Raw genomic sequence first — 286,614 nt, 5'->3', positions numbered from 1 at the left:
GCCTCCAGACACCGGGACAGCACTTCGATAGCTTTGTTGGGGTGGCCTGGTGTGGAAAAGTACAGCTGAGTATCATCAGCGTACAGTTGGTACCTCACACCGAAAACACTGATGATCTCACCCAGTGGCTTCATATAGATGTTGAACAGGAGGGGCGAGAGAATCGACCCATGCGGCACCCCACAAGTGAGGTGCCTCGGGGTCGACCTCTGCCCTCCTGTCAACACCCTCTGCGACCGATCGGAGAGATAGGAGGAGAACCACCGATAAACGGTGCCTCCCACTCCCAATCCCTCCAACCGGTGCAGCAAGATACCATGGTCGATGGTAGCAAAAGCCGCTGAGAGGTCTAATAGGATCAAGGCAAAGGAATAACCCCTATCCCTGGCCCTCCAGAGATCATCAACCAACGCGACCAAAGCCGTCTCTGTGCTGTATCCGGGCCGAAAGCCGGACTGGAACGGGTCTAGATAGACAGTTTCATCCAGGTACTGGGGTAATTGACGTGCCACCACACTCTCTACAACCTTCGCCACAAAGCGAAGGTTGGAGACCGGACGATAATTACCTAAAACAGCTGGGTCCAGGGAAGGCTTCTTGAGGAGGGGTCTCACCACCGCCTCTTTCAAGGCGGCAGGAAAGACCCCCTCCGATAGAGAAGCATTAGTAATCCCTGGAGCCAGCCTTGCGTCACCTCCTGCGTGGCCAGTACAAGCCAGGAGGGGCACGGGTCCAGTAAACATGTGGTGGCATTCAACCTCCCCAATAACCTGTCCATGTCCTTGGGAGCCACAGGGTCAAACTCATCCCAAACAGTCTCAACAAGACGGCTCTCCGACCTCCCACCTGGATCCACCCAATTTTGATCCAGGCCATCCCGAAGCTGAATGATTTTATTGTATAGATAACCACTAAACTCCTCGGCACGTCCCTGCAACGGGTCATCCTGCTCCCCCTGTTGAAGGAGAAAGCGAGTCACCCGAAACAGGGCGACCGGGCGGTTATCTGCCGACGCAATGAGGGAGGAGACGTAGCAACGTTTCGCTTCCTTCAATGCCACTAGGTAGGTCCTATTATATGACTTAACTAGTGTCCGATCAGCCTCCGAACGACTGGACCTCCAGGAACTCTCTAGGCATCTTCTCTGGTGTTTCATCTCCCTCAGCCCCTTGGAGAACCAAGGAGCTGGTTGAGACCTGCGCCAGGTCAGAGGCTGCAAAGGCACAACATGGTCTAGAGCCCCAGTCGCGGCCAGTTCCCAAGCCGCGACTAGTTCTTATTTATAGTTATTTATTTATTATTATTTATTATTCATACTTTTATACCGCCCTATCTCCCTAGGGACTCAGGGCGGTTTTATGTTATAAAAAACATAAATATATACAGAGTAAAACATTAATTTAATTTAAAAAACTTATTATATAGGCCGAATATTTAAAATAGAGATATAAATAATAAAACCCCATTTAAAACCAGATTTAAAATTTAAACATTTAAAAATTTAAAATTCTAGTCCAGTCCTGCGCAGATAAATAGATGTGTCTTAAGCTCGCAGCGGAAGGCTCGAAGGTCAGGAAGTTGGCGAAGTCCTGGGAGAAGCTCGTTCCAGAGGGTGGGAGCCCCCACAGAAAAGGCCCTTCCCCTGGGTGTCACCAGTCGGCACTGCCTGGCTGACGGCACCCTGAGGAGTCCCTCTCTGTGAGAGCGCACGGGTCGGTGTGAGGCATTCGGTGGCAGCAGACGGTCCCGTAAGTAGCCCGGCCCTATGCCATGGAGCGCTTTGAAGATCATTACCAAAACCTTGAAGCGCACCCGAAAGGCCACAGGTAGCCAGTGCAGTCTGCGCAGGAGAGGTGTTACATGGGAGCCACGAGGGGCTCCCTCTATCACCCGCGCAGCCGCATTCTGAACTACCTGGAGTCTCCGGGTGCTCCTCAAGGGGAGCCCCATGTAGAGAGCATTGCAGTAATCCAGACGAGATGTCACGAGAGCATGAGTGACCATGCATAGGGCATCCCGGTCTAGAAAGGGGCGCAACTGGCAAACCAGGCGAACCTGGTAAAAAGCTCTCCTGGAGACGGCTGTCAAATGGTCTTCGAAAGACAGCTGTCCATCCAGGAGGACGCCCAAGTTGCACACCCTCTCCATTGGGGCCAATGACTCGCCCCCAACAGTCAGCCGCGGCTGCAGCTGACTGTACCGGGATGCCGGCATCCACAGCCACTCCGTCTTGGAGGGATTGAGGTTGAGCCTGTTTCTCCCCATCCAGACCCGTACGGCTTCCAGACACCGGGACAACACCTCGATAGCTTCGTTGGGGTGGTCCGGTGTGGAAAAGTACAGCTGAGTGTCGTCAGCGTACAGCTGGTACCTCACACCGAAACCACTGATGATCTCACCCAGCGGCTTCATATAGATGTGCCAGCGGCTTCATAGGGACGTGCCGAGGAGTTTAACGGTTATCTATACGATAAAATCACTCAGCTCCGGGATAGCTTGGACCAAGATTGCGATGATCCGGATGAGATGACTGAGGCGCGTCTTGTTGATACCGTTTGGGATGAGTTCGATTCTGTGACTCCCGAGGACGTGGACAGGCTGCTGGGGAGGCTGCATGCCACTACATGTTTACTGGACCCGTGCCCCTCCTGGCTGGTGCTGGCCACTCAGGAGGTGACACGAGGCTGGCTCCAGGGGATTATAAATGCTTCTTTGATGGAGGGGATCTTCCCCACCGCCTTGAAAGAGGCGGTGGTGAGACCCCTCCTCAAGAAGTCTTCCCTGGACCCAGCTATTTTGGGTAATTACCGTCCAGTCTCCAACCTTCGCTTTATTGCGAAGGTTGTAGAGAGTGTGGTGGCGTGGCAGTTTCCTCAGTACCTGGAGGAAGCTGTCTATCTAGACCCGTTCCAGTCCGGCTTCCGGCCCGGGCACAGCACGGAGACAGCTTTGGTCGCGTTGGTGGATGACCTCTGGAGGGCCAGGGACAGGGGTTGCTCCTCTGCCTTGGTCCTGTTAGATCTCTCATCGGCTTTTGATACCATCGACCATGGTATCTTGCTGCACCGGTTGGAGGGGTTGGGAGTGGGAGGCACCGTTTATCGGTGGTTCTCCTCCTACCTCTCTGACCGGTCGCAGACGGTGTTGACAGGAGGGCAGAGATCGACCGCGAGGCACCTCACTTGTGGGGTGCCGCAGGGGTCGATTCTCTCGCCTCTCCTGTTCAACATCTATATGAAGCAGTTGGGCGAGGTCATCAGTGGCTTTGGGGTGAGCTATCATCTGTACGCTGATGATACTCAGCTGTACTTGTCCACCCCAGGCCACCCCAGCGAAGCTGTCGAAGTGCTGTCTCGTTGTTTGGAGGCCGTACGGGTCTGGATGGGGAGAAACAGACTCAGACTCAATCCATCCAAGACGGAGTGGCTGTGGATGCCGGCATCTCGGTACAGTCGGCTGCAACCGCAGCTGACTGTTGGGGGTGAGTCATTGGCCCCGACGGAAGGGGTGCGCAACTTGGGCGTTCTCCTGGATGGACGGCTGTCTTTTGATGAACACCTGGCGGTCGTCTCCAGGAGAGCTTTTTACCAGGTTCGCCTGGTTCGCCAGTTGCGCCCCTTTCTGGACCGGGATGCCTTATGCACGGTCACTCATGCTCTCGTCACTTCTCGCCTGGATTATTGCAATGCTCTCTACATGGGGCTACCCCTGAGGTGCACCCGGAGACTTCAGCTAGTCCAGAATGCAGCTGCGCGGGTGATTGAGGGAGCACCACGTTGCTCCCGGGTAACACCACTCCTGCGCAGTCTGCATGGCTACCTGTGGTCTTTCGGGTGCGCTTCAAGGTTCTGGTTACCACCTTTAAAGCGCTCCATGGCTTAGGGCCCGGGTACTTACGGGACCGCCTGCTGTTACCTTATGCCTCCCATCGACTCGTACGCTCTCACAGAGAGGGTCTTCTCAGGGGGCCGTGCGCCAAGCAAAGGCGGCTGGCGGCCCCAGGAAGGGCCTTCTCTGTTGGAGCTCCTACTCTGGAACGACCTTCCCCGGTTTCGCCAAATATCTGACCTTGGACCTTCGTGGAATTAAAAACTTATTTATTCATCCAAGCGGGACTGGACTGATTTTTTAGATTTTTTAAATTTCTAAATTTTAAATTTTAAATTTTTTAATTTTCTGTAATTTTATATGGGGTATTTTAGGTTGGTCAATTTGACGGTTTTAATTCGGCCACTATTGAATAGGTATTTTAAATTGATTTTTAACTTTGTATACTTATTGCTTTTTATCTTGGCTGTACACCGCCCTGAGTCCTTCGGGAGAAGGGCGGTATAAAAGTTTAATTAATAAATAAATAAATAAATAAATAAATAATGTTGAACAAGAGGGGCGAGAGAATCGACCCCTGAGGCACCCCACGTGAGGTGTCTCGGGGCCGACCTCTGCCCCCCTGTCAACACCGTCTGCGACCGATCGGAGAGATAGGAGTAGAACCACCGATAAACGGTGCCTCCCACTCCCAATCCCTCCAACCGGTGCAGCAGGATACCATGGTCGATGGTATCAAAAGCCGCTGAGAGGTCTAATAGGACCAAGGCAGAGGAACAACCCCTATCCCTGGCCCTCCAGAGATCATCCACCAACGCGACCAAAGCCGTCTCAGTGCTGTAACCGGGCCGAAAACCGGACTGGAACGGGTCTAGATAGACAGTTTCCTCCAGGTACTGGGGTAGCTGACATGCCACTACACTCTCTACAACCTTCGCCGCGAAGCGAAGGTTGGAGACCGGACGATAATTACCTAAAACAGCTGGGTCCAGGGAAGGCTTCTTGAGGAGGGGCCTCACCACCACCACTTTCAAGGCGGCCGGAAAGACCCCCTCCAACAAAGAAGCATTCATAATCCCCTGGAGCCAGCCTCGTGTCACCTCCTGTGCGGCCAGCACCAACCAGGAGGGACACGGGTCCAGTAAACATGTGGTGGCGTTCAACCTACCCAGCAACCTGTCCATGTCCTCGGGAGCCACAGGGTCAAACTCATCCCAAATAGTCTCAACAAGACAGCTCTCTGACATCCCGCCTGGATCTACCCAATTTTGGTCCAGGCCATCCCGAAGCTGAACGATTTTGTCGTATAGATAACCACTAAACTCCTCAGCACGTCCCTGCAACGGGTCATCTCGTTCCCCCTGTTGAAGGAGAGAGCGAGTTACCCGAAACAGGGCGGCCGGGCGGTTATCTGCTGATGCAATGAGGGAGGAGACGTAGCAACGTCTCGCTTCCCTCATTGCCACCATAGGTAGGTTCTAGTATAGGACCTAACTAGTGTCCGATCAGCCTCCGAACGATTGGACCTCAGGAACTCTCTAGGCGTCTTCTCCGGCGTTTCATCCCCCTCAGCTCCTCGGAGAACCAGGGAGCTGGTTGAGACCTACGCCGGGTCAGAGGCCGCAAAGGCACAACACGGTTCAAGGCCCCCGCCGCGACCCGATCCCAAGCCGCAACATGTTCCTCGGCCGTGCCGTGAGCCAGACCCTCAGGAAACGGCCCAAGCTCCGTCTGGAACCTCTCCGGGTCCATCAGGCGCCTGGGACGGAACCAACGTATTGGTTCCATCTCCCTGCGGTGTTGAGTGGCGGTCAGAAAGTCCAGGCGAAGGAGAGAGTGATCTGACCGTGACAAAGGTTCGATGACTAAATCCCTCAAATCCAGATCCTTCAACCACTGACCAGAGATGAAAATCAAATCCAGTGTGCCACCCCCACCGTGAGTAGGGCCATCAACTACTTGAGTCAGGTCCAAGGCCGTCATGGAAGCTGTGAACTCCCGAGCAACTGAAGATGACATGCCGGTCGATGGCAAGTTAAAGTCCCCCATGACAATAAGTCTGGGGGTCTCCACCGCCACTCCAGCAAGCACCTCCAGGAGCTCGGGCAGGGCTGCTGTCACGCCGCAAGGAGCCAGGTACGTGACAAACAAGCCCATCTGACATCTATGACCCCACCTCACAAAGAGGGATTCACACCCGGCAATCTGAGGTACAGTGGTCTCCCTCGGCTCCAGACTCTCTCTAATCACAACTGCCACCCCCCCACCCCTACCCTGGGCCCTCGACTGATGGAATGCTTGGAAACCCGGTGGGCACATTTGAACAAGGGGGACACCCCCTTCTGCGCCCAGCCAGGTCTCCGTAACTCCCATAAGGTCCGCGGCACCCCCCTGGATAAGATCATGAATTAGGGGGGCCTTATTGACCACGGACCGTGCGTTATATAGCATCAGCCAAAGGCCCGGGCTCTGAGGGTCTTGACCATCCAGGAAACGGGAGAAGACTGAGGGCTCGGGGCGCGCGATCGCCTGCAAACATCGAGCGCGCGCCCCCATAGAACGATATGAGCCCCCACTTCCACCATATCTGCCCCTCCCACTTACCGTACAAATAAGACCACCCTCAACAAACGGAACGCAACCCCCCCATGACCTTCGAACCTATTAACTTACCGCCGCGAGCACACGCAGGAACTGGACCCCCTCCCGACGGGCTTCCTCCAACACCCGCCCTTGCCCTCCCACCCCTTAAAAATGCCCTATCTAAAAAACCCCAAAGGCTCTTTCTCTTCGCATGCCACCTCTGTGGGTCCCAAGACCCGTCATTGAGGCCGGCCCTTGGTAATGAAGTGGGCAATTCCTGCGAGGCGGGGGCACCTCGCAGGCACAAGAGTTCCGGCACTGAATATCGCATAAATGAATACAATAAAAATAAAGTCGCCGAGAGGTGAAACTGTCTCGGGATGGCAGAATATTACACACAATTCATCCAATGAATAACCATTATCTGGTGATACTTCAAATGGTGGCTGGCTTAGAGATGGAAGATGGTATAAACTAGGCAGAATAGCATCCATGATAACAAAGGTATTGGCAAAAATTTCTGCTTACTTGAAAGACTATACATAAGAAAAATATATTTTAGAATGGAAAATGTGGATTGATTATATTCAAAATAAGTATCAGATAAAAAAATATCGAATAGCATATGAGTAAATTTAGGAAATATTTTGTATTAGATATATTTCTGAAGGAGAGGGGAATTGAGAGTGTGATTAAGTGTGGAGAGACTAGAGATTATAATTTAGGAATTATTTTGGATTATGATTGTTAGTTTTGATACCCTGCATTTTGTTCTGGGAAGTCGGGGTGGGGGGTAAGGGGGAGGGGAATTGGGGGGTTGAGGCTAGAGATGGAGTGATGGTTAATGTACAGGGATTATTGAAGATGTATAAATATAATTAAAGTAGGGTCGGGTCTGCCCAGTTACCATTTTAGAACGGTGGGGAGGGAGAAAAGAGACAGTAGAAGGTAGGAAAGAGGAGAAGAGGAAGGAAGAGGGGTAGAAGAGGGAGAAGGAAGGTGTAGGGTGGAGGGAGGAGAGGATGTAGATAAGAGAAGGAGAGGAAGGTCTGGAAAGTAAAAGAAGGTAGAACAGGGAAGAGTGTTAAAAAGGGGGGTGGTGACTGGGCAAGCCCGACTAATTGTATATAACTGTACATTGAATGAGTTGTTTGACATGATTGTAAAAATAAAACTTTTTTATGAAAAAACAAAACAAAAAACAAAGGTATTGATATTCCGCCCAAAGCTCAGTCCTAAAATCCATAAGATGAAAAAAAAAAGGTGGGACTTCTATCCCCGCCAGCGGTGTCCACAGATATTTCCAATAGTTCTTTCCAGGTAGGTCTTTCCAAGTAGATCTTTCCAAGTAGGTTCAAGTAGGTCCCCCAGCAGATCGCAAACTGGTTTCCAGCATCTTCCATAACAGTTCCAAGAACCCTCATGGCCAAAGAGTCTCATACTGGCCAAACAGAATGCAGATGACAATGCAAACGTTACAATCAAAGGAAGAAGCATTCCAAAATAGGCCGGGGAGCCTCCACGCCCACCACACCACTACTTTCAGCCAGAATAGTCCAAAAAATAGTCCAAAAAGTAGTCCAAAAAACTAGGAACCTCTCCAGGCCAGCCATCCACTCCTAAAGCTCCTAGGGCTCCAGGTCCTGTCCAAGGTCTGCCCACTCCCCAGGGCCAGACCTTTCCAGAGAGCCAGGCCCAGCATCTCCAAAGCAGGCCTACATGCCTGCATGATGTAAAAATATAAAAATGCCGCCGATCTCACCGCGGCAAGGAGCTGGGCCTCTCATCATGGCCGAGGGTCTCAAACAGAGAGGCCCCTAGAGGACCATTCACAGCCCTTCGATCCCACACCACTCCAAAGAAGGCCAGGGGAAGGGCGGAACAGGCGAAAGTAGTCCATAACACCGCAGAATAATCCGGCAGGGAACGAAAAAATAAGCCGTGGCCTCATCTCTCCACAATAGACGGGCCGCGGCCTCAACTCACGCCCCATAAGATGGCGGCCGCTCCACCGCTCGCCCTCGTCCTCCGGTCTCAACCTCAGCAGCCGTGAGTCCGAGAAAGTCCGCGGACCTCTCCCACGGCTGCTGGAGGGATCACGCAGCTGACCGGGGGGCGCAAGCGGCTCGGCATGCCATCTGGGCGCTGCATCCTGCCGCAGATCCTCCATCGTCGGCTCCGGTCATTCTACCGGGCCGCCATCTTGCGCATGCGCAGAGCCTTCCCCACTGGATGTTGCGGAAGTAGACTCTGGGCCCCCTCGGCATCTGATTCTGGACACACGGATATGGTTGGGGAACCAGTCGGACGGGCTCCGGGCGCATGCACTGGTGGACTCAGGGGCCACAACAAACTTTATGGACCAGGCCTTTGTGACCCAGTTTGCGGTCCCCGTGGTTCCGGTGGACCCTCCGATGCGGGTAGAGACAATTGATGGACGAGAACTGGTTTCCGGCCCCATTAAATTTGCCACCCAGCTTTTGCGCCTGGCTATTGGGGACCATGAGGAGGCGATCCAGTTTTATGTCACGGTGGACCTTCATTTTCCCTTGGTCCTTGGGTTGGCCTGGCTTCGGACCCACGATCCTCAGGTGGCCTGGTCGCGGAACGCCATCTCTTTCCCGAGTCTGCAGTGCGTCGACCACATCCGCCACACCTGTGCCGGCCAGAACGTCCCCACCGCTGCCATCACCTTGTCTCCTGAGCTGACGGACTTCGCCGACGTGTTCAGCGAGAAGGAGGCGGACCGACTACCCCCGCATCGGCCCTACGATTGCTCCGTGGACCTTCTGCCCAACGCACCACTGCCTGTGGGACGCCTGTATTCCATGTCGGAGCCCGAGTTGGCCGCCCTCAGGGACTTCCTGGACAAAAACCTGGCCCGAGGGTTCATCCGGCCTTCAAAGTCCCCTCTCTCGGCCCCGGTCCTCTTCGTGAAGAAGAAGACAGGGGACTTGCGCCTGTGCTGTGATTACAGCCGGCTAAACGCCATTACGGTGCGGAATCGCTACCCCCTGCCGCTCATCCCGGAGCTGCTGGAGAGGTTGCGGGAGGCCACGATCTTCACCAAGCTCGATCTCCGGGGGGCCTACAACCTGGTGCGGATGCGAGAAGGAGACGAATGGAAGATGGCATTCGGCACCCAATACAGACACTACGAATACACTGTCATGCCATTTGGGTTGACCAACGCTCCCGCCGTTTTCCAGCACTTCATGAATGACGTGTTCCGAGACATGTTGGATCGGTTCGTGGTTATCTACCTAGACGACATCCTGATTTACTCCCGGTCCAGGGAAAGCCACTTTCGACACGTCGGTCTGGTTCTGCAACGCTTGCGGGAGCAACAACTCAATGCGAAGCTGGAGAAATGCGTCTTCTTCCGGACTTCCATAGAATTCCTCGGGCATATCATCTTGCCCGAGGGCATAGCCATGGACCCATGCAAAGTAGAAGCTTTGTGTAGCTGGGAAGCCCCTCGTCGGGTGAAGGATGTTCAGCGCCTGCTGGGCTTCTCCAACTACTACCGGACCTTCATCCCGGGCTTTGCCACACTGACGGCTCCACTTACCCAGCTCCTCAGGAAGAAGGTTGCGTTCCGGTGGGGTCCCCCGCAGCAAGAAGCATTCACAGCCCTCAAGAAAGCCTTCGTCACGGAACCCGTCCTGAGGCATCCCAACCCGCTCCGGCCTTTTGTGGTGGAAACGGACGCGTCCAATGTGGCTCTGGGAGCGGTGCTGCTACAGGCTCCGACAAATGGCGGCACACTTTTTCCCTGCGCTTACTACTCCCGGAAACTCAATCCTTCCGAGCGCAACTACACCATCTGGGAAAAAGAGTTGCTGGCTATCAAGGCTGCATTCGAGGCTTGGCGACACCATCTGGAGGGGGCCTGACATCAGGTGGAGGTCCGAACGGACCATCGGAATCTCGAGCACCTCACCACAGCTTGGAAGTTGAACCAGCGGCAGATCCGGTGGTTGTTGTTTTTTGCCCGGTTCAACTTCCGCGTGACCTACATTCCCAGCGGTCACAACCGGAGGGCAGATGCCCTGTCCCGCAAGCCAGAGTACCTCTGCGCCAAGGACCCCCTTCCTCAACGGACAGTGCTGCCGGCAGAAGCCTTGGCCGCAGCACGGGAACCAGTGGACTTGCGGGCCCAGGTGCGAGAGGCGCAGCGCCAGGACGCCTGGTCGCAGCAAAGGAGAGCGGAGGTAGGCCCCACGTCTCCTTGGACCTTGGAGGAGGACTTACTCAAGTTTCGGGGGCGATTATATGTGCCCACAGGACCACTCCGAGCCCTTGTCATGACCCAGTGCCACGACAACCTTGCAGCAGGACATTTTGGGTTCTTCAAGACCCTCCACCTGGTGACACGGACCTTTTGGTGGCCCCGAGTGCGGCATGATGTACATGCCTACGTGACATCCTGCGTACCGTGCCGGCAAGCCAAGGCCGCCACGGGGGCCCCTCCCGGGCTCCTCCAGCCCTTGCCGACACCCGACAGACCCTGGGGGGCGATCTCCATGGACTTCCTGACGGACCTGCCGCCGTCCTCTGGGTTCACCACAGTGCTGATGGTGGTGGACATGCTCACCAAGATGGCACACTTCATCCCATGCCGCGGACTGCCCACAGCCGCAAAAACGGCCCGTCTCTTTCTGCAGCACATCTTCCGCCTCCATGGTCTACCGGACAGGGTGGTTTCGGACCGCGGAGTTCAGTTCACAGCTCGCTTCTGGAAGAGCCTGATGGCCGCGTTGGAGGTGCAGGTGTGTCTGTCGTCATCGCACCATCCGGAGACCGACGGGGGTACAGAGAAGGTCATCGGTATCCTGGAACAGTATCTCCGTTGCTTCATCAACCAGCAACAGGACAACTGGGCCGATTACCTGTCCCTGGCGGAGTTTGCTTTTAACAACTCTCAGCACACCTCTACTCAGATGATCCCGTTCTTTGCCAATGTGGGGTACCATCCGTGGCTCTTCCCTCTGGCACCACCGGATTCTCCTGTTCCCGAAACGCAGACCTTCCTGATGGAATTGCATGCGGTCCAACAGTTGGTACGTCAGCAGCTGGATCGGGCAAAGGAGGACTACAAACGATCCGCCGACCGCTCCCGACGGGCAACGCCCCCGCTGGCAGTTGGAGACCGGGTGTGGCTCTCCACCAAACACCTCCCGTCCGACCGCCCGGTAAAGAAGTTGGACCACCGATTCATCGGCCCGTTCCCTGTCGAGGCAGTCATCAACCCGGTAGCCTACCGACTGACCCTGCCACGATCCATGCAGATCCACCCCGTCTTTCACCGGTCCCTTCTGATTCCTGAGGCCACACCGAGTCCCCTTCGGTGCCCAACAGCACCCGTCACTGTCGCCGAGGACGGGTCGGAGGAATACGAAGTCCACAGCATACGAGACTCCCGCCGGCTAAGGGTCGTTTCCAATATTTGATCGTGTGGAAGGGATACGGGACTGATTTCTCCTGGGTAGATGCCCCTGACCTGGTGCAGGCCTTCCATGAGCAGAACCCAGCCCGACCGCATCCCGATCGTCAGCCCCGGGGGAAGGGCCCTGCGGTGAGGGATAGTGTTGTGACCCAGGTGCCTGGACCCGGACTCCTGGACTCGGATGATTCAGAAAGTGAGGGAGAAGACCTGGCAAGCCCTGCTTCTCTTGAGCCCTCTCCCTCCCTGGCACCCACTCAAAGGGAGGAGGAGGGGCCGGCAAGGCCTGATTCTCTGGAGCCTTCTTCTGATTTGGCAACGCCCCAAGAACAGTTTTGGAGTGATGCAAGACTGCACAGACGTGACCGGCGCGCGCAGCAGAAGCAGCGTTGGGATAAAGCCAAGTAATAATTGTCATGCAGTGACATCTGCAGAGACTATAAATAGGAGGCGGGACTTCCTGGTTTTTTGTCTTGGACAAAGCAATGAATTTGCGCGGGCAAACTATATCAATGGAGGGAAGAATATATTCGTGAGTAATTCTGGCCTTATCTATAATTTCCTCATTATCTCCAGAAACTTGGCAGGCCCGTGGGTAGACGTGGCCAGGACATCTATCTATGTAAATAAAAGGAGAAAAGGAGGCCTCTGACTGACTCTTTGCTGGGAGTATTGGGGGGGAGGGAAACAGAACAGCGGTGTTGAGTGGCTGTCAGAAAGTCCAGACGAAGGAGAGAGTGATCTGACCATGACAAAGGTTCAGTGACTAAATCTCTCAAGTCCAGATCCTTCAACCACTGTCCAGAGATAAAAATCAGGTCCAGCGTGCCTCCCCCAATGTGAGTAGGGCCATCGACTACTTGAGTCAGGTCCAAGGCCGTCATGGAAGCCATGAACTCCCAAGCTTCTGTCGATGACATGCCGGTCGATGGCAAGTTAAAGTCCCCCATGATCATAAGTCTGGGGGTCTCAACTGCCACTCCAGCAAACACCTCCAGGAGCTCAGGCAGGGCTGCTGTCACGCAGCAAGGAGCCAGGTACATGACCAACAAGCCCATCTGACACCTATGACCCCACCTCACAAAGAGGGATTCACAGCCGGCAATCTGAGGTACAGTGGTCTCCCTCGGCTCTAGACTCCCCTTAATAACAACCGCCACTCCCCCACCCCTACCTTGGGCCCTCGGTTGATGGAATGCTCGGAAACCCGGTGGGCACATTTCAACAAGGGGCACGCCCCCTTCTGTGCCCAACCAGATTTCCGTAATGCCCATAAGGTCCGTGGAACCCCCCTGGATAAGATCACAAATTAGGGGGGCCTTGTTAACCACGGACCGTGCATTGCACAACATCAACCGGAGGCCTAGGCTCTGATTTTCTTGACCATCCGGGGAACGGGAGAAGTCTGAGGGATTGGGGCGCGTGATCGCCTTCAAACATCGAGCGCGCGCCCCCAAAAGACGATATGAGCCCTCACTTCCGCCATATCTGCCCCTCCCACTTACCGTACAAATAGGACCACCCTCACCAGAAGGAACGCAATCCTCCCCCATAACCTTCGAACCTGTTAAATGAACGCCGCGATCACACGCAGGAACTGCCCCCCCCCGACGGGTTTCCCCCAGCACCCGCCCTAACCCTCCCTCCCCTTAAAAATTCCCTATTTAAAAATCCCCAAAGGCTCTTTCTCGATGCATGCCACCTCTGTGGATCCCAAGACCCGTCACTGAGGCCAGCCCTAGGTAACGAAACGGGCCACTCCTGCGAGGCAGGGCACCTCGCAGGCGCAAGAGTTCATGTGCAGAGTATCACATAGAAAAATAAGAAGCGGCAAAAGATGATAAAATCCCAGGTTGGCAGAGCATTAATAAATGATGGATCCACCAATGGATACCCATTTGTCAGATGATGGAACAAATGGGGGCTGGGGCATGATGACAAAGATGGTATAGCAAAAGAAAAAATAGACAGATAGCATCTATGGCAAATAATCCATAAGTAAGGTCCTTGTAAAAGATCTTAATAAGTCAAGGAAATACTGCCAATCCGTCCATAATCCAGTCCTGAAATCCATTGGATATAAGGTGAGTGGCATTACCGTCCCTGCCATCAATGCCCACTGTTGATTCCCGGATGAGTCCCCCGGCAGATCTCAAACCAGTCTCAAAGCCTCTTCCACAGTAGTCACAAAAAACCACTCACGGCCTAAGAGTCTCAAAAGGCCGTGTAAAGTGCAGATGATATTGCACTAATTCGGAAGAAACAAGCCAAAATAGGCCAGGACTCCTCCGACGCCTGCCACATCGCCCCCCTCCGCCAAGCTGCTCTGAGGACAAGCTGCTCCAAGGCCAAAAACCTGTCCACAGCAAGCCACTCACTCCAAAAGGCCAGGCCCAGCCCAAGGCCTGATCATTCCACAGGACCAGGCCGTTTCCAAGGGCCAGGCCAGGCCAGGTATCTCCCCGAAGGGGCCCACAAGCTGTAAAATGCCGCAGATCCCAATGCGGCGGGGAGCAATATCGGAGCATCGCAATGGAAAGTCAGGGCAAAGAAGGCGACTGCAGGGCCGGGAACAACCCTTCACCCCTTCACCGTCCAAAAGTCAGGGGGGGAGGGCCAAAGTGGAAACGCCGATGGAAAGAAAAGGACAGGCCGCGGCCACACCTCAAGGCCTCGTCTTGGGCCTCACCTCACGCCACGGTCTTGCCTCACGCCGGTGGAGCACCAATGCCAATAAGGATGGAACGATGGAATAGAACGCCGATGGAGCACCTCACCACCCGCCATGGCACGCCTTGCGCAATGAAGCGCCAATGATACAAGACGGGCCGGAGCCGATGATACAAGAAATGGCCGCCGTTCGCCGCTTTCCCTCCGGCCCCCGTTCTCCGCAGCCGCAAGCCCAAGAAGGTCCAGAGACCTCTCCTGCGGCCGCCGAGAGGATGATCCAACAGGCCGAGGGGTACAAGCAGCTCGGCGGGTCACCAGGGCGCTGCCATCCTCAGGATATCATCCATCACCGGCTCCGATTCTCCTAACGAGATGCCATTCTCACGCATGCGCAGAGCCTTTTTTTCATACAAGATTACTGACTTTGGAAGGACATGATTTGCAACTAGGATGGCATGCTTTTTTATGGTATGGGAGAAGTAAGATACACACATACTTTGATAGACATTACATAAGAAATGCATTGCTAATGGCATGGGAGAAGATTAGCGATAAATACTATATGAAAATTCCAATATGATTATCAACAATGGAGGCTTTAATACATTCAAATACTTTTAATCTTAGAAATATTGTTAGGTATAGGGACTTGTTAACAGACTGGGGAACTGAAGCAGAAACAAGATTTGGAAGAACAGGGGATTGAGTTAGATTGGTATATGTATATGCAAATATAAGCAAGATATCAGAAAGTTGTTAAACTCAATGGTTTTTATTTAGAAAAGACTGAGCTGGATAGGATTCTCACAGGAACAGAGGACAAATTAATCAAAAAAACGTATAACTTTTTGTTGGGAATTGAGTTAGAAGAGAACAAGCAGGGGTGAAATGCTACTGGATCGGGTGAGTAGTTAGCAGAGATGGGGGCTGGTTCGGAGAACCGGTAGCAATCACTGGCTGGCCACACTCCCAGTCTGCGGCCTGGAGCCATGTGTGAAGGCAGGTAAGCGGAAGGCCACATGGAAGGCAGGAAACTGAGGAAAGCACAGCAGGGCTGCAGGGAGATGATTTAGAAGATAAGGCGATGCTGGCGGGGGGGGGCGGGAGACCCACTGTGCTTGGCCTCGGGGGGACCTGGCAAGGCTTGCTCGCCTTTTGGGCGTGGCGCGCTCGCCTTTTGCGCTCGGCTTCTGTGGGGCCTTTGGCTGACTGCCGCCCGCTTGCCTTCCCCCCTGCATCCAGCCCATGATGGGGAACGCGCCACTTCTGGGCTGGGCCACCTGAAGGGCAGGGTGTGCTCTGCCACCACTGCCGCTGTCAGCACAGAAAAACTCCCCAGTGCAGCACAGTTCCGGGATGGCGGGAGAACCCAGGCAAGCTCTGCCGCTGCCATCGCTACTGCCGGGATCATCCACGTCGGAAAACTCGCTGCCACAGCGCAATTCTGTGATGGCGGGGGAGCCCAGGCAAGCTGTGCTGCTGCCGCTGCTGCCACCATTGCTGCTGCCAGGAGCGTCCGCGCAGGAAAACTCCCTGGGAAGGGCTCTGTCTATGTGCCCAGACCAGGGCTGTGCGTGTTTGTGTTTGTGTGTGTTTACATGTGAGAGAGAGAGAAAGAGAAAGAAAGAGGAAGGGAGAGAGAGAGAAAAGTGAAAGAAAAGAAAAAAAGAAAGAAAGAAAGCTTATGACCACAATTGTGCCCCAAATTTTGGTTGCTGAGAGCATTGTTAAGTGAGTTTCACATTTTACAAATTGGCCACACCCACCCAGTCACATGACCACCAAGCCACGCCTACAGAACCGGTAGCAAAAAAAAATAGATTTCACCCCTGCGAACAAGTAAAGGAAACTATGATAGCTTGGGCTAAAAATTTTGGATATTCAATAGACCTAGACAAATGGCAACAGCTATGGGAGAGGAATTATAAATTAACAATGTGAACTGCATATAAAGAAAATCAATATAAAATGTTTTATAGATGGCACATGCCACCTGAGAAATTGACGAAAATGTTTAAAGACAAATCAGCTAAACTGGAAATGTCATCAGTTACCAGGATCTTATTATGATATGTGGTGGACATGTACAGAAGCCAAAAACTATTGGGAGAAAATAAAGGGTTTTTTAGAAGAAATAACCCAACAACATATTGATTTAAAACCAGAGTTGTTTTTACTGGGGATCCTACCAGAGAAAATTAGTAAACTATTTATCTGATTATGCATATAATTACAGCAGCAAGAATAGTTTTTGTGCAAAATTGGAAAGTAGAGAAAATACCTCTGGAAGAAGAAATTATTAGAAAAATTTTAGACTGTGCAGAAATGAATAGATTAACCTTGATGATTAAAGAAAGAGGATTCAGAATATTTTAAGATATGGGATAAATTTTACCATTGGTCAGAAGAAAGATACAGATAAGCAATGGATAATTATGTAAGAAAATGATAATAGTGTATTTGTGGAAAAATAGTAATAGTTCAAACTGAAGTGAAGAAAGAAGAAACAACAAAATAATGGAACCAGGAAGAAAACACAGAGACGTCATACGGAAGGAATTGCTGATGCTTTAAATGTATGTTTATCTATAAAATAAAAAACTTTATTTTTGAAAAAAACTTTACACTCAGTTTGTGAACTATTGGAAAGCAGTAGGAGAATGAAATTTTATATTCGACCACCTTATGTTGCTAAGTTATTATGCACAAATTTGCAAGTTTCTCATACCTTTCCTTTCATAGATAAGAAGCCAAACTTTATCCTTTTTTCGCGCTGCAGTCATTCTTGGCCAATTTTGCTCCCAATTATCTAGATGGAGATCGCTCATGAGAATGTTTTTATTCCCTTCCTCTATTCTGCAGCCGACTTCCCTGCTGACTTTCCTGGCAGGAAGCCGGCAGGGATGATTGAGAGGAAGGTGGGGAACTTTGATGGTGACTTGCTGCAACATTGCGATTGCAAGCCGGACCTCCATCCATAGTTCTTCAGGCACTCTGTCTATCAGATCTAATTCCTTAAATCTATTGTCACCTCTACTGTATATTCATCAGGGATATATTTTAGCTCATACTTGAGTGGCCTGGGGCTTTTCCCTACTTTCTTCAATTTAAGCCTAAATTTTGCAAGAAGAAGCTCATGATCTGAACCAGAGTCAGCTCCTGGTCTTGTTTTTAGTGACTGTCTAGATCTTCTCCATCTTTGGCTGCAGAGCACATAGTCAATCTGATTTCTGTGTTGACCGTCTGGTGATGTCCATGTGTAGAAACGTCTCTTGGGTTGTTGGAAGAGTGTTTGCTATGACCATCGTATTAACTTGACAGAATTCTATCAGCCTGTGCCCTGCTTCATTTTGTACTCCAAGGCCAAACTTGCCTATTATTCCGGTTATCTTTTGGCTTCCTACTTTAGCATTCCAATCCCCCATGATGATAACGACATCATTTTTTGGTGCTAAAAGGTGCTGTAGGGCTTCATAAAACCGGTCAATTTCATCCTCTTCAGCACCAGTGGTTGGGGCATAGCCTTGGACTACTATGATATTGAATGGTTTGCCTTGGATTCGAACTGAGATCATTCTGTCATTTTGGGGATTGTATCCCAGTGTTGCTGTTCCTACTCTTTTATTAATTATCAAGGCTACTCCATTTCTTCTGAGGGATTCTTGCCCGCAGTAGTATACCTGATGGTCATCTGAATTAAATTCACCCATTCCTGTCCATTTTAGTTTGCTGATTCCTAAGATGTCGATATTCAGTCTTGTCATCTTTTATTTGACCACGTCCAGCTTGATTCATGGATCTTACATTCCAGGTTCCTATGGAGAAAAAATCTTTACAGCATCGGACTTTCCTTTCACCAACAGATACATCCACAGCTGAGCATCCTTTCGGCTTTGGCCCAGTCGCTTCATTCTTTCTGGCGCTACTAGTACTAGCCCTCCGCTCTTCCCCAGTAGCATATTGGACACCTTCTGACCTGAGGGGCTCATCTTCTGGTGTCATATCTTTTTTCCTTTTTGTACTGTCCATGGGGTTTTCATGGCAAAGATACTGGAGTGGGTTGCCATTTCCTTCTCCAGTGAATCACATTTTGTCAGAACTCTCTGCTATGACCTGTCCGTCTTGGGTGTCCCTGCACGGCATAGCTCATAGCTTCACTGAGCTACGCAAGCCCTTTTGCCACGACAAGGCAATAATCCATGAAGGGGAATGACTCTCTATACTCCTCTTAAAAAGAGGGTGGGGTTGCAGTGCTTGAGGGCCAGAAGAAACAGAGGACCTGGACTGATTTCAGCCAGGCTCAGGAGAGGATGCTTATTGTACTTGTGGATGATTGCAGGTGGATCTGGAATGGGGACGGGGTGGGGTTTGTGGGGGCTTTTTACACCAATGATTACGGTATTCTTCCCAACGGACTATGGAGTGGAAGCGCCCTGTGAATGGAGCTGGTTCCAGGCACGTGGATAGGGAAGAGTCCGAGTCTCTGGCTAAAACACTCTCACCCCTCCTTCTTAACAAGTCCTTGAAGTTTCTGGGCGAGGTCATTCATTAATGATCCAGGATCATTAACATGATATATTGGGCCCTAACTGACCAAGTGTTGCTGCTGAGATGTTTTTCCAGGGCCCAGAGACAGTTGCAGGCTGGATGGGGAGGAGCAGGCAGCAAGAACTTAGGGCTGGACCTCCTCCCCTCTGCCACCCCCCACTCCCCGAACAGGCCTTGGAGGAAGGAGTAGAACCAAAGAAGAGCACCTCTCCCCTCCCCTGCTGTCCCAGAAGGATGCCACAAGCCCTGGTGTGGAAAGCCAAGGCGATGGGCTAGGGTGGGTCATCCTTTCCCATCCCAAGCAGCTGATGCCGTCTTAGTGCAACATCCGGGCCTGAAGCTAGACCTTGATAGGTCAAGACCTTCCTTCAGAGACACTCAAGATTGCAGAAATGCCATCTTCCCAATGACCATCCCCCCAGGATGGGAAGTTTGGGGACTGGACAAAATTATCCAATGCTGCCAGGTGGAATGATGACCTCTTTTTTTGGGGGGGGGGAGACACTCCTTCAAGGCAGGTAAAACCATCCTCCAACTGGCTACATGTCACCTCCCTGGAGACCTTGACCAGCAAGAAGGACAAAGGTCTAACAAAGAATTAGCAGAAAACAGTCACTCAAACAGCCTTTCTGCTTCCTCAGGAGGAAGTGGATCAAATTCAGTCCGTATAACCGGGCCAGACCAACCCCAGGGACCTTCGCAGGATAGCACAGCTGAAGTCAGTCTGTATGACTTCATCTGATAGATGCTTTGCAAAACGCTCTAGAGACCTTGTGGGCTTTCTCCTGATCTCTAAGAAGAAACTGAATAATACAAAATGAGGCATCCTCCCAAGACGCTGAAAGGTTACGGGTCTATGCCAGGCCGAGTCCAAAAGCTCCCAGCTTCACAGCAGCCGGCCCAACACCTCGCTCTCCCCAGCAAGGAGGGAGGAACGCGGGAAGAGGGTTTGGCACGTGACCGCCGGACCGGCGCTACATCACCTCGGGGCTGGGATGGGGCGCGCTTTTAAAGTGAGCCCGGGCCGGCTGAGCAGGGAGCAGTCGAGCCGCCGTCGGAGCAGGAGCAGAGCAGAGACCAGCCGGCCGGAGCTTCGGAGCAGCGTTTACAAAGTAAGGCAGAGGGCGCGGGGCGCGCGCTTGGGTCCTCCGCGTTCCCCTGGTCTAGTCCCGGCCCCGGGGAGCAAAAGCGCGCCGGCTACCGGGGTCGCGCTTGGTGTCCCCCACAGGAAGGGGCCGAGTGGGGCGAGAGCTGCCGCTTGATAATGAGGTGCTGGGGACATCCCCAGTTGCCCTCCAGTCAGAGGCCAGACCCGGCCGCCGCCCTGCCAGGCTTGGGACCACAAGCCTTTCTGCACGGAGTGTAAAGCGCATCACGAAAGGCGTCCTGCTTTTCCGAGCTACCGGCGGCGGCAGCGCTCCAAAGAGAAGGTCCCTTGGCCAGGGAGAGCCCTGGGTTCCTACAGACCCTTCTCATGGGAGGGGGTGGGAACTCTAAGCGGGGGTCCCGGCCAGGCTGACTGTCCCCTCTTGACAGCTCTGCAGGAACGGCCCCAGTCTCCTTGGAAGGCAGCCCCACCTGCTGCCGGGAGAAGCCTCTGTAGAGCCAGGACCCTGCTCCCTGCTTCCCACTCAACAATTATGGGTCAGGAAGCACCTCAGCTGCCCTGATGCTCTCCCAGTGTGTCACTTCCTCTGCAGCAGCCCCCCCTCCCCCCCCCGCCATTAGGTCAGGCCACCTTTGCCCCAGGACTCGGCACCCTGCCTGGCCGGCCTCCCTCCCTGAGTGGCAGTTAGGGCTGCAGCCTGGAATCTGGGTGCCTCACTGCCCTCCGGGATATCCAGCTCCTCAGCCTGCTTCCCCAAAATAATTGTCTGGGGTTCAGCCACAACAACCGTCGCCGCCAGCAGGGAAGCGCTCTGCGTCATTACAGGGCTGAGATTGAGCCTTCCTCACCTGGCCAGTTGCCAGGTGGAGGAACCAGCCTGGGGCTGGAGAGCTCACACCTCCCCCAAACATGGATCAAGGGCCATCCAAAACAGACTCCTGGATGGACTAAGCGTGTGTCACTTTCCGAGGCAGCTGGCCCGAGCCTCCCCCCCATCAGCACCATGCAGCTGAAGCCCAAGAGTGGCTCTTGTGCTGCTCCCCCACCCGTGGGCAATGCCCCTCCAACAGAGGCAGATTTGGGTCCCTCTGTGTTGGTGTTTTAATCCCTAATGGTGAGGCTCAGTGGCCCTGCAAAAGTTGAGGGGGGGGGCTGAGGAAATGGGCCCCAGTTTCCCCCCCCCAAAGAAAAGTGCACAGGGCTGCTGCTTGCTGGTAGTGTTAGCTTTGGCGTGTGTTTGTGTGTGTACACACAAGCACAGACCTTAGTTGTTTGGGATGGCCTCCATGGTGCACCCTGTAGCCTGCAGCTGCTTTCAGGGCAGCTGTTTGTCAGGTGCATCCGCTGCTGGGATCCCAGCCCCAATTAGCTGCCTTGAGAAATGAGCTCAGAAGGGAAGCAGCGGTTGCCAATTTGAGTGCAATTGGAGACAAATGGGGTAAGTCATGTCCCACAAGGCAGCAATTAGAGCAATGACAAGAAGTGAGCTAGCAGCATCTGGAGCTTGACTGGACCTACCAGCCATGGCACAAACACCTTCCCTGCTGGGAGCAAAAGGGGTGGTGATGCCTGACCGCCCACTCAGCTTCCTGCCCGCCTGGGCTGAGCCCTCTTGCCAAGGGGCCCTTTGCCCAGTTGGCCTTTTGCTGTAGAACCTGCCACAGAGGAGCAGCTGAGTAGCCACTATCCTACTAATATGGCTGAGGTATGTGGGGCAAGCTGGGTCACTCCACAGAACCCCCCAAATGTGGTAGGAGGGGCTGGGAGCCAGCTGGAAAAGCCCAGCTGGCCAAAGGCTGGAGCTGGGGCATTAGGCCCAGGAGGGGCACATTTCCCAAGGTGGCTGCCCAGGTCCAGGGGTTGCCTTGTTTTGGCCATGCTCCAGAGGTGGCCCTGCACCTGCTACCCATGGCCTGAGGAGCCCTTGGCTTTGTGCCATGTGGCACAAAAGGGTGGTGGAAAAAAATGTGGCCAGAAACCCTGCCAGGTGGGTGATGACTTTTTGGCTGACTTTCTGGATGAAGGACTTGCCCACTGGTGGCTGGCCTGGCCTGGTGAGGTTTCCTGGGGGCCCAAGGGGAGGTTGAGCTGCCTTTGGCCTGCCCTTGACCAAGCCCATTGGCCTTCTCTCTCCCTACAGAGCCATCTGCCACTGCCTGCCCTCACCCGTCACCAGAGACAGCGTGATATCTGCATCCAGGTCCAAGTGATGCCAGGAGACAAGGGCTCTGCCACGGGGTGTCCAGAGGGAGCCCCTATTGTCCAAGTTCGTGAAGAAGCCCACTGGCCCTTTCCTAACCTGATGGATCCCCAGGAGGATCAGGTCATTGCGGGCATCCTGAAGGAGCCTGGCCAGGAGAAGCTGAGCATCCGGCAAGCCATGCACAGGGGCCTCCTCACTCATGGAACAGGCCTGGCCCTGCTGGAGCACCAGGCTGCCTCTGGCTACATCGTGGACTGTGCCAAGAACCGGCTGCTCTCAGTGAGAGATGCCAAGAATGCGGGTCTGCTGGACCGGGACCACTTCAACACGCTCCTGATTGCCGAGAAAGCCGTGACCGGTTACACGGATCCCTTCTCGGGGAACAAAATCTCCCTCTTCCAGGCCATGAGGAAAGGCCTCCTGATCAAGGACCATGGTATCCGTCTGCTGGAAGCTCAGGTGGCCACGGGGGGACTCATCCACCCCATGCACAGCCACCGCCTCCCCGTGGAAGTGGCCTACAAGTGGGGGTACCTGGATGCTGAGATTTTCCACCTGATCTCCAACCCTGCCAACCACACCAAGAGGTGCTTTGACCCCAATGCCCGTGAGAACCTCACCTACCTGCAGCTCCTACCCCGCTGCATCCTTGACTCAGACACTGGGCTGCTGATGTTTCAGGTGATGGATAAGGGGTGCGTCCATCTGGATGAGAATGCACGGAAGTCCTTAAAGTCTGCGACTGTGAAGGTGCAGGTTGGGATTTTCCAAGGCCAGGAAGTCTCTTTGTGGGACCTTCTCTTTTCCAGGTACATCCTTCAGAATAAACGGAAGGAGCTACTGAAGCAGTTCAAATCTGGCTCCATAACCCTTCAAGATTTGATGCAGGTGCTCATCTCCATCATTGATGAGGCAGAGACAAAAAGCAAGTCAAAGCCCATCCAAATGATGCTTTTGCACGAGAGAGACAGAAGTCGCTGCAGCTCCGAGAGGGAGATCATAGAAAAGATCCTGAAGTCCAGGGTGGTCATGATGCCAGCTGGGGAGTTCTCTGGACACAAGATCTCTGTGTGGGATCTCCTCCATTCCAAGTACATCCCTAAAGGGAAGAAGAAGGAACTCCTAAAGCTGTTTGCGACCGGCGTCCTCACAGTTGACCAGATGGAAGTGGTGGTTACTGCCATTGTGGCCAAAGTGGAGGAAGAGAAGGCCAAAATGTTGGGTGCAGGCCAGGAGGACGAGAATCAGTGTGAGTCCCAGGACACCCAAGTGCAGCGATCCTTAAAGCTGATCCAGATCCCAGTAACCTCTGGCCAATTCAAAGGACAAAACATGTCTGTGTTAGACCTTCTCTTCTCTAAATATTTTTCCCGTGAGAAAAGGCAGGAGCTGCTGGAGCTCTATGGGTCAGGGGTGCTGAGCCCCAAGCAGATGGTGGAAGCTGTGAGGAGCACCCTGGAGAAAGTAGAAGCCGGTAGGAAGAGGTTCATGGTAAGGATTAAGGGTCGGAGCCAGGAAGCCTCGGGGAGCAAGCAGGTCATGGCAGCTTCAAGCTCCTCCGCCTCCCAGCAGGCCGATGACTTGCTGAAGGCCAAGATGGTCACCATCCCTGCGGGAGAACTCCGGGGGCAGCAGATGTCTGTGTGGGACTTTCTCTCTTCTCAGTACATCACGAGAGACAAAGGGGAGGAGCTGCTAAGGAAGTACAGGGAAGGCGCCTTCACCGTGCAGGAGATGGCCTCCATGCTCACCATTCTGGCTTCGCTGCATGACCTCTTCTCTACTCTGGAGAAAACAGCTTCCAGAACTGGTGCAAAGGCTTCAGCCCGGGGCTCGCTTGGTCCTCCCACTGTGTCATTTGAGGGGGAAGAAGATGAGGACGAGGAGGAGGAAGACGATGATGAGGACAGTGGTGATGAGGACCAGAAGAAGAAGGATAAGGTCTTGAAATCGAGAATGGTGGAGGTCCCTGTGGGAGAATTCGCTGGACAGAAGGTCTCTCTCTGGAAATTACTCCACTCCAGGTATTTTCCAGAGAAGAAGAGGAAGGAAGTCCTGAAGCTGTACAGGATCGGGATTCTCTCAGCTGACCAAATGGAAACCATTGTCACGGCGGTCGTAACCAAACTTTGTGAAGAAAAGGCTAAAGAAGACCGGCATGGAAGCAGCCCTCCTCGCCATAGCCTGAAAGAAGCCGGGATGGCAGATGTCTCCATAGAGAGGCTTAAGGAGAGAACCATGGAAAGTCTAACCTTTGAGTTTCCCGTTGGGGAGTTCCAAGGCCGGAGGGTGACCGTGTGGGACCTGCTCTTCTCTAACTATGTCTCAGAGGCCAAGCGGCAGGAGCTCCTGACCAAGTATGCCACAGGGGCACTGAACAACCAGGATCTGTTGGCTGCCCTCACTGCCCTCATCACGGAGGCCCACAGCCAGAGGAATATGCTCGGCATCCCGCCCCTCTTTCCCCTGCTGCCCCGGGAGGCTTCGTACATGATGTTTGGGCCCCCCAGGGCCTCCATGCAAGACCTCCTGGCGCCTCAGGAACAAGAAGCCCAGAACAACGGAAAGGTGACCTACAGCGAGGTCACCATGACCACCACGGTGGTGCAAGGGACTGAGCAAAAGCCAGAATAAGCAATGGGCAGATCACAGAACACCGAGTTTTACTTCCAATGTGGGGGGTGGGGGGATGTGGGGCAGGACACTGACAAGCAGCCCTAAAGGGAAAGTGCTTGGGTGGGGAGGGACTGCTGGTCATGAGGGAGCAGGAGGGTGGATCTTCTTGGGTCAGAGAGGCAATTTAGGCAACCAGTGGGAGGCTGAGCCATAGGCTTCTTGGTGCCATGTGTTCGGCTAGACTGAAAGGGGCTGGATCACCAATCTGCAGGGACCAGGAGCATCATCTTGAAGCATCACATTAAGCCACCTTTGTGTTTGTTTGGGATCACACATTATGGGAAGGCAGGCATGTGCTTTGGTGACCTGGGCTGAGGCTTTCTTGTGGTATGTATCTGCTCCTAGATGCGTTAGGTGGAAGAGCCTGACCAGGGTGGTGGTGGGGTGGTGGTGGTGGTGGGCCTTATATCTTTGCCTATGTCCCCTTGGCAGAAACCCCTTGCCTGACAGCCTCCCCTTCACCTTGGCTGGGGCTGGCAAGGAGGGAGTTTCTCAGGTCAGCCAGCCTTCAGCTCAGTCGTGTGACTGCAGGTCAAGCATTTTCCTCCCTGGGTTGCTCCCAAAGATTTTGCAAAGACCAAACTCTGCTTGGGACCCCCATCCATCCTGGTCAGGCCCCCAGATGGAGGATCACTCTGACCTCTGCTAATACTCTGGCTGGGGGGGCTGGAGGGACGGAGAGATCTTAGGCTGCTCCTGTTGGGGGCACTGCTGTCCCGATGCCAGAGGCCAGGACCAGGAACTATGGCACAGGCAGGCTGGGAGTGGACAGTAGAGGTCCCTATCCTGCTGGCAAAAAGGGATCCATCCAGCCCCCTTTGCCCACTCTCATCACCTGCTGCTTCTCTCCCTGGTTTGGGGACTGGGCAAGCCCCCCACCCCCTGGGCTGGGCTGGGCTTCTGCCAGAGAGGCGACTGGTCTCTTTCCAGCTGACTCATCCTGGCAAGCACTATACAGTCCTTGGCCACCTGGGTGGGGTGAAACGAGGGTGGGCCATTGGCCAGACTTGCAAGGGCTTTGTGCGTTTCCACTTGTGGAACCAAAATGAAATCGACCTGTGGGTGACTCCCCCAGCATCCTATCAAGCCCCTGTGTTTGGGGGGGGGCAGGAAGCACGCTTGAGTCAGCTCTACCTTCTACCTGCCTGGGGACAAAGCCACGCAGGGATCAGGGGCTCAGTCATTGGTCTCTGCCCAGAGGTGGTGCTGGGGCTGCAAATGTGATCTGGGACCAGCAGTCAGTGAAGGAGGAGGAGGAGCACAGGCGCTGCAGTGGTTCTGTGACGTGAGGTGTAGGGACTGGGTGGGGGGGGCATCAGGTGCTTGTTGCCTTGTGAAACAGTCTGTTTAGTTTTGCTCTATGCCAATAAAAAGTGGATGTGGATAATTGATTTGTTGCTTCCTCTTTCCAAGAATCTGGCATACGTTGCCCTCCTGGCCGGCCCCCATCTGCAAATCAAGGGGCAATTTTTCTCAGGCAGAGGGCTGCTGGGGGAACACCCTTCTGCTGGGGCTGCTGGCATCTTCCAGCCTCTCCCCTCCACCCGCCTCCTTTCTCACCATCCAGCCTTTGACCCCCTCTTGAGGAATGTGCCTGGGCCACCCAGAGCTCAGCTAAATCCTGCTGTGGGGGGACCTCCAGCCAGTCTCCGACTCACCCAGTGTGGCCCAAAGAGAGGCGCCTCTCGAGTGCTGCAGCCCATCACCCTGGATGCCATCCCCGGCTGGCAGCAGCTGCTCCCCAACTTCCCTTCTGAGAAGCAACCCCCCACCCCGATGCAAGAAGAGGCTTTCCAGCAGGGCCTCCCACAGTGGGGGGGCTTCACCTGTTGGACATTGGAGGGGGCTGTGCTGTCCACCCATTTTAACCATCTTCTTGCCTGTTTCTGCCTTTCCTCCTAAACTGAAAATCCCCAACCCACAGGAAAGGGATGGGGCTGGGAGTTGCGGGGGGGGGGGAACCATCCCAAAAATGTAAGTTCTGTTTGGGGTTCATGGGACGCTTTCTTTATGGAGGAAGATCAGCAGCAAGAATTGGGCACATCAAGAAGCTGACCAGCAGCCCCAAACGATGCTTAGCCCGGGCAGGAGGCCAGTCCCGCTCCTGAAAAGGAAGGACCGGAATGTCCCAGGTGAGGGCAGCCTCCCTGCAGCTGGTGGGGGGGCACTGTGGTTTCCTGGATGTTTCCCAGACACAGCCCAGGAATTCCTGGGTGGTCCTCCACACAGCTGCAATTAGAGGAGCAAAACAAGGAAATGGGGAATGGGGTGGGGCTGGCCCACATCAAAGGCCCCAGAGCATGCAGGGCAGAGGTGATATTTCCAGAAAAGTGGCACACACCCAGAGAGCAACTATTCCGCAGGTGCAGCACCTCTTAATACTGCCTGACTTGTTCTTTACCTGCCACCAAAGTGAGCTCATTCCAACAGGAGGGAGTTGGAGTGGGGAAGGAAGGAAGGAAGGAAAGTGAAGGAGGGAGAGAGGGAAAAAGGAAGGAAGGAGGGGGAGAGAGGAAGGAAAGTTAGGGAGAAAGAAAGAGAGGGATGGAGGGCTTCCATGAAAGACCAGATTAGGAAGGGAGCCTGCCTTGGGGGCTGATCAAAAGGAGGGAGGACCTCTAAAGACCAGTAGAGGCACCTCAGGCATCCTTCAGACCCTTAAACATTGAATGAAAACTGCGAGAAAAAGTTTTGCTGCCTAGTGTTTGATCAGAAGGATGACTCTAAGACCCCCCCAGAGGGCAGCCTCTGGGGTTGGGGAGGTGCCTGCTGCCAGCCCCAGCCTGGGTGCTGCCTGCCGTGCAGCAGCGCCAATGTGCCAGACTGTAGTCAGGGAGCAAAGGCCTTCCTTCCATCAGCCTCCTTCATTTTATTTATTGACCTGTTTTTTCAAGTTATGCAGGTCACTTGTCTCAATCCAATTTCTCAGCCGCTGCAGTGAAGGGGGCCTTGCCCTCCACTCAGGAGGAGTCCAGGAGAATCTTTTCTAATTCACAAATATGATTACAGGAGGAGAGCAACTTCATGAAGGCTTCTGCCAATTCTGAATAAAATGGGAGTCAGAAAAGTTGCTACCAAACTCCTTTTGGGTTTTAGCCACCACAGATTAATCCATTACCCACAAAGGTGTTGGAGGGCAGGGCTAGGCCTGGGGAGACCCAAGTTCAACTCTCTCCTCAGCCACAGAAACTCAGCCTACCTTGCAGGTGGGGGAAGAACCGCCTCTTTAAGCTCCCGAATAGAAGATGGGGTGGAAAGATCAAGAAATAGGTCACCTTCAGTTGCCCTGAGCCCAGATGGGCCACCTGGACAGCCTGGGACGCCTGCTCTATTGTCCTTTGACCACAAAGCGCCCAGACAGGCTCCTCAGCCCTCTTGGCCAATCCTCCATCATAGTCAGCCTGAAAGAAGCAGCCTATCCAAATAGTCATTGCAATATTTATTTATTTATTTATTTATTGGATTTATAAACCGCCCTTCTCCCGAAGGACTCAGGGCGGTGTACAGCCAGGATAAAAAAGAACAATATACAGTTAAAATACAATTAAAAAACTTATTATACAGTATGGCCGAAATAATTAAGAATTATGAATCTAAAAACCCCAATTAAAACTAGAGAGAAAATTTAAGATTTAAAATTCAACAATTTAAGAAAGCCCCGCACGAACAAACAAATATGTTTTCAGTTCGCGGCGAAAAGTCCGAAGGTCAGAAATTTGACGTAAACCAGGGGGGAGTTCGTTCCAAAGAGTGGGGGCCCCCACAGAGAAGGATCTTCCTCTGGGGGCCGCCAGCCGACATTGTCTGGCGGACGGCACCCTGAGAAGGCCCTCTCTGTGGGAGCGTACGGGTCGGTGGGAGGCATGAGGTAACAGAAGGCGGTCCCGTAAGTACCCAGGTCCCAAGCCATGGAGCGCTTTAAAGGTGGTTACCAAGACCTTGAAATGCACCCGAAAGGCAACAGGAAGCCAGTGCAGTCTGCGCAGGAGAGGTGTCACATGTGAGCTACGCGTGACTCCCTCTATCACCCGCGCAGCTGCATTCTGGACCAACTGAAGCCTCCGAGTGCATCTCAAGGGGAGCCCCATGTAGAGAGCATTGCAATAATCCAGGCGGGAGGTAACCAGAGCGTGAGTGACTGTGCATAGGGCATCCCGATCAAGGAAGGGGCGCAACTGGCGCACCAGGCGAACCTGGTGGAAGGCTCTCCTGGAGACGGCCGCCAAATGATCTTCAAACGACAGCCGTGCATCCAGGAGAACACCCAAGCTGCGCACTCCCTCCTTTGGGGCCAATAACTCGCCCCCAACAGTCAGCTGCGGCTGCAGCTGACTGTATCGGGGTGCCGGCATCCACAGCCACTCCGTCTTGGAGGGATTGAGCTTGAGCCTGTTCCTCCCCATCCAGACCCGTGACGGCCTCCAAACACCGGGACAGCACTTGACAGCTTCGTTGGGGTGGCCGGGGTGAAAAATACAGCTGAGTATCATCAGCGTACAGTTGATATCTCACCCCAAAGCCACTGATGATCTCACCCAGCGGCTTCATATAGATGTTGAACAGGAGGGTGAGAGAATCGACCCCGCGGCACCCCACAAGTGAGGTGTCTCGCGGTCGACCTCTGCCCCCTGTCAACACCGTCTGCGACGGTCGGAGAGATAGGAGGAGAACCACCGATAAACGGTGCCTCCCACTCCCAATCCCTCCAACGGTGCAGCAGGATACCATGGTCGATGGTATCGAAAGCCGCTGAGAGGTCTAATAGGACCAGAGCAGAGGAATAACCCCTGTCTCTGGCCCTCAGAGATCATCCACCAACGCGACCAAAGCTGTCTCCGTGCTGTATCCGGGTCGGAAACCGGACTGGAGCAGGTCTAGATAGACGGCTTCATCCAGGTACTGGGGTAGCTGCCGTGCCACAGCACTCTCTACAACCTTCGCAGTGAAGCGAAGGTTGGAGACCGGACGGTAATTACCTAAAATAGCTGGGTCCAGGGAAGGCTTCTTAAGGAGGGGTCTCACCACTGCCTCCTTCAAGGCGGCAGGGAAAACTCCCTCCAACAAAGAAGCGTTGGTAATCCCCTGGAGCCAGCCTCGTGTCACTTCCCGGGAGGCCAGCACCAGCCAGGAAGGGCACGGGTCCAGTAAACATGTCGTAGTATGCAGCCTCCCCAGCAACCTGTCCACGTCCTCGAGAGTCACAGGGTCAAACTCATCCCAAATAACCTCCACAAGACGCGACTCCGCCCTCCCACCTGGATCATCCCAATTTCGGTCCAAGCCGTCCCGGAGCTGAACGATTTTGTCGTATAGATAACCACTAAACTCCTCGGCACGGCCCTGCAACGGGTCATCCCGCACCTCCTGATGAAGGAGGGAGCGGGTCACCCGAAACAGGGCGGCCGGGCGGTTATCTGCCGACGCAATGAGGGTGGAAGCATAGGAACGCCTTGCCTCCCTCATTGCCACTAGGTAGGTCCTAGAATAGGATCTAACTAGTGTTCGGTCAGCTTCTGAGCGGCTGGACCTCCAGACGCTCTCTAGGCGTCTTCTCCGGCGTTTCATCTCTCTCAGCCCCTCGGAGAACCAAGGGGCCGGGCGAGGCCTACGCCGGGTCAGAGGCCGCAAGGGCACGACACGGTCCAAAGCTCCAGCCGCGGCCCGTTCCCAGGCCGCAACTAGCTCTTCAGCCGTGCCGTGGGCCAGGTCCTCAGGAAACGGCCCAAGCTCCGTCAGGAACCTCTCCGGGTCCATCAGGCGCCTGGGACGGAACCAACGCATTGGCTCCGTCTCCCTGCAGTGGTGGATAGCGGTCCGAAAGTCTAGGCGAAGGAGAAAATGATCTGACCATGACACCGGTTCTGTTTCTAAGTTGTCTAATACCAGATCATTTCGCCACTGACCAGAGATATAAATCAGGTCCAGTGTGCCACCCCCTGTGTGCGTGGGGCCATCAATTACCTGGATCAGGTCCAAGGCCGTCATGGAAGCCTGGAACTCCCGAGCCGCTGTCGATGACAAGCCCGTCGATGGCAGGTTAAAGTCCCCCATGACTATCAGTCTGGGGGTCTCCACCGCCACCCCGGCGAGTACCTCCAACAGCTCGGGTAGGGCTGTGGTCACGCAGCAAGGAGCCAGGTACGTGATCAACAAGCCCATCTGATCACGATGGCCCCACCTCACAAAGAGGGATTCACAACCGGCAATCTGAGGAACAGTGGCCTCCCTCGGCTCTAGACTTTCTCTAATGACAACCGCTACCCCCCCACCCCTACCTTGGGCTCTCGGCTGATGAAATGCTCGGAAACCTGGTGGGCATAGCTCCACAAGGGGAACCCCCCCCTCCGGGCCCAACCAGGTCTCCGTAATGCCCATAAGGTCCGCGGCTTCCCCCTGAATAAGATCACCAATCAGGGGGGCCTTATTGACCACGGACCGGGCATTACATAACATCAACCGGAGACCAAGGCTCTGAGGACCATGGCCCCCCGGGGAACGGGTGAAGACTGAGGGACCGGAGCACGTGATCGTTTTGAGACACCGAGCACGTGCTCCCAACACTTGATATGGCCCCCCGCTTCCGCCATATCTGCCTCTCCCACTTACCGTACAGATGGAACGATTCTCCACTCCTGGAACGAACCCATCCCCCTCTGCCTTCGGACCAGATGGTAAAATGCCGCGAACAAGCACAGGGGCTAAATCCCTCCCCGACGGGTTATTCCCCCCACCCGTCGTATCCCTCCCTCCCCTTAAAAGACCCCTTTTAAAAAACCTATTTAAAAATCCCCAGAAACTCTTCTTAGCTGCATGCCATACCAATAGCACTTGGACTTATTATATCGCTTCATAGTGCTTTTACAACCCTCTCTAAGCGGTTTGCAGAGTCACCCTCTTGCCCACAACAATCTGGGTCCTCATTTTACCCACCTCGGAAGGATGGAAGGCTGAGTCAACCGTGAGCCTGGTGAGATTCGAAATGCCAAATTGCAGGCAGTCAGCAGAAGTAGCCTGCAGTACTGTGTTCTAACCACTTCCCCACCATGGCTCACAGTGTACATTTCTCTGGTCAACTGACTCCCCCCACCACTGCTTGCATGGAATTTAGCCTCAAGGGAGAGAGAGCTGGGTTTCCACTGCCTTAATTTCCACACTGAGCCTCTGCCCCAGAACACACACACACTGCAGCCCAGGTGCAGGTAAGCCCCCTCTTGCTCCTTGGACCCACTGCCTCTTCTCCGGAATGAGGTGCCCCCCACCCGGGGATCTGAAAGGCTCCCACATGCTCGTGCTTTTAACCGGGTGGTTTTTATTTCTTTCCATCCAGGTTTTAATCCTGCCATCTCTGCCCGATTTTGTTTTTATTGTCATGTTTTAAATCATTTGTAAAGAGCCTAAAGAGTTGGGTGTCATGTCAAAATTAAAATAATGCAGATGCTTGAACTTTGTATTCCTGTGATTTAATTTTTAATCGTTTAATTTCTGAGTTTTCTCTAATTTGTGACATTAATATTTCAATGGATAGGATGAATAGTAAAGGGGACAGAGGACATCCCTGTCGTACTCCTTTTTCTATGTTAAAACTTTCTGAATATTCACCATTTATAATTATTTTTGCTCTTTGGGTAAAATAAATTGCCCTAATCATTTCTATAACGTTTTTCTATTCATTCCGTTTCTATTAATTGATTGAATAGAATAGAATAGATTTTTTATTGGCCAAGTGTGATTGGACACACAAGGAATTTGTCTTGGTGCATATGCTCTCAGTGTACATAAAAGAAAAGATACGTTCATCAAGGTACAACATTTGCAACACAATTGATGGTCAGTATATCAATATAAATCATAAGGATTGCCAGCAACAAGTTAAGTCATACAGTCATAAGTGGAAAGAGATTGGTGATGGGAACTATGAGAAAATTAATAGTAGTGCAGATTCAGTAAATAGTTTGACAGGGTTGATGGAATTATTTGTTTAGCAGAGTGATGGCCTTCGGGAAAAAACTGTTCTTGTGTCTAGTTGTTCTGGTGTGCAGTGCTCTATAGTGTCGTTTTGAGGGTAGGAGTTGAAACAGTTGATGTCCAGGATGCGAGGGGTCTGTAAATATTTTCACGGCCCTCTTCTTTATTCGTGCAGTATTCAGGGCCTCAATGGAAGGCAGGTTGGTAGCAATTATTTTTTCTGCAGTTCTAATTATCCTCTGAAGTGTTTTTCTTATTGGGTTGCAGAACCGAACCAGACAGTTATAGAGGTGCAAATGATAGACTCAATAATTCCTCTGTAGAACTGAATCAGCAGCTCCTTGGGCAGTTTGAGCTTACTGAGTTGGCGCAGAAAGAACATTCTTTGTTGTCCTTTTTTAATGATGTTTTTGATGTGAGCTGTCCATTTTAGATCTTGCGATATGATAGAACCCAGAAATTTGAAGGTTTCTACTGTTGATACTGTGTGGTCAAGTATTGTGAGAGGTGGCAGTATGGAAGGGTTTCTCCTAAAGTCTACCACCATTTCTACGGTTTTGAGTGTGTTCAGTTCCAGATTGTTTTGGTTGCACCACAAGGCTAGTCGTTCGACCTCTCGTCTATATGCAGATTCATCATTGTCTCGAATGAGACTGATCACTGTTGTGTCATCTGCGAACTTCAGTAGCTTAACAGATGGATCGTTGGAGATGCAGTCATTGGTATACAGAGAGAAGAGAAGTGGGGAGAGCACACAGCCTTGGGGGCCCCCTGTGCTAATTGTACAGGTATTTGATGTGATCTTGCTCAGCTTCACCTGCTGCTTCCTGTTTGTTAGGAAGCTTGTGATCGACTGACAAGTCTGTTCCGGTACCTGTAGCTGGTTTAGCTTAGTTAGAAGAATGTCTAGAATGATGGTATTGAATGCTGAACTAAAGTCTACAAAAAGGACCCTTGCATAGGTCTTTGGAGACTCAAGATGTTGTAGGATGTAGTGCAGAGCCATATTAACAGCATCATCTGTTGATCTATTTGCTCGGTATGCAAATTGCAAGGGGTCTAACAGCGAATCCGTGAAGGTTTTCAAGTAGGAAAGCACTAGCCTTTCAAAGGTTTTCATGACTACAGATGTTAAAGCAACTGGTCTGTAGTCATTCAGTTCCTTGATGGAGGGCTTCTTCGGCACTGGGATGATAGTAGAGCGTTTGAAGCAAGAAGGAACATAGCACATCTCTAGTGATTTATTGAAAATATGGGTGAAGATGGGGGCCAATTGGTCAGCACAGACTTTTAAGCAAGAAGGAGTTATCTTGTCTGGGCCTGGAGCTTTTCCTGGCTTTTGTCTGTGAAATAGGTCCTACACTTCCTTTTCTGTGATCACTAGGGGTTGTGAACCCAATGAACTGGAGTCAGTTGTAGGAGGCTTGGCTGTTGTTGGTGTGTCTGAGACGGGGGTTGTGGAAATAGGTGGCTGTAGTTTCCTTTCAAACCTGCAGTAAAACTCATTCAGGTCATCTGCCAGTTGTTGATTACCTTCAGCCTGGGAAGGAGGTTTGCCATAGCCGGTGATATTTTTAAGAGTTTTCCACATGTTTGCTGGTTCATTTGCTGAAAACTGATTCTTTAGCTTTTCAGAGTAGCTTCTTTTTGCTGCTCTGATCTCCCTTGTTATTGCATTTCTCGCCTGATCTCCCTTGTTAGTGCATTTATGACTTTAATCAATAAGTCCCAGTTCAGGTTGTCGAAGGCTTTCTGTGCGTCTAAGAATACCAGAGCTACTTGCTTACCCGGATAAGTTTCATAGTATTCAAGTACATTTATGATAGGTCTCATATTATTTTTGATATATCTATTGGGCAAAAAACTATTTTGGTCTGATTTAATAATTTCATTTAATATACCTTTAATCCTCTCTGCTATTATGGCCATAAATATCTTGTAATCAGCATTTAACAGCGAGATTGGCCTATAGTTCTGAATCTTCTGTTTTTCACTATTACTCTTGGGAATAAGCGTTATTAAAGTTTCCGTCCAGGATTTTGGTATCTTTGCATTTTCTAACTCTTCATTATAGGTTTGTAGTAGTAATGTATCTAATATTTCTTGGAATTCTCTATAAAATTCGGCCGGAATTCCACCTGGGCCTGGAGTTTTATTATTTTTTTGTTTTTTTTATTGCATTTTTCAGCTCAGCTGTCATTATTTTCCTATTCAATATTTCTTTGGCTGAATCTGGTATAGTTGGGTGACTCCTCTCTCTTAGATATCTCTTAACTTCATTTTCATCTATTTTTTCTTGTCTGTAGAGAGCTTGAAAGTAATTTGTCATTATGGTTTTTATTTTGTTTTATTTATTTATTTTATTGAAAAAGTTTTAACAAACAAAAACATTTTCCCCCCTTCCTTCCCTCCCTCCCCCCCACAAAACCCCCTCCCCCCCTCCCTCCCCCCCCCCCGGCTTCCTGGGTCAATCACAAGGTATTGTTATACATAAACCAAACATAGAGTAAAATTTTCTCTTCTAATCCAATTAACCTCATCCAAATCTTTTCATTTCCCAACCCCCCCATTACATAAAATAATACTTCCTAATTATTCAAAGGCAATCTGATATTTCTTAATCTGATATCTGTTTTGTAAATAATCAATCCATTTTTTCCATTCAATTAAATATCTTTCCTGCGTATTGTCTTTCAAAAAAGCTGAGATTTTAGCCACCTCAGCCAAATTAGTAACTTTCAATATCCATTCTTCTATTGTAGGTAACTCTTTTTTCTTCCAATATTGTCCAATCAACAGCCTTGCTGCTGTTATTAAATTCAGAATCCATTTAGTCTCAATCCCTGTACATTCCGTTATAATTCCCAAAGGGAAAAATTGCGGCAGGAACTTTATCTTCTTCTTCAGGACATTTTGAATAATCCACCAAATTCTTATCCAAAAGGCCTTAATTTTCTTGCAAGTCCACGAAATATGAAAATATGTAGCGTCATCACAGTCACACCTCCAACATTTTGCTTGGATATCAGGATACATACATGATAATTTTTTGGGATCTAAGTGCCATCTATAAAACATCTTATAAAAATTTTCCCTTAAATTCTGTGCTTGTGTAAACTTAACATTTCTAACCCAAATTTTCTCCCATGTTTCCAACATTATTGGTTCCTGAATATTCTGTGCCCATTTTATCATACAATCCTTTACCAAATCCTTTTCCGAATCTATTTCAAGCAACACATTATACAATCTCTTTATATGCTCCTGGGTCTGATTTCTAATTTGCTTTATTAAATTTTCCTCCCTTTGCATTATACCAATTTTTTGATCTTCTTTCCATCTAGCACTTATTTGCCCATATTGAAACGAAGTATAATTCCTCCCTTCTTCATTTAATACCTGTAATGATTTTAATTGCAATCTACCTCCTTCAGCATACAAAAGTTCTTTATAAGTAATCATTTCCTGTTTCTGTTCTATATTTATATTCTCTATTGCATGTCTGGGGCTCGCCCATATAGGAATCTTATAGTCTAGTTTATAAGAATATTTTTCCAGACCATAAAGAGCACTTCTCAATACATGATTCTTAAAAGCCCTATCCACTTTTTTTTCATAAAATAAATACGCATGCCATCCATATAACAAGTCATAACCTTCTATGTTCAAAATTCTTTCCTCCGTTAAATTAAACCAGTCATTTATTACTGAAAGGGCTACTGCTTCATAATATAGTTTAAAATTAGGCATTTTTAGGCCACCTCTTTCCCGTGAGTCCTGAATTATTTTCATTTTAACCCTCACCTTTTTACCTTGCTATATAAATTTATTAATCCCAATCTGCCAATCCTCCAAATTTTTATCTTTCTTAATTATTGGTATCATCTGGAACAGAAACAAAAATCTAGGTAACACGTTCATTTTGATAGCTGCAATCCTCCCCAATAGCGATAGCTGCAATTTTTTCCAGACACTCATATCATTCTTTTGTTTTATTTTTATTTTATATAATTTTTATAAATTATATAATAAATTTATATAATTTATATAATTTATATAATATAATAAATTTATATAATTTATACAAATTGGATTGTTAATCTGACTGAGCTGGAATTAGGAAAGGTAAACTATTGGATAAGTATGTATAGGTCTGATTAAAATATATATATATATACTATCGCCATATGACGAGCTGTAAAATATGTAACGATATGTTTGTGATGTATTTTTCAATGTGTTTTTGTTGTTGTTTTTGTCAATTTGTTTTTTTTAAGGGTGAAAAAACTTAATAAAAATTATTTTTTTAAAAAAATAATAATGCGGATGCTAATAACTATAGTAATGCGATCGGGAAAAGACCAGCCGATGGACTGAGCGCGCCCGGGCCAGCTTCACTGCCAGTAGCAGAAGCGACTGCTGCTGCGCCCGAGACCCAGTAGCGCACTGTCGGCGGGCTTTCCGGGTCTTCCGGCTTCAAAGGCGCCCAACCTCGGCATGGCAGGCAGCTCACTGAATTTGCAGAAAGGCGGCGGGGCGCCCCGGCTCTACCCCTATGAATCCTGCTGCTTTTGCCATCGGCGGGGCTGGCCGTTCCCTCGCGGAGCGGCGTGGCGCGATCCCAGCCCTCTTGCGTGGCTGCATGCGCGGGCAGAGAACGCGAGCCTAGCGAGCCCCCGCGTTGCCTGACATACGCCGCCGCGTGTTGGGGTCGGCTGGTGGATGCTGCGGGACGCTGGGGTTAGCGAGGTCGCCAAGGAACGGGCGCCGCCCGCGGGAGTTGGAACCGCCACAGTGAAGCTCAGCTCGGGCGTCTCCTGAGGTGCGAACCTAAGAAATAAATAAGGGCGGCGGCGAGCGACGGGAGGGAAGCCAAACAAGACGACGAGCTTCGCTCAGTTGTGCGTCCGGTCCTCCCTGTCCCCGGGCTGAACGCAGCCCAGGAGACCCACTCATCGCCCAGCTGCGAGAGAAATGGACGCTGCGCAGAGCGGGAAGAGGGCGCGAGGAGCAGCGCCGGAGGGGCAACCCAGCTCTGCCAGCGTGCTGCCCGCGCCACCAGCGCTGGATGCTGAGGCTCCCGGGCAGGGGCGGCTTGCCCTCTGAGCCGCAACACTGGCGCGGTGGCCCGCTGTCCAATATAGGCTATTGCGGGGCGGGGGTGTTCTCGCTTCTGTCCCCTCCCATTTGCCGCCTTTCAGCCCAGGCAACCTGCAAACACCGGTAGAGAAGGCTGTGGAAGAGGAGAGGGTCAACCTGCCCAACGCTTCCCTCCCACCCCACCGTTGCACCCCACTTCCTGCTCCTCCTTCATTTGGGCTGCTCTTGCCTTTACAGGTGCCCGTGGACTGGCCCCATTAGAAATATCTTCAATAAACTACTTAGATGAGGGAACAGAAGGGGAAATTACCAAATTTGTGGGTGATACTAAGCTAGCAGGAATAGCCAACATCCCATAATGCTTAGGATCCAAAAGGATTTTGACAGACTTGAACACTGGGCCCTATCTAACAAAATGAAATTCAACGTAGAGAACAGTAAAGAATAGAATAGAATAGAATTTTTATTGGCCAAGTGTGATTGGACACACAAGGAATTTGTCTTGGTGCATATGCTCTCAGTGTACATAAAAGAAAAGATACGTTCATCAAGGTACAACATTTACAACACAATTGATGGTCAATATATCAATATAAGTCATAAGGATTGCCAGCAACAAGTTATAGTCATACAGTCATAAGTGGAAAGAGATTGGTGACGGGAACTATGAGACGATTAATAGTAGTGCAGATTCAGTAAATAGTTTGACAGTGTTGATGGAATTATTTGTTTAGCAGAGTGATGGCCTTTGGGAAAAAACTGTTCTTGTGTCTAGTTGTTCTGGTGTGCAGTGCTCTATAGCGTCGTTTTGAGGGTAGGAGTTGAAACAGTTTATGTCCAGGATGCGAGGGGTCTGTAAATATTTTCACGGCCCTCTTCTTGATTCGTGCAGTATTCAGGTCCTCAATGGAAGGCAGGTTGGTAGCAATTATTTTTTCTGCAGTTCTAATTATCCTCTGAAGTCTGTGTCTTTCTTGTTGGGTTGCAGAACCGAACCAGACAGTTATAGAGGTGCAAATGATAGACTCAATAATTCCTCTGTAGAACTGGATCAGCAGCTCCTTGGGCAGTTTGAGCTTACTGAGTTGGCGCAGAAAGAACATTCTTTGTTGTCCTTTTTTAATGATGTTTTTGATGTTAGCTGTCCATTTGAGATCTTGCGATATGATAGAACCCAGAAATTTGAAGGTTTCTACTGTTGATACTGTGTTGTCAAGTATTGTGAGAGGTGGCAGTATGGAAGGGTTTCTCCTAAAGTCTACCACCATTTCTACGGTTTTGAGTGTGTTCAGTTCCAGATTGTTTTGGTTGCACCACAAGGCTAGTCGTTCGACCTCTCGTCTATATGCGGATTCGTCATTGTCTAAGTCCTACACTTAGGCAAGAAAAACCAAAACCACCCATACAGACTGGGTGAAACCAGGCTTAATAGCAGTGACTGTGAGAGGGATCTTGGAGTCTTAGTGGACAACCAATTAAATATAAGTGAATAGTGTTCAGCAGCAGCCAAAAAAGCCAATGCAATCTTAAATTGCATTAACAGAGGGATCCAATCAAGTGGGATACTAATATTACTCTATAAAGCCCTAGAAAGACCACACCTAAAGTACTGCATCCAATTTTGGTCACCACATTTAAAAAAAGAGGTTGAGGCCAGTGGTGAAATCTGAACCGGTTTACTACCGGTTCGCTGGCTGCGCATGCACACTGTCTTCCTCTGTCTCCAACCAATTCCAGGCTGTGCCACCTCAGTGCGCACCACGCACCAAATGCAAAGTGCATGCGTGCAAAGTGCATGCCAAAAGGAGGCATGGGTAAGTAGAACAGTGCGCGGGGTAGTGGTGGTGATCAGTTGTGGAGCACAAAATTTTTTTACTTTTAAAAGCATTTTTTTTTACAACCTATTCAGTCGAAGAGGTTGTAAAAAATGCTTTTAAAAGTAAAAAAAAGCCTTTGACAGATTGGATTGGCAGTTTTTGTTTAAAGTAATAGAAAAAAGGCAATTTGGGGATTATTTTATCCATGCAATTAAAGCAATATATCAGAAGCAAACAGCACAAATAATAGTAAATGGTGGGTTAACAGAAACTTTTAAAATTGGGAAAGGGACGAGACAGGGATATCCCCTGTCCCCATTACTTTTTATTTTAACTTTAGAAATTCTTCTGAATAAAATACGTGGTTCCGATCGAATAAAGGGAATTAGAGTTAAACATCAAGATTATAGATTAAGAGCTTTTGCAGATGACTTGGTTGTTACTGTATCCCAACCAATATACTCAGCTACTGGTTTAAAAGATATAATTGGTCAGTATGGTAAAGTATCTGGATTTAAGGTGAATCAGCAAAAGACAAAGATGATAACTAAAAATATGAATATACAACAAAAAGAAGAGTTAGAAAGAACTACGGGTTTTGAAATCGTTAAAAAGGTTAAATATTTAGAAATATATATTACAGCTTCAAATGTCAAATTATACAAAAATAATTATGAGGTATTGTGGCAGAAGGTATGGAAAGAAATGGAGAATTGGAAGAAGTTACAACTATTCTTGCTGGGAAGAATAGCGGCTATAAAAATGAATGTTTTGCCCCGGTTTCTATTTTTGTTTCAAATGATACCGGTACTTAAGAATGATATCAAATTACAGGAATGGCAAATGGGGGTTAATAACTTTGTATGGATGGGCAAAAAACCAAGAATAAAATTAAAAATAATGCAGGACACAAGGGAAAGGGGGGTGTCTTAAAATGCCTAATTTAAAATTGTATTATGAAGCAGTTGTCTTTTTTTTTTTTTTTTTGAAGTGAGCGGTGAATAAATTTAATAAACAAACAATACAGAGAAAAAAAATCAGGCTTGCCCAGTTGGAAAACGGGACTGCTAAGATGCACACGAACTAGTGCAAGCGTATTTCTTCATGCTGTGCTTAAGACAGGAAGATGCTTATTGATCACAGATTCTTATATGAAACTGATTAAAAAGCATTACTAAAGTGTAGGAATAATGAAAAGAAAGAATAAAGGTAAAGGAAGACTGCAAACCCGGATCGTAATGGACAAACTCTTCAAATTGACTGCTTTTGTCAGCTTCCTTGAATCTTTTTTTTTTTTTTTTTTTTTATTCAAAAAGTTTTACAAAAATTTTTTTTCCCCCTTTCCCCCCCTCCTCCCCCCTCCCTTCGCAACCCCCCTCCCCCCCCCCGACTTCCCGGAACGAGCACAAGGTATAGTTAAAAGTAAAACAAACATATGCTAAAAAGTTTTCGTCCCAACTTAATTATACCCCTACAATCATCAATTCCTAACTTCCCCCAAAAGCAATCAAAAATAATACATCATAATCATTCAAAAACAGTCTGATAACTCTTAGTCTGATATCTACGTTGAATATAGTCAATCCATTTTTTCCATTCCTTTAAGTATCTTTCTTGTATTGTCTTTCAAAAAGGCTGATATCTTCGCCATCTCAGCCAAATTGGCAACTTTCAATATCCATTCTTGTATTGTTGGTACTTCTTTTTTCTTCCAATATTGTCCTATTAGTAATCTTGCTGCAGTTATTAGATTTAAAATCAATTTAGTCTCAATTACTGTACAATCCGTAGTAATTCCCAACAAGAAAAATTGCGGCAGGAACTTTATCTTCTTTTTCAGAACATTTTGTAAAATCCACCAAATTTTTATCCAAAAGGCCTTTATGTCCTTACAAGTCCACCAAATGTGAAAATATGTAGCGTCATCACAATTACATCTCCAACATTTTGCTTGCATTTCTGGATACATACAGATAATTTTTAGGATCTAGATGCCATCTATAAAACATTTTATAAAAATTTTCCCTCAGATTCTGTGCTATGTGAATTTAACATTTCTAACCCAAATTTTTCCCACGCTTCCAATAATATTGGCTCCTGAAAATTTTGTGCCCACTTTATCATACAGTCCTTTACCAAGTCCCTTTCAGAATCTATTTCAAGTAACACATTATACAATCTCTTTATATGCTCCTGAGACTGATTTCTAATTTGCTTTACCAAATTTCCCTCGTTCTGCTCTATACCAATTTTTTGATCTCCCTTCCATCTAGCATGTAATTGCTCATATTGAAACCAAGTATAATTTTTCCCTTCCTCTCTTAATACTTGCAGAGATTTTAACTGCAAATTACCTCTTTCAGTATACAAAAGATCTTTATATGTAATCATTTCCTGTGAAGCAGTTGTCTTATCATTAATTACTGATTGGATTAATTTAACTGAGGAAAGAGTTTTGAATATAGAAGGTTATGGTTTGTTATATGGGTGGCATGCCTATTTATTATATGATAAGAAAGTAGATAAAATATTTAAAAATAATATAATTAGAAATGCATTATTGAGGGTCTGGAGGAAATATCAATATAAATAGAATAGAATAGAATAGAATAGAATAGAATTTTATTGGCCAAGTGTGATTGGACACACAAGGAATTTGTCTTGGTTCATATGCTCTCAGTGTACATAAAAGAAAAGATACGTTCATCAAGGTACAACATTTACAACACAATTGATGATCAATATATCAATATAAATCATAAGGATTGCCAGCAACAAGTTATAGTCATACAGTCATAAGTGGAAAGAGATTGGTGATGGGAACTATGAAACGATTAATAGTAGTGCAGATGGAAATTAGATGGAAAGATTCCAATATGGGCAATCCCAAGACACATGATAGAAAATATAAATATATATCAAAAGATGGAGGTAGTTACCTATAAAGAACTCCTTTGTATGGAAAAGGGGGAATTACAATTAAAATCCAGAGAAAAGATGGGGGAAGAAGGGAAAAATTATACATGGTTTCAATATGGACAATTACAAGCTAGATGGAAATTAGATAAAAAAATAGGTGTTAAGCAAACTGAGGATAATTTGTTAAAACAAATGAGAGATCAAGGCCAACAGCATATTAAGAGGTTGTATAACGTATTAGTAGAAATAGACTCAGAGACTGAATTGGTTAAGGATTGTATGATTAAGTGGGCACAAAATTTTCAGCAACCAATAATGTTGGAAACTTGGGAAAAAATTTGGCTGAGGAATGTTAAATTTACACAAGCGCAAAATATGAGAGAAAATTTTTATAAAATGTTTTATAGATGGCATTTAGACCCCAAAAAGTTGTCATGTATGTATCCTAATGTACAGGCTAAATGTTGGAGATGCGATTGTGAAGATGCCACTTATTACCATATATGGTGGACTTGTAAAAAAGTTAAAGCATTTTGGATTAAAGTATGGTGGATTATGCAGAATATTTTGAAAAAGAAGATTAAGTTTACTCCACAGTTCTTTCTACTAGGAATAATTATGGATTGTACAGCTATAGAGACTAAATTGATTTTGAATTTAATAACAGTAAGACTTTTGATTGCTCAATATTGGAAGAAAGAAGAATTACCTACAATTGAAGAATGGACACTAAAGTATCAAATCTGGCAGAAATGGCAAAAATTTCTGCTTACTTGAAAGACTATACACAAGAAAAATATATTTAGAATGGAAAATGTGGATTGATTATATTCAAAATAAGTATCAGATAAAAAATATCGAATAGCATATGAGTAAATTTAGGAATATTTTGTATTAGATATATTTCTGAAGGAGAGGGAATTGAGAGTGTGATTATGTGTGGAGTGACTAGAGATTATAATTTAGGAATTATTTTGGATTATGATTGTTAGTTTTGATACCCTGCATTTTGTTCTGGGAAGTCGGGGTGGGGGTGGGGGTAAGGGGAGGAATTGGGGGTTGAGGGTAGAGGATGGAGTGATGGTTAATGTACAGGATTATTGAAGATGTAAATGAGAAAATATAAGTAGTAATGAGGCTCAAAAGAGAGAGGTTTTGAGGAAGCTCTGTATCCTCTTTTGGTGCTGGAGCAAAATCAAAAGGGTACAGAAGCCTGTAGGGAAGCGTGTTGAAGTGGGAGATCAGGAGCAGTTTGGTTACAGGCAATCATCAAGAGGAGAAAGGAGAAAGCAAAAGCTGGCATTTTAAGGAGAGTCTGACAAACAAGTAGAATTGTGGTAAGCAAGGAGAGGAAGAAGTGCTAAAGAATTTGTGTAACAGAAGATCAACAAAAAAATTCTATTTCATTGTGAAGATTGATTGATCAAATTTGAGAACAGCTAAGAAGCTGGTGAGAAAGAACGGAGAGTGACTGGGAGCGATTGATAGCCTGAAAAAGGCAGGGCGTTTAACAAATAAAATAGAAGATAGTACTCTGGGATATCTTTTGAACATTTGAACATTGAATTTCAGACTCTAAACTTTGAACTTTGAAAAACAGAGAACTGAACACTAGTTACGAGGCTGTGAGCTTTGTTTTTTTTTTTATTATTATTCAAAAAGTTTTACAGAAAATTTTCTACCTCCCTTCCCTTCACAATCCCCGACTTGAACGAGCACAAGGTATAGTTAAAATAAAACAAACATATGCTAAAAATTTTCCCAACTTAATTATACCCCTACAATCATCAATTCCTAACTTCAAAACAATCAAAATAATACATCATAATCATTCAAAACAGTCTGATAACTCTTAGTCTGATATCTAGTTGAATATAGTCAATCCATTTTTTCCATTCCTTTAAGTATCTTTCTTGCGTATTGTCTTTCAAAAAGGCTGATATCTTCGCCATCTCAGCCAAATTGGCAACTTTCAATATCCATTCTTCTATTGTAGGTACTTCTTTTTTCTTCCAATATTGTCCTATTAGTAATCTTGCTGCTGTTATTAGATTTAAAATCAATTTAGTCTCAATTACTGTACAGTCCGTAATAATTCCCAAAAGGAAAATTATGCAGGAACTTTATCTTCTTTTCAAAACATTTTGTAAAATCCACCAAATTTTTATCCAACAAGCCTTTATATCCTTACAAGTCCATCAAATATGAAAATATGTAGCATCATCACAATTACATCTCCAACATTTTGCTTGCATATCTGGGTACATACACGATAATTTCTTAGGATCTAAGTGCCATCTATAAAACATTTTAAATCCACCAAATTTTTATCCAAAAGGCTTTATATCCTTACAAGTCCACCAAATATGAAAATATGTAGCATCATCACAATTACATCTCCAACATTTTGCTTGCATATCTGGGTACATACACGATAATTTCTTAGGATCTAAGTGCCATCTATAAAACATTTTATAAAATTTTCCTCAGATTCTGTGCTCATGTGAATTTAACATTTCTAACCCAAATTTTTTCCCAAGTTTCCAATAATATTGGCTCCTGAAAATTTTGTGCCCACTTTATCATACAGTCCTTTACCAAGTCCCTTTCAGAATCTATTTCAAGTAACACATTATACAATCTCTTTATATGCTCCTGAGACTGATTTCTAATTTGCTTTACCAAATTTCTGTCTGCTCTATACCAATTTTCTGATCTTCCTTCCATCTAGCACGTAGTTGCTCATATTGAAACCAAGTATAATTTTTCCTTCTTTAGTACGCAGAGATTTTAATTGCAAATTACCTCTTTCAGTATACAAAAGATCTTTATATGTAATCATTTCTGATTCTGTTCTATATTTATATTCTCTATTGTATGTCTAGGACTTGCCCATATAGGAACCTTATAATTTAGTTTGTAAGAGTATTTTTTCCAAACACGCAGAAGAGCAGTTCTTAACACATGATTTTTAAAGGCCTTATCCACTTTGTTATCATAAATTAAATATGCATGCCATCCATATAGCAAATCATAACCTTCTATATTCAAAATTCTTTCCTCCGTTAAATTAAACCAATCACTTATTACAGAGAGAGCAGCTGCTTCATAGTATAATTTAAAATTAGGCATTTTTAAACCTCCTTTAATCTTGAATTATTTTCATTTTAACCCTAGCTTTTTTTTTTTATTATTATTCAAAAAGTTTTACAAAAAATTTTTCCCCTTTCCCCCACCTCCCTCCTCCTCCTCCTCCTTCACAACCCCTCCCCCGACTTCCCGGAACGAGCACAAGGTATAGTTAAAATAAAACAAACATATGCTAAAAATTTCGTCCCAACTTAATTATACCCCTACAATCATCAATTCCTAACTTCAAAACAATCAAAAATAATACATCATAATCATTCAAAACAGTCTGATAACTCTTAGTCTGATATCTACGTTGAATATAGTCAATCCATTTTTCCATTCAATTAAATATCTTTCCTGCGTATTGTCTTTCAAAAGGCTGATATCTTCGCCATCTCAGCCAAATTGGCAACTTTCAATATCCATTCTTCTATTGTAGGTACTTCTTTTTTCTTCCAGTATTGTCCTATTAGTAATCTTGCTGCTGTTATTAGATTTAAAATCAATTTAGTCTCAATTACTGTACACTCCGTAATAATTCCCAACAAAAAAAATTGCGGCAGGAACTTTATCTTCTTTTTCAAAACATTTTGTAAAATCCACCAAATTTTTATCCAAAAGGCTTTATATCCTTACAAGTCCACCAAATATGAAAATATGTAGCATCATCACAATTACATCTCCAACATTTTGCTTGCATATCTGGGTACATACACGATAATTTCTTAGGATCTAAGTGCCATCTATAAAACATTTTATAAAATTTTCCTCAGATTCTGTGCCTGCGTGAATTTAATATTTCTAACCCAAATTTTTCCCAAGTTTCCAATAATATTGGCTCCTGAAAATTTTGTGCCCACTTTATCATACAGTCCTTTACCAAGTCCCTTTCAGAATCTATTTCAAGTAACACATTATACAATCTCTTTATATGCTCCTGAGACTGATTTCTAATTTGCTTTACCAAATTTCCCTCGTTCTGCTCTATACCAATTTTCTGATCTTCCTTCCATCTAGCACGTAGTTGCTCATATTGAAACCAAGTATAATTTTTCCCTTCTTCTTTTAGTACGTGCAGAGATTTTAATTGCAAATTACCTCTTTCAGTATACAAAAGATCTTTATATGTAATCATTTCTGATTCTGTTCTATATTTATATTCTCTATTGTATGTCTAGGACTTGCCCATATAGGAACCTTATAATTTAGTTTGTAAGAGTATTTTTTCCAAACACGCAGAAGAGCAGTTCTTAACACATGATTTTTAAAGGCCTTATCCACTTTTTTATCATAAATTAAATATGCATGCCATCCATATAGCAAATCATAACCTTCTATATTCAAAATTCTTTCCTCCGTTAAATTAAACCAATCACTTATTACAGAGAGAGCAGCTGCTTCATAGTATAATTTAAAATTAGGCATTTTTAAACCTCCCCTTTCCCGGGAATCTTGAATTATTTTCATTTTAACCCTAGCTTTTTTTTTTTTATTGAAAGAGTTTTAAAAAACAAAAACATTTTCCCCCCTTTTTTCCCCTCCTCCCAAAACCCTTCCCCTCCTCCCCGGCTTCCCGGGTCAATCACAAGGTATTGTTATACATAAACCAAACATAGAATAAAATTTCCCTTCCAATCCAAATAACCACATCCAAAGCTTTTCATCTCCCAACCCCCTCCCCATTACATAAAATAACTTTCTAATTATTCAAAGGCAATCTGATATTTCTTAATCTGATATCTATTTTGTAGATAATCAATCCATTTTTTCCATTCAATTAAATATCTTTCCTGCGTATTGTCTTTTAAAAAAGCTGAGATTTTAGCCATCTCAGCCAAATTAATAACTTTCAGTATCCATTCTTCTATTGTAGGTATCTCTTCTTTCTTCCAGTATTGTCCAATCAACAGTCTTGCTGCTGTTATTAAATTCAGAATCAATTTTTTATTTATTTATTTATTTATTGTTCAAATTTATATACCGCCCTATCTCCCACAGGACTCAGGGCGGTTTACAGGCATCTAAAAAACAGATAAATACAATCTAAAAAACAATTAAAAAACTTATTATAAAGCCTAACAATTAAAATAATTAAAAATATAAAAAATAAAACCCCACTTAAAACCCATTAATTAAAACCTAACTCAGTCCTGCGCAATGAAATAAGTATGTTTTGAGCTCACGGCGGAAGGTCCGAAGGTCCGGAAGTTGACGAAGTCCCGGGGGCAGTTCGTTCCAGAGGGTGGGAGCCCCCACAGAGAAGGCCCTCCCCCTGGGCGCCACCAGACGACATTGCCTCGCTGACGGCACCCTGAGGAGGCCCTCCCTGTGAGGCGCACGGTCGATGAGAGGTATTCGGTAGCAGTAGGCGGTCCGTAGATAACCCGGCCCTATGCCATGGAGCGCTTTAAAGGTGGTCACCAACACCTTGAAGCGCACCGGAAGGCCACAGGTAGCCAGTGCAGCCTGCGCAGGATGGGTGTTATGTGGGAGCCACGAGGGGCTCCCTCTATCATCCGCGCAGCTGCATTCTGGACTAACTGTAGCCTCCGGATGCCCTTCAAGGGGAGCCCCATGTAGAGAGCATTGCAGTAATCCAGGCGAGACGTCACGAGTGCGTGAGTGACCGTGCACAGGGCATCCCGGTCCAGAAAGGCGCAACTGGCGTACCAGGCGAACCTGGTAAACGCTCTCCTGGAGACGGCCGTCAAATGGTCTTCTAAAGACAGCCGTTCATCCAGGAGGACGCTGTTGCGCACCTCCATCGGGGCCAATGACTCGCCACCGATGGTCAGCCGCGGATTTAGCTGACTGTACCGGGATGCCGGCATCCACAGCCACTCTGTCTTGGAGGGATTGAGCTTGAGCCTGTTTCTCCCCATCCAGACCCGTCGGCCTCCAGACACCGGGACAGCACTTGATAGCCGTTGGGGTGGTCCGGCGTGGAAAGGTACAGCTGGGTGTCATCCGCATACAGCTGATACCTCACGAAACCACTGATGATCTCACCCAGCGGCTTCATGTAGATGTTAAACAGAAGGCGAGAGGATCGACCCTCGCGGCACCCCACAAGTGAGGCACCTCGGGCCGACCTCTGCCCCTGTCAACACTGACTGCGACCGGCCGGAGAGATAGGAGGAGAACCACCGATAAACGGTGCCTCCCACTCCCAATCCTCCAACCGCGCAGCAGGATACCATGGTCGATGGTATCGAAGCCGCTGAGAGGTCTAATAGGACCAGGGCAGAGGAACAACCCCATCCCTGGCCCTCCAGAGATCATCCACCAACGCGACCAAAGCCGTCTCCGTGCTGTAACCGGACCGGAAACCGGACTGGAACGGGTCTAGATAGACGGTTTCATCCAGGTGTAGAAACTGATATGCCACCATACTCTACAACCTTCGCGCGAGCGGGTTGGAGACCGGACGATAATTACCTAAAACAGCCGGGTCCAGGGAAGGCTTCTTAAGGAGGGGTCTCACCACCGCCTCTTTCAAGGCGGCCGGAAAGACACCCTCCACCAAAGAAGCGGTCGTAATCGCCTGGAGCCAGCCTCGTGTCACCTCCTGAGTGGCCAGCACCAGCCAGGAGGCACGGGTCCAGTAAACACGTGGTGGCATTCAGCCTACCCAACAACCTGTCCATGTCCTCGGGAGCCACAGGGTCAAACTCATCCCAGACAATGTCACCAAGACCACCCTCGGGCACCTCACCAGGGTCACCGCAATTTTGGTCCAACCCGTCCCGCAGCTGAACGATTTTATCGTATAGATAACCGTTAAACTCCTCAGCACGTCCCTGCAACGGGTCATCCCGCTCCCCCTGATGAAGGAGGGCAGTCACCCAACAGCACTTTATTCCTTTAATGAGGGAGGAGGCGTAGCAACGCCTCGCTTCCCTCAATGCCACTAGGTAAGTCCTAGTATAGGACTTTAGTCTCAATCCCTGTACAATCCGTTATAATTCCCAAAAGGAAAAATTGTGGCAGGAACTTTATCTTCTTCTTCAGTACATTTTGAATAATCCACCAAATTCTTATCCAAAAGACCTTAATTTTCTTGCAAGTCCACCAAATATGAAAATATGTAGCGTCATCACAATCACACCTCCAACATTTCGCTTGGATATTAGGATACATACATGATAATTTTTTGGGATCTAAGTGCCATCTATAAAACATCTTATAAAAATTTTCCCTTAAATTCTGTGCTTGTGTAAACTTAACATTTCTAACCCAAATTTTCTCCCATGTTTCCAACATTATTGGTTCCTGAATATTCTGTGCCCATTTTATCATACAATCCTTTATCAAATCCTTTTCCGAATCTATTTCAAGCAACACATTATACAATCTCTTTATATGCTCCTGGGTCTGATTTCTAATTTGCTTTATTAAATTTTCCTCCCTTTGCATTATACCAATTTTTTGATCTTCTTTCCATCTAGCACTTATTTGCCCATATTGAAACGAAGTATAATTCCTCCCTTCTTCATTTAATACCTGTAATGATTTTAATTGCAATCTACCTCCTTCAGCATACAAAAGTTCTTTATAAGTAATCATTTCCTGTTTCTGTTCTATATTTATATTCTCTATTGCATGTCTAGGGCTCGCCCATATAGGAATCTTGTAATCTAATTTATAGGAATATATTTCCAGACCATAAAGAGCACATCTCAACACATGATTCTTAAAAGCCCTATCCACTTTTTTTTCATAAAATAAGTACGCATGCCATCCATATAACAAGTCATAACCTTCTATATTCAAAATTCTTTCCTCTGTTAAGTTAAACCAGTCACTTATTACTGAAAGGGTTACTGCTTCATAATATAGTTTAAAATTAGGCATTCTTAAACCACCTCTTTCCCGTGAGTCCTGTATTATTTTCATTTTAACCCTCGCCTTTTTACCCTGCCATATAAATTTGTTAATCCCAATCTGCCAATCTTCCAAATTTTTATCCTAGCTTTTTTACCTTCCCATATAAATTTATTAATTCCCTTCTGCCATTTCTCAATATTCTTATCTCTCTTAATTATTGGTATCATCTGAAAGAGGAATAAAAATCTAGGTAAAACATTCATTTTAATAGCAGCTATTCTCCCCAACAAGGATAATTGCAATTTTTTCCAAACAATCAACTCCTTCTGAACTTTCTGCCATAAAACCTCATAGTTATTCTTATACAATTTCACATTTGACGATGTAATATAGACCCCTAAATATTTAACCTTTTTTGCAACTTCAAATCCTGTTATTTCCTCTAATTTTCCTTTCTGTTGTCTGGCCATATTTTTTATTATCACTTTTGTCTTTTTCTGGTTTATCTTAAACCCTGAAACCTTCCCATATTGATCAATTATTTCCAACAAAGATTTACTAGAGTTTATAGGGTTTGTTAAAGTAATCACCAGGTCATCTGCAAAAGCTCTCAGCTTATATTCATGTTGTCTAACTTTAATTCCCTCTATCTCCTTTACTTCTCGTATTTTATCCAATAATGGTTCTAGAGTTAGAATAAACAATAATGGTGATAAAGGACATCCCTGTCTTGTTCCTTTCGCAATCTTAAAAGGTTCTGTTAAACTACCATTAATTCCTCATCTGTCTCCCTTTTATAAATCCAGATTGATCATTATGAATTCTTTGCTGCAAAATCAACATTAATCTATTAGCTATTATTTTAACAAAAATCTTATAATCATTATTTAAAAGCGAGATTGGCCTATAGTTCCCAGGTTTAGAACAATCCTGTTCCTCTTTTGGTATCAATGAAATAAAAGAGGTTCTCCATGAGGGGGGAATTCCCCCTCCTATTTGTATCTGATTAAATAATTCCTTAAGTGGACCTAACATCTCATCCTGTAAATTCCTATAATAACTAACTGTAAGCCCATCCGTACCAGGAGTTTTCCGCATTTTTAATTGTTTAATTACCAAAATAATTTCTTCAGAAGTTATAGGCCGATTCAGTTCATCCGATTGTTCTAAAGTTAAATTTTTAACCTTATATTCCTTCAAATAATTATCAATATCCCTGTTCAATAATTATCTTTAAAATATAAATTTGTATAATATTCTAAAAAAGCTTTTTTAATTTTATCCTGTTGGTATCTCTCTTTACCTTTATATTCTATTTTTTCTATAGTATGTTGTTTTTGTCTTTTCCTTAAAGTATATGCTAACCATCTACCAGGTCTATTTGCATTACAAAAAGTATTATGTTTGGCATATTGTATATTTGTTGCCACCTGATCAGCTATTATCATATTAAATTGATTCTGTAATAACTTTATTGCATCTTTAAGTTTTTGATCATGCGGGTTATGTATTAATAATTGTTGTTTCTTATAAATTTCCTCTTCTAAATACCTACGCTGTCTTTGTTGCTTATTTCTCTGTCTATTATTAATATATATTAATACACCTCTCATAAAAGCTTTACTGGCGTCCCAAACCATTTCTATCGATGTTTCGTTATTCAAATTATAATCAAAAAATTCTTTCATCTGCTTTTTACATTGATTTACATTATCCTGATATCTAAACAAATTTTCATTTAATCTCCAAGTTCTTCTACCTTCTTTTCCATATTGCAATTCCATCCAAACAGGACTATGATCAGACAAACATCTTGGAAATATCTTAGTTTTCTTCACCTTAAAAAGCAAGTCATTAGAAATTAAAATAAAATCAATACGTGAAAAAGATTGATGCCTATCAGAGAAAAAAGTATAGTCTCTTTCCTCCAAATTCCGCAGTCTCCATAGATCTCTCAACTCAAAATCTTCTATCATATCAAAAAAGGATTTAGGCAGCTTTGCATGTGCAGGTATCTTCTTAGAAAAAGTTCTCTTGTCCTTTCGTGTATCTATTACTCCATTCCAATCTCCCAATATAATACACGATTTATAATCCCATAGAATCAATTTATCATACAACATTCTATAAAATTTTTCTTTGTTTTTTTTTTCATTAGAAGCAGCTGAAGTAACGGAAGTGGAGAGCGACCATAGCAAAGAGCATTACTCAGCAACTTATCAGCATAATAAGGAAAACTGAGTTGATTTTGAGAGACCAATACATTAATAAGAAACTGAGGAATTGGTGACTCCTTTACTTTTTGCCTACTTTTGTTTACTGAATTTGCCAACTGATTTTTTTTTCTTACTTTTCTCTTTTTCTACTGGATATAATGATTTGAACGCTTTTTGGAAATCATTATCATTATTTAATCCACTTAAACTATTAATTTATTTGTTAGAAGGCTAACTAACCCAGCCAAAGAATTGATTATAGCTAAATATTCTAATTTAAACATTATATATTAACTGACTGAAAGTGTTATACATTGATACTCCTTTCATGTTTGTTTCTGCTCTTTCTTTTTTGTATTCTTTCAACCTATATATATAATTATATATATATATACCGATTTATAACTTAGATTTATAGATTACCACATATTTTGATTAATATATCAATATTTATATATACTTGTTAAGATTCATATTTATAACCCAAACTATAAGTTACTGTTATAATTAGTTATAGTCAGATTTGGAAAAAAAAAGAGTTTCATATAGATATTAACATAACATAACATCAGAGTTGGAAGGGACCTTGGAGGCCTTCTAGTCCAACCCCCTGCCCAGGCAGGAAACCCTACACCATCTCAGTCAGATGGTTATCCAACATTTTATTAAAAATTTCCAGTGTTGGAGCATTCACAACTTCTGCAGGCAAGTCGTTCCACTGATTAATTGTTCTAACTGTCAGGAAATTTCTCTTTATTTCTAAGTTGCTTCTTTCCTTGATCAGTTTCCACCCATTGCTTCTTGTTCTACCCTCAGGTGCTCTGGAGAACAGCCCAACTCCCACTTCTCTGTGGCAGCCCCTGAGATATTGGAACACTGCTATCATGTCTCAATATCTCAGGGGCTGCCACAGAGAAGTGGGAGTTGGGCTGTTTTTTTATATTTATAGTGAGTATATATATTTATACTCACTATATTTATAGTGAGACACCTCAACCCTCTAATTAATTATGCATTCTATGATTTCTGAATATTGATGTGAATATTGAGATCTATACAAATAATATAATAACATAAAAGTTTATAGTAAGGACTAAATTATACTAATAACGAACTTTCAAAGTAAAGAATTTGAAGGTGTTTAATGCCAATTTGGGACAACGTGTACAATATTCTTAAAAAGCAGAAAGAGATATTAGAAGAGATGACTTCCACAAACATCACACTAACTAAGGCAGGAAAGAAAACTACACTACCTCTAACACCCTCAACAACAACATCTTCAGCAATAACACAAAAAACAACAGAGGGAATGCTGAAAGCCAAGGAACAAAATACTGCCTCCAATATAAATATTCAAATCTCGCTATCTATGTTACAAGAATCAATGGCAAAACTCCAGGAAATAATGGTAAAGAACCATTTAGAGACAAGAGCGGATATTAACGAACTGAAAGAGGAAATGGGGAAATTAAAACTGGAAATGAGATCAGACATATCGAAACTCGATGAAAAAATAGGATCAATCCAACAAGCATTAGAGAAGAATGAACATACAATAAAGGAAGTAGAGAAAAGAACGGAACAAACAGAGAAGGAACTAGAAAAGATGGACCAACAAATAAAAATGGTGAGCAAAGAAATGGGAAATTCCCTGACCTTCATAGAGATGGATAAGGCTGCGTCATATTTAAGATTTCAAAATGTAGTGCAAGAAAAAGATGAAGATTTGGAACTAGTGATGGCAGAAATCTTAGCTGAAGTATTAGATAGAGACAAGGAGGAAATGTTAAAGGAGATGGACGACGTTTACAGGGTCAGCACGAGTTACGCGAGAAGAAACAAACTCCCAAAAGAGGTCCACATACGATTTACAAGAAGGAAAGTGCGAGATATTATATACAAAATATCCAGAGAAGAAATAATAACACATAAAGGTAAAGAAATTCAGATTCTCAAGCAAATCCCGAGAAGAGTAAGAGAGCAGAGAAAAGATTATAAATTTCTGGCTAAGGAGTTGAATAAACGAAACATTCTATTTCGATGGCTGATTCCAGAAGGGATGTTGGTTACTTGGGAGGAAAGGACAATTAAAATAGATACACTTGAAAAAGCTCAGGACTTTTTTGAACAACTGGTGGGGTCAGAAGACCAAAGTAGCAAAGAAGATTTAGAGCTAAATCCCCAAAGAAGACAAGACCAACTAAAAAATAAACACAAAGAACAAGAAGAAATAGCTACTAATCAACAACAAACAGAAAGGGATATAAGAGCAATTAGAAGACAAAAAGCGAAAGATAACTAGGGTGAAACTGTTATCCATCAACATAAATGGACTAAATTCAATGACAAAAAGGAAAAGGATTTTTGCAAATTTAATAAAACAAAATGTAGATATCATATGCTTACAGGAAACACATATTCTAAAAACTGATGAAAAATATTTAAATTGCCCCAAATTAGGGATGCTGTTTACGGCTTCTGCAGATCAGGAGAAAAAGAAAGGAATAGCGGTGTACATTAAGGAAGAAATAGAGGCAAATTTAATATTTGAAGACCCTAAAGGAAGAATTTTGGCAATAGAAATACAGATAAATTTTAAAAAAATCCTATTAGTGGTAATTTATGCCCCCAACGACAATCAAAGTGAATTTTACAAAGCCCTATATGACAAAATTATTGAATTAGAAAAGGAAAACATTTGTATCATAGGCGATTTTAATGCGATATCAAATTATCAAAAAGATTATAATGGGGAGAATAAGAAAGCGGGGAAAAAAAGAGAACTGCCAAAAATATTTGTAGAAATGACTAAAAAACTAAATTTAATAGATATATGGAGAATACTAAACTCAGAAAAAAGACAATTTACCTTTTATTCGAACCCCCATAAATCTTGGTCATGCATTGATATGGCATGGATGAGTGGAGACCTAGTAGAAGAAGTGGCAGGAGTAGAAATCTTACTGAATTCATGGGCAGACCACAACCCGCTTAAAATTAGCTGGAAGGGGGAAAAAAAACCAAGGAGAAGATGGACACTAAATACTCAATTATTGAAAGATGAGGAATTTACTAAGAAAATTAAGGAAGAACTAAATTTTTACTTTAAAGAAAACAATAATCAATATACATCGACCCAAAACTTATGGGATACTATGAAAGCTGTGATTCGGGGAGTTATAATATCCTTTACTGCAAAAAAGAATAAAGAAAAATATGCTCAACAAAATAATCTACTTCAAACAATCAAAAAATTAGAGACTAATCTACAGAATAACCCATTAAACTCTCAACTACAAGAACAACTGATTCTCTATAAACACAAACTCAATTTAGTTGAGCAAGAAGAACTGGTCAGAAATCTGAAAGCAACCAAACAAATACATTTTGAACAAGCAAATAAACCAGGAAGATGGCTCTCTTATAAACTCAAAAAAGAGAGAGAGAAAAGAATAATTTACCAATTACAAGATGAAAATGGAGAAAACCAATATACAATAGAAAAGAAAAAAGAGATTGCACATAAATATTTTGAAGATCTCTATAAGAAAGAAAAAATAGATGAGGAGCAGATTAGGAACTATCTAAGGGAAAAAAGAACTCGAGAAATAAAAGATGAACTGAAAGAAATGCTGACTAAGGATATAACTATGATGGAATTAAATCAAGCAATTAGATCCCAGAAAAGTAGTAAAACACCAGGCCCTGATGGTTTTCCAGCAGAATTCTATAAGATAATAGAAGAACAAATAGGACCAATAATGGTTGATTTATTTAATGAGGTATTAACATCAGCTAAAATGGAGGGAAACACTAATTTCGCTAATTCCGAAGGAGGATACGGATCCTAGGCTGATACAAAATTATAGACCAATCTCTCTGTTAAATGTAGATTATAAAATATTTGCTACTATTATCGCCAACAGACTAAAGAAAATTTTGAATGATTATATACACTCAGACCAAAATGGATTCCTTCCAGACAGACAAATTAGAAACAATTTAAGAATAATAATGGATAGTTTAGAATACTATGAAGCTCACCCAGAGAAACAGGTAGCCCTTGTTTTCTTGGATGCCCAAAAAGCATTTGACAATCTCAATTGGCAATTTATGATTCAACAAGTATACGATATGAACTTTGGCACCAAATTTGAGAATATTATAACAGCAATTTATTCGATACAAAAAGCAAAAATTATAATCAATGGAGAAAATACCCAAACTTTAAATATAGAAAAAGGAGTTCGACAAGGCTGCCCCCTATCCCCTCTGCTCTTTATACTTTCATTAGAGGTATTACTAGAACGAATTAGACAAAATCCAGAAATAAAAGGATTGAAAATTAGAAGTGAAGAATATAAACTGCAAGCGTTTGCAGATGATTTGGCTTTTATCATTGAAGAACCACTAGAGAGAGGACAAGCACTAATTAAGGAATTAGAAAGATATGGAACTGTAGCAGGGCTGAAAATTAATAGACAGAAAACGAAACTTCTACCGAAAAATTTAACAGAACCACAAACAATAGAACTGGAAAGATCACTTGGACTTCAAACAACAAGAAAAATCAAATACTTAGGGATATGGTTGACAGCACATTGTAAAGCAATAAAGGAGAATAACTACAACAAATTATTACAAGAAACAAAAAAAGATTTAGAATTGTGGAAGAAGATACAGCTGTCACTATTAGGAAGAATAGCAGCCGTAAAGATGTCCATACTACCAAAATTCCTATATTTGTTTCAGACTGTTCCAGTCAAATTAGAAAAGATCTTTTTTAATGACCTTAATAAAACAATTGGAAAATTTATTTGGCAAGGGAAAAAACCTAGAATAAAAATGAAATATCTACAAGATATGAAGAGCAGAGGAGGATTTGGATTACCAAATTGGGAATTATATTATAGTGCAGCAACACTAGTTTGGTTAAAAGACTGGATTAATTTAAAGAATAAAAGAATACTAGCTATAGAAGGCCACGACCTACAGAGAGGATGGCATGCCTTCCTGTGGGAAACAGGCCATATGAAACAAAAATATTTCCACAGACATTTGATTAGAGATTCCCTAATAAACAATTGGATTAAAGTTAAAAAGAAACACTATATAAAAATCCCAATTTGGCTATCCACAATGGAAGCAATGATTCACCCAAATAATTTAGATTTGAATAAAATGCTAAAATATAAAGATCTATTAGATATTAATGGAAAATTAAAAACACTACAGGACCTCCAAGAACAAGGACTACGGGTTGACTGGTGGGCCTATCTTCAGTTACAAAATCGATACAAACAAGATATAAAAGAATATGGAATATATCTTAAACCACAGCAATTAGATAAAATTTTACTAGGGCCAGACAAAAAAAATATTACCCAAATTTATAAATACTTGCTAGAAGTAGAATTGGAAGAAGAAGTAGTGAAAGGATGTATGATTGCATGGGGTCAAAATATTGGACATAATATAAATTTATCAGATTGGGAGAAAATATGGAACAGAAATTATAAACTAACAAAATCAGCAGCATACAAAGAAAATGCATATAAAATGTTCTAGCGAAAATGTATCCCAAAATGTCTCCCATATGCTGGAAATGTAAAAATAAAGAGGGAACATATTACCATATGTGGTGGTCCTGCCCCGAATCACGTAAATATTGGTTAAAAATTAAAAAGTGGCTACAAGAAATTACGAATGAACAATTGGATCTAGAACCCGAACTTTTTTTATTGGGGATTTTTTTAAAAAAATACTTGAAGAGTATAAAATATTTAATACTACATATATTAACTGCTGCTAGGATGGCCTTTGCTCAATGTTGGAAACAGCCATGTGTGCCCTCAGAGAGATTTATTATACAAAAGATTATGAATTGCGCAGAAATGGACAAACTAACTCTGAGTCTGAAGGGTAAAGAGACATCAGTATTTTATGGTATATGGGAACGGTGGTATGGATGGATGGAAAGGAGATAGGAATATTTAGTTACTAAGCATAATCAATAGATAAAATATACAAATATGTAGAATTTAATGTTTGTCATTATTGCACGGATTATTGTCAGATGAAAAACACCACAAATAGCTGTTAAATGATATAAGCTTTTCTTTTTCCTTTTTTTATGCTTTTAATGTAAAAAAGTTCAATAAAGTATATATTTAAAAAAAAAAAAAGATGTATAAATATAATTAATGTAGGGTCGGGTCTGCCCAGATACCATTTTAGAACGGTGGGGAGGGAGAAAACATACTATGAACGGTTGTAGGAACTGGGCATGGCTAGTCTAGTGAAGAGAAGGACCAGGGAGACATGACAGCAATCTTCCAATATTTGTGGGGCTGCCACAGAGAGGAGGGGGCTCAACCTATTTTTCAAAGCATCTGAAGGCCCGATAAGGAAAAATGTATGGAAACTGATCAAGGATTCGACTTAGAAATAAGGAGAAATTTTCTGACAGTGAGAACAATCAACCGATGGAACAGAAGTTGCCTTCAGAAGTTGTGGGAGCTTCATCATTGGAAGCATTAAGAAGAGACTGGACTGCCATCTGTCAGAAATGGTGTAGGGCAGTGGTGGGTTTCAGCCAGTTCGCACCACTCCAGGAGAACCGGTTGTTAACTTTCTGAGCAGTTTGGTAAACTGGTTGTTGGAAGAAATCATTAGGGCAGAGAACCAGTTGTTAAATTACTTGAATCCCACCACTGGTGTAGGGTGTGCTTGGGCGGGGAGGGGGGGTTTGGACTAGATGACCTACAAGCTCCCTTCCAATTTTGTTAATCTGTAATCTGAAATACTCCCAAGGCAGCCCAGGAATAAAAGGACAGATGAAATATCTTGTGTGTGCCACAGGTAAGGGAGCAGAGGGGCCCTGGGATAGTTGAGGGCAGGTTTGGTGAGAGGAAAGGGCAGAACAATGCTCTCAGGCACACACCCCCACAGAGGAAGCTGCAGGGAAGTGCCGTTTATCTGGAATGAATTCACCTTATTCTCTAAAGCACCTGAGGGCAGGATAAGAAGCAATGAGCCAAACTCCTTAAAGAGATATCCAAACTGGAACTAAGGAGAAGTTTCCTGACAATTAGACAACCAGTGGAATGGCTTGCCTCCAGAAGTTGTGTGTTCTCCATCACTGGAGGTTTTCAAGAACAGTTTGGGCAGCCATTTGACTGGGATGGTATGAGGACCATGTGGGAAGGGTCAGAAGGTCAGGAGGGCAAAGGGGGAGATAAGCTAAGGCGCAAGAGGCTCAAACTCCAGTCAAGAGGGCTCCCTGAGAGGAGGACAAGCAGGTAGTGGTTGAGTAGTCAAGGGACCACCAATGTCAGCATTCCAGAAAACCCCAACTCCAACTAAAAACTCTGAGGCAAGCATTTTCCAAATGGCTCCCAAAGCTGACAACCAGGAGAGGGCGAGTTCTAGTCCCATTTTAGGAAAGAAAGCCGGCTGGGTGACTGGATGACTCAAACTCTCTCAGCCAAACTCACCTCAGAGGGTTGTTTTTCTGGGGAAATTAGGAGGAAGACGTCTTGAGTTATTTATGAAAATAATAAATATGGAAATAATATATATAAATAAATTTATAAATAAATAAAATAAATAATAAATATGAAAATAAAAATAATAATAAATGTACCTTAGAATTCTTGATGAACGTATCTTTTCTTTTATGTACACTGAGAGCATATGCACCTGTTGCGATATTATGCCATATGAACCCCTTTATGAAACTGTTTATGAAATTACTTATGTGCAAATATAAGCATGAGCAAGTTTTGAGAAATTGCTTATGTGCAAAAATATCAGCATAGGTAAGTCTGGCTAATTGTTATCATGTAAGCAGAAATCTGTTTGATGCCAAGGTTACAAAGATGTTTGCCAGTAAATGTAACAACACCTATGAGATAGCCACAGAACATTCCTTCTCTGATAAGGTCAGCTTCATAGAGCTTCAAAAGAAGTTTGCTCCTACACACAATTATATGAGATTTATTAGTATGTAGTCAGGATGTCTCAAGATGTATTTCTGTTTGCTGTACCACGTAGGCAAAAAGCAGAGAACAAAGAACCACTTCATGGTAAAACTCCTCCCAAGAATCATGATCTTTCTCCCAAAATCATAGGCTTGTGGATGTGCTTGCAGTCACGTGTTCACGTGTTGAATATATGCTAATATGTAACCTCCCCTGCTTACCTTTTGTAACCACCCATTTTTACCTATACACAATAAAAGAGTTTGTCTCGGGCTAGCTCGGGCTTGCTCACCCGAGGAGAATTGAACTCGCGTCTTCGTTCTCACTCCGTCCGGTGCGGATTGGCGGACGATCTCGTGGCGAGCCCGCTGGCGCGAGAAAAGCCACAACTGGTGACCCGGCGTGATTTGATCCCTGGTCCTGGTTGTTCGCCTTGATGCCCCCATACTTTCGCCAGTGAGGCATTCCAGTCGTCAGACTTAGTGAGTATGGAGAAAGGGTTGTCCGAGCCCCAGGTCGTGCACCTCCAAAAACTTGGAGACCTTATCTTGGCTTCAAAAATTATTTGCATGAACCATGGCAAACCTTTACTCTCAATTTCAGGGAATGATCTAGTCAAATTGTTGAAATTCATTTGGCAAAATATCCCAGCTATCCCCTTCAGGGATATTACATCTAAAAATGGGCGCATATTGAAATATTTAAATGACCCCCTAAAGCCAATCATGATTTGATTGTAACTTGTCAAGTAATTGTTACTAGCCTGAGATTTATGAAAAGGCTATCAGAGATTCGGCGATGCCATGGCGCTCAACGCTGCATCTCCACCTCCATACGAGGATGCCTCCACGCAGCAAAAATCTCTTGAGGTAAAATGTTCCAACATTGCCTCTTTAACTGAAACATCTCCACCATCTGCCCCCCCTCCGCCTCTGCTAACTGCGGACGGGGAGACCTCGTCTCATTCTGCTCTCGCAGCTGGACTGAAGAGAGCGATGGCAACGGGGGACCTTTCCTTAGAGGATTTGCAAATGTTTCCTGTTGCCCTTATAGATGACCCATAAAATCCTAATCAAAAAATTCGAGGTCATCAACCCCTTGATTTCAAAATGGTTAAAGATCTTAAAAGGGCAGTGGCAGAATATGGGATTCAGAGTCCTTATACCAGGGGTTTGCTTACTTCCATGGCCAATGGTCATGAATTGATTCCGGAAGATTGGAAAAATATTGCCTCTATGCTTCTTTCCTCTTCACAATTTCTGATTTTTGAATCTGTTTGGCGGCAAGGGGTAAGAGTGGCGGTGGCCCGCGGGAACCTCCCGGCCGGCATCACCGCTGACCATCTTCTAGGGGAAGGTGCTGTTAATACCATTGCATTGCAAGCTGCTTCCCCCCGTACCCTGTTCCCTCCACTTAATGCCATAATCTTATCTGCCTTTCTCAAAGTGGATGACCCTAAGTCATCCGTCTCCTCTTTTGCTTCTATCCGCCAGAAACCCAATGAGTTGTATTCTGATTTCATTGACAAGTTGACCCAAGCGGTTGTTCGCCAGGTTGACAATGAGGAGGCTAGGACCGAATTGGTCAAACGTCTCGCATATGAAAATGCGAATACGGATTGTCAGAAGATCCTTCATCCCCTCCTTTCCAATCCTGTGCTGAACCTTGCTGATTACCTTAAAGCATGTCGCAAGGTTGGCTCCACTGCCTTCCAAATGGAGGCGTTGGCCGCTGCTTTGCAACCATCAGGCCAACGTCCTTCAGGCAATTGTTTCAATTGTGGCAAGCCCGGACATTTTAAATCAAGATGCCGCGCTCCCGGCGGCGGTGCCTTTTCAGATGCCCGACATCAAGTTGGAAAACCAAATAGGGTCTGTCCTAAGTGCAAGAAAGGATTTCACTGGGCTAGCAATTGCCATGTCTCCCCCCCAGTCTCGGGAAACTAGATAAGGGGTTTTCAGCTAGCCCCGCGCCCAAGGCTGAGGATGATTACTCAGAATTACCTCCAGACATCATTGAACTCACAGCGGCTAAATCGGTCATTGCTCCCCTCCCCGCAACCGTTTATTTCGTTCCTCTCAAACCTGCTATCGCTGTCCCTGAACCAGAAATCACCCCTGCTATAATTTTTCCCCATCGTAATTTGGTTGTGCAGGGTGTCCTTGCTTCACCATTCCTTCGAAATTCTGAAGACCTTTCCTCTCTTGCTTTGGCTTTCATGGTCACCGTAGAGGTTTACATTAATGAAGGGGATATTGTTGCTACTATGATTCCTCTCCCCTCTCCCCCCGCTATTACTACTTCCTTTCCGCCTGATGTTCTAACTATACAGAAGCCACTAAGAAGTCGGCCGGTTGTCAATTTTGTAATACAGGACCAATCCTTTTCTGGTCTTTTAGATACCGGTGCGGACGTATCGGTAATCCGCTCTGAAGAATGGCCCCCCGCCTGGCCCACTAACTCCTCTCCAGCAGTCCGTGGTGTCGGAGGCGTTCAGCACGCCCAGGTCAGCAGAAATTGGCTTCCAGTGAAATCCCCGGACTCTCCCACGATCGCTTTTGTCAGGCCTGTTATTCTTCCTTTGCACATAAATTTATGGGGGCGAGATCTTATGCAGCAGTTTCACGCTAGACTAACTCTTGACTGATAATGATTTTCTCTGCTCCTGCTCCGCTTCCTCTTTCCCTAAAATCTGAAACCCCGGTGTGGGTGGATCAATGGCCACTAACTCAGGAAAAACTTGCTGCACTTCATTCGCTTGTACAAGAGCAGCTTCAGGAAGGACATATTGAGCCTTCCCTAAGTCCTTACAATACCCCGGTCTTTGTAATCAAAAAGAAATCGGGAAAATGGAGGTTCCTTCAGGATCTCCGTAAAATCAATACTATTATTCACCCAATGGGGGCGCTACAATGCGGCCTCCCCAATCCAAATTTGATTCCTAAAGATTACGACCTCTTAATCATTGACTTAAAGGATTGCTTCTTTTCTATTCCTTTGCACCCTAAAGATAAACAATTATTCGCTTTCACAGTCCCGGTTTTTAATAATGCTAAACCCACAACTAGATACCAATGGAAGGTCCTCCCACAGGGAATGATCAATAGTCCTGTGATTTGTCAATATCATGTAGATAAAATTCTCCAACCTTTTCGTTCTTTGTTCCCTTCTTTTCTTGTGTATCATTATATGGATGACATTCTTGTCGCTGCGCCTGGGCCCCCAGGCACAGTCAAACAGCAATTGCCAAAACTCTTACACACCCTTCAGAAGGGTGGCCTTACTGTTGCCCCAGAAAAAATTCAATCCCACCCCACTTTCTCTTATTTAGGATATACGGTTCTCAGGTCAGCGGCGGCCCCAAATGTGCCAACCCTCTACCTTTCAAACAAGCCCACTTTAGTTCAGCTACAGCAATACTTGGGGACACTGAATTGGATTCGCTCTTACACAGCTCTAACCACTGCTCAATTATCTCCACTGTTCACAGCCCTCACACAAGGCTCTCAACCATCAGACCGTATACAACTGACCGATCAACAAACGCATGCCATGCATCAAGTCAATCTAACCCTAAAACACATATGGGTAGACAGACTTGCTCCTAACATCCCATTTGGCATGCTCATTGTCAACACTGTAATGCTCCCTACTGGGGCATTAGTTCAAAAGGAGGAGAAACTTCTAATCCTAGAATGGTTTCATCTTCCTCACACTTCACGCACTTCTTTAACTTCAAAGCCTACACAATTAGCGCAGCTCATTACAAAGATTAGATCTAGGAGTAAACTCCTCGCTGGAATAGAACCATCTATTTTATATGTTCCTTTTTCTTTGTCTATTTGGGAATCTTTGTTGTCTGTTTCTGATGAATTGCAATTTGCACTTGCCGAATGGCCAGGAGAAGTCTCCTGCCATCCGCCCCCAGACCCACGACTGCTACTTCTAAGAACCATTCCTTTCTCCTGGCACTCCCCCTTCTCTCCCCAACCACTACCTAATGCCCTCACTGTCTTTGCTGATGGCAGCAAGTCTTATGGTGCCTGTGCTTGGCAGAAAGGTGGTCAGTGGTACACTAAAATTACTCCTCCTCAAAAATCTGCCCAGAGAGCAGAACTCTTTGCTTCTATATTGGCTTTTCAAAACTTTTCTGATGAACCTTTCAATCTCATCTTAGACAGTCTATATGTCACTCAAATTATTAGCTCTCTCTATGAGTCATATCTGGCTCCCTCCCTCGATGCAGAACTGCTATCTTTGTTTCTCAAACTACAAACACTCATTTCTGCTCGACATCTTCCTTTTCATGTTTCACACATTCGAAGCCACCAGCCTCTGCCTGGAATACTTCTAAAAGGCAATAATGTGGCCGATGCTGCAGCTGCCGCTGCCTCTGTTAGTACTTCACTATCTGTTCTGTCTCTCTCTCCCCAATCTCCCTGGGAGAGTCACGCTTATTTTCATCAAAATAAAAAGGCGCTCATGAAACAATTTGGTTTAACGGTTGCTGAGGCATCTGCTATAATACATCAATGCCCTACCTGCAGCCGCCAAGGTAACTCTCTTCCAATGGGGGTCAACCCCAGAGGAACAGTGGCCTGTCAACTTTGGCAAATGGATGTTACTCAATATCCATCCTTTGCTCCATGGAAATTCTTACATGTATCAGTGGATACCTTCTCAGGCTTCATCATGGCCACCCCTCAAAGGGGAGAAGCCACTAAACATGTAATCAATCATTGTATTCGGACCTTTGCATCGCTGGGATGCCCCAAAGAACTAAAAACAGATAATGGTCCTGCCTACACCAGTGCTGCATTTGCAGACTTCTGCGGACGGTGGAACATTACTCACAAATTCGGAATTCCATACAACAGCCAAGGTCAAGCTCTGGTAGAACGCGCCAACCAGACATTAAAAACAGCCCTTGACCGATACACCAAACAACAGGGGAAAAATGCCCCTGGCCTCCCAGCAGTGCAAGATACCTTGAATCGTTGTTTATATGTGTTGAATTTTTTAAACTTAACTGGACAACCGCACGCGACCGCTGCAGAGCGACATTTTTCCCTCCCCATCTGCAGGTCTACCCAAACCACAGGTATACTACCGCGAATTACCTGACCTGACATGGAAAGGGCCTGCTGATCTCATCACCTGGGGTCGAGGTTACACAGCCATCCAGCTGCCGGACCGAGTGCTTTGGGTTCCAGCCAGACACACCAGACCGTATTTGGTTAAAGACGGTCCCCTTCAGCCATCCCTCAACTAGAAAGAATGCTGTAGTTCCCTGTTGCCTTTCAGCTACTGGACACTGCCTCCCTTCCCCCAGAGCACCCCTCCTTTTCCCCCATGGGTGCGATAGCTCAGACTATTTTTAAAAGTTTTTTTTTCTCTCTCTGCCCTCTGGCTTATCTTAACTACCCCCCCTTCGTTCCTTGCAGTGCCAGGGAAAAGGGCGGGCTACAGGGGAGAACCATTCACCCCCACTCCATTTTTTTTTCTTCTCTCTCTTCTTTCTTGTCTGAGAAGGGAGGGACAATTAGGCTCTCTGGAAGCATTGCTTTTGTAAAAAGCTATGTAAAAACTATGCAGATATATTTTCTTTTCCACCCTGAAAACAATTTTGATTTTAATTTTCAATCCTGAAAACACTTTTGATTTTAATTTTTAATCATGCATATAATTTTGCTTTTCCTTTTAATTTTTAATTTTCCTTTTTCTGGAACTTTTTGAGGTTTAAACTGCCTGATTAAATCTATACATTTATAAATGTTTTCAAAGCACTGAGTTGACTCAAAATGTTTCATTTAGTTTTGTATTTTTGAAGCTGTTCACATACATAAAGAGAGTTGAAAGGGACCCTTGGAGGTCTTCTAGTCCAACCCCCTGCCCAGGCAGGAAACCCTATAGCATTTCAGACAAATGGCTATCTTCTTATGTATGGACACATTTTTTTAAGCGTAAATCTGTTTTTTGGAAAATGCACTCAGGTTTTCCACATAAACTGACTCACCCAACAGCTTAAACCCTTATTTGCTGTTTGTATTGTTTCTTTTTCTTTTTTAGCAGCACAATATGTGCCCTGTTTTAGGAACTATTTCAGAGATACGTTAGAAAGTTATAGGATGTGATAAGTTAGAAGGTTACAGTATGTGAAGAGAGAGTTAAGAGGATGTTTTGATACTAGTGCTGAGAAAGTTTTAGGAAGTTAGAAAAGTATGAGTAAAGTAAGACAGATGGTGATTTTGCTAAGATATAATGTGGTTTGTTTTTGAAAGTTTTTGATAGCATGGTTTTGTTAGTGACCAACTTCCACACATAAATAAAAGGGTGGGAGTTGGGTTTTATTGATTGATTGTCTTTTCTCTGTCTTCCACATAGTACCTTTGTTAAAAACAAAACTGAGATTTGTATGTTTGTTGTTTCTATTTCAGTTCTACATGCAAGCTATCTATTCCCCCTTGGCCCCCTCCCTAATCCTCCAACAATGCCTTTTTTCACCCAGAAAGGGAGGAGGAGGGGACCCTTTCTCATGTCTTTTAAACATGTAACGATCAAAAGACTTTTTAAGACAGTTTGGTTTTTTCTTGCTTTATGTATTCATGTAAGGATTTGTATTTTGAGATTTCTGTCAGCAGCGAACATCCACATCAACGGTGAGACCTTGAGGCCCTGGTCGACATATCCGTCCCTACCATCAAAAGATTGATGGCAACTGACTCTTTTCTTCCTACAAGAGACATTTATCGCTCCTTTGGCCTTTTCTTTCTCCAAGAAGGTGGATTGTGTGTGGCTTTAAAGGACGAATGCTGCCTCTATACTGACCATCTGACATTGTACAGGACTCAAAGAAAAAACTAAGGGACTTAACTTTGATATGATTTACAAGCTATTATAGTTGTAGTTGGTATAATTGCATTAGGATGTATAATTTTACCTTGTATTCTACCTATTTTTGTTAGAACAATTTCTAAAAGTTTATCTTTACTGGCTATTGAAGAACTCGAAGATGATTACACCCAAACTGCACCTAACTATTCCTGCCTGGTTGATGAAAAAGAAATAGACAAGGATAGTATGGCTAATATCTGTGTTTACACCACCATGAAACCGACTGATTGTCTGGTCCTACAAAAAAAATAAAAACAGAGGAGATGTTGCGATATTATGCCATATGAACCCCTTTATGAAACTGTTTATGAAATTACTTATGTGCAAATATAAGCATGAGCAAGTTTTGAGAAATTGCTTATGTGCAAAAATATCAGCATAGGTAAGTCTGGCTAATTGTTATCATGTAAGCAGAAATCTGTTTGATGCCAAGGTTACAAAGATGTTTGCCAGTAAATGTAACAACACCTATGAGATAGCCACAGAACATTCCTTCTCTGATAAGGTCAGCTTCATAGAGCTTCAAAAGAAGTTTGCTCCTACACACAATTATATGAGATTTATTAGTATGTAGTCAGGATGTCTCAAGATGTATTTCTGTTTGCTGTACCACGTAGGCAAAAAGCAGAGAACAAAGAACCACTTCATGGTAAAACTCCTCCCAAGAATCATGATCTTTCTCCCAAAATCATAGGCTTGTGGATGTGCTTGCAGTCACGTGTTCACGTGTTGAATATATGCTAATATGTAACCTCCCCTGCTTACCTTTTGTAACCACCCATTTTTACCTATACACAATAAAAGAGTTTGTCTCGGGCTAGCTCGGGGCTTGCTCACCCGAGGAGAATTGAACTCGCGTCTTCGTTCTCACTCCGTCCGGTGCGGATTGGCCGGACGATCTCGTGGCGAGCCCGCTGGCCGCGAGAAAAGCCACATGCACCAAGACAAATTCCTTGTGTGTCCAATCACACTTGGCCAATAAAAAATTCCATTCCATTCTGTTCTGTTCTGTTCTGTTCAGGTGGGATTTGCCTCAATAAATAAAACCCCAGCCCTCTTTGGATCCAGAGGAAGCTGATTTCAATACCACAGGAAGGGGAAGGAAGGAACTGTTTGGTTAGTCGAGTAAGGCGTTCGAGACTGGATTCGTGACAACAGCTCTTTTTATTTAGAGTGAGACTTCAGCAAAAGATGCAGGCAGGATGCTCTCCTTATATACACACCTGGATCAGTTGGTCACCAATAGAATTCAAATGTTTTCCCGCTGGAATTTCCCGCTGGAATTTCCCACCGATGGGATCATACACAACACTCCTCCCCCCCTGAATTTCACTTCACCCAGGTTTGCAAATTTAGCAATTGTAATAATATTCATAATAGTCGCGTAGATAATTCGGGCGTTCCCTGTTTCTACTTGACCTGCGCAGTTCAGGTTTGGTGGGAGAAACCTGCTCAGCTGAGGCAGGGGACACATGCTGGTTGGAGGTGCCCTCCCCGCTTCCCAGCTCTTCCATTGGTTCGGAGGTATTTCCCTTGCCTCCCAGCTTTTCCAATGGGTCCCTATTTTGTGGATTATTTGTGGTTGTTTCTTCAAACCCTGGTGGAATAATCGCTGTTGGGTTGGTGATGGGGTCAGGTGAGTCATCCAGTCCTCTTAGGTTTGAGTCAGCTGTTGGAAGAATTTATTTATTTATTTATTTATTTATTTGATTTCTATACTGCCCTTCTCCCGAAGGACTCAGGGCGGTGTACAGGCAAAAATAAAACAGACAGTACAATATATAATTTAAAATGCAATTAAAAAACTTATTTTAAAATTGGCCTGAAAATTAAAAAATACAGTTTTACAATTGGATGATGGTTAGGGCCGGAGTTGTTTTCTGTTCGTTTACGGAGTTGATCGATATGTCTCCGTTCCAGTTTTCCATTCCCCAAGTCTACTTTATAAGATTTGGGACCGGTTCTTTCTACTATGTAACCGGCTAGCCATGCCGGGCCCTCCGAGTAATTCCTTGCGAATACTGAGTTCCCTATTTCGAATTCTCTAGTTCCCTCTCCTCCCCCTTGGTAATTATCTGGGGAGTAGTTTGGGTTTAGACGGTCAAGCGTACCCCATGAGGAGTTCGGCCGGGCTTAGGCCTGTGGCCGGGCAAGGTGTGACATGCTGTGAAGTCAAGAAAATGTCAATGCGCTCTTGCCAGTCCCCTGGCCCCAAACGTGCTAGTGCTTCCTTTATGGATCTCATAAATCTTTCAGCCAAACCATTGGTCGATGGTTTGTGAGGAGCTGATAGCGTGTGTCGGATTCCCAAACCCGCCAAATAACTTTCGAATTGTAGGGCTGTAAATTGGGGCCCATTGTCAGATACTAGGGTGTTGAGAATAGTCTCCGAAGAATTCGGATGACGGCTTCCGATGTTGTAGATTTCGTTAGGAATACCTCTAACCACTTTGAATATGCATCAACAATTATAAAAAATGTTTGGCCATGAAAAGGGCCGGCAAAGTCAATGTGGATTCGGGACCAGGGATTTCGTGGTTGTTCCTATTCCCCGACTGGGGCGGATGTGGGGGCAGGTCTGGACTCCTGGCACGGAGAGCACTGTGCAATCCATTTTTTTATGTCCTTGTCAAGTTGTGGCCACCAAATGTAACTCCTGGCGAGGCCTTTCATCCGCACTATGCCAGGATGACTCTCGTGCAACATCTCTAGAACCCTGGATCTTAGTGCTCTTGGTACCACAATCCTGTCTCCCCACAATAAACAACCCCATTGTGTGGCTAGCTCATTTTTCTTATTTCCAAAATCCTTGAATTCATCTGCCAATCTACTAGTGGGCCACCCTCTCTGTACCCAACCATGACTGTTCTTATTTGCATGTCGCACCGTGAAGCTTTTGCAAGGACCGTTGAGGTCAATGGGCCCGTTGAGGCCAATGGGCCTGTTGAGGTCAATGGGCCTGTTGAGGTCAATGGGCCCGTTGTCATAAAGTCAATGAGCAGAGCCGGTGTCCCTGGGATTGGGTCCTCTACTAGCTTTGGCAATGGGCATCTGCTTAGGGCGTCAGCATGTGTTAAGTCCTTGCTGGGACGGTGGATCAGTTTGTAGTTGTAGGCTGCCAAAAACAATGCCCATCTCGTCAGCCTAGGGGATAATGCAATGGGAGTGGGTCAGTCCCCGGCCAGTAGTCCAAGAAGGGGGCGATGGTCGGTAACGAGTTCGAATTGTCTCCCAAAAAGGTATTCATGAAACTTCTTAACCCCAGAGACTGCAGCTAGGGCTTCCTTTCCAGTTGGCTATAATTCCTTTCTGGGCTGGACAGAGTTCGGGAGAAATATGCGATTGGTGCCTCGGACCCATTCGGCAGCTGATGGCTCAGTACAGCCCCCTCTCCAAACGGGGATGCATCGCAGACTAAAACTAACGGCAGAGTGTGATTGTATTGGATTAGGAGACTGTCCTCCGTCAGGAGTTCCTTAACTTTAGAAAATGCCTTTGCTTCCTCCTTTCCCCAGAACCATGGTCTTTTGTTAGTCAAGAGTCTGTGAAGGGGCTCTGCCACTGTGGCTTTTTGTTTTAAAAATACAGCGTAAAAATTCAGGAGGCCAAGGAAGGCTTGCAGTTCTGTCTTATCCTTGGGGGTGGGTGCCTCCTTAATTGCTTTAATTTTCAACTCAGTGGGGTGGATGCCCATCTGGTCGATTTTGTATCCCAGGAATTCAACTGAGGGCACCCCTATTTGGCATTTCTCTCGTTTCAGTTGAAGTCCTGCCTTTCTGAATACCGTCAAGACTTCTCTTAGTCTCATCATTAGCTGGTGCTGATCGTCAGCAGAAATTAGGACATCATCAAAATAAGGTACCACCCCAGGGATCCCTTGTCTCTCCATCAGGTTTTGGAAAAGTCCTGGTGCCACACTGACCCCAAATTGTAAGCGGGTGCATTTGAATGCTCCTCTATGGGTCACTATTGTTTGTGCTTCTGCTGTGGCATTGTCAACGGGCAACTGCTGGTAAGCCTGAGCTAGGTCAAATTTTGCGAAAACTTTCCCCGAGCCCAACGAGTGCAATAAGTGTTGCATGACCGGCACTGGATAGGCACTCTTTTGTAGGGCTTTATTTAGCGTTGCCTTATAGTCTGCGCAGATGCGAACAGACCCATCAGCCTTGATAGGCGTTACTATGGGGGTTTCCCATTTAGCATGGTCAATGGGGATGAGAATTCCCTGCTGAACTAACTTATCCAGTTCCTTATTTATTTTTTGCTTAAGTGCGAAAGGAACCCTCCTTGCTTTGAGTCTAATGGGTGCTACCCCTGGGTCTAGGTTAAAGGATATAGGTGTTCCCACATACTTGCCCAAGGTTCCGGTGAACACGTCTTGGAATTCACGAAGAAGATCATCCTTCCTGTATTGGCAGTCAGCGTTGATCTCGAGTACTCTAAATAAACCGATCCCTAATTTCTGGATCCAGTCCCAACCCATGAGGCTCGGGAGGTTGAGAATGGCAATGCCTGTCAGCACCCAGTTCCATTAGAATGGCAGTGTCAAACTCAAGGCCCGGGAGCCAGATGTGGCCCCCAGGGTGCTTAGATCTGGCCTGTGGGTCGCCCTAGAAATAGCAGACTAGCCCGCAGTTCTTCTGCCAGTAAAAATGGGCTCCTGAGCTCTGTTTTCAGCAGCCACGGCCTCCTGCAACCCTCTGTCAGTGAAAACGGCACCCCCTGATATGTTGAGCTGGCCACGTCCACCCTGCCCCCCTGCAGGTCAAACATCACCATCCATGAAATCGAGTTTGACACCCCTGCATTAGAAGGAGGGATCCTGGAGAAGATGCACTTTAGATCGGCTGGGCTCCTGGCTCAAGCAAATGCCCCCACACCACACCAAACCTTCCTGTCTCTCCTCTCCCACAAGGGACCGGCTGGCTGACGCCCTTTGCACTTCTGTCAGACCTTTGGAGACAAGCCCAGGGCACCATTGTCCCCAGGGCACCATCCAGCAGGGCCGCCCATGTGGGTGCAAGTCGGGTGCCAAGACGGGGGTCTTCTCGAGTCCCTTGCAGGCCACCACAAGAGGCCAGGTCTGAGCAGCCTCACGCCCCTTCTCCGGCGCAGGAACAGAGACCTCACCCCACCATAAGGGGAAGGGGCAGCCTAGCACCCTAAGAGCAACCGAGGGGAGACCTCCACAACCAGCCCCTAAACACCGGAGCCCTCCGGCGGGCAGCATAGGTTGGCCGTCCGTTGCCGTAAGGCCGAGGCTCGGCCGCCGAGGCACAGCCGGACCAGCTCAGGAGGCGGCGGAGGCGGAGGCGGGCGGTCCTCCGCGCCGCCCCGTGGTGACGCCCGGCTGCGCTGCGCTGCGCAGCGGGGACCGCGAGGCAAAGAGGCGCGGCGGCTAGGCGTCCAGTGGCCTCCCTGGAGCAGCGGCGATCAGGCCTCGCCCTCCGCTGGCCTGGCCGGGAGACATGTCGGGGCGCGCGGAAGCGGACCAGGCGCGCGTGGCCGCGCAGGAGGAGAGCGAGGACGAAAGCGAGGTGCTGGAGGAGAGCCCCTGCGGCCGCTGGCAGAAGCGCAAGGAGCAGGTAGTCGCGGGCTGGGGCGCCGCGGTGGAGCAAGGGAGTCGGCAGCCAAGCGCCCGCGCCGCGCCTCCCTCCCGGTCCCGGAGGCGGGTATCCCTCCGCGGGCGGCCGGCCTGACTGGATGATCTTCTCCTGCGCCTCACCCGCAGGAACGCTGCCCGACAGGACAATTTTACGTGTTTGTTTACTTATAACCCGGTCGAACTACATTCCCCGGTCCTCAGAAGCTCCTACCGGGCCCGGGTTTCCCATTCCAGCCTTTGCCCACAACGCTCACCCCGCGAGGTAGGCTCGCTGAGATGGCCCAGCTCTCTTCCCGCCCCCCCCCCCGCACCTGGCTGCCGCTTTGTCGGCGCGTGGAGCTGCCTGGCGGAAGATTGTGGAGTGCGCGGGGGGGGGGGGCGCAGCTGAAGCCTAGCAGTTCCAGGCTGTCAGTGGTGGGATCGGGGCTCCATCCCGGAACACGAGGGGCCTCCCTCCTGACCGCCGGCTCTTGTCACCAAGCACCCCCGACCTTCGACTGTCTGCCGGCGAATCTCCCCACCTTAGCAAGGCAAAGCAGGGAGCAGTGGCGAGCCTCCCCCCTCCCCCTCCCCGGCCTTAGGGAGCAGGGAAGCGGCACCTCTTCAGCTGGGGCAAGGTGCTCTTCCCACTGCTGGCCAAATCCTGCTCTCCCCATCCCTCCCCCCTCTGCCCAGAAGGGCCTCCTAGGCCTCCATCTGGGATGCCCTCCTTCCTGCTGATGGAGGAGCCCCACTTTGAAGGAGGGGGGCAGTGCCAAGGAGCACAGCCTGACTGTCCCAAGTCCTCCTCCTGCTCAGCCCCGACACAGCAAAGGCATCCCAGGGTCTCTGGAATTTGGCCATTCAGCCAAAGTCTGGCCAGAGTTAAGGCACCAGCGCAGTGGGGTGGGGTGGGTGCATACCTGGCCTCTTTGTGAGGAGGGGCTTGTGAGACTCCTGGGGAGGGAGGTTCTTGCCTTGCTTGTCCTTCTCCTTGGATGAGCCCCCCTCCAGAGCTGGTGGAGGTCTTGCCCTCAAGCGGCTGCCCTGTTAGCTACTCCAGAGCAAGCAATACAGCTCCTCCCTGCATGCCCCTTGAACTGCCCCCTTTCTCCTGCCTCTCCTGCTCCCTGACAGAACCTGTCTGGGGATTCTTCCCCAGTGCCCCCCAGCAAGCAGCCACCCTGGCCCTTTGTCCTCCAAGGGGCCTCTCCTGGAGAACGGGGAGGGACGGTCAGAGTGGAGGAACCGGCCTTGCAAGTGCATGGCAGCTGCCTTCCAGCTGGGATTTCTGACGACTGTCCCTTCTGGGTGGGATTTGGAGAGATTCCTGGGTGAGCGCTTTGTCTGCCCCTTATCTTTGAGGCTGCTGCTCACCCCTCATCAGGCCTCCCCTCAGGGCAAGTGGGATTCCTGCCCAGCTCACCCCATGGGCCTTGTTCAGCCAGCTCTTGGACGAAGCCTGGCTTTAGCCGGCACGGGCACCCAAGTCTCTCTCCCCCTTCTCAGGCTGGCAATAGCAGCTGTGCCCACGAGGTTGCCCTGGGAACCTTTGCGGGGAGTTGAGAGCAGCAGCCGCTGGCTGGCTCTGCCAAGGAGCCCCTGGGCCCCTCCACTTCTTTTGGGGCTCTGGGTTGCCTGAGTTTCCTCTGCCATATTTCTTTCAATGGCCGGTTTGGGAGCGGCATTGGGTTCGTTTGGAGGGGGCTGAATGGAGGAGCCCTCGGGCTTTCTAATTTATTGCAGCTGACTCCCATTGCTCTTGGATGGTCATTGATCGAAGAAGGATCTTGCAGGGCTGGTCAGCGAAGGGCATCTGCTGGCTCTTGCCCTGCTCCCCCGTGGGAAAGGCTGTGGGTTGTCCCTGCATTGGGGTGGAACCTGGGCTTGGCTGAACTGCTGCTGCTGCTTATCTCCCCGGGGAAGGCGGGGGGGGGGGGCTTGATGGGAGGCTTATCGGAGGAGGGCAGGGCTGGGCCTTTCCTGGTGTGGCACTTTAGACAAGCGGCCTGCCCCCAGTGGTGCTCACCAGAGCTTTGGCTCTGCTTCCCTGAGTTTTGCTTGTTGTGGCCTCAAAGGAAACCTTCATTCTTGCTCATGGGACGGCCTTGGGGTGGGGCATGGGTGAGTGGCCATTTTGCCTTGCCAGAAAGGGAGCAATGCATCACCCATAGATGAAAGTAGAGCCTGGCCTGGGAGAGTTCTTCCTCTGCCCAAGAGCTTGGGCAGGGCAGTCCTCAATTTCTTCTTCACCCACTTATGTCATGGCAGGTCAGGCCGATGCTTTTGCAGGGGCTGCTGGCCAGTCTCTTCGTGGGCATCTCCGCATTCCTCTACTGCTTCCTTCCTTCAGGAAGAAGATGCAGAAACTGTGGGTGCAATTGCTAGGCCAGATGTAGATCTGGCAAAATAGTTGTATGTCCCATCCTGACTTTACAGTGGCAGTAAACATGCAGTTAGCCTGGAGGAGGGAAGTGGTGGGAAACCTCTTGTAAGGGGTGGCCGTGCTCCGTTTGCAGGAGGCCTGTCCTTTGGTGGGAGGGCACTCCATAAACCATCCACTCAGTCCTGAGCACTCTGGTCACTGGGGCCTCTTTGGGCTCTCGCTGCCGGGTTGGCCTCCTGGATCTCGCAGGCAGTTGCCATGACAATGGCTTCATCAGAAAGCTGTGCTAGTACCCAGGCCAGGCTCTACTTTGGGTGGCAGCCCCACTGCCCTCTCCCCGCAGGAGAGAGGGAAGAAGGAAGGTTTGCTGGTGGGACAAAGTGGGGCTGGGCATGGGGTGATGGGCCCTTGAAATCCTCTCCTGGGCAGTGTTTTCCTTTCCCTGCCTGGGCAGACATATTTTTCCTCTTTTGTATTGTTTATTTAGATGAGTGTTTTATGATGAACACATAGGCATAGATGCGAATTCAATATCAAGAGAATTAATCAAAATGCCTAGAAAAATATGTTAAATTACACCCTGAGAAATAAACAGCACTAAAACGCAGGATCTAATTTTACCTGTGAGCTGTAAAGACACTGTGGGTGAATCAGATGAGTGATCTGTCCAAACACAGAGCGGGAAAAGGAGGCTGCCTTGGTAGGAGGCCATCAGAAGTGAGTGGGGAAGGGGGTTCAAGCAGAGGAGGTACTTTTCTCCCCTTCCTTCCTGCTTCTGCAGGGGTGCAGACCCCCCCTTCCTCCTCCTCCTCCTCTTCCTCCTCCTGCCAGAAAGCCACTCCGGCACTTGGCTGCAACTCCTCCCCAAAGCCTCTAGTCTCAGAAAAACAAGATGGCAGTGCCCGCTGTTTCCTCCTTTGCTAGCAGTCCTGCTGCTGCACCCCGGTTCCTTATGGGCCCTGAGGGGGTGAGTGGAAGTGGCTGCCTTTGTTCCTGGTTTCCCTGAGCCAGGGGGCTCCTAGGATACCTGCTGCCAACCTCAGCCCAGGAGAGCCCATCAAGGAGCAGAGAATCAGCAAACCAACCTTGGCTTGTGCAGGAGGAAACCAATTCTCCCCCATTTTTTTCTGGAAAGACAGCCGCTGGTAGCTGCTAGCAAATGGCAGAGGAGGGGATTCTGGTAGCAATATCAGCTAGCCACCTCACTCCTGAGGAGCCCTTATTTGGACCTGGGACTACTCTCCTAAAGAGCTCCTGGAAAACATGGTGGGGGTGTGGGGTGTCTGGCTGCAGTTCCCCCCTTGGATGCCCAGCCAGAGGCTCCTGCCCTTGGAGGACCCAGGAGAATGACTCTCTGCCCTGTTTCTTTTGGGGAGGGGGCTGTGCTCACCCAGGGGCCATTGCCAGTACAGTGGCGATCGCGTCAACAATATTTAGCATGCTGCGCTTTGGGGGTGGGGGTGGGGTTTTCAGGGCTTGTTCTGTGTGGTAAGCTTATATGTCACATGGGTCATGTGTGGAAATGGGCTGATTTAGCCATTCCCCTCAGAAGCTGGCCTCTTTCTCATCCCCTTCCAGTGGGGGCAGCTGAAGTGCAGGAGGCGGGCACCGTGTCTCTGCCAGGGTGTGGCATGTGTCGTGTGGGTGCCTGTTGGCTCTTGCCAGCCTGGCTGCTGAAGCTGGATGATGTCCACAGGTGAACCAAGGCAACATGCCCGGACTCCAGAGCACGTTCCTGGCAATGGACACGGAGGAAGGCGTGGAGGTGGTGTGGAATGAGCTGCAGTTCATAGACAAGGCTGCTTTCACAGTGCACGAGGTGAGTGGTGTCCGCAGGAGGAGCAGGGCCTGTGCTCAGAGTGCCCGTCTCTGGCTGGCCGTGGCAGAGGCTCCCTTCCCCTGAAGTGCTGCTTGCCCAACAGGAGAAGATCAAGGTCACCTTTGAGCAGCTGGTGGTCGTTGACCATCCCAACATTGTGAAGGTGCACAAATACTGGCTGGACGTGAAGGAAAGCAAAGCCCAAGTGAGTTACCGCAGGGCAGGGCAGTCTGCTGAACCTCTGGGGCTGGACGGCTGGGCTGAGGACAAGGGGCTCCAGGAAAGTCCCTCAGAAGCTAAGAGGTACCTGGAGAAGGGTGCTAGTGGACAGTGTGAGGGCTGGCAGCCCGCAGAATCAGAAAGTGAGGCTGGGAAGGGGTTTGAAGGCTGGGAAGGGCACCTGGGAATAGGGGCTCCCACTGGGACCACTCTGACCCCTCCCCTGCAGGTGATCTTCATCACGGAGTATGTCTCCTCAGGGAGCCTGAAGCAGTTCCTGAAGAAGACCAAGAAAAATCACAAAGCGATGAATGCCAAGGTGGGTGATACCTCCCCGCGCCCCCCGCTTCGAGTGCTTACGTCAGCTGCCCTGGCAGCCCCTTCAGAAGGTTGGGTGCAGGGCCCCTGATGGACTCCCACGGTTGCCACACTGGGCCCTCAGGTTGGCAACAGCCTGGGAATAGAGTTATAGGGGGCCTGGGCGGAGGGTCCCCCCATGTCACTGACGGCCTTTTTCCCTCTGCTCTCTCCCTGACAGGCGTGGAAGCGCTGGTGCACCCAGATCCTCTCAGCTCTCAGGTAAGTCCTGGGTTCCCTCCAACTCCTCCTCAGCCCTGCTGGCCCTGCTGATGCCTGGCAGCACCTGTCTGGCGCAGGGCTCCCCCAGTACTCTTTCTTTGCAGCTACCTGCATTCCTGTGATCCCCCCATCATCCATGGAAACCTCACCAGTGACACCATCTTCATCCAACACAATGGGCTCATCAAAATTGGATCAGGTACGAAGAAGATGGGCCAGGTCAGTCTCTGGAGCCCCTGAAAGGAAGTCCAGCTAGGCCCTAGCTACTGCTAGGGGGACCCCTCCCACTGCCCCAGCAAAGGTGGAATTCAGCAGGTTTTGACCAGTTCTGGAGAACTGGTAGCGGAAATTTTGAGTAGTTTGGAGAACCGGTAAATACCACCTCTGACTGGCCCCACCCCTATCTATTCTCTGCCTCCCGAATCCCAGCTAATCGGGAGGAAATGGGGATTTTGCAATAACCTTCCCCTAGAGTGGGGAGGGAATGGAGATTTTACAGTATCTTTCTCCTCCATGCCCAGCAAGCCACACCTACCAAGCCATGCCATGCCCACCAAGTCACGCCCACAGAACCGATAGTAAAAAATTTTTAACCCCACCACTGTGGCACAGGTCTCTGAGAAAGACCTGTGTCCTTCCCCTCCCGTGTCCTGAAACCCCGGTCATTTCTTGGTTGGACCACTGCAACATGCTCTACATGGGGCTGCCCTAGAAGGGTATTCAGAAGCTGCAGAGGATATAGAATGCAGCAGCACAGGACCCTCCTGGAGCGTGTAACACCACTGTTGCTCATTTGCTTCCAGATCCAACTCAAGGTGTTAGTCATTACCTGTAAAGCCTCTTGTAGCATGGGTGCAGGATATCCGAGGAACTATCTCCCCCCAATAGGATTGGCCCTCCCCACTCGCTTTGGATCCCGTCATCCAAACTATTTGGGCTGGTGGGTCCAGGAGAAGATGACTTTTCTGTGGTAGCCCCCACCTTCTGGAATATTCTCCCTCTGGAGGCGAGGTTGGCTCCCACTCTCATGGCCTTCCAGTGCAGTCTTGGCTCTGGCGGTTGGCCCAGATGGGACATTCTGGGCTCAGGAAGGCTAACGGGGTAGAGAGGAGATTCCCACGCCCATCTTACCTGTCCTCTTCGTTTTTAGCTTCTTTAATTTTTCCCAATTTTAAGTATTTTGTATTTTTACTTTTTCTTATTCTGTAAGCCACCCAGAACTGCTGTGACTCTGAGATGAGTGGCATATAAATTTAATAAATAAAACAAATAGTGTGGGGGCCTCGTTCCATGGCTTTCACGCCCGTGCGTGTGTGTGTTGGCTTGATCAAATTTTCCCATGCTTCCATGACCTGCTAACACTCACACGACCCTGTGGAAGAGAAGAACTCTTGTGCATGGACCTGCCATGCATGGCCTGGGGTGGTGGAGAGCATCTTCCCATGTGAGAGAAGATGCCCATGGAAGCAATGACCTACGCTGAAGTGTCACTTTCCCAGGCAGGTGGGAGCACCTTCCAGAAAGAGGCCGCACAGCCTGAAGTTGAAGGGTAGGAGACAGAGGAAGAGATCCAGGACAGTCCCTTCCTAGAATCTCCCACGGTAGCATATTCAATAGGCCGAGAGTAGCGAGGGTTCAGCCTGGCAAGAGTCTGCCTAGGGTGTGTAAGCAAATAAAGAGCTGACTTCTGGCTGAATTGCTGGTTTTTGTTCTTGGGCTTAGCCTGACATATTGTCCAGGACTTGTTCGCTCAGGATGAGAAGCAAACACATGAGGCTTTTGCTGGGATGACATGGCTGGCGCTGTTCTGCAGCTTCTGGGTAGGAGCCCTGCATCTCTGTAATGGCATTCTTCTTTCTCCCCTCCCCCCACAGTCTGGCATCGTGTTTTTTCAAAGGGTAAGTGAAGCTGCCTGGAGTTGTCTCTTCCTGCCTCTCTCTGCCATCCAAAGGGCCCCTGCTGGCTCCCATTTCAGAGTCAAGTCCTTCAGCCCTTACCGGACCTCAGGACTGTGTCCTGGGCAACCCCACCTGGGCTGCCACACTTGGGTGTAGGAAGCCAACTCTGGAGGACACCCTTGGCCCCAGTCTGTGCTCCCTCCTGAGCATGTACCTCCCTTCTGACCTGCAGCCCTTCCGCCTGAGCTCCACAGCCCTGTCCATGCAGAGCGGGAAGACCCGCGGAACCTGCACTTTTTCCCACCGGAGTACGGAGGTGAGAGCAAGCCCCTTCCGGTGGGGAGAGGGGCATGGTCATTTTGGGCATTGCAGCTCCATGGGATGCTGTTGGCTTTTCAGAGATGGCTGACGGCCCAGCGGTGGACATCTTCTCCTTTGGGATGTGTGCGCTGGAGGTAAGAGGCTACGGGGCAGAGGCTGAGTGAGAAAAGTTCCCCCTGCCCAACTTCTGCTGCTGGTCTGGAACCCAGCTGCTGCCTGCATGGCCAGTCTGGCTCCATCTTGGCCTCTCTCACAGATGGCTGTGCTGGAGATCCAGTCAAATGGGGACTCCTCCGTGACCAGGGAGGCCATTGAGCGAGCCAGGCATTCTTTGGATGACCCCAACATGCGGGTGAGAGGCAGCATGGGGTGGGGCAGGGGGTGACAAAGTGACTCCCATAACCTAGTCTTCTGGAATAGTGCATAACATTTCCAGGGCCTGAGCTCAGAATTGCAAAATAATCCTGGTTGTATGGACACGTGGATGTTACTCTTGCCCTCCTGGGGGTGGGTCTGATCTGCCCCCCTCCGGGGTCTCATGGAGTTCATGCCCAGTCATCTGCCCAATCAGTCAGTCTGGACTAGAGAGGGGTCATACAATACAGTGCCGCAGGAACCATTTGGTGACAAAAACGCTCAGCTTGCTCCTCACAGTCATCTGGCTACCAGGCTTCACACTCTGCTAAGAACAAGCAGCCACGTTTACAAAGAACTCAAGAAATTCAGAAGAGTAGTATTAGGTGGAAGGTCTCCCAAGGAATTCCAGCGACTGCCCTGATTTGAGAACAAGCTCAGTGAGCAAAGAACAATCGGCAACTGCTGATCTACCAACAATTTCACAACATTCAGATTTGCTATCAATTTGGGGAGGGGGGCAATCTTCACGAACTTTGGAACCTGAAGCCAAGCAAAAATCACAAGATAACTGATTATATAAGGAGGTAGGGAGGTATATACCTAAGAAAGAAGATCCTTAACTCCATTTGTTGGGGAAGGTATAGTGTACTAAAGGTCAAGTGAAATACAGTAGCACAAAGTGAAATTCACATGCCAAAATCCCCAAATCAAACTTCCCTTGCCTTAAGTGCCCCCCCCACACGTCCAATCAAATTCAAAGATGTTTTCAGAACTGTGGCTTCAAGTGTGAGTTGGAATGCAGCTGAATTCCGCAGTCCCAGCTGGCTGACTTTGAAACCTCCTCTCGCAGGGAGATACAGTAAACTTTTCATTTTCCTTGAATCCTTCCCCCTCCCATCCAGTCCCACCCTAGAATTCATGGCAACCTGGCACTGAGCCATAGTATGAGGCAAGCGTGGAATGGCAGCTGCCAGTTACATGTGCGGGTATTTCTATTTTTTGGGGGAGGGGGAGTTTTTGATAAATCATGGGATGATGAAGTTGCTAGAAAGGCAAGCACAATTTTAGGTGGCCTCCACAGAAACAAGTTACCAAACCTCAGGGACAGTTGGTTCCAGTTCCTGCTACCTCAGCAAGACCCACCTAGGGAACTAAGTTTGGCTGCAGGGAACTTAAGACCCTTACATAAGAAACATGTCAGCAACTACTGCAATGGAGTGAAAATAATAAATTGGAGTGGGAGCTGAAGAAAAATGGGATGAAAACTGAGGGAGCAGGTGCAGCTGGCTCTGCCAGGCTGGGCCCACCATCTTTGTCTTCAGCTTGGAGGGCACCTCCTCTTGCTCTGGGAATGCCAGCAGGCCGCTCTTGGCTTAACACTGCAAGGGAGCCTTTCCAGCTGCCGCTGTGCGCCACAAAGTTTTTGCTTGCAGAATTTTCTGTTCATTGAACAAATATGCATCAATTCAATGTTTAGCATCTGTCAAAAGCTTGCAAGAATAAATTAGTTTTCATCAGGCACGTGAAATATCATTATGCATAATTGGGAAGATCATGCTTAGCCAGTTGCCCCTACTGTCCTTTCAGAGTCAGTGGGCTGGAGGACTCCGATGCTCCAGTGGTCAGAAGGGTGTGGTATTGACATGTCTGATCTTTGCCAGGGTGAGCTAAATGGACCTAATCAACAAGCTACAGCCCATTTTATGCAAGTCATCCCTTCCAGCTCTATTCTATTCTAATCTTCCAAACAGTCCCTGTGTAGGGCTGAGCTGCCTGTCGTGCTGGGAAGAGAGGCTTTTCTGTCTATAACCATCTCTCCACCCCACCCCCAAGGAATTCATCCTGGGCTGCCTCCTCCTGAATCCCAGCCGGCGGCCGACAGCACACGACCTGCTGTTCCACCGGGTACTTTTTGAGGTCCACTCCCTGAAGCTCCTGGCTGCCCATTGCTTTATCGCCAACCAATGTGAGTTCAGGGGGGAGGCTGGGAACAGGACAGGCGGGAAGGGCAGCTTTGAGGAGAGAAGGCTGGCTACTCCTGGCTTGGAGTACAGTCCTCTGTCTTGCAGACCTGTGGCCGGAAAATGTGGTGGAAGAGAAAACCAAGGAGCTGGATCTCAGCGAGGTGATGGCAGAGATTCAGCGGGCAGGGCGGCTGCCAGTGCAGTGGAGGTGGGTCTGTCACACAAGCAACTCCCCCCCCCCCCGAAGGCTCACCTGCAACATGGAGGATGCCTGCCTGCCATCTGGGGTTCCTGGCTGACCTGGGTAGTCATAGGCAGAGATCCTTCCCCCCCCCCACAGCCCGAAGCTGTCTCCATCGCCCTCCCCCCTCCCTCTACACCAGGGGACAGCCTAGGGAGGGCAGGCAAAGCAGAAGCCAGGTCCTTGCTGCATTTGTCTCCGGCCTTGGAATGGGGGTTGCTGGCAGCCATGGTGCTTTGAACCCTTCTGGTCCTGTGGGCCGCTGCATCTGACAACTGGCCTAAATTTGCTTCCCCTCCACCAGATATTCAGAACTCTCTTTCCTGGAATTGGACAAATTCTTGGAAGACGTCAGGTGAGTTTCTCCATCTTCCGCATCTCCCTCTGCAGCCACCCAACTCTCAGCTTGGGGAGCACAGGGAGGGGCTGGTGGGACCAAGAGCTCCCCAACCTTCCTTGCTGGGACCCTTTCCCTGACCCATCTTGCTCTTTCTGTCAGGAATGGCATCTACCCCCTGATGAACTTTGCCACCATCCGGCCCCACACCTTGCCACAGTCCAGTTCCCAGGCCCTGGAAGACCCCCAGAAAACCCAAACCCCCACACCAGAGCCTTTTGATGTAGAGACACGGAAGGTGAGGTTGCTTCGGTGGGTCAGCAGCCCCCCTGCCTTGTTTGGAGCCCAGGCAGGCAAAAGAGGGGGGCTACCTGTGGGACTCTCTTCTCCTCCACTCTTTGCACTTCAGACTGTTTTCCCCTGGAGGGAGGGAGGGGGGAAGAGGAGGCAGACCCATCCCAGGGCGGGCAGCAAGGGGTCAGGCCAGGAGCCTCAGGGCGTGTCATGGCGATGGGATGGGGACTAAACCCTTGACAGGAGAGGAGAAATCAGTTTCCTCTAATCGCCTGCAGGAATGCCTCATGTGGCCCCAGGGACCCTCACAAGATGGCTGCAGGCCAACACCCAGTGCTGCACACCCATTTCTCTGGGAAAAAAGACTAAGCTGCCTGGCAATCTCTCTTGGCTGGCTTTAGCAGGGATGACACTGTGGGTGGGAGATGTTTATTGGGAAGGGGGTTCTCAGCCATGGGAGATGATTCCACACAGGGCCAGGGAGCCGACCTTGCAGAGAGCCGCAGGAAGGGTGGCTTCCGCACCCCTACCAGCAGGGCCTTGGCTGGGGGGGGGGCTTCTACTGATGGGTGCCTCTGCCCCCACCAGGTGGTGCAAATGCAGTGCAACATGGACTGGCAGGAGGAGAGGCGGCAATGGCACGTACGTATGGCTCGGGGAAGCACTTGCAGCTGCAGGCCAGAGGAGCACCAAGCTAGGCATCCCATGGAGTGGAAGCTGCAACTTTTCAACAGCCTCCCCTTGCTCTACCTTTAGGCGTCCCTGTAAAGATTTAAGGATAGGGAGGGGATTCCTCTCTGGTTTAGAGGAGGTGGGCGCAGGGAAGCCCATGGCTGTTCATAGTGGAGATCAGGCCCTGCTTGGAGGCTTTGGGGTGGGGGCCTGTGGAGCTAAAGGGGCTGAGGCAGCACGGTCCTAGGATGCTCTCAGGCAGGACAAAAGTCATTTTATAAAGCTTTTTTTTGAAACTGCTCCAAACAACAAGACATGTTCTCCGATATACATTTGCTTTTCCAAGAATCTTTTCTTAGTAGTTTTATGAGTAGATTTTGGAAGTGCCTTCCTCTTCTTCATATGCCCCAGAGGGCCACAATTCATGCCAGCCTCTGCCTCCCTAACAGCTGACCCTCCTCCTCACCCTGGAAGACAAGCTCCACCGCCAGCTGAGCTATGATCTGCTCCCGAGTGAGTCCAGCCCGCTTCCCTCCTCCTGGGCGTGAGAGTAACAGGGGTGGTGGGATGGGCAGTGATGCCAGCTGTGCCTCTGGATCTTGGGTAGGGTCGTCCCCCCCCGCCTGCAGCCCTCCCTACCAGAGCAGGCCCTGGCCCCCTAAGGCACGTGCAGCTTCCCCCTTGCCCTGAGGAGAATCTGGACAATGCCATCCCAGACCCTCACCCCCCACCCATGGGGCTTTGTTTATATATTTGGCTATGTGGCCATGAAAACTTCCAGTGCCAAGGACGAACTGTAACACACCTAACTCAGTCACCCCACAGGAGGTGCAAAGCAGCCCACCACTGCTTGGGCTGCTGCAGGAAGCCAGGCTCAGGTGTCCATGAGCGAACCGCCCCCCTCCCCATCCAAGAAAGGCTGGCACAGCTCTCCAGCCCCTCCTCCTGCAGGGGGGCCAGTCCTGGGCCCCTGAAGCAGCTTTGCAGGGGGGCCAAAGGCTCCACTTCACCTTGTAAGGCTGGTCATCCCTGCTCGTCCACAGGCGACAGTGCCAGAGACCTGGCGGCTGAACTGGTGCACTATGGATTCATCAGCCAGGTGAGCCTTCTGCCCCTCCCCCCACCGGTTAGGTTTCGCGGTTTCGGTCAAGGCGGCCGGCAAACTTGAAGGTGGGGTCTGCGAGCACAAGCCCATCCGCTCGCCCGCTGCTCTTTTCTAGGATGACCGAGAGAAGCTGGCGGCGTTCCTGGAAGGCGCCCTGCAAAGACCCCAGGCTCCTCCCGGCCGAGGCACCGGCTCCAGCCCCGAGGCCGGCGGCCAGAAGGGCCCGTGAACCGGCACCGCCCGGACGAGGGAGAGGAGAAAAGCCGGCTGCCCACCGGCCCACCTCTGCTTGGACGGGGCCTATCGCCTCTCGGCCGCCTGCCTTCCTTCCCTCCAACCCACGGAGGCGGCGGCGGCGCCTTCCTGGGACTCGGCCGGAGAAGGACAGGCAGAGAGGCGGCTCCTCCCGGGGCTTCTCCGACTGCAGCTGCTCGCGCGCCGTTCCCCCCCCTCCCCCGCATTAAAGCGCCAGCAACCGATGCTCCGCCGGCTTTTGCCGTTTCCCCTCGCGCCACCCCGGTCCGGCGAGGGTGGGCGGAGCGCCCGAGCGGGGCGGGAGGAGCGGGAAAGGCTTTGACCGGTGCACCTCCCTCACCAGGCTGCCCCCCCCATTAAGAGGCTTCGGTTGGCGGGAGGCGCGGGCCAATCAGCGGGCTTGCGCATGCGCTCTAGCCGCCTTCCGCTCCTGAGCCGTCTCGGGTTTGCCCGGCCTCCCGCCGCCTGGTTCTCGCGAGACTTTGGAGCTTGGTGCTCGAGGCGGCGGCAAAAATGGCGGCGGCTGCGGCGACCACTACCACCACCACCACCGCTGCGCTCTCTCTGGTAAGCGGCCGCGCCGGGCCGGTCGGAACGGAGGAGAGCCGCGCAACAGAGATGCGGGGCGTCCCTGGTTGAGCCACTGACGGGGCGTGAGGCGAGGGGGGCCCGGGACTACACTTCCCAGCCGCCTCGCGGCACCCTCCGCAGCACGCGCCCCCCCTCCCCCCTGGGCGGGTAGTCCGGCCCCCTGCCCCCTCCCCCCCCTCCCCGGGGTTGCCGGAGCTGCGGCCGGACAGTCCGGGTCAGCCAGGCCGTTTCTGGAGCCAGGCCGCGCCCCTCCCGGGGCCCCGAGGCCCCTCCCGGATGGCTGGGCGTCATCGGCCGGTTGAGGAGCCCATGCCCGCTCCGTGGGGAGGTTGCATAGGCCGCCACCCAAAAGAATCCCCGGAGAAAGAGGCTACCCCACCCCTCGCAGGGGCCCCCGAAGGGATGTCGGAAGCCGGCCTGGATGGGACAGCGGCTCCTGGACGGTGGGAGGCTCTGTCCCCGTCTTTGTAAAGGCTTCAGGTGATCCGCTTCTCTTCTTCCGAGGCCCCTTGTGGTTGGAGTTCCAGCAGCTTCTCCCTACCCGCACCCCCCCCCCCGAAGGATTTCCCGATAGCAGCTGGGTCCCGAATGGCTCTGCAAGAGGGTCACAAGGTTGGCTTCCAAAAGGACGTTACGGCCCCCCCCCCTCCGGGTCCTGCCACGTGGGTGTTGACGAGCATTTGGATCCAGCCTCTGCTCCTTTTCAGGGCAGTTCTTGAAGGCCGGGTGGGAGAGGGTCCAAGACCACCAGCTCATGGGTCAAGGTCCACTTGCTTAGAATCAGCAGATTGAAACCTGTGCCAGATAAGATGTGGCGACAGTGTTGATGCAGTTTCAGACTTTTTCTAGCCGATTTCTAAGTCAGCAAAGGCGAATGATTCTCTCTGCAACATTCTCTACTAAGAACTCACGGTGGTACTCCATGGATAGTCTGGCCATCTTTCCCTAGATGGTCTGGATCATAAAAAGTGAATCTTGAGAAGTTGGAAGTGGTTCCCTGCCTTTTCAATTTTACCATCTCTGGATTGGGCCTCTGCACAACCTGGCTGGTGGAAATGGCCAGGCAGGGAACTGGGATCTGGATTCAAGCTGTGGTCAATCCATTTGAGGGAAGGCAAGGCCTCAGAAGTCCTGGAAGAGGGGCAAATCCTTCCACTCCTCAAGGAGCTAAATCTGAATCCAGCAGTTACGAATTACTTCCATTATATCTCAAATACTCCCCTTCTCGGGGAAGCTTAAGAAAGAGGTGAGACTGCAGTTACAAAAGCCTCCAGAAGCACTTTGGTTTCATTCCTAATCATGGGATAGAAACTGCATTGGTCCCTCTGATGGCTGACCTGTGGAAGCACTCAGATGAAGGGAGACCTCCCAATGGATTGCGATGCTGCCAGTCACAGCATCTTCCTGAACCACATCTGAGGACTGAGAGTTTCTTTGGTAGGTCTACTCCTACCTGACGGTTTCTGTTGGGAGCAGCAGAGGAAAGAGTAATTGCTAGATTCTCTTATGGAGTGTCCCAAAGCTTCATCCTTAACTCTTATCATATTTAACTGTTACTTTAAACTCTCAGGAGAGGTCATATGTTAGTTTGGGGTGAGTTATTATCTGATATGTTCTAAAAATGCCCAGCACTGTAGTACAGCACCAACCTGGACCCAATGACTGCTATAATCTCTTCCCCTCTCCCCCCTTTTCACCTCTCCCACCCTTGGCGGTAACAAACACTTTTTCAATTTCTGAAAGCAGAAATCAAACTTCCAATGCTAGAACCTGATGAATGCATCTTTGGGATCTAGAACTGAAAAAACTTAAGCCATAATTGTGGGCATAGGACATCACAGCAGGAGAACATTAATGGAAAAAGGAACCCAGAGCTCAAAATACCCAGCTACAGTCAAAGACAAAATGTCAGATACTGCAGAAGCTAGACAAAATGGTTACTCACTTGAAACTGGTCCAGGTTACCTTGCAGGAGTGTGTGTATTGCCTGGTAGGAGGTCAAGAAAGTAGAAGTGCAGAATGAATGGTGGTTGCAAAGATTTCCAAGAGCCACCAAAAGGGCTTTGGGTTAGGGATGAGCAGCAGAAAAGATGATTCAGAGAGGAACAGGGCACGAGGGTCTCTTCATATCCACATCACTGGCTTTTAAAGACATTGAAAACGATGGGTAGTAGAGGTGGGAGAAGGAATCACTGTGTGAGCTATTCAAACAGAAAAGAGGGGAGATTACTTCCCTTTGGATTTTCCAATTAAAGAGGATGTATTTCCCCTGAAAATTGTGAAGGCCAGAATGAAGGGACAGGTCTAAACCTGACGCTGATAAATGCATGATTAGGAATATAGGTAGTCACCACTTACCGTCTCATCCAGGCACTGTTCAAAGTTAAAGTGGCACTGAAAAAGTAGGTTCACAACAGGTCCTCGGACTTCCAACCATTGCAACATTCCCACAGTCACATGATCACAATTTGGGCACTTTGCAGGGTGCCTTTATTATTATTATTTTATTATTATTTGCATTTATATCCCGCCCTTCTCCGAAGACTCAGGGCGGCTTACACTATGTCAAGCAATAGTCTTCATCCATTTGTATATTATATACAAAGTCAACTTATTGCCCCCAACAATCTGGGTCCTCCTTTACAATGATAATGGTATTCCACGATCATGATAATGGTATTCCACGATCATGTGATTGTGACAGCAGATTTCCAACAAGCAAAGTCAGTGGGGAAGCTGGCAGGGAGTTGCAGATTTGGGGTGGGTGGGTGTGTCATATGAGGAGGTTGTGTTTAATGATCCAGAGTGGCTTGCTTAATGACTACAAAGGGACTGTTGTGAGGCCAATGTGGCCATGTCATGTTTCACTAAATGACTATATCACTCAGTGATGGTGTTCTAGTCCCAATTCTGGCTGGTAAGTGAGGACAACCTGTGCCTTTTTTCCTCCTTTCAATGGGTTAAATCAGTAGGAAATAGCTGAACATCTGGATGACCCCCTTATATAATTGCTAAGAAATTCTTCCTTGTTGTGAAGTTGTGTCCGACCCATCGCAACCCCATGGACAACGTTCCTCCAGGCCTTTCTGTCCTCTACCATCCTCTGAAATTCATTTAAGCTCAAGCCTACTGCTTCAGTGACTCCATTCAGCCACCTCATTCTCTATCGTTCCATTCTTCTTTTGCCCTCAATCTTTCCCAGCATTAGGCTGTTCTCCAGTGAGTCCTTCCTTTTCATTAGGTGGCCAAAGTATTCGAGTGAGAAATGCTGCACAGCTGCATAAAGCAGATCACTAGCCAGAATGATTGTTGCTCCTATCTTGAAGGAGGAGGGTCTTGGGAACTGCTGCATCCAAACTTTTAAAAGCAGGTCACAGATCTTTAAGGCTTGGGAGGATTTCCAGAAATCAGCAAGAACAAGCCGTGCTGGCTAGCAACACATCCCAGGAAGTTCTGATTATATTTGCAGATCACTCGCATCCTGGACATAAACTCCTACCCTCAAAACGACGCTATAGAGCACTGCACACCAGAACAACTAGACACAAGAACAGTTTTTTTCCCCGAAGGCCATCACTCTGCTAAACAAATAATTCCATCAACACTGTCAGACTATTTACTGAATCTGCACTACTATTAATCGTTTCATAGTTCCCATCACCAATCTCTTTCCACTTATGACTGTATGACTATAACTTGTTGCTGGCAATCCTTATGATTTATATTGATATATTGACCATCAATTGTTTTGTAAATGTTGTACCTTGATGAACGTATCTTTTCTTTTATGTACACTGAGAGCATATGCACCAAGACAAATTCCTTGTGTGTCCAATCACACTTGGCCAATAAAAATTCTATTCTATTCTATTCTATTCTATTCTATTCTATTCTAATTAGAGTACGTCTAAATGGGTGGCTAAGATTTCATCATTAGCTGCTGGTCAGTGGAGGAGGTCTTTCAAAGCTGTTTTGATTAAAGACTTGGATGAGAAGGTGGAAGGAATCTTATGGGAGATGCCGGTTAGCTCTGTTGAAGGGGCAGCTCCATCCACGCCCTTCTGTGGATCCCAGCTGGAAAGAAGTGCTACAGGCATGGGCCTCTAAAGAGATTGGGAGTCAGAGACCCAGGGAATGGCTTTATCAATTTGAATATCAAGCAGATTATTCTGAAATTACAATTGGTCCTGTTTCCACTGCCTTCCCCCGCTCAGTGAAAGTGGGCCTCCCAGCCCCCTCTGCATAGGTCTCCTTTGTTCAGGCAGGCTTTCATGAGCATCTCCAATTTCAGGGCACCGAAACAGTCAAGGTGGAAAATGGGCAGAGCACGTCAGCCAAGCTGGGGCTCCCTCCTCTTACCCCGGAGCAGCAGGAGGCTCTTCAGAAGGTGAGCAGCTTGACCAAGGTCGTCATCCAGCCTAGGCATAGCCAGAGTGGGGAGTATGGGCAAGAATCTTTTCCCTTCCGGGCAGGAATGTAATGCCGCCCTCCACAGGAGTGGGCTGTAACCAGATTTGGGGATTTCACCCAGCTGTTCAGTGAGGTGCTTAAAGATGCAGAACAAATGTAGGGGCATTAACATGGCTTTGCCCAATTCTGTAATTGCATGGATGCCTAGAAAGTTGGTTCTTTTAGGGCAAGTGTGCCTCACTTCATGCTAATGGCTGTTGAGTTAAATTCTGTGTACATATGTATGTATTGCCCACCTTCCCTCACTCCCATCATAGGAGTAAAATCCAAAACAACTCAGGATGGACACCCCAAGTCCCTCAAGTAGTTGGGGTCAAACCCTCCCTGGAATAAAGCAGCTTTAATTCTTGGAAAATTAAACGGGATGAGGAGCGGCATAAGAAAACCTCCCCAAGTACTTTAGCCTCTTGTTCAATAGGGCTGGGCGGACAGGATACTGGACTCTCAGCACAGAACCGGTAAAAGTGTTCCATGTGTGCGATGGTTGTAAATTCCATGTTGGAATCAGCAGGAAGTGTATTGAAAATGAAACCCCCCCCCCCCCCCCCCAGGAAGGACTGGATGCTTGAATCGTGCTCGGATTTCTGCCTATTACTCAGATACCTCCTGCTCGAGAAAACAGTGACACAGCTGGGGAAGGTGCATGAAAAATAACCTTATCAGGGAATTGGGGCGATTCCCTCTAGGAAAAGTGAGGGTGGGTCTTTTCTAAGCTCAGAGGAGAGGCATTTGTGGCACTGGTGATGTGGATAGTGAGGGGCCTTTTCTCTCTCCCAATATCAGAACTGGGATTGATGCATGGTACCCCAAGGTGAGGAGGAGAGTGCTGCTGTTTTATCAGCTGGCGGGCACTGACTGGAGAGGAGGCCGATGGCTCTCCTGTCAGTGCTGCTAGCTTCCTCAGGGCATTGAGTGGGTCCCAGGGGACCCAACAGGCTGGGCCAGAGCTCCAGCTTTGGGGAGGTGGGGGTCAGCGGCCAGACAAGTGTTCTGGTCTGGCTGGCCTCTGGAGTAGCTGAGGTGAAGGCCAGTGCCGTCCCAGAGTCTTGCTCCCAGGTTTGTTGGGGTTCCCTCAAACTATCACTGGGTGAAGGTGTCCTTCCGGAGACAGTCCTTAGGGGAGAAAGCGATCCCTTCAGGAAGACCAGCTGTGAGAGGCCTGTCCTCTTTTACTGAGGAAATGTTAGGGAACTAACTTATTTATATACTAAAACACTTTGATAGTCAGCCATTATATTGAATTTTGGTGGCTCCCTTACCAACAGTTAAAATGGCACCAATGATAAAATCAACATATCTTTGTATACAGTTCTAAAGCTCTCATTCCCATAAAACCTTTAACTGAGAGAAATGGTGCCCCATAGGACTTCCGTTTTTGAATCAAGGAACCTCAAATGGCTAACTTACAGAATGGGTCCAAGATCTGGGATGCATAACTGCCACGGAATTGAAATTTGCCAAATTTTAGAAAACATTTTATGACATAAAATTATAAGGCATTTTACGACATAATAGAAAACATTTCACCTGACATAATAGGGAACTGGTGGGGCTGATGGAGGGAGGAGGGTGGGTGTGAGCAGAAAGGCTGCCTTTTCCCAGATCCAGCTGCTGAGTCTCTTTTAGGTGCCAGAGGTTTGCAAGCTGCTGGTCTCTGTGACTTTGGTTTCTCTCTCTCTTGCCAGGCCAAAAAATATGCGATGGAGCAGAGCATCAAAAGCGTCTTGGTGAAGCAGACGATTGCCCACCAGCAGCAGCAGCTCACCAACCTCCAGGTGAGGCCTTGCCAGGACGCCCTTGCCTTTGACATGCCCCCCTTCCCCCCTCCACTCCCCCTCCCCAGGGCAGCCCCTTACGCACTTAGAGCCACTGCCAGTCCCGAGATCTGCCTGGAGTGCTGTCTTTGGCCTGCCGTTACCTTCCAGGCCTAGACACGGCCGCCTGCGGAGGGAAGCTTAGCTGCCTGGAGAAAGAGAGCAAGAGAGAGTGAGAGAGAGTGAGAGAGAGTGAGAGAGTGAGGGGGGGAGCTGGCATGGGACGCAGTAGTCGGCCTCAGGCAGGGAGGGGCAGGGAGTGTCTGTGGTCTTGCAGGGCAGTGGGAGAGGGGCTGCTAGCTGCTGTCCAAGCTCCTCTTCTAGAGGAGTTACAGGGTGGGGTGGGTGGGGGGGAAGACCAAAGCCCTTGGGGCAGCTCTGGCTGCTGTGGGTGTGGGGGAGCCTGTCCCTATAGCTAGTGGTCTGCTGAGGGCTGAAGACTGTCCTGGACCTCCCTGCCTTGGCTGCCCAGGGTCGGCCGGGGATATTCTGCGAGGAGGAGGCAGAGGCAGGCAGGCAGGCGAGGCCTCTTTCTCCCGCTTGAGTTTTGACAAACCCCGTGGTAGTGTGCTCAGCTCCCACAGACTGAACTCTGTCTTTACTGTCTTTCAGATGGCAGCAGTGACAATGGGCTTTGGAGATCCTCTCTCACCTTTACAATCGGTCAATAGACACATTCACTTCTTCTGGGCACTGGGTCTTAGTCAGGGCCTAGCCTGGGGGAGGATGTAGCTGTGGCCTCCCTCTCCCGCCACGCCCCTGCTCTGGATATACCTCACCCCCACCCCTACCCCGCCAAGGCCAAGTGTAAGCTCCCAGTGGAAGACCTTGGGCTGGGGGCAGCTGGGATCCCTGGAGGCACTGGGCAGAGAGAGAGAGAGAGAGAGAGAAAGAGAGAGAAAGAGAGAAAGAAAGCATTAGTCTCAAGCAGCGAGAGAACTGCCTTTCTAGGGATGCTGAGGTCCTGGCCTCAAAGTAACTGCCAAGGTAACTCGCCAGGGGGCCAGCGCGGGATGCTAGAGGCTGGTGGCTGGTGGCTGGGGCTTGGCCGGCTCTCCTAGACGAGTGCAAGAATGCTAGGAAGAGGGGCTGCTGGCTGGTACTGGGGCAGAAAGGTGGTGGCCGTGGGGCCTGCCTGCCAGGGCACAGATCCCTCACTTTTGGAGCCAGCGTATGAAAGCCAAGCCAGCAGGAGCAGGCCCCGCCCTCTCCCGGGGAGACAAGTGCCCCCGCCCCTCCACCTGAATGCTAGCAGGGTGGTGCACCCAGGCAGGAACCAGAGGTCCCCCTTAATGTGTTAGTGGATCTTGCACAAGGCCCCCGCTCCTGCTGTGCATTGGGCAGGCAGGTTGACTTGGGCTGATCCTCTTGGAGCTGTTGAAGAGCCCGGCTCATCAGAACAGCCTCCAGGGTTAGGCCACCCAGGTCCTCCACGCTCTCCTGGCACCAGAATGATGGGCTTAGCTTAGTTTCTGTGGGGCAGGTGGAAGAGAAGCACGACTGGCTGCCCACCTCAGAACAGCCGCTCAGCCTGGATCTGGTTCTGGGATGCTAGATGGATGGCCGGCTTGTCGGGGTCAGGGCTGGTGGGGGGAACCCAAATAGCCAGGCAGCCCCCCCCCCATGGGCTTCGTTGTAGATTTTCCCTCTCCCTAACTCTTTGCTCTGCTGGCTCCTGAACACTGGGAGTGTGTGCCCTTCGTTGAGTTTGTCCAGTGGCGCTGGCTGTCCCGATGTGCAGCAGAGAGCCTCTTCCTGCAGAGGGTCCCTCATCTCTCTTGGGGGGCAGCGAGACACCCCCTCCCTCAGAATTGCTCGGCAGGGAGGCTGAGCTTGGAGGCATTGCCTGGCATCCACCCAACACAGTTCCCTCCAGGATTGGGGAGAGACAAAGTGGCAGGCATGCCCCAGAGAGGGAGCAGGGGGAACGGAGGTTTCCTAGTCTTGTAGGTTCCCCCTTCCACACTCATGAGAAGTGTTGAGGGACTGCTGCAAAGCCCCCAAGGTGCTCTTGACTCTGATGTACAGCCAGCCAGTATCCCCAGCTGGGTGGGCGTTTGCCTCTAAGGACAGGAGTAGCCTTGTTTTTTTTTCCAGCTCCAGAGAAGCACTCCAGCGGCTTGTCCTGGGCCTGGCTGTGCTGCCAGGCAGGGGAGCTGCTGCCCGGCCACTGAACCATAGCGGTGAATCTGGATTGTAGGCTGGCTAGACTTTTGGCAGAGGAAATGGGTCCTCCTTGGGACAGTGTCAGACGGTCCCTTGCACCAGCTGGCCTGGCCCTGGGAGAAGGTTGTTGACATCGCGACCATTGTTTATTCCCAAAGGCGCCTGCCGAGAGGAAGAGGCAGCGTCCTGGGGTGGGAGATGTTTCAGGGGAAGACAGGGACGAGGTGCCCGATCTGGATCTCTTGCTGTATGGGGGCAGAATGGTGGGGAAGGACCCTTTGGGGTGGCAGAGGGCTGATTCCTCTGGCCGAGGGAGAGGGTAAGGGTGGGCTGGGCTAGTTCCTCCTCGGGGAGACTCCCCCTCGCCACTCTGGAGCCTCCTGGGGAGGGGGGCACGGGAGAGCTGCCGGGTTTCCCTCCTGCTCTGACCAGCCAGACCTTCTCTCTGATACAGATGGCAGCGCAGCGGCAGCGGGCCCTGGCCATCATGTGCCGGGTCTATGTGGGCTCCATTTACTATGAGCTGGGAGAGGACACCATACGGCAAGCCTTCGCCCCCTTTGGGCCCATCAAGAGTATCGACATGTCCTGGGATTCCGTGACCATGAAGCACAAAGTGAGTGTGACCTCTGGTGGGGGGGGGGGCAGGGTTGGGGGGAGGAGTGCCTGAGCTTTACGCCCCCTTTTCTCCCTGGCCAGGGCTTTGCTTTTGTGGAATATGAGGTCCCTGAAGCTGCTCAGCTGGCCCTGGAGCAGATGAACTCTGTGATGCTCGGAGGGCGGAACATTAAGGTATGTGGAGGGAGACCTGTGGGCCAGAGATAGCTGCGGCTACACATCTGTCTTTGCGTCCTATAAAGAGGGAGAGCCGGGCTGTCTGCCTACCTGCTCCAGCTCCTACCATCTCTCCAGCAGGGCTTATTTAGAAGCAGGCCGAATGCTTTGCCCAACGCCATCCATGGCCCCTGAACTGCAAAGTGTTCTCCTCCCCTGTAGTGGGTGGATCGCTGGTCTGCCTGCCTGGTGCTTGCAACTTGCTTCGTGCAAGGAACCCTGGGGAGGGCTTCCAAAGCCAGCTTAAGAAAACTTCCTTGCTGTATTCCCATGACGTGGGGTGCCCAATGGGAACATTGAATCAAAATTGAATGCAATGACTGGCTTAATACAAGAGTGGGTCAGGTTCCCCATCTCCCTCATCTGTTGTCATGGCAGGGTTAGTGAGATGGAGGGGCCGGGCCGCGACTGAGGAGGTCCAGGTTCACCTCGCTGGCCGCTGACACTTTCTCATTCCAACCTACCCCACAGGGTTGCTGTGGGAAGAATAAAATTGGCGGCAAGAAGAAAGACAGAATGTAGCCTAATGAATAAGTCTGAATGTGAGAAACATGTTAACTCACAGTTTGCTGAATCACAGTTTACAGAATGTTGGATGGGCTTGTAGAAACAGGCTATCCCTCCCCCCCCCCCTTTTAGCTGAGCATGTCGACTAGGCTAAATGCCCCCTTGGCAGGCGGTTGAGAAGCTGGTGCTCTGGGGGCCCAGGGGTGCCCAGAGGGCCTCACGGGTTGCCTTCCTGCAGGTGGGGAGGCCCAGCAACATTGGCCAAGCACAGCCCATCATTGACCAGCTGGCAGAGGAAGCTCGAGCCTTCAACCGCATTTATGTGGCATCAGTGCACCAGGATCTTTCTGACGACGACATCAAGAGTGTCTTTGAGGCCTTTGGGAAGATCAAGTCCTGCACGCTGGCCCGGGATCCGACCACGGGAAAGCACAAAGGCTACGGCTTCATTGGTGAGCCCTGGGGCCGGCTGCCCTGCTGCTGAGGGCCCAGAGCCAGCGGTCAGTGCTTCATGTTGCTCTTTCTGCCCGCTCAGAATACGAAAAGGCCCAGTCCTCCCAGGACGCAGTCTCTTCCATGAACCTCTTTGACTTGGGGGGCCAATATCTCCGTGTGGGCAAAGCGGTCACTCCGCCCATGCCTCTACTGACCCCAGCAACCCCGGGAGGCCTGCCCCCTGCAGCGGCTGTAGCCGCGGCTGCTGCCACGGCGAAAATCACTGCTCAGGTAAAGAGCTAGGTCTGGGGAGTGGAGTTGGGGGAGGAGAGGGCTTGAGCCAAGGGGAGGAGGTGGCAGCCCTTGCCCTAGCTGGATCGGCCTTCCTGCTGTTCCCCTCTCCTTGACCAGCAGCAGCAGGGCACCAATCCCAAGTCTGAGGGCAGCCCGCATCCCTTTCTCTCTGCAAGTTCCAGCAGGCTTCCACCATCTGCAGTAGAGATTTAGGGCAGGGGAGGTGGTGAGGGGTGCTAGGCGCTCAATTTATATAGCTGCTCTGCAGGCCCCTCCTCCCTCTGCTGCCATGGCTTGGTTGAGCCTGGCTGGGCAAGACCATCAGGCAAGCAAAGGCGAACACTGGTCTGAGGTGCCCCTCCCAGTCCAATGGGCCCACAGAAGGTGATTGCCATTTACCTCCGAAAGATGCGCCCCCAGCACAGCTCTCTGCCAGGTTAGCAGGGCTTCTCTCTAGGGGAGCTCCTGGCTGTGGGGTTCCTCGCTTGGACCTTGGGGTACAGAAGCAGCCCCATGGCTGCAGAGGCCCTAGCAGAGCTGACTTTTCTCTTTTAGGAAGCTGTGGCAGGGGTGGCGGGTGCTGCCGTCCTTAGCACATTAGCCACCCCTGGACTGGTGACCCCAGCCCTGACCCTAGCGCAGCCCCTGGGGGCCTTACCACAGGCTGTGATGGCAGCTCAAGCTCCAGGCGTCATCACGGGTGAGTGGCTTGGCAGCTGAAACACCCGCCTCTTACCGCCTGGGACGAAGGAGGGAGCTGCCCTGCGTGGGGATGTGCGTGGCGAAAAGGTCGGGGTGGAAAGAGGATGTTATCCCCGCCTTCTCCACAACGTCTGTTGTGTCTGTGAAACAAAGCGAAAGGAGAAGGCTGCTGCATCCTCCTTGGAGAAAGAGTGGTCTGGCCCCGAGGAGTTTTCATAGGAACGAAAGGGCTGCCGGTTGGTGCCACCAAGGTCAGGTAGGCTGATGGCGGTGGCACTTCACATTCCAGCGAGGGAGGATGAGCTCTTCTTTCCCACCCACCCACCCTTTTTTTCAGTTAGGCAGTAGTTCTGTAGCCCTGCCCTATGGAGCGTGCTGGATTTTGGGAGTGAGGAGAGCGTGTATGGAAAAGCCTGGAGATGGGAGCGCTGGAGAGGAGGAGGTGGGAGACTTTGGGCCAGTTCGTCCTCTTAGCCAGAAGGATCCTCTGCTTGGGAACCTCCTTTTGTGGCTCCTGTCTGGCCAGTTGGGAAAGAGGATCTTAGCTTGGAGAAGGCCGAAGGGGACCGTCACACTCGCTCTTGGAGAAACCATAAAGCCTCTGGTTTTTGATTGGCACCTTCTGGTATCCAGTGGGTTTTTGGCTCAAGAGCATTGGAAGAGGGTCTCTTTCAAAAGCCTTTGACAAATTCTCTAGCGAGGGACAGTCTATTGCATGAGCCACGCTGATATTTTCTTTAGCCGTTTGAATCATTCTAGCTTTACAAACCTTTCTCATGGAGAAACAATTGGCCACATTGATGTTACCTGTTACCTGTCTCTCCCTGGGCTGCTTCTATTGTCTCTTCCCGTCTGCGGCTCTGCTTGGGCTAGCCTCATAGATGACCTCTTCTGATGGTTGGCCCGCCACCTCCCTCCCTCTCTCCCCCTGTGATTACGTGGTCGCCCCTGGGTGCTCAGCAACACAGCTGCATTTATGGCCATTTTACCCACTTCCGGTTTTTTAGCAAAACCGCATCACAATGAACAATCGATTTAATAACCGCTGCAAAAAGTGAGCGATCCATTTTATGACTTATGACTGTAATAGGCAAGGCTCCCTTACGGTTGGGACTTGACTGCTTGTCTTCATCCTTCTGTTTTTCCTCTGTGGAGTGGAAGGATGGATGAGAGGTCTTGAGCTTTTTTCTGAGATTTTCGCTCCTTGTTGACACAACTGCTCTGCAGTTGGTTGCTAAGATTGTAAAGAGTTGAGAGGTTGCCCATTTTTCTAAATCTGGGTTGATCGCGCGTATTGACCTGGTGGGATTACCATCCTTGTTTGAGATGCGTTGGATATTTTGTTTAGCTTTGAATGTGGAGCACGAGGGCATTTTTTTTTGGTTTTGTTTACATTTATATCCCGCCCTTCTCCGAAGACTCAGGGCGGCTTACAGTGTATAAGGCAATAGTCTCATTCTATTTGTATATTTTTTACAAAGTCAACTTATTGCCCCCCCAACAATCTGGGTCCTCATTTTACCTACCTTATAAAGGATGGAAGGCTGAGTCAACCTTGGGCCGGGCTTGAACCTGCAGTAATTGCAGGCTACTGTGTTCTAATAACAGGCTTCTCAATAGCCTGAGCTATTCCGGCCCTGGGCGACTAGTTCTTTTCACATACTTCAAAATGTGTTTTTCCTCCAGGTGTCACACCAGCTCGCCCACCTATTCCTGTCACTATTCCCCAGGTGGGTGTGGTGAACCCCATCTTGGCCAGTCCCCCAACACTAGGCCTGCTAGAAGCCAAGAAGGAGAAGGAGGAGGAGGAAGTTTTCCAAGAATCTGAAAGGCCAGAGATGCTCAGTGAACAGGAGCACATGAGCATCTCTGGCAGCAGTGCCCGCCACATGGTGATGCAGAAGCTTCTCCGGAAACAAGAGGTGAGTTCTTCAGTGGTGCTGATGATGGAAGGGCTGCCTAGGGTTAACCTCCAAACTGAGCCTGTCATAGAAGAATGGTGGGCAGCCTCCAATCCCAGTAATGGAAGGAACAAAACAAGGCTGGCTGGAAGGTAATTCTCTAGAATGCCTTGAGTCCTGGGAGGTGTGACGTTTCCCTGTTTTTTTCTTCACACAGTCAACAGTGATGGTTTTGCGAAATATGGTGGACCCCAAGGACATTGATGATGATTTGGAAGGAGAAGTAACAGAGGAGTGTGGCAAATTTGGGGCTGTCAACAGAGTCATCATCTATCAAGAGAAGCAGGGCGAGGAAGAAGACGCGGAGATCATTGTCAAGATCTTTGTGGAATTCTCCATGGCCTCAGAGACTCACAAAGCCATCCAGGCACTGAATGGGCGCTGGTTTGCGGGCAGAAAGGTTGTGGCTGAAGTGTATGACCAGGAGAGATTTGATAATAGTGACCTCTCCGCATGAACTCTATCACAAAGACTTCTCTTTCATTTTCCCCAATGACTCCCTTTCCCCATGTTTTCTGGAATATTTTTGGACCAGCATTATCCTGTGTTGTACACGTAGTTGTTGGTAAATATGCCAGGAAGAAAATCTTCCGTTGTCTGTGGTATGTGCGAGAGCATTACCTCCACAAGGGCAAAATGTGAACGCAGGTTGGGGCAGGTAGCCATTCCCAGGCAATTTGTTATTAGATGCCAGATCTAGAACAGTCAAATTTGGTGGTGTTGGTGTTGCTGCATTTTCCTTGGCCTCCTTGTTAATTCCAACTAATTGAAAAAATCAATTTGAACAAAACCAGTAGTCCCAAAGATGCTTTTTCAAGAAGCAACTGGACTTTCTGGTTTTTCTTTTAATACGTTTCACTTCTCATCCAAGAAGCTTCTTCAGCTCTGACTGGATGACTGAGAATCTCCATAGACAAGAAAACCAGTACGTTATCTCTGCTTAATGTCTCCTCCACACTAAAGCCCTGTCCACTCATGTCTGAATCTAGGGGCCAGTGCTCATCTCCATTACTTAGCCGAGGGAGCCAGTGTTGTCCGAGGACAATTTCTATGGTCATACGGCCAGCATGAGTATATGCCGAGGCACACAAAATGCCGTTACCTTCCCACTGCTACCTATTTACCTATTCACATTTGGAACTGCTAGGTGAGCAGGTGCTGCGGCAAGTAAGGAGAACTCACCCCGTCGTGCAGCGCTGGGGTGTCGAACCCAGGCTGTCAGCTTTCCAGGTGACAAGTTCTGTGTCTTTAACCACTGAGCCACGGAATCCCTTTTCCCCCAGCTACCTAAAACACAAGGGAGAGCTTCCAGCCATGTTTGCTCCAGAATCCCGCTTCCTGCAGGGTCCAGCTTGGAGGAGGTGATCCCACTGAAGTGGGAAAGCCCAATAACAGGACACTCTTCCTTGTGAGGGATACACCCCTTCTCCAGAGGCCATCCTTGGACTTGACCCCATTAATGTCCTTTTGGGGTCCCCCTTCCCTTCTGGGGGAACATCGTTCAGAGGAGGACGAGGCGAATCCCTGGCCCTTTTTCAGGCTGGGCCACGGAGGGAAAGGGCTGGCTGTGCTGGAAGGAGGCCTCTGGGAAGGTTCAGCCCACGGGTGGAAGGGTTAAGCAGGGCAGTCTTTTGCAGGGGTCTGTCCTCCCTCCGGCTGGTTCCCATTTTGTTGTGGTGGGGGGAGGCTCGGGGTTCTTGCCCCTCCGCTGCACTATTCACGGAGGCAACTGGGAGATGATCGGCAGCCCAGGGTTGGTCTGGCCGGTGCCGGGTGCGGGCAGCGTCCAGCTGCAGCTTCCGGCCCTGAGCGGGCGTCGTCGTGGTGTTGGCCCAAGGCCTGGAGGGGGAAACGGCGGCTCCGCTCAGCCCAGGCAGGGGCTTTGCCCCCCTAGGTGGGTCTGAGGAGGGGGCGCCTGACTCCCGGGCCCGGCTTGGCGATCCTGCCGGAGTAGCCGCTCGGCCTTTGCCCGGGTCCACGGTCCCGGCTGGACTACTGCCATGCGCTCCACGGGGCGGGGCGGGGCGGCCCTTGAAGACTAACTCGAAATTGCGCCGGCCACTAGCGACGCCGCCTCTTTCGACGGCATTGGCGGCGGCGGGGCCCAGAGCGTGCGACCTACTTCCGCGGGTGCAGCCTCTTCCAGGGGCGGGGCGGGGCGGGTGGGCCTCGGCTCAGGCCGCTGGAAGAGCCGGGCTGGGAGCCTGCGCAGATGGCGGGACGCGCTAGGACGCGCGGTCTATGGTTCCGGCCGGGCGCTCTGGGAGCTGTAGTCCTCCGCGGAGGGGCGGCGCCGTCCCAGAGTGCCTCGCGGCGGATGGCGAGGAGCCCTGCCGCCGGGATGCCGCGCCGCCGGCTCGGCCCCTGAGCCCGCGCGGCCCGGTGCGCCCCCGCCCGCCCGCCCGCCCGCCCGCCCGCCCCGGCGCCAAGGATGCTTCGCTGCATGCCGCCGCTGTGGCGCTGCAACCGGCAGGTGGAGACGCTGGACCGGCGGCACTGCTCGCTGCAGGCCGTGCCCGACGACGTCTACCGCTACAGCCGCTCGCTGGAGGAGCTGCTGCTCGACGCCAACCAGCTCCGCGAGCTGCCCAAGGTGGGCCCGACGGGCTCTCTGCGCGGGCGGGGTGGGGGTGTTGCCCGCTGAGAGACCCCGCTGCGCCCCTCCCCGGCTGCCCCCCCCCGCGCACACCTGTCGCCGTTGGGGGTGGGGTGAAGCTGAGCCCCCCGCGCCCCTCCCTCCCCGGCTCTCCCTTCTCCGCCTTCCCCTCGGCCGTCGGGGATGGTCGCCGTGACTCCGGTGGGCGGCCTTTTGCGGTGCAGAAACGCTCTGAATCCTCGCTCGGTGTGAGGCCGATTCCCTCTCAGCTTCGCCCGCCCGCTTTTCCCTCTTGAAGCGGAGGAGAGTCGGGGCCGACTTCGCAAGACACCGCTTGGCCTCGGCTTCCTATGCCTGGACCTGACTCCGATTCCCTTGTTCCTCGGTCTCCTGGCTCCGGAAGGTGCCCAAAGTGGCCTCCCTGCCGGTAAGGAGCCCGGCCAAAGGGGTCCGCTCTGTCCGCCCGGACCCCCTTCTCTGGCTGGCTCTACAGCCGGGGGTGGGGCTCGGCTGGGTACCCAGGGAGGGAGGCCCGGGCATTTGCAAGCTGAGCATGCGGAAGAAGTAAATGGCATTCGGTAGCAATTCACAAATGAAAGAAATAAAATATAGAAATGCTGGCACCTTGGTGAGAGAAAGGGGAAAGTTAATGGATGGAGCTGATAAATACAGGTCGTGTAACTGGGGTCTTTTTTTATGAATGAAAGAGTCAAAGTATGGACTGGTATCAACTTTTTGATGGGTGGGTCCCCAAGTAAGAATCTAAGCTGGTGGTAATTGCACATTATTACCTGGGTTCTGAATGCATGCAATTTAGGGGAGAGATATTCTATCGGATGAGATGAACGGATGGATGGGCAGGCGGTGACTGGGCTGTTCAGAGACCCAGAAACGAATGAGAATGATTGGTGTGTACTTGCTTAGAAAAAGTATGCTTCGGATGTGAGGCTTAAGCATAAGTCTCCCTCCGATTTGTAAGGGGACCCAACTCCATGGCAACTTCACTGCAACTCTGGGTGGTGTACAGGATTGGATTAAGAACTTCAGATTTATATGTAAACTTGTGGAAGCTGTGAAATTAAAAGGCAGATTTGATTTGATTTAATGTGGAAAGTCTGAGCGTGTTGTTAGTACCAGAATGAAACATTCTAAATGTGAAGCAGACCATTTTCTAGTGGGGTCAAAAGTGGATCTTGAGGGGAAAATTTACACACACACAAAAAGTGAAGCAACTTTCTCATGGCCTTTTCCGTACATTTTCCGTACATTTGGTTTGGTCATCCTTCCTCCTCTGCACGGCCAGACCATCTCAATGTCCTTTTGTCCTGGTCACCCACTTCTGCATGCAAGCGGCTTTCTTCCCATTGTCTCCAATTTCTTTTTATGGCCTCCATGGCCTATTGAGCACTCACTCCAGGGTGGGGGATATGCTAATGAGAAATACAAAAAAAGAAATGAAGTTATGAGGGAAGCTCTAAACGAGGGGGGAACGATTACTGCAAAATGTATGAATGACAGAAATCATGTGCACATTGAGAGAAAATGTTGTCAAAAAAATAGTGAAAGAGAGTAAGGAACAAAAGAAGTAAAGCAGGGTAGACCCACAGAACAACCGTTTTGTGAGGGAAGATGACTAAATAAAGAACTTCCAGCAGGAGGAGTAGAAGTGAAGTGATTTGGGATGAATGGAAGTGAGAGGATTTTAGGGATTTGCATGGAATTGATGTGGGTTTGTTCAGAGTGGAATTGAAACCAGTGCTAGGAGTGCTGGGGTCCAAGAAAAGATGGGAAGTAGATGTGATTTACTTACGGAGTGGATCTACAACTAATTTAATGTATAGGGGAAGCTTGCATTGGTGCTTGATGACTGGAAGAATAGGACTATTGTGTCACCATAGCAAGAGTGAGCACAAGAACTGTAGGAGTGTGTCCTTGGGAATTAGTGCTTGGCAGAGTTCTCATCAGAAAGGGGTGAGACCTGTCAGTGAGCAAAATTGGGAGAGGCGGTGAGACTTTCACACTGTTTGTCTGCGTCTTTCCTTCAAGTTAGTCATCAGGCAGGAGTCTGGTGCAGCTTCTATAACTACATTGAGGTGGGGGGCTTAGCAGAAGCACAGAATCCAGATCGGGAGGAGCAATTGTTCCTTGTACTCTGTCCTCCAGGACCCCTATGAAGTCCTGCGTCCAATTCTGGGGGCCCCAAATCCAAAAGCCCAGGGGCCAATTGGAGCCAGGCCGAAGTGGACCGGCAAGGGGCTGAAAAGAGAGTGCTGTGAGGAAAGAGTCAAGGTTCTTCTTAGCCTCCAGAGGAGGAGGGAGGACAGCTGCTTTCCCATGTCTGGAGGGTTTGTCCAGCAGAAGAGTGGCCTTATTCTGTAGTGCCCCCAGAGCTAGCCAGAAGGAGTGAAGGGGGGAAGCTGCAAGAAAGGAGGATCCGTCTACACATCAGGAGGAGCCTCAGCATGGCATCAGATGTCAGCCAGAGGAACAGACTGCCACAAGAAAGCAGCTCTTTTACTAGAGGTCTTTAAAGAGAGATTATCAGAGAAGCTCTCCTGGACTGAGCAGGATGTAGGATGTTGGACTAGATATGGCTGTGGTTTTAGGATTCCTACAATGTATTGTCCAGACTTAAGTCTGCTTTGACCGATGCAAAATTGAGAGAAGTAACATCATCTTTTGATCTTGACATTCTACTTCTGTTGCTGCAGTCTAGGATGGCACTTGCTTTTTTTAGCAATTGCATTGCATTGTTAACCCATGAATCCTGGCATCCTGCTGTGCTGCCCCATCATGGTGTGGGGGACGATTGTTCCTGGGTGGGACAAGTGAAAGGGTGCTACGAGTGCACGCCAAGAATCTATAATCTCAGCAAGATCACTCAATGCGAGAAGAGCATCCCAGCTGCCCGGCTAAAACAAGCAGGCCCTTATATTGAGCAGCAGTGACAAAGGCAGACGATCACAACAGCAGCAAAGGCATCCCCGCATATTGAGTAGAGTGGGGTGGAGGCAGGAGCAAACCACTCCTGAAAAAGAAGAACACCTAATAGGAAATATAAAACAATTGGCAATGCACTGCTGGATGATGTGCCCCTCAGGTCAGACGGCACTTGGAGAGCTGCTGAGCATCTTTTAGGGTGGAGGCAGCCCTCGAGTTATAATCATAAAGAAGCTTGCCCATTAGGGTCTTAAATCAACACTTTATAAAATGAATGGGACTCATTTTTACAGCTTTTTTTTTTTACCATACTCGTTAAGCAAATCAATTGGTCATTAAATGAAGGAAGATTGAGCTGCTGTTTGGTTTGTGAAATGACCTTCACCATCATTAAATGAACTGAGAGGCTCGAGAATTGGCAGGGCTCCCCAATAGAGCTCTGGAGGGAAGGTGCGCTTCAAGGAAGGTGTGTGGGCTTAAATTGTTGTTGGAGGCTGACTTTGCAGGGCTCAACACGGTGAAAGGTGAAATGACCACATGGCGATGTCTTCAAGCATCATCAAATTGAAATGCACTCAAAGGACGCTTTCAAACTGATGAGGTTGTCTATTGCTCAAGACATGAAAACCGAAGAAGGAACTGTATCGCTTTTCTAATCAGGAAAGATGTATCATGGACAATGTTTGGATGTGAGGTGATCTGAGTCCTTAGGGAGATAGGGCGGTATAAAAATACGAATAAATAAAATAAATAAAATAATCCCCTTAATGCCATCATCTTAAGTTTGTGCTTCAACCCCTGATGCAAAAGAAGAGGAGTTTGAGGATCGAGTTCAAGTTGAAATTGATGAAACATGTAGGTGAGATGTGCTCCTTGTGACTGGAGACTGGAATGCCAAAGTTAGAAATGCTAAGGATGAAAATGTAAAACCAACATGAAGCCAGATTATGTCAATCGGTTGCTTTCTTGGTAACTCAGACTCCCCCCCCCCCCCAAAAAAAAGATGTTTATACATAGATGTCACCAAGTGAAATACACAGAAACCAAACTGTCCATGCTATTACTATAAGGAAGCAAAAGAACTCTGTTATTCCTGACGTGGCCAGGGGTTTACTGTGAAAGACATCAGAAATTGCTTATGCACAAGTTCCAGGCCCAGCTAAAGTAGAAGTTTCTACCAAATGCTCTTGAACACATACTTATCATTTTCAAGGAGAACGTCAGAAATTCCTTTGAGGCCCTGAACCTCATTGATAGGGAACCAGATAAATTGTGGAATGAATTTAAAGAAGTACAGAATGAATGTGAAGAGACTGTCAAAGATTACAAAAACAAAAAAGAAGAAAGCAAAGTAGGTAGATGTCAGAAAAAACAATGGAAGTTGGCCAGAAGATGAGAGAAGCCAACCCCCCCCCCCCACAATTGAGAGGTAAAAGCCAGAAAGACAAAGACCTCAGGAAGGAATTTAACAAAGAATTTCATAGAGTTGTTTTAAAAAAAAGTACTACAGTGACATTGTAAAAATACTGAAGATGGAAACAGACATAGAAAAAGCAAGAAAGTTTCCAAAAGAACTTTGAACTTCGAAGGAGTTTCCAGGTCCAAATAGAACTGTTAGTAGATGCTAATGGGCAGCAATAAATTTAAAGGACATCAAACATGGCTGGAAGGAATGCACTGAAATTTTGTAGAATAGAATAGAATAGAATAGAATAGAATAGAATAGAATAGAATAGAATAGAATAGAATAGAATAGAATAGAATAGAATAGAATTTTTATTGGCCAAATGTGATTGGACACACAAGGAATTTGTCTTGGTGCACATGCTCTCAAGTGTACATAAAAGATACGTTCATCAAGGTACAACATTTACAACACAAATGATAGTCAATATATCAATATAAATCATAAGGATTGCCAGCAACAAAGTTGCAGTCATACAATCATAAGTGGAAAGAGATTGGTGATGGGAACTATGAGAAGATTAATAGTAGTGCAGATTTAGTAAATAGTTTGACAGTGTTGAGGGAATTATTTGTTTAGCAGAGTGATGGCCTTCGGGAAAAAACTGTTCTTGTGTCTAGTTGTTCTGGTGTGCAGTGCTCTATAGCGTCGTGTTGAGGGTAGGAGTTGGAACAGTTTATGTCCTGGATATGAGGGGTCTGTCAATATTTTCATGGCCCTCTTCTTGATTCGTGCAGTATACAGGTCCTCAATGGAAGGCAGGTTGGTAGCAATTATTTTTTCTGCAGTTCTAATTATCCTCTGAAGTCTGTGTCTTTCTTGTTGGGTTGCAGAACCGAACCAGACAGTTATAGAGGTGCAAATGACAGACTCAATAATTCCTCTGTAGAACTGAATCAGCAGCTCCTTGGGCAGTTTGAGCTTACTGAGTTGGCACAGAAAGAACATTCTTTGTTGTCCTTTTTTGATGATGTTTTTGATGTGAGCTGTCCATTTTAGATCTTGCGATATGATAGAACCTAGAAGTTTAAAGGTTTCTACTGTTGATACTGTGTTGTCTAGTATTGTGAGAGGTGGAAGTATGGAAGGGTTTCTCCTAAAGTCTACCACCATTTCTACGGTTTTGAGTGTGTTCAGTTCCAGATTATTTTGGTTGCACCACAAAGCTAGTCGTTCGACCTCTCGTCTATATGCGGATTCATCATTGTCTCGAATGAGACTGATCACTGTTGTGTCATCTGCGAACTTCAGTAGCTTAACAGATGGATCGTTGGAGATGCAGTCATTGGTATACAGAGAGAAGAGAAGTGGGGAGAGCACACAGCCTTGGGGGGCCCCTGTACTAATTGTACAGGTATTTGATGTGATCTTGCTTAGCTTCACCTGCTGCTTCCTGTTTGTTAGGAAGCTTGTGATCCACTGACAAGTCTGTTCCGGTACCTGTAGCTGGTTTAGCTTAGTTAGAAGAATGTCTGGAATGATGGTATTGAATGCTGAACTAAAGTCTACAAAAAGGACCCTTGCATAGGTCTTTGGAGACTCAAGATGTTGTAGGATGTAGTGCAGAGCCATATTAACAGCATCATCTGTTGATCTATTTGCTCGGTATGCAAATTGCAAGGGGTCTAACAGCGGATCTGTGATGGTTTTCAAGTAGGAAAGCACTAGCCTTTCAAAGGTTTTCATGACTACAGATGTTAAAGCAACTGGTACACACATCTCAACATCTGAGACGCTTTACAAAATACTCTCTATTTATCAGAACCCGTGAAAGATGAAGTTAGATTAGCAGTTTGGTAATTACCAAGTTAGGTGGCTACAAAAATTATGGAATATCCCTAGAAATAAACAAGTAACAGAAGAAGAATATATGTACATTCTAGTCTTTGTTATACTGTGGCATGTGCTCAGAAACATCTCATTGGCCTCAAGAAATTCCCATGGAAGGTGAGAAACCATAATCCAGCATAGACAAGCAGGCTCCAGGTCAGCAAAGAAATAACACAGAACATAGACTAACAGAGTTGGGAAAGAGACATTGGAGGTCTTCTAACCCCCTGCTCGAGCCGGAGACCCTCTACTACTCTGGACAAATGGTTGTCCGGTCTCTTCTTTAAAATCTCCAGTGATGGAGCACCCAGGGGAGGCAAGCCATTCAATTGATTGATTGTTTTCACTGTCAGAAAATTTCTCCTTAGATCTTGGATGATCTACCCATTTTAACAGATTTTAACAGATTTAACAGTTGGAAGGGACATTATATAGGTGCCCACCCCCACCCCGCTCAAGCAGGAGACCCTACACCATTTCTGACAAATGGCAGTCCATTCTTTTCTTGAAAGTCTCAAGTGATGAAGCTCCCATAGCTTCCGAAGGCGAGCTGTTCCATTGGTTGATTGTTCTCACTGTCAGAAAGTTCTTCCTCATTTCTAGGTTGAATCTCTCCTTGTTCCGTTTCCATTCATTGTTCCTTGTCTGGCCTTCAGGTGCTTTGGAGACTAGCTTGACCCCCTCCTCTGTGGCAGCCCTTCAAATATTGGAACACTGCTATCATGTCTCCCCTGGTCCTTCTCTTCACTAGACTAGCCATGCCCGGTTCCTGCAACTGTTCTTCGTATGTTTTAGCCTCCAGTCCCCTAATCATCCTGATTGCTCTCCTCTGCACTTTTTCTAGAGTATCAACATCTTTTTTATAGTGTGGTGACTGAAACTAGATGCAGTACTCTAGGTGTGGTCTTTCTAGGGCTTTATAGAGTGGTATTAGTACCTCACTTGATCTTGATTGTATCCCTCTGTTAATGCAATATAGCATTGCATTGGCTTTTTTAGCTGCCACTTCACACTGCCTGCTCATATTTAGATGGTTGTCCACTAAGACTCCAAGATCCCTCTCACAGTCACTGCTATTAAGCCTGGTTTCCCCCAGTTTATACATGTGCTTTTGGTTTTTCTTACCTAAGTGTAGGACTTTACTTTTCTCTACATTGAATTTCCTTTTGTTAGATAGGCCCCATGTTCAAGTCTGTCAAGATCCATTTGGATCTTGAGCCTATCTTCTAGGTTGTTAGCTATTCCTGCCAGCTTAGTATCATCTGCAGATTTGGTGAGTCCCCTTTTTATTCCCTCATCTAAGTCATTTATGAAGATACTGAAGAGTCCTGGGCCTAAGACAGAACCTTGTGGCACCCCATTGCTTACTTCTCTCCATGTAGACTTAGACCCATTAAGGACTACTTGTTGAATACGATTTGTCAGCCAGTTGCAAATCTATCTGGTGGTGAGGCTATCTATCCCACTTTTTTCTAGCTTACAAAGAAGTAGGTTGTAGTCTACTTTGTCGAATGCCTTTCTGAAGTCTAAGTATATTATGTTATAAGATTGGTTTAGCATGATCTGTTTTTAACAAACCCATGCTGACTGCTAGCTATTACTTTACTTGTTTCTAGGTGTTTTCTTCTTGTCCTACTCACAGGAGCTTTGAAGAATCTGTTGACACCTCCCCCTTCTCTGTGACAGCTCCTTAATACTAGAAGTCAGCTCTCAAGTCACCCCTAACCCTTCCGTTTGATATGTTAGACATGATTAGTTCCCTTAATCATTCATCATAAGGATTTAGCCTCCAGACTCTTTATCTTCTTTGTTTCTCTTCTCTGCACTCTTTCTGCTGCCTCATTTTTGCATTATGATGAGCAGAACTGAATGGCATATTCCAAGTGTGGCCTCACTAGTGCGATATAAAGCGGTACTCTTACTTCTTGCGATCCAGATGCATTGGCCTTTTTTTGGCAGCTGCAGCCACCCTGCCATTAAGCCAGGTGGTCCACCAGGAGATCTAGATCCTTCTCAGTGTTATCACTGTTGAGCCAGAGGCTGCCTCTTCTGTGCTGGTGCACCCGATTTTTCCTGCCTACGTGCAGGATCTTACCACTTTTTCTCACCACTGAGCTGCATCTCTTCAGATAGGGCTCACTGCTCAAGTCAGACAAGATCCTTCTGAATTTTGAGCCTCTTCTAAAGCAGGTGTGTCCAAGCATGCGGCCTTGGACAGCAAGTAATTCAGGGCTACAAGTCCGTAAACTTTAAATATCATATTACATATATCTTGTCGAAGCGTCAAGATACTCTCAGCCTTAGATGGGAAAAGAGCCGAATACGCCAAGACTTGCATATATATATAAACATATAGTGAAATCTGAACTGGTTTACTACCGGTTCGCTGGCTGCATGCGCGTGTAGTGCACACCAAAAGGAGGCATGGGGTAAGTAGAATAGCACGCAGGGTGTGTGTGTGATCAGATGCGGCATGCGATCGTTTTTTTACCTTTAATAACATTTTTAATAACATTTTTTACAACCTATTTGGCCAAACACACACCAACTGCTACTTAAACACACAATCACATCACCACCTTGCACAGATCAACTCCGTAGCCAAGACTCTCATGTCCAGAACCAAACGCCTAGCCGACAAAGACTACCTGAAAACTGAATTACACACTCTCACAAACGTATTAATCTCCAACGGATTCCAAAGAAACACAATTACCAACCTAATCCAAAGGGAGACACCGCCCAAGAACCAAGACACAAAACAAGAAAACGGCATCACCCTCCTCCCATACATCAAAGGCACCACAGATAAAATCAGCAAAATTCTCCACAAACACAACATCAAGACAGTCTTACGCACAGACCAAAAAATAGCCAACATCTTAAGAAACATACAAGTATATGAAACATACAAGTATATGAAATCCCATGCACCGCCTGCCCCACCACATACATTGGACAAACCAACAGAAGAATAAGTGCATGCATTGAAGAACACAAGAACTCATTCAAAAAAGAGGAACCAACTTCTTCCCTGGTCCAACACTTTAAAGTCACAGGACATGATATTGACTTTAAAAAGACCAGAACTATCGCCAAAACTGAACACTTTAACAACAGAATAATCAGAGAAGCCATTGAGATAGAAAAACGCCCACACAGCATGAACAAACGAGATGACACCTCCCGCCTACCAGCCATTTGGAAACCCGCCCTTATTGACAAACGAGTCCCTAACACGAGGAATGACACCAGACCCACACTCACAAGGTCCACACAGGATGTCACCACCGCACATCCACCCAGAAAGCAGACCCAAACCCACACTGATCATAAAGCACGACCAAGGACCAGAAGCCAGACCGCAGCTGCAACATTAGCCATTTCAAACCCCTCCAATCCATTCATGCAGCAGACTGACACCCACTATGAAGATGTAGCACGACCACAAAGCCAAACAACAGCTATGCAGCTCACCAGCTCAAATCCCCCTACAGCACAGACTAGACTGAGCACAACCAAGCCCCCACCAACACAGGACACACCCCCATCCAATCAGAGCACAGAAAAAACCCCATCCAATCAGAGCACAGCCAAGCTCCCACCCAATCAGTTCAAACCCCCACTAGCAGTTAAAAGGAAGAAACAGCTGCGATCACACATTGCTCCCAGAAGCACAAAGCTGAAGCCTGAAGATGACGAATGAGACTTCATCGAAACGTCGCCAAGACACTTCCAATTTTACGGAGAAAACCCGAACAACCAAGACCTATATACAAACACCGTGAAAACCTCAGAAAACATATTCTGAGGTTTTCACGGGTGTTTGTATATAGGTCTTTGGTTGTTCGGGTTTTCTCCCGTGTAAAATTGGAAGTGTCTTGGCGACGTTTCGACGAAGTCTCATTTGTGATCTTCAGGCTTCAGCTTCGTGCTTTGCTCCCAGACCTATATATATATATATATATATGTATGTATATGTATGTATGTATATGTGTGTATATGTATATATATATGTATATATATATATATATGTAGGTCTTGGCATTTTCGGGTCTTTTCCCGTGTAAGGTTGAGACCCAAAAATGCCAAGACCTACATACCTATACTCGTGAAAACCTACGAAAACACACACACACACACACACATGTAATGTATGTGGTTCAAGACAATTCCTCTTCGCTTAAATGCAGCCCAAGCCAGCCAAAAGGTTGGGTACCCACCGATGTTCTAAAGCAGGGGTGTCCAAAGTTTTTTGAGTGAGGGCCAAATACAGAAAAATAAGCAAAGGCCCGGGCCACCGGGGGGGGGGGGGGGCTGACATTTTTTTGTACCAGTTCTTTGGGCGTGGCTTATTTTGGGGTGTGGCTTGGTGGTCATGTGACTGGTGGGCGTGGCTAACTGCTCATGTGACTGAGTGGATGTGGCTATGGGCATAGAAACTACTCAGAGGGCTAAAAAAAGTAATTTTTGACCAGTCCTCACACTTATGACCATCCTCACATTTATGCCCATTGCAGCATTTTTAACAACCACATCACTCATTTCACAACTGCTTCTCTTCACCACGGTTACAAGATAGGGTGCAAAATGTAAAGATAGTTGTAGGTGTGAGGACCAGTCAAAAGTGTGAGAACCTGTCAGAAATCACTTTTTTCAGCCGTCTGGGCAGTTTAGGCTTAAGTATACTATATGTGTGTGAGTTATATATATATGTGCATGTGTATCTCTATGTTTGTGTACATGTGTGTTTGTGTTATGTTGATTTTTAATGTAATATTTTTAAATATAATTATTCAGAAAGGCATGCGGCTGGACAACAAACAGTATATAAGCCTAGTAAATTCATGTGTGGCCCGGGCCACACACAAGAGGTGACATATTGACACATGACTACTGTGTGTATTTCTAACTCGCCTATAATGTGAAGAACATTGCTCTCAGTGGGAGCAGTGATGCTGTCCTTTGGATTGAAGGATGGCTGGGATGTCAGGAGAAAGTTTGGTGGTTGAGACACGAAGGACTTCACAGAGATGGCTATCAGTCATTCTGGATCTCAGTCTGCTTTTGTTCTGATTTAACAGAGAAAATGTTTGTTCACATATGTATGTTGAGCCGAACAGGCTCATCATTCTTTTTGCGTGGCGTCTCATCAGAGGAAACTTGGCATGATCCAAACTCTGATAGAAGTCAGGGAGGGAGAGAAGCTGATGTTGACTCTTCAGAGAATCATCACATTGCATTTCAATCAGTTCTAACTGCAGACTCTCCTCCACTTCTTCTGCATCCACCAGGAAGGGGGTCGAGAACAGCTTGATTTGTTTTTCAATGACAGAAAAATCTTGAAAACGCTGGTTGAATTCTGTCACGAGAGATGTAATTACAGAAACATATTTCTCCTTTTTAGCAGAAAGGTCTGCCTTTGGAAAAGCAGACTTGATTTCAGACAGCGCAGGGAAGTGTGCAGCATTAAAGCTTCGTAGTTGTGTCTCAAACAGGCGGAGCTTTACACAGAAGGCTTTCATGTAAGCATACAGGTGTGACACCAGCTGTTCTTTGCCTTGTAGGTTCTTGTTCAGTGTATTCAGATGATGAGTAAGATCAACTAAAATGCCAGGGCTGCCAGCCACAGAGGGTCACTCAGTTCATGAAGAGGTCGGTCCTTCTCTTTCAAAAAATTGTCGATTTCTGATCTCAGCGAATAAAACCGCTGCAGCACAGAGCCGCGGCTGAGCCAGCGCACATCAGAGTGGTAGAGTACATCCCCGTATTCAGCATCCACGTCAGATAAGAAAGCTTGAAATTCCCTGTGGTACAGTCCTCTAGCTCGAATTATGTTGACAGTTTTACAACAGTGTTCATCACATCGCCCAGCTGCACAGTCTTGGCACACAGTGCTTCTTGGTGGATTATACAGTGCATCCTAACAGCCTCACCTCCGCTCTCTTTTACCTTGGCACACCATGGATGCCATTCCTTTGCGCTCACCCGTCATGGCGGAGCTCCATCCGTTGTTACTCCACAGAGCTTGTCCCATTTAAGCCCCATCTTTTCAACTGCCTCTGACACAGCGTCAAAAATATTTCCACCGTCGTTGTGCCTTTTAGGCTCATCATATCAAGCAGCTCCTCCGACAGCAAAATTATCATCGACTCCCGCAAAAAATTAAAAGCTGTGCGGTGTCTGTGGCGTCTGTGCTCTCATCGCATGCTATCGGTAAAATCAAAAGCACAAGCTTTCTCTCTCAGCTGAAGTTTCAGGTTAGCTGACAAGTCCTCGATTCTCCGCACCACTGTATTTCTGGATAAGGTCACGTTGTTGAAATCCTGCACTTTTTCCGGGCACATTACTTCTGTGACTTTGATGAGGCGCTGCTTTATGAAATCACCGTCTGAGAACGGTTTGCCATGCTGGGCAATAAGTTTTGCGACTTCATAGCTTGCTGCTGTGGCGTTTTCCTGTATTTTGTTAGCACGAAATAAAAACTGTTGTTGAGCTTGCAGGGTTGCTGCCATTTGCTTGAATTCTGTGCTCGTTTGGCACCTGTATGCGATACGTAGCTCTGATGCTTGGTCTCATAGTGCCAACGGACATTATACTCTTTCATCACGGCAACATCTTCATTGCAAATCAAACAGACACACTTTCCGTTGATTTCTTTAAAGAAATATTCATTTTCCCACCGTGTTTGAAATCTTCTACACTCACTTGCTATCTTGCGTTTCTTCGGTGCTGCCATTTCTGGTGACTCGTGGTAAATATTTAGGACTATATCAGAGGCCTGAAAACCTGGGACATTACAATACAGATGGATACAGTCAGTCTACTAAAAAGCAACAATATGTGGATATCATCTTCATTTAAGGGGGGAAAATGTTTCATATTCATTCATCTTGGCCAGGGGTGTCCAAACTTGGTCCCTTAAGACTTGTGGACTTCAACTCCCAGAGTCCCTCAGCCAGCAAAGCTGGCTGAGGAACTCTGGGAATTGAAATCCACAAGTCTTAAAGGGACCAAGGTTGGACACCAATCTTAACTTTGTTTTGTATTTGGTATGAACATGAAACTCCCTTCGTTATTCCCTGCCCAAGGGGTGGAGGCGCGAGGAGCCTCACCAGGCGGCCCGGGGAAGGCGAGGGTACAACTCCTGGGGTCGGGCACGGCCAGCAGCCTCTTTCCCGCTTGCCGCCTCCTCCTCCGCCCCCTCCCTTCGTTATTCCCTGCCCAAGGGGTGGAGGCGCGAGGAGCCTCACCAGGCGGCCCGGGGAAGGCGAGGGTACAACTCCTGGGGTCGGGCACGGCCAGCAGCCTCTTTCCCGCTCGCCGCGTCCTCCTCCGCCCCATCCCTTCGTTATTCCCTGCCCAAGGGGTGGAGGCGCAAGGAGCCTCACCAGGCGGCCCGGGGAAGGCGAGGGTACAACTCCTGGGGTTGGGCACGGCCAGCAGCCTCTTTCCCGCTCGCCGCCGCCTCCTCCGCCCCCTCCCTTCGTTATTCCCTGCCCAAGGGGTGGAGGCACGAGGAGCCTCACCAGGCGGCCTAGGGAAGGCGAGGGTACAACTCCTGGGGTCGGGCACGGCCAGCAGCCTCTTTCCCGCTCGCCGCCGCCTCCTCCGCCCCCTCCCTTCGTTATTCCCTGCCCAAGGGGTGGAGGCGCGAGGAGCCTCACCAGGCGGCCCGGGGAAGGCGAGGGTACAACTCCTGGGGTCGGGCACGGCCAGCAGCCTCTTTCCCGCTCGCCGCCTCCTCCGCCCCCTCCCTTCATTATTCCCCGCCCATGGGGAGGAGCCGCGAGCCTCGCAGCGAACCACCGGGCAAGCACCGGGAGGTGGCCGAAAAGGGCCATATTCATTATACTTTTAGAATTTGCTGCGGGCCAATAAAAACTGACCCACGGGCCACAGTTGGCCCGTGGGCCGTAGTTTGGACACCCCTGTTCTAAAGTATTGGCAATTCCCCCCCAGCTTGGTGTCATCCGCATATTTGAGGAGTTCTCCTCCTATGCCCTCGTCTAGATCATCTGGTGGTGATGTTGGATGAAAGGAAGCCAAATGTTTTCCCTTAATGTATCCAACCCATATCCTGAATATGTATCACCTGGCTTGGTGATGGACATTCAGTTAAGTCTAATTGTTCAGTTGGCTTTGGGCCTTTCTAATGGAGCAAAGTCCAGTCATCATTTTATTGTCTCCCCTGCTAGGGTCTTATGAGGGAGTTTGTCAAATGCTAAGTTGAAGTTAAGGTGTGTGTTAAGGTGAGAAAAAGTTTTGCTGATTTAGAAGCAGCATATGGTAAGGTAAGTGGGCTTGACTTATGAATATTGTACATGAATACAGGACAGGTGGTCCTTGACTTACGACCAGTTGTTTTGCAACCGTTTGAAATTACAACGGACCTGAAAAAAGGGACTTGCGGCCCAGATTTGAAGTTCTGATGTCCACATACCCCCAATCATAGAGTCTCTATGGTCCATAGAGTCATGTGATCACAATTTTGGTACTTGGCAAGGGGCCCACATTTATAGCTATTTGCTGGGTATATAACATTTTTGCTGGAAGCCAGCATTTAATTCTGGTTCTCACAAAAAATGCTCCATAGCTTAACAACCTCAGCATTTGCTTTATGACTGCCAAAAAATGTTGTAAAATTGCCCACGGTCATGAGACCCATTTTTTTGACTTGCCTGCTCAATTAGAATCATATGTCGAGGATTACCTATATGGAGTTTGAAGTTGGTTGCTGAATAACATCGGTATCCAATGGACATAAATGAAACACCCAACGTATAGAAGTAGCAATTGCTGCAATTGGGACTGGCCTTTTGGTGGTTCTGTGAAACAGTCCCTGGGTGAAAAATCCACAATTGCATTTTACTTCAGGTTTCCTTTGCTTTACAGCATCAGAAGGACCCATCTCTAAACAGCCAGGTGAGCCCAAGTGAGTGGGAAGGTTTTGGGACTCTTGTAGCCCTTTCCCCCCACTATCCCACTCTTGGGAATGCTCAACCCAGCTGCTGAGATGATTGGCAAAAAGAGAATTGAGGCTCATATTTACATAGATTGGAGAGAAAGGGATTCCCAGAGAGCAAGCAGACCATGAGGAATGCGCCTCAGATGGAAGGCAGAGTTTGCCTGGTGCTGGCTGATTAGGAGGCAGACTAAAACCTTTGGTGTGGAACAGGTTACAGTCTCCTCAGGGAGGCTAATTAAGGTCCATAGAGCTGAGCTTGTTAACTTGCATTTGTCACTTTTTAGAGACAAGGGAAGAAAAGAAGCTCAGGAAGGAATCTCTTGTTGAAGCAATCTTTCCACTCTGTGAGGGAGGGGGAAAGGGGGTCAGGCACAGGACAAGACAGGCGAGCTGACTGTAAGGGTGAAAGAGAGAGAGAGACTGACTGACTGACTGATTGAAGGTCACAAGTACTATGGGTATTGGCTGTGAGGTAACTTTTTCATTACCACTGTAACTGAACAGTTGTTGTCTGAGGTGGTTGTTAAAGAAGGACTACTTATAGTTCAGCACTGAGCACGGAATAAGGGGGTTAGGGTTAGGGTTAGGATTAGGGTTCCCTTGGTTGTTTAATGTATATATATACATATTTCTGCTGTAGGAGCTGGTGTGGTGGGGACATGAATGTGTGTGTATACTTTGATAATGTTGAGACTAAGGTCAGAAATGATTTACGGTGAATGATGGCTAGATTGTATAATGCGACAAGAAGCTTGGAACTAAAAAAAACAGCGTGGTAGAGAGCAAACCAGTTGTGTTTAGCAGGGAAGATTGCAGATTTATGAGTCAATAGTGGATTTGGCTCTTTGGTCTGAAAGTTTTGCTGTCACAGATAGCCTTTCAGCATTTACGGGAAGAGAGGTTGTGTTTGAAGGTCGTTGGGATAAGCGTCCTTGGAAAGTGGAGCCAGAGACCTGAAGAAGCTCTGCGTGTCTCAGCCGTGAGGTTGCACGTGAAGGTCTAATGGGCATCTTCTGCTCTGGGGAGCCTCCAGGGCGCTGGGGTCCTTCTTGAGGCTTCCTCCAGCCTTCAGGGTTGGGTCCCCAAAGACCCTTCTGCTGCTCTTCCCTCCAGTCTGCGCAGAGCTCCCTTTGCGGTGGGTGCAGCCGCCGTGGCCCCTTTGCTTGCTCCCGCAGGAAGATCAGGCAGCCCCAGGGGAGGGACGGAGGGTGTTTGGAGTGGGAGGCTGGCTGGGCGGGATTTCCCTCAGCCCAGCAAGCAGCTCCTTCCTCTCTGCCTGCAGCCTTTCTTTCGACTTCTGAACCTGCGCAGGCTGGGCTTGAGTGACAATGAGATCCAACGCCTCCCTCCCGAGGTGGCCAATTTTATGCAGCTGGTGGAGCTGGACATCTCCCGCAACGGTGGGTAAGGGGCTCTTGTGCCTGGCGGGTGGAGGCTGCTGCCTTCCTGGTCTGTGCTGGCTCAGCCCGGGTGCATCAGGGGAGCCAAGTGGAGCTGCTGAGGCTCGAGCATGCCTATCCAGGGTGGTCACTCTTCCTGTCTTTATGGGGGTGGGGTTGCTTGGCTTTGCACTCATCTCCTGCCTGCCTTTGGGCTGCTCTGCTCCAGACATTCCGGAGATTCCCGAGAGCATCAAGTTCTGCAAATCCCTGGAGATTGCCGACTTCAGCGGAAACCCCTTGTCCAGGTAGGGGAGAACCGTCCGCCTGTCCTTCTAAAAGGGACTCTCTGACTAGAAGGGACCTGGCCAAGGTTGGGGGGAGACGGCTGCATGGAAGTTTTGCCCTGCAGGGGCTTTGGGGCAGTTGTGCAAATGCTCTGTTGCAGGGACAGAGGCGCCTGGCCCCAAACTGGCAGAGGCCGAGGAGGCAGAGGTTGTCCTGGTAGAGGCCAAAATGGCTAGTGCCAAGCTCAGCCAGCTTCCTCTCAGGGTCCTGAGAGACCCAAAGACCAATTGCCCTGAGGGGCTCCATCTACCCAGCTCTGTGCACCGCTGCAGAGCCCTCTGGGGACTCCCTGCTTTTCCCCCCAGGCTCCCTGAAGGCTTCACCCAGCTGCGCAACCTGGGCCACCTGGCCTTGAATGATGTCTCCTTGCAGAGCCTGCCCAATGACATTGGCAAGTGAGTTCATGCCGGACATGGGGGGAGGTGGGGGGCAGGGCTCTCACCCACTCTTCTGCTCAACCCCGCCTCTCTTTTCTCCCACAGCTTGGCAAACCTGGTGACCTTGGAGCTTCGTGAGAATCTGCTGAAGTGCCTCCCAGCGTGAGTGCCAGTCTGTCCCTGCCCTAGCTGAGGTGGGGGCGCAGTCCCTGTGTGTCCAACACCCCTGACTTTTTTCTCTGGCTTGCAGTTCCCTCTCCTTCCTTGTGAAATTAGAGCAGCTGGATCTGGGGGGCAACGACCTTGAAGTGTTGGTAAGGAAGGCTGGGGGGGGGGGCACCTACTTTTCTTTTCCTGGCCAGTCTCTTGCCCTGCAGCCCTTTCCCACCCAAGCCAGTGGTGCTGCTCTTTGTCCCGGATCCTGAGTCGGAATGATCTGTCTGTCCTTCAGTCTCCTCTCTCAGCAGGCCCCTCAAGGGCTGGGCCTGAAGGCATTCAGGGGAGGGGGAGGTGTTTGCCCCAGGAGAGTGTTTGCCATGGAGAGTGATGTTGTGCTATTCTGCTTCACAGCCAGATACCCTGGGCGCCCTGCCAAACCTGCGTGAGCTCTGGCTGGACAGGAATCAGCTCTCCTGCCTTCCCCCGGTAAGTATTTCCCCCTCTCTCCCTCCCTCCTGTGCCTTGTTCTTCCCGTGCAGCAGCCTTGGCCTCAGGTGCTTCTTGCAGGCTGAACCCCCTCTCCCCCCCAGTCGCTCCAAGGGGAAGCCTGTGGTGGTGGGACTCAGGGCTGAGGCAAAGCCAGACGGAAGACTCAAAACCGGTGAACTTCATTACAGTTCATGACAAGGTGCTTCATTAAAAATAAAGACGCTGCTAGAGCAGGAAGCCCCTTACCATGGACAGTAAAACAGGCTGAGTGCCCCTTGCTGCTCCCTCTTTCCCATGAATGATGAGGATGGAGCTGCGGGGGGATGTGCGTGTGGATTTCAGGAAGGCCTAAAGGGTGCCTGCTTGACCGCTATGGGGTGATGCTGCTTCCGGAGGTGTTCCTCGGAGTCCAGTAGATGGATTAGGGAACCAGGGGGCTCTAAGCAAGGACCTTGCCAAGGTCTCGCTGGCCATGCATGTTGGGAAGGCCCTGCGCCTGGCACTTCTGGAACAGTTGGGCATAAGGCCGGACGTCCGCAGTTGTCCCTCAAAACTGGATGCAAACTAGGAGCATAAATGGGGGTCCTGGGACACCATGGCTATTGGAACTGCCCGTGTACCGGTGATCCTGGGAAAGGAGGGCTGGAGAGAGATGTGGAGCTGGGGGTAGAGTGACACCTCCCCTTGGAGCAGCAGGCCTCGGTGACTTTCAGGTGGAAAAGGGAGACCCAGAGGGGTCTGCAAGCAGGCAGCATCGTCATTATGAGGGACCTCCCTCACCCTCACGTCATCCCAGAGAGATGTCACGTGAGTGTCCCAAGAGAGGCCGTTCCTCGAGGGGCTGAATTTATGGTGCCCATCACAGTCTAGCTGCTGACAGAGGGTTGTAGTTTGGCCTCAGTCCCAGGCAGTGCCTGGAAACGGGTCCAGGAATTGCTTGGACCCAAGGAAGGTCATAGCCTCACATTCGGCATATATGTTGGGATGATTGCCAGGAGGAAAGAAAGCCTTCGCGCCCAACAAAATTGCTGATAGCATCAAAAGTGCAAATGCCAAAATGTAGCCTCTTGTTTTTTTAAAAAGTTTGCAAAAGGGAGCAGGAGGCCTCTGAAATGCTTTGAAATGAGTCAAAGCTGCCCTGCTAAAGGCACCGTCTTCCAAGCTTCCTCTTGGGGGAAGAAAGGGGGCTCCAGAGGGAAGCAGCAATGAGCCCCGCAGTTCCCTTCAGGTGTCAGGCCAAAAGAGCAAATGAGAGTTGGTAAATTAGGAGCAGGTATTCCATTAGGAGCAATGGAAAGAAGCAGGTGGACGCTAGCATGAGCCGTCCAGACAATCACACAGCCTCAGCTGGTAGAAGTGGGCAGTGGGTCCCTGCACAAGGCCTTTCCCGAGCAAACTGAAACTACGAGAAGTAACAAGACTTGACAGGCAAATTAAAAGTCAGTGAATATTCAGGTCCAGATGATTTGAGGATTCCAGAGCCTTCAGAGGCAGATGGAGAGGCACCATGGAGGTGATTGCGCTCTGCACCCCAACTTCGAGGCTGGGTGATGAGAGTCCCACGCCAGGCTGCTGGGCAGTGTGGGGTCAGGCTCGGGAGCTGGAAGAAGGAAAAGGCTCGAGGGGCAGGGAATGTCAGAAGCATCCTCCCAGAGCTGCTAAGCTGTCATTTGGCTGCTGCCCGGTGAGACCTTTGTGCCCAGCCTCAGGGTGGGCACCTGGAGTCTGCAGCAGGGATCAGAGGTGGCAGAGCCCAGGCGCCAGGCTGAGACCCATTTGCCTGGGAGGGGGCTGTCCTGCTGCTCTCCGTAGCTCTTCCTGAGCCCTTTAGAAAGTGGAGATGTCGAAATAGGGCACATAATGGTGGTGCACAGGCTTTTTCCAACACAGTGCTGGAATTGGTGGTTATAAAGCAGAATTGCTGCCCCTGTCTGATTTAGTTGGGCGTGGCCTCAGACCGTAGGGTAGGCAGCCCAGGGTGCAAGAGTGGAAGTGTTGCTTCTGTCCTGCTGGCAGCGTGGTCGCCCAAAGGTTCCCTGTGAAATTGTTTGGGGCGTTCACTTGTTCAGTGTTGGAGGAGTGAAGCCAGCCAGTTGGGAGAAGCCTGAGAAGCGCATTGGTGTGCCCAGCACAAGAGGCTGGGCTGTAGCAGAGCAGCTGTCCGAGTCAGCCTGCCTGGTTTCGCTCTGTGCAGGAGCTGGGCAATCTGCGTCGGCTGGTCTGCCTGGACGTCTCAGAAAACAAGCTGGAGCAGCTGCCCAATGAGATTGGTGGCTTAGTGGTGCTGACGGACCTGCTTCTGTCACAGAATTTGCTGGAGATGATTCCCGACGGCATTGGTGAGTGCGGCCACACTTGGGAGGACCCTAGAGTGAGGTTAGGGTGGGGGGCTTTGGGAAACAAACTGTCCTGCAGCGGCCATCAGCTCTGACTTGGCTTTGAAATCTGCTTTTCCTTCCTCTTTTTTTTATTTCTGGAGTTGGGAGGAGTGTCTTTGAGAACCATTCCTTGATATGAAATTTTAAGGAATGCTGCTTTGCTTGGGGAGGGGGGGCGCGGGGGAGACGAAAGAAATTCTTGATTGGGAAAAAAGCTTCATGAAAGCAAAACCTTTTAAACAGTTTATCTTTATAAAACGTTGCTGGTGTGGTTAGTATTATTTATCTCTGCTGCACTTTCATATTAAGGGGGCATAAGATGCTTAAGTGCCAGGATGGGAGCGTAGAAGCTTAATATATGGCTTTTGTTAAAGGCCGCCTGCCCTGTGATGCCCAAGCGGGCTTTTCCTTGAGTGGAGCGCTGGGGAAGGGCTGCTCCAGCCAATGCCGGGGCAGCTTCCAATTCGTCTGCTCCCAGATAACAGCTCTGTCATTAATTCCCATGAATCATGCTGGTGGCCCCGTGTTTCTGAGAGAGCTAAGGTCCCCAAAGGGATTGCAGCTGCTTCCTGCAGAACTGGGCCTGGAGCGTCCCTGGCTGTGCAGGGTTATCTATGCTCTCTTGACCTTTGCTCAGGCCAGCTGAAGCAGCTCTCCATCCTGAAGGTGGACCAGAATCGTCTCACGGAGGTGACCGAAGCCATCGGGGACTGTGCAAACCTGTCGGAGCTTATCCTGACCGAGAACATGCTACAGGTGGGCATGCAAGTTGGCTGTGATTGCTCTGTGCCTTAGGTAGCCGCTCTTTAAGTGAGTTAGCTGGTCTGCCAAGGGTGGCGGTCTTATGCCTCCATCCCGGATGCTCTTCTCTCAGACTCTCCCCAGGTCTCTGGGGAAACTCACCAAGCTGACCAACCTCAACGTGGACCGGAACCGCCTGACGGTGCTCCCTGCAGAGATTGGGGGCTGCAGCAGCCTGAATGTCCTCTCCCTTCGAGACAACCGCCTGGAATGGCTGCCCCCGGAGCTTGCTGGCACCACTGAGCTTCACGTCCTGGACGTAGCAGGCAACCGGTACGGCTGGGGTGTGGGGAAGGAAGATGCTCAGTCTTGGGTCAGAACTGATGCCCTAGGCCAGGGGACACCCCTCATCACCCCTCGTGCTTATCCACCTTGTTTCCAGGGGGGGCCTGGAAGTGGCTAAGGCAACGGTCGCCCTGTTTCCCTGGGCTCTGTGCTTTTGCCAGTTACTGAGCGGAGAGCTTCTCAAGACGTGCCGCTTAGTGGCATGAAAACAAAATGTATCAATTTCAGGTTTAGAACAGAACAGCCCATCTTGTCACCTGAAGTTAAATCAGTGAGTAAAGATCTCAGTAATAATGAGCACGTCTCGCAGCCTGAATATAAATAAGAGACACCCCTCTTCTCTGTGCGCTTTCCAGTTCCTCTGCTGCCTCTTATTTTGTCGCGACCAGAGCTGAACCGGTATTTCAGGTGTGCTCTGACCGCCGTGTCATAGAGTGGAAATATCACTTCCCGCAATCTTAGCATTGCACCTCTGTTGAGGCAGCCCAAGATTGCATTGGTCCTTCCCACAGGTACTCCTGCTGAGCCAGGTCTTGCCTGCCTTGTACCTGCACTTTGGATTTTTCCTACAGAAGTATCGGGCCTTGAATTTCTTGTCATATTGATAGACAGCCAAGTGTCCGTAGAGCTCTTTTTGAACCTTGAATTTGTCTTCTTGGGTGTTCACAGTCTTCCTCAGCTCCACGTCACTTGTACCTTTGATGAGCACCACTTCTATCCACGTAGTGGAAACATTGCCCTGGTGATTCAGCCAACTCCAGATCCATCTGACAGTGGGGTCATCCTTCCCCTTTATTTTACCTTAGAGGAAAGAATGTCATGATCTACTTTTCTCAAATACCTCCCTGAGGTCTGAAGTTTGCTGCATCTGTGGCACAGCCTCCATCCGCTATTCTAGTCACTTTGTCAAGAAGTGTTGTCTGGCATAGTCTACTTTTAACAAACCCACGTGAGCATCTAGTAATTGCTATTTCTTTCTTAATGTTGCAAATCCTCTCTTTGGTGATCTCTCCTACAATTTTCTCAGGTATTAATTCCCAGGTATTCCTTGCAGTTTCCTCCCTTTTTAAAAGATTGGGGCAGTATTAGCTCTTCTCCAATCTTCTGGCAATTCCTCTGTTCTCCAAGAGTTCCCAGAGATGATGACCGTTAGTGGTTCTGAAATACACCCAGCTCCCTGGGATACAATCCACCCAGTCCAGGAGACTACCCAGGTCAGCCCTCTCACCACTTCCACACCTATTTGGACCTCCCTTTCTCTTTTGCTCCCCATGAGGCACCTTCGCCTAGGTGAAAAGAGGCCAAGGGGCAATTCAGCAGCCCAGCCTTCCCTCTGTTGCTCAGCATTGCCTGTCTGCCTTCTCCAGACAACAGATTAGCTTTGACCTTTCTGCTGCTCTGCACGTGCACAAGGAAGCCCTGTTGGTCTTATTTTTTGGCATTTGCAGCTCTCGAACTCATTTTGAGCCTTAACTTTCCTGCCCCCTCATCCTTATCGATTCTGGCTATTTCTTTTTTTTTTTTTTTTTTTTTTTTTATTGAAAGAGTTTTAAAAAAACAAAAACATTTTTCCCCCTTTTTTCCCCCTCCCTCCCAAAAAAACAAAACAAAACACCCCCCTCCCTCCCCCACCCCCCGGCTTCCCGGGTCAATCACAAGGTAAAGTCCAATCCAAATAACCACATCCAAAGCTTTTCGTCTCCCAACCCCCTCCCCATTACATAAAATAACTTTCTAATTATTCAAAGGCAATCTGATATTTCTTAATCTGATATCTGTTTTGTAGATAATCAATCCATTTTTTCCATTCAATTAAATATCTTTCCTGCGTATTGTCTTTTAAAACGCTGAGATTTTAGCCATCTCAGCCAAATTAATAACTTTCAATATCCATTCTTCTATTGTAGGTATCTCTTCTTCTTCCAGTATTGTCCAATCAACAGTCTTGCTGCTGTTATTAAGTTCAAAATCAATTTAGTCTCAATCCCTGTACAATCCATTATAATTCCCAAAAGGAAAAATTGTGGCAGGAACTTTATCTTCTTCTTCAGTACATTTTGAATAATCCACCAAATTCTTATCCAAAAGACCTTAATTTTCTTGCAAGTCCACCAAATATGAAAATATGTAGCATCATCACAATCACACCTCCAACATTTCGCTTGGATATTAGGATACATACATGATAATTTTTTGGGATCTAAATGCCATCTATAAAACATCTTATAAAAATTTTCCTTAAATTCTGTGCTTGTGTAAACTTAACATTTCTAACCCAAATTTTCTCCCATGTTTCCAACATTATTGGTTCCTGAATATTCTGTGCCCATTTTATCATACAATCCTTTACCAAATCCTTTTCGAATCTATTTCAAGCAACACATTATACAATCTCTTTATATGCTCCTGGGTCTGATTTCTAATTTGCTTTATTAAATTTTCCTCCCTTTGCATTATACCAATTTTTTGATCTTCTTTCCATCTAGCACTTATTTGCCCATATTGAAACCAAGTATAATTCCTCCCTTCTTCATTTAATACCTGTAATGATTTTAATTGCAATCTACCTCCTTCAGCATACAAAAGTTCTTTATATGTAATCATTTCCTGTTTCTGTTCTATATTTATATTCTCTATTGCATGTCTAGGGCTCGCCCATATAGGAATCTTATAATCTAATTTATAGGAATATTTATTCCAGACCATAAAGAGCACTTCTCAACACATGATTCTTAAAAGCCCTATCCACTTTTTTCCATAAAATAAATCGCATGCCATCCATATAACAAGTCATAACCTTCTATATTCAAAATTCTTTCCTCTGTTAAGTTAAACCAGTCACTTATTACTGAAAGGGTTACTGCTTCATAATATAGTTTAAAATTAGGCATTCTTAAACCACCTCTTTCCCGTGAATCCTGTATTATTTTCATTTTAACCTCGCCTTTTTACCCTGCCATATAAATTTATTAATCCCACTCTGCCAATCTTCCAAATTTTTATCCTTTTTAATTATAGGTATCATCTGGAACAGAAACAAAAATCTAGGTAACACATTCATTTTAATAGCAATCCTTCCCAATAGGGATAACTGCAATTTCTTCCAGCCATTCATATCATTCTGAACTTTTGCCATAGCAAGTCATAATTATTCTTATAAAGTTTCTTGTTCGATGAGCTAATATAGACCCCTAAATATTTAACCTTTTTTACTACCTCAAATCCTGTCATTTCCTCTAGTTTTTGTTTCTGTTGTATAGACATATTTTTAATTATCACTTTTGTTTTATTCTGATTTATTTTAAATCCTGATACCTTTCCATATTTATCAATTACTTCCAACAAAAATCTACTTGAATTTATAGGATTCATTAACGTAACCACTACATCATCTGCAAAAGCTCTAACTTTGTACTCATATTGTCTAATCTTAATTCCCTCTATTTTCATTAATTCTCGTATTTTATCTAATAATGGTTCTAGAGTCAAAACAAACAATAATGGTGATAAGGGACATCCCTGTCTTGTTCCTTTCGCAATCTTAATAACTTCTGTCAAACTACCATTTACTATAATCTGTGCTGTTTGCTCTCCATAAATCGCTTTAATTATTCTAATAAAACAGTCTCCAAATTGCATTTTCTCTATTAATTTAAATAAAAAATCCCAATGCAATCGATCAAAGGCTTTCTCTGCATCCAAAAAAATAAGTGCTGCTGAAGTATTCTTCTTCTCCAAATATTCCAATATATTAATAATCTGTCTAACATTATTCCTCATCTGCCTCCCTTTTATAAAACCAGATTGATCAGTATGAATTCTTTGTTGTAAAACTAACATTAATCTATTTGCTATTATTTTTACAAAATCTTATAATCATTATTTAAAAGTGAAATCGGCCTATAGTTACCAGGTTTAGAGCAGTCTTGCTCCTCTTTGGTATCAGTGAAATAAAAGATGTTTTCCATGACGGGGGTATTCCCACTCCTAATTGTATCTGATTAAATAATTCTTTAAGTGGGCCTAATATTTCATCCTGTGTTTTTTTATAATAAGTTGCTGTAAGACCATCTGTACCAGGGGGTTTCCCCATTTTTAATTGTTTAATTGCCTCCACTATTTCTCCAGTAGCTATCGGCCGGTTCAGCTCCTCCCTCTGTTCTAATGTTAGAATATTCACCTTATAATCTTTCAAATAATCATAAATATCCCTATCCAATATTTTGTCTTTTGCATATAGTGCAGTATAAAATTCTGAGAATGCCTTTTAATTTTATCCTGTTGATATCTCTTTACCTTTATATTCTATTTTTGTATGACACGTGCTTTCTGTTTCTTCCTTAAATTATATGCCAACCATCTCCCAGGTTTATTTGCATTACAAAAAGTATTATGTTTAGCATATTGTATATTCGTTGCCACCTGGTCTGCCATTAACATATTAAATTGACTCTGTAATATTTTTATAGCCTCTTTAAGTTTATGATCTTGTGGGTTTTGAATTAATAACTGTTGCTTCCTTTGAATTTCTTCTTCCAAATATCTCGCTGCCTTTGTTTATTATTCCTTTGCCTGTTGTCCAAATAAATCAATATCCTCTAATAAACGCTTTGCTCGCTTCCCACACAGTTCCTATAGGTGTCCCTTTGTACATATTAAAATCAAAAAATTCTTTTAACTGTTTCTTACAATAAGTTACATTATCCTCATATCTAAACAGATTTTCATTCAACCTCCATGTTCTACCACCTTTTTTCCCTTGTAATAATTCCATCCATACTGGGCTATGGTCAGTTAAACACCTCGAAAATATCTTCGTTTTCTTCACCCTAGAAAGCAAGTCATTAGAAATTAAAATAAAATCAATGCGTGAAAAAGATTGATGCCTATCAGAAAAAAGTAAAATCTCTCTCATCTGGATTCCGTAACCTCCATATATCTCTAAACTCAAAGTCTTCCATCATTTCAAAAAGATTTTGGTAATTTTGCATGTATAGGTATCTTCTTGGAGGAGTTCTCTTATCCTTCTTGTATCAATTACTCCATTCCAGTCTCCTAATAAAATAAACGAACTATAATCCCAGAGGGTCAACCTCTCATGTAACATTTTGTAAAACTTTTCTTGTTGCTGATTAGGTGCATAAATACCTATCAACAAAGTCTTTTTTGCATCTATCACCAGTTCAATAGCAATAAATCTTCCTTGAATATCTGCCTCAATTAGCTTAGCTGGTATATCCTTCCTGATATATACAACAATTCCATGCTTCTTTTCCAAAGCTGATGCAACAAAATGGTTACCCAATTTTGAATTAACTAAATATTTTTGGTCTGATAATTTTATATGTGTCTCTTGCAAACAAATCACATCATTTTTAAATTGTTTCAAGTAGTGAAATATTTTCCTTCTTTTCTGAGCTGAATTCAAGCCATTAACATTCCATGACAAGATTCTATTTGCCATTACTGGCCTCCTGAAGCTTTGAAGCAGACAACGGAAGCTCCTCCTCCGGTATCTTCCGTCTAGCTCCTCCCACAGCTTCCATAATGGGATCCTGACTTTTACTTTGAGACTGTTGCTCTTCTTTACGCTTAAGGGCTCCTCTTGTCACCCTTTGCTCTTGTGGTTCCTCTAATACTGGCAGCAATAAAGGCTCTTGGGTCACCACGCCTTCTTGAGTCTCTTGAAGTTTTCTATCACTTCTATTTCGACTTTCAAAACTGTAGAAAGAAAATCCTTTGCCTTTAAAACCGTGTCAATTCTATATCTCCTTCCTTGATAGAATAGTGTCAGTCCAACTGGCACCTCCCATCTGAATTGAATCTGATGTTTTTTAAGTTCTTGTGTAAAAAAAGCAAATTGCTTCCTGTCTCTTAACATCTTTGAAGGAATCTCTTTCAACACCTTCAACTCCTGTTCTCCAATTTTTAAAGTTGTCTGATATGAAACTTGCAGAATTTGATTTCTCATAGTCCTTTTCACAAAATAAACCACAATGTCCCGAGGAAGCTTTCTCTGTCTTGCAATCCAAGAATTAACTCTATATATTTTATCAATTTGGTAAGCTACCTCTTGGGGTCCGCTTCAATAAATTCAGCCAATGCTTCTGATATAATTTTTCTTAAGTCTTCTCACGCTCTTCTGCATACCACAATTCTAAGAGCTCCTTCCATAAGTTTATATTGTAATATCACAACCTGATCTTCATTTTGATCCACTTTTTTCTGAACACCTTTCATTTCATCTTCTAAATACTTATTTGACTGAGAGATCTGTTGCATTTCCACTTCCAATCCTTCAATTTTTTTACTCAGTCCTTGAACTGCCATAAGAATATCTTCTCTTATTTTTGCATTAAAATTCTCCATCATCTCTTTTTGCCTATCTTCAGAAAGTTTTAATTGTTCTTTCAATATTTCCTCAAGACTTGGTTCAGATCCCCTTCTTCCAGAAGGCTTTAAAGGTTTAGCTGCCATTCTGTCTTCAAAAAAATCAGGAATTCAAACTTAATAACTCTCCTTCTGGCTATTTCTTGATGTAGTGTTCTTATTTTGTTTTACTTTTTTAAAAACTTGATTGAAAACGTTTTTCTAACTTGTTTAAACTAGTTTTTTTTAGTTGTTTCTTTTGTGTAAGTTTCTCAGAGTTTGTAATGCAACCAGACCAGCCTCATCAGGAGCCACCCCACTTCCCTTTTCTCCTATTTGCTATTGATTGTATTTGTGCCTTAATTCTCCCATTTTTCAATTTTCCAAACAACCTGAAATAGCTTGCCCTTCTGTCCGTGGAATCCTTCCTGTTTTTTCTCTTCGCTTGTTGAAGTCAGCTCTCTTGAAATCCGGATCACTAACCTGCCCACCTTCAGTTCTCCCTTGACAGCGGCAGGGGGATTCCTGGGAACCTGGAGTCCATTTGCAGTTGGGTGGCTGGTAAATTCAAACAAACCAGCTGATCTCTCTCCAGGGTTCCTACTGCTTCCTCAGCCTCTTCTTCTCTGCTAGTTGGTACTAAGTCCAGGGGAGTTGATCCTTTTGGACAATCAGGTTGTCTGCAAGGCGCATCAGGACATGCTGCAGAAATGCTCCTTTGCCACAGGAAGGGGCTGCTCCTATCCTCACCTTGGCCCTCGGATTTGCCCATCACATCAAGTGGATAAGAGAAAGCTGTGCTTTTCAGAGAGACCAAATGAATGGCAAGGAGGGAATTTATGCCCGAGGGCATGGCCCTTCCAGGAAGCTCTTTGTTGTGTCTTGTCCGCTCTCACCGCAGCCGGGGTCTGCTTATCTGCTCCCGAACACGGAGGAATGTATGCCTCCCGGCCCCAGTTCTGGCTCCATGCCCAGACAAGCTGCAGAGGAGGGGGCACCTCCCGGTCCCAGCCCTGGCTCCATGCCCAAGCAGGCTGCAGAGGAGGGAGCATCCCCCGGCCCCAGCCCTGGCTCCATGCCCAGGCAAACGGAGCAGCTAGACCCCTCCCCCTCCTCCACAGCATGTGAGCCTGAGGAAAGTTTACTTCCAACAACAGCTGATTGGAGTGACCCTCGCATCAGAAGATTGGATAGGCGGAGGCAACAGAAGGAAGGGAGGGGCAGGCCTTAATGAGTGCTGAGTCATGGAGCCACACCCCATGGCCTATATAAAGGATCTGCTTTCTGGCAGTCTCTGAGTCAGGCAAAGTTGAACTTATCTTGCTGAAGTCACTTACTGGTCTCCTGCCTGCTCTGAGGACTTGGCTAGGACTTTGGGCAGAGCTGCAGAGGCAAGCCTGATTCGGATTTCCCTGACCCGGCCGTCAGCGGAGGAGTGGGACACGACACTCTTGGTTAGTCTTGCTGGGTCTGCTCTTCTTTACTCGGTCCCAATTAATGTGACAGAGGCTTAATGGAGGAAGGGGCAGTGGCAGCCCCCCATTCCCCCGCCCCAGGATTCTGCTCTGCTGTTGCTCAACCCCAGACCTCCCTCCCCCTTTTCCTTGTGGTCCAAGCAGCACCAGGGTAACCTATAGCTCCAGTGGGCATGTTCAGCGCCCAGGTGCATACTCCCCCGCCCCGGACACACGCTGACTGCTGGGGAACCCCAGGTCCCACGCAGTATAGTCCCACCAAGGGCAGCTGCTGTAGCAGCCCCCTCACTTCACCAAGGGGGAGAGGAGTGGGGTGAGTTCTGGGATACCTTATTCCTGGCAACTCACTTTGCCCAGAGCTCTCTCGGCCCTCTCAAGTGTAGGGAAAAAAGTCTTAGTCCAGCCCTTGCTGCTGCCAGAGGAGCTGCTCTCCCTATTTGAGCTGGCAGCTTTTAGACCGGAGGGGGGGGGGACAAAGGGAGCCCCCCCTGATGGCTTTGCACGGACGCAGGCTGCAGCACTTGCCCTTTGCCCTGACGAATCTGCACCTGAAGGCCCTCTGGCTGGCAGAGAACCAGTCGCAGCCCATGCTGAAGTTCCAGACGGAGGAGGATGAGAAGACGGGGGAGAAAGTGCTCACCTGCTACCTGCTGCCCCAGCAACCCTCTGCCAGCTCAGGTAAAGGGGCCATGGGACCCAGCCTCTCCAGGGGAGCTTGGGGAGCCCAGCGCCTTCACTTCCATCACCCCTCTTGGTCTCCCCTGCAGAGAACCTTTTGCAGAACAGCCTGGATGAGAGCTGGGCAGAGGCCAACCCCAACCGGGTCAGTGTGATCCAGTTTCTGGAGGACTCTCAAATAGAGGAGGAGGAGGAGGAGGAAGCTGGCACTGAGAAGAGGGTAACGGTCAAAGGAGAGGAGCAGGGCTGGACCCGGGGGGGGGGGGGGCTTCATTGGCCTGGCTGGAGGTGGAGGGGAAGGTTATCTTCCTGCTGCTTCCTGGAGGGAGCAACCGGAGCTGATGAGATTTGGAGGAACCTGGCCATCGCCTCACCTGCCCGCTTCTCTCCCCCCCCCCACACCACCACCATGGTTTTTGCAGGGGCTGCAGCGCAGGGCCACTCCGCACCCCAGTGAGCTGAAATCCATGAAGAAAGGAATGGAAGTGCGGCGCAGTGAGGTCTCTGCAGCAGCTAGGCGAGACTCCACTAATTCTGAGGTGGGTGGCTTCTGTCAGGTGGCCTACCAAAGAGATGCCCGTTCGGCCCCTAGTTCACAGATGCCTTGACCCCCTCACCATCCTGGTCTCTTGCAAAGGAGTCCAAAGAGGGCAGCCACCGGGCCTTGATATCGAAGGGATTTCGCCTTGCCTTGCACTTCAGTGGTACAGTTTTAAATTGGGAATTTGGTGAGGGACGTGGGGGCCTCTACAATGGACCCTGTGGGGGAAGAGGCTGTCCTCCCACTACTGGGCCAGGCTGGATTGTTCAGCAGATGGGGTGATGTTCTGGTGTTGCAGCTGCAAAGCACCTTGCCAGGCCCCTCACTTATTCTCCCCAGATCCTGGAAAGGAATCAGTGGTTTGGGAAGAGTAGCCTCCGGTCGCAGCCCCCAGCCTTTGCTTCCGCTCTTCCCTTTCCTGGCTGGGCAGCCTAGTGGAGGCAGATGAGGGGAGGCCTCCCAAACTGACTCTGGTGCCCCTGGGGCTGTCACAGTTGCCAACGTCAGCTGGGCAGTGCCCAGGTTCTCAACTGTCTCCCCTCCCACATAGGGCAAGAGGCTGAGTGCCACCTCCAACCACAGCGAAGACTCTCACGTCTCTGGCAGTATCCGCTCTGCCGCCGGCGGCCCAGAGGAGGGGCAAGAGGCGCAACAGCCAGAGGGCGCAGCAGCAGAGGCTCAGCTGGAGAGAGGGGGAAAGCTTGTGGCTGAGGAAAAAGGCCAGGCGCTCCCAGAGGAGGTGTCCACGCTGGAGGAGACAGCGGAGGACCAGGAAGAGGAGCTGGAGTTGGAGTACTCTGAGGTAGGAGCCGGGAGGCCTCCCAAGACAGCTCCTCCAAGGGCCCCGGTCACTTTCCCCGCTGTGCCTGAGGCTGCTGGCTAAGCTGACTCGAGCGGAGGCCAGACCTCCTGACTGTGGCCGCCTGCAGCCCGGGTGATAGCCTTACCGGGTCCTTTTGGACAAGGCGGGCACCTCGTCTGCTTCTCTCCGAAAGCCTCTTGGCAGCCCAAGAGTGGGACAGAGCGGGCAAAGGAAGGGCAGCAGGTCAGGCCAGCAGGCTGTGAAGGCCACGATGTTGGGAACATTCTGGTTCTGACCTGTTGCTCTTCCGTGACCGGAAGCAGGCATAGCCCCCACCCTGGTGGCAACACAGCTCTTTTAAAGGCCTTGAGGATTAAAAAATCATGACACCCTGCTTTCAGTTTATCTTTAGTTTTTCTATATTCATAATGTCAATGTTGGGTTTGTATCTTTCTTTTTAACACTAAATTTCTATAAGCTGTCTAGAGCCCGGCTTCAGGCAATCAGATGAATTTTGCCAAGAGGAAAAGAGTTGGCTGGGTGTTCAGTCCAGCCACACATCCAGTGGGGCCAGCCCCTTCCACCCTCCCTCCGCCTCGGCTGGCAGCAGAGCTGGGAAGAAGAAAAGGGTGGTTGCCTAGGGGACCCTGGCTGCCCCTGCCCGGCTCCTCTGAGTCCTTTCCCTGCCTCTTCCTGACCAGCAGGAGGACCTCCTTGACCTCTGCCCAAATGGAGACTTGCGTGGGTCAGGAGAACCAGGCAGCAGCCCGGGGGAAGGCCGATGGAGAGCAAGGGCTGGCCGTGCCTCCTTTTCCAAGGCCCCTGAGGTCTTTCCTGGGGTCTTTGCCCCCGTCCTACAACCAAGATGGTCCTTAAAGACCTCGGGCCTGGCGAGGGAAAAACCACCCCAGGCAAGGGAAGGCGCAGCTGCCTCTGGTGTTTTTGGCTGGGCTCTTCCTGCCTGCCAACTCCCTTGGCCTCTACCGGGCTCTCTCGCTAGGCAAGTTGAGGTGTGGAGCCTCTCCGCTCACCAGGGCATTTCCATGGGAAGCAACGGGCCACAAGCGACACTTCTCCAGCTCCACATGGCCTGGAGGAGCTGCAACTGAGGGGGATGAGGACGGGTCCTGCTTCTGTCTGGCTGCTCACACCTGTGTCCGGGGAGGGACCTGTGTCCGGGAAGGTCGTTAGCACCGGTGGAACGTGGAGTTGAGCAGCTCGAAAACACGTCTCCCAGGCACGAGAGATGCCCCTCCCTCCTCACATGTGTGGCTTTTTCAAACAGCCCAGAGGGGCTGACTGGTGGGCAGGGTGGCCCCTGAGCTTCCCCCCATGGCTTGGCAGGGGCGGCTTGACCCTTCCTGCCCCGGTGGGTGGTCTCTTTCCAGCCCACGGTGCACTTCGCGGAGGACACCCTGGTTCGCAGTGAGGACGAGGAGACCCCCCCGTTCCCCACAGGAAAACAGCGGCTGATCCGCAAGGACACACCCCACTACAAGAAGCACTTCCGGATTGCTCAGCTGCCCCGCCCGGAGGCAGTTGTGGCCCTCCTGCAGGGCTTTGGGGCCAGTGGGGGCTCCCAGGAGGAGGAAGAGGAGAAGCCAGAGCAGGAGGAGGCCCCGGAGCAGACAGGGTGGGACCAGAAGGAGTCAGCCAGTGAGGGGGGCTCAGCGGTCCCACCCTCGGTCAAGGTGAGGGCCTCCCTGGGAGGGGGATTGATGGGGAGAGGCCAGGTGGGGATGTGGAAGGGTGGGAAACCTCTCTCCTGGTCGTGCTGGCAGGGCTGGGCTCACCCGCTCGACTGCCGGGAGATGGCAAAGGCACCTGGCTGCACTCTGTGCCTCCTTGGCAGCCCCCTGGAGGGCGGGATGTGTGTCAAAGGTGGACCGCAGGTGGGCTTTCTGTTGGTCGTTGCTTTCCCTGGCGCTCCTGGGTCAAGGCATAGCATCTTTGCCCCCAGATCCAGAGCAGCCTGGCTGCCTCTGGTCCCCAAAGCTGCAGGGTTTCTGGCTGCTAAGGCTGGCTCCGGTTGGTGCAGCTTTTTGCCTGGCCCTCTCGCTATGCTAGTCTTGCCAAGAGAAGCAGTGGAGGGCCTTTTCTGGGAGGGGGGGCTGGGGACGACAGTGAGGAGGAGCCCCCACCCTACTTGCTCTTGCTCTCTCCCCACCTTCTCTCTCTCCGGTGTGGTCTCTCGGTGCTGGGTGGGGTCTGCCTGCCTGCTTGCCTGCCTGCCTCTCCCCGGTGGTGGTCTGGGGCTTCCCCACTAATCTGCCCTCTGCCTCTGCCGGTTGCTGTCCTAACAGGGGGTGTCGTTTGATCAAGCCAATAATCTGCTGATTGAGCCCGCTCGCATTGAGGAGGAAGAGGTCTGTACCGCCCTGCTGGGTGGGTTTGTCTCTTTCCCAGGTGGGGATGGAGCTCCTGGTAGGGCTCCTGGGCCACCCTGTCTATGTGGCAGCTCCTCCTACCCGGAGAGGGCAGGAAGCTTTCCTTGCTGACGGGGGCAGCCCTTGCTCGGAGAAGGAAGCTCTGGGTTCATCCTTAGGCCCAGCATTTTGGAGCTGTTCTTGGTGCCCGCAGAGGCAAGGCGGCTTTTTTGTGATCCCTAAGAGAGATCTGTGGCGGCCCCGTGGGCTTCTTGCACTGCTACTCCCTGTGGCCTGGCGCCTCACTCCAACTGACAGCCCCTCTTCCCCTGACCCTTGCTGAGCGGGACCCTTTGGCTCCCCTGCTGCTCTCTGTTCCTTTCACGCCCGGTGCAGCGTTGGTGGCTGGGCTTCTCCCCCTGGGCTGTCTCCTGCTTTCAGAAAAGGGTGGGTGAGGTCCTTGAGATTCCAGGTCAGAATGACTCTCCATCTTCACCTGAGCACCCGGGTTGGGGCTCTGATCCCCCCGCTTTCCTGTCTCTGCCCCCCTGCTACCCTTTCAGCCCCACAGGGTCCTCTGGGGAGCTGCTGGCTTCCTGGGCAGGGGGCTCTGGGCATCATCTGTAAAGGAGGGGTGGCTGGGGGGAGTTTCACAAGGGATTTCGCTCCCCCTGTTGTGCTGGTTGCCATGGATGAGTGTGCATGGGGGGCCAACCAGAGCAGCCTGTGGAAGGTGTAGCGGTCTCTGGCTGGCTGGCTTGGACTCTGTCCCTCCAGGATTGCCCCCCTTTCCCTGGTTCTGCCCTCCCCCCTCCCAGCCTCCCCCTTCAGTGCCTCATATCTAGCAGGGCTCCTGCCGCAATGAGGCCGAGGGGCTGTTGCCTGGCCAGTTGCGCCCCTCAGCCTCACAGCCAGCCTCCTCCCCAGCCTCCCCAGCCTCTCTGCCTTTGCCCCAGTCGTAGCCGTGAGTCAGGAGGGCCCCTGGCCAGGCAAAGGCTCCTCACTGTCTGCCTGTCTGGAGCAGGCTTTCCAGGCGGAGAGTCCCCTGCCAAACAGATGGGCACCCATGGGGTGGAGGGTCCTCGGGCCGACCCAGGAGGAGGGCAGGCACCCCCTCCCTAGCACCCATCAGTCCCGTCCCCCCCTCTGCTTGGTTTCCAGCTGGCTCTGACAATCGTGCGGCAGACGGGCGGCCTGGGCATCAGCATTGCGGGGGGCAAAGGCTCCACCCCTTACAAGGGAGACGATGAGGTGAGGGTCGGGGGCAGCCTTTCAGGGGTGGGTGCCCCGGGGTGGCTGCTGGGGGGAGCCGCTTCCCATAGACTTCTCCCCCTCCCCACCCCCAGGGCGTCTTCATCTCCCGTGTGTCAGAGGAGGGGCCAGCAGCACAGGCCGGGGTGCGTGTGGGGGACAAGCTCTTGGAGGTAGGTCACGGGGGCAGCTTCCAGGAGGACTAGGTGCCGTGCCAGGCCTGGCTTGAGATGGCCTGTGATGCTGGAGGCAGCGGTGCCGGCTGGCTGCTTTTCCTGCTAGCAGGACAGGGATGCCTGCCTTGGCCAAAGGACTTTGGTGCCAGTGGCCACCCCATCCCAGTGGCTGCTGCAGGCTCTACCCTGTTCGTCCCTGGCCCAGCTGCCTGGAGGGCCTGAGGTTTGGGGGCCGATGTGGTGTTCCGTGGGCGTTCGTTCAGGGGACTCTTCCTGCCCTTCAGGTGAATGGGGTGTCCCTGCATGGCGCTGAGCATCACGTGGCAGTGGAAGCCCTCCGGGGCTCGGGCAGCAGCGTCTCCATGACAGTGTTGCGGGAGCGGATGGTGGAGCCTGAGAACGCCATCACGGTGACACCGCTGCGACCTGAAGATGATTATAGCCCGCGGGAATGGCGTGGAGGGCTGCACTTGGCCGTGGGGGCTAAGGACACCACCCCAACCGAACGCCTCTCGGCCTGTCTGGTGCGGAACGAGCGAGGCCTGGGTTTCAGCATTGCTGGGGGCAAGGGCTCCACCCCATACCGGCCAGGTGACACGGTGAGAGGAGAGGAGGGGGAGCCCTTTCCTGCTGATGATACTTTATCCCGCCTCCCCTGGAGAATTACTCCTCGGTCCTGTTGACCTGTTCTGAACTGATAGAGCCCCCCCCCCATCCCACCCCCTGGGGAGAAGCTGGGACCCTTTGCAATTCACCTGGGACCCTCAGTGATCCGGCCCTTCCTTCGCAGGGGATCTTCATCTCCCGGATTGCGGACGGGGGGGCTGCCCATCGGGAAGGAACGCTGCAAGTGGGCGACAGGGTCATCTTGGTGAGAGAAAGGGCCGGGGTGGGTGGCAGGAACCCCCTACTGGACGCTCAGGAAAGGCTCCTCAGGCTGAGCCAGTTTCTCCTCATCCCCACCCTGCGTAGACCCCATTCCTTCCCCTGCCCCAGAGCTGTGGGAACTCAGGTGGAGGGGAGACCTCCCAGAGCAGCCTTGTCAGTGCCAACTTCCATCTCCATGCCCTCCCATCTTCCCTGCTGGATGGTTCCCTTTCCACCTTTCCCCACCCCAGATAGCGGTGGAGGGGAGAGCTCATGTCCTAGAGGGTCCCCTCCCCCCATGAGCCGCTGGCAGGCAGCATAGAGCTGGCTCCCCCTCTGCTGACACTGATTTGGGGCCATTTTAGATCAATGGGGTGGACATGACAGAAGCCCGGCACGATCAGGCTGTAGCACTGCTGACCGCCTCCCCACCCACCATTGCTCTGCTGGTAGAAAGAGAGGCAACACCCCAAGAGAAGGACCTGCCTGTGGGGCTGCGAGGGCCCCAGGCCCCCTCGCCACCACCTCTGCCCCCCCAGGGAAACACCCTGCTGGAGGAGGCAGCAGCGTGCCCCACCCGGAGCCAGCTGCCTGAAGGCACGGACAGCCAGTACCCCACCGAGGTGGGTGACCAGGGCTGCTCTGGGCTGGCATGGGCCACTGGGCTCCCTCCCTCACCCAGGAGAAGCAGCTGACCCCCCAATGACCGCAGGGAACCCCTGGCCTGTGCTTGCAGGAGGTCTGCCTGGTCAAGGCCGGGGGCCCCCTTGGCCTCAGCATCGTGGGAGGCAGTGACCACTCCAGCCACCCATTCGGCATCCACGAGCCGGGAGTCTTCATTTCCAAGGTAGAAGTGCTGGCCGCCCCCCTTCCCCCTGTCCTCAGGCACCCAGCAGAAGGGCGTGGTGCACCCGGGGCAGTTGCTGCTGGGCCTCCCCACCCCCGGGAGAGGGGAAAGGACTGCAGAGGGGCTCTCCGGCAGATCAACCTCCCTCTTGTCCTCTTGTGCAGGTCATTCTGCACGGCCTGGCCTCCCGCAGCGGCCTGCGTGTGGGGGACCGGATCCTGGAGGTGAACGGCATTGACCTGCGCCAGGCAACCCACCAGGAGGCCGTCAGTGCTCTGCTCTCCAGCGACCCGGAGCTACGGATGGTGGTCAGGCGAGACCCTCCCCCGCCTGGAATGGAGGTAGGGAAGCTCAGCTCCCCTTCGGTGGAGGCTCAAGAGCCTCCTCTTCCCCACAGTGCCCTCCAAGACGTTGGTTTATGTGTCCTGGCAGGAGATCTGTATTGAAAAGAGGCCTGGAGAGAAGCTGGGCATCAGCATCCGAGGTGGCGCCAAGGGCCACGCGGGGAACCCCTTTGACCCCACCGATGAGGGAATTTTCATCTCTAAGGTACTTGGGGGGGCCCTGTGGTGCGTGTCTGGGTGAGTGAGGCAGCAGAGGGGCATAGTGCCCTCCCTCTTCACCCCATGCAACACAGAGCTGTGTGTCCATTGCCGGAGGAGACCCAATGCGTCCAAAGTAGCGGGGCAACCCCCGGACCCAGAGCAGCAGCCTTCCCCCCTCCCCCATTAGGAGCAAGGGTGGTCTTCTGAGGGTATCCCGGGGTGGGTCTGGGGGGAAAGCCGTGCCGCCACCTTCCCACTTCTTTGGGGCCTTTCAGGTCAGCTCCGCCGGGGCAGCAGCCCGTGATGGCCGGCTGAGGATGGGCCTGCGCATCCTGGAGGTGAACCAGCAGAGCCTGCTGGGCATGACCCACGCGGAGGCGGTCCAGGTCCTGCGGTCCGTGGGGGACCAGCTGCTGGTGCTTGTTTGTGAGGGCTTTGACTCCAAAGCCATGGCTGCCCTTGAGGTTGGTTCCCTCTCCTCGCACATTCCCAGGGAAAGGTTCCCCGCCCCCTGGCCAAGCCAGGCCTGAAAGCATCTCCCCCCCACAGATGTCTCCCGGAATCATTGCCAATCCTTTTGCGGCCGGCATTGGGCGCAAGAACAGCCTGGAGAGCATCTCGTCCATTGACAGGGACCTCAGCCCAGAAGAGGCGGATCTTCTTCAGAAGGTGAGAGGAGGAACGGGGCCACTTGGGAGGATCCTGGGGCTCTAGGCCAGGGGGCCCGACAGGCTCCATCCCTGGGAGGCACTGGCAGCAGCGGCTGCAGCAGCCACCCTCCTGCCTCCCTGCCCTGGCTCTTTGCTGGCCTTGTGCTGCTGGACCGTCCCCCAGTGCACAGAAGCCGCTGCCCCCCCCCCTCGCCTTGTGCTTGCGCAGCCAAAGGGGGCTGTGGGAAGGGGGGGCTTCAATGGCCACTGCTCTTTGGACCCGGCCTCCCCCAAGAGCCCTCGGGAGTGGGCTCTTTCCACTCACCTGTGATGTGAGTGGCTGGATCCCCAGCTGTCCGCATGGCTTGAGAAGCAGAGGCCAAGGCGGGTTGGGGTGCCAGCAGTTCTTCCACTGAACTTCAGCTGGGAGGAGGAGGAGGAAGGCAGCTCTGCCTCCCTTTGGTTCCCTTTTGGCCTCCTGTCTTTGTCCTCGGGGGCACTTCTGATGAGGCGCCAACCCCCCTCCAGCCCTGACATCTGAGCTGAACTGCTTTGGGCAGCTTAAATCTTGTAACTTTTCCTTAAAGGTCAACACCAATCATTTTGTTTGCTAGTTTTGTATCTTTTTCTTAAGCAGGAAACTCTTATTAAGCAGTGAACTGTATATTTATTGTTGCTGCTGCTGCTGCTAATCACAAACGTTACCTGCTGCTTTTCACTGGAGGACAATCCAGAGAGTTTCCAAAGCCGTTGTAGGAAGTGCAGAAGATACAGCAATTACCACGATGGGGGTTAAAAAGAGTGAAATAAGGGCTAGCCTGCAAACGGAGAAGCAGGCGTGGGCAAGCCAGAGTGGCTGGCACGGCCTCCTGCCAGGCCGACCTGCCCGGCTGCAGCCTACAAGCAGGCAGCTCCCAAGAGAAAGGGGAGTCCTGAGACATTGGGGGGGCAGAGGCCTCTGCCAACCACAGCAGGGCCTTTCCTCTAGGGTGGTCTTCTGTGAGGGGCTCTGCTGTCTGCCCCCGTTCAGGGAATGGGAAAGGGCTAGCCTTGACCTTTGTCCCTTCAGTCCCACCCTGTTTTCTGCTTTGAACACTTGCCATTCCCACCTGCGAGTGGTGTCCTGAGAGGCTCCTGGAGAGGCATGAGGGAGCTTCCCAGGTTCCTGGGGCTATTGGAGAGGCTGCTTGGCTGCCTTTGTATAGCCCGAAGGCCGGTGAGGGCAGAGAGCTGATGCCCTAGCTGGCCTGACACCTCACCCCCTTGATTTGCCCCCTATCTCACTATGGGGCTAAGTGGCAGAGTTTGGCCAAGGGGGTTTTCAGTCGGTTATCTCAATTGCCAGCACTTGCTCATGGGGACTGGAGTTCTCGTCTGCAGGAGGCGCCGCTAGTCCCTCTGAGGCCGGGGTGGGGGAGACGGAGAGAGGAGGCCTCCCCCGGACTTGGAGGCGAGCGCTTGGCCACAGCAAGCAGCCTGGGGGACGGAGGGGATATGGGGCAGCTGTGTTTGTGCCTCTCAAGGGAAGCCACAGAGAGGAGGGTTCCAAGGCCCCCAAAACAAGGAACAGAAGTAACAGCTGGAATGGGCAGCTGGCTGGATTTCTTGCAGGTCCAGGCTGTCCTTGACCTAGCAGTCATTGAGTCAATGACAGTTGCAAGTCATGAGGGTCATTGATTTTACGTCCTTTTTATGCAAGGGCCAAGGTCATTAAGCAAACCCATTGTTTGCTATGGGGATTTTTTCCCCAGGAAAGGGAAGTAAACAGAGTCTGGGGGAAAAGTAAATAGCAGTCCTGTGATCAGCATCAATGTGTTCTGATTGCTGAGTCTCCCAAATAGGGACACTTAATACTGCGGAGTGGCGGCTGGAGGTCATAAATTTGGGACAGGGGTATAAGTAGAGGAGGTCTGTCATAACTTGGAATGGTTGCCAAGCAATCGCTTACTCCAGAACCTGCAAACATCTGGAAAGAGTTGGAATTTAGAGGCATTTTTGATGAGTGAAAAGCAAACCCTCCTCTTCCCAATTTTTCAGGGAATTTTACGTAAGGTGCCAGTTTTGGTCTCTAAGTGCCCCCGAAGCTCCTCCCCCATGACTTTTTCTCTTGGTTTTCTTCTGCCAGTTTGGGGTCATAGGAGGCTTAAAAATGACCCCCAGTTTTGCTGCCAATGTGGCGCTTTTGGGGTGGGGGGGGTGGAAATAACCCGGAAGGGAAATGAAAGGAGGGGCTGGAAGGGCCCTGGGTTGAAGAACTACTCCCCTGTGGCATCTGTGGGGTTCCCTGAGGCAAGAATCCTCGGGGGGGGGGTCCTCCCTGGCCACTGTTGCTGGGTCTGTTTGTGCCCTGTGAGCCAAAACCAGCCCTGACCCTCCCTGTTTCCTTCCCCAGGACGGGGGCAGCTCAGAGCCCCTGCAGCTGGATTACCGCACCTTGGCAGCCCTGCCCAGCAGCAGCGGCCATCTCCAGAAAGGCCCCCGTGGCGTGAGTGACGGGGTGGGCTCCTTCGGGGGGGGGGGAGGAAGTCTGCCCTGGCTGTGGGTGTGGATGGTGCCAAGTTCACTCCCCCACCATGGCTTTGCCTCTATTTGACTGGAGTGGGAGGGGTTGTCAGCCTGAGCCCCAGGAACTGTTCCTTCTGCTGGAGGGCCCAGGGGTTGTCACCTCTGGCTGGTTGAAGGGGGCAGCCCCTAGTGTCCACTTCCCAGCAGAGGGGGAGTCTTGCCTTGGTCCCTCTTTCTGCCCCTGGGGTGGGCAGTCTTTTCCTCCCCAGCAGAGCAGGTAGTGGGGGGAAAGGGGGGCTTTCCCAGGGGCCTGGGGGAGAAGGGGGTGCAGGATGGCTGTGTGTATGGCGGGAGGGAGGCTATGTGTATGTGCTTGAGGGCTTCCCTTCCTCAGGCAGTCCTGGAATTGGGACAGGCCCTGTGTGCCTGCCAGCTTTCCCTGCGTCCTGGGTGGCAGGCAAGGTGGCCTCAGCTCTGGCCCTGGGCAGCCCAGTCCCTCGCCAGGATCTTTCTCAGGGCTGGAAGCAGGAGAACCACCTTGGGCATTTCTCTCACCCATCCACCCACTCCTCTTCTTGCCAGTTCCTGCTCGATGAGATGAAAAAGGCCGGGTGGCTTCTTCCCCTGCTGGATGTCCCTATGGGTCAGGCTTCCTCCTCGGACATGGGGCAGGCGGGCAGCATCCGGGCGGTGCTTTCAGAGAAGCAGAGCTTGGTGGACTCCCAGTTCATCCCTTTCAGCACCAACCCCTTTGTGTTGGCCAGTCGGCAGGGCCCTGCATGCCGGGGGGGGGGGGCGCCCCTTGGCTATGGTCAGGGGGGACTGCTGAAGACCAGCCTCTACACCAAGGCAGGCGGCTGAGCAACTAGCGTGGCATGGCGTGGCGTGATGCCGTGTGGTGCTGCCTGGCTGAACAGAATTTCATATCTGCTGCTACTGGCTGAGGAGACGGAGCCCTTCCCGGGGGATGCCTCTCATTTGCTGTGGGTGCACATGGGGAGAAGGGGGAGCCTAGGCTGCCACAGGCGTTCCCCACACTTCTTAGCCATTTTCTCCAAGGGTGACCATGCGGTCTCGCATCTTAAAGCTTTGGCTTAATCTCTGCTGATTTGCTTTTCTAAGAATTGACTGTGTGTGCGTGTGTGTGTGTTTAACTTTGTATGATACTGATTTTAGTTTTTGCTAAGAAAGAACGTTGCAAAAAGCAGCAATGAACCAAACCACACGAAAGCCCACCTGGGTAACAAGAGAACCAAAAAGGAGCCAAAGAACTCCGTTCAATGGAGTTCAGGCACAGGGGGATGCCCAGACAAGCTGCCTGCCATTGCTATGTGTCCTTAGGCTGTGGAGAGTGGACTACTAAGTTATTTATAAATGGGTAAAAGCCACATTTCTAGAATATAGATTTAGAACACGTTGACCTCTATGAACTTTAACATCTTTCTATGAACCAGGACCTAAAGTACTACCTAATCAGTAAAAAAAACCCAAACCCACTCGAAGAACATGAGAGCCACGTTCCCTTTGATTCTTATTAGGGTGTGGCCAGGAGGGTCACCTTCGGTGCCTTCTTCAAAGTCCAGGAAATCTCTGAAGCACTGCTGGCTGAATTAAATCACATAAAACTTGATTGATTTTGATTGATTGATTAAGAGTTATCAAGTCAGTGCTGATTGCTAATGCTGACAGATAAAATGTTCTCCGTGACTCCCTCTCTCTCCTTCCCTCTCTCTTCCCCTCCCTCTCCCCTGTCAGAGTTTCTTGCAAAATTTAAACCCAGAAGCCCACACAGGTAACTGATTCAGCACAACTTTAGTTGTGAAGTCGTGTCCGACTCATTGCGACCCCATGGACAACATTCCTCCAGGCCTTCCTGTCCTCTACCATCCTCCGGAGTCCATTTAAGCTCACGCCCACTGCTTCAGTGACTCCATCCAGCCACCTCGTTCTCTGTCGTCCCCTTCTTCTTTTGCCCTCAATCTTTCCCAGCATTAGGCTCTTCTCCAATGAATCCTTCCGTCTCATTAGGTGGCCAAAATATTGGAGTTTCATCTTCAGGATCTGACCTTCTAAAGAGCAGTCAGGGTTGATCTCCTCTAGGACTGACCTCTTTGGCACTCAGCCTTTCTTATGGTCCAACTTTCACAGCCATACATTGCAACTGGGAAAACCATAGCCTTGACTATTCGCACTTTTGTTGGCAGGATGATATCACTGCTTTTTAGAATGCTGTCTAGATTTGCCATAGCTTTCCTCCCCAGGATCAAGTGTGTTTTAATTCCTTGGCTGCAGTCCTCATCTGCGGTGATCTTGGAGCCCAAGAAAATCAAATCTGTCGCTACCTCCATTTCTTCCCCATCTATTTGCCAGGAATTGAGAGGGCCGGATGCCATGATCTTAATTTCCTTACTGTTGAGTAAGGAAGCCAACTTTTGCAATCTCCTTCACCCGCATCAAGAGGCTCTTTAGTTCCTCTTCGCTTTCTGCCATTAGAGTGGTATCATCTGCATATCTGAGGTTATCTTAACTCCAACTTTTCATTCATCCAGCCCCGCCTTTCTCATGATGTGCTCTGCGTATAACTTAAATAGGCAGGGCGATATTATACAGCCTTGCTGGACTCCTTTCCCAATTTTGAACCTATCGGTTCCATGTCCAGTTCTCACTGTTGCTACTTGACCCGAATATACTGTAGTTTTCTCAAGAGACAAATAAGATGGTCTCCCATCTCTTTTAAGAACTTGTCACAATTTATTGTGATCCACACAATCATAGTCAATGAAGCAGAAGTAGATGTTTTTCTGGAACTCCCTAGCTTTTTTCCAGTGTATGTTGGCAATTTGATCTCTAGTTCCTCTGCCTCTTCGAAAACCTGCCTGTACTTCTGGTAGTTCTCGATCCATATACTGCTGGAACCTAGCTTATAGGATTTTAAACATAACTTTACTAGCATGTGAAATGAGTGTAATGGTGCGATAGTTTGAACATTTTTTGGCATTACCTTTCTTTGGAATTGGAATACAAACTGACCTTTTCTAATCCTCTGCCCACTGTTTTCCAAATTTGCTGGCAAATTGGGTGTAGCACTTTTACTGCATTGTTTTTTAAGATTTTGAATAGCTCAGCTGGAATACTGTCTCCTCCACTAGCTTTGTTGTTGCTCAGATTTCCTAAGGCCCATTTAACTTCACATTCTAGGATGTCTGGCTTGAGGTCAGTGACCACTCCATCGTGGTTATCAGGGAAGTTAAGCTCGTTCTTGTATAGTTCCTCTGTATAATTTGCCACCTCTTAATCTCTTCTGCCTCTGTTAGGTCGCTGCCACGTTCCCTTCATATCTCCAATTTTCTTGAAGAGATCTCTGGTCCTCCCTATTCTATTGTTTTGTTTTGTTTTGTTTTTTCGGTGCTGTTGTAACTTTTTTTTTTTTTTTTAATTCAAAAAGTTTTACAGAAAAATTTTGCTTGCATATCTGGAAACATACACGATAATTTCTTAGGATCTAAATGCCATCTGTAAAACATTTTATAAAAATTTTCCCTTAAATTCTGTGCCTGCGTAAATTTAACATTTCTAACCCAAATTTTTCCCCAAGTTTCCAATAATATTGGCTCCTGAAAATTTGGTGCCCACTTTATCATACAGTCCTTTACCAAGTCCCTTTCAGAATCTATTTCAAGTAACACATTATACAATCTCTTTATATGCTCCTGAGACTGATTTCTAATTTGCTTTACCAACTTTCCCTCGTTTTGCTCCATACCAATTTTCTGATCTTCCTTCCATCTAGCACGTAGTTGCTCATATTGAAACCAAGTATAATTTTTCCCTTCTTCTTTCTTCTTTTAGTACGTGCAGCGATTTTGTTTTCTTCTATTTCTTTGCACTGTTCAATTAAGAATGCATTCTTATCTCTTCTAGCTATTCTCTGAAATTCTGCATTCAACTGGGTTTATCTTTCTCTTTCTCCCTTGCCTTTTGCTTCCCTTCTTTCCTCAGCTATTTGCAGAGCTTCCTCAGACAGCGATTCTGCTTTCTTGCCTTTCTTTTTCTTTGGGATGGTTTTAGTTGCTACCTCTTGTACAGTGTTGCGAACCTCCGTCCATAGTTCTTCAGGCACTCTATCAGACCTAATTCCTTAAATCTATTTGTCACCTCTACTCTATATTCCTCAGGGATATGATTTAGTTCATACCTGCGTGGCCTAGTATTTTTCACTACTTTCTTCAATTTTAAGTCTAAAGTTTGCAATGAGAAGCTCATGATCTGAGCCACAGTTGTCTCCTGGTCTTGTTTTTACTGACTTTTTTACTGATTTTTTTATTATTATTATTATTTTAAAAAGTTTTATTTTATTTTATAAACAAACAAACATTTAAAACATCTGTCATTCCTTCCGTGTAACATCTCAGTGTTTTCTTCCTGGCTCCATCTTTTGTTGTTTCTTCTTTCTTCACTTCAATTTAATCTATTACAATTTTTCCACAAATGCACTATTACCATTTTCTTACATAATTATCCATTGCTTATCTATACCTTTCTTCTAACCAATGGTAGAATTTATCCCGTATCTTAAAATATTCTGAATCCTCCTTTTCTTTAATCATCAACATTAATCTATTCATTTCTGCACAATCTAAAATTTTTCTAATAATTTCTCCTCCCAGGGGTATTTTCTCTGCTTTCCAGTTTTGTGCAAAAACAATTCTTGCTGCTGTTATTACATGTATAATCAAATAAATATTTTTTTTACTGATTTTCTCTGGTAGAATCCCCAATAAGAACAGCTCCAGTTTTGAGTCAGTGTGTTGTTGGATCATTCCTTCTAACCAACCCTTTATTTTTTCCCAATAGTTTTTGGCTTCTGGGCATGTCCACCACATATGAAAATAAGATCCTGGTAATTGATGGCATTTCCAACATTTAGCTGATTTATCTTTAAACATTTTTGCCAGTTTCTCAGGTGGCATATGCCATCTATAAAACATTTCATGTTGATTTTCTTCATATGCAGTGGACATTGTTAATTTGTAATTTCTCTCCCATAACTGTTGCCATTTATCTAAGTCTATTGAATATTCAAAATTTTTAGCCCAAGCTATCATTGTTTCCTTTACTAGTTTCTCTTCTAACTCAATACCCAACAAAATATTGTACATTTTTAAAATTAATTTATCCTCCATTCCTGTGAGAATCCTATGCAGCTCTGTTTTTTCGAGATAAAAATCATATAGTTTAGCATCTTTTTCATATCTTTTTTATATTTGCATATACATATACCAATCTAGTTCAATTCCCTGTTCTTTCAAAACTTGTTTCTGCTTCAATTCCCCCCCATCTGTTAATAAGTCCTTATACCTAACAATATTTCTAAAATTAAAAGTATTTAAATGTATTAAAGCTTCCATTGTTGATAACCGTATTGGAATTTTCATATAATATTTGTCTCTAACCTTCTCCCATACCGATAGCAATGCATTTCTTATATAATCTCTATGAAAGTACATATGTATCTTACCGCGGTGTGGCTAACAGCCTGAGCCGCGGTGTGGCTCAGGCTGTAAGATAGCCTGTTATTAAAACACAGCTGCCTGCAATTACTGCAGGCTCGAGTCCCACCAGGCCCAAGGTTGACTCAGCCTTCCATCCTTTATAAGGTAGGTAAAATGAGGACCCAGATTGTTGCGGGGGCAATAAGTTGACTTTGTATATAAATATACAAATAGAATGAGACTATTGCCTTACACAATGTAAGCCGCCCTGAGTCTTCGGAGAAGAGCGGGATATAAATGTAAAAACAAAAACAAAAAAACCTTCTCCCATACCATAAAAAAGCATGCCATCCCAGTTGTAAATCATGTCCTTCCAAAATCAGAAGTCTTGTATTCCTTAATTCCACCCATTCCTTCATCCAAGTCAGTGCTGCTGCCTGGTAATATAGTTCCCAGTTTGGCAGTCCAAATCCTCCCCTTAACCTCGTATCCTGTAACATCTTTAAACTTATTCTAGCTTTTTTCCTTTGCCATATAAATTTTCTTGTTATCTTGTTAAGATGTTGAAAATAAGTTTTTTCATCGGTACTATCTGAAATAGATATAGTAGTCTTGGTAATATATTCATCTTTATGAATCCCAAAAGCTTTAACCAAAAACTGTCTACTATTGACCTCACCCCATTCCTAAGAGGACTATAAGGGGCGTGCATAAGAGCACAAACGTGCCTACCATTCCTGTCCTATTGTTTTTCTTTTTTCTTCATATATAGTATTATTATTATTATTATTATTATTATTATTATTATTATTATTATTATTATTATTATTATTATTATTATTATTATTATTTATTAGATTTTTATACCGCCCTTCTCCCGAAGGACTCAGGGCGGTGTACAGCTGGAATAAAAACAATAACAAAATACAATTAAAATAAACAATTTAAAAAACTTATTATAAAATTGGCCGAAATTTAAAACATATTAAAATCTAAAACCCAATTAAAATACATCCAAAAATTTAAAATTTAAAAAATTTAAAATTTAAGCCAACCCCGCGCAAGTAAATAAATACGTCTTCAGCTCACGGTGAAAGGTCCGAAGGTCAGGCAATTGGCGCAAGCCAGGGGGAAGTTCATTCCAGAGAGTAGGAGCTCCCACAGAGAAGGCTCTTCCCCTGGGGGCTGCCAGCCGGCATTGTCTGGCGGACGGCACCCTGAGAAGTCCCTCTCTGTATGAGCGTACGGGTCGGTGGGAGGCATGAGGTAACAGCAGGCGGTCCCGTAAGTACCCAGGCCCTAAGCCATGGAGCGCTTTAAAGGTAGTAACCAACACCTTAAAGTGCACCCGAAAGGCCACAGGCAGCCAGTGCAGTCTGCGCAGGAGTGGTGTTACACGGGCGCCGCGTGCGGCTCCTTCTATAACCCGTGCAGCTGCATTCTGGACTAACTGAAGCCTCCGAGTGCACTTCAAGGGGAGCCCCATGTAGAGAGCATTGCAATAATCCAAGCGAGAGGTAACGAGAGCATGAGTGACCGTGCATAAGGCATCCCGGTCGAGGAAGGGGCGCAACTGGCGAACCAGGTGAACCTGGTGAAAAGCTCTCCTGGAGACGGCCGTTAAATGATCTTCAAAGGACAGCTGTCCATCCAGGAGAACACCCAAGTTGTGCAGCCTTTCCACTGAGGCCAATGACTCGCCCCCAACAGTCAGCCGTTACTGCAACTGACTGTACTGGGGTGCCGGCATCCACAGCCACTCCGTCTTGGAGGGATTGAGCTTGAGCCTGTTTCTCCCCATCCAGACCCGTACGGCTTCCAAGCACCGGGACAGCACTTCAACAGCTTCGTTGGGGTGGCCTGGGGTGGAAAAGTACAGCTGCGTGTCATCAGCGTACAGTTGGTATCTCACCCCAAAGCCACTGATGATCTCACCCAGCGGCTTCATATAGATGTTGAACAGGAGAGGCGAGAGAATCGACCCCTGCGGCACCCCACAAGTGAGGCGCCTCGCGGTCGATCTCTGCCCCCCTGTCAACACCATCTGCGACCGATCAGAGAGATAGGAGGAGAACCACCGATAAACGGTGCCTCCCACTCCCAACCCCTCCAACCGGTGCCGCAAGATACCATGGTCGATGGTATCAAAAGCCGCTGAGAGATCTAATAGGACCAGGGCAGAGGAACAACCCCTGTCTCTGGCCCTCCAGAGATCATCCACCAACGCGACCAAAGCTGTCTCCGTACTATATCCGGGCCGGAAGCCGGACTGGAACGGGTCTAGATAGACAGCTTCATCCAGGTATTGGGGTAACTGCGAGCCACCACACTCTCTACAACCTTCGCAACAAAGCGAAGGTTGGAGACTGGACAATAATTTCCCAAAATAGCTGGGTCCAGGGAAGGCTTCTTGAGGAGGGGTCTCATCACCCCCTCTTTCAAGTCCCTCCTGCAAAGAAGCATTGATAATCCCCTGGAGCCAGCCTCGTGTCACCTCCTGTGTGGCCAGCACCAACCAGGAAGGGCACGGGTCCAATAAACACGTGGTGGCATGCAGTCTTCCCAACAACCTGTCCACGTCCTCGAGACCCACAGGGTCAAACTCATCCCAAACCATCTCGACAAGACGCGTCTCCATCCTCTCACCTGGATCATCCCAATTTTGGTCCAAACCATCCTGGAGCTGAACGATTTTATCGTATAGATAACCACTAAACTCCTCGGCACGTCCCTGTAAGGGGTCATCCCGCACCTCCTGATGAAGGAGAGAGCGGGTCACCCGAAACAGGGCGGCCGGGCGGTTATCTGCCGACACAATGAGGGTGGAAACGTAAGAACGCCTCGCCTCCTTCATTGCCACTAGGTAGGCCTTAGAATAAGACCTAACTAGTGTCCGGTAAGCTTCGGAACGACTGGACCTCCAGGCACTCTCTAGGCGTCTTCTCCGGCGTTTCATCTCCCTTAACTCCTCGGAAAACCAAGGGGCCGGTTGAGACTTATGCCGGGTCAGAGGCCGCAAAGGCGCGACACGGTCCAAAGCTCCCAGGCCACGACTAGTTCTTCAGCCGTGCCGTGGGCCAGATCCTCAGGGAACGGCCCAAGCTCCATCAGGAACCGCTCAGGGTCCATCAGGCGCCTGGGACGGAACCAACGCATTGGCTCCGTCTCCCTGCGGTGGTGGATGGCGGTCCGAAAGTCCAGGCGAAGGAGAAAATGATCTGATCATGACACAGGTTCTGTTACTAAATCTCTTAATTCCAGATCATTTAGCCACTGACTAGAGATATAAATCAAGTCCAGTGTGCCTCCCCCCGTGTGCGTAGGGCCATCAATTACTTGAATCAGGTCCAAGGCTAAAATCCAAGACAGAGAACAAGAAAACGGCCCAGCCCTCCTCCCATATATAAAAGGCACCACAGACAGAATCAGCAAGATCCTCCACAAACATAACATCAAGACAGCATTCTGCACAAACCAAAAAATATCCACCATCCTAAGAAACCCCAAAGACAAAATTGAGTTAGAAAATCAAGGAGTATATGAAATCCCATGCACCGCCTGCCCCACCACATAATTTTTTTGTCTTTTAATTGCTTCCGTCAGTTCCATCATCGTTATTCTTTCTTCTAACATAGCCTTATGTTGTTCAGTTATTTTTGGTAAATTTGATTTTTCTAGATATTTTGTTGTCTCTTCCTCCAAAATATCCCCTTGATGATATAGTTTTTCATAGTAATTTTGAGTTATTCTCTTCTTTTCTTCACTACTATAATGTAATTTCCCCTTTTCATCTAATAGATGCTTTATCATTTTCTTCTCCTTCTCTTTTTTTATTTTATATGCCATCTTCCTGGTTTGTTTGCATTTTCAAAAAAGTTCTGTCTGGATGCTCTTAATATATTTGCTAAAACTTGTTTATTTATTTCATGTTTTTTCAGTTCCATTCTTTTCTTAACTCTATCATTTTGGCTATCTTCCTGAAATTCTTTCTCTAATTTTTTGTATTCTTTTTCTAATTCTATCTGTTTTTGTCTTTTTCTTTTATTTTTCTTTGCAGTGTAGGTTATTGCCAATCCCCTAGTATATGCCTTCATCGTATCCCCTACATTCTGGAGCAATGTATCCTCTTTTTTATTTATTTCAAAAAAAAGACTTTAGTTCTTTTTCCACAAATTGTTGAAAATCTTTTTCTTTTAGTATTAATGTATTCAAAGTCCATCTTGCTCTTTTCTTCTGTCCTTTCCACATTATCATCATTGTATTATGGTCTGCCCATATATTTGAACTAATATTTGCTTGTATATTTTCTATCAAGTCTGCTGACATCCATATCATATCTATTCTCGACCACGATAAGTGTCTATTTGAATAAAAAGTAAATTGTTTTTCTTTTAAATGTTTTTGTCGCCGAATATCTTGAATACTCAACTCTTCTGTCATTATATGAAAGGTTTTGGCACTATTCTCCTTGCTTTTTTATTTGTCTTTATTGATTTATAATCCAATTCCGCATCTATTACAGCATTAAAATCTCCCATTATGCAAATGTGTTTGTAATCCAATTTTAACATTTTTCTGTGTAGTCCCTTATAAAAAACTTCTTGTTTTTCATTTGGGGCATATAGCGCTATCAATAGTATTCGTTTAGAACAGTGGTTCTCAACCTTTATAGTGCTGCGACCCCTTTAATACAATTCCCCATGATGTGGCAACCCCAACTGTAAAATTATTTTCGTTTTGAATTTATCACGCCTGAAGCCGTATTGGCTAGCTATCTGAACTGCTTGCGATTGCCTTGAGGACGGAGGCATTAAAGCAGAGACTCCTCCCCTATTAAGTTTATCATGCCTGAAGCCAGATTAGGATAGCGATTGGGAGTGATTGCAGCTGGCTTGAGAGGGAGACATCAGAGCAAAGATTTCTCTCTTTTTTAATTCATCGCGCCTGAAGCCGAATTCGGCTAGCGATTTGAAGAGCCTGCAGCTGGCTTGTGGAGTCAACCATTGGAGCGCGATTCTTCCATTCACAAGTATACTTCCCATATTTCCGAGGGTCTTAGGCGACCCCTGGAAAATCGTCATTCGACCCCCAATGGGGTACCGACCCACAGGTTGAGAACCACTGGTTTAGAATATATTTTTATTTCCACCATCAAGACTTTGCCTTCTCCATCTTCAAAGAGGAACTTGGGTTCTAGTTTTCCTTAATATACATTGCTATTCCTCTTTTGCTTTGATGTATTAATGATGTAAACAGAGTTCCTAATTTTTTAGTGTTCTAATAATTTTACGTGTTGCTTTCTAATATGAACCTCTTGCAAACATGTAATGTCCATCTTCAAAGAATTTAATTTGTTTAATGTTCTGTTCCTTGTTATAGCCACATTTAAACCATTTACATTTATCGATATTGCTTTTATTCTCTCATGTTTTACTTGTTAGTAGTTTTTAATTTAATTGCCCTGGTTTCTCTTTGTTCCATTAGCTCCTTCACCCTCGCCCCTTCTCTTAATGCCTTTTCTTCCTGTTCTTTTATTTTTCCTTCTTTATCTTTCTCTTCTTCCTTTTGTTGTATATCTCCTGTTGCTCCCCGCTCGTCTTCCACTGGTCCAAAAAGTTGATCATAAAACGATCTTGCTTTATCAATAGTATCTAATCTAAGCGAAGGGGCTTGCGTAGCTCAGTGAAGCTATGAGCTATGCCGTGCAGGGACACCCAAGACAGACAGGTCATAGCAGAGAGTTCTGACAAAACGTAATCCACTGGAGAAGGAAATGGCAACCCACTCCAGTATCTTTGCCATGAAAACTCCATGGACAGTACAAAAAGGAAAAAAGATATGACGCCAGAAGATGAGCCCCTCAGGTTGATAGTTGTCCAATATGCTACTGGGGAAGAGCAGAGGGCTAGTACTAGGTAGCGCCAGAAAGAATGAAGCAACTGGGCCAAAGCCGAAAGGACACTCAGCTGTGGATGTATCTGGTGGTGAAAGGAAAGTCCGATGCTGTAAAGATTTTTTCTCCATAGGAACCTGGAATGTAAGATCCATGAATCAAGGTAAGCTGGACGTGGTCAAACAAGAGATGACAAGACTGAACATCGACATCTTAGGAATCAGCGAACTAAAGTGAACAGGAATGGGTGAATTTAATTCAGATGACCATCAGGTATACTACTGTGGGCAAGAATCCCTCAGAAGAAATGGAGTAGCCTTCATAATCAATAAAAGAGTAGGAAAAGCAATACTGGGATACAATCCCTAAAATGACAGAATGATCTCAGTTCGAATCCAAGGCAAACCATTCAGTATCACAGTAGTTCAAGTCTATGCCCCAACAACTGGTGCTAAAGAGGATGAAATTGACCAGTTCTATGAAGCCCTACAGCACCGGATAGAATTAACACCAAAAAATGATGTCCTTATCATCATGGGAGATTGGAATGCTAAAGTAGGAAGCCAAAAGATAACCGGAATAACAGGCAAATTTGGCCTTGGAGTACAAAATGAAGCAGGGCACAGGCTGATAGAATTCTGTCAAGATAATATGATGGTCATAGCAAACACTCTTTTCCAACAACCTAAAGACGACTCTACACATGGACATCACCAGACGGTCAACACAGAAATCAGATTGACTATGTGCTCTGTAGCCAAAGATGGAGAAGCTCTATACAGTCAGTAAAAACAAGACCAGGAGCTGACTCTGGTTCAGATCATGAGCTGCTTCTTGCAAAATTTAGGCTTAAACTGAAGAAAGTAGGGAAAAGCACCAAGCCACTCAGGTATGAACTAAATCATATCCCTGATGAATATACAGTAGAGGTGACAATAGATTTAAGAAATTAGATCTGATAGACAGAGTGCCTGAAGAACTATGGACGGAGGTTCGCAACATTGTACAAGAGATAGCAACTAAAACCATTCCAAAGAAAAAGAAAGGCGAGAAAGCAAAATGGCTGTCTGAGGAAGCTCTGCAAATAGCTGAAGAAAGAAAAGGGAAGCAAAAGGCAAGGGAGAAAGAGATACACCCAGTTGAATGCAGAATTCCAGAGAATAGCTAGAAGAGATAAGAATGCATTCTTAAATGAACAGTGCAAAGAAATAGAAGAAAACAATAGAATAGGGAGGACCAGAGATCTCTTCAAGAAAATTGGAGATATGAAGGGAACGTTTCATGCAAAGATGGGCATGATAAAGACCAAAATGGCAGCGACCTAACAGAGGCAGAAGAGATTAAGAAGAGATGGCAGAATTACACAGAAGAACTATACAAGAATGAGCTTAACATCCCTGATAACCACGATGGGGTGGTCACTGACCTTGAGCCAGACATCCTAGAATGTGAAGTCAAATGGGCCTTAGGAAATCTGAGCAACAACAAAGCTAGTGGAGGAGACAGTATTCCAGCTGAGCTATTCAAAATCTTAAAAGACGACGCAGTAAAAGTGCTACACCCAATTTGCCAGCAAATTTGGAAAACTCAACAATGGCCACAGGATTGGAAAAGGTCAGTTTACATTCCAATTCCAAAGAAAGGCAATGCCAAAGACTGTTCAAACTATCGCACCATTGCACTCATTTCACATGCTAGTAAGGTTATGCTTAAACTCCTACAAGCTAGGCTCCAGCAGTATTTGGATCGAGAACTACCAGAAGTACGGACAGGATTTCATAGAGGCAGAGGAACTAGAGATCAAATTGCCAACATACGATGGATCATGGAGAAAGTTACGAGAGTTCCAGAAAACCATCTACTTCTGCTTCATTGACTATGCTAAAGCCTTTGATTGTGTGGATCACAACAAATTGTGACAAGTTTCCGGACCTCTTCACAATTGGATAAATGCCTTCCTGTCAAACAGACAACAAGTGGTCAAAATTGGCAACGCTATATCAAATCCCGTTCCTGTCAAAAGTGGCATTCCCCAAGGTAGTGTTCTTGGACCAACACTCTTCATACTATACATAAATGATCTCTGTGACCTCATCACAAGTTATTGTGTTCTCTTTGCTGATAATGTCAAACTATTTAATACCACTAATAATACTTCTACCCTTCAAGAAGACCTCGACTTAATTTCCGATTGGTCTAAAACTTGGCAACTCCAAATCTCAACCAGCAAATGCTCAGTCTTACATATTGGAAAAAAGAACCCTAACATCAAGTACAAACTTAATGGACATTACCTAACTGATGACCCCCACCCTGTCAAAGATCTTGGAGTTCTCATATCAAATGACCTTAATGCCAAAGTCCGCTGCAACTACATAGCTAAAAAGGCCCTAAGAGTTGTAAACCTAATTTTACGCAGCTTCTTTTCTAAAAACTCTACACTACTAACTAGAGCATACAAAACATTTGCCAGACCTATTCTTGAATACAGCTCATCCGTCTGGAATCCATACCACATCTCTGACATAAACACAATAGAACGAGTCCAGAAATATTTTACTAGAAGAGTTCTTCACTCCTCCGAAAACAATAAAATACCTTATGTCAACAGACTTGAAATCCTGGGATTAGAAAACTTACAACTCCGTCGACTTTGTTTAACACACAAAATCATCTATTGCAATATCTTTCCTATAAAAGACTACTTCAGCTTCAATCGCAATATTACAAGAGCAAAAAATAGATTCAAGCTTAATGTCAACCGCTTCAAACTCGATTGCAGAAAATATGACTTCTGTAACAGAGTTGTTAATGCTTGGAACTCGTTACCTGACTCCATAGTCTCTACTCAAAATCCCAAAATCTTCAACCAAAAACTGTCTACTATTGACCTCACCCAATTCCTAAGAGGACTATAAGGGGCGTGCATAAGAGCACAATAGTGCCTACCGTTCCTATCCTATTGTTCCCTTCATTATATCAAATTAATATAGTTGATGCATATAATGTTGTTTTATCTATGACAATTGTTTGTGTATACTGTTGTGACAAAAAGAAATTTAAAAAAAAGTTCTTAAAGAGATGGGAGTACCAGACCATCTTATTTATCTCTTGAGAAACCTGTATGCGGGTCAAGAGGCAACAGTGAGAACTAGACACAAAACCACTGATTGGTTCAAAATTGGGAAAGGAGTCCGGTAAGGCTGTATATTATCACTCTGCCTATTTAACTTATATGCAGAGCACATCATGAGAAAGGCGGAGCTAAATGAATCAAAAATTGGAATTAAGATTGCCAGAAGAAATATCAACAACCTCAGATATGCAGATGATACCACTCTAATGGCAGAAAGCGAAGAGGAACTAAAGAGCCTCTTGATGCGGGTGAAGAAGAGTGCAAAAGTTGGCTTGAAACTCAACATTAAGACAACTAAAATCTTGGCATCCGGCCCTCTCAATTCCTGGCAAATAGATGGGGAAGAAATGGAGGTAGTGACAGATTTGATTTTCCTGGGCTCCAAGATCACTGCAGATGGGGACTGCAGCCAAGAAATTAAAAGACACTTGCTCAAAAATGCTCAAAAATATGATACTTTTGAGCATGCGTCAAGATGGTGGGGGGTTGAACTAGCGGAGGGAGTCGGAGGGCCATTTTCCCCACCAGCCTCCGCTCCCCGAGTCTGAGCATATGCTCACCCGGTTTGTTTTGCCGGGTCTTCTCATCCAGAGGGTGGACCCAGTTTCGGGTGAGCCCAGGGAACGGCGATGAGGATTCTTCTTCTTCTGGCTCGGCTTGGTATGGCGTGGGGTGGTGGTTGGCGGGGGATGCCCGCTTCGCCGGTGAGAAGCGGCGGAGTACGGCGGCCGCGGCAGCCGCGGCGACCCCCCCCAAGCTGGTTGCCCGGGTGAGCCCAGGGAATGGCGCCGGGTGGAGCGGTGCTGGAGAAATTCCAGCGACGACGGGGATTTCTTCTGGCTCGGCTCGGCGTGGGGGGGTGGCCGCGGTGGCGGCAGACGCCCGCTTCGCCGGTGAGACGGGGCGGCGGCGGCACTCGCAGCGCCCCCCCCAAGCCGGGATGGTCATCGGCCGCTAGAGGGTTGGGGGACCGGGAGAAGTGGAGAGAGCCTGACGAGAGCGAGAGCATGGGGTTCCTGAGAGGAACTAAGCCGGGAAGAACAGCGCCAGGAGGAACAACGCCGGGGAATATTTCCATTCTGAACCCGGCATGGGCGGCGGCCTCGGCGTGGGCGAATCAGTGACGACGATCCATCTGAGTCCGGCGTGGGTGGCGGCCTCGATGCGGGCGGCCCCTGCTCAGCTTCGCCAGTGAGATGTGGCGGAGCAGGGCGGTGGCCGCGGCGGTGGCCTCTCCTGGGCCGAGCTAGTTGCTGTAGCCCCCGGGGATGCTCGCTGGACCCGGTATCCAGGACCCCAGGGGGGTGTTAAATTGTCAACGTCAGTCGGAGGGAGCAGCGGTGGCCCGTTTGTGCTCGTTGTGGGATGGTGATGGTGGCGTCAGCGTCGGCGTCCCTCTTTGTCAGTGAGAGGGGCGGAGAGGGGCGGTGGCCTCTCCCCTCCGGGATCGAGCCAGGACATGGGTGTTCCCCGATGACCCTTTGGTTTCCTGTGGATCGGCTGGTGACACCTCTGGGACTTTTGACTCGGGACCGGCAGCAGGAACATTTTGGGCCGACTGGTAGAGCATCTTAAGACCGACTAGTGGACATTCCTTCTAGGTTTTGGACCGGTTGGTTAAAACATCTTTTGTTATCTGGCAGAACATCCTCTGGTGATACATCCTCTGATGATACTATCTAGTTTACGCGAATCTGAAGAGACTATCATTGACTGGTTGGGACATGACTCTCCGATCTTTTACCGCTATTTTTGGTGTTATGATATACTCACCCGCACAACTCTTGGGTCTGCGAGATGCTCCTCTCTCGCAGATATGACCCCCTACACTTGATCCTGGGGAGGAAAGCTATGGCAAATCTAGACAGCATTCTAAAAAGCAGTGATATCATCCTGCCAACAAAAGTGCGTTTAGTCAAGACATTGTTGTTTCGACATGCAGGACTAGTTTAAACGTAGTTTTAAATTGGGGTTTTATACTGGGGTTTTTAAATGGGTTTTTTAATCGTATTTAAAATTTTTAGGCCATATATTGAATTAGTTTTTTATACTGTTTTTAATCTGTATTATATGTATTGTGGTTTTTACTGGCTGTGAACCGCCCTGAGTCCTTCGGGAGAAGGGCGGTATACAAATGTAATAATAATAAATAAAATAAATAAGGCTATGGTTTTCCCAGTTGCAATGTATGGCTGTGAAAGTTGGACCATAAGAAAGGCTGAGCGCCAAAGATTGAGGCCTTGGAACTCTGGTGCTGGAGAAGACTCCTGCGAGTCCCTTGGACTGCAAGGTGAACAAACAAGTCAGTCCTAGAGGAGATCAACCCTGACTGCTCTTTAGAAGGCCAGATCCTGAAGATGAAACTGAAATACTTTGGCCACCTAATGAGAAGGAAGGACTCACTGGAGAAGAGCCTAATGCTGGGAAAGATTGAGGGCAAAGAAGAGCGGGACGACAGAGAATGAGGTGGCTGGATGGAGTCACTGAAGCAGTAGGCATGAGTTTAAATGGACTCCAGAGGATGGTAGAGGAGAGGAAGGCCTGGAGGAATGTTGTCCATGTGGTCATGATGGGCTGGACACGACTTCGCAACTAACAACAACAACAATCTAAGTCTTTGTTCTTGCCATGTCACCAAAATTCCTTCAGGGATTTGTTGTGGCTCCAGCCCCCGAACCTGGCCCCATGCCCGAAAGTGCCTTGGAGCCGGGCCTGCTGCCAGAAAGTGACTTGGAGCCGGGCCTGCTGCCAGAAAGTGACTTGGACAGTGAGGGGGAAGGGCTGTCAGGACTTACCTCGGAAGCACCGGCCTCCCTGGCTCAGCTCCAGGAACCAGAAGCAGGCCAGGTGGAAGAACTAATAAGGCTTCCATCCCCTGACTCTTCCCCCCCAACCAAGCCACGCCTGCAGACCCAGCTGACAGCAACGTGGTTGAATCCTAGGTTTTGTAGGCAAGAGAGAAGGGAACAACAGAAGCAGGGGAGGGGCAGGCCTAGGAAGTGCTGAGTCATGGAGCCACACCCCACAGGATATAAAAGGCAGCAAGAGCTGGTGTGTCTCTTTGTATCAGCAAATCCACTGACTGACTAGAGCTGAAGGTTGTGACTCACCAGCGTCTTGGCAGCTAACGAGGGCTCTTGGCAGACTCTGGCTTTTTTGCTGCCAAAGCTGATAAGAGCCGGCTAATTAAGCCATCGTTCGGACGGAGGCGAGGAGGATAGAACAGGATTAGCCATCTGAAACTCACTCCTTTTGATATTAGAAGCCTTGTTAAGAATTGGTATTCTCTCCTCAAATCTCTAACTCTTTTAGGTATTTGCCTCAATATCACAATTTCTTTATCTTTGTATTTTAGTGCTGTATTTCTTACCACTTGCATTATCTCCATTTTCAATGCTTTCTTACATGTACTTCTGGCAATTTGTTTCTCATCGCGTATCTTGTACATACTCTAAAGGTTTCATCAATTTTATTTAGAATCTTCTCCTTGGATTGATCCAGAGTTTCCATCAGTATCTCAGCTATCACCTCAGACAGATTTTCTCCTTTCTCCTCCTCAATATTTTGAAATTTTAGATAAAATTCAGACTTGTCCATTTCGAGCTGGATTATTGTTTTCTCTTGTAATTCTTGAATTTTATCAGTTAAAACAAATTTTCCTCCTAATTCCTCAACTTTCTTTTCTGTCTCTCCCGTCTTTTCTTCCACTTTTTGAATTCTCCCTTTGTGTTTCTCCATCATGTCTTTCATTTCTTTTATATCTTATTTCAGATCATCATGAAGTGTTTGCATAAATTTTTTTAGCTCCATCTCCAGGGTCTTTTCTGTCGATGCGGGGCTCCCTGTTGGATGTAACAGTGTTGTAAGCTGCTTCTTTGCACTCATCAATTTATATTCTTTATTTCGTATGGCTGGACTAGCCTGATTTTTATTTTTATTGGATGGGTTTTTAAAATTTTGTGATTTTACGGGGGAGTACGTTTTTTAACATTTTGGGCATTTAAATTAGTTTTTTAAGGGATGTTTTTAATTATTGTGTGTATTTATATTTTATCTGCCTGTTCACCGCCCTGAGTCCTTCGGGAGAAGGGCGGTATACAAATTAAAATATTATTATTATTATTATTATTATTATTATTATTATTATTATTATTATTATTATTATTATTATTATTATTAATTTGGATTACAGGGATTTTTTGCTCTTTGAGGGTGGTGGTTGATTTTGTTTTTCTACACTTTTTGATTTTTCTCTAATCCAACCATCAGGGAGGATTAGATATTTGGATTATAAATACATTACAATTGGAATATAATTTTTTTTTTTTTTAATTGAAAGAGTTTTAAAAAACAAAAACATTTTCCCCCTTTTTCCCCCCCTCCCTCCCAAAAAAAACCCCTCCCCCTCCCCCCCGGCTTCCCGGGTCAATCACAAGGTATTGTTATACATAAACCAAACATAGAATAAAATTTTCCCTTCCAATCCAAATAACCACATCCAAAGCTTTTCATCTCCCGACCCCCTCCCCATTACATAAAATAACTTTCTAATTATTCAAAGGCAATTTGATATTTCTTAATCTGATATCTATTTTGTAGATAATCAATCCATTTTTCCATTCAATTAAATATCTTTCCTGCGTATTGTCTTTTAAAAAGCTGAGATTTTAGCCATCTCAGCCAAATTACTAACTTTCAGTGTCCATTCTCCTATTGTAGGTATCTTTTCTTCCTTCCAGTATTGTCCAATCAACAGTCTTGCTGCTGTTATTAAATTCAGAATCAATTTAGTCTCAATCCCTGTACAATCCGTTATAATTCCCAAAAGGAAAAATTGTGGCAGGAACTTTATCTTCTTCTTCAGTACATTTTGAATAATCCACCAAATTCTTATCCAAAAGACCTTAATTTTCTTGCAAGTCCACCAAATATGAAAATATGTAGCGTCATCACAATCACACCTCCAACATTTCGCTCGGATATTAGGATACATACATGATAATTTTTGGGATCTAAGTGCCATCTATAAAACATCTTATAAAAATTTTCCTTAAATTCTGTGCTTGTGTAAACTTAACATTTCTAACCCAAATTTTCTCCCATGTTTCCAACATTATTGGTTCCTGAATATTCTGTGCCCATTTTATCATACAATCCTTTACCAAATCCTTTTCGAATCTATTTCAAGCAACACATTATACAATCTCTTTATATGCTCCTGGGTCTGATTTCTAATTTGCTTTATTAAATTTTCCTCCTTTGCATTATACCAAATTTTTGATCTTCTTTCCATCTAGCACTTATTTGCCCATATTGAAACCAAGTATAATTCCTCCCTTCTTCATTTAATACCTGTAATGATTTTAATTGCAATCTACCTCCTTCAGCATACAAAAGTTCTTTATAAGTAATCATTTCCTGTTTCTGTTCTATATTTATATTCTCTATTGCATGTCTGGGGCTCGCCCATATAGGAATCTTGTAATCTAATTTATAGGAATATTTTTCCAGACCATAAAGAGCACTTCTCAACACATGATTCTTAAAAGCCCTATCCACTTTTTTCATAAAATAAATACGCATGCCATCCATATAACAAGTCATAACCTTCTATATTCAAAATTCTTTCCTCTGTTAAGTTAAACCAGTCACTTATTACTGAAAGGGCTACTGCTTCATAATATAGTTTAAAGTTAGGCATTCTTAAACCACCTCTTTCCCGTGAGTCCTGTATTATTTTCATTTTAACCTCGCCTTTTACCCTGCCATATAAATTTATTAATCCCAATCTGCCAATCTTCCAAATTTTTATCCTTTTAATTATTGGTATCATCTGGAACAGAAACAAAAAATCTAGGTAATACATTCATTTTAATAGCCGCAATCCTTTCCAATAGGGTTAACTGCAATTTTTTCCAGACACTCATATCATTCTGAACTTTTTGCCATAGCAAATCATAATTATTCTTATAAAGTTTCTTGTTCGATGAGCTAATATAAACCCCTAAGTATTTAACCTTTTTTACTACCTCAAATCCTGTCATTTCCTCTAGTTTTTGTTTCTGTTGTATAGACATATTTTTAATTATCACTTTTGTTTTATTCTGATTTATTTTAAATCCTGATACCTTTCCATATTTATCAATTACTTCCAACAAAAATCTACTTGAATTTATAGGATTTGTTAAAGTAACCACTACATCATCTGCAAAAGCTCTAACTTTATACTCATATTGTCTAATCTTAATTCCCTCTATTTTCGTTAATTCTCGTATTTTATCTAATAATGGTTCCAGAGTCAAAACAAACAATAATGGTGATAAGGGACATCCCTGTCTCGTTCCTTTCGCAATCTTAATAACTTCTGTCAAGCTACCATTTATTATAATCTGTGCTGTTTGCTCTCCATAAATCGCTTTGATTATTCTAACAAAACAATCTCCAAATTGCATTTTCTCTATTAATTTAAATAAAAAATCCCAATGCAATCAATCAAAGGCTTTCTCTGCATCCAAAAAAATAAGTGCTGCTGAAATATTCTTCTTTTCCAAATATTCCAATATATTAATAATCTGTCTAACATTATTCCTCATCTGCCTCCCTTTTATAAAACCAGATTGATCAGTATGAATTCTTCAACAATCTATTTGCTATTATTTTTACAAAAATCTTATAATCATTATTTAAAAGTGAAATCGGCCTGTAGTTACCGGGTTTAGAGCAATCTTGCTCCTCTTTTGGTATCAGTGAAATAAAAGATGTTTTCCATGACGGGGGTATTCCCACTCCTAATTGTATCTGATTAAATAATTCTTTAAGTGGACCTAATATTTCATCCTGTGTTTTTTTATAATAAGTTGCTGTAAGACCATCTGTACCAGGGGTTTTCCCCATTTTTAATTGTTTAATTGCCTCCACTATTTCTCCAGTAGCTATCGGCCGATTCAGCTCCTCCCTCTGTTCTAATGTTAGAATATTAACCTTATAATCTTTCAAATAATCATAAATGTCCCTATTCAATATTTTGTCTTTTGCATATAGTGCAGTGTAAAATTCTGAGAATGCCTTTTTAACTTTATCCTGTTGATATATCTCTTTACCTTTATATTCTATTTTTTGTATGACACGTGCTTTCTGTTTTTTCCTTAAGTTATATGCCAACCATCTCCCAGGTTTATTTGCATTACAAAAGGTATTATGTTTAGCATATTGTATATTCGTTGCCACCTGGTCTGCCATTAACATATTAAATTGACTCTGTAATATTTTTATAGCCTCTTTAAGTTTGTGATCTTGTGGGTTTTGAATTAATAACTGTTGCTTCCTTTGAATTTCTTCTTCCAAGTACCTACGCTGCCTTTGTTTATTATTCCTTTGCCTATTGTCCAAATAAATCAATATCCCTCTAATAAATGCTTTGCTCGCCTCCCACACAGTTCCTATAGGTGTCCCTTTGTACATATTAAAATCAAAAAATTCTTTCAACTGTTTCTTACAATAATTTACATTATCCTCATATCTAAACAGATTTTCATTCAACCTCCATGTTCTACCACCTTTTTTCCCTTGTAATAATTCCATCCATACTGGGCTATGGTCAGTTAAACACCTCGGAAATATCTTCATTTTCTTCACCCTAGAAAGCAAGTCATTAGAAATTAAAATAAAATCAATACGTGAGAAAGATTGATGCCTATCAGAAAAAAAAGTAAAATCTCTCTCATCTGGATTCCGTAACCTCCATATATCTCTAAACTCAAAGTCTTCCAAAAGGATTTTGGTAGTTTTGCATGTATAGGTATCTTCTTGGAGGAGGTTCTCTTATCACTTCTTGTATCAATTACTCCATTCCAGTCTCCTAATAAAATAAACGAACTATAATCCCAGAGGGTCAACCTCTCGTGTAACATTTTGTAAAACTTTTCTTGTTGCTGATTAGGTGCATAAATACCTATCAGCAAAGTCTTTTTTGCATCTATCACCAGTTCAATAGCAATAAATCTTCCTTGAATATCTGCCTCAATTAACTTAGCTGGTATATCCTTCCTGATATATACAACAATTCCATGCTTCTTTTCCAAAGCTGATGCAACAAAATGGTTACCCAATTTTGAATTAATTAAATATTTTTGGTCTGATAATTTTATATGTGTCTCTTGCAAACAAATCACATCATTTTTAAATTGTTTCAAGTAGTGAAATATTTTCCTTCTTTTCTGAGCTGAATTCAAGCCATTAATATTCCATGACAAGATTCTATTTGCCATTACTGGCCTCCTGAAGCTTTGAAGCAGACAACGGAAGCTCCTCCTCCGGTATCTTCCGTCTAGCTCCTCCCACAGCTTCCATACTGGGATCCTGACTTTTACTTTGAGACTGTTGCTCTTCTTTACGCTTAAGAGCTCCTCTTGTCACCCTTTGCTCTTGTGGTTCCTCTGATACTGGCAGCAATGAAGGCTCTTGGATCACCACGCCTTCTTGAATCTCTTGAAGTTTTTCTATCACTTCTATTTCGACTTTCAAAACTGTAGAAAGAAAATCCTTTGCCTTTAAAACAGTGTCAATTCTATATCTCCTTCCTTGATAGAATACTGTCAGTCCAACTGGCACCTCCCATCTGAATTGAATCTGATGTTTTTTAAGTTCTTGTGTAAAAAAAGCAAATTCCTTCCTGTCTCTTAACATCTTTGAAGGAATCTCTTTCAATACCTTCAACTCCTGTTCTCCAATTTTTAAAGTTGTCTGATATGAAACTTGCAGAATCTGATTTCTCATAGTCCTTTTCACAAAATAAACCACAATGTCCCGAGGAAGCTTTCTCTGTCTTGCAATCCAAGAATTAACTCTATATATTTTATCAATTTGGTAAGCTACCTCTTGGGGTTCCACTTCAATAAATTCAGCCAATGCTTCTGATATAATTTTTCTTAAGTCTTCTCCTCGCTCTTCTTGCATACCACGAATTCTAAGAGCTCCTTCCATAAGTTTATATTGTAATATCACAACCTGATCTTCATTTTGATCCACTTTTTTCTGAACACCTTTCATTTTGTCTTCTAAATGCTTATTTGACTGAGAGATCTGTTGCATTTCCTCTTCCAATCCCTCAATTTTTTTACTCAGTCCTTGAACTGCCATGAGAATATCTTCTCTTATTTTTGCATTAAAATTCTCCATCATCTCTTTTTGCCTATCTTCAGAAAGTTTTAATTGTACTTTCAATATATCCTCAAGACTTGGTTCAGATCCCCTTCTTCCAGAAGGCTTTAAAGGTTTAGCTGCCATTCTGTCTTCAAAAGAATCAGGAATTTAAACTTAACAACTTTCTTTCCCTCCTTTCAGTATAAAAAACTCCGTTTGTAACAATCCACAAATAACGCTACTTTATCGTACTAAAAAATTTTACTTTCACTTTCAGACGCCATTTTAAAAGTCAATTAATCAAAGACAAAGAAAGGTTTCAGGTTTCAGAAAGGGAGTCGGTATACTTGCCGTGCTGATTCTACATCAAAGATCGAACGCTTGTGAAATTCCCGTCTGCTTAGAAAATCAATCAATTTAATAAGTTCTTTTGAGCAGAAATGACCCCCTACTCCTTTTTCCTGAAAAAAAAACAGGAGCGTGTTTGAAGTTGGAGATAGTGGGACCATAAATCCAGGAAAATTCGCTCTTAAGAGCAAACCCCCTGTCAGGTCTGCCACTTTTCCACAACTCTGCATAACCCCCTTTTTCCCAAAGGATATGCTAAGCTCAGTGAACAGTGATTTTTTCTGTTTCACTGACTTTTACAATCTTCTAACACGGAGTGCTCTGTTAGAGCACCCGGCAGGAGCGGTGACATCACTGGAGCCTCCGAAATAAATAAGTTTTAAGTTCGCGGCGAAAGGTCCTAAGGTCAGGTAATTGTCGAAGTCCGAGGGGAAGTTCGTTCCACAGGGTCGGAGCTCCCACAGAGAAGGCCCTCCCCCTGGGGGCCGCCAGTCGACACTGTTTGGCTGACGGCACCCTGAGGAGTCCCTCTCTGTGGGAACGTACCGGACGATGGGAGATAGAAGCCGGCAGTAGACGGTCCCGTAGATAGCCCGGTCCTAAGCCATGGAGCGCTTTAAAGGTGGTAACCAATACCTTGAAGCGCACCCGGAAAACAACAGGTAGCCAGTGCAGTCTGCGCAGGATAGGTGTTATGTGGGAGCTCCGAGACGCTCCCTCAATAACCCGCGTAGCCGCATTCTGAGCTAGCTGAAGTCTCCGGGTGCTCTTCAAAGGGAGCCCCATGTAGAGAGCATTGCAGTAGTCCAGGCGAGAGGTAACGAGAGCATGAGTGACTGTGCATAAGGCATCCCGGTCCAGGAAGGGACGCAACTAGCGGATCAGGCGAACCTGATAAAATGCTCTCCTGGAGACGGTTGCCAAATGGTCTTCAAAGGACAACCGACCATCCAGGAGCACGCCCAAGTTGCGTACCTTCTCCATCGGGGCCAATGATTCACCCCGACAGACAGCCGCATCTGCAGCTGACTGTACCGAGGTGCCGGCATCCACAGCCACTCCGTCTTGGAGGGATTAAGTTTGAGCCTGTTCCTCCCCATCCAGACCCGTACGGCTTCCAGACACCGGGACAGCACTTCGACAGCTTCACTGGGGTGGCCCGGGGTGGAAAAGTACAGCTGGGTATCATCAGCGTACAGTTGGTATCTCACCCCAAAGCCACTGATGATCTCACCCAGCGGCTTCATATAGATGTTGAACAGGAGGGGTGAGAGAATCGACCCCTGCGGCACCCCACACATGAGGCACCTTGGAGTCGATCTCTGCCCCCCTGTCAACACCGTCTGCGTCCGATCAGAGAGGTAGGAGGAGAACCACCGATAAACGGTGCCTCCCACTCCCAACCCCTCCAACTGGGGCAGCAGGATACCATGGTCGATGGTATCAAAAGCCGCTGAGAGGTCTAATAGGACCAGGGCAGAGGAGTAACCCCTATCCCTGGCCCTCCAGAGATCATCCACCAGTGCGACCAAAGCTGTCTCCGTACTGTATCCGGGCCAGAAGCCGGACTGGAACGGGTCTAGATAGACAGCTTCATCCAGGTACTGGGGTAGCTGACATGCCACCACACTCTCTACAACCTTTGCCGTAAAGCGAAGATTGGAGACTGGCCGGTAGTTCCTAAAACAGCTGGGTCCAGGAAGGCTTCTTGAGGAGGGGTCTCACCACCGCCTCTTTCAAGGCCGCGGAAAGACCCCTCCCGCAAAGAAGCATTTGTAATCCCTGAGCCAGCCTCGTGTCACCTCCTGAGTAGCCAGTACTAACCAGGAGGGCACGGATCCAGTAAACATGTGGTGGCGTTCAGCCTACCCAGCAACCTGTCCATGTCCTCGGAGTCACAGGATCAAAGACATCCCAAACCACCTCAACAAGACGGGCCTCAGAACCCTCGCCTGGATCTACCCAATTTTGTTCCAATCCGTCCCGAAGCTGAACGATTTTGTCGTATAGATAACTGTTAAACTCCTCGGCACGCCCTTGTAGGGGGTCCTCCCGCCTCCTGTTGAAGGAGCGAGCGGGTCACCAAACAGGGCGGCCGGGCGGTTATCTGCCGGCGCAATGAGGGAGGAAACGTAGGAACGCTTCGCAACCCTCATTGCCACTAGGTAGGTCCTACTATAGGACCTAAGTAGTGTCCGGTCAGCCTCAGAGCGGCTGGATCTCCAGGCACTCTCTAGGCGTCTTCTCCGGCGCTTCATCTCCCTCAGCTCCTCGGGGGACCAAGGGGCTGGTTGGGACCGGCGCCGGGTCAGAGGTCAGAAGACACGACACGGTCCAAAGCTCCAGCCGCGGCCCGTTCCCAGGCCGCAACTAGCTCTTCAGTCGAGTCGTGGGCCAGGTGCTCGGGAAACGGCCCAAGCTCCGTCAGGAACCTCTCCGGGTCCATCAGGCGCCTGGGACGGAACCAGCGGATTGGTTCCGTCTCCCTGCGGTGGTGGGTAGCGGTCAGAAAGTCTAGACGAAGGAGAAAATGATCTGACCATGACAAAGGTTCAACAACTAAATCATTTAAAACCAGATCATTAGACCACTGGCCAGAGATAAAAATCAGGTCTAGGGTACCTCCCCCGACATGGGTAGGGCCGTCAATTAACTGAATCAGGTCCATGGCCGTCATGGAAGCCATGAACTCCTGAGCTGCCGAGGATGCTACGCCGGCTGATGGCAAATTGAAATCCCCCATGACCAACAGTCTGGGGGTTTCAACTGCCAACCCGGCCAGCAACTCCCAACAGCTCAGGCAGGGCTGTAGTCACGCAGCAAGGAGCCAGGTACATGATCAACAAGCCCACCTGAGTTCTACGACCCCACTTCACGAAGAGGGATTCACACCCAGCTATCTGAGGCACAGTGGTTTCCCTCGGCTCAAGACTCTCCTTAATGATAACCGCCACCCCTCCACCCCTACCCTGGGCCCTCGGCTGATGGAATGCTCAGAAGCCTGGTGGGCACATCTCCACTAGGGGGACCCCCCCTTCGGTGCCCAGCCAGGTCTCCGTAATGCCCATAACGTCCGCGGTCCCTTCCTGAATAAGATCTGAAATCAGGGGGGCTTTATTAACCGCGGACCTGGCATTACATAACATCAGCCGGAGGCCCAGGTCCCGATTACTCTGGCCACTCGGGTCACGGGAAATTTCTGGGGGGCCGGAGCACGCAATCGCTTGTAAACAGCGAGGGCGAGCCCCCGAGACCTGATGTGGCCCCCCCTTCAGTCATATCTGCCTCTCCCACTTACCGTAGTAATAGCTCGACCCTGACAAACTGGAACGACACCCCTCGCCATAACCCCAGGACCCATTAAGTTACCGCCGCGAACACATGGTGGACCTAGCCCCCTCCCTGACGGGTTTTCCCCCCCACCTATCCACCCCCCCCTTAAAAAACGGTTAAAACAATTAATTAAAAATCCCCTAAGTCTCCTATTTTTGGCATGAAAATGTAGTATTAAAAAAAGGAAAAGTCAGAAAGAAAGAGGAAAAAAAAACAGAAAAGGAGATATACAAGGAAAAAAACAAAAGTAACCTAATAACCAAGTATTAGGTTATCCCAATCGATAGATGTAAATTTTCTTCAGACTCTTCTAGTTTTAATCCACGCTTTTGTTAGTTTAGTTCTGGCGTTGTACCATAATAAAGAAAAATTCCAAAATAACAAAAGAAAAAAAAGGAGAAACCAAACACCTCATGAGAAAAAAAAGGAGAAAAGGAACATCAAATATCAACTCGAATATTTTGCTTATCCTCTAATTATATTCAAAAAATCAAAGCCAGATTCTTCAAAGTGTTCACAAATAGGTAAATAAAAAAGCCAGTCACAAAAAACAAGATAATAAGAAAATGTGAAACGAAAACAAAACTCAGCTTCCAGTCTTCTCTTTACACATCTGTTGTCTTTATCTTTTAACCAAATTTCAAAGTTGAATTTTAGCTAGTCTTTTCACTCTTAAAAAAAAAAACTTTAAAAAAAACTCTTTTAAAAAAAAAGCATAGCTCATAGCTTCACTGAGCTATGCAAGCCCCTTCGCCACGACAAGGCAGTAATCCATGAAGGGGAACTTCTTTATATACATAATAACAGATGAAGTATTTACAATACTAATAGTTGATTCTTCAATGTGGCAAAAGTTACAGGCAGAACAAAAAGCAGGAGAGAAAAGTTAGTTTCATTTCAGCAGAGCAGACAGCATGCACAGACTGCTTAGCTTCAGTTTCAATTCTCTGCACAGACTCAGAAACTGCAGACTAAGACACACCCTAGCTCCAGTCTGTCTCAACTCCCAATTGGCTGATTTAGTTGCTATGCCTATTCATTGGCTGACCTTCTTACCATGTCTCTGCCAGTTCATGAATAATCTGACTTCCCTCTCCCTCCTCTCTCCCTTTCCCTCTCTCCCTCCCTCCCCTTCTCCCTCCCTTTTCCTCTCCCCCCTTTCCTTCTCTCTCTCCCTTTCCCTCTCCTCCCCTCTCCTTTCCTCTTTCCTCCTCTCCTATCTCTCCCCCAACTCTTTCTCTTCCCCTCTCCCTCTCCCCCCACTCCTATTCCCTCTACTCTCTCTCCCCCTCTCCCTTTCCTTCTCTCTCCCTTTCCCTCACTCTCCCCTCCCTTCTTTCTCCCTATCTCTCTCATTTCTCTCATCTTTCTACCTCTCTTTCTCTCATTTCTCTTTTCTCCCTCTCTTCTCATCTCTTTATCTCTCATCTCTTTCTCTCCTCCGCTTCCTCTCCCTCTCTCTCCCCTCTCCTTATCTACTTCTCCCCTTCCCTTTTCCCCTTCCTCTTTTCCTGTCCCTCCCTCCCTCTCCCTTTCCTCCATCTCCCCTCTCCTCTCTCCTCCCCTCTCCCTCTCTTTCCTCCCTCTCTCCCTTTCCTCTCTCCCTCCCTCCTTCTCCCTCCCTTTCCTCTCCCTTTCCTTCTCTCTCTCCTTTCCTCTCCTCCCCTCTCCCCTTCCTCTTTTCCTCCTCTCCTATCTCTCCCCCAACTCTCTCTCTCCCCTCTCCTCTCCCCCACTCCTATTCCCTCTACTCTCTCCCCTCTCCCTTTCCTTCTCTCTCCCTTTCCCTCACTCTCCCTCCTTCTTTCTCCCTATCTCTCATTTCTCTCATCTTTCTACCTCTCTTTCTCTCATTTCTCTTTTTCTCCCTCTCTTTCTCATCTCTCTTTATCTCTCATCTCTTTCTCTCCCTCCGTTTCCCTCTCCCTCTCTCTCTTTCCCTCTCCTTATCTACTTCTCCCCTTCCCTTTTCCCCTTCCTCTTTTCCTGTCCCTCCCTCTCCCTCTCCCTTTCCTCCATCTCCCTCTCCCTCTCTTTCCCTCCCTCTCCCTCTCTTTCCCTCCCTCTCTCCCTCCCTCTCCTCATCCCTCTCTCTGTTTCAGCTCTTCTAACGGGCCCCTATCAGCAGGATATCTCAGTCCATCCAGCTTTCCACTGGTCACCCTTCTCCTTTCCACCCATCTTTCCCAGTTGCGTCTGTATCATGGGTTTGAAATAGTACAGTTCAATCCTGGTTGTTTGTGCTCAAGTGATCGGTTTGTTTTCTTGGTTGCCTCGGGGTGTCTTCTCCCATCATTTCTCTTCCTGTCCTGCTTCTTTCGTGCCCATTTCCAAAGCAGGTGCCATGGAAAGCCTTCTGCACGTGGTTCTTTTTTTTTCCCAAGGTTTTTTTTTTTACAAACACATCAATGTGTGAACATTGTGGCACCTGAGTGTCATACATTTTAGTATAAATAAATTAATATTCATCATATTTACTACATTTGACAACCTTATATAGTCCTGGTAATAGTATACCTATTTATATTGAGTTATAATCTTATTTAGTTATTCAATACTTCAATATATTTTTATGCCAATCACCATAGTCTGAGTGTCATTCCTTTTAATGCAAATAAAATATGATTAATCATATTTGTAACATTCAGCAAGCTTATATGGTTCTAATAATAATACACATATTTATGTTGTTATAATCTTCCATTATATAGTTATTCAATATTTCAGTATGTTATTTTTATGCCAGTGATCATATTATTCAAGCATATTTAATAATACCATCGTTCAAGTTCTGATTTCGCCTCTTAATAATAATAATAATAATAACAGAGTTGGAAGGGACCTTGGAGGTTTTCTAGTCCAACCTCCTGCCCAGGCAGGAAACCCTACACCATTTCAGACAAATGGTTATCCAACATTTTCATAAAAATTTCCAGTGTTGGAGCATTCACAACTTCTGCAGGCAAGTTGTTCCACTGATTAATTGTTCTAACTGTCAGGAAATTTCTCCTTAGTTCCAAGTTGCTTCTCTCCTTGATTAGTTTCAACCCATTGCTTCTTGTTCTGTCCTCAGGTGCTTTGGAGAATAGTTTGACCCTCCCCCCCCATTGTGTATTCCATTAATACCCCATTTCTAGTTTCCAACTTTTAATTATGCTACTATTATATTTAAAAATACTCTCTTTCTATCCATTGCCTTTAAAGGTTTAATTGTTTGTTTTTTAGTTTGCCTGCCATATTCCTCTCTTGGATCTTTATCTCTATCTGCTTCCACATCTTGACCAATCATTTTAAACGTTTCTCCCTTTTCTGCCCATTGTCTAATTTTCAAAATATCTACTGTTGCCCCATCTCTCTCCCAAAAAAGTATTCCTGCAACTCCAGTTTCTTTTTTAATTCCCTTAAAATACTCTCCACTCTAATTAGAACCACTCTAATGGCAGAAAGCGAAGAGGAACTAAAGAACCTCTTGATGCGGGTGAAGAAGAGTGCAAAAGTTGGCTTGAAACTCAACATTATGACAACTAAAATCATGGCATCCGGCCCTCTCAATTCCTGGCAAATAGATGGGGAAGAAATTGAGTTAGTGATAGATTTGATTTTCCTGGGCTCCAAGATCACTGCAGATGGAGACTGCAGCCAAGAAATTAAAACACACTTGATCCTGGGGAGGAAAGCTATGGCAAATCTAGACAGCATTCTAAAAAGCAGTGATATCATCCTGCCAACAAAAGTGTGTATAGTCAAGGCTATGGTTTTCCCAGTTGCAATGTATGGCTGTGAAAGTTGGACCATAAGAAAGGCTGAGTGCCAAAGATTGAGGCCTTTGAATTGTGGTGCTGGAGAAGACTCCTGCGAGTCCCTTGGACTGCATGGTGATCAAATCGGTCAGCCCTAGAGGAGATCAACCCTGACTGCTCTTTAGAAGGCCAGATCCTGAAGATGAAACTCCAGTATATTGGCCACCTAATGAGAAGAAAGGACTCACTAGAGAAGAAACTTGAATGGATTCTGGGGGATGGTAGAGTACAGAAAGGCCTGGAGGAACGTTGTCCATGGATCGCAGTGGGTTGGACATGACTTTGCAACTAACAACAACAACAAAATACTCTCCCCTCAGCTTATTTTATCAGTCATTGTTATTTTTGTGGTTATCTCTTTCTTGTCATCTTGTTTTATTTGTTGGTTTATCTGTTCTGTTTTTTCATCTACTATTTCAATTGGCTCCTCCTCTTCCTGAGCGTCTTGATCACTCCTTGTCCTTTGTATCGTTTTCCAGCTTTCCATCTATTCTCTGTATTTTATTCATAATCTCCTTATAATTTCTTATCAAAGTATCCCTAATACTTTGAATTAACAATGCTGTTTTTTCCCAAATTCCACTCATTTCTTCCTGCTGTAGCATCTTGTTTAGTTTTATTTTGTCCAATAATCTAAAAACCATATATTCAAACCCAAAGTCACTTCTCAAAAAGTTCAATATTCATAAATCTTTATATCCCAAAGCTAATCGTCCTGTTCCTTTTGGATAGTCCCAGAAATCTTGTGTTGTCACTTTAATACCCTGTTTCTCTGAAAATAAGACATCCCCTGATAATAAGCCCAATCGGGCTTTTGATCACATGTATTAAAATAAACCCCTCCCAAAAACAAGCCCTCCCCAAAAATATGTAAACACATGCGCAGCCGGTCCCCGCCACTTCCTCTGGTTAGAGTTAGGGAGACAGAGCTGGAAATCAGGTAAGACGGCAAGAGGAGCCCCGTCTTGCTCAATTCGCACCAAAATAATATCTCCCTGAAAATAAGGCCAAGCACTTATTTTCAAAAAATATAATATAGGGTCTTATTTTCAGGAAAACACGGTAATAATGTCTTTATTATTCTCATGTTTAAATCTCCAATAGCCAAGAATTTCCAGGATTTTGGGAATATGTTAGGCTTTCTTTTTGTCTGCAGGTGGCACTCTTAAGTCAAATTTCAATATTAACCAATTTTATCCAATTTTTTTTTTCATAAAAAAGTTTTATTTTTACAATCATATCAAACAGCTCATCCAATGTACAGTTATATGCAATTAGTCGGGCTTGCCCAGTCACCACCACCCTTTTTAACACTCTTCCCTGTTCTACCTTCTTTTACTTTCCAGACCTTCGTCTCCTTCTCTTATCTACATCCTCTCCTCCTTCCACCCTACACCTTCCTTCTCCCTCTTCTACCCCTCTTCCTTCCTCTTCTCCTCTTTCCTACCTCCTACTCTCTCCTCTTTTCTCCCTCCCCATCGTTCTAAAATGGTAACTGGGCAGACCCGATCCTACATTAATTATATTTATACATCTTCAATAATCCCTGTACATTAACCATCACTCCATCCTCTACCCTTCTTTAACTTCTTTATTTCCCACTTGAATTTCTAATATCTGCTCTTTCATTTCAGACATCTCATCAGTTATTACTTTAAATTTTTCTTGTATAAAGTCCTTCAAATTCTCTTGTAACGCCTCTAAATTCAATGTTCTAGTCTCTGCTGTATGAGCTGGAGAGGCACCAGCTGATGAGATTCCAGAACCCTTTGTTACAGTAGACTTTAATTGTTTGGCTGTCATCTTCTATAAAATTATTTATTTATTTATTTATTTCCAACTTAATATTCAGTTTAAATCTTCTTAACCTCTGAAAAACACAGACTTTTAAAGCAATATTTAAAAATCTCCCCTAAATGGCTCCCGCATAACACCCATCCTGCGCAGACTGCACTGGCTACCTGTGGCCTTCCGGGTGCGCTTCAAGGTTTTGGTGACCACCTTTAAAGCGCTCCATGGCATTGGGCCGGGTTATTTACGGGACCGCCTACTGCTACCGAATACCTCTCACCGACCCGTGCGCTCTCATAGAGAGGGTCTCCTCAGGGTGCCGTCAGCGAGGCAATGTCGTCTGGCGACGCCCAGGGGAAGGGCCTTCTCTGTGGGGGCTCCCACCCTCTGGAACGAACTACCCCCCGGACTTCGTCAGCTTCCGGACCTTCGGACCTTTCGCCGCGGGCTTAAAACATACTTATTTAATTGTGCAGGACTGAGCTAGATTTTAAATTTGGGTTTTAACTGGGTTTTATTTTTATATTTAATTTTAATTAACGGGCTTATAGAATAAGTTTTTTAATTGTTTTTATATTGTATTTATATGTTTTTAAATGCCTGTGAACCGCCCTGAGTCCTTCGGGAGATAGGGCGGTATATAAATATGATTAAATAAATAAATAAATAAATAAATAAATAAATAAATAAATAAATAAATAAATAAATTCTATCAGCAGGCAGCAAGGAGTTAAAGTAGCAAATAACATGCAATTTACTAGCGGCAGAGGGCAAGCAATAAAAGTATCATTTTTGCTTTCCACTCGTTAGCTTGTTAACAATTCGCCTCCATTTTCTTGCTATTTTCAAGCTTGTTACAAAGTAACGGGGAATTGGCTTGGCTACTTGCATAAAGTTCTCCCTCGTTCTGTCCGGTATAATCCTTTATTGTCCAAAATAAATCTCGGTGTTTGGTCGTGGTGATTGGTTCCGCCAAAGCAGAAAAATCCTCGGATCTGGAGCACTTCAGGTTGCTGGAGGGAACTTAACCCTTCAAACCCCATTTTTCTCAGGGGTTTTAGAGAAGTTCTACCTCTACCCTGCAGCTCACCTCCTCTTCTTCTCCCGAAGAGGGGTTTTTTCGAACCACTGGACGGCAGATTTAAGCTGTCCTAGCGATTCCACATAATCCAGAGGTTGGTGGTCGTAAAGATCACTGCCATCACCTACGGTGCCAAACAGGAAGTCGAATTTTATCCAATTTTAATGGTAACAGTCCAAAATATAAAGATGGTAGTTTTTTAAGTAAATAGTTCCAGCATTTTGAAATGCCTATCCAAAACGACACCTGTCCAATTTAAAAATCCAATTTTCTGTATTTTTAAAGGTTTTTGTCTTTCTCCCTTTGATTCTTTTTCATTAAGTTTTGAAATTCTTCTCAAAATGTTAAATCACTGCTTTTAAAAATAGCAGTGAGCCTCTCTTTTCCTGGATATTCTTTTGGGGTAAATCCTTTTAAATAAAAAGGATTCTTCTCACCCAGTTCCAGACACTTTTCACCGACTCTGCTCCAGAACAGTTCTTTGGCGGTCCTTGGCTGTCCCAGCTTCGTGGTAGCCATCTTTAGGCTGTCTCTTCTCCTATTCGTGGCATAGAGGGAAAAAAGCCCAGGGTCCATCAGGAGAGTTGCGATCTCTCCCACGACCTCTCGGGGCACCACTCCAGCTTTCACTCCTCTTGGAGCGCACAAACAGGAACAACTCAGCACAGGGAATGCGAAAACCCGTTCCCTGTGTCTGATATCACTGCGACGTCAGCCAGAAGTCCCTTCCCAGTGTGGTTCTGATCTCAGCACTGAACGCATATATATAGAAGGCATGCCCAGATAGTCCTCGAGTTGTTTAACCAGTTAAACAACTGGTCGAGGTCCAGTTGTTTAACCAGTTGTTTAACAGACATTTTGAATGTCTGTTAAACAACTGGTTATAAGGTCGAGGACTATCTGGGCATGCCTTCTATATATATGCGTTCAGTGCTGAGATCAGAACCACACACAAAATTACAGTACCCAGGAGCAAGTGCTGTAAAGCATCGTTGGTTATTGTAAAATGTTGTGCCACCCCTGTCCTTTACAAATCAATGCAGCCGGGTCTTGGATAGGCAACTGGTTTGGGGAGCTGTGCCCACCTGAGATCTCTCAAAGGGGAAGCAGCTCCCTACCCCCACAGTTGTGGGGGGGGGGTCCTCATGACTGCCTCCTCTTTCTCTTGCAGGGTATGGCATTGGGGGAAGCCGAGTCCACCCAGCGAGAGCCTCTCAGCACCCAGCAGGTAGGGAGGCTCTGGGGCAAGGCCCGGTCTATGCCAGTTGCTCCTGGCAGCCGGTCAGCCTCTCTCTTTCTCTCTCTGCTTTCTTCTCTGGCCTGATCATTCTCCAGTGCTCGGCCCTGTCCCAGCCTTTCTGCCTGGTGGGCAAAGAGATGCGTTTTGTAAGTGCCCCTCAGTTGCTGCCCTCTGCCTCCCCCACATCTTCTATATCCTGCTTGTGGGGGGCAACCCCCCCTCCTTTACGACATCAATTGGTCAATCTGCAGGGGGGAGGCTTCCAGGGCCTGAGCAGTCAGTCCAGGGGTCAGCCCTGGAATCTGGAGGCAGGAATGACTGTTGGACGGCGGCCCGTCTATTTCCTGGATTGGCTCTTGGTGCTCTCATGCGGCGATCCCACTGCCTCTGCCTGTCCTTAGCTGCTCTTGGCCTCAGTGTGCCCCAGGCATCTCTCTGCTGGGCACAAGGTCAGGCTGCCCACTGACCTGCTTCTCCCTCTGGTGTGCATGCAGACCAAGCCTGGGAGAATTCAGCCAGTCTCTCGCCTACGCCTGACCTCAGCCCTGGGCCCCGCGGAGGGGCAGAGCAGTCCCAGCCCTTTTCAGCAGCCTGAACTGGCCTCTAGCCCCAACGGTCTGGTGAGTACCCGGGGAGACACCCCCATCCTTGCCCTGCCTGCCCCATCTTGGGGGCCCCTAGTCCATGCAGAGAGGCAGGGCGCAGGGACCGTGGGAGTCCCAGCAGAGCCTGGGCCTTGGTGGCCCTCCTTGGCCAGTCAGTTGCCTTCCCTGGCTCTCCCTACAGCCTCGGCAGGCCGGACCCCTCTCACCAAGTGAGGACCTTCTTCTCAGCACCAAGCAGGCGTACAAGGCCTTGGCCGCCGTCCCGGGATCACAGCTGCCGTTGGAGCCGGAGGTGAGGCAGGCTGGTCCTTGGCCCCGAGGGGAGTGGTCTGTGGCCTGTGGCCTCGGCCTGTGCTGTGCTCATCCCGTGTCCTGCCCCATTCCTCCCCCACCAGGAACTGCCGGGCCAGAGGAGCCTTGATCAAGTGCCACCCGTCTCTTCCGAGGTAAGGCACATGGGCAGTGGGAGTGGCCTCAGACCAGGGTGCCTGAGCCCAGCTGACCCCACGCCTCCTCCATGCCCCTGCTCCACAGAGCCCGTGGCCGGGTGGCCTGCACAGCCCAGAGCAGCGGACCTTCCGTGAAAGGCAGAAATACTTTGAGTTGGAGCTGAAGCAGCCACCGCCACCTGCCGGGAAACCCCTGAAGCGAGTCTCTCTGGTCGGGGAAGAAGACTTGAAGAAAATGAAGGAGGAAGAAGGTGGGCCTGCGGGCAGGGCGGGGTGGGGAGGAGCCCTTCTGGCCGGCTGCTGTCAGAGGTGAGCCCCTCCCTTGCCCATTCCTTGGGCAAGAAGCCCAGCAGCTCTAACAGCTGAGGAGCTGCGCCAACTGCTTTCATGCCCATCTAGCCAGCTTGTGCCCTGGCTGGATCAGCACCTGGGGGGTGGAGGCTGCTGGGGGGCTCAGGCCAGGCATCTGCAGCCAGCTATTTGGGAGCTTCTCTCGTGGAGGAGCAGGAAGGGGACAAGCCCAGCAGCTCCTGTTTGATCTGGTGGGAGCTTCTCCGTTGCAATTGTGTAGTGTGTTCATTTGGTTGCTCTCTCAAATCCCTTTCTGCATAAGTGGCAGATTCAGTCCCTGCCCCATCCAGCTGCTGCTTCTTGGGGGAAGTTCAGGGCACCTCTTATTCCAAGGGGAAGGCTGTGAGGGGGGTCCCTGTTTTGACACAAACACCCAGTCTCTTTCTCAGCAGCTCGGAAACTCCAACAGAAGCGAGTCCAGCTGCTGGAGGAGGAGGAGGAGGAGGAGGAGGAGGAGGAGGCGCAAAGCCAGGGCCCCCCAGGCACGGGGGCCCCCTCCAGCATCTTCATTGAAGGCGTTGAGTACAGAGTCGAGAAGCAGAACGGGAACAGTCTCCCCCCAACTGCCTGGTGAGCTCACTGCCTCAGAAGCACCAGGTGCCAGCCCCATTGGGGTGGAGGCAAGGCCTGGAGGGGGCCTGACAGCAGGACTGGCTGCTCTCTTGCCAAGACAGCCCTCCCCCTTTCCCTTGGAGGCCATGGGGCGGAGTGGTCCTCTTCCAGACTGCTCTGGCATGAGTGGCAGGGCTAGTGGCAGCACAAGCCCTGAGAGCTGTGCCTGGCCCAGTGCTGGCTCCTGGGGTCCATCACCCTTCTCTGCCTCTTGCTGGGATGGGGGCCATCCTGGAAACCTTTTCTGGGTTTGTGGTGCCATGGGGCATTTACAGAAGACCTCTGGAGGGCCCTGCCTGTGGCCAGCCCTCCTTTGTGCGTTTCTAGGCTTCTGGACCCCAACAGACCCAACGACTCCCTAGGAGGAGGAGGCTGCGCTGAGGAGAGCTGCCTCTGGGCAGCCCCCGCCACCTCCGGGTGGGTAAGCAGGGGGGATGGAGTGGAGGAGGGCCCCCTCCTGAGTTGAGCCTTGGCAACCTCCCTCTGATAGGATGAGTCCTGTCTGCGCCAGAGGGGGGGAGCCAGTGGTGCCAGTCCGGACAGCCAAAGCCGAACGGCGGCATCAGGAACGCCTGCGGGTGCAGAGCCCGGAGCTGCTGGCCACCCTGGAGAAGGAGCTCTCCCCAGCCGAGCGCCGAGCCCTGGAAGCAGAGAAGCGGGCCATGTGGCGAGCAGCACGGTAGGTGCTTGGGGGGGAAGTGGCCAGAGGGCCCAGGGCCACCTGGGAGCCCAGGGGCCATCGGGCAGGACCCACAAAGCCCCCAAAGGCTCTTTCTCCTTGTGGCAGAATGAAGTCTCTGGAGCAGGATGCCCTCAAGGCCCAGATGGTGATTGCCAAATCCAGGGAGACCAAGAAGCGTGGCACGTTGGAGCAGCTGGCAGAGTCACCCTCCCCGGCCCCCACACCTTCCCCCACACCCTTGGAGGGTGCGTCTTCTCTTTTGCTGGACATTGGCCCTGCTTGGGGGGGGGTGGACAGAATTGTCTCTGAAGCTCCTTTGCCCCCTCTCTTGCAGACCGTGCTTCCCGGGTCGCAGTTTCACCAGGCCGGCTGGTAGGAGATGCCTGTGCAGCAGAGGCTTTTTCCAGGGGGCGGGGGGTGTTTGCCAGGGGCGGCATGGCACGGGGACTTTGGGGGGCCCCTGTCCATATCTATGGAGATTCTCTCGCCCTCTGCCAGGAGGGCACTCAGGGCTGGAGAGAGGCACTCTGGGATCTGGTGGTGGCCCAGGTACCCGAGCCCAAAGCAGCTGGAGGCCTCCCCTCTGCTCTCCTTGAAGCAAGTGAGGCTTCCCTGGGCAGAGGTGCTGCCTGCCTTCCTGGGCTCTGGTCACTCTTGTTCTCTCTCTCTCTCTGCCTCTGCTCTCCCCCCACCCCCACCCCCATCACCCCGGCCCCTGCCTCTCCCCGCTGGTCCTTCCAGTATCTTCCTGAAAAGAAGTTCCTCTACAAGGAATTTGCGGCCATTCCTTCTTCCAAACCTGTATATGAACTCCAGGTACAATTTGCATGGAGTGGGGCATGGTCAGGAAACCCCTCCCCCCAAGTGGGGCGGTGGTTGAAGCCCTTCTCGGTTTCTCAGGCCACCTACCTGGGGCCTCTGGGGTTCTGGGCAGCAGGAGGAACTCCCTCTCTGCAACTGCAGGGTTAGAGCCCTCCCCCAAAATAGCCCGGAGCCCACAAGTGGCCCTTGGCCCTCTGTGCGTTTCTTAAGAGGCTTCCTCCTGCTGTGGCAAAGGAGATGCTTTTGTCTGCTCCAGAGCCCTGCCCATCGCCCTGCTGCTGCTACTGCCCCCTCTCTCCAGGCTAATGGGCCTTGACACACACCCACGTTGGTCTTTTCCTTCAGCCAAGAGCAGCTCCAAAGCTCCGGGCCTTTTTCCCCAGGGAGGAGCTTGGTTGCCCCACCACACACATACATTTTCCCTATTTCCCTGGCTCTTTCTAAGGGAGTGAATGGGTCCAGGGCTCTTGGGTGGGTGGGGGGAGTCCAGCAAGGCTGCCTCCTTCTCTTGGGGTCCCTGGTCCATTGAGCTCCAAGGCCAGCTGCTGCCTTTGTCAAGCCAGGTTTTCCTTTGCTTCGCCTGCTGAGCTGCATGGAGGTGGGGTGGGGGGTGTTGACAGACATTCTCCTGGCCCTCTGTACTTCACCTGCAGGCTCACCACTGAGTTTCTGGCGCCCACAATGGTCAAAGGGTCTGCAGGCTTAGCCAGCTCTCTGCCCACCCCCCCTCAGTCCAGGCCATTTAGGAAGGGGCTAAAAAGGGCCAGTCCAGCCTCACCTCCAGAGGGCTTCCCTCCTTTGACTCCCCTCCCTCATCCCCATCCCTTCCCCAAATCAAATAGCCAGGAGGACCCTTTGGGCGTTCATTGAATTCTGTTGCCTTTGATGGGGAAGATCTGCATGGGGGAGGGGGAAGCAGTTTGTGCCAGTCAAGTGACCTTCTCTCCCCACCCCAAGTGCAAATAGGTGGGCTCAAAACTGGGACTCTCTGTCCCCCTTATAAAGCCAGCTCCCCTGGGAGAAAGTGGAGGGGCCCTAGGGGCCCGAGATAGAGCTGCTCCAGCCGAGAGTCCCTGGGCTGAAGCAGCTGGATTCAGAGACAGATGCTGCCTTCTGTACGAATGCAGGGGGGGCTCCTGAGGCCCCCCCCCCCAGCACCAGAGGCAGTTGGGGCAGCTGCTTCAGAGAAATGCATCGGCCATAGAGTGGACCTTTGAGTGGCTTCTTTGAGTTTGGCCTCCAAGGAGGGAGCCCTGACTGGTTCCCCAGGCGGGGGCAAGGCCCACATTGGCAGGGGGGGCAAGATGGACAGGAGGCTTGTGCAAAGGGAGAAATCATAGGAGGCTGTCCAGCTGAGGGGCAGCCAGGTGGTGGGAGGCATCGAAGCAGCAGGATGGGACCCCTGCGGGGGGCACTGCTTTAGTAGGGAAGGGCCACCGGTCCCTGTCTTGAAACACACTCTGTGGGAGTGTATGTGTGTGTGTGTGTGTGTGCACACACGTGTGACTTGGCCAGTCCTGCCACTTTCTCTCAGCAGCCTCTGTGGAAGTGGCCTCCTCCTCCCCCCCCCCCCCTCCAGAGCTGAGAGGAAGGAAGTGGTTCCAGCTCCTCCAGCTGACTCGGAGTCCCAGACAGGATTCAAACTCAGCTTCCACTCTGCCTCCTTACTCACTACACCAGATGGTGTCTGCTCTGACCCCGCCCCCACCCCGGATGCTGAGTGAAATTGGAACGATGCCAGCCCTGTTTACGATGCCAATTCGATGCCAATTCGAGGGGGGCTGGATGGCACACTGGCCCAGATGTGAGGAAGCGCTCAAAGTTGTGGGTAGGCTGAGTAAGCCTCCTCAAGAGGAGGAGGGCTGGGGGCCACGGCAGCTTCCTGGCTTCCTGAGACCGTGGAAGGAGCTCCATTTCCTTTCCCTGTCCTGGCCCTTTCCGTTCTTTCTCCTTTCCCTCCTGTCTCTCTCTCTCTCTCTCTCTCCCTCCCTCCCTCCCTCCCTCCCTCTCTCTCTCCTTGCTGTCCTCCGTGCCGCTCAGCTGAGCTCCATGATGCAGGTGAAGATGGGCAGGCACGTGAATCATGGTTTGGCTCCAGGCAGTGCTTCTCAGCCCTCAGGCGCAAGAGCAGACCTGAGGCTGCAGCAGCCTGTTTAAAAGAGCCTGCCCTGCCTGGCAGCCCCCCACCCCTCCAACCCTTGTCCCACCCCTCCGTCCCTGTGCCCAGCACTTGCTCCCCTGCACTAGAAGCCTTCCTTTGGATCCTGCTCTCCTCCTTGAAGTATCCCCTTTCTCTGGGCACCCCCAGCAACAGGGTGGGGGTGGGGGAGGCAGGCAGGTGGGAAGGCTGCCAGAGGGGCCTAATCCTCCTGTTCTTGCAGACTCCAGATGGGCGAGAATCCTGCAAATGTCTTGGCAGCATCGGCAACAGCTCAGGTGGGTGGACGGGCGGCCTCTCTGAATCCCCAGACAGCAAGGAGGGAGAATGCCTGGCCAAGCCGTTGGGTGAGGGGATAGGGACCTCCCTGAAACATGCATAGCTGGTTCTCGACCTTCTTTGGAGAGCAAGGGGTGTCCTGACTGAAGGCTGCTTCCCAGTCTCTGCCTGGCGGCTCAGCCCTCTCAGCTGCCCCCCCCCCGGCTGCCCCCTCTCCTCAGCAGACTCTGGTTCTGACGAGGGGAGGGGGCTTCTGCAGAGTCTACCTGCCTTTCGTGCTCTGCCTGTGGAGTAAGGGGCACCTTTCTTGAGGGCACCTGCCCGAAGGCACCTGCCCAAAGAGCAGGTTGACTTCTCCTTTCTCCTCCCCTCAGGGTGCCAGGACCGTGGTGGAACGCCGGAGCCCTTGATGACCCACGGACCCTCTGCGGGCCAGGAGCTGGGGCTGTTTGGCGATGAGCGCAACCTCCAGCAGGCTCAACACAGCTTAGAAGCCGCCGTCCCGACATAACACACCTGTCATTGGAGACAGTACAGACATAGCCAGGCCAAGGGGACAGAGTGGGGCGTTTGGCTGCTGGGCCCCTTGATGGACCGTGGGGCTCTGGACCTCTTTGCAATGCACTGGGGCAGGTTGTGACAAAACGGAGACAGAGCATTGGATGGTGAGGGGAACCGATGGGATGTGGGGTCTGTAAATAGTGGGTGGAGGACGGCCACCACCAGCTGTGGTTGTTGCATAGCTGACCAGCGGTGGGGCCTCCGTGCCTGTCCCCCACCTGCCCGCCCCCATTGGTGGGGTGGGGTAATATTTGGGCACTGCCGTGCCAGGCAGCATAGAGAAGGGTGAAGCCGAGTAGGGGCGGGCTAGTGGCATTAGGTGTGGCGAGGCAGAAGTTGGGGGTTGGAATAGTACAGGGGGAGCGGCGTGATGGGCCTCTGGTGAAATTCAAGGATTGCGACTGTGGCCCCCACCAGCCCAGCTGGTGCTTTGCAGCCTGGCCGGTGGAGCTGCAGGTTCAACTGGGAAGGTGGGGCCGAGGGACTCTGCTGGCACCCACTGGGCAGGCTGACAGCCTTCCACAGGACGGGGGCATCACTTAGGCCAAATCGCTGGGAAGGTTCCTTTGAACAGGATATTCGGCTTTAGGAAGGTAGCAGGGCAGGTCTCCGTCTGTCTTTCTCCAGCTACGGATGTGGCTGCTTCGACATCACCTGTTAAGAGCTTTTTGTTTTTAAACTAATTTTAGTATTTGCTTTTAATGAGCAGCTGGGGAGTGATCAGGCAGGGTTTCCGTGGCTAACTAACTTATAGGTGCTGGGCTGTGATCCATCTCTCCTCCCCCAGGGTAGTCCAGGGGGAGATCAGGACTGTAACTAGTGACATTTGTACAACCAAAGAAATCTATTTTGTGGTTCAATGACAATAAAGTTTACTTTACCTTTTAGAGCCCCAGATCCTTCCTTGACTGAGCCATTCCCCCAGAGCTGCTCTCCCTCCCTCCCCAAGATTAGTAAACCCTCCTCGCCCTCCCCCAGAAATGACACCAACTGGGAAGGTGCTGCAGAAATGCTCTGTGTGTGTGAGCATGAGGTACCTGGGCTTCAGGGCCCCGTTTGGGTAGAACAAGTGAGGGCTCATCATTGACCCTTCCATTGGCTCATGGGCTGGGACCCCGACGTGCAGGACGGGAGATCTCTTCCCTGCTCTGGCTTGCTCACCGGTGGTCCTTTGGGAGGAGCCCCCGGAGTGACCTGTCCACTTCGGTCTTGGCCTGCCTTCCTTTTTCACAGCATTAGTGGGGCAGGAAGGCTGGCCAAGACTGACCGTTTCCTCCCGTCCAAGGCCACATTGAGCCAGTGGATAAGGCACAGGCTAAAAAGCAGGAGACGGTGAGTTCTAGTCCCAGCTTAGCCATGAAAACTGACTGGGTGACCTTGGTCCCTCTCTCTCAGCCCAACCCACCTCATAGGAGGGTAGTTATGGGGAAAATAGGAGGAGGGAGGTGCGTTGGAACTTTTCTGTGCCTTGGATTATTTGTAAAAAGCAATAAAAGGCAGGATACAAGTAAATTAAAAATATTAATAAAATAAGACCCTAGGCTTGCAGCAGGATCCAAAGGAGACCACTGCAGAAACGTTCCCCTCCCGTGGCTGGGCCTGCAATCCTGTGACTGCAGCCATTTCCTACCTCCCACAGTCCAGGCCTCTGGGACTTCCTTTCAGGTATTGAGCCTTAACATTTCCCCCTCTGCCCGTCCAAGCTAAACCTAGCAGGTGGCCCTTTCTCTGTTTGGAAAACATAATTTCCATCCCCGCTATCCCCCTTACTGTTCTTGAATTGTAAGGCCCAGAAATGGGAACAGTGGAGTTCCAGGTCTCCTGCAGAAGAGGGTGGAATTGCAATTTCCTGGAAAATGACTTCTGGGAAACGTTTCTCTGGATGCAGCCCCAAAGGACAAGCCTCCTTACCACCTGGTTTGAATATTTTGTGTGTGTGTGTGTGTGTGTGTCTCCCCTTTAGGCCACCTCTGCGACCTGCAGAAATGGCTGTGTCTGTTCTGCCTCTGGGGGTTTTGTGTCAGCTGCACATGGGCTAGGCAGTCATTCCAGCTGCCCCTTCAGCTGTGTTTTTACAGAGAAGATGGAGGAGGGGCCGGGCCCTTATTTTCACTGGGGTCAGCTGCCCTTTCAACCAGAGGAAATTAAAGTCTGTGGCTACTTAATAAAAGGTGTGGCTGACCCTTTCCCCCCCCCTAGGTTTCAGCCAGATGCTGGGAGGGACCCCATTTACTCTGTCCCAAGAAGAAGGGCTACGCTAGGCCATCTTATCAAGTTTAGCAAAATGGGATGAGGACCATCCTGGGTTTGACAAATTCCAGAGGTTGGGGGCTGGGGAGAAAGGCTCAGAGAGAGGCCACTTTGGGACTTTCCAAGGAACAACTTTATTGATGCTCCCGGCCTCTGGGAGGGAGGGATGGTCTGCAAAGGTAAGGCCACCTGGGCTCCTCCCTCCCAATCAGCGCACAGGCCTGGCAGGAGCCACTTGGGGAAGGGGAGGTCTTCTGAAGCTCCACTTTCTGAAAAAAAGCCAAGGGTAGTCAGGGGAAACCATCTCCTCCTGCTGCACCAGGGGGGTGGGCAATGCCCATCTACCCACCCGCCTGCCTGCCACGGGGTCACTGCAAGACAAGCACGCACCCCTCAGGGTGCTGTTGAACTGGGCACTGCCAAGCTGTGCCTACCGCCTGGCCATTCCGGACAGGACGACTTGGACAGGGAGGAAGGCCTGCAGCAGCTCTTCAGGGGGATGATGGCGCTTGGTGATCACAAAGAGCCTGAACTTCTTCATCCGAGCAACTTGAAATTCCGTCTCTGCATATTCTGGTCCGTCTGTTGGCCTCAGTAAGGAGCGATACCTGCCCAAGACAGAGGAGAAGGGATTTGGCCTGGCCGTTCAGGACAGAGTTGGGGCCACCAGCTGAGAACAAGGTGGTGCACCATGAGGGAGGGGTTGGCTTGCAGTTCTCAGGTGGAGAACGTCCTGTCCTGCAGGTGGGGGTAAGGCAGGGTAGTCGAGAACAGAGCCTCCCTTGAGACAATCTGTCTCCCTGAGTGTGAGTGGGTGAGGGTGCAGAACTCAAGTGGGGCGCTCCCTCCAATGGGGTAGCAATGAGTCAGCCAGTCAACCGAAGCCTCAAAGGATGAGATAGAACATTGGGGGCAGATGAACTCCAAGGCCAGCAGGACACTAATCCTCCCACTCCTCCTCCAGGGAACTAGGGTTAGAGGTCTGGAAGTGCCTTGTGTGAGCCCAGCTTGGGGGGGGGAGGCGGGGGGCGGCACAGCACTACAAAGCTGGGAGGATTCCAAAGAAAGGAAAGCTATGGGCAGAGGATCGAAATGACCCCCCAGGAGAAGAGAACTTGCACCTTACCTGCATTCTGCTCACAACAAAGCTTTAAATAATAATAATAATAACAACAACAACAGAGTTGGAAGGGACCTTGGAGGCCTTCTAGTCCAACCCCCTGCCCAGGCAGGAAACCCTACATCATCTCAGACAAATGGTTATCCAACATTTTCTTAAAAATTTCCAGTGTTGGAAACCCAGTGGGAAAGACCCAGTGAGGCTGCATTCTTACAACGCTCTAGGCTTGGGTAGAGCCGACAATTTGAATTGTTTGTTCCTTAGCATGTAATGCCAGCTCAGTCCAGCTGACATTCTTGTAAATCTATTAAGTGATTTGATTCTTTGGCTGTATTGCATGAATGCAGCCCCCACGACATAGTGCATCTCTGGACTTACTGAGCCAAATGACTTTACTTGATCCATGGGGATGGTTGGCTCCCTTTCTGAATCTCTTCTGAGTGCCAGGGGTTCCCTTTTTGGAACCCCTGGCCAGAATCACACAAGCCCAAAGAAGTTGCACTTCCACTTGTCTCAGAAGAACCCTGGCTCCTAATGGCCCCAGGAGGCCTCAGACCGACATCCACTGAAGGTGACCCAGGAATGTTCACAGCTGCTGTTGGGAGACCCTGCGCCCCATCCCAGAACCCAAGATCTATTTTCTGTAACCCACAGCCGGTGATTGGCCCTCCACTCTTTCCTTCAGATAACCTCCAACCGCCCCATTGGTGGGTTCTTGGGCACCCGAGAGGGCTCTGGCCCATCAGAAGTTAGTCTTTGTTTGTGGCACATAATGAAAGGGCTCACCTTTCACTCTCCAGAATCTTCTTGCTCAGCAGCACCTGAGTGAGGCCCGTCTCCAGCCGTTCCAGCTGCTTTTTCACTGTGTCAAACATGTCCAGTTCCATCATGTCAAAGACCAGGGGCTTCCCATAGCTGGCAACGGATGGAACAGAGTGGGGGGGGAGGGGGAGGGGGAGGGAAAAAGAGAGAGCTGTCCCTCACATTGGCCAGAAGCCTCCCACCCCCAGGCTTCTCACCAGAACCCAGCTTCCCCTGCCCATCCGTGTCATAGTTTCTGGCACATCTGCTACCCCGCTGCTCTCCTCCCACACTACCCCTGGATCAGTGCTCCATTAGTGGGAAGACACCTCCCCCCATGGCGGAGCCCTACCGAAGAGACCCCAGCAAGGCCAGGCGAATGGCTTCTACGGCCATGTTGGCGGGATTGACAGTGTTCAGGTAGTTGGTGTCACGGTAGCGCAGGAAAATTGCTGCTTGCCCAGAGGGGTCAATGATCAGGGGCCACCTGGACAGAGGGAAGGAGAGAGCTGGGGCTGGGGCCGGCCATCTGCCATTGGAGACCAGAAGGCCCTAATCCCTAGGGAGGGCTGCCAGGGAGGCTCCCTCCCGCCACTCACCGCCCGTCGACCTGCATTTTCCCACCCACGTCTTTCATCAGCACATCATCCAGCTCCTGCACGGAGCACTTGAGACCTGGAATCTCGGAGGGCGATCCTGCCAAGGCAGAGCAGAGTAGTGAAGGGCCAGCCGGCAGTTGCCTTCTACACCACGAGGGAATCCTGACAGCGCAGCATCACTCTATTTCTTGGGGTCCTCTCCCCAGTACCTTGCAGAAGCTGACCGGCTCCTTTTCTGGTGTCCAGCCACACCTGGCAGGATGCTGGATCCACTTCTTTCTCCCCCTACCCAAACTCAGCCAGGGCAAGGGTGGGCCTGCTTTCTTCTTAGGGCCAAGGTCACTTGTGTTCAAGAAGGGACCTGGCTTAGGAGGGGCAGGGAGCCCCTATGAAGGACTGCTGCGAGGCAGCCCAGCCCAAGCCCTGGAGCCTCTCTGGAGGAGCTGGGCAGGACGACCTCACCCCTTGCAACCACCATCAGCCGCCTCACTGACCCTCCTGCATTTGCTCTCGCAGCTTCAGGCGGGCTAGGGACAGCTTCTCCTCAGCCTCCTCCGCAGCCATGCGCAGCTTCTCCACCAGCCCTTCTGCATCAGCTACAGCCTGTCCCAGGAAACACCTCTGGCTAGAAAGGATGGGCAAGCTGGCCCAAGAAAGCCTCCCCTTGCCGGGCAAAGAGGACCTCCACCCAAAGAGTAAAATGGGGCTAGCCCTCAGCCTCACTCGGCTCCAATGGCACTGCCCAGGGAATATGTTATTTGATGTCCAGGGTGTCCTGTCCACAGTTGGCACGTAACCATTAGCCACTTACAGCTGTCCCTGTATTTGCAGACATCTCCCCCACTCCCCAAGAAAGAAATAGCCACAGCAATCCAGGACTTCTGAATTCTTGAGGGGGGCCTGAAGATGGGCTGACTGGCACTGGGCGCCTGCACCCCATCACCCAGCTCCTTGACAAATACTGAGGGCTTCTGGGTCAGCCTACACTGCAGACAAAATCTTGCTGCGCCCTGGTGGAGAGCCAAAGCCTGGCAATTGGCAGCACACTAGCATCTCTGAACATCCCGTGGAGGACACCCTTGGGAGGCACCCAGGAAGGGAAGTGGTGCTCACATGCAGGGTCAGCTCTGCATTTCCCATCTGCTTCCGCTGGCACTTGTCATGCTCCGTTATCCGTCGGTTGAGCTCTGCATAGGCCTGCTGCAGCTGCAAAAGGAGAGAGGCTGTGTGCCTGGGAAAGTTCAAGTGGACAAAGCCATCCCACTGGAGGGCTACTGACAAGGCCACAGGGAGGCCAAAGCCCTGAGGCCAAGGACAACACCCCCACCCCACCCCCGTTGGGATGGTGGACTAGAGAGGCTCCCTGGGATGGAAGCGGCATTGGCGCTCACCTCCCTGCTGCATCTCTCGTGCTCCTTGGTCAGCTGCTCCACGGCTTCGGCAGTCCTGTGGGGACCAAGAGGCGTCAGGGGCCCCTTCAAGCTGCTTGTGAGGAGGATTTGGCGGGGGGCTGGTCTTTCTGCTTCTCCGAAGGGCCAAGTCCTTGAAGTGGGACTTTGGGACCTCTCTAGCCTTGAAGAGGAAAGCCCTCCTGAACCTCCAGGTTTCCTCAAGGCTTCTTTGAGTGACGCTGTCAACCCTCCCCCAACATACACATTATAAGAAAGAGGGACTACATCATCTTGTCCGTTTGCTTTACTTCTGTGCCACTTGCTATGCCCAAACACCGCAAAGCCTGCTCACAATAAAAGCAGCACAATAGATAATCAAACACTGCATTAAAACAATATAGAAATAGATTAAAAGAGAAGGGTGGAGAGAGAGCCCGAACAAGAAAAAGAGGAGGGGGGACTCATCTGCCAGTTATCCTGAGTTTCCACAGAAACTCTCTGAATTGCAGCGGGGGGGGGGGGAGGGAGCATGGGAGGAGACTCCAGACTGTTGGGAGAGCCCAGAGAAAAGCCAGCATTGGTCTGTTCTCAGTGACCAGCCAGGACTCCAAGGGGGAAACCATCCTGGGCCTGCCCAGCACAACTCAACTCTTCACTACCAGCCAAAGGCAGCTGTGCAGGCGGCTGTCCTGAGCAAGCGGCTGCTGCATCTGGCACCAGCTGCCCCTCCACAACATTGCTCCAGAAGATGGGTGAGCGTCCCTTGAGGAATGGATGACCAGAGAGACCCTCCCAAGCAGTGGAGCTTTCTTGCAACCCAGTTCCTCAGAGCGGGAAGCCCTTGTCCCTTAGCGACCCTCCATCACACCTTCATAGCAGGAGTCGTATCCAACTTCTCTGGAGTCGGATGTTCAGGACAAGTACAGTAGGTCATCTGCAGAGTGGCCACCCCACCCCAGGGGTTTCCTCTAGCTGCCACGAGACTAAGGAATGGCTGCCAAGCTTTATGGGTGGGTGCACTGTTCCAAGGCTATCCCTTCCAGGGAACCACCTCACAGGAATGGCCCAGGAGAATGTTGTAGCTCAGGATCCTTCTGCACCTCTTCTGAAATTAGGATCAGGGGATTCTGTCACCAGTCCTTTCTCAGGGATTGGTTCAGTCACTTCTCAGCAAGAGAGTTGTACGCAATTGGCATTCATAGTGTACAGAGCACAGTTCAACGGGTGCAATTTGAAGACGGAGGAAGAGGAGGCAGGAGACCCTGTTTCATCAGGTCATGAGGGGTGGGGCAATGGGGGTGGGGCAAAGCTGCAAAAGACTCTTGGGAGGGACCAGGGCTAAAATCCACTCCCAGCCACACCCACCTAAAGAGCAGCTTCTTTAGCTTCTGAGGGATTTGATCTAGGGGAGAGCTGATGCCCTTCCATCCTCTCTGCATTGCTTGGGCCTAAAGGTGGTTAGCCAGCCCCCCTGCTCCACCAGGTCAACTGCAGAGCAATTCTGGAGGGAGACCTGAGCCTCGGGGGCAATGGCAGCAGTGGCTGGTCATGGGAGATACAGACCTACTTCATGAAGTCATCCTGAAGAGCCCCCAGATGCTGGTCTCTTGCAAGCATTGCAGCGCAGGCGGGGGGGGGGGGTAGGGAGGGGAGGAAGGCACTCACTGGCGCACTTCAGCTTCCTTGTGCCTCTGCTTCTGCTGGGCTCTCCGCTGCTGCTCAGCCTCCATCTTTTGGAGCATGGTATCTGTCAGAGTGACATCCCAGGCACTCAGGACAGCCACCACACTGTCCAGAGAAGCAACCTTGAGAGGAAGAGCAAAAGGCACATCCAGAGACGTTCACAAGGAAGACTAGTATTTTTATTTTTTTATTTTATGTTTTATTTTTGTCACACAGTATATATAAGCATAAGTATGAAATAATTATACAATATATAAGCATATATATAAGTATGAGTTGTAATAACTATATTAATTAGATATAACGAAGGAAAACAATAGGACAGGAACGGTAGGCATGTTTGTGCTCTTATGCACGCCCTTACAGACCTCTTAGGAATGGGGTGAGGTCAATGGTAGAAAGATTTTGGTTGAAGCTTTTGAGATTTTGGGAAGAGACCACATAGTCAGGTAGTGTATTCCAAGCATTAACAACTCTGTTACTGAAGTCATATTTTCTGCAATCAAGATTGGAGCGGTTAACATTAAGCTTAAATCTATTGTGTGCTTGTGTATTGTTGCAATTGAAGCTGAAGTAGTCTTCGACAGGAAGGACATTGTAATAGATGATTCTATGAGTTAAACTCAGGTCATGTCGAAGGCGGCGTAGTTCTAAATTTTCTAAACCCAGGATTTCAAGTGTGGTGGCATAAGGTTGTATTCGGAGGAGTGGAGTACTCTTCTTGTAAAATATTTCTGGACACGTTCAATTGTATTGATGTCAGAAATGTGGTATGGGTTCCAAACAGTTGAACTGTATTCAAGAATTGGTCTAGCAAATGTTTTATATGCTCTGGTTAGTAGTGTAGTGTTTTTGGAGAAGAAGCTACGCAAGATTAGGTTTACAACTTTTAAGGCCTTTTTTGCGATGTAGTTACAGTGGGCTTTGGCACTTAGATCATTTGATATGAAAACTCCAAGATCTTTAACAGGGTGGGGGTCATCAGTAAGGTAATGTCCATCAAGCTTGCACTTAGTGTTTTGGTTCTTTTTCCCAATATGTAAGACTGAGCATTTGCTGGCTGAGATTTGGAGTTGCCAAGTTTTAGACCATTCAGATAAGAAGTCCAGGTCTTTTTAGAGGATAGCTGTATTGTTGGTGGTGTTAAATAGTTTGACATTGTCAGCAAAGAGAACACAATTACTTGTAATATGGTCATAGAGATCATTAATGTATAATTCTTGACCACTAAGGCTGACCAGGGAGCAGAGGATCTTAACTATGCCCAAGGCTTGGCACTGTCAAGCAAAGCCTTTGGGGAGTCTCCCACCCACCCACCCACTCACCCATATGGGGTGCATATAATTCAGGTCCTTCGCCTATTGAAAGCCTCCAAGGAAGTGGCCTTGGGGACTTTCATTTGCCTTCTTTGAGCCTGCAGTCGCCTGGGAGGAGGCGGCCGCTGCCACCTTAGACCGCATCATGCCTTTGCGGCTTCTGACCCGGCGACGAACTCGACCAGCTCCTTAGTATAACGAGGAGCTGAGAGAGATGAAGCGCCGGAAAAGAAGCCTAGAGAGCGCTTGGAGGTTCAGCCGCTCCGAACCTGACCGAATACTAGCGAGGTCATACATTCAGACCTATCTAGTGGCGATCAGGGCGGCGAAACATAACTATTTCTCCGCACTCATCGCATCGGCAGATAATCGCCCAGCCACCCTGTTTAGGGTGACCCGCTCCCTGCTTAGGCAGGAGGCTCGGGAGGACCCCTTACAGAGATGTGCTGAGGATTTTGTGCAGTATTTGTCTGATAAAATCGCTCAGATTCGGGACGGCTTGGACACTGATTGGATAGATCCGGATGGGATGGCGGAGACGAGTCTTGAGAATGTTATCTGGGCTGAGTTCGATCCTGTGACTCCTGACGACATGGACAGGTTGTTGGGTAGGTTGAATTCCACCACATGTTTATTGGACCCGTGTCCCTCCTGGATGGTACTGGCCACACGGGAGGTTACACGAGGCTGGCTCCTGGGAGTTACCAACGCTTCTTTGTTCGAGGGTGCTTTCCCCGCCGCCTTGAAAGAGGCGGTGGTGAGGCCCCTCCTCAAGAAGCCCTCCCTGGACCCGGCTGTTTTAGCGAACTACCGTCCAGTCGCCAACCTTCGCTTTTTGGCGAAGGTTGAGAGTGTGGTGGCATATCAGTACATCGGTGACATCGGTGACATCGGTACAGTCAGCTGCAACCGCGGCTGACTGTTGGGGGCGAGTCATTGGCCCCGACGGAGAGGGTGCGTAACTTGGGCGTCCTCCTGGACGAACGGCTGTCCTTTGAAGATCATTTGGCGGCCGTCTCCAGGAGAGCTTTTTACCAGGTTCGCCTGGTACGCCAGTTGCGCCCCTTTCTGGACCGGGATGCCCTATGCACGGTCACCACGCCTCGTGACGCCTCGCCTGGATTACTGCAATGCTCTACATGGGGCTCCCTTGAAGGGCATCCGAGACTGCAGTTAGTCCAGAATGCGGCTGCGCTGGTGATAGAAGGAGCCCTCGTGGCTCCCGGTGACACCTATCCTGCGCAGACTGCACTGGCTACCTGTGGCCTTCCGGGTGCGCTTCAAGGTGTTGGTGACCACCTTTAAAGCGCCCATGGCATAGGGCCGGGCTATTTACGGGACCGCCTTCTGCGACCGAATACCTCTCACCGACCCGTGCGCTCTCACAGAGAGGGACTCCTCAGGGTGCCGTCAGCTAGGCAGTGCTGCCTGGCGACGCCCAGGAAGGGCCTTCTGTGGGGCTCCCGCCTCTGGAACGAGCTCCCCAGGACTTCGCCAACTCTCGGACCTTAGAACCTTCCGTCGTGAGCTTAAAACACACTTATTTAGGTGCAGGACTGGACTAGGTTTTTAGATTTTAAATTTTGAAATTTTAAATTTTATATTGATTTTAATTGGTTTTGGTAATCAGGCTGGTTAGAATAAGTTTTTTATTAGTGTTTTAATCTGTATTTATATGTTCTTTTTATATGTTCTTTTTATATGCCTGTTAACCGCCCTGAGTCCCTCGGGAGATAGGGCGGTATACAAATGTGATCAATAAATAAAATAAATAAATAAATATCAGCTTCCTCAACACCTGGAAGAAACTGTCTATCTGGACCTGTTCCAGTCCGGTTTCAGACCTGGATACAGCACTGAGACGGCTTTGGTCGCGTTGGTGGATGACCTCTGGAGAGCTCAGGACAGGGGTTGTTCCTCTGTCCTGGTTCTATTAGATCTCTCGGCTGCTTTTGATACCATCGACCATGGTATCCTGCTGCGGCGGTTGGAGGGATTGGGGGTGGGAGGCACCGTTTATCGGTGGTTCTCCTCCTATCTCTCTGACTGTTCGCAGACGGTGTTGACAGGGGGGCAGAGGTCGACCCCAAGGCGCCTCACTTGTGGGGTGCCTCAGGGGTCTGTTCTCTCGCCTCTCCTGTTCAACATCTATATGAAGCCGCTGGGTGAGGTTATCCGTGGTTTCGGGGTGGATTATCATCTGTACGCTGATGATACTCAGCTGTACATTTCCACCCCGAACCACCCCAACGAAGCTGTTGAGGTGATGGGCCGGTGTCTTGAGGCCGTGTGGGTCTGGATGGGGAGGAACAGGCTCCGACTCAACCCTTCCAAGACTGAGTGGCTGTGGGTTCCGGCGTCCCAGTACAGTCAGCTTACACCATTGCTGACTGGGTAGACCCCCAGGGAGGGAGTGCGCAACTTAGGCGTTCTCCTGGATGATCGGCTGTCCTTAGAGGAACATTTGACAGCCGTCGCCAGGGGAGCATTTTATCAGGTTCACCTGATTCGCCAGTTGCGCCCCTTCCTTGACCGGGACGCCTTACGCACGGTCACTCACGCCCTCGTCACTTCCCGCCTGGACTATTGCAATGCTCTCTACATGGGGCTCCCCTTGAAGAGCACCAGGAGGCTCCAGCTAGTCCAGAATGTGGCCGCGCGGGTGATAGAGGGAGCACCGCGTTGCTCCCATATAACACCCATCCTGCACGGCCTACACTGGCTGCCAGTAGCCTTCCGGGTGCAATTCAAGGTTTTGGTCACCATCTTTAAAGCGCTCCATGGCTTAGGACCGGAATACCTTCGAGACTGCCTTCTGCCGCCAATTGCCTCCCAACATCCTGTGCGCTCCCACAGAGCAGGCCTCCTCAGGGTGCCGTCGACCAAACAATGTAGGTTGGTGACCCCCAGGGGGAGGGCCTTTTCTGTGGCGGCACCGGCCCTGTGGAATGAGCTTCCTCTGGGGTTACGACAACTCCCCGACCTCCGGACCTTCAGACGTGAACTGAAAACTTTATTATTTCAGTGAGCTGGACTGGCCTAAGAATAAAATATTTTAGTTAAATTTTAATTGGTTTTTAATTGGTTTTTTACCGTTTTAGTGATTCGGCTATGATAATATTTAGTTTTAATTGGGTTTTATATTGCTTATTTATTATATTGTTTTATTTTAATATGCCTGTGAATCCCCTAACCCTAACCCTAACCCTAACCCTAACCCTAACCTTGAGTCCTACGGGAGATGGTGCGGTATAAAAGTATGATTAATAAATAAATAAATAGGTCAGAAGTTCATGGCCACCATGGGAAACAGGGACCTGATCCAACTGACCAGACCAGACATACCGCAGAAGTGAAGCTGACCAAACATAGGCAAGAGTCTTTGTTAGGACTTGACTTGTGGCAGCAACAGTGGCCAGGAAGATTTATTGCTCTGCTCTTATTGCATCAATGGACAACAGCCAGTGACTCTGTTTCAGGTGACCAGCTTCCTTCTGGGTAAGCATGGACCCGGGGAAAGCCTACAGGGACTATTAATTACAAGATTACTCAAGAAAGTAATTTGGCTTCACTCCAGCTGGGCAGGCCCTAGGGAGATGTTGCGGGGCTTAGACCCCTCATCTCATCTGCAGGAGTCTGGGCTGATCAGTCCTGAGGAAATGGGCAGAATCCTTGTCTGCTCCAGGAGTTCGACCACCAATCTACTGCACCCAGGGCCTTTCCTGGCCAAGGTTCCCTGGGAGGTGGCATATGGTTGGGTCTCATTTAATGACCTTTTGCAGGAGGGGGTGGGAAGCAGTGGTATCCTCCCTTCTTGAAAGGCCATCCTCAGACCTAATCAAGTGGTACACTTTTTAGGGAAAGTTGCACAGAGGGTGCCGAACTCCCAGCTTTCAAAGGCTTAAATGAAGCAGATTTGCTTTTTCAGTTGGGATTGAGGCCAGGTTAGAGAACTGAGATAGCATCAGTTGCCCTGATGGATGACCTCTGAAGGACTCATATGTGTGTGTGCTCCCCTGGATGTCTTGGCAGCTTTCGATGCCATCAACCATGTGATCCTTCTGGATCACCTTGAGGGCTCAGGAGTGGCTCTCCTCCTTCCTGTCTGGCCAGATCTAGTCACTGTTGTCCCCCACCCCGGCCTGTCTCAAGGTTCTGGTCGTTCCCTCCTCCTCTTGAACCTTTACAGTGAGGTGCCTGGGAGAAGTCATTCATTCAACTGGGTGCAGTAGCATACATCCGCACTCTTTTCGTGCAAGATGTGCAATAGTCTCAATAAAATTATTCTGTTAGGCTGTGATGCTGGCCAGAGACCTGCTGCCATAAATCTCCCCTTGTACCTTTAAAGAGTTGCAACCTGAAGACTACCTGTATAAAATCCCCTCCTCAGAGCTGGTGGCTGGCATAATTTTGGCACCAGGTAAAAGCCTTTCTATTTTTTTCAGGCTTTTAACTTAGCTTTTAATTCATGTGGTTTTAGTTTCTAGAAAATAAAAGAAAAATCATAAAAACCAACCTAAGAATGCAAGAAGCAATATATAAGCAACCTACCATGAAGGCTGGCGATAACAATATGCTCTTCTATCGCAACACAGGCAGGGGGCTTCACAGGGGGCCAGGCAGCTGGTTCCAAAGAGCCGGTCAGCCAAAGAAAAGGCCCCATCAGACACGGTGCTCCAGAGGAGACCCAATATAAATTACACTTCAGAAGAACAAGTTCCATAGCAAACACTACATCTGTTGTTGTTTTTTTATTTCCATTCCCACCCTTCTCCGAAGACTCAGGGCGGCTTACACTGTGTAAAGCAATAGTCTTCATCCATTTGTATACTATATACAAAGTCAACTTTTATTGCCCCCAACAATCTGGGTCCTCATTTTACCTACCTTATAAAGGATGGAAGGCTGAGTCAACCTTGGGCCTGGTGGGACTTGAACTTGCAGTAATAGCAAGCAGCTGTGTTAATAACAGACAGACTTAGTCCGCTGAGCCACCAGAGGCCCTTTACTTGGTAGAAGGTTTACTGAAGGCAGGGAATTTGAGAATGTGTAAATGCTGGTGGTGGGTGGCACATCGACAGCTTCTGCCTACCGTGCTATAGGTGTGTTAGCAGGAGAAACTCAAAGAGTTTGAGAAGTGGACATTGCTATTCATCCATCAACTACCCTCAGTGCGGTGCTTCCTCACCGGGGCCACAGGGCAACTGGCAGAGCCTCAGGCTCCTACAAAGGTCAGGAGGGTATCTTTTACAAAAAAATCACTGAACTTAAAAAATATTCAAGTTGCACATAAACTCTCTCTACCTGAAACTATTGTATGTGACCTGTCCACCAATACCACACTTAGATTCATACTATGCTACAGAGCCCCTGACTACGACATCGCTCATGCAAATATGTTAACCTCACTACTGACATGGGCTACCTCTTGCCCATATCCTCTCATCTTTCTGGGAGACCTAAATCTACCTTCTATAAACTGTTTAACAAATGAATGTACAACCGAACCAATCCATACTACACTATACAACGCAGTTACAAACCTAGGCCTTGAACAACTAGTAACTAACAATACTAGACTCATGAACTGCCTCGACCTCATCTTTTGTAATAGCACGAACTCAATTTATGGACTACAAGTAAAAGAACCCTTTTCCAACAGTGACCACTGCATGATAGACTTTTTTTTTTTTATTGAAAGAGTTTTAAAAAACAAAAACATTTTTCCCCCTTTTTTCCCCCCTCCCTCCCAAAAAACCCCCTTCCCCTCCTCACCCCCCGGCTTCCCGGGTCAATCACAAGGTATTGTTGTACATAAACCAAACATAGAATAAAATTTTCCCTTCCAATCCAAATAACCATGATGGCCCTACTCACATTGATGGCCCTACTCACATTGGGGGAGGCACTTTGGATTTGATTTTTGTCTCTGGTCAGTGGTTGAGAGATCTGGACTTGAAGGAAATAGTCATTGAACCTTTGTCATGGTCAGATCACTCTCTCCTTCGCCTGGACTTTCTGACCGCCATTCAACACCGCAGGGAGACGGAGCCGATACGTTGGTTCCGTCCCAGGCGCCTGATGGACCCGGAGAGGTTCCGGACGGAGCTTGGGCCACTTCCTGAGAGTCTGGCTCACGGCACGGCTGAGGAACTTGTTGCGGCCTGGGAACAGGCCGCGGTGGGGGCCCTAGACCGTGTCGTGCCTTTGCGGCCTCTGACCCGGCGCAGGTCCCAACCGGCTCCTTGGTTCTCCGAGGAGCTGAGGGGGATGAAGCGCCGGAGAAGACGCCTAGAGAGTTCCTGGAGGTCCAGCCGTTCGGAGGCTGATCGGACACTAGTGAAGTCCTATAATAGGGCTTACCTAGTGGCATTGAGGGAAGCGAGGCGTAGCTACGCCTCCCTCATTGCATCGGCAGATAACCGCCCAGCCGCCCTGTTTCGGTGACTCGCCCTCCTTCATCGGGGAGCGGGATGACCCGCTGCAGGACGTGCTGAGGAGTTTAATGGTTATCTATACGATAAAATCGTTCAGCTTCGGGACGGTCTGGACCAGAATTGCGGTGACTCAGATGGGACGTCTGAGGGTGGTCTTGGTGACATTTTGTGGGATGAGTTTGACCCTGTGGCTCCCGAGGACATGGACAGGTTGTTGGGTAGGCTGAATGCTACCACGTGTTTACTGGACCCGTGCCCCTCCTGGTTGGTACTGGCCATTCAGGAGGTGACACGAGGCTGGCTCCAGGCTATTACGAGCGCTTCCTTGGTGGAGGGAGTCTTCCCAGCCGCCTTGAAAGAGGCGGTGGTGAGACCCCTCCTCAAGAAGCCTTCCCTGGACCCGGCTGTTTTAGGTAATTATCGTCCGGTCTCCAACCCGCCGGCGAAGGTTGTAGAGAGTATGGTGGCATATCAGTTTCCTTGCACCTGGAGGAAACTGTCTATCTAGACCCGTTCCAGTCCGGTTTCCGACCCGTTACAGCACCGAGACGGCTTTGGTCGCAGGATGATCTCTGGAGGGCCAGGGATAGGGTTGTTCCTCTGCCCTGGTCCTATTAGACCTCTCAGCGGCTTTTGATACCATCGACCATGGTATCCTGCTGCACCGGTTGGAGGGATTGGGAGTGGGAGGCACCGTTTATCGGTGGTTCTCCTCCTATCTCTCCGATCGGTCGCAGACGGTGTTGACAGGGGGGCAGAGGTCGGCTCCGAGGCGCCTCACTTGTGGGTGCCGCAGGGTCGATCCTCTCGCCTTCTGTTCAACATCTATATGAAGCCGCTGGGTGAGATCATCAGTGGCTTCGGTGTGAGGTACCAGCTGTACGCTGATGACAGCCAGCTGTGCCACACCGGCCACCCCAACGAAGCTATCAAGTGCTGTCCCGGTGTTTGGAGGCCGACGGGTCTGGATGGGGAGAAACAGGCTCAAGCTCAATCCTCCAAGACAGAGTGGCTGTGGATGCCGGCATCCCGGTACAGTCAGCTGAGTCCTCGGCTGACTGTCGGGGCGAGTCACTGGCCCCGATGGAGAGGGTGCGCAACTTGGGCGCCTCCTGGATGAACGGCTGTCTTTTGAAGATCATTTGGCGGCCGTCTCCAGGAGAGCTTTTACCAGGTTCGCCTGGTGCGCCAGTTGCGCCTTTCTAGACCGGGATGCCCTGTGCACGGTCACTCACGCCTCGTGACGCCTCGCCTGGATTATTGCAATGCTCTCTACATGGGGCTCCCTTGAAGGGCATCCGGAGACTGCAGTTAGTTCAGAATGCGGCTGCGGGTTATAGAGGGAGCCCCTCGTGGCTCCCGTATGACACCTATCCTGCGCAGACTGCACTGGCTACCTGTGGCCTTCCGGGTGCGCTTCAAGGTTTTGGTAACCACCTTTAAAGCGCTCCATGGCATAGGGCCGGGCTACTTACGGGACCGTCTACTGCTACCGGATACCTCTCACCGGCCCGTGCGCTCTCACAGAGAGGGACTCCTCAGGGTGCCGTCAGCTAGACAGTGCCGTCTGGCGACGCCCAGGGGAAGGGCCTTCTCTGTGGGGGCTCCCACCCTTTGGAACGAACTCCCCCCAGGACTCCGCCAGCTTCCAGACCTCCGAACCTTCCGTCGCGAGCTTAAAACACACCTATTTATCTGCGCGGGACTGGACTAGTTTTTTAAATTTTCTAATTTTAAATTTTTAAATTTTATAGGGGTTTTAATTGGTTTTAATATCTATATTATTTTAATAATCAGGCTTTTTGAATATGTTTTCTTAATGGTTTCTTAATTTGTATATATATGCTGTTTTATTTGCCTGTGAACCGCCCTGAGTCCTTCGGGAGATAGGGCGGTATATAAATTTGAATAAATAAATAAATAAATAATAAATAAATAAACCACATCCAAAGTTTTTCATCTCCCAACCCCCTCCCCATTACATAAAATAACTTTCTAATTATTCAAAGGCAATCTGATATTTCTTAATCTGATATCTGTTTTGTAGATAATCAATCCATTTTTTCCATTCAATTAAATATCTTTCCTGCGTATTGTCTTTTAAAAAAGCTGAGATTTTAGCCATCTCAGCCAAATTAATAACTTTCAGTATCCATTCTCCTATTGTAGGTATCTCTTCTTTCTTCCAGTATTGTCCAATCAAGAGTCTTGCTGCTGTTATTAAATTCAGAATCAATTTAGTCTCAATCCCTGTACAATCCGTTATAATTCCCAAAAGGAAAAATTGTGGCAGGAACTTTATCTTCTTCTTCAGTACATTTTGAATAATCCACCAAATTCTTATCCAAAAGACCTTAATTTTCTTGCAAGTCCACCAAATATGAAAATATGTAGCATCATCACAATCACACCTCCAACATTTCGCTTGGATATTAGGATACATACATGATAATTTTTTGGGATCTAAGTGCCATCTATAAAACATCTTATAAAAATTTTCCTTAAATTCTGTGCTTGTGTAAACTTAACATTTCTAACCCAAATTTTCTCCCATGTTTCCAACATTATTGGTTCCTGAATATTCTGTGCCCATTTTATCATACAATCCTTTACCAAATCCTTTTCCGAATCTATTTCAAGCAACACATTATACAATCTCTTTATATGCTCCTGGGTCTGATTTCTAATTTGCTTTATTAAATTTTCCTCCTTTGCATTATACCAATTTTTGATCTTCTTTCCATCTAGCACTTATTTGCCCATATTGAAACCAAGTATAATTCCTCCCTTCTTCATTTAATACCTGTAATGATTTTAATTGCAATCTACCTCCTTCAGCATACAAAAGTTCTTTATAAGTAATCATTTCCTGTTTCTGTTCTATATTTATATTCTCTATTGCATGTCTGGGGCTCGCCCATATAGGAATCTTGTAATCTAATTTATAGGAATATTTTTCCAGACCATAAAGAGCACTTCTCAACACATGATTCTTAAAAGCCCTATCCACTTTTTTCATAAAATAAATCGCATGCCATCCATATAACAAGTCATAACCTTCTATATTCAAAATTCTTTCCTCTGTTAAGTTAAACCAGTCACTTATTACTGAAAGGGCTACTGCTTCATAATATAGTTTAAAGTTAGGCATTCTTAAACCACCTCTTTCCCGTGAGTCCTGTATTATTTTCATTTTAACCTCGCCTTTTTACCCTGCCATATAAATTTGTTAATCCCAATCTGCCAATCTTCCAAATTTTTATCCTTTTAATTATTGGTATCATCTGGAACAGAAACAAAAATCTAGGTAACACATTCATTTTAATAGCATAATCCTCCCCAATAGCGATAACTGCAATTTTTCCAGACACTCATATCATTCTGAACTTTTGCCATAGCAAGTCATAATTATTCTTATAAAGTTTCTTGTTCGATGAGCTAATATAAACCCTAAGTATTTAACCTTTTTTACTACCTCAAATCCTGTCATTTCCTCTAGTTTTTGTTTCTGTTGTATAGACATATTTTTAATTATCACTTTTGTTTTATTCTGATTTATTTTAAATCCTGATACCTTTCCATATTTATCAATTACTTCCAGCAAAAATCTACTTGAATTTATAGGATTTGTTAAAGTAACCACTACATCATCTGCAAAAGCTCTAACTTTATACTCATATTGTCTAATCTTAATTCCCTCTATTTCCGTTAATTCTCGTATTTTATCTAATAATGGTTCCAGAGTCAAAACAAACAATAATGGTGATAAGGGACATCCCTGTCTCGTTCCTTTCGCAATCTTAATAACTTCTGTCAAGCTACCATTTATTATAATCTGTGCTGTTTGCTCTCCATAAATCGCTTTGATTATTCTAACAAAACAATCTCCAAATTGCATTTTCTCTATTAATTTAAATAAAAAATCCCAATGCAATCGATCAAAGGCTTTCTGCATCCAAAGATATAAGTCCTGCTGAAGTATTCTTCTTCTCCAAATATTCCAATATATTAATAATCTGTCTAACATTATTCCTCATCTGCCTCCCTTTTATAAAACCAGATTGATCAGTATGAATTCTTTGTTGTAAAACTAACATTAATCTATTTGCTATTATTTTTACAAAAATCTTATAATCATTATTTAAAAGTGAAATCGGCCTGTAGTTACCGGGTTTAGAGCAATCTTGCTCCTCTTTTGGTATCAGTGAAATAAAAGATGTTTTCCATGACGGGGGTATTCCCACTCCTAATTGTATCTGATTAAATAATTCTTTAAGTGGGCCTAATATTTCATCCTGTGTTTTTTTATAATAAGTTGCTGTAAGACCATCTGTACCAGGGGTTTTCCCCATTTTTAGTTGTTTAATTGCCTCCACTATTTCTCCAGTAGCTATCGGCCGATTCAGCTCCTCCCTCTGTTCTAATGTTAGAATATTAACCTTATAATCTTTCAAATAATCATAAATGTCCCTATTCAATATTTTGTCTTTTGCATATAGTGCAGTGTAAAATTCTGAGAATACCTTTTTAATTTTATCCTGTTGATATATCTCTTTACCTTTATATTCTATTTTTTGTATGACACGTGCTTTCTGTTTTTTCCTTAAGTTATATACCATCTCCCAGGTTTATTTGCATTACAAAAGGTATTATGTTTAGCATATTGTATATTCGTTGCCACCTGGTCTGCCATTAACATATTAAATTGACTCTGTAATATTTTTATAGCCTCTTTAAGTTTATGATCTTGTGCATGATAGACTTTTATCTAAACATACGCCCTCGCATAAATCGTCTCAACAATAGTACTCCAAACTACAATTTTAAAAAAGCCAACTATGACCTTATAAACAATGATCTCTCATTTCTTGACTGGCATAATCTATTCTCAACCTGTATCACTGCAGAATACCACTATAAAGTATTCCTACTTGAAATCAATAAAATCATCAAACTATATGTACCACAAATCACCACCAAAATCAAAAGGAAAAGCAAATTACCCATATATCCAAAGGTATCCAAAAAGAGAAGCCACCTTCTGATTGGTGATTCAGTTGTAAGAGATGTAAATTTAGGAAAGGATATGGAGGTTTTGAAAGAGGTCAGGTGTCTACCTGGTGCTACTGCCAGCAGAGACAAGAGGCGTATTCTTAAGATAGTCAAGAATGCCAGTAAGGATTCTGATGTTGATGCTATTATACATCTTGGCACCAATGATCTGTCCCAAAAGGATGTACTTTCTGTGCAGAATGATTTCCAGAGCTTGGGGTATGAACTTAATAGCATAGGTTGTAGGCTTATCTTTTCAGAAGTTTTACCAGTACATAAGGAACAAAAAGGTAAAGGCCAGCGTGTAGTGGAGTTTAATGTATGGCTAAAGGAGTGGTGTAAAAGGGAAGGCTTTGGTTTTATTAGTCACGATGTCTGCAACTGGTCCAATGAAAAACTGTACAAAAGAGATAGATTGCATCCATCAAAGAAAGGGACTGAGTTACTTAGCAATAAATTCACAGATTTTCTGGATAAACATTTAAACTGAACAGTGGGGACAGAGAATTAACTGATACAGAAAATTTCTGTCCCCAGCAATCGAAAACTAAAAGGGTTATCAGTGCATGTAACATAGATGTCTGTATGGGTAAGACTGTCAGCCCTGCTATCAAGCAAAACCAAGAATTTAACAGTGAGTGCCATACCATGTGCACTAAACCAACAGGTGGCAAGAAAGTAGGGGCAGTCAACACAGGTTATGTAGACAGTAAACACAAGGTCAATCCAAATGGACTCAAATGTCTATACACCAATGCACAGAGTATGAGGAATAAACAGGGTGAATTAGAAATTCAAATAAATGAGGGCAGATATGATATTGTTGCCATTACGGAAACTTGGTGGGATGAAACTGACAAATGGAACATACAGCTAGAGGGATATAAATTATTTAAAAGAAATAGACCAAATAAAAGAGGAGGTGGAGTTGCACTATATATAAGAAATAGAATAGAATAAAATAGAATTTTTATTGGCCAAGTGTGATTGGACACACAAGGAATTTGTCTTGGTGCATATGCTCTCAGTGTACATAAAAGAAAAGATACGTTCATCAAGGTACAACATTTACAACACAATTGATGGTCACTATATCAATATAAATCATAAGGATTGCCAGCAAAAAGTTATAGTCATACAGTCATAAATGGAAAGAGATTGGTGATGGGAACTATGAGAAGATTAATAGTAGTGCAGATTCAGTAAATAGTTTGACAGTGTTGATGGAATTATTTGTTTAGAAGAGTGATGGCCTTCGGGAAAAAACTGTTCTTGTGTCTAGTTGTTCTGGTGTGCAGTGCTCTATAGCGTCGTTTTGAGGGTAGGAGTTGAAACAGTTTATGTCCAGGATGCGAGGGGTCTGTAAATATTTTCACGGTCCTCTTCTTGATTCGTGCAGTATACAGGTCCTCAATGGAAGGCAGAAATAATACATATCTACAGAAATAGAGCACAACAATGATGAAAATTATCTTGAATGTATTTGGGTCAATATAAAAGGGGTGAAAAACGATATTGCCATAGGTCTATACTATAGGCCACCCAACCAAACAGAGGAAGTAGATGAAGTTTTTGCTAGTCAGCTAACTAAGGTATGTAGAAAGCACATCACAGTAGTAATGGGGGATTTTAACTCCCCTGACATCAACTGGGAAACAAACTCTGCACCAAGTGGAAGATCCAACAGGTTCCTAACAAACCTAGCAGACAACTTTGTTTCCCAAAAAATAGAGAAGCAACAAGGGGATTAGCCATACTGGACTTAATTCTCACTAACAGAGATGAAATGATAGAAGGTGTTGAAGCTACAGGAACCTTGGGGGCAAGTGACCACACAATATTGGAATTCGACATTAAGCAAATACAAGTAGTAGAACAAAGTCAAACTAGAGTCTTGGACTTTAAGAGAGCAAATTTCAATAAACTTAGAGAGAGCTTGAGAAGGATTCCATGGATGAGAATCCTCAGGGGGAAAACAACTCAAGAAGCTTGGGAAATTTTGAAAAGTGAGATTATAAAAGCGCAGTCTAGCACAAGACCAATGAAAAAGAAAAATAATAGATCTCAAAAGAAACCAGCATGGATGCATAAAGAACTATCTGACAAATTGAAAGACAAAAAGGACAAATATAGAAAGTGGAAAAAGGGGCAAATAACTAAGGCAGAATATCAGTAAATAGCCCGAGCCTGTAAAGATGAAGTGAGGAAAGCTAAGGCTCACAATGAACAAAGGCTAGCGACAAAAGTAAAAAATAACAAAAAAAGCTTCTTCCAACATGTTAAAAATAAGAAAAAAGTCAAGGAAACAATTGGCCCATTGCTGGGAGAAAGTGGCAAGAAGATGACAAGCAACAGGGAGAAAGCAGATCTACTTAGCTCATTTTTTGCATCTGTCTTTACACAAAAGGAAAAAACAATCCAACCTATCAAAAACAGCACTACAAAAAACAGATTAGAAACACAAGTTAAAATAGGGAAGAAAATGGTAAGTGAACACCTGTCTACTCTAGATGAGTTCAAATCACCAGGACTGGATGGATTACACCCCAAGGTTCTGAAGGAACTGGCAGACGTGATCTCAGAACCGCTGAACTATATCTTTCAAATATCCTGGAGCACAGGGGAGCTGCCAGAGGACTGGAAAAGAGCTGATGCAGTTCCCATCTTCAAAAAAGGAAAAAAAACAGATCCAGGAAACTACAGACCTATCAGCCTGACCTCAATACCGGGGAAGATTCTGGAAAAGATAATCAAGCAACGAATCAGTGAACACCTAGAAGCAAACAAAGTAATAACCAAAAGCCAGCATGGGTTTGTCAAAAACAGATCATGCCAGACTAATTATTGCCTTCTTTGACAAAATGACAAAATTAGTAGACCAGAGGAATGCTGTCGATATAATTTACTTGGACTTCAGTAAAGCATTTGATAAAGTAGACCATAACCTACTACTAGATAAAGTAGAAAAAGGTGTTTTGGACAGCACCACCATCAGATGGATTTGTAACTGGCTGACCAACCACATTCAACGTGTAGTCCTCAACGGAAATACATCCACATGGAGGGAAGTATGCAGTGGAGTACCCTAAGGCTCTGTTTTAGGCCCAGTACTCTTCAACATCTTCATCAACGACTTGGACGAGGGGATAGATGGGGAACTCATCAAATTTGCAGATGACACCAAGCTGGCAGGAATAGCCAACACTCCAGAAGATAGGCTCAAGTTACAGAAAGATCTTGACAGACTTGAACATTGGGCGCTATCTAACAAAATGAAATTTAACAGTGAAAAAAGTAAGGTTCTACATTTAGGCCAAAAAAACAAAATGCACCAGTACCGTATATGTGGTACCTTGCTCAATAGTAGTACCTGTGAGAAGGATCTTGAAGTCCTAGTGGATAACTATTTAGATATGAGCCAGCAGTGTGCAGCAGCTGCTAAAAAAGCCAACACAGTTCTGGGCTGCATAAACAGAGGGATAGAATCAAGATCACGTGAAGTGTTAGCGCCACTTTATAATGCCTTGGTAAGGCCACACTTGGAATATTGCATCCAGTTTTGGTCGCCACAATGTAAAAAAGATGTTGAGACTCTAGAAAGAGTGCAGAGAAGAGCAACAAAGATGATTAGGGGACTGGAGGCTAAAACATATGAAGAACGGTTGCAGGAACTGGGTATGTCTAGTTTAATAAAAAGAAGGACTAGGGGAGGCATGATAGCAGTGTTCAAATATCTCAGGGGTTGCCACAAAGAAGAGGGAGTCGGGCTGTTCTCCAAAGCACCTGAGGGTAGAACAAGAAGCAATGGGTGGAAACTGATCAAGGAAAGAAGCAACTTAGAACTAAGGAGAAATTTCCTGACAGTTAGAACAATTAATAAGTGGAACGACTTGCCTGCAGAAGTTGTGAATGCTCCAACATTGGAAATTTTTAAGAAAATGTTGGATAACCATCTGACTGAGATGGTGTAGGGTTTCCTGCCTGGGCAGGGGGTTGGACTAGAAGGCCCCTTCCAACTCTGTTGTTATATTATATTATATTATATCAATAAAAAAGCTGCAATCCAAAAAAAAATCCCTCTGGAAAAAAAACAAAAAGGGTTATGTAGCAAACTTCAAAAACCGCTACAAAAATATTTGCAACCAAATAAAAACAGAACCAAGCTTACCACACCAAGCAAGAAGAAGACCTTCTACGCACTAATTCCAATCGTGCTTTTTATAATTTTGTGAACAATAAACTTACAGAAACAAGATCCATTCCACCACTAAAAGAACCTAACGGCAAAGAATGTACTGACGAAACAGTTAAAGCAAACCACTTTTGAAGTTAGCAGATGACACAGCAGTGATTGGTTTCATTTGAGACAATGACGAATCCGCCTATAGATGAGAGGTCGAACGAATAGCCTTGTGGTGCAACCAAAACAATCTGGAACTGAACACACTCAAAACCGTAGAAATGGTGGTAGACTTTAGGAGAAACCCTTCCATACTTCCACCTCTTACAATACTAGACAACACAGTATCAACAGTAGAAACCTTTAAATTTCTAGGTTCTATCATATTGCAAGATCTAAAATGGACAGCCAACATCAAAAACATCATTAAAAAAGGACAACAAAGAATGTTCTTTCTGTGCCAACTCAGTAAGCTCAAAATGCCCAAGGAGCTGCTGATTCAGTTCTACAGAGGAATTACTGAGTCTGTCATTTGCACCTCTATAACTGTCTGGTTCGGTTCTGCAACCCAACAAGAAAAACACAGACTTCAGAGGATAATTAGAACTGCAGAAAAAATAATTGCTACCAACCTGCCTTCCATTGAGGACCTGTATACTGCACGAATCAAGAAGAGGGCCGTGAAAATATTTACAGACTCCTCGCATCCTGGATATAAACTGTTTCAACTCCTACCCTCAAAACGACGCTATAGAGCACTGCACACCAGAACAACTAGACACAAGAACAGCTCATCCATCTGGAACGCATACCACATCTCTGACATAAATACAATAGAACGCGTCCAGAAATATTTTACTAGAAGAGTTCTTCGCTCCTCCAAAAACAACAAAATACCTTATACCACCAGGCTTGAAATCCTGGGATTAGAAAACTTTTACAACTCCGTCGACTTCGACATGACCTGTGTTTAACACACAAAATCATCTATTGCAATATCCTTCCTGTAAAAGACTACTTCAGCTTCAATCGCAATATTACAAAAGCAAAAAATAGATTCAAGCTTAATGTCAACCGCTTCAAACTTGATTGCAGAAAATATGACGTCTGTAACAGAGTTGTTAATGCTTGGAACTCATTACCTGACTCCATAGTCTCGACTCAAAATCCCAAAATCTTCAACCAAAAACTGTCTACTATTGACCTCACCCCGTTCCTAAGAGGACTATAAGGGGCGTGCATAAGAGCACAAAAGTACCTACCGTTCCTGTCCTATTATTCCCTTAATTATATCAAATTAATATAGCTGATGCATATTTTTTTACTTATATATATATATATTTTCTTCAAGATATGTTGTTTTATATATGACAATGTTTGTGTATACTGTTGTGACAAAATGAAATTTTAAAAAAAGGGTGGGGGCAGATCTCAACCTGGGCAAGGGGAGAGCTAGATGTTCCAAAGGGACAGGACCTTGGAAGAGAAGACTCTTCTGCCTGAGCCTACCAGCCGGAATTCCTTGGGTGGCAGAACCTGGAGCATGCCTCCTCTGCCAGCATGGGTGGAGCGGGCCAGTCTCATTGGGGTAACTTGGATCCATGCCATGCAGGGCTTTAAAGGTGATTACCAACACTTTTTCATTACTCTGGCTTACTATTTTTAATGTTTGACATAACACTGCTTACCTGGAAAGAATCAGCTAACTGGGCGGTTTCATGCAAGGCAGCTTCACCCCCAAGGCTACAGCAGAGGGGAGGATGAGGATGAGGAGGAGTTCCTTGAGGGTAACAAGATTAGGCATACCTGCTCTGGTGTGTTGCCATCATCAGCATAGAGTCGAGGGTCAGCCCCGTGCTGGAGAAGCAGCTCCACTGCTGCTAAGTGTCCCCCAAAGGCTGCTCGATATAAAGGAGTCCGATTAAAGGCACCCTAAGAAAGGAGAAAGGAAGCAAGGAAGGAAGGAAGGAAGGAAGGAAGGAAGGAAGGAAGGAAGGAAGGAAGGAAGGAAGGAAGGAAGGAAGGAAGGGTTGTACCAGTCACATCACTTGTTAGGTGAACTGCACTGGGTGAGGTGGGCTTTAAAACTACCGCATTGAGCTCTACCTGGAAAATTTCTGATATCCAATAGATGGATTCTCCCCCCAGGACAACAACTTTTTTTTTCTGTGAAGTGTTTTAAATTTATATATACATATTTTGAATATAGTGTAATGTCCAGGCATACCATTTTACAAAAAAGAAAGACAAAAAAGAACATAAAAGATAACACATATATTGATAACGATAATAATAATATAACTAAATAATTTCTGACTCATATTTATAATTATATTTGCTTATTTTTGTTCCTATTAAATATATTGACTTACATATAATTATAAACATTCATATTTTACTTAACCCTAACAATACTTTTTCTTCATCTAATTTCTACCTTTTATCTCTAACTATTGATAAAACCTATTCAACGTTAAATAGTATTCTGTGTCTCCTTTATCTTTTTTTTTCAATGTCAATCTATTTATTGGTCTCATTTGAGACAACGATGAATCCGCATACGGACGGGAGGTTGAACAACTAGCCTCGTGGTGCGTCATCAAAAAAGCACAACAAATAATGTTCTTTCTGCACCAACTCAGAAAGCTCAAACTGCCCAAGGAGCTGCCGATACAGTTCTACAGAGGAATTATTGAGTCTGTCATCTGCACCTCTATAACTGCCTGGTTTGGTTCTGCAACCCAACAAGGCAGACACAGACTTCAGAGGATAACTAGAACTGCAGAAAAAACAATTGTTACCAACCTGCCTTCCATTGAGGACCTGTATACTGCACGAGTCAAAAAGAGGGCTGTGAAAATATTTACAGACCCCTCACACCCTCAAAACGACACTATAGAGCACTGCACACCAGAACAACTAGACACAAGAACAGTTTTTCCCCGAACACCATCACTCTGCTAAACAAATAATTCCCTCAACACTGTCGAACTATTCACTAAGGCTGTATTACTATTACTATTAGTCTTCTCATCGTTCCTATCACCCATCTCCTCCCACTTATGACTGTATGATTGTAACCTTGTTGCTTGTGTCCTTACGATTTATATTGATATTATTTCCTGATTGCTTATTTGTATTCTATGACTATCATTAAGTGTTGTACCTTATGATTCTTGATGAACGTATCTTTTCTTTTATTTACACTGAGAGCATATGCACCAAGACAAATTCCTTGTATGTCCAATCACACTTGGCCAATAAAAAATTCTATTCTGTTCTATTGTGTTCTGTTCTGTTCTGTTCTATTCAAATTAGGTTTCCATTTGCTTCTCTTTCTATTCAAAAAGAGTATCCAAAAAGAGAAGCTACCTTCTGATTGGTGATTCAATTGTAAGGGATGTAAATTTAGGAAAGGATATGGAGGTTTTGAAAGAGGTCAGGTGTCTGCCAGGTGCTACTGCCAGCAGAGACAAGAGGTGTATTCTTAAGATAGTCAAGAATTCCAGCAAGGATTGTGATGTTGATGCTATTATACATCTTGGCACAAATGATCTGTCCCAAAAGGATGCACTTTCTGTGCAAGAATGATTTCCAGAGCTTGGGGTATGAACTTAGTAGTATAGGTTGTAGGCTTATCTTTTCAGAGGATTTACCAGTATATAAGGAACAAAAAGGTAAAGGCAAGCATATAATGGAGTTTAATGTGTGGCTAAAGGAGTGGTGTAAAAGGGAAGGCTTTGGTTTTATTAGTCACGATGTCTGCAACTGGTCCAATGAAAAACTATACAAAAGAGATGGATTGCATCCATCAAAAAAAGGGTCTGAGTTACTTAGCAATAAATTCATAGATTTTCTGGATAAGCATTTAAACTGAACAGTGGGGACAGAGAATTAATTGATACAGAACATTTCTGTCCCCAGCAATCCAAAATTAATAGGGTTATCAATGCATGCAACATAGATGTCTGTGTGGATAAGATTATCAGCCCTGCTATCAAGCAAAACCAAGCATTTAATAGTGAGTGCCATACCATGTGCACTAATCAAACAGGTGACAAGAAAGTAGGGGCAGTCATGCACAACACAGGTTATGTAGACAGTAAACACAAGGTCAATCGAAATGGACTCACAATAAACAGGGTGAATTAGAAATTCAAGTAAATGAGGGCAGATATGATATTGTTGCCCTTACGGAAACTTGGTGGGATGAAACTGACAAATGGAACATACAGCTAGGGGGATATAAATTATTTAAAAGAAATAGACCAAATAAAAGAGGAGGTGGAGTTGCACTATATATAAGAAATAACTACATCTCTACAGAAATAGAGCACAACAATGATGAAAATTATCTTGAATGCATTTGGGTCAATATTAAAGGGAGGAAAAATGATATTGCCATAGGTCTATACTATAGGCCACCCAACCAAACAGAGGAAGTAGATGAACTTTTTGCTAGTCAGCTAACTAAGGTATGTAGGAAGCACATTACAGTAGTAATGGGGGATTTTAACTACCCTAACATCAACTGGGAGACAAACTCTGCACCAAGTAGAAAATCCAACAGCTTCCTAACAAATCTAGCAGACAACTTTGTTTCCCAAAAAGTAGAGAAGGGAACAAGGGGATCAGCCATATTGGACTTAATTCTCACTAACAGAGATGAAATGATAGAAGGTGTTGAAGCTATAGGAATCTTGGGGGCAAGTGATCATGCAATATTGGAATTCAACATTATGCAAACATAAGTAGTAGAACAAAGTCAAACTAGAGTCCTGGACTTCAAGAGAGCTAATTTCAGTAAACTCAGAGAGAGCTTGAGAAGGATTCCATGGATGAGAATCCTCAGGGGGAAAACAACTCAAGAAGCCTGGGAAATTTTGAAAAGTGAGATTATAAAAGCGCAGTTTAGCACAATACCAATGAGGAAGAAAAATAATAGATCTCAAAAGAAACCAGCATGGACGCATAAAGAACTATCTGACAAATTGAAAGACAAAAAGGACAAATATAAAAAGTGGAAAGAGGGGCAAATAACTAAGGCAGAATATCAGCAAATAGCCCGAGCCTGTAAAGATGAAGTGAGGAAAGCTAAGGCTCACAATGAACAAAGGCTAGCTAGTAAAAAATAACAAAAAAAGCTTCTTCCAACATGTTAAAAACAAGAAAAAAGGCAAGGAAACAATTGGCCCATTGCTGGGAGAAGTGGCAAGAAGGTGACAAGCAACAGGGAGAAAGCAGAGCTACTTAACTCATATTTTGCATCTGTCTTTACACAAAAGGAAAAAACAATCCAACCTATCAAAAACAGCACCACAAAAAACACATTAGGAACACAAGTTAAAATAAGGGAAAAAATGGTAAGTGAACATCTGTCTACCCTAGACGAGTTCAAATCACCAGGACCGGATGGATTACACCCCAGGGTTCTGAAGGAACTGGCAGACGAAATCTCAGAACCGCTGAACTGTATCTTTCAAAGATCCTGGAGCACAGTGGAGCTGCCAGAGGACTGGAAAAGAGCTGATGTAGTTCCCATCTTCAAAAAAGGAAAAAAAATAGATCCAGGAAACTACAGACCTATCAGCCTAACCTCAATACCAGGGAAAATTCTGGAATAGCCAATACTCCAGAAGATAGGCTCAAGATACAGAAAGATCTTGACAGATTTGAACATTGGGCACTATCTAACAAAATGAAATTCAACAGTAAAAAAAGTAAGGTTCTACATTTAGACCAAAAAAAAAAATGCACAGGTACCGGATATGTGGTACCTTGCTCAATAGTAGTAACTGTGAGAGGGATCTTGGAGTCCTAGTGAACAACCATTTAGATATGAGCCAGCAGTGTGCAGCAGCTGCCAGAAAAGCTAACACAGTTCTGGGCTGCATAAACAGAGGGATAGAATCAAGATCACGTGAAGTGTCAATACCACTTTATAATACCTTGGTAAGGCCACACTTGGAATATTGCATTCAGTTTTGGTCGCCACGATGTAAAAAGAATGTTGAGACTCTAGAAAGAGTGCAGAGAAGAGCAACAAAGATGATTAGGGGACTGGAGGCTAAAACATGAAGAACGGTTGCAGGAACTCGGAATGCCTAGTTTAATGAAAAGAAGGACTAGGGGAGACATGATAGCAGTGTTCCAATATCTCAGGGATTGCTACAAAGAAGAGGGAGTCAAACTATTCTCCAAAGCACCTGAGGGTAAAATAAGAAGCAATGGGTGGAAACTAATCAAGGAGAGAAGCAACCTAGAACTAAGGAGAAATTTCCTGACAGTTAGAACAATTAATCAGTGGAACAACTTGCCTGTAGAAGAATAATAATAATAATAATAATAATAATAATAATAATAATAATAATAATAATAATAATAATAATAATAATAATAATAATAATAATAATTTAATTTTATACGCCTTCTCCTGAAGGACTCAGGGCGGTGAACAGGCAGATAAAATAATACAATATATTACAATAAAAACACTATTTAAAAAACTTATTCAATATGGCCTAAATTTAAAATACAATACAAAATATAAAATAAACCCCAATAAAATCCATGGCTTAGGGCCCGGGTACTTACGGGACCGCCTGCTGTTACCCTATGCCTCCCACCGACCCGTACGCTCACACAGAGAGGGCCTTCTCAGGGTGCCGTCCGCCAGACAATATCGGCTGGCGGCCCCCAGGGGTAGGGCCTTCTCTGTAGGAGCTCCTACGCTTTGGAACGAACTTCCCCCTGGTTTAGGTCAAGTGCCTGATCTTCAGACTTTTCGCTGTGAGCTGAAAACGCACCTTATTTATTCAAGCGGGACTGGCTTAGATGTTTTACTAAATTTTAACTGGGGTTATTTATATTTTAGGGTTTTAAACTGTTTTAAATTTTTTGGCCATTTTGTAATATGTTTTGTTTTAGTCTTGTTTTAGTTTAGTTTAGTTTAGTTTAGTTTAGTTTAGTTTAGTTTAGTTTAGTTTAGTTTAGTTTAGTTTAGTCAAATTTGTATACCGCCCTATCTCCCTAGGGACTCAGGGCGGTTCACAGGCAGTTAAAATACATATAAATACAAGATAAAATGTCCGTTAAAAAAACTTATTAAATATAGCCCGATAATTAAAACAATATATATAAAACCCATTTAAAATCTAAATTTAAAAATTTTAAAAAACCTAATCCAGCCCTGCGCAGACAAATAGATATGTTTTAAGCTCGCGGCGGAAGGTTCGGAGGTCCGGAAGTTGACGAAGTCCTGGGGGGAGTTCGTTCCAGAGGGTGGGAGCCCCCACAGAGAAGGCCCTTCCCCTGGGTGTCGCCAGACGGCACTGCCTAGCCGATGGCACCCTGAGGAGTCCCTCTCTGTGAGAGCGCACGGGTCGGTGAGAGGTATTTGGTAGCAGCAGGCGGTCCCGTAGATAACCCGGCCCAATGCCATGGAGCGCTTTAAAGATAGTTACCAGCACCTTGAAGCGCACCCGGAAAGCCACAGGCAGCCAGTGCAGTCTGCGCAGGAGAGGTGTCACGTGGGTGCCACGAGGGGCTCCCTCTATCACCCGCGCAGCCGCATTCTGAACTAACTGCAGCCTCCGGATGCCCTTCAAGGGGAGCCCCATGTAGAGAGCATTGCAGTAATCCAGACGAGAGGTCACAAGGGCGTGAGTGACCGTGCATAGGGCATCCCGATCTAGAAAGGGGCGCAACTGGCGAACCAGGCGAACCTGGTAAAAAGCTCTCCTGGAGACGGCCGTCAAATGATCTTCCAAAGACAGCCGTTCATCCAGGAGGACGCCCAAGTTGCGCACCCTCTCCATCGGGGCCAATGACTCGCCCCCGACAGTCAGCCGAGGACTCAGCTGACTGTACCGGGATGCCGGCATCCACAGCCACTCTGTCTTGGAGGGATTGAGCTTGAGCCTGTTTCTCCCCATCCAGACCCGTACGGCTTCCAGGCACCGGGACAGCACTTCGATGGCTTCGTTGGGGTGGCCCGGTGTGGAAAAATACAGCTAAGTATCATCAGCGTAAAGCTGGTACCGCACACCGAAGCCACTGATGATCTCACCCAGCGGCTTCATATAGATGTTGAACAGGAGGGGTGAGAGAATCGACCCCTGTGGGACCCCACAAGTGAGGCGCCTCGGAGCCAACCTCTGCCCTCCTGTCACACCGTCTGCGACCGGTCAGAGAGATAGGAGAACCACCGATAAACGGTGCCTCCCACTCCCAATCCCTCCAACCGGCGCAGCAGGATACCATGGTCGATGGTATCAAAAGCCGCTGAGAGGTCTAATAGGACCAGGGCGGAGGAACACCCCCTATCCCTGGCCCTCCAAAGATCATCCACCAACGCGACCAAAGCCGTCTCCGTGCTGTATCCGGGCCGGAAACCGGACTGGGTCTAGATAGACAGTTTCCTCCAGGTGCTGGGGAAACTGACACGCCACCACACTCTCAACAATCTTCGCCGCAAAGCGAAGGTTGGAGACCGGACGATAATTACCTAAAACAGCCGGGTCCAGGGAGGGCCTCTTGAGGAGGGGCCTTACCACCGCCTCTTTCAAGGCGGCCGGAAAGACTCCCTCCAACAAAGAAGCGCTCGTAATCGCCTGGAGCCAGCCTCGTGTCACCTCCTGAGTGGCCAGTACCAACCAGGAGGGGCACGGGTCCAGTAAACACGTGGTGGAGTTCAACCTACCCAGCAACCTGTCCATGTCCTCGGGAGCCACAGGGTCAAACTCATCCCAGACAATGTCACCAAGACCGCCCCCAGACGCCCCCTCCGGATCCCCGCAATTCTGGTCCAGACCGTCGCGAAGCTGAACGATTTTATCGTATAGATAACCGTTAAACTCCTCGGCACGTCCCTGCAACGGGTCATCTCGCTCCCCCTGGTGAAGGAGGGAACGAGTCACCCGGAACAGGGTGGCCGGGCGGTTATCTGCCGACACAATGAGGGACGAGACGTAACAACGTCTCGCATCCCTCAGTGCCACAAGGTAGGTCCTAGTATAGGACCTCACTTATGTCCGATCAGCCTCTAAACAACTGGACCTCCACAAACTCTCTAGGCGTCTTCTCCGGCGTTTCATCCCCCTCAGCTCCTCGGAGAACCAAGGAGCCGGTTGGGATCTACGCCGGGTCAGAGGCGCAAAGGCACGATACGGTCCAAAGCCCCAGCCGCGGCCCGTTCCCAGGCCGCGACTAGTTCCTCAGTCGTGCCGTGAGCCAGACCCTCAGGAAATGGCCCAAGCTCCGTCTGGAACCTCTCCGGTTCCATCAGGCGCCTGGGACGGAACCAACGAATTGGTTCCGTCTCCCTGCGGCGGTGAGTAGCGGTCGGAAAGTCTAGACGAAGGAGCGAGTGATTTGACCATGACAAAGGTTCAATGACTACATCCCTCAAGTCCAGATCCTTCAACCACTGACCAGAGATAAAAATCAAATCCAGCGTGCCACCCCCAGTGTGAGTAGGGCCATCAACTACTTGGGTCAGGTCCAAGGCCGTCATGGAAGCCATGAACTCCCGAGCTGCTGTCGATGATGTGCCGGAAGATGGCAATTTGAAATCCCCCATGACAATAAGTCTGGGGGTCTCAACCGCCACCCCAGCCAACACCTCCAGGAGCTCGGGCAGGGCAGCTGTCATGTAGCAAGGAGCCAGGTACACGACAAACAAGCCCATCTGACACCTATGACCCCACCTCACAAAGAGGGATTCACACCCGGCAATCTGAGGTACAGTGGTCTCCCTCGGCTCTAGGCTCTCCCTAATAACAACCGCCACTCCCCCACCCCTACCCTGAGCCCTTGGCTGATGAAGTGCCCGGAAACCCGGTGGGCACATTTCCACAAGGGGCACACCCCCTTCAGTGCCCAACCAGGTTTCCGTGACGCCTATAAGGTCCGCGGCACCCCCCTGAATAAGATCGTGAATTAGGGGGGCCTTATTGACCACGGACCGAGCGTTGCACAACATGAGCCGAAGGCCCAGGCTCTGAGGGTCTTGACCATCCGGGAAACGGGAAAAGGACGGGGGATCAGGGCGCGCGATCGGCTGCAAACATCGAACGCGCGCCCCCCCAGGACGATACAATTCCCCCCTTCCGCCATATCTGCCCCTCCCACTTACCGTGCAGATGAAACCACCCTCACCAACAGGAACGCAATCTCCCCCCCTAACCTCCGAACCCATTAAATGGCCGCCACGAGCACACGCAAGGACTGGCTCCCCACCCGACGGGCTACCCCCAACGCCCGCCCTAACCCTCCCACCCCTTAAAAACGCCCTATCTAAAAAACCCCAAAGGCTCTTTTTCTTCGCATGCCACCTCTGTGGATCCCAAGACCCGTCATTGAGGCCGGCCCTTGATAATGAAGCGGGCCATTCCTGCGAGGCGGGGGTACCTCGCAGGTGCAAGAGTTCCAAAGCAGAATATCGCATATAAATAAATTAAAAGCATAAACAGGAGATAGAAGCCGACGAGAGGTAATAATGTCTGGGATGGCAGGGTGTAATGCCAAGTCCGAATGGATACCCATCTTCCGATAAATCTTCAGATGGTGGCTGGCTTAAAGCTGGTAAAAGATAGTATGATAGGCCGATATAGTCTGATGGTAAAATTATTGCTATTCTGCCCAGAGCTCAGTCCTGAAATCCATAGCCTAGAAGAGGTGGTATTTCTCTCCCCGTCAGCGGCGTCACAGATATTTCCAAAATAGATGTTTCAGAATAGGGCCCCCAATAGGTCACCAATCGGTCTCCAATCATCTTCCCCAAAAGTTCAAAAAATGGCCATGACCCAAAAGTCTCAACCAGCCATATAAAGTGCAAGATGACAAAATGCAGATGGCAAATGTTACAGTTGACAATGTAACTTTATAGTCCCGGGAAGAAGCAGGCCCAGCTAGGCCAGACCAGGCCGAACTAGGCCAGGACACCTCAAGCAGGGGCCGCAAGGGGGACCCTTCACAGCCCTTCACCCCAAGCCCATCCACCGGATCCAGAGGAAGACCTGGGAAAACCAAGAAGAGCCGGAACAGTCCCGAAATAGTCCGGAAACGCCTGATATCCAAAACGGGGAGAAGAAACCAGCCGCGGCCTTCCAACAACCGAATACAAGCCGCGGCCTCGTCCGTAGCCCGATAAGATGGTAAGATGGCCGCCGTCCGCAGCTCGCCCTCCCCGGTCTCGTTCTCGGCAGCCGAAGAGGTCCGCAAACCCCTCTCCCGGCTGCTCGAGAGATGATATACCTGACCGGGGGGCGAAGACCGCTCGGCAAGCCACCTGGGTACCGCTGTCCCCTCCTCAATCGCTCAATCGCTCAATCGCTCATCGTCGTCGGCTCGCGCCCGGCAGAATGGTAAGATGGCCGCTGTCCACAGCTCGCCCTCCCCGGTCTCGTTCTCGGCAGCCGTGAGTCCAAGGAGGTCCAAAGACCCCTCTCACGGCTGCCCGAGAGATGGTACGCCTGACCGGGGGGCGCAGACCGCTCGGCAAGCCACCTGGGCGTCGCCATCCCCTCCTTAATGTATATACTGTGCTTTTTTATTTGGCTGTACACTGCCCTGAATCCTTCGGGAGAAGGGCGGTATAAAAATCGAATAAAATAAATAAATAAAAAATAAAATAAAAACCCTATTTAAGCCAGTCCTGCTCGGAAGAATAGATATGTCTTCAGCTTGCGGCGAAAGGTCCGGAGGTCAGGAAGTTAAGTCCTGGGGGAAGCTCATTCCAGAGGGTAGGTGCCTCCATAGAGAAGGCTCTCCCCCTGGGGGTCGCCAGCCTACACTGTTTGGCTGACAGCACCCTGAGAAGACTCTCTATGGGAGCGTACCGGCCGGTGGGAGGCATGTGGTAACAGAAGGCGGTCCCGAAGATATCCCGGTCCTATGCCATGGAGCGCTTTAAAGGTGGTAACCAGCACCTTTAAAGTTGTAAATGCTCCAACACTGGAAATTTTTAAGAAAATGTTGGATAGCCATTTGTCTGAAATGGTGTAGGGTTTCCCGCCTGGGCAGGGGGTTGGACTAGAAGACCTCCAAGGTCCCTTCCAACTCTGATATTATTATTATTATTACAATTGAACGTGTCCAGAAATATTTTACAAGAAGAGTTCTCCACTCCTCTGAATATAACAAAATACTTATACCACCAGTCTTGATATCTTGGGTTTAGAAAACTTAGAACTCTGCCGCCTTCGATAGGGCCTATGTTTAACTCATAGAATCATCTATTGCAAAGTCCTTCCTGTTCAGCTTCAATTACAACAATACAAGAGCAAACAATAGATTCAAACTTAATGTTTTATTTATTTATTTATTTATTTATTTATTTATTTATTTATTTATTCAATGTTAACTGCTTCAATCTTGATTGCAGAAAATATGACTTCAGCAACAGAGTTATTAATGCTTGGAACACACTACCAGACTCTGTGGTATCTATTCAAAATCTGTTGTGGCTCCCGCCCCCGAACCTGGCCCCATGTCTGAAAGTGCCTTGGAGCTGGGCCTGCTGCCAGAAAGTGACTCGGAGCCGGGCCTGCTGCCAGAAACTGACTTGGACAGTGAGGGGGAAGGGCCATCAGGACTTACCTCGGAAGCACCGGCCTCCCTGGATCAGCTCCATGAGGCAGAAGCAGGCCAAGCAAAAGAGGCCTCCTTCCCCTGACTCTTTCCCCCCCTCCCAGCCCACGCCTGCAGACTCAGCTGGCAGCAATCAGGCTTGGCTCAATCCCAGGTTTCATAGGCAGGAGAGAATAGAACAACAGAAGCAGGGGAGGGGCAGGCTTAGGAAGTGCTGAGTCATGGAGCCACACCCCACAGGATATAAAAGGCAGCAAGAACTGGTGTGTCTCTTTGTATCAGGCAAATCCACGGATTGACTAGAGCTGAAGGTTGTGACTCACCAGCATCTTGGCAGCCAACGAGGGCTCTTGGCAGACGCTGGCTCTTTTGCTGCCAGAGCTGATAAGAGCCGGCTAATTAAGCCATCGTTCGGACGGAGGTGAGGAGGACATAACAAAATCCCCAAAGTTTAACCAAAAACTATCTACTGTTGACCTCACCCCATTCCTAAGAGGTCTTTAAGGGGCGTGCATAAGAGCACAAAGGTGCCTACTGTTCCTGTCCTATTGTTTCCTTTCATTATATCCAATTTATATAGTTATTTCATACTTATACTCATATATATGCTTATATACTATATAGTTACTTCATGCTTATGCTTATATATATTGTTGCAACAAAATAAATAAATAAATTTTTTAAAAAAGAAGAAAGTTATGACTTGTTATATGGATGGCATGCGTATTTATTTTATGAAAAAAAAGTGGATAGGGCTTTTAAGAATCATGTGTTGAGAAGTGCTCTTTTGCGGGTCTGGAAAAAATATTCTTATAAACTAGACTATAAGATTCCTATATGGACGAGCCCCAGACATGCAATAGAGAATATAAATACAGAACAGAAACAGGAAATGATTACTTATAAAGAACTTTTGTATGCTGAAGGAGGTACATTGCAATTAAAATCATTACAGGTATTAAATGAAGAAGGGAGGAATTATACTTGGTTTCAATATGGGCAACTAAGTGCTAGATGGAAAGAAGATCAAAAAATTGGTATAATGCAAAGGGAGAAAATTTAATAAAGCAAATTAGAAATCAGACCCAGGAGCATATAAAGAGATTGTATAATGTGTTGCTTGAAATAGATTCGGAAAAGGATTTGGTAAAGGACTGTATGATAAAATGGGCACAGAATATTCAGGAACCAATAATGTTGGAAATATGGGAGAAAATCTGGGTTAGAAATGTTAAGTTTACACAAGCACAGAATTTAAGAGAAAATTTTTATAAGATGTTTTATAGATGGCACTTAGATCCCAAAAAATTATCATGTATGTATCCTGATATCCAAGCGAAATGTTGGAGGTGCAACTGTGATGACGCTACATATTTTCATATTTGGTGGACTTGCAAGAAAATTAAGGCCTTTTGGATAAGAATTTGGTGGATTATTCAAAATGTCCTGAAGAAGATAAAGTTCCTGCCGCAATTTTTCCTTTTGGGAATTATAACGGATTGTACAGGGATTGAGACTAAATGGATTCTGAATTTAATAACAGCAGCAAGGCTGTTGATTGGACAATATTGGAAGAAAAAAGAGTTACCTACAATAGAAGAATGGATATTGAAAGTTACTAATTTGGCTGAGATGGCTAAAATCTCAGCTTTTTTGAAAGATAATACGCAGGAAAGATATTTAATTGAATGGAAAAAATGGATTGATTATTTACAAAACAGATATCAGATTAAGAAATATCAGATTGCCTTTGAATAATTAGGAAGTATTATTTTATGTAATGGAGGGGTTGGGAAATGAAAAGATTTGGATGAGGTTAATTGGATTAGAAGGGAAAATTTTACTCTATGTTTGGTTTATGTATAATAATACCTTCTGATTGACCTGGGAAGCCGGGGGGGGGGGTTTGTGGGGGGGAGGGGGGGAAAAGGGGGAAAAATGTTTTTGTTTGTTAAAACTTTTTCAATAAAAAATAAATAAAAAAAAATAAAAACATTATTTGGATCTTGGCCAATCTCACTGGGGGTAAATGCCATCTATAGAACAATTTGTAAATATTTTCTTTTTTTTTTTAAATACTTTATTGAACTTTTTTACATTAAAAGCATTAAAAAAAGGAAAAAGAAAAGCTTATATCATTTAACAGCTATTTGTGGTGTTTTTCATCTAACAATAATCCGTGCAATAATGACAAATGTTAAATTATACATATTTGTGTTTTTATTTTATCTATTGATTATGTTTAGTAACTAAATATTCCTATCTCCTTTCCATCAATCCATACCACCGTTCCCATATACCATAAAATACTGATGTCTCTTTATCCTTCAGACTCAGAGTTAGTTTGTCCAATTCATAATCTTTTGTATAATAAGTCTCTCTGAGGGCACACATGGTTGTTTCCAACATTGAGCAAAGGCCATCCTAGCAGCAGTTAATATATGTAGTATTAAATATTTTATACTCTTCGAGTATTTTTTTTTAAAAATCCCCAATAAAAAAAGTTCAGGTTCTAGATCCAATTATTCATTCATGATTTCTTGTAGCCACTTTTTAATTTTTAACCAATATTTACGTGATTCGGGGCAGAACCACCACATATGGTAATATGTTCCCTCTTTATTTTTACATTTCCAGCATATGGGAGACATTTTGGGATACATTTTCGCTAGTCTCGAAGGGGGCAGGTGCCACCTGTAGAACATTTTATTCTATGCATTTTCTTTGTATGCTGCTGATTTTGTTAGTTTATAATTTCTGTTCCATATTTTCTCCCAATCTGATAAATTTATATTATGTCCAATATTTTGACCCCATGCAATCATACATCCTTTCACTACTTCTTCCAATTCTACTTCTAGCAAGTATTTATAAATTTGAGTAATATTTTTTTTGTCTGGCCCTAGTAAAATTTTATCTAATTGCTGTGGTTTAAGATATATTCCATATTCTTTTATATCTTGTTTGTATCGATTTTGTAACTAAAGATAGGCCCACCAGTCAACCCGTAGTCCTTGTTCTTGGAGGTCCTGTAGTGTTTTTAATTTTCCATGAATATCTAATAGATCTATATATTTTAGCATTTTATTCAAATCTAAATTATTTGGGTGAATCATCGCTTCCATTGTGGATAGCCAAATTGGGATTTTTATATAGTGTTTCTTTTTAACTTTAATCCAATTGTTTATTAGGGAATCTCTAATCAAATGTCTGTGGAAATACTTTTGTTTCGTATGGCCTGTTTCCCACAGGAAGGCATGCCATCCTCTCTGTAGGTCGTGGCCTTCTATAGCTAGTATTCTTTTATTCTTTAAATTGATCCAGTCTTTTAACCAAACTAGTGTTGCTGCACTATAATATAATTCCCAATTTGGTAATCCAAATCCTCCTCTGCTTTTCATATCTTGTAGATATTTCATTTTTATTCTAGGTTTTTTCCCCTGCCAAATAAATTTTCCAATTGTTTTATTAAGGTCATTAAAAAAGATCTTTTCTAATTTGACTGGAACAGTCTGAAACAAATATAGGAATTTTGGGACTATGGACATCTTTACGGCTGCTATTCTTCCTAATAGTGACAGCTGCATCTTCTTCCACAATTCTAAATCTTTTTTTGTTTCTTGTAATAATTTGTTGTTATTATTCTCCTTTATTGCTTTGCACTGCGCTGTCAACCATATCCCTAAGTATTTGATTTTTCTTGTTGTTTGAAGTCCAAGTGATCTTTCCAGTTCTATTGTTTATGGTTCTGTTAAATTTTTCGGTAGAAGTTTCGTTTTCTGTCTATTAATTTTCAGCCCTGCTACAGTTCCATATCTTTCTAATTCCTTAATTAGTGCTTATCCTCTCTTTAGTGGTTCTTCAATGATAAAAGCCAAATCATCTGCAAACGCTTGCAGTTTATATTCTTCACTTCTAATTTTCAATCCTTTTATTTCTGGATTTTGTCTAATTCGTTCTAGTAATACTTCTAATGAAAGTATAAAGAGCAGAGGGGATAGGGGGCGGCCTTGTCGAACTCCTTTTTCTATATTTAAAGTTTGGGTATTTTCTCCATTGATTATAATTTTTGCTTTTTGTGTCGAATATATTGCTGTTATAATATTTTCAAATTTGGTGCCAAAGTTCATGTCATACACTTGTTGAATCATAAATTGCCAATTGAGATTGTCAAATGCTTTTTGGGCATCCAAGAAAACAAGGGCTACCTGTTTCTCTGGGTGAGCTTCATAGTATTCTAAACTATCCATTATTATTCTTAAATTGTTTCTAATTTGTCTGTCTGGAAGGAATCCATTTTGGTCTGAGTGTATATAATCATTCAAAATTTTCTTTAGTCTGTTGGTGATAATAGTAGCAAATATTTTATAATCTACATTTAACAGAGAGATTGGTCTATAATTTTGTATCAGCCTAGGATCTGTATCTTCCTTCGGGATTAGCGAAATTAGTGTTTCCCTCCATGTATCCGGCATTTTAGCTGATGTTAATACCTCATTAAATAAATCAACCATTATTGGTCCTATTTGTTCTTCTTTAGAATTCTTCTTATAGAATTCTGCTGGAAAACCATCAGGGCTTGGTGTTTTACTACTTTTCTGGGATCTAATTGCTTGATTTAATTCCATCATAGTTAGTCAGCATTTCTTTCAGTTTATCTTTTATTTCTTGAGTTCTTTTTTCCCTTAGATAGTTCCTAATCTGCTCCTCATCTATTTTTTCTTTCTTATAGAGATCTGCAAAATATTTATGTGCAATCTCTTTTTTCTTTTCTATTGTATATTGGTTTTCTCCATTTTCATCTTGTAATTGGTAGATGATTTTTTTCTCTCTCTCTTTTTTGAGTTTATAAGAGAGCCATCTTCCTGGTTTATTTGCTTGTTCAAAATGTATTTGTTTGGTTGCTTTCAGATTTCTGACCAGTTCTTCTTGCTCAACTAAATTGAGTTTGTGTTTATAGAGAATCAGTTGTTCTTGTAGTTGAGAGTTTAATGGGTTATTCTGTAAGTTAGTCTCTAATTTTTTGATTGTTTGATTGTAAATATTTTCTTTGTATGCGGCTGACATCATCATTTTATAATTCCCCTCCCCCATAATTTTCCCCAATGTTCCAATTCTATGTTGTACCCAAAAATTTTTGCCCAAATTATCATTGTTCCTTTCACAGCTTCCTCCTCCATTTTGAATTTGAGAATGCAGTTATATGTTTTGGTAATCATTTTTTTGTTAGTCCGTTAAAATTTTGTCCATTTCTTGTTGCTTGGTTTGAAACCCAAATTGTTCTGAATCTTTTTTATATCTTGTTTGAATCTGTAAATAAGGCCACCAATCTATTTTAATTCCCTGTGATATTAGTTCCTGATTGGATTTCAGTTTCCCTTGCCCATCTTGAAGCTCTTTATAAGTTGCTATTTTTTTTTTCAGATCGCTTAAATTGGGATAGATTATTGCTTCCATTGTTGATATTCATCTGGAGATTTTTGTGTAGAAATTTCTTTTAATTTTCATCCAAATTTCTAGTAGGGCATCTCTCACCTGATATTTATTTATTTATTTATTTATTTATTTTGTCACACAGTATATATAAGCATAAGCATGAAATAACTATACAATATATAAGCATATATATGTGTATGTAATGACGATATTAATTGGATATAACGAAAGGAAACAATAGGACAGGAACAGTAGGTAGGCACGCTTGTGCTCTTATGCACACCCCTTACAGACCTCTTAGGAATGTGGTGAGGTCAATAGTAGACAGCTTTTGGTTTTAGCTTTGGGGATTTTGGGAAGAGACCACAGAGTCAGGTAGTGTATTCCAAGCATTAACAACTCTGTTACTGAAGTCATATTTTCTGCAATCAAGTTTGAAGCGGTTGACATTAAGCTTGAGTCTATTTTTTGCTTTTGTAATATTGCGATTGAAACTGAAGTAGTCTTTTACAGGAAGGATATTGCAATAGATGATTTTGTGTGTTAAACACAGGTCATGTCGAAGTCGACGGAGTTGTAAATTTTCTAATCCCAGGATTTCAAGCCTGGTGGTATAAGGTATTTTGTTGTTTTTGGAGGAGCGAAGAACTCTTCTAGTAAAATATTTCTGGACGCGTTCTATTGTATTTATGTCAGAGATGTGGTATGGGTTCCAGATGGATGAGCTGTATTCAAGAATAGGTCTGGCAAATGTTTTATATGCTCTAGTTAGTAGTGTAGAGTTTTTGGAAAAGAAGCTGCGTAAAATTAGGTTTACAACTCCAAGATTGGAGTGGTTAACATTAAGCTTAAATCTATTGTGTGCTCGTGTATTGTTGCAATTGAGGCTGAAGTAGTCTTTGACAGGAAGGACATTGTAATAGATGATTCTATGAGTTAAACTCAGGTCATGTCGAAGGCGGCGTAGTTCTAAATTTTCTAAACCCAGGATTTCAAGTCTGGTGGCATAAGGTATTTTGTTGTATTCAGAGGAGTGGAGAACTTTTCTTATAAAATATAAAATATTTCTGGACACGTTAAAATTGTATTGATGTCAGAAATGTGATATGGGTTCCAGACAGTCGTGCTGTATTCAAGAATTGGTCTAGCAAATGTTTTATATGCTCTGGTTAGTAGTGTAGTGTTTTTGGAGAATAAATTATGCAAGATTAGGTTTACAACTCTTAAAGCCTTTTTTGCGATGTAGTTGCAGTGGGCTTTGGCACTTAGATCATTTGATATGAAAACTCCAAGGTCTTTAACAGGGTGGGGGTTATCTGTAAGGTAATGCCCATCAAGCTTGTACTTAGTGTTTAGGTTCTTTTTTCCAATATGTAAGACTGAGCATTTGCTAGTTGAGATTTGGAGTTGCCAAGTTTTAGACCATTAAGATACAAAGTCAAGGTCTTTTTGAAGGGTAGCTGTATGTTGGTTGTGTTTAATAATAATAATAATAATGATGATGATGATGATGATGATGATGATGATGATGATGATGATGATGATGATAATATTTTAATTTTTATACCGCCCTTCTCCCGAAGGACTCAGGGCGGTTAACAGCCAGATAAAATACAATACAATTCAATACAATACAATAAAACCAATTAAAAAACTTATTCAATATGGCCAATAATTTAAATTATAAAATACATAATATAAAACCCCATTTAAAATCCAATTTAAAAAACCCGTTTTATGCCAGTCCTGCTCGGAAGAATAAATACGTCTTCAGCTCGCGGTGAAAGGTCCGGAGGTCAGGAAGTTGACGGAGTCCAGGAGGAAGCTCGTTCCAGAGGGTAGTTTGACATCGTCAGCAAAGAGAATAACAATTACTTGTAATATGGTCACAGAGATCATAGAAGTATGCACATAGTCCATCAGGTCCAATAGATAGGGATGGTTTCAGTTTGCGAAGAGCTTTTTCAACATTATCTTCTGTGAAATCTATATGTGTTAGGTTGTTGTGCTCATTGTTGGTACGATTGGGGAATGTCGGGTATAAGCCATTACTGTTAACAAAGACTGAGCCAAAGAACGTGTTAAAGAGGTTTGCTTTAACTGTTTCATCATTATATTCTTTGCCGTTAGATTCTTTTAGTGGTGGGATGGATCTCGAGTCTTTAAGTTTGTTGTTCACAAAATTATAAAAAGCATGACTGGAATTTGTGTGCAGAAGGCCTTCTTCTTGCTTGGTGTGGTAATTTGTGCATTCAATTTTTATTTAGTTGCATATATTTCTGTAGCGGTTTTTGAAATTTGCTACATAGCCCTTTTTGTTTCTTCTCCAGAGGGATTTTTTTTTTGGATTGAAGCTTTTTTATTGATATTTTATTGATATGTCTCTGAAAATATTTGTGAGCTCTGTTCTTTCCCTCCCAAATGAAGGTGTGCCAGCCTGTTGAAGATTGTGTCCCTCTATCGTTAATATTCTTGTGTTTTTTAAATTTATCCACTCCTTGAGCCATGTTATTGCTGCCACCTGATAGTAGGATTCCCAATCCGGAAGGCCGAAGCCTCCTTTAATTCTAAAATCTTGTAAGAGTTTTAATTTAATTCTAGGTTTTTTCCCCACCCAGATACATTTTAAAGTTATTTTGTTCAATTCTTCCAAAAAAAAAATTCCCTACTTTTATGGGCATCATTTGAAATAACTATAAGATTTTTGGTAGGGTGTTCATTTTTATGGTTGCCACTCTTCCAATCAGGGATAATTGTAACTTCGCCCAATTTTTAAATCTTTTCGAATTTGTTGTAGTAAGTTTAAGTAATTATCTTCTTTTATAGAGGAAATTTTTGCTGTTAACCAAATGACAAGATACTTTACTTTTTTCACTACTTGAATTTCTAAAATCTTCTCTAATTTCATATTTTGGCCTTGTGTGAGATTTTTGGTTATTATCTTCGTTTTATTTTTATTTATTTTTAAACCCGCGACCATACCAAATTTATCTATTTCTCCTATCAATAATTTTCCTGTTTCGAGAGGATCCTCTATTATAAAAGCCATATCGTCTGCAAATGCCTGATTTTTATACTCTTCTATTTTAATTTTTAACCCTTTTATTTCGTGATTATCCCTGACCTGAGTTAATAAAACTTCTAACGAGAGAATAAATAGGAGAGGAAATAGTGGGCATCCTTGCCTAACCCCTTATTTATGATGACTTTATTTGTTAAATCTTCATTTACCATTATTTTCGCTTTTTGATTTGAATATATTGCCGTGATCATTCTGATAAATTTTTCTCCAAACTTTATAGTGATTAGTTGTGTGATTAAGAACTGCCAATTTAAATTATCAAAAGCCTTTTGTGCATCCACCAGTACTAACGCAAATTGTTTTTTGGTTTGAGCCTCATAATACTCTAATATGTTCATTATAATTCTTGTATTGTTTCTTATTTGTCGTTTGGGTAAAAACCCATTTTGGTCCGAATGTATAATATTATTTAATATCTTTTTTAGTCTTTCTGCTATAATCATTGCCAGAATTTTATAGTCGGCATTTAGAAGCGAGATTGGTCTGTAGTTTTGGATCATTTGATTGTCTGTGTTTTCTTTTGGAATTAATGTTATGTATGCCTCTATCCATGAAATTGGCATTTTAGCTCACTCTAATATATCATTATACACTTCTAACATAATCTTCTCTAATGGTTCTTGGAATTTTTTATATATTTCCGCCGGAATCCCATCTGGCCCAGGTGTTATATTATTCTTTTGTTTCTTAATTGCCTCCTTCATTTCTATTAAAGTAATTTTAGCATTTAGCATTTTTATTGCTTCCTCTGGTATATTTGGCAGATTTCTCTCTTGTAAGTACTTTATCATATTTTTTTTCTGTAAAGTTTTCTTGACTATATAACATTTGAAAATAATTTTGAATAATGCTTTTTATTTCATCAGTCTTATAATGCAGATTCCCTTGTTCATCCTGTAGGTATTGTATCATTTTTTTAGTTTTTTCCTTCTTCAATTTATGGGCCAACCATCTTTTAGGTTTGTTCGCTGTTTCAAAATAATTTTGTTTTGCCAATTTTACATTTTGTATCATTGCTTCCTATTGTATCAGATTACTTTTATGTTTTGTTAAGTCTCTTTCCTCCTTGATTCTATCATTCTGGGCAGTGGTGGGATTCAAATAATTTAACAACCGGTTCTCGGCCCTAACAATTTCTTCCAACAAACAGTTCACCAAACTGCTCAGAAAGTTAACAACCAGTTCTCCTGAAGTGGTGCAAACTGGCTGAATCCCACCACTGATTCTGGGCTCTTTCTGCAGAGCAATTTCCAATTTTTTAATTTTCTCCAATAATGAGATTTGTTGTTCCCTTTTCTCTTTATTTCTCCTCGCCACATAAGCTATTGTTATTCCCCTCATATATGCCTTAGTGGTGTCCCATAAATTCTGTAATGTTTGTTCTTTTCTATTCTCCTTAAAGAAGTTACTCAATTCCTTTTCCGTTGTTTCTAAGTAGAGTTTTTCTTTTACAATTCTTTGGTTTAAAGTCCACCTCCTTTTTCCCCCCTGCCCTTTCCATTTCATTATTAAAGGGCTGTGGTCAGCCCAGGTATTTGGCAGTATTTCTATATCTTCTATAATATTAATCAATTCTGGATTCATCCATGTCATATCTATGCGTGACCACAAACTATGAGGGTGGGAGAATAGAATAGAATAGAATTTTATTGGCCAAGTGTGATTGGACACACAAGGAATTTGTCTTGGTGCATATGCTCTCAGTGTACATAAAAGAAAAGATACGTTCATCAAGGTACAACATTTACAACACAATTGATGAGAAGAATGTATAGTGTTTTTTCCCTGGGCTTAATTGTCTCCAAGCATCTCTTAAATTTAGTTCTTGCACCATTTCAGAAAACTCACTTAGTAATTCTTGTCTTTTCTTTTTATTTTTCTTCGTAGACCTATAATCTCTTTTATTGTCCATCACCGCATTGAAGTCACCTATTATGCAGATATTTTCACAGTCTAGTCCAGTTATTTTCTACGTAATTTATTGTAAAAAAATTTTTTGCTTGTATTTGGTGCATAAATTGTTAAATAGATTTGTTTATAGTTTTTTGTGATTTCTGTTATCAAAATTCTACCTTCTTCATCACTAAATTATTATTTATTTATTTTTTTGAATTTATATCCCGCCCTTCTCCGAAGACTCAGGGCGGCTTACACTGTGTTAAGCAATAGTCTTCATCCATTTGTATATTATATACAAAGTCAACTTTATTGCCCCCAACAATCTGGGTCCTCATTTTACCTACCTTATAAAAGATGGAAGGCTGAGTCAACCTTGGGCCTGGTGGGACTTGAACTTGCAGTAATAGCAAGCAGCTGTGTTAATAACAGACAGACTTAGTCTGCTGAGCCACCAGAGACCCTCGATTTTAACCAGTCTTTTACATACACTGCAATCCCTCTTTTTTTGTTCTGTGCCAGCGCCAGGTGCAGTTTCCCTAGTTTAGGGCATTTTAAAATGTCACTGTGTTTTTCTCTGTTGCAGATGATATTCGTATTTTCTCTTTGAAGTCTTGTTAAGATTTGTTTACATTTCACCAGTGAATTGATGCCATTGATATTTATTGATAGCATCTTTATTTCATCTTGCATCCTGTTATTTGTATGTAAGTTTTAGTCCTTTCCTTGTTTTTGTCTCAGTTTGTGCTCTAATTCTGGCTCCTTCTCTCCCCCGTTTTTTTGGGGTTTTTTTGCATTTATATCCCGCCCTTCTCCGAAGACTCTTCACTGATTTTTCACTGAAGATTTTTCACTGAAATTCAACAGTGAAAAAAGTAAGGTTCTACATTTAGGCCAAAAAAACAAAATGCACCAGTACCGTATATGTGGTACCTTGCTCAATAGTAGTACCTGTGAGAGGGATCTTGGAGTCCTAGTGGATAACCATTTAGATATGAGCCAGCAGTGTGCAGCAGCTGTTAAAAAAGCCAACACAGTTCTGGGCTGCATAAACAGAGGGATAGAATCAAGATCACGTGAAGTGTTAGTGCCACTTTATAATGCCTTGGTAAGGCCACACTTGGAATATTGCATCCAGTTTTGGTCGCCACAATGTAAAAAAGATGTTGAGACTCTAGAAAGAGTGCAGAGAAGAGCAACAAAGATGATTAGGGGACTGGAGGATAAAACATATGAAGAACGGTTGCAGGAACTGGGTATGTCTAGTTTAACAAAAAGAAGGACTAGGGGAGACATGATAGCTGTGTTCCAATATCTTAGGGGCTGCCACAAAGAAGAGGGAGTCAGGCTGTTCACCAAAGCACCTGAGGGTAGAACAAGAAGCAATGGGTGGAAACTGGTCAAAGAAAGAAGCAACTTAGAACTAAGGAGAAATTTCCTGACAGTTAGAACAATTAATAAGTGGAACGACTTGCCTTCAGAAGTTGTGAATGCTCCAACACTGGAAATTTTTAAGAAAATGTTGGATAACCATCTGACTGAGATGGTATAGGGTTTCCTGCCTGGGCAGGGGGTTGGACTAGAAGGCCTCCAAGGTCCCTTCCAACTCTGATGTTATGTTATGTTATGACTCAGGGCGGCTTACACTATGTCAAGCAATAGTCTTCATCCATTTGTATATTATATACAAAGTCAATTTATTGCCCCCAACAATCTGGGTCTTCATTTTACCTACCTTATAAAGGATGGAAGGCTGAGTCAACCTTGGGCCTAGTGGGGCTTGAACCTGCAGTAATTGCAAGCAGCTGCTGTTAATAACAGACTGTCTTACCAGTCTGAGCCACTATTGTTCTATTTCCCTCTGGTCTCCTATGTCTTGTTCTGTGATTTTTTCCTCTGATATCTGGTCCTCTTGGCTTTTGCTTTCTGCTTCCTCCTTGCTATTTTGTTCATCCTCCCCACTTATATAGTGATAGTAGAATTCTTGGGCTTTTTCCAGGGAGTCAATCCAAAATTTCTTTTCTTGCCAGGTAATCAACATCCCCTCCAGGATGAGCCATCTAAACATGACTTTGTATTTTAGCAGTTGGGTGGAGAGGAAGTAGTAGTTTCGTCATTGCTCCCTTACTCTTTTCAGTATCTGTTTTAATGTTATAATCTCTTTTCCTTTGTAAGACAGGGGTTCTCTCTTGTTTTCTTTCTCACGAATTTGACATGTGTCTCTCTTGGGAGTTTGTGTCTGCGCGCATAGTTTGTGTGTATTCTGAATGCTTCGTCTATTTCATTTTCAACTTCTTGTTTACTTTTTTGCAGAAGTTCTGCTAGGAGTTCATCCATCAATTTAGGAAGTTCTTCTTCTTTACTTTCCACAATATTTTGAAATCGGAGATAGAACATTGATTTTTCCATCTCTAAATTTATAATGGCTTCTTCTAACTCTTTGTTCACTGCCACCAATCTGTTTTCTGTTTTGTCTATTTTTTTTTCCATTTGTTCCGTTTTAGCCTCTACCATTTTTATCGTTTGTTAATTTTTTGTTATCATTTCCTGCATTGTACCAATTTTATCATCTAATTTGCGAATCTCACCTTTCACTTCTCCCATATCGTTCTTAATGTCTTCATGAGTTTTGGACAGTACCTCCCGCATTTGCATCATTGTCTCCTGTATAGCCATCAGATTTGATGGCATACTCTGTAAATTCACAGTGGATCCAGATTTCCCACCTCCCAACATAGTTTCCACTGAATGTGATCCTGAGGGGAAAGCTATTATTGAGATTGCTTCCCCCCCCCCTATTTTGGTCACTGGATTGTCGTGCTTGTTATTTTGATATTTTTTAAAAAATGTTTCCAAAGTACCATATATCCACCCCTATTTTTCTCTTCGCTACTTTTAGTTTCTATCCTTTCTTAATTCCTCAAAATTCTTTTCCACATTAATGTTGTAATGCCTCCAATAATTACTTCCTATTTGGCAGTCTTTCTAGCAATCTATCTAATTCTATTTTCTTAATATCATTAGCATTCAATATTACACCACTCAACCAACAACCTCTACCTTTCCTCTATATTACTTACTTTAACTTTACATCCTAATTAATTAAATTTAATACAATTGCTTAATTGATTTGTTAATTACTAGATTCCCTTTTCTTTAATGGTCACATAAAATTGTCTATTACATGTATTATAAATTTCTATTCATTCATTCTATTCTGTTCATTAATTTATGATGCTATAGTTATCATTAAATACACAGATAATAGATATATCTATTGTATAGTTTCCCCCCCTCCTCCAAGATGTCTTCTCAGCTCAGGAAATGCAGTCACCACCACTCTCTCTGGCAAATTTCTTTTCTAGCACGCACAGTACTTTCATTTTTCAAACACTGTTCTCAAAATTGATATTTCAGAAAAAGAAAAAAAATGAAGCCCAATTCTACTCATTCACTCACACCTCTCACACGTTACTTTCCTTTCCAATATTTGACAGCTCGTAGTCTCTGCTCCCACCACCAGATAGCCACTATTTCATCTTCCTGGAGACTCACTTCACCGCTAGTATATCACGTCATTTCACAATCGCTGAGAGTTTTTCCTTTCTGTCTCTATTTTTCTTCTTGCTGATCCTTCAAGATGCTTTTCACTCTTCTCTTCCTACTCGAACCATCGGATCATCATGCTTCTGGATCCGCCATTCTGCCATGCCAGGCCAATTTCTTCCGTGCCTAATCAAAGAGTTCCTCTTGTCGAACAGGAGCTCACACCACTCTCTGTTCAGGCTCCGAGGCAGGGGTGAAATGCTACTGGATCAGATCGGGCAAGTAGGTAGCGGAGATTGGTTCTGGTTCGCCGATCCAGTAGCAATCGCTGGCTGGCCACGCCCCGAACCACTCCACAGCCCGCAGTCCAGCCTTCGCAAGCTGGACACCGGAACGCCAGGAAGGCAGCTCACCACCTGCTCGCCCTTCGGTCAGGGGCCGGGGCCCATTCCCCGAGGCCCCGGAGCCGCCACCTGCCCCAACCAGGTCAGGGAATGCACCATTCCCCGACTCCGGCCTTTCCCCGGAGCCACCACCCACTCTTCCTTTGCCCACTTGCTGCCCGCTTGCCGCCTGTTCACCCTTCGCCTTTGGTCAGGGCCCAGGGATATCTCATTCCCCTGAAACCCCAGAGCAACCCTCTGCTCGCCGCCTGCCTCAACCGGGTTGGGGAATGCACCTGTTCTGTTTCCCTCCCCCAATATTCCCAACAAAGAGTCAGTCAAAGGCCTTCTTTTCTAATTTATTTACATAGATAAATGTTCTGGCCACGTCTACCCACGGGCCTGCCAAGTCTCTGGAGATAACTAGGAAATTATAGATAAGGCCAGAGTTACTCATGAATATATTCTTCCCTCCATTGATACAGTTTGCCCGCGCAAATTCACTGCTTTGTCCAAGACAAAAGGCCAGGAAGTTCCGCCTACTGCTTTTATAGTCTAAGTAGATGTCACTGCATGACTCATTCTTTGGCTTTGTCCCAACGCCTCCTCTGCTGCGTGCGCCGGTCACGTCTGCGCAGTCTTGCATCAAGCCAAAACTCTTCTTGGGGTGTTGCCAAATGAGAATAAGGCCCGGGAGAATCAGGCCTTGCTGGCCCCTCCTCCTCCCTTTGGGTGGGTGCCAGGGAGGGAGAGGGCCCAGGAGAAGCAGGCCTTGCCAGGTCTTCTCCCTCACTTTCTGAATCATCTGAGTCCAGGAGTCCGAGTCCAGGAACCTGGGTCACAACAGCACCATTACCCGACACCAGCCTTGTCCCGGAGCCACCGCCCACTCTTCCTTCGCCACGCAGTGTATACTTACTTTCTTCCAGCGGATGGCTGCCAGGAAAGGCAAGCGTCCAAAAGTTACTGGAGTTCCTCCCCTTGAATATGCCGCCACCATTGCTGCTTGTTCCATGCACCGACTGCGCAAGCGCACACCGTTTAGGACACACCCACCCACCAAGCCACACCCACAGAACAGGTAGCAAAAAATTTTAGATTTCACCCCTGCTCCGAGGATACCCCTCTGCTTCATCGATCCCTCCAAGATAGATTTGCTTTAAAACATGGAAAATCAGGTATAAACGAACGGAGCCCCACTCATTCACCCCACAACAGCATGACGTCACAACTGGAAATCCTGGTGGGGCAGTTCTTTGATGGAGAAGGCCTCTGGACTGCTTGCCTCCTACCTCCATGTACAGTTCTTATTGTACCACTGTTTGTGTATTTGTGCATTGTTTGTAAATGGCATGAATAAAAACAGTAAAAATCCCTATCTGGAGCCTGGATTTTATTTTTCTGGTTGGATAACCCTGGAGAGAATGAAACTGACTCATTCCTAAGAGTTCCCCTGCTGGTGGATGGGTGCGCAGCAGGTGTGATGAAAACAGGAGATTCTATTGGACAAATGATATCTAGGGGGAATCTGGTTTCAAAATCTGGCTTGACTCTAGTGCTGTAATTAGGACTAACAAGTTCCTGCCTCAGGGGTCATATGCATCTCTCTCTCCACCCCTCTGGTTCTGAAGGAGTCCTTTGGCAAAGCTTTCACAACTGCTCTGAAAGAACGAGGGTCCCCCAAATAACCCCCTCCTTGGTCTGGATTGGGCTTCACTTTGCTAATCCTCATCCAGCCTGCTTGGCAGAGCTAATGAAAAGAGGGAGGAAGAAGGTCTCTTATCTCTCTATGTCTGTCGGGAAGAAACTGAATCCTTTATTTCCTCATTCAATTGTCTCATATATAAATAGGTCAGGAGATAGAACTCAGTAGATTGGGCCAATGCCATGCAACACACACACACACACACACACACACACACACACACACACACACGTGAATCACTTTTGGGAGTTCAAGAACCTGTATAGGAGTGGATCGTCTGCATCCAGGCCAGGAAAGGTCCCAGTTGGAGGCCACACTTCCTGGCTCTCTCTCCCATGCACAAGCCAAGCAGGTTTCACCCAAATATCAGGTCAAAAGTCCAGCTGAAATGGATCGAGAAAGTCCTTGAAAGAGAGCTAAGAATACCTGGACTGGGTCAGCTTTTTCCCACTTAATGAATTTGCCCAAGAATGGAAGCTCAGTGTTTTGTCAGTCAAAATGCCTTCCTTACGGTCCTAAATTAGGTTTTCTAAACTTTCAGCCTCCAATTTATCACATCAAGCAGGAAGGAAGTGAGCCTTTGGGCCACGGAAGATCTTCAGCCCTCTTTAGGAGAAGCCATGGGCTGAAACCTCACCTAAAAACAGTCTTCAACTCAGGCATTTTGACTGACAAGTGCTGAGCTTCCATTCTTGGGCAATGGAAGGCATGTTGGAACATGTATCAAGGCCTACTGTGCCTAGTTTGGTGATTCTTCCCACCATCATCCATTTAAGTTAGACAGGATCTTACCTGGAAGTGTGTGTGTGTGTGCACATGCGTGTGCGAGTGAGTTAGAATCCAAAATGCAAGGACTGCATAGAACCAGCAGCACAGCACAGATCTGCTTTGTTTGTGATGCCGTTTCTCCTTGTGGGAAGCATGGGAGACAGCGGGGTGGGGGTCTCTATTTGGGGTAACTGCTGCCATAGGCTGTGGGTCCTAAAGGCTCCTGGCAGGCGCCCCCAAGTTCCCACCATCCCCGTTCCTTTGTTCCTCACATCCGAAGCCCTTTTGTAAACCAGGCTCTTCCCAAAAGCAGCCTCTCCTGCCACCAAACCATAACCAAGGGCCTTCTCTGGCACCGAGGTCACAGACCAGGGGTGAAACGCTCCCGGTTCAGACTGGATCGCCTGATCCGGTAGTGATGGCGGCGGATGGTTCGGAGAACCGGTAGCGAAAATCCCTGCCCCCCGCCACCCCAGCTTAGCCACACGATCATCAGAGGGTGTTTTTTTTTACTTTTAAAAGCATTTTTTCTTCGGCCGAAAAAATGCTTTTAAAAGTAAAAAAAAAGCTTCTGATGATCGCATGGCTCAGCTGGGATCATCAGAACCCTTTAAAAGCATTTTTTCTACAACAGAAGAGGTTGTTAAAAAAAACGTTTTTAAAAGGCTCCTCTGGCAATCCCAGCTGAGTTGCCTGATCACCAGAACTTTTTAAAAGCATTTTTTACAACCTCTTCAGTCGAAGAGGTTGTAGAAAAAATGCTTTTAAAAGAAAAAAAAAGTTGGCCATAGCCACCCAGTCACATTACCCCCCCCCACCAAGCCACGCCTACAGAACCGGTAGTAACAAATTTTACATTTCACCCCTTTCACAGACCACCAGGGGAGGCAGAGGCATTTCTCCCAGGTGGGCTGCAACCAAGCCATTCCTGGTGTACCTCCCTCACCATCTTCTCACCCTGCTGTTGGGATGGCCTCCATTTTCTATCAGCATCCGGATGGCTTCAGGATGGCCCCCTCCAGAGGCTTCAGAGAGGGGGGTGTTGCCATTGGCGTCTGTGCAGTCCACCATGTTGAGGAGATGCTGGAGCCGGACTACCTTCCCCTTCTCATCTGTCCCCACACCAGTCTTGGTGTCCAGATCCGCCACCTTGAAAGAGCAAGTGGACAAGTTTGTCCAAGAAGAGAGGACTGACCACTCTGCACTAGGTAAGAGAAGATGTGATAGAGCAAAGCGAGGCTGAGTCTCAGCCCTCGTTGATGCGTGCTGCGCCCCGTCCCTCCACCCCACCCATCTTTATTATTATTATTATTATTATTTATTAGATTTCTATACCGCCCTTCTCCCGAAGGACTCAGGGCAGTGTACAGCCAGAATAAAAACCCAAACAATACAATATACAATTAAAACAAAAAAAAACTTATTATACAATTGGCCGAAAACTTTAAAACATTTAAAATTCTAAAAACCCATTAAAATTCATATAAAATTTAGAAATATAAAATATAAATTTAAAAATACAACAAAATTTAAGCCAGCCCCGCGCGAGTAAATAAATACGTTTTCAATTCGTGGCGAAAGGTCCGAAGGTCAGATATTTGGCGTAAACCAGGGGGAAGTTCGTTCCAGAGGGTAGGAGCCCCCACAGAGAAGGATCTTCCCCTGGGGGCCGCCAGCCGACATTGTTTGGCGGACGGCACCCTGAGAAGTCCCTCTCTGTGTGAGCGTACGGGTCGGTGGGAGGCATGAGGTAACAGTAGGCGATCCCGTAAGTACCCAGGCCCTAAGCCATGGAGCGCTTTAAAGGTAGTAACCAAAACCTTAAAGTGCACCCGAGAGACCACAGGCAGCCAGTGCAGTCTGCGCAGGAGTGGTGTTATATGGGAGCTACGTGGAGCTCCCTCTATCACCCGTGCAGCCGCATTCTGGATTAACTGAAGCCTCCGAGTGCACTTCAAGGGGAGCCCCATGTAGAGAGCATTGCAATAATCCAAACGAGAGGTGACAAGAGCATGAGTGACTGTGCATAAGGCATCCCGATCAAGGAAGGGGCGCAACTGGCAAACCAGGCGAACCTGGTGAAAAGCCCTCCTGGAGACGGCCGTCAAATGATCTTCAAACGGCAGCCGTTCATTCAGGAGAACACCCAAGTTGCGCACCTTTTCCTTTGGGGCCAATAACTCACCTCCAACAGTCAGCCGCGGCTGCAGCTGACTGAATTGGGGTGCCGGCATCCACAGCCACTCCGTCTTGGAGGGATTGAGCTTGAGCCTGTTCCTCCCCATCCAGACCCGTATGGCTTCCAAACACCGGGACAGCACTTCAACAGCTTCATCTAATCTTCTCACGGGTTTTTGTGCAAATGCACTGTCATGCCACAGGTCTAAAGCCACTGCTTTGGGAAGGCTTCCTCATCATCTCTGTCACCAAGAATGCCCAGCAGTCACAGACCCTTTCTGCTAGCAAGCATGGCATGCCAGCCCCCTCCCACAGTGGCTGGAGAAGCCTGGCACCAGTGAACCGAGAGCACCGATGTGACAGTTTTCTTACGAAGAAAACTCAGATAAGGGATGAGATTCAGAAGACAAGGCAAGCTTTCTTAATATTTAAAACAGTGTTCAAATTCCAAATACCCAATCTTGTTTGGCTGACAGAGGCTGTCCTGGGACTTAACCATTATGTGATTCCATAAAACTATAACAAGACTTTGTGATGAGCTTCACGTAAACCAGAATAGGTCTTCTATGCTAGAATATATCTGTTCTGTCCCCCCCCGCCACCCCTCAGTCCGGGAGACACGTGAACTGACTCAATTAGCCAGCAATTTAGTCCACAGCAGCTATCAGCTCTGGCAGCAGACCAGCGAACGTCTGCCAAGGTTTTTTTTATCTTCCCTGAGGCTACCGGAGCAACCAGGAAATCAGGAACAAACAGCAGTCCAGGCCAAATGCTCAGTCAAATAGTTCAGATCAAGTTTTCTCCAGTCAGTTTGCTTTGTCCGTCACGAAATAGTAGAGCAGCCCCTCCTGCTTTTATACCCTGTGGGGTGTGGCTCCGTGACTCAGCACTCTCTAGGCCTGCCCCACCCCTTCTTTTGTTGTTCCTGCCTCTCTTGTCTACGAAACCTGGGATCTAACCAGGACTGACTGTCCACAGCTGGGTCTCGAAGCGTTGCCTGGGTGTGGGGAGATACAGGAGACAGAGGCCTCGTCAGCTCCTCCACCTGGCCTGCCTCTGGCTCCTGGAGCTGAGTCAGAGAGGCCGGCCCTGCAGAGGGGAGCCCCGACAGCCCTTCCCCCTCACTCTCTGAGTCACTTTCTGGCAGGGGGCCAGGCCAATATCAATATGTCTGGAATGTTATAATGTGTAATTAGTAAGATGTTGAAGATGCTTCAATCTCCGTTGAGCGATTTGGGGAGAAGGCAGAATATTGCTCCAGAAGATATACAGAAATAGAGCGCAACAATGATGAATGCATTTGGGTCAATATTAAATGGAGGGAAAATGATATTGCCATAGGTCTATACTATCGGCCACCCAACCAAACGTAGTTGCTAGTCAGCTAACTAAGGTATGTAGGAAGCACATCACAGTAGTAATGGGGGATTTTAACTACCCTGACATCAACTGGAAGGCAAACTCTTCACCGTGAAAGATCCCACAGGTTCCTAACAAACCTAGCAGACAACTTTGTTTCCCAAAAAGTAGAGAAAGGAACAAGGGGATCAGCCATATTGGACTTAATTCTCACTAACAGAGATGAAATGATAGAAGATGTTGAAGCTACAGGAACCTTGGGGGCTCACGCAATATTGGAATTCAACATTATGAAAACACAAGTAGTAGAAAAAAGTCAAACTAGGGTCTTGGACTTTAAGAGAGCTAATTTCAAAAAACTTAGAGAGAGCTTGAGAAGGATTCCATGGATGAGAATCCTCAAGGGGAAAACAACTCAAGAAGCTTGGGAAATTTTGAAAAGTGAGATTATAAAAGCCCATTCTAGCACAAGACCAATGAAGAAGAAAAATAATAGATCTCAAGAGAAACCAGCATGGATGCATAAAGAACTATCTGACAAATTGAAAGACAAAAAGGACAAGTATAAAAAATGGAAAGAGGGACAAATAACTAAGGCAGAATATCAGCAAATAGCCCAAGCCTGTAAAGATGAAGTGAGGAAAGCTAAGGCTCACAATGAACAAAGGCTAGCGACAAAAGTAAAAAATAACAAAAAAAGCTTCTTCCAACATGTTAAAAACAAGAAAAAAGTCAAGGAAACAATTGGCCCATTGTTGGGAGAAAGTGGCAAGAAGGTGACAAGCAACAGGGAGAAAGCAGATCTACTTAACTCATTTTTTGCATCTGTCTTTACACAAAAGGAAAAAATAATCCAACCTATCAAAAACAGCACCACAAAAAACAGATTAGGAACACAAGTTAAAATAGAGAAGAAAATGGTAAGTGAACACCTGTCTATCCTAGAGGAGTTCAAATCACCAGGACCAGATGGATTACACCCCAAGGTTCTGAAGGAACTGGCAGACAAGATCTCAGAACCACTGAACTATATCTTTCAAATATCCTGGAGCACAGGGGAACTGCCAGAAGACTGGAAAAGAGCTGATGTAGTTCCCATCTTCAAAAAAGGAAATAAAAAACAGATCCAGGAAACTACAGACCTGTCAGCCAGACCTCAATACCAGGGAAGATTCTGGAAAAAATAATCAAGCAACGAATCACCAACCACCTAGAAGCAAACAAAGTAATAACCAAAAGCCAACATGGGTTTGTTAAAAACAGATCATGCCAGACTAATCTTATTGCACAAAGTGACAAAATTAGTGGACCAGAGGAATGCTGTCGGTATAATTTACTTGGACTTCAGTAAAGCATTTGATAAAGTGGACCATAACCTACTACTAGATAAAGTAGAAAAAGGTGGGTTAGACAGCACAACCACCAGATTAATTCGTAACTGGCTGACCAACCGCACTCAACGTGTAGTCCTCAATGGAACTACATCCACATGGAGGAAGTATGCAGTGAAGTACCCCAAGGCTCTGTTTTAGGCCCAGTACTCTTCAACATCTTCATCAATGACTTGGACGAGGGATAGATAGGGAACTCATCAAATTTGCAGATGACACCAAGCTGGCAGGAATAGCCAACACTCCAGAAGATAGGCTCAAGTTACAGAAAGATCTTGACAGACTTGAACATTGGGTGCTATCTAACAAAATGAAATTCAACAGTGAAAAAAGTAAGGTTCTACATTTAGGCAAAACCAAAATGCACAGGTACCGATATGTGGTACCTTGCTCAATAGTAGTAACTGTGAGAGGGATCTTAGAGTCCTAGTGGACAAGTTCTGGGCTGCATAAACAGAGGGATAGAATCAAGATGTAGAGTTGATGTAGTGATGTATCTGCTGATGCAGAGCTGATGCAGAGCTGATGTAGTTCCCATCTTCAAAAAAGGAAATAAAAAACAGATCCAGGAAACTACAGACCTGTCAGCCAGACCTCAATACCAGGGAAGATTCTGGAAAAAATAATCAAGCAACGAATCACCAACCACCTAGAAGCAAACAAAGTAATAACCAAAAGCCAACATGGGTTTGTTAAAAACAGATCATGCCAGACTAATCTTATTGCACAAAGTGACAAAATTAGTGGACCAGAGGAATGCTGTCGGTATAATTTACTTGGACTTCAGTAAAGCATTTGATAAAGTGGACCATAACCTACTACTAGATAAAGTAGAAAAAGGTGGGTTAGACAGCACAACCACCAGATTAATTCGTAACTGGCTGACCAACCGCACTCAACGTGTAGTCCTCAATGGAACTACATCTACATGGAGGGAAGTATGCAGTGAAGTACCCCAAGGCTATTTTAGGCCCAGTACTCTTCAACATCTTCATCAGTGATTTGGATGAGGGGATAGATGGGGAACTCATCAAATTTGCAGATGACACCAAGCTGGCAAGAATAGCCAACACTCCAGAAGATAGGCTCAAGATACAGAAGGATCTTGACAGACTTGAACATTGGGTGCTATCTAACAAAATGAAATTCAACAGTGAAAAAAGTAAGGTTCTACATTTAGGCAAAAAAACCAAAATGCACAGGTACCGTATATGTGGTACCTTGCTCAATAGTAGTAACTGTGAGAGGGATCTTAGAGTCCTAGTGGACAAGTTCTGGGCTGCATAAACAGAGGGATAGAATCAAGATGTAGAGTTGATGTAGTGATGTATCTGCTGATGCAGAGCTGATGCAGAGCTGATGTAGTTCCCATCTTCAAAAAAGGAAAAAAAACAGATCCAGGAAACTACAGACCTATCAGTCTGACCTCAATACCGGGGAAGATTCTGGAAAAGATAATCAAGCAACGAATCACCGAACACCTAGAAGCAAACAAAGTAATAACCAAAAGCCAACATGGGTTTGTCAAAAACAGATCATGCCAGACTAATCTTATTGCACAAAGTGACAAAATTAGTGGACCAGAGGAATGCTGTCGGTATAATTTACTTGGACTTCAGTAAAGTATTTGATAAAGTGGACCATAACCTACTACTAGATAAAGTAGAAAAATGTGGGTTAAACAGCACCACCACCAGATGGATTCGTAACTGGCTGACCAACTGCACTCAACCTGTAGTCCTCAACGGAACTAAATCCACATGGAGGGAAGTATGCAGTGGAGTACCCTAAGGCTCTGTTTTAGGCCCAGTACTCTTCAAAATCTTCATCAATGACTTGGACGAGGAGATAGATGGGGAACTCATCAAATTTGCAGATGACACCAAGCTGGCAGGAATAGCCAACACTCCAGAAGATAGGCTCAAGTTACAGAAAGATCTTGACGGACTTGAACATTGGGCGCTATCTAACAAAATGAAATTCAACAGTGAAAAAAGTAAGGTTCTACATTTAGGCCAAAAAAACAAAATGCACAGGTACCGTATATGTGGTACCTTGCTCAATAGTAGTACCTGTGAGAGGGATCTTGGAGTCCTAGTGGATAACCATTTAGATATGAGCCAGCAGTGTGCAGCAGCTGTTAAAAAAGCCAACACAGTTCTGGGCTGCATAAACAGAGGGATAGAATCAAGATCACGTGAAGTGTTAGTACCACTTTATAATGCCTTGGTAAGGCCACACTTGGAATATTGCATCCAGTTTTGGTCGCCACGATGTAAAAAAGATGTTGAGACTCTAGAAAGAGTGCAGAGAAGAGCAACAAAGATGATTAGGGGACTGGAGGATAAAACATATGAAGAACGGTTGCAGGAACTGTGTATGTCTAGTTTAACAAAAAGAAGGACTAGGGGAGACATGATAGCTGTGTTCCAATATCTCAGGGGCTGGGGAGTCGGGCTGTTCTCCAAAGCACCTGAGGGTAGAACAAGAAGCAATGGGTGGAAACTGACCAAAGAAAGAAGCAACTTAGAACTAAGGAGAAATTTCCTGACAGTTAGAACAATTAATAAGTGGAACGACTTGCCTTCAGAAGTTGTGAATGCTCCAACACTGGAAATTTTTAAGAAAATGTTGGATAACCATCTGACTGAGATGGTGTAAGGTTTCCTGCCTGGGCAGGGGGTTGGACTAGAAGGCCTCCAAGGTCCCTTCCAACTCTGTTGTTATGTTATGTTAAGATCACGTGAAGTGTTAATACCACTTTATAATGCCTTGGTAAGGCCACGCTTGGAATATTGCATCCAATTTTGGTCGCCACGATGTAAAAAGGATATTGAGACTCTAGAAAGAGTGCAGAGAAGAGCAACAAAGATGATTAGGGGACTGGAGGCTAAAACATATGAAGAATGGTTGCAGGAACTCGGTGTCTAGTTTAATGAAAAGAAGGACTAGGGGAGACATGATAGCAGTGTTCAAATATCTCAGGGGTTGCCACAAAGAAGAGGGAGTCGGAGTGTTCTCCAAAGCACCTGAGGGTAGAACAAGAAGCAATGGGTGAAAACTAATCACGGAGAGAAGCTACTTAGAACTAGGGAGAAATTTCCTGACCATTAGAACAATTAATAAGTGGAACAACTTGCCTACAGAAGTTGTGAATGCTCCAATACTGGAATTTTTTAAGAAAATGTTGGATAACCATTTGTCTGAAATGGTGTAGGGTCTCCTGCCTGGGCAGGGAATTGGACTAGAAGGCCTCCAAGGTCCCTTCCAACGCTGCTGCTGCTGCTGCTGCTGCTGTTGCTGTTGTTGTTGTTGTTGTTGTTATTATTATTATTGATCTCTCAGAGGCCCCTAGGACATATTCCAAGGCAGGGGTGAAATCCAGCAGGTTCTGGAGAACCAGTAGTGGAAATTCTGAGCAGTTCGGAGAACCGGTAGCAGAAATTTTGAGTAGTTTGGAGAACCAGTAAATACCACCTCTGGCTGGCCCCAGAGTTGGGTGGGAATGGAGATTTTGCAGTATCCTTCCCCTGCTATGCCCACCAAGCCACACCCACAGAACCGGTAGTAAAAAAATTAGGATTTCACCACCGATTCCAAGGTCACACAGCTTGAAAATATGACAAAAACAGGCAAGGGGCATCTCCCCCGGAAGGGGAGGGGGAGAAAAAGCCCCCTCTTCCAACCTGGTGCCAGTTAGGGTACAGAGCCGGAAACAGGAGCCACAAACTCATTTTTACCTCTTTCAGAATGGCTTTCATCTCCTCCACGTCTCCTTCAAAAGCTGCCTCCAGCATCCGTTTTCTCCGCTGCTGCTCCTCTCTCTGCTTCTTCTTTTCTTCCTCTTCTTTCTTTCGTGCCCGCTCAGCTTCCTCCTGCTCTCTTCTCACTAGAGCGACAAAAGCCTGCAACATGAACAGCCCAGCAAAGAAAAACTCCTTCAGAGTCAGGACGTGAGGCTGCCAGCAGGCCAGGCCCAAACCAGAAGCTCTTCTCTTTGTTGACTGGACACCCTCAGTTCCTATAACCCTTCATCCTACGGTTTAGCCTCCAGACTCCTCGTCCTTTTGGTTGCTCTTCCCTGCACTCTTTCCAGAGTCTCAGCATCTTTTTTCTTTCGTGGCAACCAGACGTGGGGGCAGGATTCCAGGTCTGGTCTCACGAAGGCTGTGTAAAGCAGAATGATGCCTTTTCGTGATTTTGCTGCTATCCTTCTTTGATGCATCCCAGGACCACGTTGAGGGGTTTTGGCAGCTGCAGTACACCCCTGGCTCACACTTAAGTGGTGATCTGATCCACTGAGACACCTAGATCCCTCTCATAGTTACACCTGTTCAGCCAGGTGCCACCTATTCTATATCTGTGCATTTGGCTTTTCTTCCCTAAGTGTAAAACTTGACTTTTCTTGCCACTGAATTGCATCTTGATGGACAAGGCTCAGGGTTCAATACAACTAACCACCCTAGCCCGCAAAGATGACTGGGGTTCAGCCCCTCCACTCTGTCACTCAGCCCCCTCACCCTCAATTCTGCCATCTGCCAGCCAGCACTTGCACAGAATGGGCTCCCCTGTTACCACCAGTGCCCTCCTGCCCCTCACCTCCTTTTGGAGGCGATCCATTAATTCTTCATATTCCTGTCGCTCCTTCAGTCTCCGCTTTCTCTCCCGGCAGGCCAGGATCCTACGGAAGGCGCACTGCAAAGTGAGCACGGCTTTTGCCTCACGACTCAGGCCTGGGGGGCAGAAAGGAGAGGCCCAGGGCCATCAAGTGAAGTTTCCAGGCCCTTGCTGGTCCTTGTTTCTTCTATGAAAGATTAGGGAGGGGGATTGACTTTAGGAAAAGACCACCTTCATCAGCTTATGTTCTAAAAAACTGTCGTCCTGGCAGAGGCTGAACTGGGCACCCAAAAATCAGCCTGCCGATCCAGAGAGTTTTCACTGGGGGACTCAAAGTGTCCTGAAAAAGCTCTGTTCAAGTTGCCAAAAGTCAAGCCTGCCCCCCCCCCCACCATTTATGGGCGAGGAGTTCAGAGATCCAAGTCTATGCGGTCTTAGCTGATGCTGGCCTTGTGGGTCCCTCCCCAGTCTCAAATACAGCCTGGCAAGGGGATGGCTTGGGCCTTGGCGAGTCAGATCCAGGATTGCCCTGGATGGATTCTGCCAAGGGTGTTTTGCAGATGGAAAGTGACACCTGCCCTGCACTGCCTCTCCCTCGGCTCTGCGCCAGGTAAACGACAGCAATGTTAGCCTTTCAGATATCTCTTTTAAAAAACAACCCTCTTTTCTAACTGGTTATTTTCAGAAACATTGCTATGTTCGGGGACTGTTGTTACTCCTTTTATTTTGCTTTATTCTAGACTGACTTTCTAAAATAAACAAATAAATGAAGTGGATCCTATAGCAAAAGCCTGAAACCCCTTTGCAATAACTGTATTTTCCAAGTGCTGGAAAATAATGTTCAAGGTAGGTTTTTAAATGGAAGGGGTGGAAAATTAGGATTAGATGACGTCCATCCCAAATATCAGTAATAAAACCCCGATTGCAAATTTCTATATATTGTAATAATTCTTCTATGGTTCTTAGGCTGATGATCATTCTAAATATTGTGATATTCAATGGATGAACAGAGGAGGAGAAGAAAGAGGAAGTAGAAGGGGGGAGCGTGTGTAATCATGGAGTTGGAAGGGATTTTAGAAGGAACCGAGGGCAAGAGTCCTCAGACCATTCCATTCAGGTGGCTGCCAACTCTTGCTTGAAAACCTCCAGCGATGGAGCTGCCATTTTTCCAGGAGGCAGCCTGCCCCACTGCGAAAGAGCCCTTTGGGTCAGGAAACTCCTCCTCTATCTCCTGGGTCTCCCTACAGTCTGTAAAGCTTCTACCTGCTGTTCCTTTTCCTGCCCTGCGACAGGCCCTCGGGTCTTGAAAGAAGGCTGCCGTGTATCACCCCAGCTGTCTCTTTCTTATGTTAACACGAGCAAGTTCTTTGAACTACTCCCTTTGAATTACTAGCCTCAGGTCTTCATCGCTCTTCTCTGCACTCTTTCAGTTCCCCAGTGGCCTTTCTGGTATTATCCAAACTACTAACATCCAAAACTAGGTATGCACGCCCCTTACCTCTTCAACACCAATCACTTCAGATCTCAAATGCAAATTGATAAATGCAAGAAGCATAGTCAACAAATTACCTGAATTTATCTTCTTATTAAACAGTGGCACATTTGATATCATTTTTGTTTGTGAAACATGGCTGAACTCATCTCTTCCTGACTCCATTATCTCAAACAAAGAATATCAAGTCTATCGATCAGATCGTGAAAACCGAAGAGGTGGCGGAGTAGCTATCTTTTACAAAAAGTCACTGAATCTAAAAAATATCCAAGTAGCACATAAACTCTCTCTTCCTGAAACTATAGTATGCGACCTATCCCTTGACACTACTCTTCGATTCTTACTATGCTACAGAGCCCCTGACTATGACATTACCCATGCAAATATGCTAACCTCAATGCTAACATGGGCTACCTCTTGCCCATATCCTCTCATCTTCCTGGGTGACCTAAATCTATCTCTCATTAACTGGACAACTAATGAATGTTCAACTGACCCAATCCATACTACACTATACAACGCTGTTACAAACCTAGGTCTTGAACAACTTGTAACTAACAATACAAGACTCAACAACTGCCTTGACCTCATCTTCTGCAACAATTCAAACTCAATTTACGGACTACAAATTAAAGAACCTTTTTCCAACAGTGACCACTGCATGATTGATTTTCGTCTCAATATACGTCCATACTTAAATCGTCATAACAACAGTACTCCCAACTACAACTTCAAAAAAGCCAATTACGACCTTATAAACAACGATCTTTCATTTCTGGACTGGCAAAATCTGTTTGCAACCTGCATAACCGCTGAAGACCACTATAGAGTCTTCCTACTTGAAATCAATAGAGTCATTAAACTATATGTACCACAAATGACTACCATGACCAAGAAAAACAAACTACCCAATCAATAAAAAAGCTTCAATCAAAAAAAAAAATCCCTCTGGAAAAGAAACAAAAAAGGCTATGTTACAAATTTCAAAAACCGCTACAGAAACATATGCAACCAAATAAAAACTGAATGCACAAATTACCACACCAAGCAAGAAGAGAACCTTCTGCACACAAATTCCAATCGTGCCTTTTATAATTTTGTCAACAATAAACTTAAAGACTCAAGATCCATCCCACCACTAAAAGATTCTAACAACAAAGAATGCAATGACGAAATAGTCAAAGCAAACCTCTTCAACATTTTCTTTGGCTCAGTTTTTGTTAACTCCGATAACACATATCCGACATTCCACAAACAAACCAGCAATGACTATGATGATTTAACTCATATAGATTTCACAGAAGACAACGTTGGAAAAGCTCTTCACAACTTAAAACCATCGCTTTCTATTGGACCCGATGGACTATGTGCATACTTCTTAAAAAAACTTTCCATTAATATAGCAGAACCCCTAAGTATTATCTTTGATAAAGCTTTCACTACCAGTTCTCTTCCCAAACTTTGGTCACTAGCCACAGTCATCCCTATCTTCAAAAAAGGAGACCCCAGCTTAGTCGAAAATTACAGACCGATCTCCCTTTGCTGCGTCACCTGCAAAGTCATGGAATCTATCATCAACCAATCCATTACCTGACACTTAGAAACTAACAACCTACTCTCCAACAAACAATTTGGTTTCAGGAAAAAATTATCATGTAACTTACAACTTCTCCACTGCAAAAACATATGGACTTCAAATCTCGATCAAGGCAAATCAATAGATGCAATCTACATAGACTTCTGTAAAGCTTTTGACTCAGTAGTACAAGATAAACCTCTCCTAAAACTAACATCCTATGGCATCTCAGGACCCTTCCACAAATGGATAACTGCTTTTCTGTCTAACAGACAACAAGTGGTCAAAATTGGCAATGCTTTATCAAATCCTGTTCCTGTCAAGAGTGGCGTTCCTCAAGGCAGCGTCCTTGGACCAACACTCTTTATACTATACATTAATGATCTCTGTGACCACATCTCAAGTAATTGTGTTCTCTTTGCTGATGATGTCAAACTATTTAACACCACAGACAATACTTCTATCATTCAAAACGACCTTGATCATCTATCCGCTTGGTCTAAAAATTGGCAGCTCCAAATTTCAACCAGCAAATGCTCAGTCTTACATATAGGAAAAAAGAACCCAAAAACTAAATACATACTAGATGGACATTACCTTATAGACGACCCCCATCCCGTTAAAGACCTTGGAGTTTTCATGTCAAATGATCTAAGTACCAAAGCCCACTGCAACTACATAGCAAAAAAAGCTCTAAGAGTTGTAAACCTAATTTTTTTTTTTGTTTACATTTATACCCCGCCCTTCTCCGAAGACTCAGGGCGGCTTACAATGTATAGGGCAATAGTCTCATTCTATTTGTATATATTTACAAAGTCAACTTATTGCCCCCCCAACAATCTGGGTCCTCATTTTACCTACCTTATAAAGGATGGAAGGCTGAGTCAACCTTGGGCCGGGCTCGAACCTGCAGTAATTGCAGGCTTTGTGTTCTTAATAACAGGCCTTACCAGGCAGAGCTAAACCGGCCCTTACCACAAATTATGCAGTCGAGTTTCCCGCATTTGGGGAAATCGCAGGGGTCAGCACACCCGGAGTGCAATGGATGAGCCTCACCCTGGGAAAACCTGCGTAGCTTCTTTTCCAAAAACACCACACTACTAACCAGAGCATATAAAACATTTGCTAGACCAATTCTAGAATACAGCTCGCCTGTTTGGAACCCTCACCATATCTCTGACATCAATACAATTGAACGTGTCCAGAAATATTTTACAAGAAGAGTTCTCCATTCCTCTGAAAACAATAAAATACCCTATCCCACCAGACTTGAAATCTTAGGCTTAGAAAACTTGGAACTCTGTCGCCTTCGACAAGACCTAAGCTTAACTCACAGAATCATCTATTGTAATGTCCTTCCTGTTAAAGACTACTTCAGCTTTAATTGCAATAATACTAGAGCAACTAATAGATTTAAACTTAATGTCAACCGCTTTAATCTAGATTGCAGAATATATGACTTCTGTAACAGAATCATCAGTGCTTGGAATACTTTACCTGACTCTGTGGTCTCTTCCCATAATCCTAAAAGTTTTATTCAAAAACTTTCTACTATTGACCTCACCCCATTCCTAAGAGGACCATAAGGGGCATGCATAAGCGCACAAACGTGCCTACCGTTCCTGTCCTATTGTTTTTCTTTTCTTCTTCCTATATATATGCTTATACCTCCTTATATTTACTCATATATGTGTTTATTTACTATATAATCTTTTTGTATGATACCTACATATATTGTTGTGACAAAATAAAATAAATAAATAAATAAAAATAAATTATGGTGTCCAGAACTGGACACGGCATTCCTGAACATGAGTGCTTATGGGAAGCATCTAGGTGTTCTGAGGAACCAGCACTTAGTATGAGCCAGCAATGTGCCGCAGCATAGCCAAGGCAGTCAAGATTACGAGAAGCAATCATGCCGCTTTATATTGCGGTTGTTAGGCCACAGTTGGAATGCTGTGTCCAGTTCTGGCTGCTGCAATAAAGAAAAGGTGCTGACGGTTACGGTCTATGTTCAGCCCCCACCCCTGCCCCCCAGCTCAGGAACACAGCCAGGTTTTTAGGGCCTTATGAAGGGCTAAAAGGGGGCCATTTTGATCTCCAAAGAAGGGGATGCTCCACAGAACAGGGGCCACTGTGAAAAGGCTCATCTTCTGGTCCCCCCCCAGCTGACACTGTTTGGCTGATGCTGGGATCTGCAGCATGCCCATTCAGCTCAATCTAGCTGGATTAGATTCTTGGGAAAAGGAGATCCCTCAGGTGCCCTGGAGGATGGGTTGGACCAGGAGAACCTCCTCTGACCCTATGGTTCCATAAAATATCATTTCACTGATAGGCCTTGATAGACTTGTCCTCTTGAGGAATCCCCATTAGTGGCCTTCAGTGGGTCTTGTGGGGAAGACTTTCACAGATCAATTATATACCAAGTGAAGAAGGGTCTTCTTCACCGGATAACTTTTGGTAAGCAGAACAAAAACTCCCTGATCTCTTGACCACCTCTCGCCCCAAAGGCTCACTCTTAAGGCAAGACTAAAGCAACCCTTCCTCCTTCTTCCTCCAGTGCCAGTTATGCTCTTCTACATCCATCCCTACTAATTCCCTGGAGCTGGCCAGCCTCTAGTTTCTGACTTCAATATTAAAATCGGGGTTACTATGGCCATCCCCTAGTTCTCTGGCACTCAGCAAGCTTTCAAGCGACACCTTGATTGATTGATTGATTGATTGATTGATTGATTTGATTTGATTTCTATAGCGGCTCATCTCAGTGGCCCACAATTCTGATTATTTTTTAAAACATTTTATTTATTTATTTAGAAAAAGTATATGGCTCTAGAATCAGTGACTCTAGGTGGTTTGCAAAGAACAAAATACCCCATATAAAAAGAGTAAAAACTAATCCCCACCCACACTCCTGGCAACAACAAGCAATCAAACAAGCAAGCCACTTGATGGGCTTCTTCCCACCACTCAGGGTTCCCCAGGTCTTGCCAGAAAATGTCAAAGTGGAGGCCAGCCTACTCTCCACGGAGATGATGTTCCAAAGCGGGGGAGCCACCAAGGAGAAGGCCCCTTTTCTGGGTCCCGCCAGATGGACCTCCTCAGGAGGAGGGACTCCCAGCCTCCCTCTTCTGGTGGGTTGGGTGGTTGTAACAGGGAAGAGATGGTCCTTCAGCTAACCTGTTCTCAAGCCCTGTAGAGTTTTAAAGGTGACAACCAGCATCTTGAATTGTACCCAGAAACAAATCAGCAGCCAATGCCCCTCCCGCAGGCCGATTATATAGGAACCAACTGGAGCTTCCATATGCTTTTCAAGGGCAGGCCCATGTAGAGTGCTTTGCAATAGTCAAGACGGGAGGTAACTAGGGCATGAGTGACTGTAAGCAGGGATTGTTGGTCCAGCAACGGGTGTAACTGGTGCACAACAGGGGTGAAATGCTACCGGATCGGACCGGATTGGGCGAGTAGGTAGCGGAGATTGGGCCTGGTTCGGAGAACTGGTAGTAATCTCTGGCTGGCCACGTCCCTGAACCAATCTGCAGCCCGCAGCCCTGTGTGAAGGCAGGCAAGCGGAAGACCACATGGAAGGCAGAAACCGAGGAAAGCATGGCAGGACTGCAGGGAGAGGTTCTACAAGGTAAACCAATGCTGGCAGTGGCGGGGGGGGAGTGAGGGAGACCCACTGTGCTCGGCCTCAGGGGGGACCTGGCAAGGCTCGCTTGCCTTTTGAGCATGGTGCATTCGGCTTTTGCGCTTGGCTTCTGCGGGGACTTTGGCTGACTGCCGCCCACTTGCCTTCCTCCCTGCATCCAGTCCATGACAGAGAATGCGCCGCTTCTGGGCTGGGCCACCCACCTAGAGGTCCCTGAAGGACAGGGTGTGCTCTGCCACTGCTGCCGCCGTTGGCACCGTGGCCGCACAGGAAATCTCCTCAGCGCAGCGCAGTTGCGGGATGGCGGGGGAGCCCAGGCAAGCTCTGCCGCCACCGCTGCTGCTGCTGGGAGCATCCACATGGGAAAACTCCCCAGCACAGCACAGTTCTGGAATGGCGGGGGAGCCCAGGCAAGCTCTGCTGCTGCTGCTGCTGCCACTGTTGCTGTCATTCCTTCCGTGTGACATCTCAGTGTTTTCTTTGTGGCTCCATCTTTTTATTGTTTCTTCTTTCTTCATTTCAATTTAAACTATTACCATTTTTCCACAAATACACTATTCTAATTATACCATTTTCTTACATAATTATCCATTGTTTTCTAAACTTTTTTCTAACCAATGGTAGAATTTATCCCATATCTTAAAATAAGGGGTGTGCATAAGAGCACAAACGTGCCTACCGTTCCTGTCCTATTGTTTCCTTTCATTATATTCAATTAATATAGTTATTACATACTTATGCTTATATATATGCTTATATATTATATAGTTATTTTCATGCTTATGCTTATATATACTGTTGTGACAAAATAAATAAATAAAAATATTCTGAATCCTCTCTTTCTTTCATCATCAAGATTAATCTATTCATTTCTGCACAATCTAAAATTTTTCTAATAATTTCTCCTTCCGGGGTATTTTCTCTGCTTTCCAATTTTGCACAAAAACAATTCTTGCTGCTGTTATTACAAATATAATCAAATAGATAGTTCCTTTACTGATTTTCTCTGGTAGAATCCCCAATAAGAACAGCTCTTGTTTTGAGTCAATGTGTTGTTGAGTCATTTCTTCTAACCAACCCTTTATTTTCTCCCAATAATTTTTGGCTTCTGGGCATGTCCACCACTGATGATATTTCCAGCATTTAGCTAATTTATCTTTAAATATTTTTGCCAGTTTCTCAGGTGGCATATGCCATCGATAAAACATTTTATATTGATTTTCTTTATATGACATTGTTAATTTGAAATTCCTCTCCCATAACTGTTGCCATTTGTCTAGATCTATTGAATATCCAAAATGTTTGGCCCAAGCTATCATTGTTTCCTTTACTTGTTCATCCTCTAACTCAATACCCAACAAAAAATTATAATTTTTTAAAATTAATTTATCCTCTGTTCCTGTGAGAATTTTATCCAGCTCTGTCTTTTTTAAGTAAAAACCATATAGTTTAGCATCTTTTTCATATCTTGTTTGTATTTGCATATACATATACCAATCTAATTCAATCCCCTGTTCTTCCAAATCTTGTTTCTGCTGTAATTCCCCCCATCTGTTAGTATGTCCTTATACCTAACAATATTTCTAAAATTAAAACTATTTGGATGTATTAAAGCTTCCATTGTTGATAACCAAGTTGGAATTTTCATGTAATATTTAGCAATGCATTTCTTATATAATGTCTATGAAAGTACAGATGTACAACAGAATCTACGTTACAGCAAGAGAAAATTAATATGGATTTTAAAAATATGTTACAGAACATACATGAAGATCTTAAGAAAGGACTAGAAAGAATGGAGGGAGAATTGAAATAAGTTAAAGAGATAATAGGGAACAATTAACAACGATTGCAACTAATAGAAGAAAAAGCAGAGACAACGGAGAAAAAGGTGGAAGAGATGGACCGCAGACTCACAACCATTGATAAAAATTAAGAAAAAACAATTTTAACCCACAAAGAAGACAAGGCTGACTTTTATTTAAGATTCCAAAACATTGAGGAGGAAAAGGGAGAAAATCTACCAGAGAAGATAGCAGAGATATTAGCAGCGGTGATGGAAGAAAATAAAGAAATAATTCTAAATGGAATTGATGAGACATACAGAGTGTATACAAGATATGCGATGAGAAATAATCTACCCAGAGAAATTCATGTCAGATTTACGAAAAAAACTTTGAGAACAGAGATATTGCAAATGATGAGAAATACAATGATAAAGCACAAAGGGAGAGAAGTGGTGGCACTGAAACAAATTCCAAGAAGAGTGAGAGACCTGAGAAGAGAATACCAATTTCTTACAAAATGTCTGATACAAAGAGGGATAAATTTCAGATGGCTGATTCCAGAAGGAATATTGGTGAACTGGCAAGAGCAAAAATTCAGATTAGACTCAATAGAAAAAACAGAGATATTTTATGAACAACACATAGGTCTTCAAGAACAAGAGAGATTGAGAGAAGAAAGGAGAGATGAACAGGAGGAAAAGAAAGAGCAGTCAAGGGAGACGACTAAAGAACAAGAAGAGAAAGTATTAAGAGAAGGAGCTCGACCAAAAGAAATTGGAGAACAAAGAGAGATAAGAGTGACCAGATCAACAGCACAAGTAAATAAATAAGAAATGGAGGAAGAAATTAAAGTAATATCTTTGAAAATAAATGGATTAAATTCGGCAATTAAAAAAAAGATATTTAACAAATTAGAGAAGTTAAAATTAGAAATTATATGTTTACAAGAAGTTCATATTAGAGAACAAAATAATTTTTTTGGAAAAAACAAAATCAGGGAAGTTGTATGCAACATTGGTCTCTCAAAGTAAAAGACGTGTGGTATTTTATATCAAACAGACAATTCAATCCAAACAAATATTTGAAGATGAAGAGGGAAGAGTGTTAATGGTAGAAATTGTAATGAACTATAAAAAAATATTACTCATAGGAATATACGCTCCAAATAATAATCAAGAAGAATTTTATGCAAAATTACACAGAAAAATATTAGAATATGAATATATTTAAATAATGGGGGATTATGATGCAATAGTGGATAACAAATTGGAGTATAAATCTACAAAAACGAGTAAAAAACCAAGGAAAACACTTCCGAAAACATTTCCCACAATTATGAAATGGTTTTTTATCTAAAAGACAAATTAGAGATAAATTAAATCTACAAGATGCTTGGAGAAAGAGAAATTTAAAAGAAAGGCAGTATACATTTTATTCAAATAGGCACATGTTATGGTCAAGAATAGATATGATGTGGATGTCTACAGATTTAATAGCTAAGATAGACAAGATTGATATAGAGAGAAATATATGAGCAGACCACAACCCGATAATGATGGTATGGAAAGGCCAAAGAAAAAGAATGAGATGGATATTAAATCAAACCTTGTTAAATGAAAAAGACTTTATATAATACATCGAAAAAGAATTGACATTTTTCTTCAAAGAGAACAGAAAAGACGATACATCATTGCAAAACGTATGGGATACCAATAAAGCATATATAAGAGGCTTGACAATAACTTATGCAGGGAAAAGAAATAAACAGAATAAACAAACACAAAGGGAAATAGAGGAAGAATATAAGAAATTAGAGAAAGACTTACAAAAAAATCCACAAGATAAAAAAATTAAAAACCTAATGGACTTGAAAAATCACAAATTGAATCTAATTGAAAATGAAGATTTGGCAAAAAAAATAAAATCAACAAAGCAAAATTTTTTTGAAAATGCAAATAAACCAGGAAGGTTTATTTATATAAAATGAAAAAGGAAAAAGAAAAGAAATTGATAACACAACTATTAGACCAACATGGAAAGATATGTTATTGAAATGAGAAAAGGAAAAAAATAATTGAGGAATATTACAAGAAACTATACCAACAAGAACAGATATCAGAAGGGAAAATAGAACAATATCTGGAAAAAGCAAAGATTCCTAAAATATCAGAAGAATTCAAAAAAGCACTAGAAGAAAGAATATCAATGATGGAATTGATAGAGGGGATGAAAAGACAGAAAAATGTAAAAACCCTGGGGCCAAATGGATTACCAGCAGAATTATATAAATAATTGCAAGATGCATTAAGTGATAAAATGCTACAAGTATTTAATGATTTACTAATAGAAGCCAAGGCACCGAAGTCATCGATGGAGGCATATATAACTCTTATACCAACTTGCAACAAATAAAGAATTATAGACCAATCTCATTATTAAATGCAGATTATAAAATATTTGCATCAATTATGGTGGAAAGACTGAAGAGGTTGCTGAATGAATTTATACATTCAGATCAAAATAGTTTTTTACCTAGAAGACAAATTAGAGATAATATACAAATTATATTGGACACATTGGAATATTACAAAGCTCATTCAGAAAAACAAGTGGCATTGTTATTTTTAGATGCGCAGAAGGTATTTGATAATGTGAATTGGCAATTTATGACCACACAATTACAAAAGATGGATTTTGGGGATAGATTTGTAAACATGGTTAAGACTATGTATAAAGATCAATCGGCAAAGGTAATAATAAATGGTGAAATGACATAAAAAGTAGATATCAGAAAAGTAACTAGACAAGGATGTCTGTTATCTCCATTGTTATTTATCTTGACGTTAGAGGTTTTAAATAGAAAAATAAGACAAGATAAAGAAATAAAAGGAATGAAAATTAAAAGAGAAGAATATAAGCTACAAACATTTGCGGATGATTTAGTATTCATTATGGAAGACCCAATGGAAACAGGCCTAAAGTTAATGCAACAAATAGAGGAACATGGAGCGGTAGCTGGATTGAAAATAATCAAAGATAAAACTAAAATCATAGTCAAAAACATGAGAGAAAAACAAAAGAAGCAACTAATGCAGAATCTAGATATTCTAATAGTGAAGAAAGTGAGATATCTGGGCATTCAATTAACTTCAAGATGTATTACATTGAAGGAAGATAACTACTATAAATTGAGGAACCAAACTGAAACAGATTTGGAGGAAAAATCTGCAATTATCGTTAATGGGAAGAATAGCGTTAATTAAAATGAATGTACTGCCAAGAATTTTGTTTTTCTTTCAAACAATTCTGATAAAATTGGAGAAGAAATATTTTGAGACTTTGAATAAAATGATGTGGAAATATATATGGCAAGGGAAAAAAGCAAGAATTAATATTAAATTGCTTCAAGACTCTTAAGACTAGAGGAGGATTTGGTCTACCGAATTGGGAACTTTATCATCAAGCAGCGATGTTAACCTGGGTTAAAGAATGGATTTTATTGAGAAATGCAAGATTATTGACTTTGGAAGGACGTGATTTGCAACTAGGTTGACATGCTTTCTTATGGTATGGCAAAAATAGGATACATGGATATTTTCAGAGACATTGTGTAAGAAATGGCTTGTTAACAATATGGGAGAGAGTGAAAAAAAAACATTACATGGAAATACCAATGTGGCTTTCAACAATAGAAGCACTGACACATCCGAATATGATTAACATGAACAAAATTGTATGTTATAAAGACATTTTAACTGAGAAGGGAGAGTTCAGGACTTAGAAAAACAAGGGATTGAGACTAATTGGTACACAAGATTGCAAAGACAATCTAGATATGATAAAGACTTGAAACAATATGGTTTTAATCTGGGGGAATTAGAGTTGGATCAGATACTGACTGGAAAGGATGAAGAAATGAATTAGAAGTTGTATAATTACTTATTGCAAGTTAAATTAGAAGATGAAGTAAAAGAGACAATGATAACTTGGGCGAAAAATTTTGGTTATGCAATAGAATTAGAGAAATGGCAACAACTATGGGAAAAGAATTATAAATTGACAATGGCAACGGCATATAAGGAAAACTTATATAAAATGTTTTATAGATGGCACATTCCACCAAAAAGGCTAGCAAAAATGTTTAAAGATAAATCAGCTAAATGTTGGAAATGCTCGAATTTGCCGGGGTCATATTATCATATGTGGTGGACATGTATAGAAGCAAAAAAATATTGATTTAGAATACAGACATGGTTAAAGGAAATGCTACAAAAATCTATAGAATTAAAGGCAGAGATTTTCTTATTGGGTATTTTTCCAGAAAGATACTGCAAAGAAGAAATGTATTTAATTATTCACATAATAGCAGCAGCAAGAATTGCATTTGCGCAAAATTGGAAGTTAGAGAGAATCCCATCAGAAGGTAAAGTAATAAAAAAGATCTTAGACTGTGTGAAAATGAATAGATTAAATTTAAGAATAAAAGATAAAGCGGAATTGGTGTATTTCAAGACACGGGAAAGATTTTATGTATGGTTAGAAAAGAGACAGAAATAAAAGACAATAGATAGATAAACAATGTTAATAAATGGAAAATAAATGAGAAAAACAGTTATGAAGAAATAGAAACCCAGATATCGCTAGAGTAAATAGAAAAGGGGGATGGGGGGACGAAGAAGAGAAGATTATAGATATAAATGTACAATTATGAAATGATGGATTGGGTAAAATAGAAAAGAAACCGAAAAGAAAGTATATATTATCAGAAGATTGGAGTTGCCCGGATACCAAACAAGGAAAATATCATACAACAAAGACAAAAGAAAGAAAGAAGAGAGGAATAGAAGGTAAGATAGAGGTGAAGGAGAGAGGGGGATGGAGGGAAGGAGAGGAAGATAAGTTAGGGGATAAGAGTAGGAGAGAAGGTGAGAAAGGAGGGAAAGAGAAGAGGAGTGGGGGAGAGGAGAGGGAAGTAGGTATGAGGAAGGAGAGGAGGAGGAAAAAGGTAGGAAAGGAGAAGAAGGAGAGAGGGAAAAGGGAAGAAGGTCTGCTGTAAAACGGAGGGAAATAAATGGTAGAAGAGCAACTCCAAATGTAATTAAAAGGTTTTATTTTTGTGCTTTCTTTAAAGAGAATATGTGTGTATGATTATCTATGAATAAGAAAATTTACATTTATAATATATGTATAAGAAAAGAAAAAAGAAAAAACATTTTATAAAAAAGAAAGTACATATGTATCTTACTTCTCCCATACCATAAAAAAGCATGCCATCCCAGTTGCAAATCATGTCCTTCCAAAGTCAGTAATCTTGTATTTCTTAATTCCACCCATTCCTTCATCCAAGTCAGTGCTGCTGGTGGTAATATAGTTCCCAATTTGGCAGTCCAAATCCTCCCCTTAACCTCGGATCCTGTAACATCTTTAGACTAATTCTAGCCTTTTTCCTTTGCCATATAAATTTTCTAGTTAACTTATTAAGATATTGGAAATAAGTTTTTTTCAAGTTTTATCAGTACTGTCTGGAATGGATATAATAGTCTTGGTAATATATTCATCTTTATGATTGCTATTCTTCCCATAAGTGAGAGTTGCAGGTTTTTCCATTTCTCCAAATCTTTCTCAATTTGTTCTTTTAGTTTATAGTAATTGTCTTCTTTTATCATTACGCATCTTGATGTTAAATGTATTCCTAGATATTTCACTTTTTTCACAACTTGAATGTCCAGTCTCTCTTTTATCTCTCTTTTCTGTTTTTCTATCATGTTTTTCACCAATATTTTCGTTTTTTCGTTGTTTATTTTTAAGCCAGACACTTTTCCATAGGCCTCTATTTGTTCTAATAGTTTAGAACCTGATGTAAGTGGTTCTTCCAGAATAAATACTGTCGTCAGCAAAAGCTTGCAATTTGTATTCTTCTTTTTTAATTTTCATTCCTTTTATGTTGTCATCTCGTCTAATATTCCTGTTCAAAACTTCCAAGGTCAAAATAAATAGCAATGGAGATAGCGGACAACCTTGCCTTGTACCTTTCCTGATTTTAACGTTTCCTATCATTTCTCCATTCATCATTACCTTGGCTGAATGTTTCTCATAAATTGTTTTTATAGTATTTATAAATCTCTCCCCAAATTCCATTATCTTTAATTGATTTCTCATAAATTGCCAATTCACGTTATCAAAAGCTTTTTGAGCGTCTAGAAATACCATCGCCATTTGTTTCTCTGGGTGTGCTTCATAGTATTCCAACACATTTAATATTATCCTTGTATTATCTCTAATTTGTCTCTTAGGTAAAAAACCATTTTGATCTATGTGAATAAATTCATTTAACAGCCTTTTTAGTCTGTGTGCCATTATTGAAGCAAAAATCTTGTAGTCCATGTTTAATAGTGAAATCGGTCTATAAATTTTTTATCAGTTGTAAATCTGCATCTTCTTTGGGTATGAGTGTTACATATGCCTCCCTCCATGAGTCTGGCATTTTTGCTTTATTTAGGAGTTCATTATAAAGTTCTTTGTAGCCTATGACTATCATTAAGTGTTCTAAGTGTTGTACCTTGATGAAGGTATCTTTTCTTTTATGTACACTGAGAGCATATGCACCAAGACAAATTCCTTGTGTGTCCAATCACACTTGGCCAATAAAAAAAATTCTATTCTATTCTAATTCTATTCTAGCATTATATTACTCATTATTGCTGGAAAAGTTTTGTATAGTTCGGCTGGTAGGCCATCTGGTCCCAGTGCCTTCCCATTTTTTTCTCTTTTGATTGCTTCAGTCAGTTCCATCATTGTTATTCTTTCTTCTATAGCCTTATGCTGTTCAGTTATTTTTGGTAAATCAGATTTTTCTAAATATTTTGTTGTCTCTTCCTCCAAAATGTCCTCTTGACCAGCTGCACTCTAGATGTGTCATCCCTCCCAATTCCTTTGTGTATCACAGGGGAGGAAGAAGAGATCTATGGTTCAGGAAAGGCTGCACAGGCGCAATACTATCCAGAGCCTCAGCCTTCCAAACAGTGACTAAGAGTTTGGCAAGACTATGCAACAGATTTACAGTTATAACCCCCAGTCCTTCTGAAAACCATCTGGATCCAGAGGTGGTATTCAGCCAATTTGCACCAGTTCGCACGAACCGTTGGTGGAAATTTGGCCAAGGTCGCCAAACCGGTAGTGATGGCCGGCTGGCCACACCCCTGAGCTGGTCCCCCAGTCACCACTCACTCCCCCCACCCGGGGCAGGGGGAGGGGCAGCCTGGCAAGCTTCGCAGCTATGAAGCTTGCCGGGTCAGGTGGCCCCCTTCCCGCCAGCCAGTGACTCCTGAAGCCTCCGGCATTGCAGCCGGCATTGCAGCCACAGCAGGCAGCCGGGTGGCTACAAAGCTTGCCAGGCTGGTGGCTTCAGGCCTGCAGCTTTGCTCTCCCCACCGCCACTGCCCAGGAAAACAGCATGGAGGCACGGGCAAAGGCCGGGCAGTGGTAGGAGGTGGGGTGCAACATGAAGGAGGCTCCTTGCAGTTCCTCGACTAATCTGGGCTGCATCTGAACCCACTGCCCTGAGCTGGTGGAGGCACCACAGGGTGTGGCTGGGTGTGCTAACCTTGTGGGAGGGCATCACCTGCCCACCGCCCATCAGCTGAGGCGCTCTCCGGGAAGGATGGGAGAGGCCGACTGCCAGTCCGTGGTCCCATGGCGGAGCGGCTCTGCATGGCCTGAGCGCCAGACTGCCAAAATGCGACCCTGCAGCATCTCGGTTCACTCTCGCCTCCCAGATGGCTTTTCTGGCAGAGCTGCCTGTGTTGGGATGGCCATCTCCCCACCGGGATGCTGTAGATTCTCCACAGAGAAAAAGGAGAAGAGAGAATCGTCTGTGGAGAATCGCTGCTGCCTCGTCGCACACTGCTACCTCATGGAGGCCTTTGGGGAGGTGGCAGTGGCGAGGGAGAAGGGGGAGCCCTGGCAGCCACACTGGGCGAGGAAGGGTGTGTGCTGTCTCTCCTTCACCGCTTCCCTCCCCCACCCCAGCTTGGCTGACTCTTTAAATCATGTCTCTTCATTACCACGCATACTCTCCCCCCTCCCCTGTGCTGCCCTGAAATGAGCCTGTCCTCAGTAGAAAGCATGTGTGGTAGGCTCCTCTCCAGAGCTGCTGCAGCTGCCGGACCCGAACATGACAAACCAATTGGGAAAGGATGGAGCGGGGAATAAGGTAAGGAGGAGGAACTGAGGCATCTTGGCTCAATCTCACTTCCTGGATGGCTTTTCTGGCAGAGGTGCCTGTGTTGGGATGCCCTGTGTCCCTCCATCCAGCGCTGCTCCTGGGCTTGTCAGCTTCCAGACAGACGTCAGATTCCCACCCTCCAGCACCAGTTCAGGAGTTCCTCCCTGTTGTGTACAATTCTATTGGTGGGAAAACATTCAAATCTCATTGGCTGGTACCTCAGCCAGGTGTGTATAAAAGGGGCACCTTCTGCCGGTGCCCCTCGCTGAAGTCTCACACTAAATAAAAGAGCTGTTGTCACTAGCTTGGTCTCGTGCCTCCTCACTGCCCGATCTAACACTCCCCACCCCCCAGGGGAGAAAGAGAGGGAAAGGTGGGGCATCCCAAAACAGGCACCTCTGCCAGAAAAGCCATCCAGGAAGCGAGCAGAGACGCCTCCATTCCTCCTCCTTAACTTATCCCCCCACATCCTTTCCCAATTGGTTTGTCCAGCTCAGGACCTTGAGAGGAGCATGCCATGCGTGCTTTCTACCAAGGATGGGCTCATTTCAGGGCAGCGCAGGTGGGGGAAGCACGCATGGTGACAAAGAGGTGCGATTTAAAGACAGGCGAGCGGTGGGGGGGAGGGAAGCGGTGAAGAAGAGGTGGCACACACCCCGCCTCGCCCAGCGTGGCTGCCAGGGCTTCTCCATCATCATGGGCTCCAGGAGGAGGAGGGGACCCCGTCTCCCCCATTGGGAAGCGGGCTAAATTTCACTGTGCTGCTGCGCAAGGCAGCAACAGCAAATGTGCCGTGAAGGCGGAAGGCTATTTTGCACAGCTTTTTTAGTTCCGCAAATGACAGTGAGAAACGCAATGAAGCTGGGCTTGTGACTCCCCCCCAGGGGAAAAGAAGAGGGAGAGAGGGAGGGAGGGACGGAGAGAGAAACAGAGAAAGAGAGAGGGAAAGAGGGAAAGAGAGAGGAGGGGGAGAGAGAGAAAGGGAGAAGAGAAAGAGATAGAGAAAGAGAGGGGAGGGGAGGGGAGGGAGAGAGAGAGAGAGAGAGAGAGAGAGAGGAAGGGAGGAAAGAGATAGAAAGCAGGAGGAAGGGGAAAGAGAGAGAGGAAGAGAAAGAAGAAGAGAGGGCGGGAGAGAAACAGAAAGAGCGAGGGAAGGGAGGGAAAGAGTAGGAGGGATGGGAAAAGAAAGGGGAGAAGAGAAAGAGAGAAAGGGGAGGGAGAGAGAGAGAAAGAGGAGGAGGAAAGAAAGAGAGAGAAAGGAGGGAGGGTGAGAAAGTGAGAGAATGAGAGGAGGAAAGAGAAAGAGAGAGAAAGGGAGGGAGGGAGGGTGGAAAAGTGAGAGAAAGAGGGAGGGATGGGGAAAGAGAGAAAGAGGGAAGAGAAAGAGAAAGAGGGGAGGGAGAGAGAGAAAGAGGAAGGAAGGAGTGAAAGAGAAAGAGGGAGAAGAAAGAGAAAGAGAGAAAGGGAGGGAGGGTGGGAAAGAGAGGAGAGAGAGAAGGGGAGGTGAAAAAGTGGGGGAGAGAAACGGGGAAAGAGAGAAGGAGGGAAAGAGAGAAATGATATTACGAAAGTTTTACTTTTTTATTGTTGCTAAATGTAATATTTCAAAAGCAGAAAAAATGAAGGGGCATAAAATTGCATTTATCACATTTTTCTTAGAACAATTAACTGAACTCTGCCTTGTTTATCATTATTTTAGGTAGTAAAACCTCATTATTCAGGTTAAATTGACGCGTTGGCACTTTGCGATAAATAAGTGGGTTTTGAGTGAGGGGGAGGGAAGTGAGGAGAGGGGCCAGGCAAGGCACCCCTTGACGTGAGTGACATTGAGTTGGCCACGCCCACCCAGTCACATGACCACCAAGCCAGACCCAACCAGCCACATGCCCACCCAGTCACATGACCACAAAGCTACACCCATCGTCATGAGACCACCAAGCCATGCCCACAGTCACATGACCACCAAGCCACGCCCAGCAAGCAAGCCATGCCCACAGAACCAGTAGTAAAAAAAATTGAAACCCACCACTGTCTGGGTCCATCAGTAGGTGGTGGCGAACCAACTTAGTAAGTCCTGCCCTCCTGCAAGGGGCTACAGCTCTAGAGAAAGTCATTGCCATTAGACTGTGATCTGACCAGGAGAAGGTACCAAAGACAGGCCCACCATTCCCTTGGTGCATGTAGCACTCTAGGCTTGGGAGCAGAGTCGGGTTTTTAGAGCTTTACGAAAGGCTAACAGGATTCTGGTCTCTGAAGGGAGGATGTTCCACAAAGCTCCCCTTCTGGTCCCTGCCAGCTGATGTTCTTTGACTGACAGGATCTGCAGAAGGTTCATTCCGTTTGACCTGGTTGGATGGGTAGAGACTTTGGAAAAAAAGGTGACCCCTCAGGTACCCCTGTGGTACACAAGCCATTTAGGGCTTTATAGGGAACCATCAGCACCTTGAATTTCACCTGGAAATATACCAGTAACCACAGCAGCTCATGCAGGAGTGGTGTTACGTGTGCCGTGTATCTGGCACCAGTTGCTGCCTGTGCAACTACATTCTGCAGCAGTAAAAATTTCTGAAAAATCTTGAAGGGCAACCCCATTACAGCAGTCTAATCTGGAGGTTACAAAGGTGTGAGTTACTGTGAGCTTTTTTTTTTTTTTGGCAGGAGCTCAGCCATTTCCATTCCCATTTAAGGTGCCAGGGCAAGTCCCAGTGCCCACCTACCTACCTGTGGGATGACTGCCGGGGGTCTCCTGGCGGTGAACAGTGTCGTCTGCTGGGGCTGCATCTTTCCCATCTGTTTGGTGGTCTGAAAAGGTCACAGTGGGAGAGAAAGTCCAAATGTAAACCGGATGTCACTTGCAATTCTCAGAATTATAGTCCCTATTTTCTAGAATTGGATAACCTGAAGAGCTGAATGAGTCTAGCTGCCAAGGCTCAGTCCATGCGGACGAGAGTCCTTGCAAAATCCTGGGGGGTCTTATAGCTTGGTCTCTGTACAATAGTTCTCCAATCTCTCACATCTCTGTAAACCCTTCAAATTCCACTCGCTCACTTATTTTGCAGACTACAGGCATATTTTAAGTGTCACAACAACACAAAGCTTGGTGAAAGAAAGGATATGCCCAGGAACTGAGTCAGCGTTTCCTGAAAGAAAACTGTCTGGTGGGTTTATCCAAGAAATGAAGGAACTTTCAAGGAAAAGGAGGGAAAGTACCACTTCCTGTTTGTTTGTTTGTTTAACATCACTATAAATGGTCACCCAGGTTGCTAAATGGAACTTTAGGCTGCTAACAAAAATTATATTAATAACATAAATAAAATAAAATTACACAAATAACAAAAATAGCAAAAAGTCTCTTTCAATATGTAAGGACAAGAGTTTGGTCTGGTCAGGAGGTGGCCAGCTAGTACAGGTAGTTCTTGACTTACAGCGATTCATTTAGTGACCATTCAAAGTTACAATGGCACTGAAAAAACTGATTCATGACCGTTTTTCACATTATGATCACTGCAGCATCCCCATGGTCATGTGATCCAAATTCAGACGTTTGGCAACTGACTCCTATTTATGACGGTCACAGTATCCCGGGACCATGTGATCCCCTTTTGCAACCTTCTGACAAGCAAAGTCAATGAGGAAGCCACATTAATTTAACAATTGTGTGATTAACTTACAACTGCAGTGATTCGCTTAACAACTGTGGCAAGAAGGGTCGTAAAATGGGGCAAAATTCACTTAACAACTGCCTTGCTTAGCAATAAAAATTTGGGGCTCAATTTTGGTCATAAACTGAAGACTACCTCTACTTGGCACCAAGCTATGAGGGGCTGTAAAAGACTACCAGCCAGAAATGACCTCAGCCACACGGGCTCTTGCATGCAAAGGGGCCCCAGAGGTCTTTGAGGCTCTGACTCTCAGATCCCCGACTGGTTTCTTCCCGCTCCAGGCAAGGGGGAAGGAAAGGCCTAGGGAGTGTTCCCTTTGATCATAGACTGCAGGCCCTGCTTGCCAAAGCCACCTTAGACCTGGCTTGCTTTCAGAGGTCCCCTGCTTGGAATTGGTCTTGGGTTCAGTGAATGAGGACGGCCTTGTTGCTGAACTCCTTTTCAAGCAGATATCCTCCACTAATTGAGCTCAAAGTCCAGATACCATCTTTAAAAAGTCAAGGGCTCTCACCAACTAAGATGCCCGTCAGTCAGACAGTGGAGGCCAAAGTTGACTTGCCCCTTGGTAGGACTTTCAACCACTACCCACCAGCACAGAATCTCCCAATATCATGGAGCCACTGGGCTGCTCTTGCCTTCACCCCGGTTGCCCCCACTGAGCGCAGGGGCAACTGACTCCCCCATCCCAAGATTCTGTTACCAAAGCCAAACCCTAGGCGAAAGTCACTCTTGATGGAAGGGCTTCACTTCCCCTTTCTTAAACCCCCCTTCCATTTCCCCTTTCTACAGCTCTTCATCACCCCTTGCGGGCCTTTGGTCTGCCCCTTGTGTGGGGACCCTGGCCAGGGCCCCTCCCCACGCTCTGCCGTCTGCTACCTGGCTTCCCAGAGGCTGCTCCAGACGGCTTGGCTCCGGACGGCTTGGCTCCCTTTTTTACCGGACTTCTCCCCGCGGCTTTCTTAGAAGTCATGCTCCTAAACTGGAGGGAAATAATGGAAGTGGGGAGGGGGCATAGGGAGGAGACGCATGGGAGACGCAGGGAGAAATCCATGACCACCGTGCATCCTGAAACAGATGTCAAAACGGCCATCTACCGGCCAGCATTATGGGCAGCTCCAAACAGGACTACAAGCGAAGAGGAGAAAGGACGAATTAATTTCGCCGGGCTCTGGGCTGAATTGTTGCGGGTGACGGGTGGGCGGAGCCATCGGGGTGGGTGGAGTCAGGCGCTGTGATCCTTCAGCCCTGAGAGTTTTGGCCGGCCTCCCCCCCTCCCCCCCCTCCGCGAGCGTGGGAAAGGAAGGTGGGAGCGCAGCCTTCGGCGTCTGCAGAAAAGCCGGGACGGGTGTCTTGAGGATCCGGTTGAATCCTCCCTTTCCACCTCCTAATCCTGGCCCTGCTCTGTCTTTTGGGACTCCTCCGGTGCTCAGAACCGCACAGGCATCTGCCAAAGCCTGGACCTAAGCCGAGCAAAGATGTGGGGAGGTGGCTCTTTGCCCACGGCCGATCATTGTGGGGGGAGAAGGTGGGGGAACCGCGGAAGGCTCCCCGGCGGGTTGGCATCCCTCGCGGCTCTTCGGCCGACGCTGCGGGCCCCGATCCTCGGCAGAAAAACGCAGGAGCTCCGCTCGGGGAATACCCACCCGGGGAGCCTCCCTGCCGGCCAGGCTCTCGCGTGCGCCTGCGATGGTCGCCCGGCAACCAGCGCGCCTTCTCGGCGCAGGCGGGGCCGGGCGCGCCCTCACGGCGCTGAGCGCGCTGCCGGCGGCGGTCCCGGTGGCCCCCCCCCAGGCACAGAGGGGCCCAGATTATTTTAATTTTATTTTGTCACAATAATATACACAAGCATCAACATAAAATAACTACGTATCATATAAGCGTATATATGAGCAAAAGTATGCAATATTAATTTGATATAATGAAAGGAAACAATAGGACAGGAATGGTAGGCACTTTTGTGCTCTTATGCACGCCCCTCATGGCTTAGCCCTTCATGGCTTAGCCTCCGCGTACCCTGGTTCCAGCGGCAAAAAGGCACGTTGGAGAAGCCCGCTGGGAGGGAAGAAGTACATGATAAACTCCTCCTAAAACTAAAATCCTACAGAATTTCAGGACCTCTTCACAATTGGATAAATGCCTTCCTGTCAAACACGACAAGTGGTCAAAATTGGCAACGCTCTATCAAATCCTGTTCCTGTCAAAAGTGGTGTTCCCCAAGGCAGCGTTCTTGGACCAACGCTCTTCATACTATACATAAATGATCTCTGTGACCTTATCTCAAGTTATTGTGTTCTCTTTGCTGATGATATCAAACTATTTAACACCACTAACAATACTTCTATTGCCTGGACTACTGCATGGGGCTCCCCTTGAGGAGCACCCGGAGGCTTCAGCTAGTCCAGAATGCAACTGCGCGGGTAATAGAGGGAGCTGGTCGGAGCTCCCATATAACACCAATCCTCCGCAGACTGCACTGGCTGCCTGTGGTCATCCAGGTGCACTTCAAGGTGTTGGTTACCACCTTTAAAGCGCTCCATGGCTTAGGACCGGGTTACTTATGGGACCACCTACTGCCACCATTTGCCTCCAACCGACCCGTGCGCTCTCACAGAGAGGGACTCCTTAGAGTGCCGTCAGCCAAGCAATGTCGGCTGGCGGCCCCCAGGGGAAGGGCTTTCTCTGTGGGGGCTCCTACCCTATGGAACTAGCTTCCCTCTGGACTTCGCCAACTTCCGGACCTTCGGACCTTTTGCCGCGAGCTTAAGACCTATTTATTTACCCATGCGGGACTGGCATAGAACTTTTTAGTTGTTTTTAGGGTTTTAAATTTTTAAATTAGGTTTTTGGATTTTAAAGGTATTTAAATGCGGGCTAAATTTAATAAGTTTTTTAATTTGATATTTTACTGTATGTATTTGATTGCTGTTTTTATTCTGCCTGTTCACTGCCCTGAGTCCTTCGGGAGAAGGGCGGTATACAAATTAAATAATAATAATAATAATAATAATAATAATAATAATAATAATAATAATAATAATAATAATTATTATTATTATTATTATTATTATTATTATTATTATTATTATTATTATTATTCTACCCTTCAAGAAGACCTTGACTTTGTATCCGATTGGTCTTGGCAACTCCAAATCTCAACCAGCAAATGCTCAGTCTTACATATTGGAAAAAAGAACCCTAACAATAAGTACAAACTTGATGGATATTACCTTATAAATGACCCCCACCCTGTCAAAGACCTTGGAGTTTTCATATCAAATGACCTAAGTGTCAAAGCCCACTGCAACTACATAGCAAAAAAGGCTCTAAGAGTTGTAAACCTAATTTTACGCAGCTTCTTTTCCAAAAACTCTACACTACTAACCAGAGCATACAAAACATTTGCCAGACCTATTCTTGAATACAGCTCATCTGTTTGGAACCCATACCACACCTCTGACATTAATACAACCGAACGCATCCAGAAATATTTTACAAGAAGAGTTATTCGCTCCTCTGAAAACAACAAAATGCCTTATACTACCAGACTTGAAATCCTGGGATTAGAAAACGTAGAACTCCGTTCTACAAGACCAAACAATAGATTCAAACTTAATGTCTACCGCTTCAAACTTGATTGCAGAAAATATGACTTCTGTAACAGAGTTGTTAACGCTTGGAACTCACTACCTGACTCTATACTCTCTACTCAAAATCCCAAAAACTTCAACCAAAAACTGTCTACTATTGACCTCACCCCATTCCTAAGAGGACTATAACTGGCGTGCATAACAGTACAAAAGTGCCTACTGTTCCTGTCCTATTGTTCCCTTTCATTATATCAGATTAATATAGTTGTTGCATACTTTTGCTTATATATATGTTTTTCTTTTATGATGTGTTGTTATTCTATGTCGACGTTTACGTATACTGTTGTGACAAAAAAAAAAAAAAGACCAAAGAGACGTTAGCCGGTCGTTCCGAGCTCCGAAGTGCAAGGGCTGATCCTTCGCCCCCACCCGAGCAGCCAGCCAGAGAGGTTGAGAAAGGCGGCTGAGCTCTCCGGGGGGACACATACCCCACGCGCTGAACTGGGGAAAAGCGCATTTAGAAGGAGCAGTTCCCCCAGACCCTTGTGGAAAGTCCATCCAAACCCTGGCCAGAGGGGCACAGGTGGGCACACGTGGCCGCCTACAGTATGGCAGGTCTGGGTCATCCGTGGGGCTCAGGGGTGACATTCCAGTTCTGTGTTGCCTGGGCTCCAAGGCTCCCCCCCCCAAAGAAAGGAGCTAAAGGTTTTGGGGGCTCCTTTTCCCTCTCTCAACTCCCCTCAGTAGGAACCCACCAAGAATTCTAGAATTGGAGGTTCCTTAGAGATCATCCAATCCAGCCTCCTGCTCAGGGTTGGATCCAACTGGAGTGTCTCTGACAGATGACATCCAGCTCCTGTTTCCAAAGCTCAAGCAAAGGAAACAGCCCTCTGTCACTGGCAGCCTTTTCCATGGGCTGGACAGCCCGTACTGTCCCTCCACAGGCCTTCCTCTCACGTTCAACTCCCTAGTTCTTGTCTGGAGCATTAGAGCCCATGTAGGATAACCACCCTTCAGATACATGACGACAGCCGTTGCAGCCCCATAGCCGTATTTTCTGTAGGGCAAAGGTTCCTCCCAAGGCTTTGTTTCCAGACCCTTCCCCATTTTAGGAGGCCCCCTCTGTATTTGCACATAGGGTGTCACCCTGGAGGCAGCACTGCGGATGAGGCCCAAAGTCGAAGGAAGACACACTGATGTCCTGGCCTCTGAATCCCACATCCCTCTCCATGTACACATGTTGGTCAGCAGCCAGACCAGGTCTCCCCATTCTGGCTGGAAAAATTTTCACCTTCCAATTTTAACAATTGATTCCATTCTACCTCTCAAGCCTTTCAATCCCTTGAATTTCTTTACTCTCCTCTAAAACGTTTGCTGTCCCTCCGTGAAGAAAAACTTTGGGCAGATGTGGGTCGGAGTTTTATGCCTCCCACTTGAGAATTCCTCATTAAGTCACCACTTCACTTGGAGGAAAGCCTCAAATGGGGGGGGAGGGGAGCACAATGCTCCATCCCAGGCACATTCATTGTTTTTAATCAATGGCTTAGACAAGGGAGATGAGGAACATTGACTAAGTTTGCTGATGACGCAGAAGGAGGGATGGCTATAGCCTTTAGATGGCAGGGAGAATCATTTGCAAAGCTGGGCTGAAATGAATAGGATGGGACTGAACAGGAAGAGGTGCAAGGTCTGATCTGGATAGGTAGAATGTAGGATAGAAATAAAGGATGGGAGACACCTGGTTTGGTAGCAGCTCCTGTGAAAGGGATCCAGAGGTCCTTCCTGACCACCAGTTGATCATGAGATGCAGTCTGATTCAACTGCTAAGAGGCAAACACTGTTACTGGGTGCATTAATCAGAACGGAGAGGATTTACCACATCATATGGTGACTGTCAAGGTTCCAGAAAAACCTCTTCTGCATAAAAAAACTCAGAAGCCATTGTTTTTCAGAGTTCTTTACTAGCATGAGGAAACTGGCACACGATGAGTGAAATTCCAAAACTGAACTTCCGGATTCTTTTCCCAGTTATACAAACCCCAAGAGTCCCAACCCCCTGATCCCTTTGATGGTCACATGGTCCCACGTTCTCCCAGTTCATTTGAATATCTTCTCGCCACTCTTCCTGCAGATGTGAACACCATCCGACCTTGACCGCTTGAAGAATGTTACCATACCCCTCAGCCCCCCTTCTTCCCCTCAGGGGAAAAATGTGGCAGCGTCTGGAACCCTAAAGTCTAGTATGGTTTCCAGGCCTGACAGGCGTCCCCCCTTGGAAAAGAAGTTATATCCTAGGAAAGAAAACAAAGAGTTGATAAAGAAGAGTGTCAGTGGTCCACACTTCCCTTCTACCCCCCTCCCCTCTCCAAGAGGTTTTTTAGGTTTGTCAGGGAAAGTATCGTGAAATTGTTTAATCAAATTGTCCGCATTTACTTTCCAACTTGTGACCCAAGTAGATTCAGATAATGGATATCCCTTCCAGTGGACTAAATATTGTAATTGACCTCTGTATAGTCTAGAGTCAAGGATTTTCTTGATTTCATAGTGGGTTTCACCTTGGATTATCAAGGGTGGTGGGGGAGCGGCAGGTTGAAGTCTCAGACCAGACTGTCTAGCAGGTTTTAATAAGCTGGTATGGAATACCGGGTGTATTTTCCCCAACATTCGAGGGAGCTTGAGTTGGACGGTAACGGGATTAATAATTTTTACAATGGGGAAAGGACCCAAAAATTTTGGACCGAATTTTTTGCTGGGTATTCTCAACCTCAGATACTTAGTAGATAAGAAGACTTTATCTCCAATGCGAAAAGGGGGTTGAAGGGAACGATGTTTGTCAGCTTGGGCTTTGTAATTCCGAGCTGTCACAGCTAAGGCCTTTTTTGTATTTTCCCAACATTTTTTCAACGAATTCATCCAGTCCGTTAGGGAAACAGAAGTGGAGGGTTGCACAGGGAGTTCAGGCATTGGAACGAAGTCCATGCCGGTGGTTACTTGAAAAGGGGTTAACCCCGTGCTGCTGTGTACAGCATTATTATATGCGACTTCTGCAAATGGTAACAAATCTGACCAGTTTTCTTGTTGGTAATTTACATAACACCGTATGTATTGTTCCACCATCGAGTTCAATTTTTCAGCCGCTCCATTGGTCTCTGGATGGAACCCAGAACTAAGTCCTTGAGACAACCCAATGGACCGTAGGAACTCCCTCCAGAACTTGGCTGTGAATTGAACACCCCTGTCAGATATTATCCTTTTAGGAACTCCATGCAGTCTGTAGATGTCCCCTCCCCCTGGAATTACTAAGTTTACTTTGATAGCAAATGGAGGAATGGGTGCACTCACCATTGGGTCGTTTTCTGCTTGGTTTGAGTCGTCAGGAGGTGAATCAGATGACGGAAGGTCAGTAGGGAGGTCTATGGCTTGTCTCGCAAAGCGACTGGTATTCGGATTCTTTCGAGGGGTTTTTTTTTTTTTTTTTTACATTTATATCCCGCCCTTCTCCGAAGACTCAGGGCGGCTTACAGTGTATAAGGCAATAGTCTCATTCTATTTGTATATTTTTTACAAAGTCAACTTATTGCCCCCCCAACAATCTGGGTCCTCATTTTACCTACCTTATAAAGGATGGAAGGCTGAGTCAACCTTGGGCCGGGCTTGAACCTGCAGTAATTGCAGGCTACTGTGTTCTAATAACAGGCTTCTTAACAGCCTGAGCTATCCCGGCCCTTTGCGTGGTCGGGTAGCAGTTGGTGGGCGATACTGTGGGAGGGGTGTTGGGGCTAGGCAAACTGACGCCCGATGTCCTAGTTTTCCACAACGGTAGCATTTGATTATTGTTGAAGGCTGAAAGGTGGAGGGTGTGGTTGATCTTAAGAGGGAGGGTCTTGTAGGTGGTCGTTGTGGAGTTGTAGTTGGTGATTGGCTTTGGAGGGGGTTGAATTCTCTGTCCAGAGCGATGGACACGTTGTACCAGTCATTTAGTTGTTCTGGGATTCCTCTGGTGGAGCAGGCTTTTCTGATGTTTTGATCAATGGCCTCTTTGAAGTAGTGGAGGAGGACCCAATCTGGCCAATGTCTAAGATTGCCAGCAACCCTTCTGAAATCCCATACAAATTGTTTTAGAGGCTTGTTACCTTGCTTCATCATTTTTAAGGTGGTTTCACATTCTGCAGTTAGGTCATCATCTTGAAACCGGTTGCGAAGCAGTGCTATAAATCCGTGAACATCGTTTAGTTCTGGTGCACGTTCATTGTGTAGTTGAGCTATCCATTCTGAGGCTAGCTCCACGTTCATATCATCCGAGATGGCGTTGATTAGGCTTCTTTCTGATGGGTATTGATGTCTATATTGTTCAACGTAAGCTTCAATTCTGCTGAGAAAGTAAGCCAGGTGGTGTGGATTCCCATCAAAGGTTGGTTTGAAAGGGGGAGGGGCTGGGTGAGGGGGTGCAGGTGGGTTTAGCTGGCCTGCTTGCGGTTGAAGAGGGATTTGGGGGACGGCCGTTGCTGTTGTGGCTGGTTGCTGAGTTGTGAAGGGGGGTGGAATTCCCCCTGGCTGCTGAGAAGGAAGACCTTGAAATGCTTCAGTTGACGAGGCAAAAATCGGCCTGGGGCCCCCAGGAAAGAAAGGTGCTGAACTGGCTGGTTGCCATTGGTATTGGATCCACCCGTGTCCACAATAAAATGCCCAACCAGGAGGAATAGAAGCAGCTGGAGGCAGCGTAGGCCTCTGTTGGCGGGAAAAGTCAATTGGAGGGGGGAGTTGCGATTCCCCCCAAGTCCCTGGTGCTGCCTGAACTCCCTGCCCTCTGAAGGAGGGAAGGGAGGTCCTCCTGCGTTTATCGGAATGGCTTTGAGCTTCAGTAATTTCTCCCTCTCTGGTGGGAGGGAAGGTGAATTTAGGCTGAGCTAAAGGCTCTCGAGGTGGGTGAGCTGAGCTTTTACGAGGCCTCACTTCCAAACGCTCAAAAGTTTCAGGGAGGTCTAATAGGGACTGGGATTTCAGGGGGTTTCTCAGGTCCCAATCCAGTGACTCTCCCGATTCTCCGGGTTTTACTGTCCTCCAGTGAGGTTGAGAAGAGGGAGGGGGCTCTCCATTCCGCCCTGGGGAAATGTTTTCTCCCGAACGACAGCTTACCCATGAATCGGAGTCTTTGGGCTGTGCTCCAAGCTGACAAGCAGGCTCTACCACTTCGGGTTTTTGAGTCATATCTTCCGATGGAAAGTAGGTGATTTCAACTAAATCGTCAGATTCAAGCTTCTGTGCTACTTCCACGCTTTCAGCTTGCTGCTCTTCCATCTTCGCTGGGTCGTTGCACCGCTGTGGAGGTTGCGGAGGCTGGGGCCCAGCACCCCCCTAACGGGCCCCCTCTGAGCAGAGGAGAGGGTACCGTTAGCAAAAGAAAGTTAGGAGTTTTGGAATAATGTCAAGGTTCCAGAAAAACCTCTTCTGCATAAAAAAACTCAGAAGCCATTGTTTTTCAGAGTTCTTTACTAGCATGAGGAAACTGGCACACGATGAGTGAAATTCCAAAACTGAACTTCCGGATTCTTTTCCCAGTTATACAAACCCCAAGAGTCCCGCCCCCCTGACCCCTTTGATGGTCACATGGTCCCACGTTCTCCCAGTTCATTTGAATATCTTCTCGCCACTCTTCCTGCAGATGTGAACACCATCCGACCTTGACCGCTTGAAGAATGTTACCATACCCCTCAACCCCCCTTCTTCCCCTCAGGGGAAAAATGTGGCAGCGTCTGGAACCCTAAAGTCTAGTATGGTTTCCAGGCCTGACAGTGACTTTTTTCTCACTAGAAGTGCTCCAGTTGAGGCTGAATCTTTGGTTGCAGTCCATACACCTAAGGCCTGTTTCCAATTCTTTGATTCAATCAATCAGTCAATCAATCAGAATAGAGCTGGAAGGGACCTTGGGGGTCTTCTAGTCCAACCTATACAATTTGAGTCAAGTGGTTGTCCAATCTCTTTAAAAACCTCCAGTGATGAAGCATCCACAACTTCTTAAGGCTAGCTGTTCCACTGGTTAATTGTTCTCTCTGTTAAGAAGTTTCTTCTTAATTCCAGGTTGTTGTTGTTGTTGTTGATGATGATGATGATGATGATGATGATGATGATGATGATGATTAATTAAATTTTTATACCGCCCTTCTCCCAAAGGACTCAGGGCGGTTTACAGCCATAATAAAAAACAACAGCAATATACACATAAAACCATAGTTTAAAAAACTTATTATACAAACGGCCGAATTAAAACATTTAGAATAAAACCCCAAATTTTAAAATGTTAAAACATTAAAACTAATTAAAATCCTATTAAAATCCTATGCCAGTCCTGCGCGAACAAACAAATAGGTCTTCAGCTCTCGGCGGAAAGTCCGAAGGTCCGGCAGTTGCCGAAGTCCAGGGGGAAGTTCGTTCCAAAGGGTGGGAGCCCCCACAGAGAAGGCCCTCCCCCTGGGGGCCGCCAGCCGACATTGCTTGGTGGACGGCACCCTAAGGAGTCCCTCTCTGTGCGAGCGTACAGGTCGGTGGGAGGCATTCGGTAACAGCAGGCGGTCCTATAAGTACCCTGGCCCTAAGCCATGGAGCGCTTTAAAGGTAGTCACTAACACCTTGAAGTGCACCCGAAAGACCACAGGTAGCCAGTGCAGACTGCGCAGGAGAGGTGTTACATGGGAGCAACATGTGGCTCCCACTATCACCCACGCAGCTGCATTCTGAACCAACTGGAGCCTCCGGGTACTCTTCAAGGGGAGCCCCATGTAGAGAGCATTACAGTAGTCCAAGCAAGAGGTAACCAGAGCATGAGTGACCGTGCATAAGGCATCCCAGTCGAGGAAGGGGCGCAACTGGCGAACCAGGCGAACCTGGTAAAAAGCCCTCCTGGCGACGGTCGTCAAATGATCTTCGAAAGGCAACCATCCATCCAGGAGGACGCCCAAGTTGCGCACCCTTTCCACTGGGGCCAATGATTCGCCCCCAACAGTCAGCCGCGGCTGCAGCTGACTGTATCGGGGTGCCGGCATCCACAGCCACTCCGTCTTGGAGGGATTGAGTTTGAGCCTGTTTCTCCCCATCCAGACCTGTACAGCTTCTCTTAATTAGTTTCCATCCGTTGTTTCTTGTTCTGATTACAGGTTGCTTTGGTAAATAAGTTGATCACCTCCTCTTTGTGGCAACCCTTCAAATACTGGAATAGTGCTATCATGTCACCCCTAGTCTTTTTCTCTAGATTAGCCATACCTAAATCTTGCAACTGTTCTTTGTATGTTTTGTCTCCAGGCCCTTAAGCATTTTAGTTGCTCTTTGCATGTTTTCCAAAGTCTCAACATTTTTTTTGTAATGTGACCAAAACTGGATGCAGTATTCCAGATGTGATCTTTTTTTTTATTGAAAAAGTTTTACAAAACTTTTTTCTCCCTCGTTTCCCCCCTCCCCCTAGCCCCCCTCCCCCCTCCCTTCACAACCCCTCCCCCAACTTCCCAGAACAAACACAAGGTATAGTCAAAATAAAACAAACATATGCTAAAAAAATTTCCCTCCTAACTCAATTATACTCCTACAATTCTCATTAATTCCTAACCTCCCCCAAAACAATCAAAAATAATACATCCTAATCATTCAAAGGCAGTCTGATAACTCTTAGTCTGATATCTGTTTTGAATATAGTCAATCCATTTTTTCCATTCATTTAAATATCTTTCTTGCGTATTGTCTTTCAAAAAGGCTGAGATTTTTGCAATAATAATAATAATAATAATAATAATAATAATAATAATAATAATAATAATAATAATAATAATAATAATAATAATAATAATAATTATTTAATTTTTATACCGCCCTTCTCCCGAAGGACTCAGGGCGGTTAACAGCCAGCTAAAATACAATATGACATACAATAAAACCAATTTAAAAAACTTATTTGATGTGGCCCAATTAAAATTATAATTATAAAAAACATGATATAAAACCCCATTTAAAAATCCAATTTAAAACCCATGTTATGCCAGTCCTACTCAGAAGAAAAGATACGTCTTCAGCTCGCGGCAAAAGGCCCGGAGGTCAGGAAGTTGACGGAGTCCAGGAGGAAGCTCATTCCAGAGGGTAGGTGCCCCCACAGAGAACACTCTCCCCCTGGGGGTCACCAGCTGACATTGTTTGGCTGACGGCACCCTGAGGAGACCCTCTCTATGGGAGCGCACTGGTCGGTGGGAGGCATATGGTAACAGAAGGTGGTCCCGTAAATATCCAGGTCCTATGCCATGGAGCGCTTTAAAGGTGATAACCAGCACCTTGAAGTGCACCCGGAAGACCACAGGTAGCCAGTGCAGCTTGCGCAGGAGAGGTGTTATATGAGAGCCACAAGTGGCTCCCTCTATCACCCACGCAGCTGCATTCTGGACCAACTGGAGCCTCTGGGTGCTCCTCAAGGGGAGCCCCATGTAGAGAGCATTGCAGTAGTCTAGGCGAGAAGTGACGAGGGCATGAGTGACCGTGCATAGGGAATCCCGGTCTAGAAAGGGGCGCAACTGGCAAACCAGGCGAACTTGGTGGAAAGCTCTCCTGGAGACAGTTGCCAAATGATCTTCAAAAGACAACCGTCCATCCAGGAGGACACCTAGATTGCGCACCCTCTCCATTGGGGCCAATGATTCGCCCCCAACAGTCAGCAGCTGTTGCAGCTGACTGTACCGGGATGCCGGCATCCACAGCCACTCAGTCTTGGAGGGGTTTAGCTTGAGCCTGTTTCTCCCCATCCAGACCCACACGGCTTCTAGGCACTGGGACAGCACTTCGACAGCTTCGTTGGGGTGGTCCGGGGTGGAAATGTACAGCTGGGTGTCATCAGCGTACAGTTGATAACTCACCCCAAAACCACTGATGACCTCACCCAGCGGCTTCATGTAGATGTTGAACAGGAGAGGCGAGAGAATCGACCCCTGTGGCACCCCGCAAAAGAGGCGCCTCAAAGTTGATGTCTGCCCCCTGTCAACACCGTCTGCGACTGGTCAGAGAGATAGGAGGAGAACCACCGTAAAATGGTGCCTCCCACTCCCAAACCCTCCAACCGGCGCAGCAAGATACCATAATCGATGGTATCAAAAGTCGCTGAGAGATCTAACAGGAACAGGGCAGAGGAATAACCCCTGTCCCGAGCCCTCCAGAGGTCATCCACCAACGCGACCAAAGCCGTCTCCGTGCTGTATCCGGGCCGGAAACTGGACTGGAACGGGTCTAGATAGACAGATTCATCCAGGTACTGATATGCCACCACACTCTCAACAACCTTCGCCACAAAGCGAAGGTTGGAGACTGGACAATAATTTCCCAAAACAGCTGTGTCCAGGGAGGGCTTCTTGAGGAGGGGCCTCACCACCGCTTCTTTCAAGGCGGTGGGAACAACACCCTCCCTCAAAGAAGCGTTAACAATTCCCTGGAGCCAGCTTCGTGTAACCTCCCGAGTGGCCAGTACCAACCAGGAGGGACACGGGTCCAATAAACATGTGGTGGCATTCAGCCGCCCCAGCAACCTGTCCATGTCCTTGGGAGCCACAGGCTCAAACTCCTCCCAAATGGACTCAACAAGACTAGCCTCCGTCACCTCGCCTGAAACTACCCAATTTTGGTCCAAACTGTCCCGGAGCTGAGCGATTTTATTGAACAGATACTTACTAAAATCCTCAGCACAACCCTGCAAGGGATCATCACGCACCTCCTGAAGGAGGAGAGAGCGAGTCACCCTAAACAGGGCGGCCGGGCGGTTATCTGCCGACGCAATGAGGGTAGAGACATAGGCCCGCTTGGCCTCCCTCAATGCCACTAGGTAGGTCTGAATATGAGACCTAACTAGTGTTCGGTCAGCTTCAGAACGGCTGGCCCTCCAGACACTCTCTAGGCATCTTTTCCAGCGTTTCATCTCCCTCAGCTCCTCAGAAAACCAGGGAGCCGGTTGAGATCTACGCTGGGTCAGAGGGCGCAAAGGCATGACATGGTCCAAAGCGCCCGCCGCAGCCCGTTCCCAGGTCGCGACAAGCTCCTCGGCTGAGCCGTGGGCCAGATCACCAGGGGGTGGCCCAAGCTCTGTCAGGAACCTCTCCGGGTCCATCAGGCACCTGGGATGGAACCAACGCATTGGCCCCGTCACCCTGTGGTGGTGAATGACGGTCTGAAAGTCCAGACGAAGGAGAGAATGATCTGACCATGACAAAGGTTCAATGACTAATTTTCCTAGTTCCAGATCATTCAGCCACTGTCCAGAGACAAAAATCAAATCCAGTGTGCTCCCCACAACGTGTGTGGGGTCGTCAACTAGTTGGGTCAGGTCCATGGCCGTCATGGAGGCCATGAACTCCTGAGCTGCCGTTGATGACACGCCGGCCGATGGCAAGTTGAAGTCCCCCATGACCATAAGCCTAGGGGTATCAACCGCTATCCCGGCTATCATCTCAAGCAGCTCAGGCAGGGCTGTAGTCACGCAGCAAGGAGCCAGGTACGTGATCAACAAGCCCACCTGCATCCTACGCCCCCACTTCACGTAAAGGGATTCACAACCGGCTATCTGAGGTACAGTGGCCTCCCTCGGCTCTAGACTCTCCTTAATAACAACCGCCACCCCTCCACCCCTACCCTGGGCCCTCGGCTGATGGAATGCTCGGAAACCCGGTGGGCACATATCTACAAGGGGCACACCCCCTTCGGTGCCCAACCAAGTTTCCGAAATGCCCATAAGGTCCGCAGCACACACACCCCCCCCCGTATAAGGTCATGAATCAGGGAGGCTTTATTCACTACGGACCTTGCATTGCATAACATCAGCCGAAGGTCCAAGCCCTGGGGATACTGACCACTCAGAGAACGGGAAAAGTCAGAGGAGTCGGAGCGCGCAATCGCTCTTAAACAGCGACTGCACACCCCCCGAACATGATACGGCCCCCCGCTTCCGCCATATCTGCCTCTCCCACTTACCGTGCTAATGGAACAACCCTCTGGAATTGGAAACTGAGGCTCCCCCTTCACCTCCAGACCTAATAAAAAATCACCGCGAGCACTCGCAAGGACTGGCTCCCTCCCCGATGGGTCTCTCCTCCCCTCCCCCTCCAACCCAAACCCGTCAGTTCCCACCCTCCCCTTAAAATTCCCATTAAAACTCCCCTTAAAAAAACGCTTAAAACAATTAATTAAAAATCCCCTAATCTCCTATTTTTGGCATGCCACCTCTCGGGGTTCCAAAACCCGTCCTCATGGTGGGCCCTCGATAATGTAGAGGGCCAAACCCGCGAGAGAGGGAAATCTCGCAGGGCAGAAGGTCAGCCGCTGAAAATGTCCGCATTATAGAAATCCGACAAGCAGACACATCCTGGACTGGTCAAGATGGTGAAATGACAGCGCCAGCACTCTGGGTGAGAACAGTCAGAGAATCAGTTCTTAGGCGGCAGATGGAAAAAGAAACCGCTTTGTCCAGTCAGTTAACCAATCCCTTGTATGCAATCCAAGAGTGGTCTGTGGGAGAGGGGGGGAGGGAAAAAATGGAGACCTACAATGACGTGGGCTACCAGGATTCCGTCTGGACTCCAACTAAGGTCAGAGTCCAGGTCCAGGTCCGAGTCCAGATTTTTCTCAAGGCACAGATTTACATTTGTCCTCGTCATCGTCGGAGCACAATGTGGCGTAACAGATCATAATCACTCCGGGAGATGGGGGGGCCACACAACGGGGACCACACCTCTCCCGGATGCCACCATCAGCGCCCCAGCAGCACCGAAGCAGCGGAACCGTCCAAACTGCCCCAGGCCACTGCCGGCAGATATCAATGTTGTTGACGGCGGCTCCACCTTCCAGGCCAAGCCGCCACAGAAAAAGACATCCCAGTCAGCCCCAGCCAGGATTGTCCAGGACCGTCCTCACCTCCTCCAGCTGGGGGAAGCATCCCATCCCTCGAACACTCGAGCGGGGGCCCAAGCACTCACCGCCCCCCCCGCACTCGAGCCGGCCCGGGAGGGAGCACCACCTCGAGCGACCGCGCCCCCGACACCGGCGCCGACCACCCAGCCCACCCGGCCACCAAGCCAGGCTGGGCCGCTGGCACCTCCGGAGAGAGCCACCTCTCTCCCAAGGTCCGGGGCGGGGGACCCAAGACATCCTTCAGAATGGTAAAAAGGCTGTCAGCTGGTAAAAAAGGCCATCCGCTGGGCCAGCTGGCAACCGCTAAGCCAGACCGCCAGGCCGCCGACCGCCGAACCAGGTCGCCGACCGCTGAACCAGGCCGTCGCCAGGCTGCTTGACCGCCAGGCCACGCCCTTGCCCGCTCGCCCGCTGGCCCAGGCCGCTTGCCTGTTGGGCCAGGCCGCCGCCAGGCTGACCGCCGAGTCAGACCGCAGACCGCCGATCGCCGAACCCGGCCGCCAACCGCCGAGCCAGGTCGCTGCCACTGAAAGACCACCAAAGCCATCGCCACCGGGGGGGGAGACAGCTCCGGAGCTCCTCCCAAAGCCGCACAGAGCCGCCCAACATCAAGCCGCCCATCTCCCTGATGGTGAGACTGTCTTCTACCCTGGCGGGGGATCCAAATTCTCAAAAAGGTCTCCCCCGGCCCGGTCCGGCCCAGAAAGGCCCGCCGCCACATCTCCCACTCAGCAGCGCGGCGCCATCTTGGACATGCGCAGATCATAGTAGACCATCTCAGCCAAATTGGCAACTTTCAATATCCATTTTCCTATTGTAGGTACTTCTTTTTTCTTCCAATACTGTCCTATCAGTAATCTTGCTGCTGTTATTAGATTTAAAATCAGTTTAGTCTCAATTACTGTACAGTCCGTGATAATTCCCAGCAGAAAAAATTGCGGCAGGAACTTTATCTACTTTTTCAGAACATTTTGTAGAATCCACCAAATTCTTATCCAAAAAGCCTTAATATTCTTACAAGTCCACCAAATATGAAAATATGTAGCGTCATCATAATTACATCTCCAACATTTTGCTTGCATATCTGGAAACATACACGATAATTTCTTAGGATCTAAATGCCATCTGTAAAACATTTTATAAAAATTTTCCCTTAAATTCTGTGCCTGCGTAAATTTAACATTTCTAACCCAAATTTTTCCCCGTTTCCAATAATATTGGCTCCTGAAAATTTTGTGCCCACTTTATCATACAGTCTTTTACCAAATCCCTTTCAGACTCTATTTCAAATAACACATTATACAATCTCTTTATATGCTCCTGAGATTGATTTCTAATTTGCTTTACCAAATTTTCCTCATTCTGTACTATACCAGTTTTCTGATCTTCCTTCCATCTAGCACGTAATTGCCCGTATTGGAACCAAGTATAATTTTTCCCTTCTTCTTTTAATACGTAAAAGGATTTTAGTTGCAAACTACCACTTTCAGTATACAAAAGATTTTTATATTTAATCATTTCCTGATTCTGTTCTAAATTTATATTCTCTATTGTATGTCTAGGACTTGCCCACATGGGAACCTTATAATTTAGTTTATAAGAGTATTTTTTCCAAACACGCAAAAGAGCAGTTCTTAACACATGATTTTTAAAAGCCTTTTCCACTTTTTTGTCATAAATTAAATATGCATGCCATCCATATAGCAAGTCATAACCTTCTATATTCAGAATTCTTTCCTCCGTTAAATTAAACCAATCACTTATTGCAGAGAGAGCAGCTGCTTCATAGTATAATTTAAAATTGGGCATTTTTAAACCTCCCCTTTCCCATGAATCTTGAATTATTTTCATTTTAACCCTGGTTTTTTACCTTCCCATATGAATTTATTAATTCCAATCTGCCATTCCTCCAAATTTTTATCTTTCTTAATTATTGGTATCATCTGAAAGAGGAATAAAAATCTAGGTAAAATGTTCATTTTAATAGCAGCTATTCTCCCCAACAGCGATAACTGCAATTTTTTCCAAACCGTCAAGTCCTTCTGAACTTTTTGCCATAAGACCTCATAATTATTTTTATACAATTTCACATTTGATGATGTAATATAAACCCCTAAATATTTAAACTTTTTTACAATTTCAAATCCTGTTATTTCCTCTAACTTTTCTTTCTGTTGTTTGGTCATATTTTTTATTATCACTTTTGTTTTATCCTGGTTTACTTTTAACCCTGAGACCTTTCCATATCGATCAATTATTTCCAACAAAGATACACTTGAATTTATAGGATTTGTTAAAGTAATCACCAAGTCATCTGCAAAAGCTCTCAGTTTATATTCATGTTGTCTAAC

The 286,614-nt window shown here is 46.8% G+C and overlaps 5 protein-coding genes and 1 pseudogene across 29 annotated transcripts; 4 read left to right on the top strand and 2 right to left on the bottom strand.

Moving 5' to 3' along the window:
• Positions 1-14,670: 14,670 nt before the first annotated feature.
• Positions 14,671-25,039, top strand: LOC131194093 (epiplakin-like). The gene is made up of 4 exons (XM_058174713.1): positions 14,671-14,833; positions 15,770-15,993; positions 19,939-20,187; positions 22,324-25,039. Exons 1-4 carry the CDS (start codon positions 14,671-14,673, stop codon positions 25,018-25,020), a joined length of 3,333 nt encoding a protein of 1,110 aa, XP_058030696.1. The 3' UTR covers positions 25,021-25,039.
• A 48,201-nt stretch (positions 25,040-73,240) lies between these two features.
• NRBP2 (nuclear receptor binding protein 2) lies at positions 73,241-90,409 on the top strand. Of its 6 annotated transcripts, none has more exons than XM_058179090.1 (18): positions 73,241-73,502; positions 77,584-77,706; positions 77,810-77,911; positions 78,155-78,244; positions 78,464-78,504; positions 78,609-78,703; positions 80,379-80,402; positions 80,635-80,718; positions 80,802-80,857; positions 80,980-81,075; positions 82,914-83,046; positions 83,150-83,252; positions 83,590-83,640; positions 83,785-83,920; positions 84,505-84,558; positions 85,038-85,101; positions 85,632-85,687; positions 85,809-90,409. In XM_058179090.1, the coding sequence occupies exons 1-18, from the start codon at positions 73,386-73,388 to the stop codon at positions 85,920-85,922; spliced, it is 1,539 nt and encodes a 512-aa protein (XP_058035073.1). In that variant the 5' UTR covers positions 73,241-73,385; the 3' UTR covers positions 85,923-90,409. The 6 variants fall into 6 exon arrangements, with proteins under 6 accessions (XP_058035073.1, XP_058035072.1, XP_058035074.1 ...); XM_058179089.1 differs by having other exon boundaries at positions 83,135-83,252; XM_058179094.1 differs by having other exon boundaries at positions 73,363-73,502; positions 77,466-77,706; positions 83,135-83,252.
• Positions 86,380-100,316, top strand: PUF60 (poly(U) binding splicing factor 60). Of its 6 annotated transcripts, none has more exons than XM_058179079.1 (11): positions 86,380-86,515; positions 90,831-90,926; positions 92,695-92,784; positions 93,436-93,486; positions 95,444-95,605; positions 95,689-95,781; positions 96,569-96,782; positions 96,866-97,056; positions 97,615-97,759; positions 99,448-99,683; positions 99,880-100,316. In XM_058179079.1, the coding sequence occupies exons 1-11, from the start codon at positions 86,462-86,464 to the stop codon at positions 100,177-100,179; spliced, it is 1,632 nt and encodes a 543-aa protein (XP_058035062.1). In that variant the 5' UTR covers positions 86,380-86,461; the 3' UTR covers positions 100,180-100,316. The 6 variants fall into 6 exon arrangements, with proteins under 6 accessions (XP_058035062.1, XP_058035064.1, XP_058035065.1 ...); XM_058179085.1 differs by lacking the exon at positions 86,380-86,515 and adding an exon at positions 86,879-87,019; XM_058179080.1 differs by lacking the exon at positions 86,380-86,515 and adding an exon at positions 87,018-87,151.
• A 1,719-nt stretch (positions 100,317-102,035) lies between these two features.
• Positions 102,036-185,472, top strand: SCRIB (scribble planar cell polarity protein). Of its 15 annotated transcripts, XM_058179036.1 has the most exons (40): positions 102,044-102,315; positions 118,804-118,921; positions 119,130-119,208; positions 119,554-119,643; positions 119,731-119,787; positions 119,876-119,939; positions 120,196-120,270; positions 122,468-122,612; positions 123,289-123,407; positions 123,526-123,725; positions 132,093-132,259; positions 132,349-132,479; positions 132,682-132,798; positions 133,351-133,602; positions 134,991-135,293; positions 135,906-135,968; positions 137,130-137,219; positions 137,315-137,392; positions 137,680-137,994; positions 138,186-138,266; positions 138,628-138,885; positions 138,999-139,109; positions 139,274-139,450; positions 139,542-139,658; positions 139,930-140,118; positions 140,204-140,323; positions 142,697-142,789; positions 177,996-178,052; positions 178,160-178,210; positions 178,559-178,684; positions 178,851-178,961; positions 179,065-179,115; positions 179,204-179,369; positions 179,859-180,039; positions 180,572-180,760; positions 180,869-181,008; positions 181,098-181,135; positions 181,505-181,579; positions 183,967-184,021; positions 184,397-185,472. In XM_058179036.1, the coding sequence occupies exons 1-40, from the start codon at positions 102,154-102,156 to the stop codon at positions 184,531-184,533; spliced, it is 5,148 nt and encodes a 1,715-aa protein (XP_058035019.1). In that variant the 5' UTR covers positions 102,044-102,153; the 3' UTR covers positions 184,534-185,472. The 15 variants fall into 15 exon arrangements, 14 of the variants coding, with proteins under 14 accessions (XP_058035018.1, XP_058035015.1, XP_058035022.1 ...); XM_058179027.1 differs by lacking the exons at positions 183,967-184,021; positions 184,397-185,472 and adding an exon at positions 183,266-183,942 and having other exon boundaries at positions 102,038-102,315; XM_058179028.1 differs by lacking the exons at positions 183,967-184,021; positions 184,397-185,472 and adding an exon at positions 183,266-183,941 and having other exon boundaries at positions 102,038-102,315; positions 179,862-180,039.
• A 1,557-nt stretch (positions 185,473-187,029) lies between these two features.
• On the bottom strand, positions 187,030-269,872 carry IQANK1 (IQ motif and ankyrin repeat containing 1). The gene is made up of 14 exons (XM_058178391.1): positions 269,634-269,872; positions 267,817-267,897; positions 248,347-248,480; positions 247,488-247,652; positions 239,777-239,968; positions 211,219-211,344; positions 192,410-192,549; positions 190,745-190,799; positions 190,467-190,559; positions 189,848-189,956; positions 189,354-189,450; positions 188,740-188,868; positions 187,224-187,441; positions 187,030-187,102 (listed from the first exon to the last, which is right to left on the bottom strand). The coding sequence occupies exons 1-13, from the start codon at positions 269,845-269,847 to the stop codon at positions 187,264-187,266; spliced, it is 1,713 nt and encodes a 570-aa protein (XP_058034374.1). The 5' UTR covers positions 269,848-269,872; the 3' UTR covers positions 187,030-187,102; positions 187,224-187,263.
• Positions 252,381-252,511, bottom strand: LOC131196445 (U1 spliceosomal RNA; annotated as a pseudogene).
• Positions 269,873-286,614: the final 16,742 nt, after the last annotated feature.

This window comes from Ahaetulla prasina, chromosome 3 (genome assembly GCF_028640845.1).
Source record: "Ahaetulla prasina isolate Xishuangbanna chromosome 3, ASM2864084v1, whole genome shotgun sequence".
In the NCBI taxonomy this organism is placed as follows: Eukaryota; Metazoa; Chordata; class Lepidosauria; order Squamata; family Colubridae; genus Ahaetulla; species Ahaetulla prasina.
Note: the sequence above shows the minus strand (reverse complement) of the source record. Positions and strands in the feature narration are given on the sequence as shown.

Coding starts and splice junctions, on each gene's coding strand:
- LOC131194093 (XM_058174713.1), top strand. CDS start 14,671: ATGATACAAGACGGGCCGGAGCCGATGATACAAGAAATGGCCGCCGTT. Junction 15,994..19,938: donor GTGATGGCGGGGGAGCCCAG/GCAAGCTGTGCT, acceptor GGTCTATGCCAG/GCCGAGTCCAAAAGCTCCCA. Junction 20,188..22,323: donor TTCGGAGCAGCGTTTACAAA/GTAAGGCAGAGG, acceptor CTCTCCCTACAG/AGCCATCTGCCACTGCCTGC.
- NRBP2 (XM_058179089.1), top strand. CDS start 73,386: ATGTCGGGGCGCGCGGAAGCGGACCAGGCGCGCGTGGCCGCGCAGGAG. Junction 80,403..80,634: donor GCATCGTGTTTTTTCAAAGG/GTAAGTGAAGCT, acceptor TCTGACCTGCAG/CCCTTCCGCCTGAGCTCCAC. Junction 83,921..84,504: donor TTGATGTAGAGACACGGAAG/GTGAGGTTGCTT, acceptor TGCCCCCACCAG/GTGGTGCAAATGCAGTGCAA.
- PUF60 (XM_058179079.1), top strand. CDS start 86,462: ATGGCGGCGGCTGCGGCGACCACTACCACCACCACCACCGCTGCGCTC. Junction 90,927..92,694: donor AGCAGGAGGCTCTTCAGAAG/GTGAGCAGCTTG, acceptor CTCTCTTGCCAG/GCCAAAAAATATGCGATGGA. Junction 92,785..93,435: donor AGCAGCTCACCAACCTCCAG/GTGAGGCCTTGC, acceptor ACTGTCTTTCAG/ATGGCAGCAGTGACAATGGG.
- SCRIB (XM_058179027.1), top strand. CDS start 102,154: ATGCTTCGCTGCATGCCGCCGCTGTGGCGCTGCAACCGGCAGGTGGAG. Junction 132,260..132,348: donor GCAACCCTCTGCCAGCTCAG/GTAAAGGGGCCA, acceptor TCTCCCCTGCAG/AGAACCTTTTGCAGAACAGC. Junction 138,267..138,627: donor TGGGCGACAGGGTCATCTTG/GTGAGAGAAAGG, acceptor GGGCCATTTTAG/ATCAATGGGGTGGACATGAC.
- IQANK1 (XM_058178391.1), bottom strand. CDS start 269,847: ATGGCCGTTTTGACATCTGTTTCAGGATGCACGGTGGTCATGGATTTC. Junction 190,800..192,409: donor AAGGAAGCTGAAGTGCGCCA/GTGAGTGCCTTC, acceptor TGGTCCCCACAG/GACTGCCGAAGCCGTGGAGC. Junction 188,869..189,353: donor AAAATGCAGGTCGACGGGCG/GTGAGTGGCGGG, acceptor ATCCGTTGCCAG/CTATGGGAAGCCCCTGGTCT.